Source organism: Anabas testudineus, chromosome 6 (assembly GCF_900324465.2).
Source record: "Anabas testudineus chromosome 6, fAnaTes1.2, whole genome shotgun sequence".
NCBI lineage: Eukaryota > Metazoa > Chordata > Actinopteri > Anabantiformes > Anabantidae > Anabas > Anabas testudineus.
The window spans coordinates 14339131-14625160 of NC_046615.1; the positions used below are offsets into that span (position 1 = coordinate 14339131).

Genomic DNA, 286030 nt, shown 5'->3' on the forward strand with positions numbered 1-286030 from the left:
AGCTATTACCTGTAGCTTCCTACTAAATGAGAGGTAATAATCTACCCACATTAATCAAAAAGCAAATGAGCATAATCCTTTAAACGTCAAATTATGTCTTTAAATGTCATTTTGTCCCTCCCACACAGTCACCTCAAAAGTAATTGGAGATTTCATTTAACTGATTATTCTTACAATATTCTGTAGTTAGTTTACATTAATGAACTATAATTCATGTTTGTTTGTTTTTTTTTTCACTTTTAAAATGTCTGATAACAATAGTAGATGTAATGTGAGCATGAGTGCACAGCCTCTGTCATTTGTGATCTTGGCATGTCTGGACACAGTTTGAGTTTTTCCACCTTTTTCTCTCCTGCACCTACTGCTCGTCTAATAATAGTAAAGCTGTTGCCAAGGTGCAAATAGTACAACTCAATGTTTTATTTATTTTGTTCCCTCAAATGGATTTCCTATCTGAGCGTCAGGACCTTAATCTGTAGCGGGGATGGCAGTCGACACCCACATCATGTTTCCATTTATGCCCTTTGTGGGTGGGGGGATAGCTATTACAAATTCATATTATTCTGAAAGTCTGTGAGCAATTCTCTGTTTCCACAGAAGCCATGTTCCTACCACTCAATTTAATGTAAATGGCATAGTCAGAACAGTGACCGCTGAATATTTAGTAATATTAGTTTTTAGATAGTATCATGTAAGGAATTGTTTGTTTTATTTTTGTCATTGTTGTGACCAAATATATATAATATGATGTAATGATGTAATTCAAATGTTTTTTATGCATCCTTTGCTCTTGGGTGTCATTATTTGTTCCACCCCACAACCAGCAGGAGTGACCAAAGCATGTTTTCCACCCTCATGCTTTCACCCTCCATAACCTTGCTGCAGAGGGCTGATTTCAGATACTCTTGTCTTGCTCTTTGGCTCTTTTCTAATTGAGTTTCCCCTTGAAGTACTTCCAGAAAAATTATGGGAAGACGTACCCAAAAGTCTCCAGATCAAATCAAAAGCTATGTGTTTCTCTTGATGGCTGTAACTGGGAGGAAATGGGCAGGGCATGGCTAATGTCCCAGAGTCATAGCGGGAAGCTGGAGGCTGGAGAACCGGCATGTCTTCCTCTCCTCTCTCAGAGAGCTCTGTTTGTCGCTTGCTATCACCGTCTGTCACGCCACAGAGTACTGTGGCCACACACTCTCCTCTCATGCCTCTTTCCATTCTGGCCATCACTGCACAATCCTCTCTTAGACACTCAACACCTCAAAGGGGAAACATGTCATCCTTCTCTCCTCATATAGTGCTAAAAAGGCCTTGTCCCCCTGAGGGACCTCTAGTCTTCCTCTGCCAATTGATCTGCTCAACCCTAGCCTTCATTTGTCTTCCTATCTATCTGTCTTCCTCTCTTTAGGCCTTGCCATTTGTCTGTATACTGACTGAGGAGATCTCAATAGCTTTTGTTAGTAATCAATGTCTTCTGTACTTCTCTTTCTGATTAGAATATAAATACTGAATATTGGTGGTTTTAATATGGACCCAAAAGTAGCACACCCTGTACCTGGTATGTACTGATTACACACACTGAGTGGAATTCCTCCCACTGATGTAAATCTCTCACTTTGTAATATATTCCGCCTGTTTGAATTTTGCTTCCTCTTGCAGTATTCATACAACTCTTCCTTAGGTTGCATTTTTTCAATTGAATTCAACCCCCTCATGTGGCATATTGATCGTTGCAGTGCACTAATTATCCTGCTTGGCCTTGGATGTCTCTGAGAACCACAGTCAGCCTTTGATCGACATGTCTGGATTTCTTACTTTACTGTAAAAAAAATAAAAACTGTTTTCATTACAGAATTATGTTGCATTTTGACTTCTAGTCTTCCTAAGATAAGTGTGACACTTTCTTAAATGACCAGTCTGATGATATGTAGTCACTTTCTGTGCCACAGAATGATCTTATGACTTGGCTGATCAGCATCTATGTGTGGGTGTGTATAAGGGCAGTATTTACATATGCGTTCATGCATATGTGATTATTCTGAATGTATGTGTGTACACGTGTGTGCATGTGCATGTGCACTTGGGCAAAATTACAGGTTGGTACATCCTGCTCTGCCACCATCTGTGCTTAGGCAAGCAACAGACCACTTCGTACACTCTCACTTGCTCCATACAGCCACATAGCTCTGTTTTTGTTTATTTTGAATGCCTCCATTTCTAAATAATAAATATGCCAATAGATTAAAACTGTCTCTATCAAATGTTTATTTATCTGTCTAGGTGAACTGAATAATAAACAATAAATAATTTTAGTATTTAGGTTGACATGATATTAATTGCATTACAGTTTGTAGTATAATAATAATAAGTATTTTAAATATTACTATTCAATGCTTTTTCATCAAGTGGCTGCAGAAACAATAAAAAATGTAAGGTTTAAATACATATGGATTATTTTGATTGTCTTTATTTATTAACAGTTATGCTGACAGTTTATTGCATCTCTATTTGTGAGGTTTTATTTTTGTATCACAATTTAAAGTTTGTCATGAATTCAACTTTAAATTGTTTTGAAATAAAAATATTTTAATATTAACACCCAAAGTGTCCAAATTACAATTAAAGGACAGCGCATGTTGATGCACCAGTTGGAACATATTCATCTTAGATTGAATTCTACATGTATTGGCACGTTGCATCCTCACTCCGACTTCATTTCCATGATTAGAATTCCAGTTCCGTCTGTAATTGCCAGGTATAATGGTGATAAATTGGAAATCAATAAGGAGCTCTGGAGCCAGTGTCACTAATGACCTTTGTGTGCGCTCACAGGAACCCCAGCCAATGAAATTTTAAGCTCAGGTGTCCCTGTGGATAAGCATTCATCAGTCGGTGTGTAAATGACACTCTTGGCAGCCTCTGTGTCTTTCTAAACAGTGCTCAACCTGGTAGAACATACTGTATAGATGCAATGGAGCAGTGTGCGGTGTATGTTGACATTCAGTCAACGGCAGACTCTACTTACATGTACACATAGAAGCATTGAGTCAGAAAATACTTCAACAGACAGGTTAAAGAAAGATGCACATATCGCAGACGTAAATAATACAGTTGTTCTGTAATGAATGCAGACCAGCTTTATGCACCCTAATGAGCTGAAACATCTGTCTGCCTGGGGCATATTTTGACCCTTTTAGCCCCTCTCCAGCCTTGTCCATTAGAGTTCCCTCTGCCTGGCACAGCCTTCTTTCCTCACCTCCAGGCACCCTCCTTCTTTGCATTTTCTCCCAGGGCGTATGGCTTAGTCGTGCTCAGTATACGAGGATGCACACCCCAGCTTCAGTACCATCTGCCAGCTCCCCTCAGGGCACCAGACAGGTGCTGGGCACGCTCTCACCCCAGCTATGCCACAACAGCACTGCCTGCTGGGATCAGCCTCGCTGTGCCAACTGTTGATTGCCATGTCCTCTCATTCCCACTCAGCACTCTCCTATTATCCCAGGGACATGCTGTGCTTAATATAGATTCACAGTAGACTAAAGGTGGACTCAGAGTATGTTTTAATTTTTGATGACTGCAGATAATTTCCTGAAGCCACATTGAGCCTTTGTTGTGTGGTGCTGTGTTCCCTCCCCTGCGTTTACTGCAGGTCCCCCAGGTTTATTCCCTCGAGACACAGCTTGTGTGGAATCACAGCTTTCATTTTCTGCAGCAAGCCTGTTCTACCAGGTTTACTACCAGATGCTGCTTCATAAGCACTGGTAATATGGGGACCAAAGTCAAACATATACAGGAATTTAAAATGTGAAATGAAACTGTTTACTCTTCATACAGTTATGAATGTTCCCTGACTTCCAGCACCATTGTGGGTTCTGTTGCTTGTATGCCCCTGATGTATTAACGCCTTGTTCACCAGGAGCTGTATGATCAGATGAAGAGGTTGGAGTATCTTCCCGTAACAGTGGGTGAGGACTTGAATGGTTTATGTTTAATTTGTAATACTCACTTTCTAATAGTTTTAATTTATAGGTGGCACAGTTGTGTTGCCATGACAGTAACTATTCTTTTTGTTTTTCTTTTTTAAATATTTATTTTATATTTTTTAATATATAATTTAAGATTATCACCTTAATGAACAGAAGATTGATGGCAGTTTGACTTAATTAGTTTTAACTAAATGTACCTAATAAATTGCCAACTGAGTTGACATCATACATTTATTATATGTCAATTTTCTATCTCTCTTTCTTTTTATTCTTTTTTTTTTCTTTTCTCGTTTATTTATTTATTTATTTATTTATTTTTACATGGTGCCACCCAGATAGCCATTGAGCCTCAGGCCTCACTTCTCAGCTCAATTACTAAACCAATACATGCATCACCTGCTTGGAGAGGACACTAAACATTTTATTGCTCTTTAATAATTGGTTCTCAACATTATTATCTTAATGCAATACCTCTTTATGGGATCTGAGAAAATACCATTTACTAGCTCTTAGGAGCAGAGTGACAAATTCAAATGCGATGCGTCTCATCACCTATGTGCCTGCTGTAACTCTCTTCTGCTGTTTGGCTCCTTTATGAGGCCTGATTCATTGGCACTAAGCTACCATATGATAATAGATCTCAGCCACAATGTCTTTCTTGTGTGATATTCTGCCACTTCAGTCATTCCTTGCAAAAGTGGATCTGTATAAATGTTGTCACTATTTGGCTGAAAGAATTCAAGAATTCTTGTTATACCAATCTAAACTTATGCTCATGGTCACAATGTATATCTGTATAGACAGAGGACTTCATACATAATATATACAAAATAGCATTTATTGTTAATTAGCACTAACAGGAAATGATGGCCCCTGATTTCCCCTTATTTTAGTCTCATTTGCATAAATATAATGGGACACAAGAGGGTGTAAAGCTCAACGTCTGTCCTCCCCAGGGGGAGGAGGAGAGGTGTTACTAGAATCTGGGTGCATAAGTGATAATTGTTAGAGAGCTGTTATTCTGACGGTCAGACCATAAACTAAACAGTGTGAAGTGAACGGAGAGGCAGTAACAAAGAAATAAGTGCACCATGAACCTGATCCTGATGTTTAGTTGAAAGATAAAGCTACTAACTAGATCTTTCAAACTGTGTAGATCAATGAGTGTCTGTTCAGAGCACAAGGTTGACAGGTGGATATTTTCCATTATATTTAATGGAAGATGGTGAACAAATGCTTGTTTTAGACGGTTGTAATAAAAGCAAGATAAATGGCAATGGTCATGAGAACAGATTAAGATCAAAGAGCCATGATTCATCTTTCTGTATAAATTAATAAAGACTTTGATTGAAGACTCTCTAATAGTTGTGTTACCTAAACATGGGAATCATAAAAAGAGGGCTGAACAATAGTGGTGATTTTGGTGTGGGGGTTATGGTTTGAGGGAACGGTGATACATTATTCACAAGGGAGGGTGGGCCTTAAGTGCCAAATTAATTTGTTTTTTCTTTCCAGTTGGACGGCAGAATAAATGGGCCCTGTCAGTTGTGCAGTAGAGTGCTGTGCATTCATTTAGACAAGTGTTATTGCTGCACTGGAGCAATAAGGCTTTAGCAAAGCAGAGCAGCCTGGTGGGTGGAAGCTGTGTAATTATCTCCAGTTCCTATGATGGCAATGATTGCTAAAACAGCCAAGTGGTCCCAGAGCACAGCAGGTGTGACAGTCAGACTGCAGGTTGGTGGGCCTGTCAGTAGACCTGAGTGCACGTGAGCAGGTTCGGTGGCTGCAATAGAACAGATATTGTAGGTGCATGGGGTTGCTTTTTGTCCATCTATGATGACAACGGCACACTGGAAGTTATTTGCGTAAATCTGATTTAGTACTGGTTTAGGAGTTGGACTTATTATGTGGTGGTTAATATAATTAGGAAAACAAAGTGCGGTATGCTGAGGTATAAATCACCATGGATCACACTGTTGTCCCATCACATCTGTGTTACCAACTTCTATAACATCAGTGAAGGTACTGATGTGTTTCTCTTTATAGTGATCTTAAAAACATTATACCAACAGATTGGTGTAGACAGATATGGCGTGGCACTGCATAAAGCCGACCAAGTAGATGCTTCCATCTTTTTTTATCCACTGAAATTCCACCATTAGTTCAAAGCAATTCTGACAACATCAAAATACAGAGACATGGACATCTGCTGTGTTTCAAAGCAACAGCAGTATAAAAAATGAATACTAATGCGGCTGGACAGTATTTATCTGTATGACATTCAAGAAGGCTAAATGCTCTGCTTATTACTTTGTGATACAGAGGAAACTTGAAAACATGCTGGACTTTCAGTGGTGTGAGTTAGATAGTGGACATGACAGATGTTTGCCAAGAGATATGATTTTTTATGCTCTCACACAGCCTGGACTGACAGAGATATTGCAACTGGTTTATTTTCTCATTCTGAATTCCTGTGTCGACTGACTGATTGACTGATAGAAACATACGGTGTAATAACTTACAGAAATTTAATTTTAACTTGCAAACATCAGAAACATAACAGCTGGTATGCACACACACTAAACAAATACGCAAGTATATATAAAATGCAGAAAATTTGGGGGTTTGTCTTCTTCACTTAGCAGGTCTCTGTATTGCAACTACTCACCAGCACAACAAAAATCCAAGCAAGGGTTCACTTTATTATTTATGATGTTGCCTCACTTCAGCCTGACAGAGAGTCAGAAGAAGGTCTGTTCCTCCTCTTACTGTTGTGTTGTGAAGATACTGTTTGAGATGATCAACACTCACTCGGCTGACTAATGAGGTGGATTGAGTTGGGGCAAAGGGGTGGGTTGAACGTCTTTGTTAGAGAGGCCTGCAGCCCCCTTCTTTGCAGCCTGCTCCCAGGGGAGGCCTCACAGACTGCATAATTGAATCAAGTGCACATGGTACCTCCCCCCTCCACAGTTCAGTCCCTCCCTATATGAGAGGAACGAGAAGGAAAGCTCAAGCTTTGATGCTTTTGTTCTCCTCAGCACCATGGACAGTGCTAAGGGGCGATTCATTGCAACTAGTTGCCTGCTGCTGGATGGAGAGGCACATCATCAGTGGAGCATTCTGACGCTATACCTCTGCAGATGTCATCACCTCTGTGCTAAGGAAGAACGACACCAAAAATGACTAGTCTAGCTTTAGATAGAGGGAGCTGGGCGAACCAGAGAGATTGAAAGGTTCAATAGTGCATTTAATTTGTATTTGATAGAACACAGTGTAAAATCTCTGCACCATAATTCACATGTCAGGGGGCAGGTGGCCCAGGGAAGCAGAACAAACAAATACTGAGACTAAGACAGGACAGTGTGACTGTGCATAGCTTAGTGCCTTGTATTTCATTAGTGACTCTTTGTCTTTTTTCTCAAACAAAGACTAGTTGTCCTTGGTGCTACTCGTGTTTCAGCACCCTTATTTCAAAAACACAAATTGAAGTTGTGCTTCAAGGAAAAGTCTGCTTATTATATGGCCTCCAGATGCCAGGTTAATGAAGGACCCAGGATGGAAATCGGTAGATACAGAGCGCCGTCAGACAGTCTGTCGCAGAAATGTATGCAGCCTGGCTGGCTGACTCATATCAATGAATGTTGTGTGGTACGTTTGATGACATAAACATGTCTCTTATGCACCATTTAAACTTTTGAACTGATCTGGAACTCTCATTTTAATCTTGCATTTTCATGTTGCTTGGAATTCTAAAATAAAGCTTTGTCATTTATACTATAGACAGTGCAGCTGTGTGCGTCAACAATTATGGATGTAAAGCTAAAAAGTTGCCATTTGAAACTCAGCTGTAGAAAATGTGAATAGTATGTATTCCTTTCTGTCTTAATTTAATTAATTAATTAAAGCTGCAATGGCTAATCACTTGATCAACAGAAAAAAAAAATTCTATCTTGATCATTCTTAACAATTTTAGTAATGTTCCATGCAACTAAGGATTTGTTGTTTTCTTTGTTATGATCATCACCTGATTTTCACTCGGCGGGGGATTGTTAAAGTAAAATGAGCACCTTATGTACATGTGCTTGAGTTGGATACTTTCTGAGGCTTTACAGACAAAACAATCGATAGAAAAAATTACTGTTTATCAAAGCTTTTATCATAATATCTTTAAAATGGAACAGAATGTGAGCTGGACTCATAAGTATTTTTACTACACTTCCTCTGCAGCCATTAAGTAGATCATTATTCTTACTTGGAGAGCACTATTGCAATGAACTTGGTTCAGATATGTCTAAGAAGCTAAAATCTAATTGTGGAGAACAGCTGGATTAGTCCAGGCTATGTATATCCGCTCCTAATGATATTAGATAGTAGTCTGGAGAATACCTTCCAGCACACAGCTCTCAGTTTGATGAGCCACAGGAAGACTGTAGTGATGCAGGCTCTTTCTGCTAGACAGCCATGTTTAGTCTGACACTATGACTCTTTATTTTAGGTGTATAAAGGTTGCGAAACCTAAAATGAGACTGCAATTTCTTAATCCTGTTTAAATATTTCTGTTTACGACCCTGAGTACACAAGGCTAAGCGCTGACTGTGGGATGGTATTGAGCATTCACATTCTTTATTGACTTCTGCATGCAATCTCTTAATGTCTGTCCCATCTCTATTGCTTGAGGCAGACCAGGAAGAGGGCTCTTTCGCTGATATTGCCCCTCCCATGCAAGAGCGCCACACCCTGCCCAGCTCTCTGTAAGTCCTCCTGACAGAGCATCAGTGCTTCTGTATGTCTACATTTATCAGATGAACGTGGACGTTGCAGCACTTGTGCTTATCATGTACAACACACTGGTCAAATTGAGTCATTTTAAACCAGCACATTATTTCTATTGTACAGTACAGTAGATGCATGCAGTCTCTTTCATGTTAGATTTATAATGGGATTTATGTAGTTATGTGTTTTAAATTACATATTGATTGCAAATCTACATGAGCTTTCAAAAGTCTTTGACTGAGATTGATCAATACTCACTCTCAGTATAAATCTCTAATTCATCAGACCTCCTTATATAGTATTGATCTTGTGCAATGGCTGCTCTCAAAAGAGTCTGATTACTTTTTTCTTTCATCAGTCAGAACAAACAGAAACCTGATAGCAGCAGACAGGTAGATCTGCTGTGCATTAATACTTCCACTTTAGCTTTTCGTGTTATATGATTCAAAAGAGCAGCTAGGAGGAGGTAAGGGAGAGAAGAAAGGGCAGTAATAGGAATCCCGCTATATTATTTACCCCGTGTGTGTTTTGTCAATCCTTTTACCTGTGATCTTGCCCATTTTTATTTAATTTTGTATCAGCCAACCTAAAATAACAAAGAAGACAGCATATGGCATCAATCTGAATTATATCAGAAATTGTCAAACTGTTCTCAGAGCACCTTTACGAATTGCAATTATTTGAACAATAACAGAAAGTATGTGTGAAAACCTTTATGTATTTTTTATCAGCAGGGCTGCGGTACTCCCTACAGGCAGGACCCAGAGTTCAGATGCAGCATAATGTATGCAGTCGTTCTCCAGCAGAGTAGCAGTGTACAGTAATTTCCGAGCTCCCTGCCGCTGGGCACTGTTATGGTTTGAGAGTATTGCAGACAGAAGGGAAGGGAAGAGTGGAACAGGTCCTGAATAGTAATAGCTTTACAGACACTTTCCACACATTGCAGTTCTGCTGTTTACACACAGCAGCCTAGGCATCCAGCGTCAAGGGTAGCCTCTCTGTACTTCTGGCTCACAGAGAGGTTTGTGTCCATCGATGAGCCGACAGGAGATGAAAGGGGCCACAGTGACATCTAGTGGCTCTGAGTTGTCACCGTGAGGCGTAAACTGTGATCATCTTTTGTTTTTATTATTTTCAACACTACAAATATGTTGTCCAGAGCAAAACTATGTGTTCCAGTCATGAAAGCAGTATCAGAGCAGAATTTCATGCTCTTTTAAATAAATCTATTAAAAGCTCAACACACGTGTGTATTCTTCTCAAGATTATAAGTCCAAACGTGACAGTCTAGCTTCTCCTGTTTCTCATAAATACCTTTTTATATTACTTTGTTGTTATTCCATCTCTGTTGTGTCTGTGCTGGAATGCAGACACCAAGATTTTTGTTTCACGCTATTTCATCGGACGCAGTGATGGAAGACATGCAAACAGTAGTGTAATCAACAAGGCTATTGAGCATTAGTCACAGTCTAGTATACATAAGTCTTAGAATGAAATGTAGGCGTAACTGCCATGATATAAGCTGGCCTTGACAGGGAAAAGCATAAAAGAGGCTCTGGAGCACATCAGACATGTGTGGGAGGGGGGACTGTGAATGTGGGAGGTACAGTCTGACTCTAAATATGAGAGATTTAAAGACCTTGGACACTGAGGGTCAAGGTTCTAATGATTGTTGCGTGGAAGAGCCCCAAGCACGCGTTTATTATTATTTTTCCCCTAGAGTGAAAAAAGAAAAAAACTATTTGAAAATGAATGAAAATAAAAAAAATTGTCTTTCTAATAAATTACCTGGTATTAAAATTGATGAGAAAAAGGCACTGACAGACATTTCCAGTTTAACTTACCTAACAGGCATTTCCAGCTCCTCGTGATTCAACATTTTCCAAACAGCAGTCATTAAAAGAGCTCTTACCAGAATTGGTTACAGCTAATTCCTCAGTTGTTTACCTCATTCTCCTGTTGTTTTCTGATAAGCACCGTTGTGTGTGTGTGTGTGTGGGGATACACACACACACCAGAGCTCCGGTCTGGTTTGCAGGTTGGGCTGGGCTGTTCCATTTGAAGTGTGATGTGGAGGCCGGTATCTGTCCTCCGCAGCTGGAGCAGACCGTGTAGAGCGAATTTGAAGCTATTCTGCTATTCCCACCTCAGCTAAATGTGTAACCTCACAGTCAACTCTGAATACAGATGTGCTGCTGCCTCACAATGACGCTGCTCTAGCAGTGTCAGCTATTGTCTGGCTTGTCTTGTATCAGCTCTACTCGAGCTAATGGCCCATCATCGGTTCATCTATGCAGGGCTGTCTATCATTAAGCCCTGCTGAATAGCCTTCCCCGGCCATTACAAATCAGAGCTCTGTCCTCCACCAAAAAGGGTTGAAGGGTTAACTTCTCTATTCTGCATTCTTATCTGATTTTAGAAATGTAAATATCTCGTCAGCCCCCCATGCCTTCACTCCCCACGGTCAATAGAAGTTAATTTAGGTCTTTAACCCTCTGATGCACCCCTGGCTAATGCTATTAATTCCTCTCTACGCATGATCAATGGTCTTTTCCAAGGTTGCATTGAAGCCGTGACTGATGAACACATACTGAAATAGCACTCTAAAAAGCCATCTTATCTACAGTAATGTATACACTGGGATGGGAACGACAGTATTTATGTGACCATCATTTGGATCCTGACCCTTTCTTTTGTGGCAGTTGCTCCTCTGACCTGTTCTCCCAGGCTGGGATAATCAAGATGCAGGTCACTTGCTCTCAGGCACAGAGCATATCCATCTCCTGACGGGATCTGGGTGGAAGATGGTGGATCCCTTTAAGCTCTAATTGATTTGTCTGGCCTCAGATCTGTGTTTTCGGGAAGGTGTGTGTGACTGAGTGTTGACATCATTGCTTCACTTGTCTGCCCTGTGACGTAAATTCAATTCCGGTGACAGTCCTGCCAAAACAGGAATGATGTATTGCACAACGGGCACGCCTAGCAGTCACTCATCAATCTTTATGCCCTTTTCACAACCTCACGCATGATGTGACATGATTTTAACTCTAAACACACATGTTTAATTCATTTTTGTTATAGATACCTGTCATGATTTTTAACTGAACACCACTTCTTTGCCATTGAATATTTTTTTGTGAAACTTTATTTCAGATTTCGTTACATTATTCCAAGTTCAGTCAACCTTTCACCATTGGGAGCAGGGGGACAATGAATGCATTAGCGTTTTGATGTTGCTCTGAACTATTCAACACTAGGCTGGCTTTAGTAAATGTCAACTGGTGTTGTTAGTCATTAAGCTTCACTTGTATCGCATTTTGTAAAGGTCATGTCGAGCCGGCGGGGAAAAGCTGTCACTGATACTCGCTGTGCTGCGGCTGTAGCCTGGATACCAACCTGCTGTTGGCAAGGCTTTAGGGCGGGTGTAGATTGCCTCATTGTCCCTAAAGGCTTAGTCACATTTCCTAAGCATGTTTGAGGATCAGGAAATTCACAGTTAACACACAGAAGTACATACTAGCAATTTAAAGGCCTGGGCACCCTGGTATGCCACATACCTGTCTCTGGTTTGAGTCCAGTGTGTGGCAGGAGATTTTTGTTGTATGACCTACTGTATGAAATAAAGGTGCCAAAAACTAATATATTCATGTTCAAAATAAAACTTCCTCCACATGCTATAGACTTGGTCTGTAGTTTTGTACATAACGCTGATGATGTAATTTATTGTATCAGTCACAAGGAAATAGTTATTGTTAAGTGAGTAGTTTCACTTGCTTTAAGTAAATGTAGCTGTTAAATGTAGTATTTTAACTGATTATAAAATGCTGCAGTAATAGCTTTCACTGAGACGTTGTAGGGGCTGCTCCTCCCAACATGACAAACCTGTCGGCTTGATTCAGTTTCTATTGACTAAACTAAAGTTAGACATTATATTAGGTGCAACCTGAGTTCCTGTTTGGCTGTGCTTACACTTAAAGGTAATAAATCTATGTGTAATACAACATTACCTGTCATCATCATGAACATCTATCCAAGGTGAGTAATTTACTATATTTGCAAAACCCTGGAGATCATATTTCCCACCATCCTACTGTTGTACTGTAAAGCGTGTTCTTGTGTTTGGATGAACTCATCAGCCACGCTGTTCATTACACCCTGCTTTTGTGTGCATGCCCTGTCTATTTATTTAACACTGTGGTTTCACGGCAGCATAACCGTAATTGACAGATGTTGATTTACTGATAATTCTTGGCTTTGCTTTCACTCTGGACCTCATAGGGAGTGGCACTGGCTGTCAGCCTTACACGTCCTTGAATCAAAGCTACATGTTGCCCTTGACACACACATCTCCCTCCCGCCTCTCTATTGCTATATTTTAAAAACCTTCATACTGCTGACAGGGCACAGATGTGATTACAAATGCAGCAAAATGTCATTTTCTAAGTAATTACATTTTTCAGTGCCAGAAGACACATTTTAGTCACAACTGGTTGAAGCAACAATCACCTGAAATTGAATTTGACATAATTTAATATTATAGCACATAGAGTGTAAATGCAGATCAATTATTAACAGCCTGATTGAATTGGATGGGGAATTTTTACAGATACAGTTGAGTAATACAACTAATGAAGGGTTTTATTGTCAGTCAGTATCATGTCAAAATTTTAATTCAGTTGAATTTGTATGTGTGTTATGAATGTGTGTTAACTTATGCAAGATGTCCAGGGTTTTATAGCAATAACAATAAGCTTTATATATTTCTACACATTCTCTATGTAATAATGTATATCTACATCTCCAAGATGAACACAGTGTGTATTAATATTTGTGTTTGAACCGTAGAACCTGTGTGAAACGCTTTCACATAAAACACAAGTTCTCTCTTGTGTTGTGCTAAAAACCTTCAGCAGAGACAGAAAAACAGGAACCAAAACAGTCCACATGTCTGTGCTGAGTTCCTGTGATGACTGAGTGACCAGCTGTGTAAACCCATGCATCCTCTCTTCTCATTTTTGTTTTTTTCCTTTTGATTTCAACTGCCCCCACTTCTCTTACAACCCTTTTACCTCTGTGTCCATTAGCACACTACAAGTGTTACCACTTGGCTCGCTGTGTGTAGACGACAGCATGGGAAGGTTTTATGGGAAAGATGGTCGGAGAGGATGCTGGGGTCACATATTGAAAAAGGGGGAAATTGTGTCTTGAAGCAAAAAATAATTAAATAAAAAGTGGTAGACAAGAAAGGTGGAATGTGTGGAGGGAGGTAGAGAAAGCTCCTGGGAGCCGCCTTGCTCTGGCAGGCTAATTGAAGCTCTGTGTGGCAGGAGACTCAGCTGTCACTTCAATGAAGAGCCCATTTGCTGCATTTTTCAGCCTGTGTGCTGAATTCTGATGATGTTAACGAAAAGCCCGGCCACAGATTGACACAGTGCCACTGAGACCCCTCCTTCTCCTGCATGGGGACAGACAGCACATGTCCCACTCCCGTCCACAGCCCTCCATAGATTATGAATAACAGGGTCACAGGTATTCTAATCACGAGCATCAGCCTCAAAGCACAACATGAGAATCTGAATGAGTTTGTTCTGAGGATTTTAGAAAATTGTCGAGCAGTCTCATGCATGATAATGTGATATTAGACTCTGCAGGAAGCGTTTTCACTTCTACAGGTTTCGCCTTGTTTGATTAGAAGAGATTATGTCTTCTAGCAGAACAGATAGCTGCAAGCATTCAGTGAATTATTTATGGTGAATTAAAGCAGCCAGTGGAAACAAATATTACAAAAACTCAACCCAGCAGGATTTTTATATGGTAAGCTGCAGAAGATATACATATGTTTACTATTAGATTTGTTATGCGGTCTTGTGAAATTTAACCTAAAGCTATCCAATAATTTTAGATAAGGATGTATTGTCTCATGTTTGAAGATGATGAAATTTTCAACAAAGATTTATTGATCCACTGCTTTTCACATACATTTGCTACCATGTGTGTGAACATACACACTGTAGAGAGGTTAAATGCACATTTCATAGAGAATAAAGATGCTCACAACTAATTATTTAAAGACTCTCATCATGACTCAACACTGGCTGTTTACTTATTGTTTTGTTTTATACAAATAAAATTCAAATTATCTATTTAAATTCAACATCTTGAAATGACGTGTAGTAATAGAAAATTTGAGATGAGACTCACACTGCGCTGAGTAAAGCTGAGAATAAGGAGCCACAGGTGCGCACAGCACGTCATTAGTCAGTTCCCATCAATCTGCTTCTCCAGTCTAAGACAGAATTCATCTGGGGGCTGGTATTTACTGAGCAGGAACCTCCCTGTGATTGTACCGATTGTTGCGTGCTGCTTGCAGGCATTAATACAAGGTGTAATTAAAATGTGTTTTCTTGATGCTAAGATACAAAAAAGCAGTGGTTACAGAAGTCATGTGTTTGGAATTTCTAGTTTTCGAGCACATTGGCATCAAAATACAACTAGTAAAAGTAAAAAATACTCAGTATAGTAGAATGTGCAGTTTTAGAACATGCATTAATAAGTCTGCCTTCTTTTTCCACACTTTTCAGTTATTTAGAAATCATGCACTAATATATGGCATGTCTATTTAAAAAAAACTAAACAAAGTAAAGTAAAAGTAAGGTTTGAAGTTTTGCCTCCAAAATGTAAAAGGTAGCAAAAAATTAGATGACTATAAATACCTCACAACTAAACATAGGTACAGTGAATGTACTTTCTATCACCTCAAATGGGGATTTTGAAACGCAAGATGGAAATAGATTGAATCCCATTGTTTTGAGCTCTGTTGTATATAACAAAACATGACAAGAATCTTTATCATTGGCTTAAAATTGTTGCTAAGGTGTTTGTTGTGGTAACAGGCTGATCGTTCTAACTTCAGAGCTCCAACTTTCACATCCACCGTCAGTTGTGTGTGCATTTTCCTGAGGATGACTCTATAGTTTTCAGTTGGATGAAGGCCTCAAAGAAGACAAAATCACTCAGCAACCCTGCAGCTACAAAGCCAGGCTCTGCCAGTGTGGAGGTATTGTGTTGGAGGGAGAGCATGTGGGAGGATAAAGGATATAATATGTAATAACTCTTATTCCATCTTATTTCCTTGAATTTGTGCTACCTGGCAACCACCGCCATTGACAGTGTGCACAGTATGCAAGGCTCACAAATGAAGGACTTTAGGCCTATTGACTTGTAATATCAAGTGGACACCCTATGCATAGTGATGTAACAGCCTTTATTTTTGAAGAGGCAGATAAGGCCACATACAAGTACAGTGAGTACTGAGAGGTTAGAGCTACTGTGTACTTTGAATAAAAGCTTTTGTTTTGTGTAAAAGTGCAGCTTGTATAGATTTTACCACTGCAGAAGTGCAGAAGTCAGTGTGTAGCATCTTGCTTGGACAGCCAACAGCTAGCAGGTCTGTTGTGCATTTCCTGTAGCAACCTTCTGAGACATCAGTTCAAAAATTTCAAGCAATTCCAATTAAATTAGAAAATGTATCAAATAATAAAATACGGTGATAAAACAATGTTAATCCTGCTTTTTGACCTGAAGTCTCCAGCACTGGAAACACAATTATAGCATATGAAGCGATGATTGTCATGAGATTAGTTCTATTTTAACGTGGAAAAAATAAATTGTTCTCCACAGCTTCAGAAGGATGAATATAACCTGCCAACCCATGACGCGCTGGCGCAGATCCTACCAGATTACCTGGTTAGCGAAGCAAAGAATGAACTCCAAAATGCAACACATCAGGAACAGAAGAAGCCAAACATAAACCGCACATTTAAAACACATCATCCACACAAACGGTAAGGTGGACTCCTAAAAGTGAGAAACAGGGTTTTTATTGTGACAAATTCAAACAGGACAACAACAAACTATTTTTACACCAATTTCACTGATGAGTCAAACATTTTCAACCTCCTTCTTCAGAGCCCCTCTGTGTGCATTTGAAGATGATCCCCACATGGAGAGGCTCACCGACCTCCAAACAAAGGTAACATAACTCAATCAATATGTAAACTCTTGGAACAATCAATGAGGAAATCCCCGCTGCCTCATTTAGTTTGTGAAGAGTGACAATGAAAAGGATGCTGAGATGGGAAACTATACTAAAGCAGGAATTCAGGGGCAGGAGACAAAATGGCAGCTAGGAATAGATTTACATTTATCAGACTGAACTCAAGGAACCTTCAAGTCGATGATGTTTACACTTGTGCTAAGGTCTGAGGGTGTTATATATGCATATTCTGACATTTCCTGCGTTGCTGTGAGTTTTTTTTTTACAATTAGGTAACTTCAATTCACTATTTAGATATGCGGCTGAAATGATGCACCTGCAGTTTCTGTAGATATATTTTGGAAAATAATAATATGCTACAAAGGCTGAGATCTGGGTATAATTGGGATGATTTTATTGTGACAGTGCATATGTTGGTACAAAATACAGATTTACATGCATAATGGTTTAGAAAAAAAATGAAATATCATAATGTCATGCTTCACTTTTGTCTGTGATACAATTATCCAAGAGTGGCATTATGTATGACAGTAAGGCCACTTTAATGTCTTCAAATTATAGAGAGGAAGGGAAAGTCACTTTTTTTTTATATCTGACACATGAAGGGACTTTCCAGGCTCGTCATGGGGAGCCATCCTTCCCTTCATGCCTGTAGGTCCCCCCAACAGAGACACCATCTCATCTACAGTCATGATTGTCACCTAGTCCCTGCCCTTTCAATTAGATGCTCAATTTCACCCTTCTGTCCCATGGGAGTAACAACCACACCATCCAAGATTGGAATCCCCTAACCCCCCCCCCTCACTAACATGCAGCTGGACCCTGCTCTCAGCCTCCTTCAATTCTGCCTATTCAGCTTGATAGAAGTGTGTATGACAGAGCAGAGAACAATGCTGCTAGAGAACACATGCATGTCTTATGGAGAGAAAAACAGTAATAACAGATTGTGATTCCTAAAAAGCAGCTCTGAGTACCTTCTGAATTTTGATCTTTTTAAGGAACAAGGAAGTAAAGAACGTGAAAAGAAAGCACAAAATGTAAGAAATCATTTTGATGATTTATGGTCTTGCTCGTTAATTTGGCCTCATCGGTTTAGTGAATGGGTTTAGTTTGGACTATTAGGATTAACCCAAAATCCCCAGGTAAAGCTCCCATGACAAAAAAATCCTTTGAAGCATGTAGTGTCATTGTCTCAATGGAGCCATGAATATAGTGTAACACAGGTACACCTTCGTAAAATTAAATATTTTGGCTGAGTTATGTTTTAGTCACTTCTCATGCGTTTGTTTTGTGCTTATTTGAAAGCCAGAAATTAATTATTTACTGACACACTGAGCCTTGTGACAAGCTGTACATGCAACATCTGTGTTTTCAAATTCTCTCATGTCCTGTGCAGAAATATTTCTGTTGACTTCCTTTTGTTTGAGATGGGGTTTGAGAGACATCTAGTGGTGGTACACTGGCCTCAAATCTTTTACCAGGAAAATTACTGAGAGTTGTGTGACATTAGCCCCATTTTGTTCTGGAAAAAACAAAGACACGTGACTGACACACACATTAAAACCCTGGGTGTGACCTTGATCGTATTGCACCTTGGGAAACAGTTATTCTTGCACTAAACACTAACCTGCTTGTATTTACCCAAATGTTCACAGCTTCACTGTGAGGTCGTACAGTGTAATACAGGGGAGAGAAATTGGGATTAACAGAAGAATACAAATTAAAATTATAACTAATATCCCACTTTAAGCTCCTATTGTGAGACTGACAGGTGGCATCTCTTCATCAGGAGGTGGAAAACTATCGTGCAGCCATGAGAAAGATGGCAGAAGACATCATACTGCTGCGGACACAGATTGGGGCTCTGGAGGCAGAAAACAGCCAGCTCCGCAGTGATTTGTCTCTGCATCAGGACCTTGGCCAAGATCTGCTGAGTGACACAGACATCGACGTCATGACCAAGGCTGAGATGTGTGATCGTATCTGTAAGTCACAAGGGAGAATCACCGTACATTAGTTTTAATATTTGCCTAAACCAAAACCAACAGCTAACTATTTTATACTCATCAAAATCGAAACATATTTTAATTCACTAATGTTGAGAGGTTTACCAGTGAGTCAGCAGTCACTGTGGATTGGCAGATGAAGAAGTGGTGTGGAAGGTGGCTCACTTGTATTTGCTAATCCTTGTGTCTATTCCCAAGCAGACTGTGCTGCTTTGTGATAAGACAGCTCATTTAGGCCATGGACACTGATAAGCTCACTGGGTAGTATGTCCCTTATCTTCAAGGGCAGTTTATGACCCTCAGTGAAAGGATGTTGCTGAAGGTTTCACTGCTGGCATCAATGCAAAGGGATTGGATTTAAGTCCCATTCAACAGAAAATTCATTCATTCATTCAGCTTTAAAGATTGATGTTTTGATCATTATTGTATAAATGTCCAAGACTCAGGACTGTCATTCTAAATTTTTTCTTCCTTTTTCCCAAATTACCACATTAATCCAAAAAGACAGCATGTCACTCTTCCTCAAAGCATCTGTACAGTATGTTTCTTAATACAGATTTATGCTGCTGTGTATAATTCATCCTGATGTTCTCTTGAAGCCTCTCTGAAATTCAAGTTGGCCAGTGAGACCAGTAAGGTTGCATCGCAAAGAGACAGGATCCAACAGCTCCAGAATGAGCTGATCAAGGTCAGAAACAACACTATTCATACAGCGCAGAAATGAAACAATCCATGACAGTTTAGTTTACTGTTGTGCTTTCTTTCTGTGTTGTGCAGAAAAATGACAGCGAGAAGGAGCTGCTGAAACTTCAGAGAATCCACCGGCAACAGGAGCAACTACAGCAACACCAGAATCACTCGGCAAAGGTGGCCAGTTTGGAGGCCACAGTGAAACAGCAGGAAAAGGTGAACACTGCAACACCAGTGGTTTCACAGCAGATAGTGTTTGTCAAATAACACCTTATAATATATATGTTAAAAAAATGTCCTTTACACTTGTGATATATTAATTTTGTAGGTCATTGAGAAGATGGAGAAAGCATTAGATAGCAAACTCAGAGAGAGAAATAGACAAAGTGGTGACAAAAGGCTGGTGTTGAAAAAGCACAGAGGTGAGTGGATTGAATTGGGTGGGAGGACTTCTAGAAAGTTTAGCTTAAAAACTAAGAACTTAAAAGCTTGTAAAAGTAGGAACTTATGGCAGAGCCACTGCATTAGATTGTACCAAATAAATAGTCAGTTTATATTAACGTGGCCCAGACACTACAACTCTGTGTGTGCTGTGTACTGTAGGTGAGAGTGACTGCAGAAAGGATGAGATAGAGTCGGCCTTGGCAGCAGAAAATGCTCGTCTCAGAGAAGAGCTGGAGAGGACTCGCCAGCAACCTCCCACTGTCGTTATACAGCAGTCAGCACAGGTGCTCCTACACATTCAAGCCACTATTAATGCAGGATGATGTGAAAGTGGTGCAACACTTTACTCAGATTGATGGGTTTAGGATTGATCACGGCTTAGAGTTAAGATATGGTGAATCTAATAGAATATACCTTCTAACATCACTTTTATTTTTATCTTGTCACTTAAAATCTGGAACCAATGAGTCTATTCCTGTTTCAGACAAAAGAGATACTGCCACTGAAGGAGAGACTAACTTTACTAAATAAGTTGGAGAAAGCTGAAGCAAGAGTGCAAACATTGGAGGCTCAGGTGAAAAAGGAGATCCTGTTTTTGTTTTATTGATTTATTTAGGTCATTAAGCACATTTTCATTCACGACTAACATGCTTCACCTTTATTTCCGAACATTACAGCTGGAGGAGAACTCTAGATTATGGGGGAGACAGAAGCAGGAAATGTTGACCAAACTGAGTGAGCACAGTCACGGCTTTGTCCACACCACAGTCCTTCGTAATGTTTCTTCGGACCGTTGAGTACAGCTATTCTTCATTTTACATACTGTACTCCAGGTAATTGTTGCATAAGTTATTTAACTCAGAATAGTTTTCCCCAATGTTTTCCACCTGTTACAACAGGTCGTATCAGATTCCCTTTATGATAAAATCAAAGAAGACTAAAGAAGTACAAACCTGATTAATGACTTGACATTAAATATTGTGCCAAACAATAATAAATCATCATTATATAACAACATTAAAATATACAATAAAATAAAATAAAGACATTTTGTGACCATTTGTTTAGTATATTAATAACACTGGTGTGTTCACATTACATTTTTATCATTATATTTTAAGGTTCTGTACATTCAAGGCTCAATCTCCTGTACACATTCTCATTGACCACTATATATATATATATATATATATATATATATATATATAATAGCATATGTGTTTGCTTTATTCACTAATTATGGAATTAGTGTGGTAACATGTTCATGCACACCTTTAGCTTTTTTTATTTCTGTGGTGCCTTTGCAATTAATTGTGATAATGAACTAGAAATGAGACCATATTGTTGTGCACCACTATTTTGTTCCAACTGAGTTGTTACCGACTTGCATGTAAAGGTTTCAGAGTCAATATTATCGGCTTGTCTGGTACAAGAATAAGCTCAAAGGTACTCTGCACATCCACATGCCGTTGTGTCTCCACTCTGAAGTTTTCAAGCATCTACAAGGGCCAAAGATAGTACAGTTAATATCACGTGCAAATGTTTGATAAAATATAGTGTAACCATTTTTTCTCTGTATATCTCACATGGATAAGGAAGATTTGCATCTCTGCCTCAGCTATTCTGCGGCCCAAACATTGACGGGGGCCAAAGCCGAAGCCCAGGCTTTTGAAGTAGTGCGTCTCTGTTTTCAGCCAGCGGGAGGGCTGATACTGCTCTGGACGAAAAAACACCTTGGGGTCTCTTCCCATTGCGTAAAGTCCTAACTGAACCAAAGTCTAAATTCAAACAAAAAAAGAAGAATATTGTTTCATTGATGCACTTGCACAGTTTCCTAAAATACAAAAACGGGATTGGACTATTGATAATTTGTAACTGTGTCTTACCCCAGCTGGGATGTGATAGTTTTGAATAATGATATCTTCTGTTATGTATCTTTGCAAGCTCACTGCAACTGGATGTAACCTGAGGTATAGAAGTGAAATTCGATATTAAAAGAGACTGGCAGTGAAAAGCAGAATTTAGAGCTATTATCAGAACGCTGCAGTATTATATGTGTTAATGGAAAATGTAATACTATAGATGGTAAAGAGGCAAAAGGTGACTAAAGTAATTATGGTCATTGTGGTCAAAAGACCTTCCTTCACCTCAGCGTTTCCTTCAGTGCTCCTTTAACCAAAGGAATCCTGTTCAGCATCTCCAGCATGTCTCCCTGGGCTGCAGCCCGAGCTGCAGCCACCTCTGCCCTCAGCTCCTCCTGGAGGCTGGGGTGCTTGGCTAGTTCATACAACGTCCACAGCAGTGTTATAGAGGTCTGAAACACACACACACTGAGTTAACAAAATTAAAAAGCTGAAAAGGGATCAAATTCTGGATTTCTTTCTTACTGTGTCTACTCCTCCAGCCATTAGCTCAGTGACGCTGGCCTTAATGTCTTCAATGGATAGTTTGTCCAGCATAAGCAGACTAGCTAGGACACCTGGGTATTTCTTTGAAGGGCCAGTCTCCTGACGCAACTGCCTGTAGATGTTCTGGATGCAGCGGTCCGCTGATGCAACAACAAAATGACAAAACTAGAATCTGCACCACATTCAGTACAAACTGACAAAATTAAGAGCTCTTACGTATCTGGAAAACATGACATCAGGGCTATTTCACAAATATTCATTGTTGCTGTCTTCTCAGCCCTTGGGTTAGGGTTAGGTACCTTGGTTAAATATCCCATCCCAAGCCTCCATGTGGTCACGCCACACCTTTGCTCCAATCTGCTTCAACAGACGAGGAGGTATGTACAGCATGGGTGAGGTGGTCTTGAACATGAGGGTAATGCAGTCGATGAAATGCTGAGCTTCAGGGTCAATGTAGTCCAGCATCAAACCCAGACGCTCCCCATATAGCACTGAGCTGACCGCTGTGTAGGACAGACAAGACCAGACCAAGGCCATTGTGAGGAAACACTGGCACTGGCCCAAAAAGGGAATAAAATACAGTTCAACATCAAGAAAAATAACAGTCTTACATTCTAGTGCATATTTAAAGAGTTCTTGAGAGAGGTCAGAGGTCCATCTGTTTTGGCCACTTCGCTCTATCTTTCTGTTGACTCTGGTCACAAAATCCTGGCCCACTTCGTCCAGCAAAGGCACGAAGTTTCCCAGCATCTTCGGAGAAATCACCTCCTTGTTGAGAATCACTCGGTTTGATCTCCACTCCTCTCCATTTCTGTGGGAAGTTCACATTCATGTAGGTGTTAGACACACTTTAATAGCACTTAAATACATAATTAAAAGTACTGAAGTATTGGTAAAACTGATGTTATACAGTTCAAAAAGAATAACACATACTTTAGTAAAATTCCATATTTGCGATTCCTGTAGTCTCTGTATAATGTCCACGCTTCAACCTTCAGCCTTTTAGGATAATGGCCTTCCGCTTTGAACAGGATGGCAGCATCCTCAGGAATTATGATATTTACGCTTTCATAATAACCAATTTTCTCTCTGATGTACACAAAAAGAAAATGATAACGCCACATTAGTCATGAAACATGACCTTGTGTGTAGGTGGTTATAGGTGTTTTGTTTTTTTTTACCAAACTACCTTGCCTTCCCTACCTGTAGATGGGTCCGAAAGTGTTAAAGTTGTGCAACATGATGCGGTGAAGGTTTCTGAAGCCGTCAAGTTTCCAGAAATTGTACAAGTTTCCCACCCCATTCTTCCACAGTCCAGGGATCTCACTGAACGGCTTGACAATGCTGCTGCTCTCTGAGCACGCCTGTTTGACCACAGTGCTTCTGCTGCAGCGGCCACCTGACGTGGTCAGTTCTTCTATCCAGGACACCGACCGCGTCACAGGCTTGTGCCACATACTCCACCTGGCCATCCCAGCAACAAAAAAGCTCACTCTGCTCTCTATCTTCAGCTGCTATTCAGGCTCTCCCAAGGACATCTACGCACAAATAGGAGGCTGGTCTAAACAGTCAAACTCCCCTGCTCAGCTGATGTAGTCCAGTTGCCAGGTGTCAACTTTCAGATTTTTGGAATAAGTGTGTTACAAACTATGAAGTCTGGGTTCAGTAAAGTAAAGTCTAAAAACTTAAACTCAATATAACCACAGCTAAAAATAAGTATTTAATTTGATAAAAAAAAGACACGGTCATAACAGGAACAGTTCATAACAACTTTATACCAATCAGTATAATCAGTGCATACATGAAAAAAGTAAAAGATTTTTTTCCTACAAATGCACCTGCGTCTGTGTCCTGCATTTTCTCACACCAGCTTTACACCTGCAGCTTGATCATTTTTGTCTACTAATTCAACAAACACTTTCTTCCTCTGCTAAAATGGTATGTTCAACAGGACACATGGGAAGCAGGTAAAATGGACAACCACAATTAGATTATTTACCACTATGTATGCATACTCTGTATTTAGTTTATTCCTTTGTTCTGTAGTGGTTATATACCTGCCATTACCTGCCAATCCTTGTCAATTGGCTTGACCAGCTCATGGGTGTATCTGCTCTGCTGCATTTCTCTTTTTGTTGATTAAATCTGCCACAACATCATTTGTAAGCTGCCTTTGCCTCCTTGACTTTTCTCATATATTTTAGGCACAAAAAAACATGTAATTTACAGTTAAAGTAAGGAAATAATAAAAACCTATATACATTTTAAATATATACTATTTTGTAAGTAGCTTTATAAGTTCCTCCAGTTTCATGGCAGTCTTAATGTCCCCATGGATTTTAAGTCTGCCAGTGGTATAAGCAGCAAATGGTCCAAGGCCACCCTGGAACATGTCCAGAAGGTCACTGTCACTCATACTCAGTGTCACATCTGGCTCTCAGTACAAGGACCCTGCTCCAGCTGCCCCACTACCTACAAAACACATGCAAAGCAATAGAGATATATTTTTTAAACTGCATTTTTCTTTTTTGCCACTTTTTACAATTGAACACCTAGTTACAGCCAAACTCTGAACAGTACGATGAAGTTTATCTTCAACACCACAAACATTTGGGAGTTATTGGACAGATTTACATTCTTTTACTAAACTTATTTCAATGACAAATATCTTTACATTTATATAATTTACAGCAAAATATGGATCATGACCTTGACTTAAATCCACATAGTAACTATGGTGTTGCCCATCTCCCGAGCTGATGTCAAACTGGAAACAGGCCCCAACCTGGCGAACCAAAGTTTCAGAAAGCAGGAGTTTGACGCCTTCGAGCAGCTCTTCAACAGAACCTGGTGTGGTCATGACTGTCTGAGGTTCACTGCTGAGCTCATCTGTGAAAGTGATGCTGTCCTCTAAAGGGAAGGAGACATATGTGTATTATATGACATATAATATTATATGCTGTACAAAAGATTGAGTGTGCAGCCATACCGTGTTGAGATTTTAAAGTGCTACTGTGGCTCAGAAAGTGCATGGCCAACTGCTGAATGGGGCCACTAAGGCCTCCCAGCCCAGGCACAGAGGGAGGCATGATGAGAGGTCCAGAGGGATCTCCTTCTGGTGCTTTTAAAAGTGAGCCCAGGGTAAGCTCTACCCTGTCCACCTCCAACCCCCAGGGCCGAGTCATCTCATTTATGTCCATCTGTAGGGCGCAAGAAAGGGGGTGAGTTTGACGTGACACAGTAAAAAGCCACCACTTAGTAGCTGAAGTGTAATCTCACCCCAAGATAGTCTCCCAATTTAACTCTCTCAATCTGGATCTCCCTGACAGTCTTCTTTGACAGGCTGTGGGTCAAAGCATTCTGTGCCGTCATCCGGGTTGAGGCGTTCAAGTCCTGGACTGACACTACTGACATAACGGGGTTCCAAATCCTAAACTGGATGTCTGCTCCCACTGACAACACACCACCATCTTGGGTATTAACCTGCAATAGAAGAACATTTATATACATAATTTCTGTCATTATCTACATTCTCACAGTAGTGTGAAGTATTAGCTAAGCATTAATTGCTGAGTTTTTGTGTCTTTAAAACATACATACATAAGAACAACATGAGCTTGTTTTATTCAAGTGCAGCGTTCAAAGTGTTTCATTGATGGAACTGGAGATTGTGATGTAAAAAAAAAAAAGTCAATTTTGTCATGACAATTTATTAATACAATTTATTTACAAATAAATTGTATTAAGTTAGAAGTTAAAGTATCATTACATATGTGCTTTCACACACTACTAACAAACCAAGTTAGTATAATTTTGCTCAGTGTAGTAGATGATCACTTACTGTACAAATGCTCAGTTCATTTGTAAGGGTAAGAATCAAATATTCAATATATTAGATGGTGAGACCGTGTTTAAATGTGTGTGCCTGTGATGAACACTGGGAAAATAACTATATGTTGAGGAACATGAAAGACCCAATATTTGTGTCTAAAAACGAAATTAATAACTTCTTGGCATTATTACACCACTTTTGTGTTCAAAACTTAATTTTTCATGACCTCTGACTGTAGTGTTTCAGTATTTAATTTCTTTCAAATGTAATGGTTTACCTGGCATGGAGGGATGTTGAAAGCACGGGTGCGCAGGTCTACTTTCTGCCACTGGTCTATGAGGGGTAGCACAAGGACAATGCCAGGGCCCTTTGGGGGACAAACACGACCCAAACGAAACACTACAATCCTCTGGTAGTTCGGCACAGTCTGCAGACAAAGTCATCAATCACATTTAGTTTTTTAAATTCTAACACACTGTGAGAATAACAACATTCAAACTTACTTTGAGTACAAACCACCCTGTTATAGGAAAGGTTAAAAAGGTGCAGATATAAACGAGGAAGATGACAATCTGGTTGCAGATCCAAGACAGCCATCCTTGGGAGGAATCTTAAAGGAAAATAAACAAAAAGAGATCTCACAAGTGTTCTTCAGCACTACCTTTACAGTTAGTCTTTTGGAAGACGACTCTATCTAAAAGCAAACAAATAGCTAAGTCAATAGTCAAATTATTCAGTTTTAAGGGTTATAAGTGCTATTTGGAGTGTAGGAATGCCAATTGTTTGGCAGAGCACAGTCAGCAAGAGGGATTGTAGGCCTAGATGAAAGTGGTAAAGTAGGAAGATGCTATTAAGCTGATACTCTGTGGGCGAGTGTCAGAGCTCTGAAGATGAGAAGCCAGCGCAGAGATATAAACAGTGTTGTGACATATGGCTTTTTTAATTTACCAAAAAGTGAGATATGCTGCTGCATTTAGTCCAATCTATCAATCATGTCAGAGAAAAAAGAGTCTTGCACAGTGAAGCTTAGTTGGTTACCAATGATGACCATCAAGACTAAACTGCAAGATATCTCATCTGCAATTCTGACCCTGCTGCTTCACCCAAGTCCACCAACCTATCCTATCCTGTGTGATGGCCTGGTGTACTGCAAGTCACTTGGCAAAACAACTTTCCCTTCAGGACAACAAAGTTAAACTAGATCACTTGACGCTGGTTTATACAATTTAGAATAGGTGCACAGTCATTTATTCAGTTATAGTACTCTAAACTCCAAAAACAACATACTACTAACTAGTTAATAGTAGTACTTAGTAGTAGTAGTACTTAGTTCACCTACCAGTAAAGTCGTTTTCGGAAACATTGGGGATGTAGTCAAATGAAAGTCCTTTGTGATAGCTGCGCTGTGTAAAACTGTCGATGTCAACAAACAAGCCAGGGGTCCGCGGAGTGGTGGAGTCTCTCTGAGGGAGCAGCTGATACGGCTGTTTAAACATTGCTGCGTAAAGTGTACCCCTTATTATTTAAAGCAACTTATTATTTATCATTCTCCCCGCTACAGTTGCCAGAAAAAGCCGCCTAGTTCAAGTAAACAAATTGGTAAAATACAGGTTGCGTTAGCTCATCATGCTAACCAGTTAGCTTGAGTAAAGCTCTTCCGTGTTTTGGTGCCGTTCTTCTTCTTCGCGTTCACTAAAAGCTGGTTCTCACATCAAATGTGCTCATTACCGCCACCTGTTAACAGAACCAGGAGTTTCCACTAATGGACAGAGCTGATCTTTTAGGTATTTTTGTTGTCTCCCCCCATAAATGTTACTAAATGTGAACAAGTGCTACAAGTTCAAGGCAGTCTTTGGAAAAGTTAGCACAATATACATAAAGTTTATTATTTTATATATTAGATTACTGAATTATTACTGATATCCTGGTTGAATTGAAGATAGCTTTAACTATTTTATATACTTTTGGTGTAAAATACTAATGTAACTAATGTATGTAATTCTTGTGATAAATCATGTATTATAGCTATGTTTTATTCTGTTTCTTTTGGCCCTATAACAACAGGAACTTGTTAAACAAATACAAATACAAATACAAAATCCCCATATTTATTTAAGACAAAACCCAAATCAAACACATCATTCTCATTTACTGTAATACCAAATTCTTTTCCTACTCCTAAAATATCAAAAGTTAGTTAGTTAGTGTTCCTACAAGAAATCATAATGTATAAAATTGTAATAGTCACAATTTAAATGCTGTAATTATGACTGAGGAAAAATTATCTTATTCAATTTTTTTTTTTTACAGTACACATTCTGACTTGTGATAGTACAAAAACTACAGAAATCACTGTTAACATTAATGATGACTCAGTTACATTGCATTGTTCCAGTAGGATATGACAGTGTGGGAGTGAGCCTGGATGCACAAGCACATCAGGACCCAGAAACCAAAGCATATATATGTAACCTTAGACCTATTCATTTTACTATATTCATCTGTGCATCTGTCAAAAAGTAAAAATACTGAATTTGACCTATGAATTGATTTGGTTTATTGTACATTCTAAGTTGATGCTTGTTCAGTTTTTGAACATGTCACACAGCAGCTTCTCCATGGGTGTGCTGCCAATGGTCCTGTGAAAGAACAGATGTTCTATTTTCTCAGAGCTCACAAAGTGGAGGGATGGTAGCAGAAGCAACAGTCTCCCAAACCTTGATGGACAAAAACAAAATAAACGTAATATTTCTATATTACTATACTGCCATTTAGATGACAAACTTCACATACTTCAATGTTCTTATGTTTGAAAGTCTTCTGTATTTAAAAAATAAATAAATATACGAGAGGATCACCTGGAACTCTGGTTGGGATATACTGAATGGATGTGCTGACCCAGCAACACCTGAGACTGGTCCTGTAGATTCTCGACTTGATCTGGATCTTTGAGGCTGCGTGTCTCTGCTCGAGGAGGTCAAAAAGCAGGTGTTAGTTAAATTGTCCATTCAACAATGAACTCTTGTTACTAGAAGAATAACTCCTCACCTGGTTTAAACAGCACAATGGCCTTCAGGCAGGCAAACTCAGTAGGGTCAACAGCCAGGGCCTTGAAGCGACTAAAAACCTCTTCCAGGATGCGCAGGTCAGCTGTGGGCAGGCCCATTTTGGATTGTTGTGTGGGGGAAAGATCTGGAAGCGTCAGAAGAGGACAGCTGTCCATAGGTAGGGACCACTGGATGGCACACAGGAGGAACATCTCACTCCACGCTTCTTCAAGGAGAATAACCTGAGGAAATACAAGAAACACAGGTTATTAGCCATGATTCAAATATGTGCAAATCCATAAGTATATATACAGAAACATATGTTAGTGAGTCCCACCTGGTCTCGAAATGGCAGGTGAGCAAAAACAGGCAAATTTTTTGCCCATTTGACAGACATGAAGAGGAGTCGTGCTGATGTCTCATATATACTCTCTGTACAGCTTGAGGTGTATGATGACATACGACAGTCGGAGGAAGTCTGATCCTTTGCTGAATCATTGGTTGTCACATCAATATTCTCTTCCACTGTACATCAGAGAAAGCGAGTCAGTCAAAGTTTTTGGCTTCTAGGAGTATGGTATTTGCTCTAAATACAGTGCAATTTAGCTAAGACTGTTTTCATTTAATGTGAATCAGAGGCAAAACAAATCAGAAAGTTTCAGAAGTTTCACAAATTATTAAGTATTTTGTCACAAAATAAAGATGCAGCAGGGACATCTGTGTAGGACATTTGTTGTGCCAAGATCCACCTTAATTTATTGTTGTTCATATGATCTCACCATCCTCAGGTTCCAGTTTTGCACAGGTCTCTGCAGTCAGCAGGCTGACCATAAAGCGGTGATTATTACTGGAGTTGCTGCAGGGTTGGATGGTGGCAGAACTGGGGACAGATGAAGTGACCAGAGGTCTGCAGATGACTGATGAGTATGTGGCAGACGAGGTGAGCTCCTGTGTGGTGGCCAGGTGCTCAGTTTTAGTGTCCGTATTTACAGAGTCCAGACTGACATGTGCTGTGTTTCTGGGTTGTCGCTCATTCTGCACAGCTGCCGGAGGGACAGGTAAATAACAAGCAAGGATAGTCAAGGCACTGTAGAATGTGTGCTGTAATAGAAAGTGTATGTGCATGGACAAGCAGTCTTCTCACCATCTTTATTCATGCCAGCCTGGAGACATTTCTTTAGTCGACAAGCTTGGCACTGGTTTCGATGAGCCTTGTCAACAGGGCACCTGCCAGTTCCAGCCTGACACCTAATAACATTGACAAAAAACATTTTTTTTAAATCAAGGTATGTAGTATGTTTAAATCATACAGCTATATACAAAACTTGTTTTTTTTGATCTAAGATAAAATGTTGTGTACTGTATTAGGTCCAGTCTGCATCTTGCTCACCTGTAGATGAGTCTTCGTCTCACACTGCGCTTGAAAAATCCACTGCAGCCATTGCATGCATAAATGCCGTAGTGTTTGCCGCTGCTTGAATCAGAGCACACTTTACAAAGAAGGCCTTGGCCAAGAGCTTTACCTGTGGTTGAACTTTCTTCTGCAGAGAACAGAAAAATATACTCAACATTATACACAAAGCTACAGTGTGCAACTCTTTTAAAACATTTTTTAGTAAAGATGTGCTCAGTTGCTTGTTTCCCATTAGCTTATTAATTCTGTCTTTCCATTGTTCACACAATAAACCAAATTATGATCATTATTATTCTAACATTATTTACTATACAGCTATTTTATTAGATCTTTCATATGTGCATTTTACAAATATATATTACATTTAAAGGCTCACCTGATTGAGCGCCATCTGAGAAGTCACTAGAGTTGTCAGACGAAAACATGTTCATTTTGGTCATATGATCCTCCATTTTGTGATTTGTTCTGATGTCTGAACTTATCTCCAGACAAATTTGTCACAGATGAATTTTCTCTTCTTTATGAAACGTTTCTGTAGTTTCTGGCTGGATCAGTGCATTTTCCCATGTGAAGTTTGACACACAGCAATGTTCCCAAAATAGGAAAGAAATGTAAAATTTGTACCTCTCTCCACTAAAATACTAAGTTAAAGAGTAATTTCTTCAGAGATGATCAAAGAGTAACTCCAGGAATGCTTGATGCTCTTGATCCCGTGTTGATGTCCTTGTCTTCTTGTTTCTGCCAGAATGAGTGAGTGAGCCTGAGTCGTCTGGGGCTTTCTAGAGGAAGAGAAGGAGATTAACAGACGCTGTGTAAGCAAATGCTGATTTGTCATCCTCTTAATCTTTACTGTCTATAAGGGTAAGTCAATCAGTCACATCACTTACAGGCATAATCATATTCAACAAAGGTGAACACTGCAGTTATTGCATTGCACTGTTTAACTAAATTGCGCATAATTACATTTTATTGTATTGTTATTGTATTGTTTGTGTAGGGACAACACCTGGAAATGAGCCTTTTGGTTAACGCGGTATAATTTGAGAAATATAATTAATATGCACCATCCCATCCATTAAATTAATAAACAAAAGAAAAATAATATTTCACTTTTATTTACCCAACTGCACCACTTTCAACATCTCTCCACAAACAAATGTAAAGGACTGCTGCATAAGAGGTCCCTGTCTCCTGATTATAGCTATAATTAACATTGTGGTGTAAAGTGAGTTTTTGACTAGTTTTATGTCAGCTTAAGTGGTATTTTCACACGTATGCCTCTTTTTAAGTCCATATACGGACTAGAAACACACACATAATTGCAAAGGACTGTATAACTTTAATCTTCACCTTCGTACTAAGCGATTTACTCTTACAATACAGTTTAGTTAAGACATCCCTTTGTGCCATATTGGCCCTGTCATGGCCTCAGGAGAATATAGCCACCCCAAATCAGCAAAGTAGCTTAACCTTCTATGAAATGTGGTCTTCTTGTTGGAGAAGGATCACGAAAGGGGGGCAATGGGAAGAAAAACAATTAGTGTAGAGACTGAAAGAGGAGCAAGAGTCGACCCTTAATTCTATTCTTCTGCCATATGGTGGGTGCTCTCTGAAGCCTCCATCTGCCTAATAAACGATCCAAGGCAGTTTACTGTTAACAAGGCTTTCGATCACTGATTTCTCTCTTTCTTTAATTTAAAGTATTACAGTACACAGTTGGTGGACACTGGGAGATATCAGAAACCTCTTTTTTTTCTTTTTTTTTCTGCACTGTTCGCTGGCTTAGGTCATTTTTGTTTATAGATAATAACATACCACCCTTTAATCAGATCAAAAGTAACAAAGAGACTAGAGATACTGAGATGACTATTCGCAGATGAATTCCATTATGTGTGAAATCCTTTTTAACTTTTGATTGGGAGCATAACTAAGTACGGAGACTGCAGTGTTTGTGCAGAGTCATTTAAACTTAGAGTCTCTTTGTCTGAAACAGTATTATAAGAACAGAGATTAAAGCTGTCGATGGCCAAGACTGCATGGTATAGTGATTATAGCTGGCCCAGCAGTTAAAGTATTTGTTTGTAGTGAACTGGCTTTGTAATGTGCTGCTCAACAAAACATAATGCATCACCTCTGGAAAGACTGTCTAGACTCACTAGACAGACAAACCAAACACCAGGCATCATTTAGCTTGCTCTACAGCCATTTGCAATTACTGTTTAAACATATTGTCCTGTGGATAAGCTTATACCAGTTCACATATTCATACTGACCTAAGCTTTATTGAGTATAGTAATCTGATGTCCACATTCATCACATTACATAACACAACACAGGTTTACTCACATGTCAGAGAGAGCTGTTCTTCACACTGGACAGGAAATGTACATGTAAGGTAAAGTTAAAGTTTTTAATGAGGAAAATGATTGGTTGATTTTTTTCAAACTTATTCCCAACATGACAGTTTACCTGTTTTCCAGGACCAACTTACAAGAATACGAATCCAACCAGACATGCGTGTAAAATGCAACTTGACTGGTTGGTGTGGGCGTACAACTGTGAGGCAGTAACTCTAGTTCTATTTATGAAACATGTAGATATAACTTCCCCAACTAACCCATACCTACCTCGCTTCAAAAATGAAATGACTAGTCCCATGTAATCTTGACTTAGCCCCTGATCTTTTCAATTGCTAGTAACGCTCCTGGCTGCTGCCATAAGCAAAGTGCTGCTAAAGTTCTGCCAGGCAGAGATAACTGTCATGTTTCTTTACTCCACAGCCTCGTGATTGTTGTGCATCTTTAGCAGCGTGCTGCCATGAGCCAGCTGGCTTATTATGTATTTAGCAGAAACATTTATGATGACAGAGGCACGCAGGTGATTGAACACACGTCACTAGTAAAACCCTAGCTCCACTGCTTGGCAGATCAGACAGATCAGCTGTTCATTATTTAACGTTACATTTCTGTTTTCATATACAAAGACTTTTCACTGTTGTCAGATGCAGTGCATTAAGCATGAATATGCAATGCAGCAGCTGTACATGTACAGTATACAACATAATTGTGCTGTCCTTCAGACAATGCCCTTGGATGCTGGTTACAAATCTTTGCACCAGTGTAAGCAGCTTTTTGATATAATCTCTTTGAATGTCAGCTATTGTCAAAGACTGAGATTAACTTTTAAAGTTGCTACTGTCCACACAGATAGGTGCAGGTGCACTGAAGCTTCTAAGGCATAAAATGTTTTAACTGTTGATATGTATCTTTTAAAATTAGCAATAGAGCATCATGGCTTTAAATATACATACTGATATAAATCATCTAACTATAACTAACTAAACTGGACAAAGTTCTCATTAAATATTTTTCTGATTCAAAGCTAAAATTCAAAATTAGGAATTTCAAAGGACTGAAGTCAATAAAATGTTGTAGCAGGATAATCTTATTTCTGTCATCTTATAGTTGTATGGGCTTCTGTCACGCTGCACTCAGCATTTGCATCTGATTCCACCTAGCTGCAGAGAGTGCTTCAGCCTCATTAGGTTCAGTTCAGTGTCGCCCTGTGGAACCCCTCCTTGCCCCCACCCCACCAAGTCAGATAAAGTAGAAGGGTTGAGGTGTCAGCACTATGCCTACCAGGGATTGCCCCACCTTGCCATCTGCTGCCACTACTGTAATCCACAAATCACTTGTCTCAGTCCATATCAAAGTCATGTCAGCTCGATTCAACAAGTAAATTAACATGCAAGAGACTTATCGTAAAACCCATGATACTGCTGACAGAGGAATCAAGGAGTTTACTCAGTTACATCCCCCATAAAGCTCAAGCTCTTTAGCATAAATGACATAAACCTAATATAATAAAATTATTTACTTTACCATTACCCATTCACATTGTTTATTTGGCACAAAGTCTCAACATGCTCTCCAGTACAGAAATATTCAAGTTTGAAATTATGCCCTGCACCACATAAGTAGTCTACTGTATTTTCCTTACAGATTCGGGACATTTTGGTTTTGTTTGGGAATTTAGCTGGTCCTCACAACTTCACAAAAAACATCCTGGGGATTAGGACTTGGTTTTAGGATATGGGTTAGAAATAGGGTAAGGGTTAGGGTTAGGCATTCATCTATGATGCTTAGCTTTAGGGGAGTTTGCATGTTCTCCGTGTGTCTGCATGACAAATTTGTTCAGAATGTGCCACTAAACATACTGAACAAACGCTCTGGTTGGGCAGAAGGTAAGGATTGACATACTTTCAGAGTTCAGTAGCACTTTATTTTAAAGCTCTGTTATAATGAGATGATATGAGGTAATATTTTGGAATTAACAAGGTAACAGCTGGACACTATCTCTAGCAAGGTAAAGACAGTAATATCTCAGCAACAAGAAGGTAACAGGGAGTTTTATCATTTCTTTACCATCCACCCTAAGTGTTATTTGTGTGAAGTTTCCTATTTTATTATCTAATTTATTTTATTCTGACACTATTGATATCATATCAATTTCAATTGAATGGTTATTCTGTTTGTTCTTGATTTAAAACATCATAAAGCCTTGGAAAGAAGGCAGAGAGAATTTCTTTTGCCAACTAAAGGGTGGGGTCAAAACTGTGAATGGATTTTATTGTAAAATGTTTGTGCAAATCTTTTCCAGGAATTCCCCCATTTAAGCTAGTTTTGGTCACAGTCTTTCCTTCCCCTTTAGAGTGTTGTGTCAAAACTTATAACCATTTCTTTTCCTGCTAAATTAACAGTCATTGCTTGTGTTTTTCTTTCTGTTGAGACATCAACAAGCTTTAGAGGAAGGCCTCTCTTGTGCAAATCTTCCCAAGAAAGTATTTTCATTTTAAATGTTTTTTTGTTGTTGTTGTTGTTGTTTTGTTAGACTTGTCTTGCCCACTAGAGGGTGGTGTAAAAACAGTTTGTCTATTTTATTTATTATTAGATTTATTATTAGATGCAGGTCTCCTCAGCCCCAGAGCCGTATATCTCCAGAGTACAGTTACTGGCCCTATAAACCTGCCCAGTGTTTTTGCTGCTTCTTGTTGTTTTTTGTTGCCTGCTGTTCTTTTCTCTCTCCTCTTTCTCCTCTCCTGGTTCTACTGGAGGTTTCTTCCACTAAAGTTAAACTAAAGTTTCTTTTTCTCTCCACTGTCACTGTAGTGCTTGCTCAAGTGGGGCTGCTGGGTTTTCTATATAATTCTGTACACGGTTATATTTTGGAAGGTCTTACACTGTGAAATGGATTGAGATGACCTCTGTTGTGGTTTGCCACTATACAAATAAGATGAAATTGAACTGAATTGAAAATGTGCATTGTGATTAGACTGGAAAACCTTCTAATGTTTAGAAAAAAGAAGTCTGGATGACAATGTCTGTACACTCACATCATTTTATTACATTTCATTGCAAGGTTACAAGCTACAGCATACAGGCTGTGTCAATATTTAAAATTAAAATCTACATATTTGTAGTGATCGAGTACGCCTGAGCATGCCATTAAAGTCAACATTTTATTTCCTTCAAGGAAGGTTAATAACATTTTATATTCAAAATGTCACAGGTCCCTGAGAAATCATTTGAATTAGTACATATGGAGACTGGAGAAACAAAAAAGATTAGACCACTGTAAATGATACATGATATTTTTAGGCAACTATGAATTGAAATGGTTAACTTGCTATCAGATGCTCTTAAAAGTGAAAAAAAAAATCTTGCAATGGTTTTCCACTTGACATCTTCAAACACTGTGGTACTCGTGTTTGCAGTGTCCAACATACAGAGGCTCTGCCTGGATGCCACGCCTTAAGTAAGAGGCAGAAGTTGATATGTTATAAAGTTTCTTTTTGAGATATGCAGCACTGGGCTCTTTAAATGTAAAAAAGTAAAAAGAAAAAAGAAAAGTACCTCAAGAGAATGCAACGAAAGTCCTGCAAACGAGGAAATGCTTTGTCTACACTGGAGGTCTGCTTCTCATTACTCCACAGTCTCTCTGCAGCAGCACTTGCCCTTGGCCTGGGATTGTGGATGCAATCAGTAATTATTTTGAATCGTTTCATAGGATTGTTGCTTCACTTACTATAATAGGATAGTGAATTGATTTTCACATCTTTTTTCTTTTTTACCAAAGACGTGGAGCGAGGTTGGTGGCATCAACATACTCCCCCCACATGCAGACCTCACCGCCTATCACCAGACTCTTCTGTTCCTCAGTACCTTGGTGGGGATGGTAACAACTTGATCAATTCTAAGTAGTTGGTTAATAGGTGGTTAATACCTACCTTCTTTTTTACCAAACAAGATAACTTTTTGCTTAACATTCATCACACCACTTCAAGTCAAACCCGACAAGCCACTGCTTAAATTGACCTATTTAACTGCTAATTCCCACTGGCAGCTCCATTCACCAGTACTTAATTGAGCCAGGTTAGAACAGTTTGTACATGTATATGTACCACAGAACAGCCAAGAGGACCCTCCTGCCAGATTTTGTGGTCCTGCTGACCTTTGTCTATTAACCATCTACAGGGTCCTTCCTGATGTGCAACACAATTTCCTTAGCCGTGAGCTTGGTGATAAAAAACAGGCTGCTTTGTCACTCTACAGTATGTTGCATTGCAAATGCTGCATAAAATTTCTGCCTTTTGTGATATATTAATCTATTTAATCATTTATTTTTAGATATTATATTTTTCAGAGTTGAGTGCCAATTGCATATTTCATACTAATTCTAAGTTGGGTACTGTTTGTTGTGTGTTGACAATGGAAGACAACTCCAAAAACACATTAAATTGATTTGTATATCTTACTACTGTGTATATTAAACTCTGTATACAAACAGTATAGTATACTATATCATATGGAATTGTGACATACAATACACAATGCATTTGTACCACTGATGCATAAGCATCAGTCTGCCACCTACTGGTATGACTGTATAACATTATGTGTTGCATTATCAGTTTGGCCATCTATAACCTGCATTCAGAATGCCAAATTACAATTAAGTCATTATTAGAGACAAACACCACAGCAGTTAGTACAACATTCATTAGCAACAGCACAGAGCTTTTTCTCTGACCCTTGAAGGCGAGGGGCCACACAGTGTAGTAACGTGCCCAGTTATGTGTCGGTCCTGGCTGGTCCAGATACCATGGAGAGGCCAGAATAACCCTGAGCCCTGCTTTAGCCACTCTGCGTACTTCACAGAGGTAACAGCCCTCTTTCCATACCTCAACCACTGATAGAGAGCTGCGCTGCAACACAGTGCTATATATCAGTCTGACATGAACCGTTGTGTGAGTGTTAAAGTGTTAACAAACAATACCATGTTTAAAATGGAGCATGCGAACGACTGTATATGCACTTATTCTGACTTATCGTAGTTATAATTGTTTACCCTTAATTTGAGCATTTTGAACATGGTGTCAGTCAGCACATTTTAAGACACTGAATATATCCTGGTACATGTCTTATATATTAAAGCTTAAATATCTCCCTCTGGAAAATACATATAAATAAGGTCACACATCTACACCAAGCATATTTTAACAAAATATTTCCAAGCATGTAGTGTAGTAAACACACTGTGGTGCAATTAACCAATGAAAAAAATATTTCCAATAATATTTAAGAAAATGCATAGTCCATATGTGAACTCATATGAACATGAATGACACAAAAATATTGAATGTTTTTTTACATCACAGAGGTGTTATTGAGAATGTACTTACTCGTTCATGGTAGTCAAAAACATCCTGCCACACGATAGATGTCTTGTTGAAAAATGAAGTGATATTCACAACTCTAGAAATACAGACATTAATGAAATCTGTAATATTAATGTGTTGTTGATGCACTGTATTTCACTGAGCCCTGCACAGTATATGTTTCCCTTTACAACCTACTTCTCCATGTAGAATGCTTCCAATTTAGCAAAGTCCACCCCAAACCCCATTTTTTGCATGAATGCACGAACATAAGGGTTGGATCTCCTATTGAAAAGAAGCAGTGGAAAATCATTTAGCTAAACATAATCACACTGATTGCTTAAATTTACTTAAATTAAATTAAGTTTTTAAAATCCACTAACTGAGCTTTTTGCTGCCATATTAAGTGACCACAACAACAACAATGATGATCAAAACCATGACACCCTGGTTGAAATTATCAGCAGTCATTCAAAGGATCTGTTGCAGTTCAACCTACCAACAGGAAAGGTCAACCTCATCCCCTCCTAAGTGGATATAGGAATCAGGAAACACAGCTGACACTTCCTTAAACAGCCTCTCCATGAACTGATAGGTGGAGGGTAATGCTGGATTTACAGGACCAAAAGTACCTGAAGGGATACCCCCTTTGTAGCAGGGGGTCAACAGATCAGACTGCCCTGGGAAATAAAGACTTATTTCAGCATTTTAAATATAATAGATATTTCTTTAAATATATGTCTTGCATTTCCTTTTGACTGCAGATATTTGCTGTAGCTATAAGAGTCCTTCAGATAAGAAGTGAGTCAAGCACAAGATTCACTGCTGTATAGCTTGTTGCCATTTATAGTTTTGGCAGACAACATCTTATCTAAGCAAATCATGCAAAATGCCAAGTGCATCATATGTTTAAGAGCTATGGAAGCTGAGATCATTTGAATAAAACTGTTGTTTTCGAATAAATGTGCCTCATTTTTTACCTTTTCCCCAAGATTTGGTATGGCCGGGTGAATCAAATTCAGGAAGGACCCTTATTCCTCGCAGCCTGGCATATGAGATCACCCTTCTCACATCTGACTGTGTGTAGATGTGAGTCATCGGATGGAAAGCCCCCTGAATCAGAGCCAGAAGCCTTTGTTAAGGGTGGATACAACTTTCCAGCATTTTGAATCCACATGCAGTTGGCCTGGATGAGCATCTGGGACTAAGTTTGATGTCATAAAATGTTTTAAAGACAAATTATAATAAATGTGCAAAGTCACGTGGTGCACGTGGCCTCAGGTGGTTCATTTGCCTTTATTACTTTAAAGCTTTCTTCACTCACAAGACATACCTTACTGGAAAGGTCTGGAAAGGTGTGGCTCTGGTAAGGGAATGAGGGATCATCAACAATGTGCCAGTGGAACACATTGAACTTATTGTAGGCCATTGCATCCTAACAACAAAACATATGAGTTAACACCACTGATGTGGTGTGATCAAGCAAACAGAAAGTTGGCGCTCGGATGATGTCATCTCTTACCAGAGATTTTAAAATGGTCTTCACTGGTAAATAGTGACGCGAAGTGTCCAACAAAATCCCCCTGAACTGAAACCGGGGGAAGTCTTCAATCTTGGTCTTGTTCACAAAATACTATTTTGATATAATTGATCCAAAATGATTAAACATTAATGAAGCTCTGTAACAAGACCAGAATGTGTCATCAAGAAGCATCAGTCTCATCAGTTTGAGCATTTGTAAAAAAGTGGACTTACTGAGCCAAAATCATCTTGATACACCAGCTGACTGAAGGTTTCCAGACCTGTACTTAACCAGAGGATATATAAAGAAATCTTTCAGCAATCATTTACTATAGATAAAAGTAAGTTACTTAGGCATGTATTCTTTGCAGCATGAGAAATCCAGAGCAACTAGCAAAGCAAGAACCTAGGATACAAGATTACTTTCCTCTCCTTTGATTGTTAACATCTTTGTTTCACAAACAATGCATTGGTAATTTTTTTTACTCATTGTCTTTAATAATGTATCAGCTATTATAACCTCTTACAGCTCCCCACACTGTTTCCGCATTCAGAGATGCTCGTCCTGCAGAGACACTCAGATTGTCTGGAACACAAGGACAGTACAGAAGCAAGTTAGATAAGGCATTGAGCGCTTTTAGATGGGTCCAGTTGTTGGTGACCATTACCTGTGGGGCACTAGCTATAATAAAAATGCTGATCCTTACATTTCTCAGAGGAGTTCTCCATCGGGTAACTGTCACAGTCATCATGGTCAACACTGATCTCCACAGTGAAAGGTTTATTCTCACTGAGTCGCAGAACATCATTTGCTGTTAGTCATAAAAGTGTAAATATTAATCACTGTAACTGTTGTGGAAATGCATACATAGACTGTGCACTTCTATTTTGACAATGTTACAATCCAACTGTCATTGTCATTGTGGGTTTTTAGAGTAAGGTAGGCCTACACCAGCTGACTGATGAATTGTTGCCTCTACAAAGCCCATTGATCTACTTTAAAAGCCAACATCACAAACAGAACATTGAAAACAAACCACAATGAGCCCTGTGCTCTACATGTTTGTGCATTCCTAATGCCTTCCTATACACGTGTATCACCACATTACTGTTAGAAATTAAACACAGACATTAACATACATGTATGGTTTATAGATTGTATAAGGACAGCACAGAAATAACCCTACGGAAAATATTATTACAGGTGATGCACAATATTACATTTGTGTTTCTACGGGAGGATTATTAATAAAACTTTACTTTCACCTACCATATGTATAGTCCGGAAAAATTAGAGAAAAGTATCTCTCGGATGCAGCATCCAGGACAGAGCAGCCGGGCCGAGCGGCCGATCGTCGGCCGTAACTAAAGCAGAAAGCCTGTGGAGTCAGCGGGTATCGCTCTGTAGAGGACGTGATTGCCTGTGGTAATGGCCATACTCCCTCCACTGTGTGCGGGCCAAGCAGGAGGATAAGTAAAAGCAGCAAATTAAGATTTGGACGAGCGCGTCGTCCGGAACAAACTGCACACATGACGCTCATATCTCTCACGGGCATTAACTGATCTGTGCCCAGGAGCGTCGGTCAGGTGACCGAGACCACGGGGCGAGGGGCTGTTGTTTGTTTGTTTGTTAGTTTGTTTTTTTACTGTTTTCCATCAGCATTTATTAAGGAGAAGTATCGTGTGGGTTTACGTGACTATGAAGCATATTGTTGTTCATTAATTCATAGCAAAATCTCTCCTTCTGTTAGTGTTATATTAAATTACCAGCAGTTCAATAATTACTCAAGTTGTTGAGTAGTGTGAGGATTGAAGCAATAAGCTGACCATGAAGTAACGAAGAAATCCCACAACGTTTTACAAACTAAAAATAGTTATAAAGCATTATAGACTATAAGAGTCCATATGAGGCCTATATACGATATTTATCGTCAACATTATGTGACAGGACTTTGTTTATTGGCTCGCTGATACCTGTAGCTACCAGTGGGTAACTAGTACTATTTCTGCCTGGTTTAAAATTGTTTCGAGAGATATTCAGATGAAAATAAAAGTTTCTTATACTAATCCATTTCTTTTTTGACATCTTCCTGTACCGTCCATCTGACGTAAGGCCGTCGTCAGCTGGTGACGCTGCGTCTCTTTGTTGGCTTAGCAGCGGCGACGTTTTGTTGTTATTTTCGCTGCAGCTGAAAACCAGGCTCGGATAATTTGGGTTCACGTATTGTTCCGCAATCAGTATCTCACACACTGTAGAGCTTTAGGTGTGCTTGTCACAAGTTGATAACCACCCTAGGAATGGACTCAGACGAGGGATATAACTATGAATACGACGACGAAGAGGAGGAATGTAGCGAGGACAGCGCCGAAGAGGAGCCCGAGGACGACACCCTGGAGCTCGGAGAGGTGGAGTTGGTCGATCCCGTGGTGGCCGGTGGGGAGCGAGACGAGTGCGGCGAGACTGGTGGAGGTGGCCACGGTCCTGGCGAGGAAGAGGAGGAGGACTACCGCTTCGAGGTTTTGACTGCCGAACAGATCCTTCAGCATATGGTGGAGTGTATCAGGGAGGTCAACGAGGTCATCCAGGTAGGTATTTTGGTATGTCACCATCAGGAAAGACCGGGGTCCAGGCTTGGGTGAAGCGTAAACAGGCCATGGACTTAGCTTAGCCGTTAGCCTCTTAGGAGTAGTTTAGTTGCTGGAAGTTGGTAGTTTCACAACTGTGATGATAACCACACAAATCTAACAATCTTTCCTTTTCAGATGAGTTCCATTTTGTGTGTGTGGCGTTTGGAGCTAGGACACAACCAACGTTAAAACTATACATAAAAGTGTCGATTTCCCTACGATTTTAGTCCAGGAAGTAGTCTAATCCCCATTGAGAAGTTGGCAGCAACGTCTGCTAAGCTAATGTAGCTTGCAAGTTAGCTAGCTTGCTAACTAGCCATCTATAACCGTTATCCTAGCACCTCGCTGGAAAAGCATAACGTCTTGGTTCTAGAATTAGACAACTACCAACCCTTAACAGGCGACAACCACAGTTTGTTAGTAAAGTGATTTGAGGTTAACTTTATAAAAAAATGTAAAATAACGTGATGGAGAACGCTATTTCAATGTTACACGAAAGGGTTGGTCATCGCGTTGGTTAGCAAATTCTATGCTAGGTTACTTAAGTTAGCGTCATCAAACTGCCTTACGATGATTTAAAGAAAAGTTTGGATGGGCCACACGAAGACGTTATAATCTGTCAACAGTTACGGATTAGATTTCAGGTTAAATTCAGCGTAGCCCTTCGTCTTAGTGTTAACTTGGGCCTCCATTTCCTTTCACTTATGTAGTTTCACTTGTGTAAAGAATAAGATGGAAAATGGTCCTGATGAACCAGTCACTATTACATTTTTAAGGAATAACGTTGCATTTTGTTTGTGTTTGTTTGAGTGTAACCATTTTATTACAAACATGTCCCAAAAATAGGTAAAATGGCAGTACGGTTGGTTCAGTATAATTGTTCATGGTAACGTTTCTAACTACATCAGAAACAACTGACATGGTAATTCCTCTATAAATAGTATTTAGATCTAGCTACTTTATTTTGACGGTTTTGCATCACTATCAAGTAACCAATTACAAAGTAAGTTAATAAACCTGTCTTATGAAGAAAAGGTTGCAAAACAGAGCATACTCTGATTTAAGGATAATTCATTTCGGTTTCTTCTATAAATAGCCCATAGATATGTGGTAGTCTGAAATTTCTCTTGGGACTTTTACAAGAAAAAGTAATGACACAATTGCAGTTTCTTGATTTTCTGCATAATTTGGTGAAATTTGACCTGGCTTTCACTGAAGTCACAAATTCCCAACAAACAAAATATGTTATGCTGATGAGACACATACAGTCATGTTCTTTCATGTCTTCATTGAACACACCTATTAAACATACAAAAAGTAATGGCAGCACTATTTTTTTATAACTGGTTTAACCGTCTTTTGCAGGAATAACCTTAAGCAAATGCTTCCTATAGCTGTTGATTAGACCTACACAATGTCAATGAGGAATTTTAAATTATTCTGCCTCACAGAACTGCTTCAGCTCAGCCATATTCTCGGGATGTCTGGTGTCAGGATGTCTTGAGGTCATTCCTCAGCATCTCTATTGGGTTGATGTCTGGGCTCTGACTTGGCCACTTCAAAGGCAGATTTCAGCATATACTGAGCTTCAGTTTGCAAACAGCTACCATGACATTATCCTGTTGGACATTCTAATAAATGTGGGAGTTCTTTTCCCTCATCTACTATAGCAAACTGTCCAGTTCCAGAGGAAACAAAAGAGCCCCACATCATGTTTCTACCTTTTCTGTACACTAGTGGTATGATGTTTTCATGTTGGTTCACAGTTATCTTTAAATGCCATATGTTTAATGGGCGTGTTTGTTGATATGTGTGACTGTGGTAAACATTTCATTACCAGTTTATGCAGAAAACTAGGAAATTACAAACAGTACCATTACTATCTCTTACATGAATGCCAAAGACATTTTCTTGTAAATGTTTCTAGTGACTGTGTCAAGGGTGCCTAGTTTTGTCTGGCCTGAGAAGATGCTTTGGGGTAAAGTCGCTGATGGGTTAAATTCACCAGTATAGACTTTGTATATTGTCAAAGATCAAAGATTATACAGCAAGCCACAGAAAAACAGAACAATGGAAAAAGCTGTATTAGTTTAATAAACAGACAACTCAGCACAATACCATGCTTTGTCTTGTTATATCTTACCAACTTCATGAATCTTTTTATTGAGGTGAATCCTGTACATCCAACTGTATTAAACCCTCAGAAAGGTTTGCAAAATTTAAAGCTGTACATAATGCTTTGAGTAAGTAGTATGTCATTGAACCTTGTGTAGCATAAAATAATCTCTTGTATTGTGTATTGTACACTCATTATTTTATTAATATTTGTGAAATACTGTGCCCTGAATTACAGTGTGATTCCCTACTTCCAATTACACCACGATCAAGTAAACTAAGCACTGTGAATATGAAGAGGTATTAAACTTGTAATAGATGAGATTAATCCCCAGTACTTTCCTTAAAACCTGGAACCATGCTACTAAACTGCTGATTTTTTTTTTTATATTTTATATATATATATTAAAAATGGGATCTTAAATGCTTTATGCACTTTATATTTAGTATACAATCAATAAATGTTTCCCCTGAATTATTGGTTCCCTTAACTGCACATTTTTCACATATTTTTCTCTGATAAAACATTTTGACTTGTGCACCACCTGTGAACACAAATTAGTTTGAGTCTTTCCATTAACTTTGCAAGCCACCTCAAAAGTTAAAGGGTTTAGGATTTGTGTGGCAGAATGTAATACTTTGTGATGATTTTTTTCTGTGCTTTACATTAAGTTCCCATACACAGTAATTTTTGTATTAGGCTCTGAGCACCTCCCAAATGTGGGTAACCTACACTCTGTACTGTATCTGAATACCTCCTGCAAAGGCACAGAGCGAACTGAATGTGTTCTACTTACACTACACCTTCTATGTAGACATGGTGATAGACTTGAAGACTGTATGCCAAGGTGTACAAGCTATTTTGGCCTTATTCAGACACTTTATGTCGGGGCTTCCATCAAATTGTAAATCACTGGTACATCAGACAGAAGAGTATGTTTGTATGTTTTAATGACGTGGTCAATAACTAATTGTGCATGTACATAGATTATATGCACATGGAGTTCGAATTCATCAACTTTACTTTAAATTTATATCGGCTATTTAAATGCAGTCAAGCTAGGAAAGGAAAAGAAGGATATTTCATTCAGTTTAATTACTCTGTAACTGTGACATTTGTATGTGCTGTATCATCATTTATATTTCAGTGCTGTACAGTATGTTGCACTATGATGGAGCTATACTAGCATAAACATCATATTGTCTACATTGCAAATTTGCTTTAATAGCAACAGTTGAATTTAAATTCAGGTTTTTTCCTATTCCTCCAGAATCCAGCAACAATAACGCGCATCCTTCTCAGTCACTTCAACTGGGATAAAGAAAAGCTCATGGAAAGGTAACAGTCTGTGTATTTTATTCTTTATTGCTTACCTTCATTTTGTCAGTAATAAGTTTGTTAGCGGAGTTCCTGGGAGAACTCATGTCTTCATGCTTTTTTCTCAATTTATACAGGTATTTTGACGGTAATCTGGACAAGCTTTTCTCTGAGTGTCATGTCATTAACCCCAGTAAGAAGCCTCGAATCCGTCCTCCAATCAACACTAGATCGTCGGCACAGGACATGCCATGCCAGATCTGCTATCTGAACTTCCCCAACTCTGTGAGTTCCATAAAGAGTCAGCATTGTGTTGCCCTATCTGAATGCTGAGTTATAAGTTGTGATTGTAAATTGGGATTTTGTCACAGTGTCTTAGGCGTAAGAGCCTAATGGAAATTTAACATTTTAATGTATAAGGACCTGTAGCTAAGGCATAGTGACAGAGAGGAACACTTTAATGCTGTGTGATCAATAACAGGGGTTGGCACTAAAAATTATCCAGTTCAGGAGCGACCAACCCCGAGTGGCCAACCCTGGTCCTCGAGAGCCACTGCCCTGCTTGTTTTCCCTGACTTATTCACTGCTGATTACTTGGATCAGTGTTCAGCCAATCAAAAGCTGTTAAGTGCAGGTATGTTGGAAAACAAGCATGACTGTGGCTCTCAAATACCAAGGTTAGCCACCTTTGATCCAGATAATTAAGGTAATTAAACATTCCCTTGATAACTGATGAGTAATTTTTACAGCATTTAAGTTAACTCTGCTGCAAAAAGCATGTTGTTGCAGATGTCATTAATGAGCAATAATTCTGTGAGAAATTAAACTTCTCTTTGTCTGTTTGGGTGTCGGCCAAAGATTGCTTGTGAGAGAAGGTGCTCTACTAAACTATGCTACTGCTATAAGACTAGTCACATCCCCCTAAATTAGGTTATGTTTTAATTTATATGAAAACGTTTAAGCAACAAAGCATTTAAACTAAATATTTTTAAACCAGGAACTTTTGAATCAAGTAGAATCTGGAAAATAAGGTGTGTCAGATCAAATAGGATACAGCTGTTACAGTGGCAAGAAAAATTGTGTGAATCTTGTGAAATTTTGTGGTTTTCTGGGTTAATTTGTCATAAAACATCTATCAACATCAATATCTAAGTCAAGAGTACTAACAAATAGGATGTGCCTAAAATAACACAAAACAAAATGTAATCTTTCATGGCTTTGAGAACAACCAGACAAACCTCATAGTGCTACTCGGAAAAAGTAAGTGAACCGGTTGTTTGTTCAATGTTTACTGTAGACCCATGAACACAAATGTTTGCCAGTTCCAATGATGCCTTCTTATCTTTGGCTGTTACTCAGGGTTGTTTCTTTACCTCATTGAGCGTTTATTGTGCTCTTGGGGTCATTTGGACTGGCTGCCCACTTATTGGTAGAGTAGCCACAGTTCCAAAGTGTCTCCATTTGTAGATTGTTTCTAGTCTTTGACATCACTTTGTAACCCTTTTCAGCTTTATGTAAATCATCAGTTCTTGATCTGAGGTTCTCTAGAAATTCCTTTTGGCCAGGCATATGCATTCTTCTTGTGTGGAGAAAACTCAAAAGCTTGTCAGTAGACCTAGTCCACATCTCCAAACTAATTTTCTTAACTTATGCTAACACTTGACTCTAATTAGTTTTTTGAGGTCTTTTTTCCCCACTCGCACTATGAAGCTGTTATGATTGTTCTCAATGAAGACATAAAAGATCAGATTTTAGGCACATTCAAATTCTTGACTCAAATGAAGATCGGATAATGTTTTATGACAAATGAATGCAGAAAACCACAAAATTCTAAAAGGTTCACATACTTTTACATGCCACTGTATTTTAGTGTGCCAGATACATACATAGTATAGGCAAATTAGTCTTTTTAAGCTTTTTACTCATTGTACTATACCGTATCAAAAAGAAGTGGTAAACTAGCTGCAACATATTTCACTTGCACTTAAAATGGAGGGGAAAAATATAAAAAATAGACAAGTAGATGTTTGGGAATGTGGTTTATGTAGTTGGGTGCCTATTATCTGTGGTTATACCTTTTAGCTTTTTTTAAACTTACATTTCATTCCAACAGCAAAAACCATAACACCTCTAGTTTAAAGTGGCAAAGTATGTATTTGGAATGAAAACTGCAGTGTTTATGAATGAACATGTTGTGCTACAACACTGATTGCCTGACTGTCTGTGTTCCTTTGTACTTTGTGCAGAAATGAAGGTTTATTTTATGGTCTAGCAACAAGTTACGAACATACATTACATACAATACATACAACCATCACAAGTACTTTAGGTTGGGTCCAGAAAAGGTCTCGGACAGCTGAAAAGCAGACAGAGACACACAGTATTATTTTGATGGATGGAATGATTGATACATTTGTTCAGCTCACGTTTTAGAACTTTTAATGTTAGTTAATATGTACATCCATCATCACAACTTATAGTGAAGCAACAACTAAATATATACAAATAATATCATCATTTAATATCTGCAGGCTGATTCCCTAATGCCAGAACATATTTTAACATTCTAGTAAACTAAGTTGACTCATTTATGGGCATCATGTATTGAAGAGGACAGTTACTTTAGACAATGCAGTGCTCATTGTGTTGCAAGAACAATACGGGGACCTTATAAAAAACATGCATTGACAAAAACTAGCACAGCTCTATAGTAGAAATTATAGGTACACTGCAGTTTTACAATTATAGTGAATTGTCTCAGTTGAGCTTAAATTGATAGAGGGGGATTTCTAGTATTGCAGCTGTGATCTTTTCAGACAGTGTAATGGAAAGAATGTCATTCTCATATATGTGCTATTTTTTTGAAAAAATTACAATGGTCTCTTATTTTCTTCTAGAGCATTTGTAGATGGGAGTTTATAGCAAAGAAAATTATTCAGTTATTTTAAGCTGTTTACTCAAAATCTGGATGGTCTCACTCACTGAAGTCCTTGACTACTTCAGTTAGCAAAATCCTAAATGCATTACAATCATGTAATGACTTGTTTGTCTTAACATTTCTTACAGTATTTTACAGGGCTGGAGTGTGGACACAAGTTCTGCATGCAGTGCTGGGGAGATTACCTGACCACTAAAATCATAGAAGAAGGAATGGGACAGGTACAGTGTTTTTTAGGATGTAGTCACTGATCGGTGTTAGTTTTTCAAAAGTTGTCTAATGACTAACAATTTACCTTCTCTATCTTCTCAGACCATTTCCTGTCCTGCCCATAGTTGTGATATTTTGGTTGATGATAACACAGTGATGTGAGTATGGTTTTGTGCTTATATTTATGTTTTTCTTTCATACAGTTTGTAAAGTTTGTAACCTTTATCAATAATCAACATAGTTAGATTTGACAGACCAGTTCTGTTAATGAAAAGACTGTAAAACCAACATGAATCTTGTTATTCCCCTTTTTTAAAATATACAAAAACTATTAGTTCATGAGCAAAACACTTAAGACAATTTCTTGCAAGATTGTTACTGTTTTTATAAATTATATTTTTAAATTTCTGTCTTATTAAACCACAATTATATTACTTTATAACATTTAGCCTGTAGTGCAAAACATCTTCCTTCATATTCAAAGCATGGACACTAATCTCTTGTACCAGCTGACAGTAATAGTCTTAACCTACATTCTGATCCCACCAGCTAGCAAAACACCTAGCAGTGTTTTTACTGATGAGTTCAGGTCCACACATGCACAGCAACATTCAGTACGTTCCCCATATCTGCATTTAATTTCATGAAATTTGTAGTAGAATCTGACTTGTGCAGGACTTTTAAGGCTAATAACTTTTTCTTATTTGATGGTTTAAGTTTTGAAAGGGATGGTCAGACAGTTGCTAAGGGCATTAGTGTTAATTGTGAACACACCTTGACAAACCATGGCATTAGCTAGCTTTATGAATAATTAGATAAGATTTATTTAGATTGTTCAAATTAGGAGGAGAAGTGAGGAGGTATAGTATATTACCATTATCAAAGCATTACACACACAAGCTAACTTTGTTCTGGCCTGCAGCAGTCAGCTGAGCTATTGTGCATTCAGTGACCTGAACAGGGATTAGTGTGTTCCCGGGTGTAGAGCCACAGTGCTCCAGCAACACTAATAATTAAATGGCTTAAACACCTATTTTTGACTTTCTTCTTGAATTCGTTGTTATGTATTGGCCAATATCAATTTTGATACTAAGCAATATCACTTAGCTTAAATCAGACAATAAAAATTGCCTACTGATGTCTTGGTCAAGCACTGTTGTGTTCCTCAAAGATAATAACCTGCATCCATATGCTTTCCGTTTTGTAATTGTGAAATGTACAAAATAGTAGTTAGCAGAAAAATGAATTACTGTATAATGTCAGCTTACCAAAAGTCATTGCTGCTATATAATGGGCTAATAAATTATTTGATTTTTCCTATAGGCGCCTCATAACAGATTCAAAAGTGAAGTTGAAGTACCAGCATTTAATTACAAATAGTTTTGTAGAGGTAAGCTTTTATTTATTTATTTTTACGTAAATTGTAATTGCAAAGCAGGGACTTCATTAACTTGGAGTTGATATTCTATCTATCATTACTCTTTTCTTTAAGTGCAATCGACTGTTAAAGTGGTGCCCTGCACCAGACTGCCATCATGTTATCAAAGTCCAGTACCCAGATGCCAAGCCAGTGAGGTGCAAGTGTGGTCGGCAGTTCTGGTAAGAAAGCTTGCTTGATAAAGCAGTGTACAATTCTGGGGAAAAAATAAGAGACTGTCGCAATTTTAAAAAAATAGCATCTATATGAGAATGGCGCTCTTTCCATACCAGTGTCTGTTGAAGTCCTACACCAGCACATCTAATTCTGCTTCATGAGGTACTAATTAGGCGATCACCTGAATCCTGTTTGATTTGTTTGGGCAGGAGTGGTATACAGTTACCCAACAGCAATGTGAAGAGCAAAACACATGAAAGCAATGATCGCAAATCAGGGGTATTCATTCAAATACTGATTTCTAAATGTTCTTTTGTGAAAACATTTCCACCACTTTGATGACAAGTGGATGGATTTCTTTTAATTTCTTAGTATAGAGTTTTCTTTGAATTATTCAAATTCTACACCAATACATGCACCTATAAAGGATAAAATGTACAGCAGATTTTTTTGCAGTAGTCTTTTTTTTTTTTTTTTCCAGAGCTGTATTTGACTGTTGTGAATAGATAGTGATAGTACTTGAATGTTTTCTTGTTTTGTTTTTAAAATATTACTTGAGTTTGATATGTTGTGCCTTCATTTGTTATAGCTTCAATTGTGGAGAGAATTGGCATGATCCTGTCAAGTGTAAGGTAAGCTGGTGGAAAATGTTTTATTACTTTACAGAAATACTTAGCTATACTAAGCATGATTATGTCTTACTCTTATTTTAATGCCCTTTTTAGTGGCTGAGAAAATGGATTAAGAAATGTGACGATGACAGTGAAACATCAAATTGGATTGCAGCAAATACAAAGGTATGGTATCAGTATTTTGCCCATTTATCTGGTTCATGATGGTATAATAATAAATTGATTGCAACAGAGAAAAAGTAAGAAAATCAAAGTAAGGTTTTAATATGTACACAAATAAATTATGTTTAATAATTGCTTTAACCTCATTCTTATCATTTGACTTAGTTGTTGGCTCTGTCACAGCAACTGTTTTGTCTGACTAACATTCCTGTTCAGTCAACTGGTTTTCATATGTCTTTTAAAAGTGGCAGAAAACATACAAGCCAGATCATATAGGGACCTTTTTTACTGCTGTAAATATATATTTTTTTATCTTACAAAAATCATTGATCATCTCTGCTGACAGGAGTGTCCAAAATGCCACGTGACCATTGAAAAAGATGGTGGCTGTAATCACATGGTTTGTCGGAACCAGAACTGCAAAGCTGAGTTCTGCTGGGTCTGCCTGGGTCCATGGGAACCCCACGGATCAGCCTGGTAAGAGCTAAAGTCTTATAGAAATTACTTCTGCCATATCAGAGTACACTTTAATTTATGGATTGTAATATTTCAGGTACAACTGCAATCGCTACAATGAAGATGATGCCAAGGCAGCCAGAGATGCTCAAGAGGTGATAAATCATACTGATAAATTATAAAACATTTGCATACTTTGCAACTATGCATAGTGTGCTGCATTGACACATATTGCAGCAGGTGTAACTGACATTTGTAAACACAGACATGAAGCAGCTCCCAACATCATCTCTTTACTCCTCTCATCCCACTGCAAGGGGTAACGCATGCACAAGTCCCAAAAGAATCTCTGTAATTTGAAAAATTAAGAGGTTAAATTAAAAGTATCTGCTGAATTATTTGAAAACGTAATCCACTCCCAACTAATCGCAAAGGTCACAGTTTAGCAAACCATAACTTGAGGTTCTCACTCTGCACCATGTCTTTAACTTTACACCTGAGTAAATGCCAGTTTCATGTTGTGTGTGCAGCGCTCCAGGGCAGCCTTGCAGAGGTACCTGTTCTACTGCAACCGCTACATGAACCACATGCAGAGTCTGCGCTTTGAGCACAAGCTCTATGCTCAGGTCAAGCAGAAGATGGAGGAGATGCAGCAGCACAACATGTCCTGGATTGAGGTGCAGTTTCTGAAGAAGGCTGTGGATGTGCTCTGCCAGTGCCGCTCCACGCTCATGTTCACTTACGTCTTTGCCTTCTACCTCAAGAAGAACAACCAGTCCATTATTTTTGAGGTATGATAAAAGAGGGAACTATTGGATCAAATGACAAATGTGAGCAGATGGTACATAGCATACAGTAAATATGCTCTTTTAGTTTCCAGTATTTTGATATTAATAGTAATGGCTGACAGGAAATGAAGAATTAATCGTGATGTAATAGTATTTAGCAAAAATGTCACAATTCAGCACCACAGAAAAATTGTTGTAAAACCTCTGAAATGGATTAAAAGCATATTGGCTCATCTTTAAGCTGAAAATAAGCTAAGTTAAAACATAAAAAAAACATTTTAACTTCCTTTTTTAACTGGTCATGATATCTCAGTATCAGGGAAACACAGCATATCAGATTTTGATTACATGGTTATACTGGCAGGAAATGATGAGGAAAAATGGCAAAGTTACAATAGTTATCATTAAAGCAAAAATCCATTGTTTCATTCATTCTAAATAGCAGAAAAAGTATATATAAACTCATTACAGGATTATTTAAAATCCTGAACTGTTCCATCAAACAAAAACACAAAGTGTGTTACAAACGATAAACACGTTGGCACAAGAAATAAATAAATTAAAAAAAACATCTTTCTGCATATTATTAAATTCTCTTGCCACAGGGAGCTACAAACCATCATTAACTGTCTGTCTCTGACAAGCATGTTAATTTTCTTCACTTGTTCACACACACACACACACACACACTTTCATTTTTTTCTGGAGTTTCAATGTCTTTGTCTTTACAGATTCAAAGACAAAATATCCCAGGATTATGCCAGATTATTCCATTCTTTGACATCTGAGCTAGTCAGAAGAGGACCATAATTTTCACTCATTTGTTGAGAAGAGCTGATTGGAAACTTCCTTATCCTGAGTTGCACCTTAGGCAGGATGCTACAAAGTTTACAGGACATAATCATGGAAAACTGACAATTGTCTTTTAATGTATGTGTAGTATAGGATATTATTATTTATAATTTTCTTTTTGGCTTATCAGAACAACCAGGCAGACCTGGAAAATGCCACTGAGGTTCTGTCTGGCTACCTAGAGCGGGACATCTCCCAGGATTCCTTGCAGGATATCAAGCAGAAAGTACAAGATAAGTACAGGTTAGTGGTGGAAGAATCATAATCACTGTCTTACATGGCTATGTTTGTGTTCATGAACTCTTACTAATTTGTCCTGTGTCTATAGATATTGTGAGAGCAGGCGAAGAGTGCTGCTACAGCACGTGCATGAAGGCTATGAGAAGGACCTGTGGGAGTACATTGAGGATTGAGGACACGTCCCAATGCAACAGACTCTTGAGTATCTTGACAAACTAGAGCGCTGATGCAATTTAACAGGGCAGCACGGGCCTTCTGCCGCATCTACTTTGGCAAACCAACCACTTTTGCATCATTTTTCCTGGATTTGTTTAACAAAAATCTTCAAAGTAAATTATATTTAAATAAAAGGTAGAGTAATCAAAAGAAAGTGTACTACAGTATTGTTAGCAACAGAGTGGAGTCTTGAGAAAGCAGAAAGTCCATCTTAAACAAATACATCCTTTTGGCTTGTATTGTAACATCTCCCCTGAACTATCTTATTTTCCTCTTTTTTTTTTTTGTTTTTTTTTTTTTTTTTTGCTTGTGAATCGTTTGTTTTTGATTTTGACTTTTGTTTTCCCATTAGTGTGAAAATGTTTTCAACACAGCTTTAATTGTCCTGGCCATGTCTGCAATATATGGTGAGATTCTTGTCTGGGTGACTGAATGTTGATAGGCTGATTGCAAAGGGGCAAAGACATTTCAGGGGGGGGAAAGAAGAAAAAAAAAAAAAACATCAAAAGAACAAAATAGCAAGTCTGTATTTTTCAATTTGTAAATAGTCCATATGCATGGAAGTTAAAGAGCAAGAGTGGCACGTGTTTGCATAATTTTGAAATATTTATTCTTTACCAATATTGAGAAAGGTGTACTTTTGCCATGTAAGTTGAGTCTGTTTACTCCCTCCACAGTGTGGGGGAGTGTGGAGGTCTTTGGCAATAAGGCATTCGCCCTATCATCCTCAGTCTCTTCTGAGCAGTGCACAAGTTACACCTTATCAGTAACTCTAAATGGGGGCTGACAGAATTTCTCTTGGTTGCCAAGTCATCAAATAAAGTAAGGAAGTAAAAGTGCACGCTCGAGCTAGAAAACCGAGCAGACATTTTACAGTTCAAAGGTAAGGTTGAATGCAACGGCCCCGTGTCTCTTTATTCTAACCTTTTGCCGTACCCTCCTAGTTGTTTTAGCGGTGTTTAACATATAAGAACATGACTAATTATTTGCAAGAGCCAAACTGAGTGACATTCACTCTTTTTTTTTTTTTTTCCCTTTTCTTTTTTGTCTCTTCTGACATGGCTTGAGGTAGCCCTCTTAAAGCTCAGCTTGCACCTTGGGGATTGAATAAGGGTAAGAGAATGTACTGACGGCACAACTTTGGAGTGCTGCTAACCGGGCTGGATCACTCATGCAGGGTCGGGCGTTTGCATCACTCTTGCAGGGAATACTTGAATGGAATAGGGCTGATGGTGGCTGCGCCTCTTTGAAGAGATGTCTTGTCTTGCAGTGAGACTGAACATTGCTTTAAACCAAGCTACACAGATGGACGTGCGTGATCCTTGGGCAGATGAGGAATATAGGGCAAAAATTCTAAAGGTTGTAGGACTGTTTTATAACGCTGGTATGCTTTTGCATTAAAGACTGTACTTTTCGCACATGGGTTGAGGTTGAGGATTTGACATTGAAATGTCAGTGCCCCTCCAGGTTTTTCATTGTTCTGTGTGGTGGTTGCTCTGGTTGTCAAGCTCTCTGCTTGTAAATGCTGGTTCATGTCTCTGGAATATGGCAGTCAAGATTGACTGGAGGGGACATGAATATACAGACACTGATGCAAGTCAGATGATGACACCAAAGTGTCAGCCATTATTAAAACACATCCTTTGCCCCAGTTTCAGATCTTTGGGGAATTCTCTCCCAAATGCTTCTTATGTGTTCAAACTTATTATTTTATCCTAGCAAATTATAAACTGTATTGTTTATTTGAATAAATGTCATGAGAAATCTCATTTTTGGGAGTACTGTGTGAGTCATTAGAGTAGGTTTGGTCTCAATCATTAATTACCCAAACATCAATGATGCATTTCTGTGCTGTGTGTTTTCCTGATATAGTGTACTACAGACCTTGGCGGAGCTGTGTCTTCCAGAATGGTGTGGAATAAATTTAGTAACTTTCATTGAATCATTTTCATGTTAGGCAAACATGTTAGCTTTTTTGCACTACATTGCAGATTGTGTGATAAAGAGGAGGTGGTTGTATGATGTCACTTTTGAATTCATTTTGTCTAAAGTCACAAACCAATGATGATACAAGTTGAATGGATACTAATGAAAGATGGGCTGTTTCACAAAAGCTTTCTTGCAGGTAACACACCAGCTATAGCTGTGAACATTAGGCTAATATGCTCTCCAGGGCTCACTCTGTTTTCATTGTCTGCTAGTAGTTCATTAACATTTCATAACGTTTGACATAACAAAAAGCAGCTACTTGCATTAAGTCGAGACATCCAAAAACTTTTAATACTTTTCTACATATCTTTTCTTTATGCTATCAAAGGTGTTTTATTTCCTATTAGTGTAAAAATGTGGGAAAATTTAGTTGTCTGTTTTGGAGAAAATATTAAAGTGCAAAATGTTGCAAACATTCTGGCATGGGTGGTTGTTTGATAATGGACACAATAGGTTTTCTTGTGGCAGCATATTTTTATTAAGAACAAATTAACTTGCCACAATAAATATTGATGTTTTTTGTTTTTTTTCTTTTTATCTGTGTCCTTAAGAATCTTACTGTGGACTGTGACTTAGAGATAAACCCATCCCTCAGGGATTCTAACTTATCAGTTTAAATTTGCAACAAAACATTCTGCCACATGATGGGGACAACGACACCATTATGAGCTGTGGGGTGGTTACAATGGCTTTGACTATGTAGATTCAATCACAGCTTGTTAACCAGGTTGATATCTTTGACACTAAATTCTATTAAAAAAAATAAAGCTGCATTAAGTAAGTCAAATATTTCATTTTCTGATCAAAATAAACTGTCAAACATGAAATAATTTACTCACATTACATTTGTTTATTTAGGAAATCAGTCTGCAGAAATGTAAGAAAATTATACAAAATTAAAAAAATATGAATTGAGGTGAAAGTCTTGTTTCACAGTAATTAAAAATACTATGATATGGGAACACCTCCGTCTGTGTCATTAAAGTCCTCACGCAAAGCTTAATATAGAGCTACATTAATGCCTGTCCGTCTTTAGTTACAAATAAGAAAACACCAAGCACAAACAAGAAGTAAAGGAAAATAATCAAAAACCACTCTGCTATGATGACATAAGTTCCTCCCCATGTTTCTGTAAACTTAAGTACATGTGGCTGGTGTTGAAATGCTCTTTATGACATTTGAAGGCTTCATTCTTACTAGCAAAAAAAAAAAAGTAAGAAAATCAGCCAGTCTAACTTCACGCCAAATTACATTTTTTTTAAGATGGTGACTTAAAAACAATAAATACACAACCTTATACCTGATTACAATTAAAGTCTTTACCTTTTTTTTTTTTTTTTTTTTTTTAAATAACATAAGCCAGCTGAACATTGTCTACACAGTCCATCTATAGAGAAGACTGCACCCAAGTGACAATGGTTAGTTTGCCTCAATGCAATACAAAAAAACAAAAAAGAAAACAAGAATCAAGTCCAACTTCATTCTTGAGGAGGCCAAACAGATGCCCAGGGCTCATCTGGCATTTGCAAGTAACTATGAACTACAGTTGGCAAAAAACAGTACACAAGCCAGTTCACGACAGTCACTGCATTCTGACTTGACGAAAAATAAAACTGGCTAGTCTTCGATTTTGAGCCAGCCTTTTTTGTAGTCTATTAACAGTTCTAGGTAGTATTTCCACTCTGGCTCGCTGTCATACCTCACCTCAAATATAGTCTTTAGAGGGTTGCTGTGAGCCTCATGGATACGCAGCACCTCTCCCCTGTACCACACTTCTGATTTGTCATCTTCTTCATATAGATGGTGAATCCTCTTTCCCACCAGGTCTGGGTAGTAAAACCTCATGGCTCTCCGAGCCCTTTGGACAGCCGAGCGTAGGACCCATCGCCTCCTGTGTTCAGCACTGTGGCAAGCAGACAAGTAGGGACAGTATTTGATCTTTAAGAGTGATCTGTGTTTTCTTTTGGAGGAGCTGCTGAGGGGTCTTAAGGCATGAGAAAAACCTCCTGTTCTCTGCCACTTGTGAGTTACTTTGGGGGCTGTCTGGTGAAGGTGGCCCTCACTGGTCACCTCTTCCTCCCCATCAGTCTGTGTAAGGGAAACATCGGGAAATGTCTCTGTGTTGGGCATTGCTTGGTAGCAGGTCTTTTTCCTTTTAAGACCTTCACTAAACATCCTCCTTAGTTTGAGAATCACACCTGAACAATTCTTCGATGTAACTGGAGTTGTGGCTGGTCCTGAGGACTGACTAACTGGCTGCAGAGTGGACGATTCCTCCGTTTCTGTATCACTTGGAGGAAATTCGTCTAAGGTTAAAGGACACGTCCATGAATTCTCCGATGTTGCACTTTGTGGAATGAGTGAAGAATCCTCCTCTGCAACTATGTGACCACTTCCTCTATTCTCAGTCTCTTCACACTGCTGGTCACTGCAGTTTTTTTTCATGAATGTGTTCAGTACGCCCGCACTTACAGTCTCTTCCTCATCTGACAAACTGTTGTCCAGAAACATGTACCTCGAGCTACTCTTTACTCTGCTTTTTGTTCTGTTCCTGTTCAATTGTGATTTTGTTGTTTCCTGATCCGCTGGGTGTTGCTGTCGATGTGACTCAGATGGTGACGCCGGTGAGGCAGTGATGTCTGCAGTATTCCTGCAGATGACTGTCTCCTCACTGCTCTTTTCTCTGTTAGGATCATCCATATTTAATCCTGCAACACAGGGAATAAAACAACAAGGAGAAGACAAAATAAATACAAACATATGGTATAAATAATACAAAAAATAGGTTACTGACAAAGTGGGGAAGTAATAAGTTAAAGTAAAGAGTTTATAGAATGGATTTAGTGATAAACTAAACATCTGAACAATAAGTCAGAGAAGGCTGTTCAGGATATCTGGAAAGAAAAAAAAAAAAGTTTCCCAACAAATGATTCCTGAAGAGCAAGCTAGCAGCCAGGAAGTCCAAAAGCGCCATACAAGTTGTCAAATCAATGCTTCCACAGTGCTTATTCAGCACAGAAAACAATGAGAACCTTTTCTGTTACTATCAGCAGATGTGGTGATTGCACAGCCTGATCCTCCACCATGAAACACCCCTTCTGCAGAGACAGAATAGAAGGCTGCGGGAGTAAACATGAAGGCTGGGAAAAAGTCAGCTGCTACAAGGGATGCTATCAGTCAGGGATAAAACAGCGCTGAGGCAAGGATAGCACAAGGGAAATGTTCAGATATCAAAGTCAAGTGCTCCTAAATCATGTGAACTGTTAATGTCAGCAGCGAACAGAAATACGATTAAGCCCAATTTGGTTAGCAAATTTACGTGTGAAATAAAATATTAGCTGTTCAAGGCCACAAAGTACAACAGGAAACTAAGATCTGGTACTATTCTTTTATTTCTTATCGTCAATAAATCCCATGGAAAGACCAAAATTTCTATATTTTAATGTAGTAATACTACATTAAAATATATTAAAGGCAGATTACGCTTGTTGCTTTTGGTCTTTTCACCAGATTTAGTACCAAAATACATAGAACCTTACCGTCATTCCCACTTCACTCTATGACTGAACAGCAAAGATGGTGAAAAGAGAACTATTTATTGAATGAAAAACCTGAACTTCTTTCCAACTCAGAGTGCCCAGAGTACAATTTAATCCCACCGCGTGCTGCAGGCTGTCATCTCAGTAATGTGATACACCAGCTTGTCTTTATACTGTGTAAGAACCACTAATACTATTTAATGAAATCATGGAGGGGAGTTTCATTTTCTTACCAACAGCCCAGCTCAGCACTCGGCCTTCCACCCACCAATAACCAGTATAATGTAATCATGCAACTTCTTGTGAGTAGTTACTGAAAATTAGCAAAAGGATTCCCGCTTTCTAATCAGAAAAAGCAAAGAATAGTGAGATTGATGGACACAAAAATATACCTGGACTCTCTTTTGGACATCAGGTGAGGTAGATTCTGTAAAAAATAAATGAATTTTATATTGAACATTTATTCTTTATTGAGATCCGTTACAAAAGGGCCAATAATGCAAAAATATGACTTTGAAAACACTGTTTTGAGGGGGAACTATAATACAGGTAAAATATGATGCTTTATAATGAAACCTGAAAGAATAATACAGTAAATCACACCATCTACTCAAAGGGGATTTCCAAAAATCTGCAAGGCTTTGGCTGTCATGTCATATCACAGATGTTTCAGTACATAAAACCAAAACTAAATCCAAGCAACAACAAATGTCGTGATTGACCAATGTACTAGACTGGAAGATAAGCAGTTTTACCACTGACAACTGCAGCAGACCATTTTTTTAAAGCCATCGGTTTACATATAAGTATATAAACCCCTAATTTTCTGTCTCCTTCATGAACATTTCTTTTTTTCAGTGTTGGCACAATAAGTACTAGTGTCCAAGGATAATTAACAGAACTGCTGTTTATTGTATTGTAACACTTCTAATTTGTCTTGCTTGACAGTACCAACAGAGACAAAATGTTTAAATAATAAAAAAAAAAAAAAACACCCATGTGGAAAACGGATATATTTTAAGGACCAAAATAAGATAACAGTGACACAGTGACCATCATTATGTTGGTGAAATACCCATTTCCTCCTTTTGTTTACAAAAGAAAAACATTCACTGTACTACAGCTAATCATTATGCTACCTCAGTAACTCTGAAGTGAATATGCACTCACCCAGATGTTTGCAGACACAAGTGTAATAGAAAAGGTTGACTACATCTGCGTAGATGTCAGGCAGGTGTTTGAGAGACATCAGTCTCCTGAGCCGGGAGGAGCAGGCTCGTTTATGAAGCTGGATGAGGATCTTCTCTTCCGAGAGTGTTGTAGGCCGCAGCTCCACTTTGTGCTCCTGCAGGACCTGGTCAATGAAGCTGCCTTGGACCGTCGGAAACAGCAGCTCCTTCACTACCAGCATGGGAAGGAAAACTGCACCTGTCCGCATGACGTGTGGAAAACAACAGCGTTCCTGGATGGTGTATTCTCTCAATCTCTCAAGGACCTTATGGAGTGCTGGCTTCATCTCCTCATCGAGCCACACCTCTCTGGCTTTTACACCCAGCAAACAGGACACTTTCTGGACTTTGGTTGACAAAGATGTAGGTTCAGTGAGATCCAGCTGTGACAACCAGGTTCTGAGCTCCTGTTCTGAAGAGCCTGACACAGATTTGGATACTAGGTTGCAGAGGGAATGGTGTAGCTCTAGGAAGTGCTTGCGGACCGGCATTTGGAGCTCTATCTTTGGTATGAATTCAGTTATTGGCTGTAAAGGTGGCTTATCTGGTGGTGTAATGGGGCTAGAATTCTTCGTATCAGGGAGAATGATTTTGTATGTGGAAAGTTTCAGACATTGGGGAGGAATGTTTTTGAAATTGACTTTGGGCTCAGGAGGATGAGGTGGAGTAACTGATCTGGTTCGGGTTCGCGCTTTGTGCATTATGTTTGTATCAGCCTGAGAAGCTGACTTTATCTGTGCAGTCAACTCAGAAGATTTAGACTCATCTGAATTGTCATCCACTAATAAAGGTTTCCTTTCATGTTCGTCAGGTTCACACATCATCACCAACAAGGGCTCACTGTCAGATGTACTAGTGTCTTCAGGGTCTTTTTTGATCGCTATTTTGGTGCAGTCCTGACTAACAGGAGTCTCTACAGAGTCAGTGTCTGATGGCTCTTCCTTTTCCACTTTAATAGTTTTGGCTTCAAAGATTTCTACAACAGGCTTCTCTGGTGGGGTATCTGGACAGCTTTTTTGAGGAATTAGAGATTCAGCAGCCTGCTGTTCATCTTGATCTGACCTTTTCTCTTTGATTTCTGGCTTGGTTTTGGCTTTGCGGTGCTCAGACACCTGGACTGTTCTCTGAGGTGCTCTGCCTGGAAATAACACTCCAGAGGCCTGCAGGTAGGCTTGGTAAGGGGCTAGACTGAAGACATTGTCAATGACTGGCATAGGGGGAGAGTCAGTTTTGGATCCTACTTGGACATACTCCACTTCCATCTTTCGTCGTTTCTTAATGAGTTCAACATCACATAAATCTCCATCTTCTTCTTTTATATTGATGGGTGGAGACAAGTGAGAAATACTTCTCTTCAGGCACCCTTTAACAACAGTGTTGCCTGAATTGGACACAGGGCCATTGTCTTTATTTCCTGTTGAAACCGCAGGGGAATAAATTGTTCTTCTGACATTTGCACCATTAGTTGCAATTGTTAGGACGCCATCTGAACAGTGACTAGGTGACCGGGGCTGCCATGCTGCAGGGGAAACAGGAAGGCCTTTTGGGCATGTAATGTGGGCTTCACAACGATTATAGTCAATAAGTCTGTCCATGTTCAAACCAGCTGGTGGAAGGATGGGCCTGTCTACATGTAGGCTGGTGAGTGGAGAAAAAAATCTTTTCATTTGTATGCTTGGTGGTGAAATGCCAGATTGGCTTGTACGTCTGGCAGGACTTGTTTGGCCCACAGATAAGAATGGTGAGGAAGTGTGTGCTTTGTCGACATGCAGGCCAGTGCTGGGTTTTTCCTTATGCAGACTGGCTGCAGAGGCTATAGGGTGATCCATATGTTGCCTGGATGGGGAAGCGTTTACACGATTAGAGTGAAACCCAGGCGATGCATGTTGTGTTTTTTGGGGATGTCTGATGTGACTTGCATTTAAATGAAATCTAGGCACTGCATAACATGGATAGTCAAAACCCCGCATAAAGGGATGATTTGGCAATGTTTCAGCAGTAGGCAAAGGAATTTCACCATGAAGTGATTGAGGCACAATGAAATGCTCCCGGGGGTTTGAGATTGTATGTTTAAGAATAACAGGGACATCTTCTCTCTGCTTACTGCTAATATCTTTACACTGTGTTCTGTTTTCTACCTCCACATTTGCCTGGGGGTAGTAAAACATTGGGTGCTGTGTTAGCTGTCCATATTTGGACATGGGAGAACATTCCTGATAAAGCTCTGAGGTCATATTCTCATATGTAGAATGGGAGGGGTATAAGCTAGGGTAGCCTCTTGGAGGAGTCTGTATGCATTGGCTTTGCTCACTTAAAGAACCAAAAAGTGTTCGAGTTGGGGTGCAGGGGTAACTGCTGTAGTTTGGGTCAATCATAGTGGGAAAAGTCCTTGCTCTACTCGGGCTGTATGTCTCCATGGTCATCCTCTTGATTTGTTCTGCACTGTGCTCAAACTGTAAACCTCTCTGTTGCAGCAGAGTGTCTTGTGCCTTCCTCTGAATTGGTCTGTCAGCATAGGGAGCATCAGTTTGCATCCAATCATGATCATAAACCGTGTGTGGTATCCTTGGAGAGCTATGCTCAATCATGTATCGCTGTCCTATCACACAACCAAGTTCATTGCAGCAAGGGTTATGTCCATAAACTGGCTTAGGAATCGCTAAGTAAACAGAGTTTTCAGATGGAGGAGATGAACTCTCACCACCAGTTTTTTGTTTTCGAACAGTCACTGATGTAGCAGCAGTAGGACTGCTTACCCCAGGACTTTTTGTGTATAAGGTAAAGCCCTGTTTCACTTGGGTGTGACACAGAGTGGAGGAATGAGAGTGGCCTTCCTTTGTAGAATTGCTGTCTTGCCTGTAAATTATGTGGTTTTGTCCCTCCATGCCAGTGAGGTGACTCACAGGAGTTCTGCCATCCAGCACAGATGTCTTTGAGTTACTCCAAGGAGGAGTGAATCTAGCTCTGTCCTTTCCTCTGGGGTCATAAGCAAAGTAAGCCCCATTGTACTGCAATGTCTGCTTACCCAAGAAACCAGACATATTCTGTGGCTTTGACAGTCCTGTGGATACTACGGTTCCATCGAATAATGGCATCTTGTTTCTCAACACTGGGTCAATGTGGTTCTGCATCGACTTGTTGCTCATCATCTAGTAACTTTGCTATGATGTTGCACTGTTATGGCCTCAGACCTGAAAATAAAACCAACAATTAAACACTGTCAATCAAATAGAATTCTATGCAATATTTCATAGAGTCACCATTTTAATTAGCTTGAATAAACTCACACACCACATATCAAACAGCAGAATAAACTAAATAATCACTTTGCACGGATAAATAAGTCATCATTAGATAGGAACTAACCTTCGGCATTTTCTCACCCTTGACAGATCTTATGGTTTGTATAGTATGTCACATACACTCTTATCAGCCAATGCGCACTGGTGAAATGCAACAAGTAGCAAAGAAGTAACAATCTGAGGTATCTGGGATTTTGATCTTTGGATTCTTAACTTAATGCAAGGTGCTTTGGTGAACGAGTGAATGCTAGGAATGACAACACTAGTTCTCATGGTTCCAGTTTCCAGTATCACAGCATACCACTGTATGCTGTGATACTGGAAACTGTATCATAGCATAACAACGTGTGTGCAAATATAAGAATTACAATTTGACTGAATGATTAATATATTTGAGTCATATTTGATGTGTTATGGTCTTGTTATGGCTAATTTCCAAAGTCAGAATGTGTCATCACTGTTGCATCATAGACATTTGGTATAGCTTTTTTCAGGCCAGAACCTATCACCTGATCAGATAGGTACTTCTCCTCTTGTATTTATTTACATTAAGTTATTTGGCAGATGCGCTTATCCAAAGCGACTTAAAAGTGAGGTACAAAGCAAGCGTGGAAGAATAGAGCAACTTAAGTTTAAAAGAATGCAATAGATACTAAATAGGACAAGGAGAGGGATGGCCCTTGGGTCACAAGGTTGTAAAAAAAGTGATCAACAAAAGGACTGTAGTGACACTAATGGCCTAAACAGTCAACCTATGGGAAGGGAAAATTATGTTTTCCATATGGTACACATATATATTGTTCAGCAGGAATGTCATGTGAGGGGGCCCTGTGAAGTATAAGTAAGAGGGTTGGAGAGATGCAGGAGAGAAGACATTTTAAATGATTGTGGTGTTTTATCCATGCTGGCATGTATTAAAGTGAGATGGTTCATCACACCGAGTCCTTCCTTGAAGTCTACTAAGATTTTATAATATTTAGAGAAGGAGGAGAAATTTCTGCGACACAAGCAAATATCTTAGCCAAGGAGACGAATTTTAAAGTAAAGTGCTCTAGAAAGAGCTGTGTCAGTTTCATGGAGTATAAATGCAAGATTTTTTTAAAGTTCATTTATGTCTTGAGACCCAACAGCACAGCGGACAGTTTCTATTCTGCATTTTCATAGCCCTCAGTCATACCATAGTTCCTTTTTCATCCACTTCTCTAATGTAGAGGTGATCTAACTACCATTTTCCTTTTCAGTTAATCTACTGACTTTCTAAAAAAATAAATCACAAATATAAATGTAACATGTTGACCTAAGATATGGAAGTATAGAATAAGAACCTAATAATCTAAAGTATTCCCTCTATTGCCTGTTGTCTTAAGCTTATGCTCTTGTTCTGACCCTGGTGTCATGTGTTAAACGATGCAGCACGTGTGGCCTATTAAAGCACTGTAAAAAATAGACTACCGTCAAAACACTGTGTGGTCAAGGAATTTGGGTTAACACCAATATTTATACCCAGATGGTCTGTGAACCATCACAACTTGTTCACAAACAATCTGTTGCTCTGCTTCTCAAAATATGAACATGTAGTTTTTGTTAAAAGTATAAACGTACATTATTTGAATTTGCACTCTAAAAGAAAATTGTTTCGATATGGAGATCAAATGAGTATGAGGGATATAGGATGCATTTTTAGCACTGCAACTGATAATTACTATCAATTAATATACCCATTAATAGTTTTGAAAAATGCATGTTACAGTTTCTTAAAAGTGTACCAGAACGTCTTTAAATTTCTTTGCCGTTATAAAAGACAGAAAAATATCAAACTCCTTATAACTTGAAGGTCGGAACCAGAGAATGTGCAGCTTTGCAGAGCAAAGACGCAATTAAATGATTGATCAAGTATCATAACAGTTGCTGTTAAATTTTCTGTTGATTTACATGGATTGATCAAGTGATTGTTTACATTAAGTCATTTGACACATGCTTGTATAAAAAGTGACCTAAAAGTGAGTTAAAGGTAAAAATATCTAAGCCAAGGAGAAAAGTGCAATAGGTAGAAATGTTTTGGTTTCATAAGGTGCAAGTCCAAGATTTATTTATTTATCGATTTATTTTTTTAGAGTTTAAGGTTTGTGAAGACTTCTGTTTTAGTGAAACTGCTGAGCTGGTTGTTTGGTCTTTTCACCATTGTGAAACCACAAAGCTGAAAAGCTTAGCCTGGGATCTTTTGAGGTGAGGTGAAGGGGCCACTAGATCTATTCAGATCCATCTACAGTTTTATACACACACAGAGACAGACACACACGTGGCAAACTGATCATTTACTCCTTTAATGGTAATATTAATACATGCTTTAATTTAAATAATTAAAATGAAGGCAGCATATGTGCACAGCACAATGTGACACTAGAAATAATAAAATATGACCTCATTTCATTATAAATTCATAACTCTGCAAACACAAGCATTTGCATTAACTGGCAAGGCCAAAAATATTCAGGGTTATTTCTATTACTGAATTTACTACTTTACTCCTTAAAACTAACAGGTAATAGTGCGTGTTTTTGACAAGCAGACCAATTTTAAGCAGAACACGTGCCTTGATGAGTTGAAACAGTTGTATTGTATCAGATCCAATGAGCTCATACGTCTAACAAACCATATATAAATGAAACACTTGTGATAACATCTATGACATATCTGTGGACCATGGTAGGTTTTGTGAAAAAAAATCTCAATATTTTTAACACCCGGGGCTCATTATTAATGTCCAATCCAGGCTCACGCAGCCCCACAGTACTGACAGATGTTATCAGTTCATCCTGTTGACACCTTTCAGAAAAGTACAGCGCGATGGCTTATCTGCATATAGCAAGATGAAAAGGGGTTTATGTGTATGGAGGAAATGGTGCAGAGGTGTTTTCAACTGACAGAAAGCCACATTCTGAAGTGTGTATTTATACTGTGTACATGTCTCTCTTTGATTGTGTGGACACATTTACGTTGGACACCAAGGGTTGTGGAGACATTTTGGCATTATGTGGGGGGGGGGGGAGAGACTGTGGCAGGTCCACACAACTTTAACATGTTGTTGTTTGAGGTTAAAAAGACTGGATTTCCTCAGGATTAATTTAGTCTTATCCTAAAATAAGTTGTTAGGTTAAGGGATTTAGAGGCTTCATTATGTCAATGAGTGTTCTCACAACTGTAATAAGATTTGTGTGCCCTGTATTATTTACACTGTGCGGACCAAAACCAGTTTGCACACTCACATGGTGGGGACGAGCGTCTCTGAACAGTGAGGACTTGCTTTAAGGTGAGATAAGGGTCAGGGTTATGAAAGTAGCGGTTATGGTTGAGGCTTGGATAAGTCTCCAGGAAATGACTGTAATGTATGTAACACCCCACAAAGTGATAAAGACTAACATGTGTACGTCTTTAATTCCCTTTGTTCAAATTACTGCTTCATAGTTCTCTTGTGAGCATTGGTTGTGTGTGTGTGTGTGTGTGTGTGTGTGTGTGTGTGTGTGTGTGTGTGTGTGTGTGTGTGCGCGCACTCCCAGATCTGTAGGGCAAGGGTGATGAGAGTGTGACTTCCGAAAGTAAACTGTCTGCACAGTCGGGCTGATCCCCAAACCACGAGGGAAAAAGCAGCAGCATGTGAAGTTCTTAATCATTTATCTGACAGCTAGTTGACCTGTCATGTCGAGACGATTCGAGATTTTAAACAAAACATGCCGCCTTTTTGCCTGTTTACAGCTGTTCATCAAGAACATTAAGAACTACATCAAATCCACAGCAATACTAAATAAAGAGAATCCAAAACTGGCTAAAATGGGTTAATAGCAGTCAGGGGTCAGACGCAGCGCAATGACCAGTGATGTCAGAACAACCTAAACGAGGATTATGACGATGTTGGATGTGACGACGCAAATGCAACAATTCAAAAAGTCATACGATCTTAATCCAGATCCAGTTCCAAGAACAACTACATGTTCTCGGCAAGTTCGCATGACACGAAAAGAAAAACACCAATTTCCGCTTGCTGGTCTCAGAGTAACAACAGAAGAGACTCGCGTCCTGGCACAAAAACGGAACTTAACAGTGCGCTGTGAGGCTTCTTCTCGTTTTCTTTTGACAGCCAGCACGGTTACAGGTCCGAGGGGTGTTTGGCACGTTTGTCTGTCATGGGTGGCATTAAAAACGCACGGCGTTGTTGTCCTGTCTACTTGAAACAGCCCGTTCAAATGAATAAGACGCAAATGATATGAAAATGATGTACGCGTAAAAGCCCGGCTGCCAAACAAGAGTGCGAGCAATTTCCATACATGCTGCGAAAGCGTCGGAAACCACGGAAAAGGTGAAACCACGCTGTGGGCAAAAACAACGCCGTTTCAGGTACGCACAATGGGCGCAGTGCTTTGCTTGGCCAATATGAAAACAGTTTCACAGTGTTTTCAGCTTTCCTGGAGGACAACGGTCGCGCGTTTGCTCCGGTTAGTCGCTCCTCGCCTTCCTCTTTCCGCTGCGTCTGTGTGTGTGTCCGTCATTTGGACATTTGAAGACTTAACAGTAAATAAGTTGCTTACCTCGTTGCTGTGACGACAATAAATAACTTCCACAGAGACTCCATGAAACCCAACTCCAGCGCACGGAGAGGAGGAGGAGGAGGAGGAGGGGGGGACAGCTCCTCTCTGCTCGTCAGTCCAGATGCGCCAAAATCCCACGGCACTGAAAGGCGGCCCTGCGCTGCTCGCCCGCTGTCCACGCGGCTTTTAGAGAAGTTAACAAACTGAAGAGAAGACAAAAGGGAGGAGGATGGTCTTTGATCAATAGGCGGAGTCACCCCCTTCTGTCTAACCACGGCCTGTGTTTTTTGCATGTGATGTTTTCCCGCTGGTGACTGTCTTACCTTTATTGGCTGTGTCCTAATACCCCACTGCCAGCTGGCGGCCGATGCCACCTCAAACGAACTTAGCCATGTTGTTTTTTTTGTTTTTTTTCATTCCTCGACAGATAACGAAAATGTGACTCAGTCCTCACTCATTACTACTTCGTTGTTCCCAGAATTTCGGTCCCTATTCTCGCCAGAAATAGCGTCTGATACCATCATCATTTCGCCCAGTTGAAATGAGGTTGAGGTTTTAGAAAGTCTTATGCATTCATCAGGTTTTTCCTTCTTCAAGAAGTACTTTTAAGAACTCCTGACTTGAAGTGATCCCACTGCAGTTTCACATTCAAGTACACAGTTGATATTCTAAAATACAGGCTAAAGAATGAAACATTATGTCCTTTTAATTTGGTGACAGCATAATCAGAAGTTTCCCTTGAAGAAAACATGGTTGGTTTGTCTATGAGACAGGATCATTTGCACACAGGTATAGTGCTGTTCAATGATAAACAGCAAAACAAAAGTATTAATGATACTTCTAAAAATCCACTTTAAAGCTGTTCACTTCTCTAAAAGGACATCTGCACCCAGAATGAATGAATTGAACTCTTGTCATGTCTCACAGCTCATTTCTTGTTGCACTTGCATCATACCAGTCCTTCACCTGTGAGTTGGAGGCTAATTTGTTCGACCCCATGGGGCTGTCACAGTTTAGTCTAGACAAGTTAGTAGCTTCCATCAGTCCCTGTGGTCTCACAGGTAAAGAGATGCTCGTCAAGGGGTTTGACTGAGGCAAGGAGGCTGTGCGTTTTCCCCATGGAGATGCTCTCACATCTCCCCTATTTCCAGTTACCATGGCATTATAGCTTAAGGTTAACCAACACAAGGCATCAAGGGGCAAGCAATGTGCCATATGGGTCCAGAAACACAAACGTTCAAACATAGACGGTAAAAGGATGCATTTAAAGACATACAGTAGTTACCTGAAGTCAGCTGGTCGAAACAAACTGGAAAAGCAAATAAACAGAGACAAATGGTGCAGCTTTCAAACAGAGCAAAGTGTAGCCAAAGGGCAAAGAACTTTTGTAAAAGGTTAGCCGTTGGTTGTAGCCGAGTCAGTAAATGATTATACAGATAGAAAAGACTATTTGATTATCTTTTACATTTAAAGTTAGCTTCTACCCTTTATTTCCTGATACTATGACAAATATTTACTGTTAACAGCTGCACTGATGTCAGTACTGTAAAAGGTTATTTCCCTCCAGGAAACTTCCTTCTGTTGAATATCTTAAATATACACACAATAATTCTTAGCAAACAATTAGCAGATCATTATAACAATTTTTAAGGTTAACAAATTATCTAAGAGAAGAGTTTGTCTTTCCCTGGAGCTGTCAACATGGATTGTATCCTGGAGACATGTAATAAAAAAATAAAAAGAAAAGGAATGAGGAAAGGGCACCAACCCAAAACAAAGGGTTGTACATCATTTTTGCGAAACATTTTTAGGGGCATGTAGAAGTCAGTGTACTCATATTCCCATAATATTTCTAATTGTTTTGCACATTTGCACATAACATACAATGTATATATGAAGTACACATATTGTAATTGTGCAGTATAAAGAACAAAATGGGAGACATTGTGCAAGAGAATTGCTTCAGTGCAAACTATGTGAGTGAATCCACAAGGTGTTTACCACTTTTAAACATGTGAGCGTCAATAAAGAGAGCTGTGGTGACACAGGGAGCAGAGCAGGTGATCTCTCAGGATGCAGTTTCTGATGAAACACTGCTGAACATTCCCAGAGGCCAGAAACTGCATGAGCCTAGAGAGTGCCCAAGTTGCATCAGACACACAGGATGCATGTGCACCTGAACACGCACACATATTGACACAGAGAGCAATGTAGTGGTGCACATTTATCATCTCATGTCTGTATAGCATAAATAATACACGCTATGAAAAGTATGCATAGTGCAGTTTAGCTGACTGGCAATCTGAGGATACACATAATGTTCAGAGTCAGTCCACTGCAGCTTTCTACTGTTACCATGGTTCAAAATAAACAAGTGTTTTTGCATATTAAGTTAGGTCTCTCATTGCACATTTAAGTAGTTCATTCAAAAGCATAGTCATTTATACTACTGAGGAAAAAAGAATATGATATGATCTCTATAGACTATGAGAGAGTTCTTATTTGTAAGAATTATTGGTTGTCTCCATTTAAATTCACTGAATATCAAAACTTGGTGCTGTCTGATAGGTGTTCAGTTTCAGTCATATCAGCAGTGTAAACTCTCTTCTCTCAGTTAAACCTTTTAACTACTCCAACACCTACCTAAGCTGTATTGTCTGATAATGGATGAACCAGCTTGGCAGAACCCGTTTGAGATTTATTATTGTTGAGTTTTTAAAATACTATTCTATAAAACATGCATACATCTCAATAAGACTATTCCATTATCAGAGCTTGAATAAATGAAGTTACCTATATCTGAGGGTGTAAAGATGGATTTTAAAATATATGAGATATTTAAGTTGAGTTTGATATTATAATTATAATTATTAGTCAGTGATAAGAAAGTCAGCTAATCATGGGAAACCAGGTAAGATGGTGAAGAATGTTGGCTGTAGACTTTCATAGTATCTAGTATTTATGTTAGACAGAATTATTTGTTGAATTTGCAACAGAAGTTTTGGTGATATGTCCATTGCTGTGAGAACAGTGTGTTAATTCCCAGTAGGCGCATCTGCAGGCTGCACACTCCCCCGCAGCGCTATCAAGGCCTCAACGACACTCCCCTCGTCGGTATGGCTGATGTAATGTGCCTCTGGCCTTATTAACAGAATCGCACAGCAGCCAATAGCAGCAGGACAAGTTATGGCCCAGGGAAGGATGCTTTTCATTTGGGGAGCCATTCACATGGCTCCATGTGCTGCAACCTCGACAGCTCAACAGTAATAAAGCCCCTGGTTATTTGCAAACCAAATTTCTCCCGCCTCTTTTGGATTAGGTGAGAACAGAGATACACTAAGATATGAAATATATCTCAACAGCCCAGAAAAACAGAATGTTTATGTGCAGGTTAGAAACGGATTCACTCTGACACGGAAGAGACATATCAGTGCTTTGGAATATTTTATGACAACATAATAAAAATAATGAGTTTATAAAATAATAAAATGAGCGTGACTAAGAGAAAGAAAAATTTTAAAGATTACAGATTGCACGTATCTAGACATTTTGCAATTATGAACCTCCTTTGCAGCAAGTTGTTGCTGTCTTTGGACTGTGGATGACAATGTTTGAGTATTTATATCTCCTGAGCTCTCTCAGGTATAGACTGAAATCCTCCGTCCTTCTTGTCCAACGTAATAATGTTGCAGAGGAGACATATGTCCAAAATTACCACCTATAAGGTTCAGTTCCTTTCAGTTTATTAAAAGTCAGACAGCTGTTACAGTCTGCTTCTTCTCACTTCTCACTAATGCAACATAAACAAACCATTGTCTGCTGTAGTTCGACCTTCTCGTCGGTCTCTCTTAACACAATCCAGACTGGTACTTTTCACTTTGGTAGGAGATGGATGGTTTTCATCAAGATAAACATGTCTAACACTTATGTGAACAATGGGTTTCATCACTTTTGACCTTTAATGGATTGACCAATAACAGCACTGTGAAAAGCACATCTACTTTTCTTTGGTCTTGCTTAAGAAGTTATTTTCCGAAATTGTATTGTAATGCATGATTTTATCTGCACAAGTAAGAGTGCTGAAATAAGAGTTTTGAGTACAAGAGCACTTGTACCTCTGAGTCATTCATATCCCATCTGACAGTTTTGTTGTATGCTGCTGCAGAAAAGTCACGGTGTTAAACTGCCATGTGGGAAAAGAATTTCCACTGCTTTGTCTCACATAATTAACCCCATAGGTACTGTGACAATATCTACTGATGTAAATCAGAAGAATGTTCATATTAAAATTGATGACTTGATAACCATGGTTTGTTCAACCTACAGTCTCATTCTTTAAGCACATGCTGAAACCTTGACTTACTTCTTAAGCAGGTGTACTGTTCTTCCCTCAACTAAAATGCTACTTTGTATTAGCTTTTTTCGCTTGCTTTTCCATTAAAAGACAAGTGGAGCGCATTCTTAAACAGGTTTGTGAAACCATTTATCCATTCAACCTCATTCTATTCAAGATTTTGGCAGTAATGCACCTCTTGTTTGCCAACCTCCATTAAGGAAAAGGACAAGGAAGACATGTACAGCGCAGTGACCACACACTACACACACACAATTTCAGAGTAACAGATATTTATACAAGCGTAGACAAAAACTGATTTGTCAGTGTGTGGAGTCCATTTTAAAACATATCAGCATGTCGCCAATGAAATGCTACTTTGTAAACAACAGAAATATCTCATTATACTTTTCAATCTACTTTTGGAGTTAATGCATCATTGTGGAAAAACAACAAGCAGATTCAATGAATTAGTCAGCTTATAGGAATTAGCTCTCTAATGACTCATCAGTCATGTGAGTGTAAAAACTAGCATCAACTTGTTTAAAATTTGGCTCTAGTAGCGGCTGGTAGTGCCTTCAGATTCTGGTTGATTAAACCGCCGACGCTGAGCTTCTTCAAAGCTACAGTAGGTTAGGAATTACAGGAGCTTATGAATCATCAGTCCTGATACAAATGGTGAAGGTGCATATTATGCTGCCCTGACAGGTGGAACAAAACCAACAGAAGACACAGGGAGATGCCAATCAATGACAGTCTGGACACACCCACACAATCCAAAGATGTTGAGTTATTAGGTAAAATAGGTGACAGCAATTATGTGAGTTTACCATGGGTGTGTAGGTCCTTGAAGGTTCAGACACATAATAATTTGGATGTCATCAGGTTTATTTTCTGTTGATCTTTGGCACCAGCTGTACAGTACAATGTGTCATTCATGTTTTCTAAGAAGACTTAACTGGTTCCTGAAGATGCTGTTTGACCACACTGACAATAGTTGATACCTCTGCCATTGCGCCTTTACCTGCAAGTAAAAATGTATGTGTGTTACACAAACACCTTCTGCTGGGAAGAATATATTATCAATCAGTGGCCTAGAAGCAATGAAACAAATGACCATGTAAGATACTGTAAACCTTCTCCACACACATTAATGCAGTTTAAAAAATATATTCTCCTTTTTGCATAACAATAAACCCAATTTCCAGAAACGTTGAGTCTTCAATCATGCAATAGAAGTTAAATCTGTGATTTGATAATTACCTTGAATGTTTATTTATCTGATGAGTCACTGAGTGACTTAATTGTATTACTTGTATTTTGAAAATATAAGCAGGTTTAGGTGTTTTGATGTTTTGTGCCTGCAACACATTTATTACTGAACTTCATCTCACCAATATTACACATATAAGAAAGTAAGTTGTTTACAAAACAGGACATAAAGTGAAAAAGCACAGCCTGTTTATCTCCTTGAAGATTCACTTTCCTAGATGCTTATTCTCTTCAAAGCAATATTCGCAACAGCAATTTGTTTTCTGCTGCACCTTGTTTGCATAACAGTCATTTCTTGACTGAGTTGTAAATAAACACTATTAGTATTTTCAGCTCATGATCAAACTGTCATATGCTATTAAAGTCTATGATAAACAATTCCCCAGTTTACCCCTTTAGGCCAACAACGTTTTAATTTGATAGGAACAGAATAAAGGAAGTAGGAATCTGTATACATGTTTGAAGAATGACTATATAAGTGCACAATCAAAATCTCTTTAGCATGTTCTAATTAAAAGCACAAGAAAACTGACCCACTGAACATGTTATGAATACACATACATATACCTTTTACTCTAGAATCTATGAAGGTGTAATATCACACAAATTTTTAAAACCTAAATTTAACTTTAACTTTTAACACACATGAACTCTGTACTGCCAGACATTATTACATTAGAAGTGCTTGTACAACGTTTGACAGGTGTCCACAGCATATGATGATATGTTCTGCCAAAGTGGGGTATCACAGAGTGAACGCATTACTGATCTAAAATATGTTTCTTATCTGAAATATATTCGGTCATGCTGCAGAGGACATGCAAATGATATGTTGGCAGCATAGTATGTCAGTGTCTCTTAGTACAAAGCACCCTGAGCTGAGGTTGATATGACCTCCCACACTGCTGCCGTTGGCTGTTTCCTTTGATTCATGCAGTCTTCTGCTCAGTAGATAGGTTTGTTCTGAAACTGGGGCCATCTCCACAGGAAGTGCCCTTTGTTATTACAGAATGAAGGGTAGTACGTGAATTTGCTTGTTTCACCACTCTCTACAGTTGAGGAATTCAAGCTTCAACTTTAGCACCAATGGTTTTCTGCATTCCAACCCACTGTCAAATTTATAACAAGTCTGGCCTGTCTTGTATTTATCTCATCTTTTGTTGCACTTTAATATGATTTACATGCCATTTAATGTAAAGTATTTGCTCTTAATTGACTTGCATACTAAAACACTGCTATAGTGACAATAAAATTTAAATGGAAAAGATAAATTGTAGTCATATTAGTGCATAATGTAGTTATATCTAATGGAAATAACTAATACTACAATTAGTCAGGTCACTGCTTATATTTAAAATTATTTCTAATTGTTATGGTCAAACTTCCAGGACCTTGCATTTTGAGATCATATCATCTTCCTATTTTAAAAACTTACCTTCATCACCACACACTAGCTTCTTAGCAATGCAGGGAATTTCCACATATCCAAACTCTTTCAGCCTGGATATCTGCTGGGCTGTAATAGGATGCTGCCACATAGCTGTATTCATTGCAGGGCAGAAGAGGAGAGGACGACTGGTGTCCCAGGCTCTTACCACACATGTCTAACAATAACAACATAACAAATACTAATCAGCTTGGAAAAATTTTCAGAAAAATTGTGTAGTAATTTCTTATTTGCCATAACAATGTGTGGGTAATCAGATAATAATTTCTTGTTCTTACCAGCAGATTGTCACAAATGCCACTAGCAATCTTTCCAAGAGTATTGGCATCTAGAGGGGCAATAACAAATAGATCTGCCCAGCGCCTTAACTCAATATGTAGCACAGGGTCAGATCTCTTTTTCCACAGCTAAAAGAGAGACATGACTTTAGGCACACAACCAATGGGACACTTGTTTCCTTTCTGGAATACATGACACATTAAACCAAGGTTTCTCAATCTTTTCTGGCCCTTGACCATGTTTTTATGTTTCAGCATATTCATGAGCTCAGCACCTGGAAAGTTATCAAGTGACAATGGCATTCTTTCACTTATTAATTTTAAGACCATGAAAATCACTTAAAATTGACTGTTTGGTGTACCAGTTATATAATGCAATATGTTAATACAAATACACCTATTATTATAACAACAATGGCTCACTATGAAATTTGACAAGGTCATTTTTACCTCCCACTCATCCTTGTCACTGTAGATTTCTACTGAAACCTCTTCAGGATTGTAGAAGTGCTTGGCATGCTCTGTAGTGACCACTTTTACTTCCACCTAACCCATAAAATAAGACAATGACATTTACAGTTATTTTTAAGCAGTTTTGTTTTTTTCTACAGTGCTGAGGAGATGGAAAATGAAGAAGAGACGCCTACAAATGGCAAGTCACTGATTGTTATCTTATGTTTTATGCATCCTACACTTTCACACACCTTAGCAAGAACTGGTGGTTAGATGTATACAGCTTGCACTTGGCATGTAGTTTTGACTTTTGATTGTTTACTTTGTGCAATTAACATAACAATTAACAATATCTTCTAAAGTAGTTGTTGCCAAGACAAGACCTCTGCAGTTACAAAAAAAAAGTTAATAGTAGATACATATGTTGAAGAAACATGACTGAATAGTCTACTATAGTTTTACCTTATATTATCACTGCCAGTGCTATTGCTATTAACAACATGACAGCAGTTTTGTGGAGATTACACTGATTTATTGGTTGATATTACATCCTCGGGCTACCTGGATCGTCATCCTAATCCAAATATACCTTTGGAATAACCAGAGATTTCATTTCAACTCATATTTGTAGTTGGACATGCTAGTCAGAACAAATACTTCTGCGTATAGAGTGAGCCATCAGCTATTACAAATACTATTCTGAATTTGTTTTTATAGTAGAATATATTTGCATTGCTAAGCAAATACAGCACAGCTGCAAGCTGTATAGTAGTGCAATAATACATATAAACCTGTGTTTGTTTTATGTGACACAAAAAGATTTTTTGTGCAGCAGACACTTTGTCATACCCTCTTCTCTGTCACCTTTGTTTGCACTTAATTTTTCACTTTTAATGAATCGTTAGGGTTTTCATTTATGTAGAATCTTTGTGAATTGGCTAAAGCCACTCTTAATTTAACCCTGCTGTACTTTGTGAAGCTTTAGATGAAAACAACTATGTTTAAGAGTAAAAATAACAGTACTGCAGGTTAAATAAAAATTATCTTAATAACAAATTAAATACCTGTTTTAATTTATATGGCCAATAAATTCAGAGAAATTGAATTGAGAAAATGGAGAAAAGTGATGTAAATACCAGTTCTAGATCTTATCATTAAATGGTAGGGATCATAATCTTAGAAGGCTCATTGTATAATTGTCAGTGGTTTCCTAATAATAATTAATTCAATTAATGCAAACAGATGAATACATTCATTTATTAAGTAAAACCATTTTGTTTATAAAGACAGTGTGCTTCCTGTCTACTGTAGCTGGCAGTAGTTACATTGCGTGCTACCAACAACCTACAGCACAATCTACTGTTGCTGCAGTCTCACTTCTATATTTAAATCACATTCGTATATATTTTTAATGACCATCTAATAGATGTCAGTCCACTGATAGCACTGATAGACATTTAAGACTTTTTTTGGGTTTTTTTTTTTTTTTTTTGCTAGACCTTTTTGAGGAAATAGAAGTCTATGGTTTTAAGACTTGCACGATATGCAGACACATTATTTTTTGTGTGTACCTAACAGCTAAAACACCTACTCCACCTTGTGGTTAAGGTGAGCTTGACACCGTGCTGGGTAGAGAAACAATTTTGAGTATGCACATGAGCCAAAACTTTGTGTATGGGTATAACGTAAACAGACAGAAGTGACTGAATTAAAAAATTAACATGAAGCAGCTAACCCCTGGGAGGAGACGAAGCTGTGAGACCAAAAGAGGAAGTTTCAAGGCTGCGACGCTTCCCGTAACGCCAACAAGAACCTGCATTTTCCCGCAAGATTTCTGCTGATCGTCTTTCACATAAGGAACGTGGTCTTCTGTCTGCATATTAACAAATCACCACGAACAGGCCGACAAGCTGTCGTGCAGCGCTTCCGCGAACGACACCTACTTCCGTAAACATTCACTGGCAACCAATCAGAGGAGAGTCCAACCGACGGTTTACGCTCCTGAACGAGCACGTCACGACGCTGAGGGATGGCGTGTGCGCGCTGTCGCAGAATATTCTGGGTATCTGCTGAAGACGTCCAGCTCGATGGCATGAGAGGAGGAAGCTTCATTCATTTTAAAACCAACCACTCGTTTGTTTGATAGAAAGATTTTAAAAATAGCAACGATGGCCCTCACACCACTCGTGTACTGGGCTCAACGCCATGAAGAAATTTACCTGCGAGTGGAGCTGACAGACGCTCAGGTGAGGGAACCAAAGCTTACACGGGGCCCTCTGGGCTGACTCAGCAGGTGTGCACTTGGATTTCAACAACAACAACAACAACAACAACAAACAAAAAAAAAGTTTAACTTAGTACTTTTAGACTGGCGACAGCTCTGGTTTATGCCCGTAAAGATAAAGATATGCAAATACAGGCAGTAGGTTTCGGTAAATGGCTCGCCGATGCTAACTGTACAATTTGCATACTGGATGATGAATAGAGAGATTCCTTCAGGTGGTAGTTGATCTTTGCAAAGCATCTGCAAAGGCCTGTCAAGCCTGATCCCACCAAACCAGTCCTTTGCATGGGTTAGTATGTAATATCTACCTGTAGTAGGAGGTTTAGGGTGAGATACAGGAGTAGCTGAACCTAAAGTTACCTGTTGCACAACAGTTTATTCTCCTGGTTATTTTGACTGGTAATAAATATGACTTTTGTTTAAATTATAGCTTTTTATGGGGACTCTAATGTTTTCTATTTTTAGGTCTGATTTATCAGTATTTCGTGGTATTCTTCACAGGAAGTGATATGCTGCCCTAATTATCAGATCACTTCTGCAGAGGGAAGTAAGCTCATCATGTGTCTCTGTTTCTTTTCGCAGAATATAGCTGTCCATGTACAGGAAAACGTCCTTCATTTCAGAGGTGATGTACATTTCATGTTCGTTCAACTGTGAGAATACTTTAAAACATTGTTAATTTGGGACATTAATTCTATTTTGTGTGCAGCTCAGGGCCGTGGGGCAAAAGGACAAAATGAATACGAGTTCAGCTTGGAGCTTCTCTTACCGGTGAAGCCAGATGTATGTGTCTATATTACAGTTAATCATCGAAATATAATATTGTTTCTTACTTATGCTTTCTAGTTTTACTGATTGTCCTATGGTGAACATGTTCGCCTAGGTGAGTTACAAGTCCACACAGCGGCAGGTGAATATTACTGTGAGGAAAGAGCAGCGTGGCTGGTGGGAAAGACTAATTGTGCAGGAGCGTAAACCTGTCTTCCTAGCACCTGACTTTGATCGATGGCTAGATGAGTCAGACGCTGAGATGGAGACCCGGGAAAAGGTGAGATTAAATTGTGCTTTTAACATTGACAACTGTGTTAAATATCATATTTATATGAATTGTATATTGCCAGTTATCAAAGTATCATCACTAAGGCTGTACTAATAATATCAGGTATCAGTATTGCAAAATAAATTGTACTTTTTGTTCTTCAAAAAGGAGGAGAAAAGGAACAGACTGAAGGCTATGAGGCAGAAAGAAGAAGGTGAGTACACATCTTGAAGACAGGAAAAGCTTTTAGCTGATAGTGTGTTTTGCTAATTAAAATGTTTATTTTTATTTATTTATAATTATTATTGGACAGTTCAGCATTTAAACTCAAATCAATTTCTCTGAAGTCTGGAAATGTTGTCTCCATGACCTGTTGAAAAAGATTCATTTCTTAGAAGTATACATTTGTCATGTCTTTGTTTGCGTTGTGTCTGCCTAATATTTCATTTTTTCTTTTCAATATTTCAGGTTTTGTCAGCCTGAAAACAGTCTTTCTGTTTGTCTATAACCTGGTACAGTTTCTTGGTTTTTCATGGATCTTTGTCAACATGACTGTGCGACTCTTTATCTTTGGCCAAGGTGAGAAATATAAACAATGCTATAACTTAAAGTCTCTCAAGTTTTTTTTTTAATTTTTTAATTGCTACACAACAACTAGGTAATATTGATCAATAATAAACTTTTATTTCAGATTCTCTGTACGACACATTTCACACTATATCAGATGTGATGTTCTTCTGCCAGATTCTGGCAACAGTAGAGGTCCTCAATGCTGCTTTTGGTCTAGTCCGAACAGGTGTTACTCCGGCTCTTATACAGGTATGGGGAATTCCTTTGCTAGAGCCTCAGCTTTATGGGCTCACACAAAGTGTGCCAATAAATGAAAAGGGTAACTTCTAATTAATGAATTATTTGTGGGTTTTGTCGTTTTACTAGGTGGTTGGAAGGAATTTCATCCTCTTCATCATTTTTGGTAGCTTGGAGGAAATGCACCACCAGCCTGTTGTGTTCTTTGTTTTCTATCTATGGAGCGCCATCGAGATTTTTAGGTAAACATACATCCTCCTTGTTGTTCACATTAGTCTCATATAAATAAACATGCATTTACTGTATTAATGTTCTTTAAATCACACCAGAGGTTCTTTAATTGGACTTTAACTTCTGCTGCTTACGTGTGGACTTGTTTTTTGTTTTAGAGCTTTAATATATGAAATTATTGTGCTTTTTATTCAGCTCTGCTCACTTAATATACATTTTAAAGCAACATTACATCACATCACAGTAACTATAGATTCACAGATTTTACAAAGTTTTTAGGTTGTTAACCAATTATCTTTTTTTAAGTGGGTCTTTTAGGCTGTGTAGTTTTGAAGACGGAATTCTATTGATGCAGTTTTGTGTTAATTAGCAATATGATTTGTTTTCTACCTAAAACTACTACAATGCTCCAAATTCAGGTATCCATTTTACATGCTGGGCTGTTTCAATACGGAGTGGAAAACCCTCACATGGTTGCGGTACACAGTCTGGATGCCACTTTACCCATTAGGTGTTTTAGCTGAAGGTAAGCGTCTTTACTTCTCTTTTAATTCATTATATTTCTTTACATATGAATACTGACCTTACTTCCCAATCCCATGTAGCTGTTGCTGTGATACAGTCTATTCGCATCTTTGATGAGACCAAACTCTTCAGCATTCCCCTGCCAGAAGCCATCGGCTCTTCTATCAGCTTCTCTTACATCCTGTACATTTATCTTGTTCTCATGTTTCTGGGTAAGTGTTCAGATAAAAAAAAAATAGATCATATGTTTCTCTAAAAATATTCTATTCTAATGTCAATATCAACCTTGTAAACCACCACCCTTCTTTTCAGGACTTTTTATCAACTTCCGTCATCTTTACAAGCAGAGAAAGAGGCGTTTTCGCACCAAGAAAAGGAAAGCAAATTAAGATTCAGCATCAACAACAATCCTTAAATACCATTGCTGCCTGCTTGTTTCTAGTAATTTTTCAAATGATACTCAAGGTAAAATCGATATTTTATGAGAAAGCTATTTTTCAGTGTCTCCGTTTACTCTAAAATAATTTCCTTTAATGGTTAACATGAGCCTCCTAGAAATGATGCAGTGTTTAATGATGGCATTAATGGTTTCACTGATTAATTTGTTCCATGTCAGCTTGTATTTTGTAGAGTAGTGAGGAGCTGTGATAATCCACAGAACTTGAAATATTATGTGATATTGTGTTTTTGGTTTTAGTTAGTTAGTTTTGGTTTTGAATGCACTGCAGCAAACACTGACCAGGACACCATACTGTTGCCATTTGATATGGTAATTGGTGTATAAATGAAGAAAGCTGCAACATTCTCAACAAATACTGTAACTGATATCATTCCAGAGTTATTAAATGTCTCACGAACCTCAGGGAAATTATTCTGGGGACTGCTATAATTCAGATAATTTTGTGGTCATTCATTTGTATCACTTCCCCACCCTCTTGTTTTCTCTTGACAGTCACCTGGATTTTAATTTAATTCATCATTTAATTTTCCAGAGTTGCTGTAAATGTGACAGTAATTACTCTTTGAATAAAAATGGAGTTTAAATTTGTGAAAAAAAGATACTACAAAGTTGTATGTAAAAATGTGTACACAAACATCTCATTATGTGTGTTTTGCCATGTTCCAGCAGTTTCTGTGAGGAGTGGTAGTCGTCTGACTCGGTTTCGCATCAGGTTCTTGAAGCAGCCACTTTGACAAGTTCCATAAACAAAATTCAGCGTTCACTATGTTCTGTCTCTACATTGATCCACACAAGATGAGGCTGATATATCAGAGTTCATTTTTTAGACACAGCTCAGCTTGAGAAGTCTGTGTGCATGGGGACAATGTTATGGTCAAAAGCAGAATGCTGGGAATCTCCAGTGCTGGCCAGTTTGAGTTGCTGTGCAGCATGGGAGAGCTGAAAAGCAGCATCTGGATGGGCAGAGTCTGGCAGCAAAGTGCACTCTCTTTCCAAGAGATCGGCCACGACCTTCAGAAGCTCCCAGAAACCAAAAGCCAGGGCAGCTTTCCGCAGACGGTTCAACTCCTGACAAATGAACAAAAATGTATGAATGAAAATTCATAGCTGTGTTTTCAGTCTAGAGCAGTTTTCAGTGAAACCTACCTTATAGAAGGTTTGAGTTTTATCAGGTAATTTTCTTGCATTCCTCAGAATCTTCTGCACATCAGTCTGTAAAACGATGCAACAGATTACTGAGTATTAACCACATGCATTTTACTTAACACTGTGGTTTAACTAAACAATTCAGAATGATAATTCAGGAGTTCTTTCGAACTAAACACAGGTCTGGATCACAAGGTAGAATTTCTGATGTTGGTCAGATCAGCACCTTGGATGCTGCTATTTGCGTGAGTTAATGTCTGAATAACTAAATGGGTCAAGTGTACTGAACTGTACCTGAAGACCACTGGCCTTTATCCAAACAGTGACATTCTGGGCATAGCTTCGCTTGACCGGTGGCTGCACGGGAAAAGGACTCTTACTGTCATCCTCTCCATAAGGATTCTCAGCAGCTTCTGAAATACCAGAAAGGTAATTCAGTCATGTCACAATAAAGCAGCACAACTTCATAATAAGCCTATGTAAATAATTAACTGCTTTGTTATGTACACCTACAGGGAAGCCTTTGTTATTCAGGAATAAACAGTCTTTTACATGTACATGGGTTCATAAGTCCTAAGTTAAATAAAAATGCAGTTACACAATATCATGAACAAGGACCTAGCTGAGAGTTAAAGAGTGTGATGAAGAGACCCTGTAGACACTTGCTCTAAATGCAGCAGCAATCTTGCCCTTTCCTTATCACACACAAGACTTTAAGAAGTCACCTGAAATTGGTCCCAAATGCGAGATCTTGCCCAACCAAGGCAGAGGCTCTGCACCAGGTTCAAACAGAGACATCATAAGGTTTGATTTCTTCTTGCTGTCTGCCTGGGAGTAAAGCATGCCATACCATTCTGGCCTAGGAAAGAAGCAAACTAGATTTAGGCCACGGGATAGTAAAATGTACAAACTCATTTTAATGTGGATGTTTAAATAAACTGAAATTTGAATACACACAACTTAAATTTAAATAACTTTAAGAAATCTCACCCAAGCTGAACCAATGCTACCATGCCCTCAACTTTCAGACTGCCATGTAAAAGAACACAGAAATTTGGACTTTTTCCTGCCATTTGGCTGGCAGAGGGTTCCTCCTCAAGTTCATCTGTGGTTCCTGTGCCAACTTCATCCACCTCTAAAATCAAGTACATTGAAGATAGACAAATAAAAAAGCGGTACCATTTGCTTTAGTTTCGCCACACAGAATGCAAATCAATGAGTTTAAATGGATCTAGTCCTTTAAAGAAAATGTGTCTATTTTCTGTGAAGATCAGATGAACAAAAAGCAATGAGCCCTAGACATGATGTACTAATATGTGGATATGCTGACCCGCTAGATTTCTAGCAGCACTAACCTTTGTTTACAGCTATTGGCAGTACCAAGTGTCTGGATATCACAGGAGGACTGGAAATATCAGCAATTTCAATGAAACCCACAATTTCCAAATCTGAAACATACATAACAGAATGATGATTTGCTTGAACAAATAAACTGCTTACATTAAACTCTAAATTGTGAAATTTGAAGTTGGCTGGGTACCTGTGCTGACTGTTCGGGGCATAGGCTCCACCTCTTCATCAACTACAATAGGCTCAGGCCTAGGGAACACCTGAACATCTGAGGATAGATTTCCACAGTGCAGGACAGCATGGAAAGGAGAGTATGCATGATCAATCAGCCTCCTGTGGACATACAAAGGTGTACAATGAAAAAGGGATCTTTGCAAATGTATAATACATTCAAGTGTACAATTTTCACAGTTACAATCATACCCAAACAGGGCCTGCACACTCTTCATGCACAGCGGCCCCTCCATTGTGAAAATCTGTCCATCCCCCCCACTGATACGGAGTAGTTCCTCCAGGTTATCCATGGCATCAGTCATCTGTAACTGCAAGTACACAAGACAGTGGTTTGAATTTATTACAGTTACCAAACAAACACCAAGCTGCCAGATGCTGTAACATGGATTCAACTTCCACTAGAGAGAATTTCCATGTTTGATTGAACATGATTTAATGTTATTTAATTTCATTCAACAATGATTTTTACACACTGAAGTAGTACTGTACTGATGTACTGAACTGTCAAGCTCACTGTAATTATTCTAATTATTGTCTATTGTTATTTAATTGTTTTAATAATTTATGTTTGGATTCAGATCATATTGCACAATCAGCAATTGCCATTTTAAGTGAATTAAAATGAAATGCAAGCAACACCACAGCTATTCAGCGCAAACCACCAAACGGCCGATCTGGTTCTGGAGTGCTGCCATAAACACGTATAAGATGACTTAAGCAATCAGCAACTGACTGCGAGTGACAGCAGTTTCTTATATTTAATAAATGCAAGAGAAACTTATATTAATGCTGAATACATTTTAAAAACAATTTCACTTCACCATGGGTTATTGAGTGCAGAATAAAGCAACTATGTGCTTTAAGAAATAAGCCTACAACACAATCAAGCGTGCAAAATGTGGAGGGGTCTGAATACTTTCTAAAGCTAAATAATTTATATTTAAATACACCTTTTTGGCTTTTATATTCTGCAAAGGATAAAACTGTCAAGACCCAGCCATACTATACACAAGTAGCCAATACGGTCTCTAGGAGTCACTGAAATATTACATTCATTGACATTTAATAAACATAGTCTTCGCAACTCATGACTGCAAATCACTAAATGTTGAATATCAAATGTCAAAGCGCGATTTTCTCATACCAGGATGTCTTCGATAATATTTAAGATATGAAAGCCAAATAAAGGCCATCATGTAGTTTATGCTTTTTTTATGCAGCTTCTAGCTGCATGATATCTAATCAGGTTTCCTTCTTGATTTTATAATAACTGAGCTCAGATTGAGATGCAAGTACATTTAAATGTATCGTTGAACCAGCTTAAATGGGTGAAATAATACCTCCTCTGCATTGGCTATACACATGATGAACAGTTTGGTAGGAAAAGGAAAAGGAAGTGGGAACTTCTTGTCGTCCCCTCGCTGCTTCAGTGTTAGGAGGGAGTGACGAAGAGAACCCTTTCCAATACCAAGGGAGCCGTCAGTAACCAGCACCACCTTTAGGACATAAAAGGGATGTGCATCAACATTATCCTACGTATCAATGAATATGCTCTTACAGCTGAATTGATAAATTCTTTAATTATACATTCAGAGGTGTGATGTTACTGTGTATGTGTCAAAATACCTGACAGGGACAAGCACTCCCCCACTCCTGTTGCACCACGTTACTAACTCCATGTAGAGCTGACTCAATACAAGTCTTGTCATAGTCTTCCAGGTTGCTTAAAGCCTCCTGCACAGAAAAAGACATTAATTAAACGATTCTAATTCAAGATAATCACTCAGGAAAAGAAGACATGGTTCGACTTTACTACGAAGCCCAGTACCTGTAATGCATTGTAATCTCTGGTAAAAGGCACCAGAAGCTCCCAGAGAGAAGAAAAGGCCATCAGAGTTGTAAACTCCAAGCGGTAGTTTGAGGCCATGTGTTCAAACAACATATTTAGTCCGTGCACAGCCAAGTTCTTCCTCTGAAACTCTTCGCTGCCATCCAGGGACACTGGCCGTGTCATGGACAAAGACACGTCCATTAAGACCACGGTAGGCATGGCTCGGTGTCTGTATGGATTCCCAAAACACGAATGAACTCAAACTACCCTCCAATGTGCAACCGCTGAAAAAAAACAAAGACAATATTATTTTGTGAGAAGCATAAAGAAGCTATTGTAGTAGTATTACACTAGGGCTAATTTACACCAACCATTAACGACGTTAAAAGCTTAACGAAACATGTCATGTCACTGAAGAGAACTGTTAGCTAATGTTAGCTAAGTTAGCTGTTCGGCTAAATTAAGCTAAGCTTCTGCAACGTTAACACCAAAAAGACCAAACGGAATAATCGGTATGGTTACTGCTAAACGTATATCAGAAATCAACTATTCACCAGATAAATTACAGACTGAAAGAGTTATTATTAAACCAGAAACGAATACGTGCCATTCGGGTCTTCATTACCCAGTGTTTGTGTTTTAATGTGTACCACTACTTCCGTCCGGGTGACAACAGTGTGCTGCCAAATAACTAGTTCCTTTGTGATCAGGGGGAAGTGGACAAGAAACGGTACAAAAAACAAAACAAAGCAAGAAAAACAAAACAAACAAACACAAATAACTCTACAGGTTTTAGTGTAGGTCATGCCAACACTTTATATTGTAATGCACACCACTACTTAGTCCAGATGAAACAGTGCACATTAAAACAGTGGCCACTAACAGTTCCTATGCAGTACAGACTTAATATTGGCAGTTATAATATATTAATTATACAATATTGTAGCATTGAACTAAATTGACACACTTTTTCTCAAAATTAAATATTACTATGTATACATGGTATAGTGAGAGTGATACAATGCATATAATCCTCTTAGAAGACCTCAGGTATTAGGTATTATGCTGATCCATTGTCAAGACTTGTCCTGTGTCCTACATAAACCCTTTGGCCACTGGCAACAGTTTGGACTTATGTGCCACAACATACAGCTGTGGATGTCTGCTATGGAGATTTCATTACCCCAGACTTTGTAAGACACTCATTAGCTGGTAAGTCTGTGTTTCTTGTAACTGCATGTTGTTTAGTTTTTTCTCATGTGAATTGATGAATAAATTAGCTTAGCCTCTTCCGCAGGACACTTTCTCTGTATTTAAATTAGGATCCAGTTTTTGTTTATCTGTGCATTTTTGTCCTTGCTTGGGGTTTTTGTTGGTCTTGTCTGTCAGCCAGATATTTTATTCTGTTTCTCTGGAAACCACAAAGTGTAAACAGAATAGTCATAACAGCTTCTAAAGGGGCTTATCAATAATACCATGACACACAGTTATGTATGAGGGTTACTGATATGATCAGTTCAAATGCTTTCAAATGTACACTGCTGGTGTACCACCTCTTGTCTAAATGTCACATATATGTGATTATTTATTGTCATTTACAATAGGTTGGGTTTACCAAGAAGTTAAGGATGTGACATGAATTACGCCACTGACATTTTGGATTCTGTCGCCCCATGGTCTATCGGGGAGACAGCTGGACTCATACTCAGCCAAAGCCCCTTTATGCAACTTAATTCAACATAGCCAGTAGCAACACTGCTTTGGTGGAAAATGTATTGTACAAAGAGAAAGCGGCTGCAGCTGAGTCGAGTCCTTTTCCTCCTCTCTGGGGTTTTTCTCTGTACCCTCTACCAGCTGACTATCAGTGCCAGACTTCATGGGCCTTTGCCAATGCCTCAGATTGGAGAGGATTTTGGAGAAGGTTCAACAGAGGAGGTCGAGGATCCTACAGTAGAGACTCAAGGACTGGAGGAGCCTCTCACTGCAACATACAAATTAGAGCCCACTGATCAAACAACACAGGAGGTGCATATGGTGCACCATACACAAACAACTTCAAATTTTGAAGCATTCACTCCCACTGAATCTGCACCATTGCCAACCACAAACCAAACTATTGTGCGTTGCATCTTTCTTGGCCCTGAGCCTCCACAGAAGACACCCACACCAGCTCCCGCCCCTCCTCTAACTACCATCACTCCAGCGTCTCCTGGTGAAGATCAGCATATTAAGGGTGAATACCCTGAAGATATCTTTACTATTGAAGAGCGCAGGAGAGGCTGGGTGGTCCTCCACATTATTGGGATGATGTATATGTTTGTGTCACTTGCAATTGTGTGCGATGAGTTCTTTGTTCCTGCGCTGGGTGTAATCACTGACAAGTTAGCCATCTCTGACGATGTAGCAGGAGCCACTTTCATGGCTGCTGGAGGTTCTGCTCCTGAGCTTTTTACCTCCTTGATTGGGGTTTTCATCGCTCACAGTAATGTGGGGATTGGCACGATTGTTGGTTCAGCAGTTTTCAACATTTTGTTTGTGATTGGAATGTGTGCTTTGTTTTCACGGGAGGTGCTGAATCTAACCTGGTGGCCACTTTTTAGAGATGTATCCTTCTATATTCTTGGCCTCATCTTACTTATCATCTTCTTCTTGGATAATGTCATAATGTGGTGGGAGAGCATGACGCTGGTGACCTGCTACACTCTATATGTGATTTTCATGAAGTTTAATGTGCAAATAGAACGGGCCTTCAAGACTCAACTCCACAGGCACAAGGACACTGTCAAAGTTATTGCTGTGGAGGAATCTGAGAAGGTGAGTGCTGCTGTGACAAAGCATGAGCTTTGACATAATAATTATAAATATTATTTTTAATGTTTTCAACTGACACAGTAATGAGTTTGTTTTAAGATATTTACAATGTTTATTTAGGGTGTTTGCAAGTGTGTAAGAAAACCAGCTTAATTTAGTCTTATTCTGTTACGCTCATCACAATCCATGTGGATTATTACTTAATCAGAAATCCATATTATTCATCACACTCATAGTATCTGCGGCCCCACGTGTGGAGTTATATGCAAATCCTACCCATACAAGGAGTAGAATGATACTACTAGAGGTCTAAGTGATCCAAAGCTGATCAGCCACAGCAAACTAATCCTTTGAGGAGCTGTAGCTCTGTCCAAACTGTAGCAACATACACTGTTAACCCTATAACTCTTGTAGGCCCATGTGTGAGATTGAGGCTTAATTAACATCAAGTAAAACTACAGTATTTGTTTACACACTGGGCTTTTGTCAATCTATGTATGTTACTGGAACTGAATTCATAAGTAACAAGTGCAATTACTTAATCTGCTCAAAATGAATTTCAAATCACATTCTTTATTTTTAATAGGATTGTGCTAGTGCCAACATTATTACTTACATGTAACAACAATACATCCAAAGTGTGAATTATGAAAAATAGCAATAAAAGATTATAATGTTTGTTGTCTAAGCTCTAAATGAAATTACTTTGTTTTGTTTCACCAATGATTGTCACTGAAAAAAACATGTTGCATTTAGACAAATGGAGATGCTGAAGATAAAGCCCCTCCTGCTCCAGAGGAGAAGAATTGGTTAAAGGTAAAACAAACAAACAAAAAATAATCAATCAATCAGCTATCAGCCCTTCTACAGTCCTGTTTGTCGTAACAACCTCCCCTTCAAAAATTATTGGCACATATAAAAGCATTTGTCAATGCTTTTACATGATATCCCTCACAATTGTCTAAAAGTGATGCATCACTGTTACTCTTATTCCTTCCCCAGTTGAAGCCATCTCTTCAGCGAGGGGGGAGTTCAGCTTCCTTACACAACAGCACAATGAGAAACACCATCTTCCAACTCATGATCCACACGTTAGACCCTCTAGGAGAAGGTGAGTACCACATCACTGTGACGACAAAGTAAATGATATAACAAGCCTTAAATTCAAAACTGGTCTTGTGTCTGGGGACTTTGTCTTTCTCGTGTAAAATGAAATAGTGAAGTGGAAGAAAACCCTGTAGAGACAGCACTAAGCCCAGATTGATAGTAAGCAGATAAATACATGTCATAATCTACGAGCAGGTGTACATAGATAATGGCATGGCTGATCTGTATTATTTCACTTTAAGTTACAGTGAGTGCGTTATTAGTTGGACTTAATGGAGGGATAGTTCTAAACAAATAATTTATAGTATTTCTAAATATGTACTTATAGTACAGTGCTTTATAGGGTACTGTACGAAAGTGATTATACAGGGATCATGTTACGGCAACATACCTGGCTCCTGGTTTGCTTGTCTCCTCAGCCTTAGAACAACAAACACTCAGTGACTCAAGTTTTAAAATTAGTTTATACAATCTGGATTACAGCTAGCAGTCCCTTCAACGCACTCTTTTAATCTATGTTCTTTGAGATCACTAGTCACAAGCAGATGCATTAAGAGCCACATGATAAAAATCTGCGGTGACATCAAATAGATATTTGCAGTGACTATTTCACTTTACATACGTTGCACAGTAATCAATCTTAGCTATAAATGATGCTTACTCGAGGGGAGTGTGGTATTTTAGGTGAGTAAGGAGAAAATTAAACATATCTCTCCATTGGAAAGTGTTTTCTGTTTCTAATGGTCAAAGAAGCAGTGTACATTACAGAAATAAGATCCTGTTTTGTCTTGTCTTGTTCTGTGCAGTGCCTCTAGTGCGATTCCTTTGATGAGCTCATTCTCCTTTTCCTTTCATGACATCGCTCTGTGCTGCACAAAGGATTATGCTGCTGTTGCGGTTTTTGATGTTGTACTGCCTGTATTTTGCTCTGTGCCTGATTCATTACTGAGCCTTCGTCCTTATGTAACGGAGAAAATATTCTAATTATTATCACCCGATATACCAATTCTTCACAACATTCTAAGTTTGTTTCTGCTTGTTTGATTGTTCATAGGGAAATTTAAGGATAAGGCTGAGACTCTGAATAATGTGGCTAGACGGAAGGCAGAGAGCAAAACTCAAGACAGAAGTGAAGGTAAATTCAGTAAGATTGCATGTAAGAAAATACATGCTAAAATAAAATAAAGTCTGCAATAAAATGCGAATACACACACCTGTGAGGACGGTGAGTTTGCTCATAGATAGTTGAACAGATAAAAGACGTGAAAGAAATGCACAAGATTTCTGGGACTCCTTTTACAGATGGTGGGGGGAAAACTGAGCAGACCAAAGAGCCAGAGGCTGACCCAGCCACAGAAAAAGAGGAGCAGGAACAGCCGGAGGACAAGAAGGTACTCTCCAACCATGTCCTCGTGGTTATCAAAAAGCCCAGAAGTCAGTCTTTGATACCTGTCTATGTAAGAGTCAATGTACAGGCATTTGGCCTCTTTAGGCGTCTTTGGTTTTTGGTTTTATTCCTCTTTTGCCACTATTGACATCCACCATGATGTCTGTTCCCAACACATTCAGGAGGATGTGCCTGCAGGAGAGGATGGATCAGGAAGCTCAGACGACTCTGATAGTGATGAAGATGACAGCGAAGAGGACAGCAGTGAGTCCAGTGAAGATGACGATGATGAAGAAGAGGAAAAAGAGGATGAGCCTCTTTCTTTAGAGTGGCCTGACACACGGCGTAAACAAGCCACCTACCTCTTCCTGCTGCCGATAGTCTTCCCTCTCTGGCTCACAGTCCCTGATGTTCGCAACCAGGTATGATCCGAAATCATCTTTCACATTAATAATGGTGCCTAAATTGCCTGAACATCGTTTTGATTTTACATCTTCTTTCATCCAAAAGAAATCCAGAAAGTTCTTTGTGGTCACCTTTCTGGGTTCTATTTTGTGGATTGCTGTCTTCTCCTACCTCATGGTGTGGTGGGCGCATCAGGTCAGTGATACTAGTGACTAATTTGAGATTTGAATGAGATATGCTTTGTCTAGCTTCCTGATTATGCACGCAGGCAAAGTGCAGCTTTGATAATTGTTGTAAACTTGAAGTTACAAAAAGAAGTAGAAGAATACAAAAACATTCAGGTGTAAAGGGAAAATGAAAGTTGGGGAAGATGTTATATGAAATATAATATGAAAGTGTCCTGAATCTTTTTTGATAGAAAAACATGCACTCGGTTTGACTTTGTAGGTTGGTGAGACCATCGGCATCTCAGAGGAGATTATGGGCCTGACAATACTTGCTGCAGGGACATCCATCCCTGACCTCATTACCAGTGTGATTGTGGCACGTAAAGGCCTGGGAGACATGGCTGTGTCCAGTTCTGTGGGCAGTAACATCTTTGACATCACTGTAGGGTGAGCCCCTATGGTCTTACGTGTCATGACTGAAAAAGAAATGCTGATGAACATGCAGTTGACTGATTTCTTTGTTTCATGTTCTTTCTTTCTGTGTTTGTTGCTTCTTCACTTTGTTTGCCAGCTTGCCAGTCCCATGGCTCCTGTACTCATCTATCCATGGTTTTGCTCCAGTGGCTGTCAGCAGCAATGGGCTCTTTTGTGCCATTGTGCTGCTGTTCCTCATGCTCCTCTTTGTCATCATCTCCATTGCATCCTGTAAGTGGAAGATGAATAAAGTGCTGGGTTTCACCATGTTCCTGCTCTACTTTATCTTCCTGGTGCTTAGCGTGATGCTGGAGGATCGCATCATTGTCTGCCCTGTTTCCATATGACAGTGAGAATTTACTCTGGCAGCTGTTCTTTTCACCTGAAGCAGAACTGTTAACACATGCACATATGGATTTCATGTGCATGGGTCTGGACACTTGTAGAAACTGTGCAGAAAGCTATCGTAGTTGCTCTGCGTTGCTCTCTGTGTCTCACTTGTCAGCACAAATACACATACAAACATTTTTTAGAACTCATTAAAGACTCAGTTTTAGCAACGATGGCTGCTTTTATATCAACTTTTCTATTACACCAAGAGCTGGAGAACTACTGTCTAGTAGGGTAGAAATATGCAGCCAAAGCAGTAAAAGAATGGCTGCTAACAAGGATATTACTTCTTTTTGTGAAGAGCATCTAGAAAATTATTATTAACATGTGCCCATTCAAAAATGTAGGTTTCTAAATGTGAATATTTACATAAACAAAAACTGGTTTATAACATTTATCACAGAGAACCTAAGTTTGCTTTAACTTAAAGTTCATTCATGCACATTTGTTTTATACAAGACATGGAACGAAGCAGTTTGGGAGAAAAAAAGGAACTTTCTACATTAATAGAATCAACATGTTTATTCATAAATGAAAGCAAACTATAGTTCCAACTGGGAAGAAATTTGATTTCTTTCTATGTAAAAATCATACAAATTAGTATCTGTGTTACAAATGTTAAATAAAATTCCATAAACATTGTTTAAATTGTCAAATAGTGTAAACAACATGTAGACATCAAATGATGTTTTGGTCATCAGCATTTTTTTTTTCTCACTGGCTATAACTAACAAGGTGGTTAAAATGCAAATTTACATGCTGTGAGACTGGTGTTTTATGAAATCCAGCATCAGTTCATCATAAGTGTTTATGGTGAAGTGCATTAATATGCGGTGCAGCTGCATCGCACTACAAAGAGAGTCTAGACAGGTGTTTGTCAGTTCATAGTGAAAGACAATATTAACACAGTGAACAATCACACTGATTTTTGGTAGTGATTTTGAAGTTGGGCAGGTCAGAGCTGTTGTTCAAACGATCATCTGTTCATTGTTGGTAAAATGTCCTGGAATCAGCGCATTGGCTTCAACTGGCACTTACACCATGTAGTGAAAACATTAAGGGGGATATACAAAATGCTAGAACCAAATACAAATGTTAAATACCCATTATTGTGTCAGTAAATTAATCTCTTTATCAAAAATGTGTTATTTAAACCAATAGAAAACATTTAATTTTTGTTTTTACTTGTCCCTCAGTTTGATTGTACTGGTTTAAGGAAGTCGATCCTTCGTGGTCCCTTATAACACGTAACAGGTATTGCTTAAAAACTGTTATCATAGTAATATTCCCTTTTGGGTTCTTTTGGTACATTGTACAAAAAGGATACATTAATAAACGTGCATTTACATTAATTAAGTACTCTCTTCTTGATTCCAAAATGATATGATGCTTTATCATTTTTTATCACTTAGTATAGTGTATTCAGACGTATGGGTATAGCTCTGTGCTCGGTGTGTAGGGTACAGATGAAGAGGAATTACTTTGCAACGGAAATATTGAACAGTACAGTATGTCCAGCAGCTGCCAAAAAACAAAAACAAACAAACAAACAAAAAAAAAAAACACTTGAGCATAGGCTGCTGGACCACATTGATATGTAAAGTAAAATGAATGACAAGAGCTTATCTTGTCAAAGTGCTTTGTAAAAACATGAATGTCTAAAAGCAGTACTTTTACTTAGTACTTATCATACAGACACTTGACAACAGTCTTAACAAGGTCACCAGGACCACTGACAATTGTAGACAGCATGATCATACACTTATACGTTCTCACAGCTTCAGAAACAAAGTCATAAAATAGACTGCATAATAACTGTACAAACATTTTACTATAGTTATACTGAAAATACAGTGGATCTTCTCAGTATTTACAAACACAAGGCCTGTCGCTCCGTGCCTCTCAGCTCTAACAGTATTCAAGAAACTCATGGCAGTTGCTTTACACTAAGTGTTATTTTCCAATTGTGCTTTAAAGAGCTCTGTGCTCCAGTCAGGTGAGCTGGTCCTGAGTCTGAAGAGCAGTTCAAAATAAAAAAACAGCAGCAGTGACCGTGGGTTAAGAAAAAACTTAATGGGACAGAAGTGGTTTACAGACTGGGCTTTCCGAAAGTCCTCCTGCACTCCATGACTCCAGGTCCAGGGGGCCGATCACAGTTGTGTGTCAGTTTAACCAGGTTAGGGGTGAGGCGATCATATGCCAACTTGTACTCCTGGTCAAAAGCATCTGCAGTGAGATAATGATTAATTAATTTCCATTCAGTGAAAAAAAAAAAAATCTGTTCTAGCTGTTTAAACAAAGCTTTAAACTACTCATTAGAACATTGCTAATGCACTACTATTAATGTGGTGAAATGCATATGTAATATTTATATCTTAGGCTACTCTGTAAGCCTGCTGACATTTGCTAATTAACAAAAAACACAGTACAGATGAGGCTGATGGGAATGTAATTAAAGTATTTTGTGCTAAAATCAAATATTGAGGAAATTAGATTTTGACCTGATGGTGGTATTAAATAAAAAAGGTCCATTTCAATGTTGAGTAGAAATACATGGTACATAAACTACATTTTGCAAATCCACCTGTTGGTGGTGCTAAATGAAAAGTCAACAGACTGTTGCTGCCATTCAATGCTGCTAACTTGGCTGAAACCAGGATCAAGTTATTGAACTTACTGATATTAATGTTGTTCTTCCCCAAAGCAACTAGAGCAAGGAACAATAAATCTCTGTAGAGGCTCCTTTTCATGGGAGAGGAAAAGAGAGATGCAATTAGTCTTTCCAATTAGCATCAACTTGACTTGACACTAACATCTTTATTTCCGTACCTCTGTCTCTTAAAACCCAGCTCTGGGCCCAGCAGTTGGATGATCTGTGTCATAGGCTGATAGACATCGCTTTTCTTAATGCTCCTCACAAAACCCTGCAGCAACTCCACAGTGAAGAGCTGGCCTTCTTCACACAGCCCAGAGCGAACCAGGGAGTTAGCACCTACAAAGAAAGAGTGGCAAAAGTCACCCCGATCAAAGGGTTGTTCATCTTCATAAATCAAAATCCAACTGTGAAGGTGCAGCACTGGTAAGAGCAGCATGACTAATAGGGCTCCTGAACTGAATTATGTATGATTTTCTAGTTACTTCATATGCATTATTTAATTTGCATGTCAATATCTGACTTTGAGGAAACTTCCCAATGTTATCATCATTTTCATGAAAGTGCCTTCACCTTTTGAACATCATCAGTCTGGTAAAGTCAGTTCTAGAAAAACTTACAATGTGTGTTCCACAGGACGTAGCAGGGTTGAACTTTGTCTTGGTGGAGCTTCAAGTTGTCCCACATAATCCTCACAAGCACCTGCCTACTGTCCTCAGATGAACTGCTCTGAGTCTAAAGGAGGAAAAATGTTGTAACCGTTATCTCTTATTCTGTATCGCACAGGCATATTGTTAAAGTTTTACAACATAAAGTATTTGGTTATTATTTATTTAATTCATTTACTAAAGGTAAGTACGTGATAAATGGGTCAATGTTAACAACCACATGTGATGAGCTTGACAGATGTATTTACCTGGTCTCCATGGTTACAGTGCTGGGAGGCCAGGATAAGAGCTGGCAGATTACTGGGCAGCTCCAGTCTTCTGAAGTACCACACAAGGTTCCAGAAGACAATCGGATGCTGGTCAACAACACTCGGGGAGGAAATGGCCTGATCACCCTCATTTACCAGCAGGCTCTCCAGCTCCTTCCACAGAACCAGGGGGCTCAGATAGGGCACCGTCACCGGAGCAGACGTGGAGGCTGGGGTTGAGGCTGGGGCAGCTTGCCCAGCACTCCCGTTAATCTCCTGCTTCTGTGGGGGAGCTGCGGGTGACTGAGCTGCACAGTCTTCCACAGACATTTTGGCCTTAGGATTGAGTGACGCAGACGTGTCCTCCTCTGTAACAGGATTACTTTCCTCAGAAGACCTGTGGGGAGACACATAATGGAACTGTTTAAAGAGGCCACAGGAGTAACAGATGATCAGTCTGAGTGTGTATACACGTGTCAGACACTGTAAAATAGACCAAAGACATTATTACTGAATTCAGACTACATGAAGAAGCACTTAATTAATTAAACATTTAGGTATAAGGGGAGGATTTACCTGCTCTGTGGTCTCAGATCTTTGATTTCCACATTGAGGAAAGGCAGGAAGGCTGTGCCACAGAAGGGACAAGTACTATTGAGGTTGGAGTCATTTGCTGTCCAGCCAGCCATGATTTCCTCGTCGTACACCAGACAGTCACATGTCTTACAAAGCGAACAACTGGACATAAGAACCTATGACAAAAAGCATAATGCCAGGAAGAAATCAGGCACTGGGCAACACTGAATTGTGTCAGTCTGAGTCAGACTAAGGATCAGTGTGTCTGATCACAGATTTCATATCTAAGTAACTTACCTCTATGCTGTAACTGGGAGAGGGCTGAAAGCGGCTAGTGTCAGAGAAAGAATCTGGAGAGTGAGGAGCATTAGAGGGACGTGCAAAACCACCTGGAAATGATGGAAGATTATACAATTAGACACAAGACAACACCAAGATTTAACTATAACAATCAAAACTATTAAATTTTTATTAGTTCTGAAAAGCTAGAATATAAAATAAGAAATAAGTGCTACTAGAAAAGTTAAATGAAGCAGCAACACATTCTTCATTGTGTGCAATCAGTGGACATTTCAGGTTTAGTGAATCCGCGTCTCACATCTGTGTCTCTGTGTGCACGTGAATGTGCATGCACGTGTGCATGTTCACGTGTATGTTCAGTATAGGGCCTGTGGCTGAGTGCAGAGAAGCCTACACACTGAATCAGCCCTCATGCCTGCTGGCCTAGTTTCCCACAGAACAACACCCAACTCTCTCCATTACTGAGCCCTTCTCTTAATCTAAATTTAGATTGTCAAGAGGTGTTTTGCTGGAAACCAATTTAATGCCTTAAACAGTGATTTAATAAGCATGGCTGTAAGATTTTCTTGACATAGGCAATATAAGCTACTGCAGACTACTTTAAATATATGTTAAATGTGTCTTCGTCTCACACAAACATTTCACGATTCTTCATGTCAATATAAAACCAACTCCAGCATCTTTATTCCAACAATACTGATTCAGATTGAAGAATGCACAACAAACCTGAGAAGGAGTTGTGTCTGAACACCCTGTAAGGGGTGCTGGGGCTGCCCAGGTTGGCGCCGCCCACAACTGGACTTCTCCTGAGTCGGGACATGCTGCCGTGCTGAGGGGAGGTAAAGCCATCTGGGTCCAGACAGGAGTCATTATCAAGCAGCGAGGAGCAGTCTGCCTCTCCTGAGGTCATCGAGGATACACTAATCCTGTCACAGTTTACATCCTGCAGGAGGGCGGAAGACACGCATTAAAACATGCATTACGAGAGTTCATAGTGGACACAATTTGATGTTATGTTGGAAATGTATGTTTGTGAAAAGTGTTGCACTACCAACCTGTGTTAATGAAGTCTGGGAGGACAGACGGGAGTAGAGCCGACTGGCCTTTTCAGCCACACCCTTCCCTGCTGATATGACGCTGCTCTTGAAGATGTCTAGGGTTGGTGTCAAGCAGGGAGTCCATTGAGAACGATGAGGTGGAGGGAGTAGGTGATGAGGGTGACACCAATGAGGAAGGCCTCTCCTTGTCTTTTTTATAGGCACCCAGAGGTAGAGAAGGTGACTGCCTCAGCCTCTCCTTAGATTTCACAGGCAGTGGGAGGTGTGTGTTTGAGCGGAGCAGGGTGGAGGGTCGGGGGGAGGTGTGAGGTGACGAGGCAGGGCGAAACAAGGGGCTTGAGGGGTTCTGCAGGTCCATACTGGGTGTGCGGCTGCTCAGAGGGCTGTTGCCGTTGTTCATGTACATCTCAATCTCTTCAGCAAGGTTCCGGGAGGCGGTGGGTGTGCCGCTGTTGTCTCGGTCACACTCTTGTACCATCTCTGTCGCCATCAGCGACAGGGGGTCAAATCCCATCTCTATACCTGTCCTGCTCACTGTCCCAGTGTTGCAGCTGACACTCCTCTCTATGGAGGCACCTGGTCTTTCCACTGCATCACTGAAGCTCACACTCCTCTCCACTAGAGGTTTCTGTTTATCCATCTCTGCCTCCTCCTCTTTTACTCCACATAGTCTGTCAGCAGCTAGGTGATGCTGCTTCACTGAGCCGAGATGAGGCACAGTGAGCCTAAGGGATCCTGGTCCACCAGACAAGTCTAGAGATTTTGGCCTCTCTGTCTTTGGTAGAACTCCAGACAGAATGGTCTCATTAGGGGGACTGGAAACCAGCCTTCTGCTATTGCCTGCAACATAGACATATGTGACAAGATATTCAGCTCATATACTGTAGACATGAAAAACTGTGGTGGTCTTGGCTTTGTGACAATCTTCTTTATGAATAAAACTCACCTGCATCTGTTGATTTGCAGCCTCTTGTAGAAGAACATATGCCGCTGACGGGAACCTCAATCTCAGGTGCTGGAAATTTTAATTATATCAAATTGTTAGAGAGATAATACACTTATAATGCATTCTCTTTTCATATACCCAGTCTATTCAAATCCCTAGCAATGCTGAATTCATGAAAATATCTCATGTAATTTAGAAAATCACTTGAAAAAGATTAATTAGATTACATTTATGAATGCATCAAGGTTGCTGGAGAGATGCCATTTGTGCCAACATAGAGCTATTGTAGTGGGTGGAGAAGAGGAGAACTGGCAGCAGGGACATCTTAAAAAATTCTAATCCTTAAAATAACGTTCTTAGTAATTAAGACTGATGAATTGTCGGACCAACTAGTGAGGACTACTGATCACTAAAGCTGGAATAGAGATCACATGTTTTTATTTTAACTAAATTCGAAACAAGTCCTGTCATGCACACAATACCTAGCTTACATAACACATTCATCCATCAACAAAATCTGTTTCTCAGAAGCATCTAAATATAACGGCACATGGTCTGCTAGAGAACGTATTCCACCCACACGGTGATGTGATGCAGCAGCTTTTAAAAACACCGTTCATTTTGTTGCCTATACGTGAGTCACTTCTGCTGAGATGGTCACTGAGAGTCAGAGACTAACAGCTAATCTATAACTTACTGGACTGTCTCTGTCCCTTGTCTTCCGTCAGTGTTGTGCTGTCACTCTCTCTGCTGCACATCCTCTCTTCCTCTTTGGAGAGTGAGTCGTAGCCTTGGTCTGACTGTCCACCTGAAAAATAAGAAGAAGCTTTACTCCTTTAAAAACCAGAGGGTTGTTATTTTTTCATATTTATTCTTACTGCTTTGTTTCCTCTTTCTGAAAGAGCAGAGAGAATCAAAAAGCAGCTATTTAGTCACCATGGACGCTTTAGAAGAAGAAAGCTGATATGAGACTTTTTCTTTAACAGACAGTAGTGAAGCTCCCTAAAGCGCAAAACACTCCTAGAATAGAAAAGCAGGAGCAGGAGGGGAATAGAGTCTTTGAAAACTTGTATCAAATTCACAAGGTCGAACTGCAGGGAAAGGTACAAACCTGCTTTACTCTAATTTTATATTATTCTCACTGAATCTTTGCTTTATTCAGTTTTTCAGTGTTAGTTTTAGTCCATTATTACATATTAAATAAACCCTAATAATGTAAATTTTCCATTTGTTGCCAAAATCTACCTAATTTCTCCTTCATTTGCCATAACAATGTTTTCTGTACAATTATCTTCCTTTCATATAGAAGAAAAGAAAAATGCCGACCATTTAAGCTGGTAAAATCAAATCAGTGCTTGTTTTTAACCAAATATTCCAGAGTGAACCTTACAAGGAGGAGCAGGGAGCAACAACGAAACAATTAGGGAATGAGGTTGGAATAGTTGGAATAACACTGCTGTGTCTTCCTACCTGTACTAAATCCATCATCGCTGGAGTCCATTTTAGTGAAATCAGTGTCAATGGAGGTGCGCTCAGCAGAATCATTAGCGCTGTCCAAACTGCCATGACTGAGTGTGTCAAGATCGCTGCCATCTGAGGGAGGGAAAAGATAACGGAGAGGATGATTAAAAACTGAAAAATAGAACCAGACCAGAGCCCAGCTGCTATTCGTTGAGTGCTGTATAAACACTCCATGAATACACGTGCAGGGTCCAATATAACAGTGATTGTGTAACGTGAAAGGATCCCAGAGCACCAAAACAATCAAGGTTTACTTTTCTGGTAATCGTATCTTACTCAGAAGAGCACAATGAGCTTTTTATTGTTAATTAAATAGTTAATTTACATTTCACCACTTAAAAATTCACAGAATAATTGCTTTTCACCAAAATAACTAAAAGCTTGTACTACTTAACATGGTCACTCTTTGTACTAAACCCATTTCTATACTAGTGTCCTAGTAAATGGTTAAAAGCATGATGTTTCGATTTCTGCCCCCCCACACAACAGGCCTCCCTGGGCCCGTGTGGGAATTTGGGATTGACATCAAGAGCAACCTGTGTGTTGTGACTGCTGGCGTGGAAAACCTTATCACTTTGTTTAATTAGTGTCTTTAAAGAAACGAGGGTTGGGAACATTATGTGCTGCTGGAGTTAGGATAAATCTCGTTATTGGACCAGGAAAGATGGCTTGAAGAAACACTGCTCTCACAGGATTGCACTCATTTACATGCATAGTCAACAAGAACCAAAGGAAGTAAGCAATAAACATCCACTTTTAGCATCTATGTCATTTACTGTCTTTGTTTCCAACTGAACAGTAATTACCGATGAACTTAATGGAATACCAAACAATTAGAGACAGATCAGTATTACAATATACAGTACAAAGTAGTGTCTAGTGGTGTTTGTGTCAGTATGTGTATGCATTCAGTGTAGGAGTACATGATGCACTGTACTGGTTATCATGTTGACATTGGGCAACAGATACTTAAAAATATGTTGTAGCTGATAAATCATATTGATTTCATATGTGGATGATTAATAATGGTAATAACAAGTGTTTGTTTTCATTCTTTATAGCTGTAATCTTTGTGAATTGTTATTAGTCAGTTAAATGATAAATGTTGTTCATATCTAGCTTTCTCTTCATTTAGTTTGAGAGTCTCCATCTGTGCAGCACTTTCACTGATTCACTTGCCAAATAGTCAATGTTTCTAAAAAGACAACCACATGTTTGTAGAAGTAAGTATTACATTAAAATATCATTAGATTTAAGAGTTAAAAGCATCATAAAGATGAGGGCTTATCAAGTATCATTAAAAAAATCCCAGGTTTCTTACCTGAAAGCTGAGGGTCTCTGTGTGGAGTCTGTTGTTTTTTCCCTGCTTGCTTGAACTGGAGAACACCTAGGACCACGTTCCGCAGCTTTCCCCACAGAAAGTAGCCTCCTCTGGTGGTCGAAGGCCAGGTGCTCTCCAAAACAGCCTGAAGCACGTGCATGATATATTTTTAGGATTTAATTTCAAGTCAAATGTGCCTTTTTAGTGTCTTATAGTCTTATATTTGAATGTAAATCCACAGTACGCACCTTGTTGTAGTACCCATAGGTAATGGCATTAGGCTGAACCCCAGCTTTTTTCATTTCAAACAGCACCCTGACAGCCAGGACAGGCTGACTGTACTGGCCACACAACTGTAGCAAGACACGGTAGCACACCTTGGACAGAAAACACCAGGATTTTAATGTGGAGAATGAGCAGTATAACTTGTTTTTCTTTTTAAAAAGTCCACAAAGTACATTGTACTTTTTCACTTTTGTACTTTCTTACCTCATCTGGAGCCTGCAGCTTCTTGTCCTGCATCTTCCTCAGCACATCGTAAGCTGTACGCAGAGCTCGCACTTTGGAATGGGAGGTCCCGACATATCCTGGCAGGCAAATAAACCACAGGCCGTAGCAGTGCCGCAGCAGACACTTGGACCACATCTGAGGCATCGACGAATAGGTTTTGGCCATCCTTTGAGCCAATTTGATCTCCTGAGATTAAAATATGGCATATAGTGATGATCAGTTCTGACAAAAGTGAATTCACAATATATCATAATATTATTAATTTGACATATTTCTATAACAATAACTCATTAACCTCTAAGTCTGAGTAAAAAGTAACAACGTTTATTTGTCTATTTCTAATAAAATCTACTCATACAGCTGACCTGTTTAGAGCGTCTAAAAATGGCTGTGGGGCTGGCAGGGCTGCTGTGACGCGAGGCCATGCCTGCTGATGGAAGATTCTGTCCCTCCAATGGCTCCAGAAGTTCAGCATTCAGCACAGGGAACGCAGAGTAGCTTTAAAAGGGATAAATAAAAATACATATATCCTTATATACTATGAAACACTGGCAAGCAGAGTGACACAATAATTTGACTCTGACATCCTGGAAGCTTGAGCATCACAAGCATCTAAAAATCATGTGTTCCAGTTTAAAATAATCACAGAGGAGTCACAGAGTCTTACAGAAGTGACAAATTCTTTAACAATAGATGCAATTTACACCAAGTCTCTCCTTCCCAGAGCAGCACATGTGCGCCAGACATCAGTAAAAAGTGTTGATTAAGTAGATTGTGTAAGAGATAAACAGTCTGTTTGCTAACTTGAACTGCAGTGCTGTACCTATAGCACAGAGGATGCTCCTCTCCCTGTGGCAGTGGAGGCAGCTCTGGAGGGTTGATATAGACCGTGTGCTCGCTGCGGTACGATTCATCCAGTTCGATCAGTCTGGTGTCCTCTGGCCGCTCACTGTCCACTGTCTATTTTGCAAGAGAAATACACATTGACTAATGCTTTTCAGCTTTCCTCTTAGCTTTGCTTAAAACATAAATCCATAGGCATTAATACTGCCTAGAAGCTCATGAGTATCTGATAGTGCATGAGTCTTCAGATCATATTAGATATGGGGATAAGTGAGGACAAACAGATGTCATTAATGAATCCATCTACATCAGAAATATGGCCTGTGTCCCCATTCCATTTATCTGAGGGGGCACTGCCAAGGCTTGAGCCTATGGATCCTCCAAGACTAAATGAATCCAGACTGCAGTGACCTGGACAAAATTGATGTGTCGCTCCAGGGAAATGAAACCATTAAACTGTGTAACTTTGACAGCAATGCATGATACTAAACTGCCACATTTCCTTTGGCTCAAAACTGAAAAACGGATCTCCTTCATAGAAAGAAGTATTCAAAGCTCCATTCCCTGCCTGAGAACAGCAGCAACAGAAAGGCAGCAAGGAAAAAGCCAACATGTTCATTTTTAGGAGACATTTTCCACTGAGTAAGTGTTTGCTGTCATAAAAAGTATGTTAAAACTGGTTTATCTCAGCTTATTTCAGGCATGAGCTTCACAAAAAAGCAAAAAAAACAAACAAAACCAAACTAATATTAAGAGCAGCTGAGTAGCTTCTCTGTGGTACTGCGATACTGGGTTTGTTCCACTCCGATCGAGTGAATGATTTAGTCAACGGAGTTTGGCTGACCCTACTTCGTTTCTGATCTGTTTCTTCACTTGCTGACCTTCCTGTTACACCCAAGGGGTCTTTCTCAATCACACACTTGTTGTCAACTTCAGCAGCAGTGACTCTGAATGAATCAATGCTCCCAGTTCCCAATAATACCCGCAATGACCATTCATACGAGAGCTCGAACACGCAGGATGGTAATGTGACTTCCTGATTGCACAAGTTTTTAAGTACATAGAGTTTTTTTGGAGAAGAGGGGGATGGTTTGTGTGTTACAAAACACGTGTAGGCAGGGTGTGTTAATAAAGCTGTCAAATCCTAAAACAATTAGCCCTCCATCTCAGAATAACCAAGAATAGTCCAGTTCCTGTAGGATTTTAACAAAAACAATATTCGACAAATAAGGATAATCACTGTCTTCCACTGACGATCAGCTACGTTATATTTTACGGAGGTTAGTGAAGTCAAACAGAAACAGTGTACAGACTACTCTCAGACAATGGAAGGCACACATAATTAATCTTACTGTCTTAGCATCACCTCAGAGTCTCTAACATTCCTAAATTGCCTTTCTGAGCACTTTATACTAATTGCACCTGGCTGAATAATGCAGATTGCTCACACACACAGAGCTAACGCACAAGCTCACATTTAAGACTCTCTCCTGCACTTTTAGCCCCGCTCCTTCTCTACATTACTTTGATTTATTCAGAACACTTGGAGCTGAGTCATGCTCTAAAGACAACAGAAAACAAGTTGTGTTATTATCTATTAATGTTACTAATATTATATCTACACACACCTACACACACACACATAAAAACTTTGAAAATTACAACTCAAGCTCTAACTGCTTACCTTTCCCCCAGTGGTAAACAGCTGCCAGGCAAAGACCATGATGACAAGCAAAAGCAGCAGAGAGAGGAGAGAGAAGGTACAGAAAAAAGAAACAGGAAAACATTTTAAAGGGCTGAAAAACAGGGGGAAATATAAATGAGAAAAGCTTATCGCTGATGTTAAAAAGAGCCTCAAGGGAAATGTTGAAGTGTTGTAGTCTCTTTGTTTATTTCTATTAGTTCCTATTAGTTCCTTATTAACTCCTTTAAATTAAACAAAGGCCGCAATGAGACATCTTAATTGAGAGGACAGCATGTGACTAATCTTGCCTCTAAATGACTGGGCTTTTTTTCCCGAGAACTTCTGCAAACAGGTTGAGGCCAGACTAGATGCTGTTATTGAAACATTTGTTCTCGCAGAGCGCAGTGATGCAGCTCTTCTGATGAACTGTCTTTGACACAGAAAATCCATAATAAAAGCTTAGGTGCAAGCCTCACCTTATCAACACACTCATCAAAGAAAGCCAGGCTTGCATCTTTATCACTGACAAAGGAGCACTCCTCTATGAAGCGGCTGAACATTTGAGTCTTGGTCATCAGGGAGTAAAACCTCTGATTGGAGCGGTCTCTGCTTTTCAGGAAACCTATGAAACAAAACACAATATGTAATGACAGACATGACAAGTGGGTATTAAAATCAGTGTTATGATTATGAAACTTGACACACATCTCAAGCTGTTGCAGAACATTCACAGGGTCAAGAAACAGATTTGACCAGCATTTAGAGGAAATAATACTGTCCTATAAAACAAGTTGTTCTCTACTGTTCTGCTTGCATAAGAACCCACAGATGTGTGGGGACGCTGTGCCATTAATCATGGCAGTTTCCCCGACTTGTCATCCAAGCCTAATTTCCAGTGGGACTTATGCTAAATCAGTACAGTCATTACAGCTGAGATTTAGGTCAAATGTTAGTGCAATGCTCAGACCTCACCCCCTAACCCACTCCAGCATTGAATCACATGAAGACAAGTCAATGATAGCTTGTCAGCGCGCTTTGTTTGCAGTACAATAGGAAACACTAATTGGTTGAAGTGTACCTTGGATGTCAAAAAGGGAGCTGGCATCTGTGGTCTTCTCAGAGGGGGCTTGGGTGATGGGCAGCAGGTAGGAGCGGTAGCCTCGTAGGATGGCTGCCATGAAGCGCAGGAAGGCTTCTTGGATCTCTAGCTCCAGAGTGTGGAGGCTTTTTCCTCCATTGAGTTCACTGTCAGTTACTGTGTGCTCCATCTGAGCATCCTCACGGGCCAGTTGACCACCTGAGAGCACACAGCAGTAGTATGTGTTGAATGTCCCCTTTCAGGGCACTAGATTAGAAATTCACTGTTTGTACAGTGATTTTCAGTCTAAATTGACTGTAACTATACATTTAGACCCACTGACACATAATTCCAGAGCAGCCAAAATGGCCCGTGGCAACAAATAAAACATCACGGGTTATGAATCTGTCATATTCAAAGGAAGTTCTTTCAAGGCAAGGATTCATCTTGCATTCATGTTTAACCGTGACAATGAAACCAGAGGCAGATATTTCTGTTTTCTTCACTGACTCACTCAGCCATGTGAAATTAAATTTGAATAAAAGGCACCAGAGCCTTTTTGGTAAATACGATAGTGGCGTAATTAAAGTTCAAGTAAATGAGGCAGGTTGAACGAGGAGGCTATAGCATAAAACCTAAATTACACTTAATCCAGAGTAATTAGTCAGACGCATTAAGCACATTAAGTTTCATACAATTTCCAGTTAGTGTTTTTGTAACGGTATAGGCTGACGCACCAGACTTACGAAGCCAGTCTAAATTATTCATAAACCCACATATAATATGACACAGCATCAGAGTGGACTCACCCTCAGTGAGCTGCTGATGGAGCTTATTCAGGGTATTCAGAAGATGTTTGCATGCTCTCCTGGGCAAGATTTTCCATGTTAAAGCCTTCTTGTCATCTTTTCTGAAAGCACACCACATGGTTTTCATTACATGGGAGGACAGTCAAGACATATTGCAAAAAGATAGAAGGAGGAAGAGGGATTCACTGAAGCACTGACAGCGCTGACAACATAATCTCCCTGTAAAATAGCTTTTGAATCGATGTATCCAAATGTGCTTTTGTGTACAGTAAGAATATTTCACATTCCAGGTGCTATCTCAACATAAGAGAGGCGCTCTCTGACAGATACCAATAAGACTGAGAGGAGCGTTCATCAGAAGACCAATAAAACGTTTTGACCATTTTTATTGGTCCGATGATAAAAGCAATTTTTGGCTCGGTATATTAAAGCAGAAAGTGGCCATTTATCACAGAGGTTGCAGTTTGAAGTCACTTACTGGGAGATTGTGTTGGTATCCAGATCAACACAGCTGATGTCAGCTGGGGGTACGTAGAGGTCAAAGTATCTGGAGTCTAGGCCCACAATGAAAGGACATGGTGCACTGAGCACATCGGCCAGGGCCAGTGGGCAGAGAGGGATGTAAGGACATGGCCAGTGGAAGGGAAAAATCATCTGTAAAAGAAAGATGATCAGTACATCCATCAGTACAAAGCATCAATATGACTGATACAGTGTAAACACACTACAGAGATGATAGGGAGCTAATCAGCAACATTTATTTCTCCCTTTTTTTTAAAGATTTTATTTGCATGTTTCTTTAAAGAACATTTTGTAGCAGTAACAGCTGTTGAACGTCCCTAATACCAGAGAGGGTCTTGTTTAAAATTATTGCACGACGCCTCGGCTTCTTCTATCTCTCACATGAAAGACCACTCCTCTCAGAGTTATTAGTCCAAAGTATAGAAAAGAACACACGACTTACAGACACAAGGGCCTCTGTAACACTGGTAAGTACAGCGGGACGCAGGGAATGAACCAGGATCTTGTGCTCTGTGACAGCCAACACCAACAGGGTGGCTGCATTTTTCGGTCCCAGATTCAGTAGTAATGTGGAGAGGCTTCCACCACTAGAGTACAAAAACACACACAAATAAAACAAATGGTTCCAGATCAAGAACGCAAAACACGCAGTATGTCTCCATGTTCTAAACTGACATTTCACTGATGTTTTCCTACCTGAGAGGCAGTGGAGAGGAGACAGGCTGGCTCAGTATGAGGCTGTCATGTGGAGACAGCTGTGGAAGACGCACACAAGAGCGGTGGAGGATCAGTGCATGAGGAATTTAGCTCTTAAATACTGCGTGTTTAAAGACATCCATGTCTAACCAAATAAGCCAGGTGCACAGAATTTAAATCATTACTTGACTCATCACATTTTCAGCTCACCTGCACGAGGATTCTTGGTCTCTGAGTTGAGGGAAATGGCACATTTTGCATGAAGTGAGAGATATGCCTGTGAATTAAAAAAAATGTAAATACAGAAGCAAGTGCACACAATCCTGTTAAAAAAGACTTCACTTAACTTAACGAGACCGGTTTCTTTAACAAAAAGACAACTAACTTTTCAATAGGTAGGGCATGTGGTCCAGAGATGGAGTATCGGTAGAGGAAAGTGAGAAAGCTCCTGAAGGACTGGAAGAAGGGCCAGTGGGAGAGCAGACAGATGCTTTTGTTGCTGTAAAGACTTCTGGTCCCGTCAGATCTGAGATCAGAGCTCGGCAACCCAAGCTGTGAGCGCTGACGCTCTGATAGGTTCTCCTCTGAGTGAGGCTCATAGAACTGGATGGCTGCTCCGTACACCTGCACACAAAGGGATTGCAACATAAGTGTGATGATGAACATAGGACTATCTTTTATATGCACAATGCACACACAAAAAAAGTTTGCATCCTGATGCAAAATCTATAAAGAAACAAGCCACAACAGAGATCCTTTGAAATAACTTATTCAGGTAAGCTGTTGTGGCAGCTCCACTAGAGAATCTTCATCATAATAAATCAGTTAAATCATATTCAGTCCTTTGAAGTTGTTCCTCTCAAATACATAAACAAATCGTGCCGGGCACAAAGCGCCAAGAGACTAGCCTGCAGACTAGAGGCAGCAAAGAAGGAGTGAGCAATGAGGCATTCTGCATTTAAGACTTGCCCACCAGCCCAAGTGGTGCATACGATATCCATTATTCAAAAGATGAGCTGCAAAAACTCTTTTATGGTGCATTGCTTTTAAAAGTTAGCCCTTTAGTATTCCAAACAGAGCCTTTAGACCATTTTTTATTCCAGTCAGAGTTTAGAAGTTGATTAAGATTGTCTGGTATTCTTAGAAATAATACTGCAGTCCATCAACCAACTAATCCATAGGGGACACTAATGCATAGAGAGAGGCAGAGAGGGAGATCAAGATGGATAGGCTGGATGAAATTAAGCCATTAGGAGTATTTGTGCATTGGAAGGCAGACCAGTGATGCTTAATTTGGGGAAAATGCTTAATTAATGAAGATGAAAATAAAACCTAGCGGGACTCTGAAGGGAGTGATGGTTTTCCTGGCAATGTCAGTATGCACAGTTCTAAGTTTCTGTAGTTTTGTAAAGCACAAAAAGATAAGCGAAGCACTACTTCATAAACAACTATGATAAGGAACATGGTTATGGATGATACTAATGTAAGTAACGGTTTTACCTTTTCTCCGGAGGCCCCAGTTAGCACAAATGTCGAAAAAACAGGCAGGGAGTGCTTAGTGTGTGCTGGCCAGCACTCAATTGTAGCTCCCATGGGCAGACAGAACATGGGGACTGACTCAGGCAGTGGGAAGGACTCGTAGTCCTCTTCAGGGTACCTACACAGTAGACCTGATGGAAACACACAGCATAGTTGAACATAGTCTTCAAATCTCTACTCTCTTTTCAGGATGGGGCAAAAGAATGTGATGCTGACACTTATCCACAATAAGTCTTGGTACATAGTACACATTCTGCACAGCTCTGTACCTGCTTTGTAGGCGATTGTGTTCGCTTTAGCAAGTGATTTCTTATAACAAAGGTAGACAGAGGATCCCCACTGGAATGTGAAGAAAAGACAAATATCCGAGATGAATGTCAGAATTATTTGTGCACACAGAAATGTGAAACTTCGTTCTCAGAGCTCTATCCCACCATGCTGCTGTTGAGGTTCTTGTCCACTTTGCAGAAGGTGTGAGGGGGCGTCTCCCCCTTACCAGGGACAATGATGCAGACATCAGTGACGGCTAATGAGGTGTGGGGCTGGCTCTTTGGGGCACGGCGGTAGGTGATGTAGATGCGTTGGGAGGACGAGCCGCTGATGTTGGCAGGGCGACCTGAGGGCGTGGTCTGGACAAGATGGCATCCAGGCTTCAGCTTCTCTTTCCACTCATACAAAACTCTAAAATACAAAGCAGTGCTTATTTTACAACTTTACTTAAGAGAATGGAACTATTTTTGATATTATATTCAGTAAACATATTAGATTAGACCATGTGTTTAAGAGCAGATTAGAGTGACCCAAGGCAAAGACGTGATTAGTGCTGCTGGGAGAGTAAAGGGTCAGTGACTGTGGATTACTGCTTACCCAAGATCTGTCAGTGGAGGCTTATCTCTGCCTCGCTTGAAGCACAAGAAGATCTGCGGGCCCCTAAGGCTGGCTCCGTTGAGCTCTGCAGAGAGGCCTGAGGGGGTGCTTTCCACACAGGTGAAACCTGAGGGTACCTCTTCACCCAGGGAACGAATCACCACGGCTACATCGGTGATGGGGGCTTTAGGTTTCACAGACTTGGGACCAGCATCATCAAAGTGGAGCTCATCCTCCAGAGGCTTAGATGAGTCTGTGAGGCCGGCAACCACAAAGTAGTCGGCTACACGAGGCCCTTTATCCTCCATCATTTCCCATTACCACACTGAAGGCTACAAAATAACAAGACAGAGAAAAGGATGTAGTCTACTTTAAAAACAAGAGGAAAATGGGCTTCGACCATCAGTAAAAGAGCCGGCTGAACAGAATAGGTTAGATAAAACAGTGTCACGCTTACATTTACTCTCTGAGGACACCATAAATTGTATTGTTATTCCAATTGTTGCATTGAACAAGTGAGTAGAAGCACAGCACAACATGTAAAATCACCTACATTACAAATAGATTCTATACTGAAGAAATAATAATATAATGAGAGCATCTGGAAGCATTTAGCATACATTCCTGTCTGCAAAAACACCCTATTTCACCAAGAAATATGGAAAGACTTAGGACCAATGACCTAGCTATATGCCATAACTGATTACATAAAATAAAACACATGCCTGTGTAGAAAAAAAAAAAGGAAAAAATGTGTGGAGAGCAAAAGTAACAGGACTATACAGTAACTGAGCACTGGTAGATGAGAAGAGAGTGCACTGTAGTGCAGCAGAAAGGTTTTTTAGAGCTTTTAGAAAAGAAAAATTCAGACAGTGTATACTCTGCGCTCTATAATGTGGGAGAGAAGAAAAGAACCGAGGGAGCGCCTGCGTGCCGGCTCGTTATAGCTTTATCACGAAGCATGGAGCCCTGGAAGCCCTCTTAGCGCTGGGCCAGCTTATTGTGGTTCAGTTGAAGAGCCTGCTTTATCTCTCTCAGCAGTTCTGATAAACAGCTGCCTATTATTTTCCCTGCTGGGATATGAGGAGTTAGCATAAGTTATCCCCTTTGTCTGTGCTGGATGTGTTATTGCTAGGAACCATGGCACACAAGAAGCTGTGACCATATCTCACCCACTTAGGACTTTGGCATTGAAGCTAATGGATCTGCGTGTTGTTCCCCACTGTGGCCATGTGATGGGACAGAAAGCTAAGCACTGCTTACAGAGTCAGGGCATGAAACTTATCACTAATGTGAAAACGCAAAAGAATAAAGATAATATACTGCCCGTCCAAAAAAAGAAGTCACCACACTGATTTAACTAAGCAAATAAGTAAGAGCCTCCCACTGGATAATTACTGCATGGATGATTATGTTTCAGCTGACAACAAGTTAATTAACCTTAACTGATGCAGTGAGTAGCTTTTTATTTCTTAAACAACTATGGTGGAAGACACAATATGAAGAAGCCTTAAAAAAACCACTTGTCAGTGAGGGGAAATCGGTAAAAAGGTTTACATTTGTTAGGGAGCATAAAGCTTGGGCTCTGGAGCAATGGAAGAAGGTCATGTGGTCAGATGGGTCCAGATTTACCCTGTTTCAGAGTGATGGGCGCAGGAAGAGAGGTGGGTGAAGTGATGCACCCATCATGCCTAGTACCACACTTTGTGGCCTGACATCATCAATGCAAGATCTTGGCGAAATTTAATGCAACTCTGGACGGGAATAAATGTTGTGACACTGCAGAAGCTCATCGAAACCATACCACAATACATGCATGCCGGAATTGCAGCTAATTGAAGTCAATTGAAATATTAGAGACTGATTGTGACTTTCTTTGGGAACGGCAGTGTATACAGTAGTAAGCTTGCTGCAGCATTTCCATGACTATATTGAGGATTGAGAATGACCTAACTGATTATCTGTGACTGAGACAACAGAAAACATTCATCACCAAATTCTGTTAAATGTATTTCCTGTTTCACAAGCCTCATTCTGTAGATCAGTTAAAATTATGACTCATCACCATCATGCTGCTCCTGGATATCGCAGTGTTTTAGCCTACAGAGTGTTTATGACCAATGTTCTCTGATTAGCGGACGGCTGTTTTGATGCAGGTTATTTGTGCTCTACAGTGTTAAGCCTTGTGGGTATACCCGATGACTCAGCAAGCCGAACCGCAAATATTTTTTGCCTTTCACTGATCTCATCCAGTAGTCCGCTGGCTATTTATGTAAGCATACATCACAGTACCATGGCAATAAAGTACAGTATTTGTTTTTCTTATGCAGCTTTTGCTCACTCAGATTGTTAGTGTGAGTTATTGGTTGTGTAATTGATTTGAGAAAATCAAAAAGTCCAGAACTATCACTTAGTGGCACCAAAGTATTTCTATTCAGAAGCCCAGTAGAGAAAAAACATTTTTCTACGATCGATTTTTCTCTATCAATATTATACATGAAGACCTTTACTGTATTTGATGGTCAATGTAAAAACCTCCACCAGACTAATGGAGCCACTACAAACCACAGTGATTATCATAAAGAATGAAAAGACTCAAGAGGCGTATTTGCATTTTCTTTAGTCATGTAACATCCAAAGAAAGTTAGAGGACAAAATTATTCTGTTCAGTGCTTTCACATATCCTCTAATGTGATACACCACCAATCTATAAAGTACCTGCTGTCTGTAGGTGCTGCATGAATGCTGGGAAATATCCATGACATGGCAGATGTGTCATATAATACTTAGAAGTTCAGGATTAAATATAGATGTAATCTGCAGTTCCAACTATCATGTCATCCACTGCGTTGATTCCTCCCCCTCAACAGGAAGCGGAGGCCTAAAATTATATCTAATCCTCACCATAGCAACAACATTAAAAGTGAACACTGAACTGAAGACTGAGCGTTTTTCACACTGATGTCTGAACAAGTTGGGAACATCGTTCCCTTAAAAGACATGTTGACAAATGGGCTGTGTCACTGCCACAGAAAATGTGTCAGAGAGAGTTGGAGAATAATATAATTGAACTGTAAATATTAACAGGAACCCCAGATATGAACATGCATAGTTTCTGTCTGTTTATCCTGTTATACTATGACATGATTTAAGGCTTTTTGTTGTATTGGTCTGAATGCTAAAACACAGTGAACAGGCCTTGTTAAAGTCTTTCCCTTATCACCCTTTTTCTTAACTATGTTTTTACAAGTTTTCCATTAGTGGCTAAGGTCAGCACTGCTAAGCTGCACTAGTTTAGAGAGGCTGCTAGTGTTATGTCACGTGCCTCATGCTTTGTTTTGTTTCTACACAGTATTGCATCACTCTGATTTGTTATCGATCTACAATCACTTGTCCTTGAAATCCTTTAAAGCCTGCCTTAGTGACAAAAAGCCTATAAATAAACCCGATTCAACCACACTTGATATTTTATTTTTATATTTTATCATTTTCAGTCATCTTCCTACTCCCTCACTTATCTCAGGCAAACCCTGCTTTGGCTCAACACTGAAAGCGAGTGACTCATGGTCTCCCCAGAAACTGCAATCATGTCATTCACCACAGATTTCCTCATATAAGCAGACAAAAAAGGACACAGCGGATTTCCTCTTCTGGCAAACTAACTAGACAACTTCCCTGTTGCCAACCATTATTGGTTGTATGTGTCACTTCCAACTGTCAGCTTTGCGGCAATTAACCACTTGTGCCGCAATGTTTAGCTGAATTTCCGTCACAAGGAATGACTTTTGCCCACATTGCATAAGAACGTAGCACTACATATGCTGTATCCCCTAGGGTCATTGCTTTATTTTAAATATTCCAACATTTATTTTGTAGTTCTCACTATTGCATGTAATAAAAACAATGTTGCAGCCTCCATTAAAAGTATAAATCAATGTAGTTTAATACAACATTTGGCCTCAACTGGAATTTAAAAAATAATGTCTACAAAAAGCCACTTTTTTAAAGTGGTTTTATGAGGTGAAATAGGTTCAATTATGATACAAATAAAAAAGATTAACTTGATTATTATACCACATTATTAACAGCTGATTTTTTACATAAACCTTAAAATAAATCATTGACTGTGCATACTCTGTAAATATAAATAATAAAAATAACAAGTATGAGTGTAAATAAAGGCCTTTCAACTTTTGCTATGAGCCACAATGTGTTGTTGTAATTATGGCCTAAGAGACAGAGGCAGCCGCTGCTGGACTGTCAGACCGTGGCTGTGTGGTGTCTCCAGGGCTGTGTTAACAGCAGGAGGGCAGGGAGGATGGGCAGTTTGATCTGGGATGGGAACCACCTCAACATTTCACTCAGCATCTGTTCCCTCTTAGCCATGAAGACAGCCCTCACCCTCATTAGCCATTTGCATTCCTTACATTTGACAGGGGGACCCTGGCTGCTTGACGAGGAAACCATACACGCCCAAGATAAACAGAGCAGAAGAGATGAAGGACAAAACACTCTGAGGTGGTACTGGAAACAGACAAATGCGTAAAGAGCCCTGCGTGACAACCTTGCAGCGCTTCCATTTCGTGCATTGGTAATATTTGATTCCCCCAAAGCTGGAAAACGGTCATTGGAATAACACAACTGACCACAGCGACTAGAATAATACAGAGGGGTTTTCTCAATTGCCCACATCAGAAGAAGCCATCTTATGGAGCATCTACAGCAGATGCAATGAAATGAGCCTCCATATGACTTCATTGTAACCAATGGTCAGACTGTAAATATAGTGAATTACACACAGGCTGACTAAAGAATTAAATTATTCGTACAATGCATCCAGCTCCACGACAATAATATCATCTATTTACAATGGCGTATACCAACCATTCATCATTAAAATGATGACTGAAAAACATTTAATCCCTTTGGTAACCACCATCATCACAGATCAGATCCCAGATTGAAAATGAAAAATAAAATGCTAGAAAACGTCCTCATCGCAGAGATTTGCTTTCACTGTTGATAAAAAGGAGGAATCTACTCACATCTCAGAGTCACGACGATTTAGAGATGATGTGTCGAAAATGAGCCTACGTCGAAATAAAACCAGGATCTCTGGTGATAATAAATCTCGATCCCGGGTGCTCGGTTCGTCTGATGTGTATCGGTTTTATATAACATGTAACCTACTGCTTGTCAGAGGGATGTGTGTGTGTGTGTGTGTAACACACCGTGCGTCCCGAGCTGCGCTTTATCCAGACCTGCGCGGTTCACGTGACTGATTACAACCCTCTCTGACGTCACTGATGACACCGCCGGTGACCGAACAACGACGTCTGTGGCACAGTTTAGACATCTGCTGCCAGCATTTACAGCCTCAGAATAAAGTTTGACACACACCCTCGTTGTTGTTGTTGTTGTTGTTGTTGTTGTTGTTGTTGTCAACTCAAGCTCAAGTAGTACTGTCATAAACATCCTCACACCTGTAGTGGGTGCGTCTGTTTTCTATCTATGGCAGCTCTCATCTTTTCATATTTTATTTTTTAGATACTGCGTTATTGTGATCTGGTATTTTTTTGTTTTTGTTTTTATTTTTGTTATTCTCCACAAAATAACTTAATATTTAGTATAGTTAGTCTCATAACCAGTTGTAATCCTATGGCACTGATATAACACGCACACTTCAATTGTTTAAAACTCTATCAGACATTCAAAAAGCCCCTTACAGCTCCCTCATGGTCGGACAGAACCTACTATCTTGGCCTCTACTGCCCTTGTGTGGTGATTATCAAGATGCACATCTTGCAAAAACTTCAATGACCACATTAGAAGAGGGGAAGATATCAGACTCTTTACAGATGTGCACCTTTCAGACATACTGCTGTGTCATCCTTCAGGCTGTCATTATATCTTTTGATAATTATGTTGTATTTGTAATGCAGTTTTGTGGTCAGGACATGTTATAGGATAATTGAATCCTATTAGATTTTTACTTAACTGGTCCACCTGCTGTGACATGTGATTTGGTGAATGGCGTCAGTAGATTCCTATAGTGATGTATGAACCTGACTTCAGGGTGAAGATAGATTGAACACAGCTTCTGTAGGTGTTACACTGCACCACATAACAAGGGGAATATAAAGTAGTGAAGGTCTGCAAGTTACCAGTTTGATAAGGAAGTGCTAAAGTTAAGCTAAACAATATAATTTGATCTGTCCAGATAACTGTTATTGTATCAACACATTTAACAGAAAAAAAAAATTAACACTCTCTAACAACATGTATTGCAGACCCTAACTTTTTGTTTTTCTCCGTGAAATGGTCGAGCTGGTTTAAAAACAATGAACCAACCTGATATAATCAGCAGAAAGCATTTAAAAAGCTCTTTAAATAGTTTACTATTAAGAAACATTAAATTTAAGCGTATTTGCCAGTAACAGTCCTATATCTGAGCATAATGTAAAGAAAATACGTCGTGTGAACAAGAAATAGATGTTAAATAAGTGATTTACTTTTAGAAATGCTTCTTTCTCCATCTCACGGAAAAGCAGATCCGCAGGTCCCACCGAGATTTGAACTCGGATCGCTGGATTCAGAGTCCAGAGTGCTAACCATTACACCATGGAACCGCTGACGACTCGTGTGGGTCAAAACCAATGTGAGGGCTTCCCTTTACCATATTTATATTTATTTATTTGACGGTAATAAATACGATGCAACCAAAATGACCCAAACAAGGAATAAACTTGCATTAAAGATTCACTTTCCGCCGTCACACGAACACGCTGTCCGCCCTCTGGTGGCGAATAAGATGAATAGCAGCTTCCCCCTGGAGGTAGACCTGCACTTAAGTTCCCAGTCCTGTGAAAAGTCCTATCTTTTCTAAATGCTACAAAGTTCATTCCTAAAAACTATTTTAGATAGATGTTTTTCATTTTTTGATCGTTTAAATATTGTAGTTTGTGGTACTGTTCAACTATATTGTATAATCCAGAGAAGAAGTGTTTTTGTTTCTTAGCCCACATCCACTGATGTGAACCAGACAAACAAAATACAGGAAGTTAAACAAGTAAGTTACATAAGCAAAGAGTGGCTATTATCATAATATGACTTGGAATAAATGTTAGCATTCAAAGGGGGTGAATTCAACCTGAATTGATTTGTTCTAAGATAAGTAAGCAGTCTAATAATGGATTTAACGGGACAGTGCTGTAAAATATTACTTATTTAAGCATACAAATAAATAAATAGATAAATAGATAGATGATGTTGCTAAATTACTCCAGTTATGTCATGCTGAGTATGAATCAGAAGTTTAAAAGGTAAATGTCTGTATCATGTCAGCAGCAGTAGAGATGTTGTTGTTACGTAATCTTGTTAGATCTGTCCTTTTGTCTTATAAAAGAAATGAACATTTCTGGGGAGACCTCAGATATGTACTAATGTGGAAACGGAGTGTCTTCACATTGTGTGTGAGGACACAGTGTCCTGTCTTCCATGTACTGACCTCTATAATCAGACAGACACTCAGTTAAAGGGCTGATTTCGTTATTGTGTGGAGTTATGTGTGTCAATGTACATTTTGATCTGAATTCGGGAGCAGTTGTAGACGCAGAAGACGTGAAAATGATCAGCCTGTCTGGGATGAATACTGATTACACATTAAGAATGGCTAAGTGAAGATCCAGCTCTCATCTGATTGATCCTCACACTTCCTTAAGCAGGACGTGACCGCAATGAAGATCTGCAGCTGAGCTCAGCGCTGGAGTTTAGCTTTATGTCAAATAATACATGTCAAATAATACATGTCTAAATAAGAGTCCATTTACTGATTACACTCTGAAAGCTAATCTTAACATATAGAGGCACGCACCAGTACATATTTAAATATTTCATGTTTCTTCTCTTTTCCTTACCCCTCATAAAACGGAGTAAACCACCCCGGATCTCAACAGGTGATGCCAGAGCGAAGTGAAAGTGACAGTTTATCCAGCAGCAGTGTGGTCAGCGTCCAGGTGCAGCCTCTTGAGAATAAATCAAAGCAGCATTTAGGAGTGTCGCCTCTTTCCAACAGCAGCTTCTATGAAAAACAGCTTTGTCTTGACGCAGCAGCAGAGACGATTATGCCCGAGGCCTGAATTCATCAAAGTCCCCGAAGTTCTTCTTACCCTGTGCAATATTTTACAACATATTAATAATCAGCCTAGAGCCTGTTCTACAGTGAGTTTATACATTGTCCAGATTCTGTTCCTCTAAGAAGGGTTCTCCAGCAGCATAAGAAACTGAAAAGAAACGTGCATTGTTTTTCAAATAGCTACTTCATGCTGCTTGGTCAGTGTGTTTTTTCTCCTGCATCTTTTCTTCTTTGTTACAGCTAAATTATTTTATCTTAAAGACTTTGTCTTTCTTCCACTCCCTGCCCGGAGTCGTCAAAAATCATTAAAAACATGTGTTTTCTGTGTTGACAGGATATTTAACAAGCTACAAAATTCTAAATCTCTTGTGTGCTCACGTCACTGTGTTTAACCTCGGCTGTCAAGCTCTTTCTGAGGTGCTCACTTGTATTTGGCCCATTAGCTTCTTGACTCACTCGATGCATTTCCCTTCTGTGGGGCATCACTCAGGGCTTGTGAGCTGTCAGCTGGGCAACGTGTCCGTCATCTGTGGAGCTCAACAATCTGGTTTCCTACTGCTGAGGAACAACCAGAACTCTTACACTGTAGTGAGCTGTGTCACTGCAACTTATCCATAACGTATTATGTATAAATTAAAACAAAACAATTAGCCTAATATTTACCTATAATTCCACTAGATACTGTAGTCAGTCCTTTAATTATGTATATGTACTGACCCTAACTCTTTAACATACTATGATAGGATTTTACAGTACTCTGTGTGTGACCATGCAGATAACACCCAAGCCCCAAACTGAACCTACAGATTATTTTATTTTAGCATAGTACACAATCTACTGTTCAGTAACCAAATCAAGTGTTGTTTAATGTTGCATAAAAATAATAGGAGTGTAATTTAACACCCTCTAAAAGTCACTTTGCTGACCTCCAGTGGTTGAACTTCTCAATGCAGTGATGTACAAGTGTACTCCAGGACCCCAGTGTGTGGTTACATTGCTGTTTATGTGTTCGGCTGCATTCGGCAATTCAGCAATGCAATGTGTCGACCAAGCACATACAATCAAGTATACATTCCCTGTGTATTATGAGCACTGAGTTCCTACTGTTTGATAACTGTATCCTGTCTATTAAGCTTTTGTTAGTAGGTAATCAGAGAACTCAAACTGGACTATTAATTGTTTTTTTCTCACTCACAGACTCTAGTGACATTGTGAGACTTTGTTATGCAGACAGAAGCATCATCTGCACTCCATTACACACTTAAATTACTTATTTGTTAGAGTAGAATTCTTCATTCATTCTTCATCAGCATCAAAACTCTTGTCAACATTCACTGTCAGCACATTTCAATATTCAGAGTTACAGATGAAGAGAGACACGCCCCATCCAACTTTTAATACATGTTCTTTCTCTTCATGGTATTAACCTGACTGAACCAGGTTTCTGATGTCAGAATAGGCTTTTAATTTGAAACGTATGTACCAAAACAACAAGCAGAGTTGATATTATGACAGCAACTGGAAAAAAACCTTCCTCAGAGGAAAAACAGTCACATAAAAGTATGTCTACTGTCACCACACTGGTCAAAGATGGCATAATGTGCAACGAATGAAATGCTGTCTGGGCATCGATTGTCAACATGTTATTGCTTCTACAGAGAGTGAAATGGAATTCACATAGTGAATGAATAAATTCAGTTCAATAAATAGAGAAGTTAAAAGCCTGATACAAACATAAAATATGTTTCAATTTACTTTTTTTTTTCTTTTACACATTGTTCCCTTTATAAATACTGCACAGGTTATTTGTGGGTCTAGAATTTGTCAGGTGAAGTCTTATTTTAAATTTACAATCTGACAGAGAGAGAGAAAGAACATTTTAAGTAACTTCAAAAACAGTTCACAAAATGACACTGATCATCTCACAAGAAGATAAATTGCGTTATCTACATCGGTGGGTATCCATTTTCTGATCATGCTCATCTTTTTTTTTTTAATTCTAGTGTCACAATGATAAAAAAAAAATCACCATCACTAATAAAAATTAATAAATAAAGCAATTAACTATATAAATACAAAACATAAATGTTCAAATCAATCCCTTCTTTACACCCAGTACTTCAAAATGTAAACTAAAACATTTTCAAGAAAAAATGGTTTCATATAGAAAACAATACAAGAGCCGATCACTTCATCAGTGTGGGGAGAATCCAAATTTTAGACCTACTATACATGTGTAACGCTTAGTAATAAATACAATACATAAACACTGGTAACCTGAATGCATCTCCAGATACACTGGGCCTGACTTGCACTGCAACTTAAAATAAGCTCTTGACTTACAGATGTGGATCACATCAGTATCATAGTATTGCTACTATCTTTACTGAATCACTGTGAATAAAGGACCATTACAACATTTTTCTATCCACCCATGCTTTCTCAGACTCTCTTCTCTCTCAGCCGGGTTTCTATGATTAACATTAAAAACCAGAATGTTCTCTGCTATTTGACTGAACATTTGTTTACTTCAGAGCAGATGATCAAAATCACTTTATGTGAGCTGTACTGTGATCTACAGCTGCTGCGCACGGTGAAGAATCATAAACTCTGATGTGTGCATGTAGTAAATCACTGCTTGCTTTGACACGACCAAGGTTGCCATAGCTTCGTACCTGTGGAGAAAATAACTCCTGTTTAGGGGATATTAAAAACACTTGGTCGCCCTTGAATAGTAAACCTTTATCATGGGCTAAAAATGAGAGTGAAGATAGCTCTCTCCCTGTAAATAATCTGTCCACCCAATCCATGTACATTGTGCTGCCCTTAGCACTGAAACTACTGTTCCACTTCAGGAGGTCCACAAAGAGGACGGGCAGCAGTTTGAGTGATCACTTCTATATGAAAATAAAATGGGTGAATAGTCGCTGGTGTGTGGGGCACTCTTTTCTCCCCTCCCTCTTTTAGGGCCACAGAAAAAGTGCGAGTGAGGGAGCCAAAGAGAGCAGCGTCCAGAGGAGTTGTGGCTGTCCATCCATCTCAACATTTGAGCATCTAAATCAAACACACACGGAGACAAAGGGAGGGCCGTTGGTTGAAAGTTGACTGAAAGTTTCCCAGATACTGGCATGTTGTCAGGGCCGAGTGGAGGGTGTGCCCCCTAGAGTAGAGAGCTGGGGCTCTCTGAGGCTGGTGGAGATGTGTGCATTGGGCTGTGGCGCATAGGCAGTATGTCATAGTGGCTGGAGATGTGGCTACTGTGGGGAAGGTCATAGGGGCTCTGGGAGAAGCCAGTGGCCATTCCATTGGGTCCTTGCAGGACACTCACTGTTGGCTCTGTCATAATTTGGGAAAGAAGGAAGGAAAAAAGTAGGAGAGGTACATGAGAAAAGCACTGAGGATGAAGAGCGGCAGGCACAGGCTAAGGAAAAAGGAAACAGGAGAGGTGCATGCAATAGAAAAACAGCTCACATTTCCTCTTATCAAGCCTTACAAAGTCTGTACAGGCTCACAGCAGGAGACATAACCAGAGAGACCATAAACTGCAGGACCCTGCTGAGCTCCACACAGCAAAGCAGCAACGCACTCACCAACATCATAGACATTCCTGCTTGCACTGCCCAGGAGGGTGGCCGTGCCTCCAAAGGGCACTTCACGGTGGGAGGGGGACTTCATCTCCACATAGCTGCTCTCTGTGTGCTTGCAAGTGAGCCCTGGTGGGTCCCTAATGGTGGCATATGGATTCTCACTATTCAGGGAACAGGAGCTGTTGCTGCACATGGAGCCCTTGATGCAATCTGCATTAGCCATGAAACAAGGACATTTTCAGTATCAGGAAAGATGAGGATGTTTTCACTGACTTATAGCAGGGACTTTGATGCTAGACTCTGAGATTACCATTAAAATGTAAATAGACACTGGAGTCTGGTCTGAAAAATGGCGGTGAAAATCGTTGCCATTCTGAAGAAGTTGTACTTCTTTTGTCTCCGACAGGTGACTAATGGTGATGTATAGTAATCAGAGCACAAAGGGGAAGAAAGTGGAAAGCTCATCCCATCCATAACAGTCTCATCGGCCTGATAAGAAGCCTCATTAGAGACTGCAGCAAAACTGTTTCAGACCACTCTTCCCATCCCTGGGTTCCTCACATACACCACTGTCTGCACGGTGTGGGAGACAAAATGACGTATCGGGCACTGAGCCATAGAGAGCAATTACCATTGGAACAAAACCTCAGCCCACCATGATCTTGTCCAGAGTGAAGAGAGAGTTTTCCCATAAATCATGGAAAATAGAAGAATATGGGATTTGGGGTCAGCAACAGCAATCCCAGGAGGGAGAAACCAAATGGCAAAAATGATTCATGTGCTGTTGAGCATAAAAGGTTTCGTAAAATAATATTGGTGCTGGTGAAGCTGAACAGGATTCCATATGCAGTGTCCGTCTGCTCGCACACACACACACACACACACACACACACACACACACTCACACACACAATCACACACACAGTCTGTCTTTAATGAATTATTTACCTTTTCTGGAACCTCTCTGTGTTTGTGTCTCCCCCTGTTGAACGTCTGCAACAAATGCGAAAAAAAAAAAACAAAGTCAAAAATCACATGTGAATTCCCCAAAGTGTGAATGTTGACTGGAAATATCTCATTACAGTACAGTGTAGAATCTTTTGACAATCTTTTTTTAGAAGAATGTGAGGCATGCAAATGTGATGCGGTATTGAATGTTTCACCCACTTGCTATCACATTCCCCCCAGGGCTTACAAGCTTATGTAATCAACTGTGGCCTCAGTGGGATATTTGCCACACAACAAAACATCATGAACAGTAGACAGGTTTGTTTAAGGCTACATTAGTCTATTACTTCAGTACACCACGATGAACATGCACAATATTCTTTTGAGAGGGACTTGTCATCAGAAACGATCTGCTGTGTGCTTGAAGACAAATTAGAAATGTGCGGATCGAGAGATCTTGACTGACTTTTAAGTTAAGTAGGCGTCAATCACAGATATTTAGATTTTTACATGCTGCTTTGCAGTAATAGATTTTTATCAGTAATTAAACTGCACCATGCAATCATAAATTAAGATACTGTGCTATTTGCATGAGAAGTGTATTTAGTTCATGTGAGCTCGATCAACATATACATATTAAATATTACATTAGTATGACATATTTTTAACTGTGTATACCACTTACAATGTATACATCCACAGGAGGATTTGTGCCTTTACACTGCTTACAACATAACAATAATGCATTATAAAGTATTTCTTAAATGTTTGTTCAATGCTAATAAAACCAGGGTAAAGTTTTCACATATGGACAGACAGCAGAGTGGAGCACAGTGTAAGCCATGATAGAGAAATGTGCCACAGTGGGAAGTGAAAGACAGCTAATGAGCTCGCAGTCACCCCATTGACCTCTGTGACACCGCTTTCTCTGTCCCACCTGCATATCTTATCAAAATCAGAGCAAAGGTTATGTCTAACAAGAAACCTCTGGTTCATCTTCATTCACAGCAGGGCAGCTGTGTGCAGGCCAGTGCCAATATGAGATTTTCACTAATGAGACATGCGTCTTTGCCCTTGAAGTAAGGTTCCTGCAGAGTTCAGATTCAGGATGTATGTGGTGTCATGTTAAGAGAGAAGAAGACTGACCTATGTCATTGAGGTTGCAGTAGGCTCGCCACTCTGAGCCATTTCTGCTTTTCAGGGTTCCAGACTGTGAAAGAAAGAGCACAGCTGATTTTTTTAAATTCTGTAGTATGTTCATGATCAGTTACATTTGAGGGAAATACATGTGGACAGTGATCATACTTTGAGAGTTAGTGTGCTATCCAAATTGCTGGAGATGGTTGAGACGACATTACACTGGGCCACAGTGTGGTAGCTGGGGTTGGAGAAGCACTGGCCACTGGTGCTGCCACTCTGGTTCTGGTTGACCTCTGCAGCACTAGTCCTCATTGCTACAGTACTGCCACACTCTGAGGGTTTAAACAACAGGTTACGATAACTGAAATGTAAACGTATGTGCATATAAGGATAAGTGGATAATAGATGAATACAGTCTCTGGAGTATCTCACCAGACAGGGAATAGTCAGTGTTGGTTATGTGCATGGCCTGTGTGTAGGACACACTGGGCTGCATCTCGTGACCTTTGTCCCTCTGCCTCTGTCTGTACCACACAAACAAACTTAGCATGGCCATGATGATAAGGAGCAGAAAGATGATTCCCATGACAGCCCCTGCAGACTGGCGTTCAGAGCCTCTTGCCGGGCTAATTTTGGCATACGGGTTCATCTCCTCCATCATCAGAGCTGCTACAGAAAAATCACAGAGAGTGGATTGTTTAAATACTGTGTACACATCTGTGTTTGAGTGATAATATAGTGGAAAGCCTCGATCATCTCGATAACCTCTCACCTTGATCACAACGAATGCCTTTATATCCTGGGCTGCAGTAGCATGTTCCAGTCACATAGTCACAGGTAGCATTGTTCAGGCACTCACACAGCTGCTGGCAACCATATCCAAATGTACCAGCAGGGCACTCTGCATGGGAGAGAGGTACATTACTACATCCATCAAAATTATAGCACTTAGAGAGTGGGAGCCAAAGTGTTTATAGAACACACACAACCACACTCATCCACAGGGTAATTTTGCTCAGAGCTAAAATGTGCCGGGCCTACTCAACTCTGTTCGCAGCTCGTCCCAGTGAAACCTGTTCGGCAAGCACACTGGCCAGTAATGTGGTCACAGTCTGCTCCGTTTTGGCAGCGGCAGACTTCAGAGCAATCTCTGCCATAGAACCCTGAAGGACATCCTGGGACAGAGATGTATAAAATGTTCAGGTGGGAGGGGTGCAGACAACAAAGAGAGGGGAAGACAACATGAAGAGTCAAGGTCATATTGCAAGAGAACAGAAAAATCAATGCCACTCAATGTCTCTGCAGCATACTCAATAAGGAATAATGTGAATGAATGGAAATGAAACATTTCCTGCTTCAGCAGAAAATACACTGATGCTGTTAAAGTAACACAGAGGTGGAGATTAAGAACAAGACAACTGGAAATACCATGTATGTGGGAAAGAAGGAAAGAAAACAGTTACAAACAAATGTCATTTCTATTCACAATAGCAGCAGCGTGACGCTATAACAAATTTCTGAATAAAACCCTTGGGGTTGAGAGATAATGAAATTCAAATTAGTGCACTGATGTTGATGATCTGCCCTATCCCTTGGTGAATGACTGGAATGTATAATAAGCAAAATAATGAAGTGACCATTAGTTTTATTTTAATGTTGCTCACTAGAAACACATAAATTAAAGCCTAATATCATCCAGTTGCCTCTGAAAAAACAAAAGCCATGTATCTACAGCAGTTCTGTTGCACCGCCTGTAGATGACACTGTGCATCTACTAACTGGATGTGGGAGACTCACGCTGCATGCAGTAGAGTCCGGTCCAGCCGGGGCTGCACCTGCACTCCCCATCATAGGCACTGCATTGGGCTCCGTTGTGACAGTTACACGAGTTCAGACAATCAGGGCCCCAGTGCCCAGAGGGACAGGCTGCAGACGCCAGAGACACAGTCAAACTCATGATCCCATGTTCTACGCATGCATATATTTAGCACATAACACGCATGTTTTGAGCAGATATGTAGATATTCTTCACACATACACATATAAAGCATATTAAACAGTATAAACAAACATTACTCTCAAAGTGATCTTTCCTCTCTCCAAATATGTGAGCAGACATAGGTGTCAGGTTGAATTGCCCTGAGTAAAGCATGGGTAATGTTACATCTGTCTGATCATAAGTTAGTTTTACTTTAAGTAGTTTATGCATTAAAAAAATACACACATCAATTTCCCATGGTATAACATCTCAGAGCTGTGCTAATGATATTTGACTTTCAGTGCTATAATTCAAAGAGAATAAAATATTACAACAATCATATAAACAAGCGATTTTTTTATGTCAACTAGGGTTAAGGGTGACTCTAGGAACGTATCGGGTCATGAAGACGATGAATGTGAATGAAGGTAGATGTGAGGGAGAAATTAGAAGTGAAAACAGAAAAATTAGAAGGGGACATGAGCAAATTCAACACACAGCCATACCCTGAGAACAGTCCTCTCCTATCCAACCAGGGAAGCACTGGCAGGAGCCATCGATAGGGTTGCAGGTGCCGTTATTGGTGCAGAGACAGATCTCCGTGCAAGCCCTCCCATACCTGCCACTCGGACACACTACAAAACACAAACAAATAATACCAAAACAAAACATCACTTTACAAAACACTGATCTGCTAATCATCAGTTACATGCAAAGGCTAGTAAAATCCATTAACATTGCGACATTAAACTTCAACACATTATTGTGAGCATATTTATTCAAGCTAACTCAATTGGTGAAAGGTTGTATAAACATATTCCTCTAATGGATGATATTGTTCTATTGGAGTGGACATAAAATGAAGTGTTTAGACAAAAGGAGGAGTCAATCACTGCCTCCAGTGGCACAACTGCCCCATTTCCACTCACCAGGGTGGAATGAATGATGTGCCACAGAATTAAAATAGACCATGTACACAGACCGCTGTATACATTTTTTATGAAATTAATATTTCAATGCTCTCCGGCACTCTTCAATAAAAGATGTCATTTCCAATGAAACCTCCATTGTGTTTTCTTGTTGGACCATGGGACAAATTGAACCAAGGTTTATCTTACCATCAGTATCACAGCGCTGAGGACCAACAGATACATCAAAGGTCTCATATAAAGAGAATGGCCCCTGTTAGAAATATCAGATAAGGTGGCTGGCTGTGAAAGAGATGGGTCTAACTCATTTCTATGTGGGGTGATTTTAATGATTACATTTCAACTGGCTTTCCCCTCTTCTTGACACCTCTTTCAAGCTCCTTCAAGCAAGTTGTCATTAGGCCATAATGTTGGCTCCCCTGTAGAGCTGCTTTTGGGAATTCAAGGCTCAACACACCGGGAGAGCTTCATTAGAATGGGAATTTGTGTGCTGGACAGGCGACAAGTGAGGACACCAACGTTGCTCAATAACAGGAGAACCTGTATGTTGTTGGCTGCTTTCCTCCCTTGTGGCCTAGTGCCTTCTCACCAGTAATTATAGTCCAGACAAATTAGGACTGGTGCTCATTTTTCCTTCTCCACTTCCTTCAGCTAACCTATTAAACTTTTATTTGTAAGACATTGCTCAAAGCCATGAAAGAGAATTCAAAAATTCCCCACTGCCTTTCTGTAATTTATAAAAAAAATGGTAAATTATTAGAAGATCTAGAGTACATTTGTACGTAGGTATCTTTCCTCAACACGGTGATAGAGAGCAAATTATTATTGCCAATAAGGAACCACTGAAAAGACAAAGGCAGAACCTTTGGTCGCAAAGAGACAATATTACATAACTTTCCTTTCATTTAGCATATCAAGCAGTGCACAGTATAAACAATTAATTCAAGGTTCACAACAGTAGTTAATGGAGCTACATGGACATTTTGAATGAAGGTGCATGTTAATGTGCAGAATTTGTCCACAGTTTTAACTTCTTCTGTGAAGACATATTCATTTTTCAACTAAATTTTACTATATTTAGTTTATACACAAGCATTCAGCTATGAGCGTCTTGCATTGAGATAAAGGTGTTTACATTACATACAGCAACATACACTTTCACCCGCTAACAACAATATTACGGTGTGTTATGAATAATTTCTAAGATATTTAAATGCTGATGCATATACTTGGTTATTGAATAGGTGGAAAGTGGGGCTAGAGAAAAAAATATAACTTTGACCATTATAATGAAAACATTTGCTTTTATCAGTAATTGACAGTTTATCTGTTATATTTTACACATTCGTGGCCTCATATAAACCAAGAATAGTATAGACATAATGAAAGAAACACTTGCATTACTTTATAAAAGTGACACTTTCATAATACTGCCAACACATTATATGCTAATTACAAATATCCTAACAAATTGTCAACATGTCTGCAATTTATCTTCAAAATGTATATTGTCTCAGAGAAACACAGATGTGTTAAAATGTAGGGCTAAACTGGGAACTCTAACCAAAATCTTCAACAAGTCATTAAAACAACACTGTCCAGGCAGAAAACAGACATGTAAATAAGTTGTGTCTTTGTAAAAAGTTTACAAAAAGTGACTCACACACTGCCCTCTTTGCAGAATTAAGGAGAAGGACAAAATATATTTTCTTTTTCTGGAAAAGTGAGTCTCAGCAATGTTCAGGCTCATGTTGAAGGTTGAGGTTTTTGTCTTTCTGGTCTGCGGTGAACTGATAGTAGCCATTATTCATGGTTTCAAGACTAAGATGCCATTGAGAGAGGCAGCAGGTCATGTTCTGATTTTATTAGAGTCAGTGAGCAAAGAAAGGACTGTGTGACAATGTACAGGTGTCCTCAAAAGATGCTGTGAGAAAATGGTTTATTGATATGTTACTGACCGCTATCCCATGAAATACTGTATATCAGGTATCCGCACATAAGACAGCAAGTCTACTCTATCTTTTATAATAATGTATATTTTACTGGACTGGTAGAGAAAAGTAGAAAAAAATGAACACAATGGAACAATTGTTCAATTGACAATTACTTCTCCAAAAGAAAAGAAAAAAAATCTGGACATTTCATATATAAACTGTAGTCACTATTTTTCAGTAGCAAAAACTGAAATTTCATAGTGAATGAATTTGACAGTAAGTGAAACAGCAGGAAAAGGTCACAGAAGGCTACTTGCCTTGGTTGCACAGAGAGCCAGTGAAGCCGGACAGGCACTCACAGTGGCCTGTGACATGATGGCAGGGCCCGGTGCTGTGCACACACTGTGGACATGACTGGCTGCAGCGGTGCCCGTAGAACCCCGGAGAGCAGACTGTTGCCGGCCGTGTGTGTCAGGAGAGGAGAGGGAATCAATCAACAATGGTACACGGAACAAGAAGTACAGTATATAATAATGAAACAAGGCATGACGACAGTGATCAATGGAGTAAAGAAAAACCGAGGCCAGAAGAATTAAAACAGAAAAAACAAGGAGAGACAGCAAAAAGGGGGAGAAAGCACAATTGGAGTTAGTTTTTTTTTGTAATGACTCCTTCATCTGCTGCCAGAGATGAAACAGTAAAAGAGTTAAGAGAATAGTAAAAGTCTGCTTTATGTAAAACAGCATGATGATCTATGGTATAAATGTCAGGGAAGAACTAACTGTGTGTTAATAATGTGAATATTATTGAAAGAATGTGAAACATTAAGACAAAATCAAAGACTCTTAACTGTGTAACCAGAATAAGAGGCTGTAATTTCTATATAAACATGTTTTCATTTCAGTACAACCAGGAATCAAAATCCATGTTACTGTATTTTTCTGTCTTCACAGCCAGTGATGTGAGGTTTCTCCTCCTAATGACCGTTCTCAGAGAACAATCAGGTATTTCAAAAACAGAAGCTTTTTAGGAACAGACAGAAAACCTCCCAGCTTGTTGTTTGGCAGCCATGCAAGGTTAAGTTTACTCAGTGGGATTTGATTTGATTTAAATCACCAGGTGTGATCCATCTTTATCAACCTCTGGAGAAGCATGTAATCCTTCAATTAAAGTTTCAACAGGAAAAAACAGCAAAACTGCAGTTATGAGGTTTCCATCTGACAAGAAGATTATCTGTGTAAACACCGAATTTCGAGGAGTAATCATTTCTCCGTGCGTACACACAGACACACTCCAGCACAAACTCGCTCACAGCTTAAGTCTCTCTCTTACATTCCACTCAAATTGATGTTTACAGATTTGTGGCTGTGAATTTCACTCCCAATCAGTGAGCTCATCACTTGAGTGTGGCTTCATACAGACCCTATTCAGAAACCAGAGCTAGCACTCCCACTGAGCACGCCCTCTGATGAGCCTTGGGTGAGGACTGTGAGTCTCCCACTGAGAGTTGGTTGTTGAGGATCGGGTGGCGAGGTGAAGTGTGTGTGTGTGTGTGTGTGTGTGTGTGTGTGTGTGTGTGTGTGTGTGTGTGTCTGGGGGCTTGGTGCATGGGTAAAGACACTGTGATTAAGTGATAGCTGTGATGAAGGGTTTACACTCAGACAGTTATGACCGACAACGAAGTGCTTCTCCTCTGCTGGCTCACCCTTCAACAATTCTTCAGAGATCAAAGCAAGGTCAACGCTGTGATGGAGTTTGTCACTGCTCTGCTCTCTGTCTCATGTTGTTAATCCCTAAAGCTTTGGATAAAGAGAGATTGCTTAGACAAAGAGAACAGGGCTCACTTCTTTTGCAGGAGGTCCCTCTGTATCCAGGTGCACACACACATGTGCCGTCCTCTGGAGAGCAGGATCCTCCGTTCTGACAGGAGCAGCTGACTGAACAGTTGGGTCCCCAGAAGCCTTGTGGGCACACGTTATCACAGTGGATTCCTGCAGGCAAATTACAATCACGAATATTCAGCGAATGCTTGCTAAGAAGGCAAAGACTGGTATGCTGAAATATTCTAAGTAGCATGCCATCTGTATAAACAAATCATCAAAGGATAACGTTCACAATTCCTGATCACAGCTGATCTGTGGAGGGTTATTCGCCCAGCATGGGCCCCTGATTGATTTTAGAACTGAATGAAGAAGCTGCAGTTTGGACTGTGTTTTTATTAGTTCAGCCCATCCTTTCAGAGTGTTGTTTCTATCCAAATGTATTTTATTTTTGATCTGACTGGGGCTCCCTGCCAGTGCACTGTGTTGATTAACAGGGTTGGGTCTCCAGAGAGGCCGAGCTTGTCTCCCATTCTCTTTTAGCAGGGCTAGTGCACAGAGCCGAAGGGAACTACCCAGGCTACAAGAGCACAGTCTGGAAGTGTCACTGTGTGCTTGGCACAGCTCCAACCAACAAATGCAAAACACTGCATCCATACAGGGCTCTTACTGTGCATATGCATGCATTAGCACGTTTTTTCCTCAGCCATGCCCATGACTTTCAAAAAGCTGAGGGCCACAGTCACATGTATTGTACTTTACTGTCCATAAAGCTTCGTAAAAAAATACATTTCACACAAACACACACGTGCACACACACAGTCACATGCACACCAAACTCTGCAACCTTTCAAGTATCAGTTCTTAGTTTGAAGCCTCATTTGAAATTTCCTTTGAATGAGGATATCTGAGAATGGTGTGGTCATTAAAGCAGCATTAGTGCACTACCTTTGAATTAAACCTGGACTAAACTCTGGGGACTAAGGTTATACAGTAACCAAGGTGCCTTAGGGCTGCAATTGAGGAGTAAAGGAGAGGAAATGTTAGTGCTGATGAGGAGGGGCATGGTAACAGTGATTTAGTCTGAAGTGCAGCCATGGACATCAAAAGGAAGCCAAGGCTTGTGCATGTGTGTTTGAGGTTCTGCTAGGCCAGTCAGAAAAAAACAGTTACTGCCTTTACTGTCAGAAAATGAATGCAGACAGAGCATCACACTTTTCAGTCTAATGGTGACAAACAGAGGGGCTTTGGATGCCTCGTGAGTGAGAAGAAGAAAGAATGAGAGAAGCCAGAAGTGAAGTCTCTTCAAAGTAGGCTTTTTGCTGAGAAGTGCCAGAGGTCCTACTATCCAATTTGTACAGTGTGAGCAGAGCAACCAAACCTCTCTCTCCCTCTTTAACTCCATTCCCCTCAGTGCATGTAAACACACACACACACACACTTTTCCTGCTCTATGACATAGACTAGAATATCTGCACAAATAAAAGGTGAAGCCCTGTTTAACACATTGGACTAGCGTGAAGCCCCTACATCAAGTGTCTGGTCACAGAGCACTCTTTTAAATCTTTGTTGGCTGATGTCAGGCTTACGACAGTTCAGCAACAACTGAATGGGTCACAGCCAACTTAGCTACTTAGACACACACTCCAAGAGTCAGGCTTCTTGACACTTTATGCAAACCTCACATTAAACAAGCACAAGGTTGACAGCAAAGTAGGATGCCACACCAACTCTGGAGCTATCACGGTCAGTGATACAACAGTGTTTATAGCAAAAAACAGGCCTAGTGTTACTGTAAATAGCTATTTCTTCTTCCTGACGTAGTCCTGTGACAGGTCCCACATTGTCTTCTCTCTAGGTGCTCCTTCCTTCAGAGAGCCCATTGTCAAGCCTCTACGATTCAAGTATGTATGTATGGGTGTTTGTCCGGCCCACTGGGCTGCACACTGCCCCCAGCCCTGCACCCCGGTGACTCAATTAAGGCTGACAGATGGTCCCGACCTGTGCAGGATTCAGAGCATGAGAGGCCCATTTTGTCAGCTCCGTTCTTGCAGATAATAAAACCCACATTGTTTCCCAGAATAAATGCCCTAAGCTCAGGAGGCTGAATGGAGTGGGCTGCTGAGAGCTCACAGGCTTGACCTTTCCTGCTGAATCTATTCCCTCCCTGACTGCACCTCTCCACCCAGGCTCAGAGACCAGGTCCTCTGCTAGCCCCCTGTATCTGACATTCAGATGCGAAGCTTCATTTTTGAGCATAATGATCCTCACCCTTGCTGTGACATTCACACTTTCCAACCTTTAGCTCTTTTCCTGTAAGCAAATGTGTCAAATGACAAGTAACAAAGAGCAAACATACTGTATTCATGTAAAAATATGTTTTTGGGTCTATGGCGATACAAGTTCAAATAGAGAGCCCACACTATGCCAAGAGACAGAAATAATCCTCTGATGAATAAATATAGCATTTGGTTTAGTCTGATTTTACAACCTGTAACTTTAAATACACAATCAAAAGTAAAAGGCTACGTCCTTTATTTAAAACTCATGTGAACATTCTGGGACAATGGTTTGATTCAGTCTGCAAATATTTATCTGGTGAATCACATGGATTCATATGGATGCATATAAGCATGATTGCATACCAGCATTTAATGTTTCAGCCAGTGCAATTATTGCAAGGCTCAATTCTCAATATCTCTCATGCACATACCCAGCTGGCTCAGTGGCAAAACAAATTGAACATTTAATTAACAAAACACTGCTTAGGAATTCTGCAAACATACTGTAAAACACAACCCATCAATCCCCCAGTAAATGTTTCTATTTTGGTAAATAAGTATGTCTGGCATCTGATGTCATTCATTTTCAGATGATGAGGATAAATATGTACAGCGTAGAGCTTAGAGGTTATTTCTACTCCTCCTTGTCTGACCCTTAGTTTGCTAAAGAAATACTAACCTGTCCAGCCGGGGTAGCAGCGGCAGTAGCCACTCACTGGGTCACAGCCATCAGCATGGCTACAGTCACAACGCTCACGACACTCCAACCCATAGATGCCATCCTGAAAAAACAATGAGAAACTAAAAGTTGTATGGATCTGAGGAAAAGTTCTGCAATATAAGAGAGCAACAGTTTAATAATGTTCCTAGGAGCTACAAGGTGCACGAGACAGTCTTTGGATTGTTGGAGAGCCTGCTTAGATAAAAGACACACTCACAGGGCAGGACTCGTCGCAGTGCTCTCCCCTCCATCCTGGAGAACATGTGCAGGTGCCATCTACAGGGTCACATGCAGCACCATTAGCGCATAAGCATGTTTGATTACAGCCTAGGCCCCATGTACCACTCGAACAGAGGATAGAGCAGTCCACACCCTGCCAGCCTGGGGTAAAAAATGACATAGACTCAGGTATACGTTATTTCATATTACAATTACTATTTTTACACAGCTAAACAACCAGAAATAATGGAATAATCCAGTAAAATAATGGTTGGAGTCAATTTACATGCTTGTGTTCAAGATATATAACATATGCTGACCTAATATCCTGTTTATTTGTAGTCATGCAACGACGGCAACATTTGTCATACATTTGCCGCCTAAGAGGTGATGACCTTGTGTGGTACTGTAGGTGTACAAATGTTGTTCTTGCAGGTTTTATTGGTCTATTCTGATCACCTGATGTATCATGCAAAGCTCCTGAGATGTCCTGAATTTCCACCATGAGTCAATATTACGGTACTGTACCTTCCCTGCAGATGCACAATCCATCGATGGGAGAGCAAGATGCGTGATTATGGCAAGTGCAAGTGGACATGCAGCTTGGTCCATATAGACCAGGAGGACATACTGTAGCACAGTCCTCACCCTGTGGTAGAAATAATGCACAGCCATGAGGCAAAGAATCAGCATGGAAATAAATGCTGACTTTGACAGACCTAAATTTCGACTAAAATAGACTGTGGCTAGAAAAAACGAGTGAAAGTTTACTGCAGCCCTGTATTCTGCCTTATAAAGTGTAGCAACTATGCAAATAGTAAAACATAGAAAAATGTTTTTCTGTTTTTTATGATGTCCAGGCAAATATGTTGCAGGTAGGTTAGTATGCATTCAGAAGAACCATGACCACTGACCTGACATATGACCTCATTAAAACAGTTACTGCACTTAGCCCTTGGATAACGTTAAAAAAGGTTTATGGGTACTAAAGTGTGTTCAACTTTATTGTCACTTTCCTAATAGATCCAAACTGTTTCAGGATTATTACCACAATAATGAAGAAGAAATAATAATGATTAAGAGCGCCAGATAATCACAATCCCCACCATATTTTTTGTGCATATTTGCATTTCAATCATCATTTTGCTGTGGGATATTTATTGTGTGCCATATTTATTGTTTTTGGTAGATGGTTAGTGGTGTGTCAGACAGTGCTGGATAAGATTAACAAGGTAGACCACAGTATCTGCAGAGTCAAAGCTGGAAAAACAAAGCCAGGGTGCAGTAACTCCACTTACTGGGTTTGGCTTGGTATATGCCTGGATTTTGCATTTCACACTCTGTTTTCTCTAAAATGGAACATAGTTGAATCCGGACACTTCGTCACAAGATAAAACACAGGCTACAAAGTTCAACTCTAGTCTTAACTCTTCTCTCAGTACTGAACATATGTGGTTATTGCACTTTTCCTCTGCATGGCAGTTTAGCTAACTGAACTGTTTTTAGACCATTTACTCATATCTATACAGAATGTAGAACAAAGCAACTATTCAACTGAGAAAACGTAGATAGTTACTTAGGTTTAAGTCAAAGGACCACAATTGATCACCACAAGCTATCTCCCCCTTACCTCCAATTGTATACACAATATATTCTGACTACTTCTACCGCCAGCAACACTTTGCAACTCTGCTTCACCTCATTTCTCTACTTTTCTTTTTATTCTGTCTAGCTCTCACTCCCTCTGGGTTTCTTTCATGTGTGGTCTCTAGTTTCATCAGTAAAGAAACTGGCAGGACTCCAAAGCCAGAGAATCCCATCTCTTGCCCCATCTATCCATAGCTACTATCAAATCTGCCCTTTTGTCTAGTCTTAAGTCTACTACTAATAAGCACGCCCTTGGGAGATTAGCAGCCATGCTGGCGCAGCCGTTAAGTTCCTCACCATTGCAGGAGGATGAGCTGAATCTGGTAAAGGACATGGAGTACTTGTTCCCTGTCATCTGTAACCTGCTGTCATTAGAATTTCTCTGCTTTAAAGGCTGAGCACAGTCTACTTCCACTAGTCTCGTTCCTCCCTATGTTGGAGATCACAGCCAGCCTATAGATTTCCACCATCGCTCTCAAACCCTACCTTGACTGACAGGTGACACAATGATTTAGAGTTCCAATTAGTGGCCCAGAGGAGTCCTGAGTGGCTCCTTCCTCACTCACCATAGCACTGGGGGACTGCTGGCTGCTCTCATTATCATTTTGAACTCAGTTTAAACAGAAGGCAGGAGGAGATGTGCCAGTGGACGCCAGGGGCAGAACACACATCTTAAAACATCTCTCCTCCCTGTACACCACATAAAAGCGGCTGTCTGTGAATGAAATTTTTATCAATCGGTTGCAATAACCTTTGTTCTACAGAAAATGACAGCTTCGAGACTGCTAACAATAGCGGTTCAGTTACAGTCGTTAAGTGCGGAGGGAAGTTTGACCAGCTTGAGGGTTCGAAGAGGTGTTGGTGGGGGGTTCAGCAAGTCTTCAGAGCTCAGGCAATTTACTGGTGGCTGGACTCATGGATAAGACGTCATGCAGCCACAAATGACCACATGGATTTTGTTGCATCCATGGCTGCCTCGGCTTCCACTTGGTTTACCCCTCATGTCGCATAGACCAGTGGTTGGTCTGCTCTCAAGAGGGAAAAGGCAGCTCTCTCATTAGTCGACTGATTCATATTCCTTCTGAGCTGTGAAGGATAGAAGTCTGTATGTGGAGAGTCATCATTAATACACAGGCTGTCAGTCCATTGTACGAGAGCAGCAGGACCTTACATAACTACACAGCCAATGCAAGCAGCAACCACACCTGAGCCACCAAACAGCAGCCAGATTGTCCTTGGCCAACACACTAAATTCAGACTTATTAGTATCTTAATGTAATTGGAGGGCATTTTTTTCCAGAAAACCACAACATTGATCAGAGTACCCAGAGAGACTAGATGCAAATGGCACCACTAATTACCAATCAGTCTCACTCCTTAACAGTTCATCTGCTGGATGAGTGACTGCAGTTTAAAATTTATGCAGCAAGACAGAAAATGAACCTCTGAACCTTTTGATGAAGCTATAAATCCCAGTGAAATAGGGAAATGATTTGTTTTCACCACCTACAAAGACGGACTGGAATCAATTTCCATTGCATTCATATTTCAGATACAGCTGAATCTGTGGAAAGCATTGACATATGAGAGAAATGTTACTCTGAGTACACGCTACAGATTGCAAGGGACAATGCCTGAGTAGGTAACATGTAATCACTTTGTCCCAGTCAAAAAGAGCATGTCCAATTACTAGAGCTAAATCAAGCGTGCAGGAACTCAGTCTGGTCCAACACTTTGCTTGGTTTGCACCATGATGGGACTCCAGTACAAAGATGCAGCAGGGAGGCTTGGTGCTATCAGCTGCCCCCTGGGAAAGTGACTTCACTGGCAATCATTGCCTCAATGCCATCATCATCAACCACATTTTAAAAGCCTCGCTGCATAATAATGATCATGTGCCAAGCATGTGACAAAAAGTCACACTTAACAGGTAAGAGCTATTCTCGCAGCTCTGCCTTGCCTGCTGTGTTTTTTCTACAGCAGCAGCTTTGTTAAAAGTATCAAAAAACTACCATGAGTGCTCACCCCTCCTCTCTTTCACACGTACACAAACACACCAATCCTCCATATGAGGTGTGTCTGTTCCCATCTGACTGCCTCCTTTTCTATCCAGCTCCTGCCCTCTAGGTCTGTTTAATGGATCTGGCAGCCCTTCCCAGCAGCCGCCAAAGAGAACAGGTGGAGCAAATTAAGACACAGTCTGCGGCCCCGCTCGGTAGCTCAATTCACCATAGTGGTCGCTGTAAGACACAGGCAATTTCCACTGAAATGTAATGTTGGCAGAAATGTACCCTCTCACTCGCTCGTGCTCTGTAACTTCAGATTGCAAGACAAGAAATACAATAGCAAAACTGATTGAAGTTGCCCAACTAATTTGACACGAGAAATTACTAAAATTTAAACAGCTATAGGTCTAAGATTCAACACGATTCAAGGTTATTGTTAAAATACACTGGTTATTAATTTCTGCAAAGGGAAGTATCAGAGAACGAATCACTTAACGGTGGATGGTGGTGCAGTAGGGCACATCCATAATAAGGCACTAAGAAAATACATTACCTTGATCTGCCGGCCTGTGTACAAAAAGCTTCTAAAGTAAAACTGGGACGACTTCCAGAACATTATGACCACAATGATGCAAACATTTTACTACCACCACAAATAACATGAAATATAAATCAAAGCTACAATCTTAAAGCACATACAGTGGAAGGATAAAGTACGTCACAGCATGTGGAATAAGAGACCCTTACGGAAATCTCCTTCTATGATTATTATTAAGTAGACCTACTGGTTTTCTGCTGATTGATAACAAGGACTGAAAGGAGTAAGGTTATAAACATTAACTTATGATGGTTTTCTGAAAGATTAAGATTAATGTAACCAATAACATAATGACAAGTTGAACAAATTGTGTGGTTCAGAACATTTCACATTTGCCATTTTTCTTTTTTTTTATTCACCCTTGTTTTATGCTTCTCCCCTCAGTAAATGTTGGTTGTGTGTTGGTTTGTACAATTTAACACTGCTGCCATTTCAGGATATTGGGTATCTAGTAAAAGAGCCTGAGTCATGAGACCATAAGACCCCAAAGAGGTCAAATAAAATAATTAAATAAATAAATAATATAATTAATAGATAATAAAATAATTAATAACACAAGATAAAACATGTAAAATGACAATAAATGATAGCACCCACTGCCCTGTTTACAATGAAATAGTATTGAAGGCACATACTTACCATAAACCCAGGGGCACATATACAAGCACCTGTGACGGGGTGGCAGTCAGCTCCATTGGTGCAACTGCAAGGCAGCATGCATCCCTCTCCATAGTATCCAGGCGGGCAGGTCTCATTACAGTAAAGCCCTGTCCATCCTGCAGAGCAGGTGCATTCACCAGAAAGTGGGTGGCAGCTACAGCATAATGAGAAAGAAAGATGAGACAAAAATAGGAAGAAACAGGGAGAGGCGAAGTATCAGCTGTGAGACTATCAACACTATATTCCTGTGCAGGGTCAAGGTATGACGTCTGTGCAACAGCAATTCATTCACACAGTTATGTGTCTATGTGCTTGTTTCAAATATACGAGGTGTCCCTTTTCTCCTTGGTTCTGTAATGACTCCTACGGTGGGTGCCCAACTCCAACCAGAATCAGAGCATTAACATTGCATTAACTATGAATGCTCGTGTGAAATTATGAATGAGGCAAAGGTCGCGATTAAAATCTAACTTGATGACATGGCGGGGAGGTGTCCAGACTTCACAATGTGAGTTGACTTACAGCTAAGACGAAACAAAATTGAGTTGGAGAAGTCTTTATTCATTTGGAATTATGGGGGAATTTGCAGAAGTGCTTGGTCAGGGTGAAGTTGCATGTGACCTTGCTGATGTGTTGCTTACCTCACCGTGTTGCTGGTATTACAGGGGCAGTACTTGTCACAGATAAGGCCGTAGAGACCTGGGGGACAGAATCTCTCCTGGCAATTAGGCCCTTTAAACCCTGTTTCACACAGACAGGCTCCGTTGATGTGGTGACACTTGGCCCCGTTCTGACACTCACACCTCTGGTTACACTGTGAACCAAAGGTGCCCACAGGACAGTCATCCTGACACCTGGGGAAAATGACAGAGCAATTGCACATTATTGCTCTAAAAGAATTTTATACATTTAGGTGCATCCAAAGAAGTCTGAGCTAGAACTGTAATTTACGTTGAAAAGGGTGAAAGAGCTGTGTATTGATGATCTGTCAACAGATCACTAACAAAATAAATCAACAAAGCAACATAACACTGGTTTCAGCTTCTCAACTTTGAACATTTTCTTATTTTGTGAGACATCACCAGAAATTAAATGCACTTGGGTTTTTATAAGTAAAAAAAAGGAAACATCGATCAAAGTTTGTGTAAGTATTTAAAATAGTGGTGATTCAGGACTATTGAGCTAAAATTCCAATACAGTGAAAATTGTCTATTATTAATTGTATTTTTATCCTCGTCATTTAGATAATGAATATTTGATTTGAACAAATTCTTATAAATGCTACAGACATATAATAATATATATTATACTTAGTATTTCTTGCTATCTGCATTCTGCACAATGGTTTCTCTGCAGAGAAGGACAAGCAACAGAAATTAGAATTGCTGAGGAGTTTTTCCACATGAAGCACTGAAGTAGATCAGAAAATAGATTTTTTTGTCACTTAAATATACTGACTTAACTATACAGTCCTTGTGGAGTATCAATCTCAAGAGTCTAACAAAGCTATTACAAATAGCTCAATTACATTATAAAATGGTTAAGTTATGTTTCATGTTTAAATTACCCCAGCTTTAGTTTTATCAGGGGACAATAGTATTATTATACTAGACAGAAAAGTGTGGCGGCTCACACAATCTCAGATTATTCCTGGCAGGTTAATTCACCTGCCACTGACAAAATGAACGAGGGCAATTTTGCAAAATAATAAAGTAAAGGAAGGGTCTTGTCGAGGAAGTGTTTCCATGCAGGAGACAATTGCTTTAGCTGAACTAATAAACCCAGGCTGCTCTGGGCTGCACTGGCAGGCATGAGGAACTAAAAAGATCTGTGGATTTCAACAAGACCTTAATATAAGCCCATTACTTATAATTAATGAGCAGAATCCATGTGGCCCATGGTGAGATCAATGGACAGGCTGGGAGTGAAAGACGATGAAGGCTGAAGACATGAAGCCTTGCTGGCCAGCATTAGGTACAAGATTAATTAAACATAAACACCCCTATTAAAAGCTTTCAATCCACTTTCAAACGGACTAATGGGCATTTATAAATACTTGTTTCTTTTAAGCATGAGATTATTTGAACATTTCCTTTTCGTTTTAAAATAACAGCCAGGTTTGTGCCTCACTTCGAAAGTTAACAAAGAGAATAGGTCAATGAGTAACAGTTTAATGTGTTGGCATGAAAACATCCCTTTGCATTAAATACCAATATCAATAAATCATGCCATTGTCTGGCCTATTTTCAAAGTAGAAGTATCAAAGTAAGCACAGAGTACTTCACAAAAGTCTTTTGTGGCTAATAATTGTTGAGTGTGTCGGCCAGGGGTGTCAGGTGCACACCTGCGTCCACTAAAGCCAGCTGCGCACTGGCACTGCCCCGTGATGTGGTCGCACAGTCCGCCATTACGACAGGAGCAGTCCTTGCTGCAGTTGATGCCGTACTTGCCAAGGGGGCAAGGCTGAGCACAAACCGAACCCTAGAAAACATAAAAAAGAGCTCACAATTAAAGTTGGCCAGGACTAAAACACGTAAGACTAAACATTTCACTGCTGTTTAAATTAGAACAGCCTAATCCTCCTCTCTGGCCTTTCACATTCATTGCCTTTCCACCTCCGTATGTGTGACTTACCGTCCAGCCAACCGGGCAAGAACAGTCTCCAGTGATGTGGTGGCATGTTCCTCCATTCTGACAGGGGCAGCGCTGCTCACACTGAGGCCCATGACTACCAGAGGGGCAACGCTCTCCACAGCTGTCACCACACAAGTCAGGAGTGAAATGTCAGACGAAATCGTTCAGACAAACAATGAATGGCACATCGAACACAAAGAAAGTGTCAAAGCAGTAAATATGTTACAGGTACTCACAAAGCCCCCGTGTACCCTGGTGCACAGATACACTCTCCTGTTTCATGGTTGCAGGTGGCACCGTTGAGACACTGGCAGGTTAGCTGGCATGCTTTGCCATAGTAACCATGTTCACAGGGCTCCTCACAACGCCATCCCTGGTACCCATCAGTGCACACACAGGCCCCTGTGATGGGGTTGCACTTAGCCCCATTTTGGCACTGGCACCGATTACTGCAATGGGGGCCCCAGAAGTCACTCTCACAACCTGCAGACATAGAGAGGAGTAGCATCAGATAGTCAGAGTAACAAAATCATTATGTGACTCCTTTACTGTATAATGCATGTGATAAAACTGTGACACATGAGCTTGATATTCTAGATATTCATGTTTACATTATTCCTATATTATTCATTTGACTGTCATAAATAATTTTACATTCTTTTTCCCAAAAATAAACATAGATTATCACCAGCCTTATCTTTTAAATTCATTTACTGCCATCACTCCTGCTCAAGGTTACACGGTACAGAGTATATCCAAGCATCTCTTGAGCAAGGTACACCCTCCAATGACATTCACTCACACACACTTGTAGTTATGGAGACATAAACACAGGAAGAACATGCAAACTCTGCACAGAAAGAACCCGAGTCAGAAATCAAAATTAGACTGTGTGTGTGTGTGTGTCTGACCACTGAGCCTCCATTGCACACTTTCAAACACTCCTCCGGGTTACAGCTTCTATATGACAAATATAAAGGCAGCTGCACTGCAGAATAAAATTCATGTTTCCAGTCAATGTGAGCTAAACTTGTCCCAGACAAGTGACTACAAAATACTTCTGGTTGGCACAGAGAGCTGGCAGTGTTTCCAGGAATTATACTAATCTTCCAGACAGACTGATATTGCTAAAAGCACAATAATCTACACATATATGCATGCACTGCACTATCTTCTACACTCACATAGTTGTGTGCCTTATGTTTTAGTTGCTATTTGAAAATGAAACAATGTGATCATACAATTTGAGTTGTTTTTCTGGTCACCTGAAATTTAATATTTACTTTCCTTTTAATTGCGTCCTCACAGAACTTTGTTAGTTTGGTTTCCACAACCTATCATTTATCAACTTACATGTCTTCCAATTTTTAATAAAACATTGAGGTAATACTCACTAACTTTGCTGGCTTTCATTTGGTGCACAGTTAGTCCACAAGAGGTTTAGCAGAAGTTGAAGCTATTTAAACTGAGGCTGAGTATTGTGGTGTTGGTTAAGCTGCAAATTCTTCTTGATTAATTGTTTGTTGTAGAAGCACCATATAGCATATTGTGCATAGGCTGAAAAACAATAAATTCTTGGCATATTTGCTTAAAATCGATTTTAGGTATAAAAATAGTTGCACATTTATTCTCTTCTCAGTTCACTAATTAACCTGCTCATCATTTTCTGCAAAGTTGTGTGAAGTCTCAGAGATGTTGGCACTATAGCAACCTGCTTCGGATCACACATTAAGTGTGCTATTACAGTCTGTTTAAGTATTTTAAACTCAAATTCCTGGTACTTTCCTTCTAGTAGGACATCTATATGGCTGCAACAGCTCAAATAAAAGGCTCAGGTGAAAAACGCATTTATGTTACTCAGAAACTGTTAAAGAAATATAATGTGTCAGACTACATATTTGATATTGAAACACCACAACCATCATAGAGAAAGGTCTTAATAACACCCTTAAAACGAATCCGAAAACAGGAAAGAAAGCGTGCAAGCTGTTCACACCTCCCAGAGACTAGAGGGAAAGCATATTAAGATGCAAAGATTAAGAAGACAAGCAATGAGTGATTTTTCATATATAACAGGTTGTTACGTGTATGTCTTCTAACACCTTTTCTCAGGTGCAACACTGTCAGCTGTCACAAATGGCTTGAGTTAAAGCTTTAACTCCGCAGGCAAATCTTTTCAAACTTTGCTAAATCTACTTTTAACAAATTGTGTTGAAATGGTGTAATATTGCAGAAAATGGCAATTGGATCGAATAACACCCAGATGAGACAATGACCACCCTCTGTGTCGGCAGATACTGTACCCCAGAGGTATCATCGCTAAGTAACAATGAGCGGCTGTATCATACTACAGGCATTCAGATAAATGTGTTAAGTTGTATAACTTACTTGTTTTATATGGGTTAATGCAAATAGCTCAGTGACATTGCTAAATGGTTCCTAAGGGAACAATGTAAAACAAGCAATTCCCACATTCCTCAGGGGATGGCTATGTTAAGAAAAACTCAATACGTCCCATAAAGTGTTAGCAAATAGCTAATCTTCAAGGTTAAATGAACAACCAGCTTTTATGTGAAGAACAATGAGCACTCAGCTAAGGTAGCGGCCTGTCTTCACTCTCACCACTGTAATTGTTCTTTTGAGGATCTAGTGGTGATTTAAGTGATTGGTATGGCCTTATGTCTCTCCATCAGCAGCAGCTGTATTGCCTAACATAAAAGCCCAGCTTGAGATCCAGGCCAGCACAGCAGCTGGGATGGTGAATATTCCACTATTGATTCTCACATCATCTCAGACTCAGTTGTAAATGTAAAGACGCCAGGCCCCCTCCTTGTATGCTCGGTTTGCCAGAGCTCTCATTAGCTCAAGTGGGAACTTAATGAACCCTGTTTCATGGTCTGCACTGAAGCCTGTTTTTCCAGGTACACAGCAGGAAGATGATCAGCTCTTCCCTGATACAGACAGGTCTGCCCTGAAGGGGGTCCTGAAACACTGTGCTTGTGCAGTATTACTTCTGCGGTTGGATAGACTAGAGGCCACATTACAGGGCTCACATTGATTTAATCTAATCTGCTCCCGGCCCCCAGTCTGGCATGAATAAGTTCCCTGAAGGTTGTGCTACTGCCACGCAAACAAGCCTGGCACATTAAATCTGAGGTGTGTGCGGGCGGCTGGGGTAATGGATGAGCAGTTTAGCTGCAACTAGGTTCAGCAGTCTATAAGCACTCATCAGAGCTCCTTCAGTTCAACAGCAGTCCGGCCTGAGCACAGCAAAAACAACAGCAGTGCCTATGTAACATGAGGCACCATCACCTCTGGTTTCAGCTTTGTGCCTTGACCACAATAACAAAGAGCGAGTTTTATATTCTTCCATGTATAAGTAAAAACACGATGTCAGTAAAAAACACCCAGAGCGGTAGAGAAAAACAGAAATAAACTAAACTCTATCCAGCGCCTAATTTGCAGACTTTTCTAGTGCTTAGGAGCTCCACAAATGTTACCATTTGAAGTTTTAAACCTTCTTTAGCTTGCAGTTAGAGGCCTCAGCATATTGAGAGCAAAGCCCATTATCTCGCTGTCTCTCTCCTACACAGAGGTTCTCAAACTTTACCCAGTAGTCTCTCACTCCCCAGCTCTGACAGCATTTAACTGTGATTAAGAAGTCAGAGTTCATGATGAGCTGCAGGCAAAAATGGAGAGACAGCAGAAGAAAGTAACGTGTAGCATGAAGGCTTCAGTGTCTCGATAGTACAGCTAAATTATGTGAGGTGATGAGGACCCCTGTGGGTTCCAATGTGTAGGCAGTGAATACCACACATGTCGTAAACTAGAGAAGCTACAACACAGCCCATTAACTGGTGTGGTCTGGGTCAGTGAGCCTAACCAAAGGACACATACACTAGCCAGCCTCGACTCCCAGAGCCCATAACGCATAACAGTTGCAATGTGGATAACCTCACACACAAGGAAAGGTCCAATCCCAAGGTGCTGGGTATAATCCCCTTGGCTGGAACAAAACAGATCACAGTGAGGGGTACTGGCAGATAGTAAACTTCTGAAGGTGACATCCAAAGAATGGGCTGAGAGAGCCATCATGGTGGTGCTGAGCTTTGAAGTGCGCTCAAGAGTCTGTATGATCAGTAGCTGGCTGCAACAGGATTAAAACCAAACAGCTTTCAACAGCTGACTTCATTCAGAAGTTCTCCTGAACTTGGCGCCTTCACCAAAATCTCTGTCACTGTGCTCTCTGTAAGGGGGAGCCTGTGCCACAGAGAGCTGCCATAAGCTCCTCAAGGCTAAATTCAAAATGAGGGGCTGAGTCAAGCTCTTTAAACACAGAGTATATCTCCCCACATAAAAGGACATCCTAGTTTTATGCTTTGTTTATTTATCTGGACGCAGGGCAAAAGAAAATTTCAATTAGAATCACAGCTGGACTGGTAAAAATGCCGGGCACTCGAGATGGCTGGTGAAGACAGTTTCTTGCCGTTTTGCCAACTCTAACTGGGAAAACCACATTATTGCTACTGGAATATTTGGCATACAGCCCGACTTCACTCCCCGCTGCCTGAGCCACTCACTGTCACACTACTATTATTAACACACACTGTTGACACTTGACGAATAACTTAACTCACTGCAGACATTACAAGGCAAAATGCTTCGTCTCCTGAGAGCCCTTTATGCCTTGCTTATTCTTCAGCAGGGCTTGTGGTGAAGCAAAACACTATGACTCATTGTCTTGATGAGTCTTCTGCATTGCCTTGCAAAAAGAGTCCACCAATTTCCAGTTTCACATTGTCTGATTCATGCTTTGTACCACTAGTTTTGTTCTTTATTTCCTTGACAGATCAGAATTTTCAAATTACCCTTCAACCCTGCCTGCAAATTACCCTTCCAGAATTAGTATGGGCAAGTCGCTATTTCAAAATGGCTCGAAGAGACAGGCTTTCTTTAGGGATTTTAAATGTTAACATGATCATTTTTAAATGAACAATGAAACAATTCTGCCTGCAATTTAGCTGACACAAGAATATATAATATTCAGCTTTTCAGTCAATATGAGCTATTTGTAATAGGAGTTATTAAATAAAAGGCCGACTCAACACTCAGCTATTCATCACAGCTCTTTGACTCAACCGATGCAGACTAATAGAGTGAAAAGCAGACAGGACTGGTACCAGTGTCTCCATAGAAAGTGATGATTGTTGTGGAAAGTGCTAAATTTGCATTGAGTGATAAATGTCTTACAGTTTTTTTTTAAACTTGAGGCTGTAAAAGCTGCCAATATGCTACAAGACAGGCCCTAATTCATCTTAGCCCCTGTGTGTCCACATTTCCCTGTTGGACAGAGCAACACAGGACGAAGACCACAACACAACACAACACAACACAACACAACAAAACACAAAACAAAACAACACGAGAGTCTGTGTTGACTCTGAACAGAGTTTGTTGTAGGTAGTTAGACACTGTAATTCACTATATGCTCCCTCCTGATACCTCCTTGCAGTCTGATAAGTGGTAAAAAGATCTGACCAGTGCCTATTTGGAACCACAAACCTAATGAGTGAACAACTTAATTCTTTTAGGACTTTACATTACTGATTAAAAAGTCTGGCCCAGCTGTTTATCCCAAGAAAGATCTGATCATTTGTCCGAGATGTGAACCTGGATCAATATGAACCCTGCAGGTGCTGGCCATCTCCCCTGCAACACAGCTCTAACAGAGTAAATAGGGCCAATGGTTGACATCTCATGCTTTATTCTGAAAAGAAAAAATCACTTATCACTCTGAAAAAGAAATGTTCTGGCTCAACAAAGTAAATCAACAGTTTGCATCAACAAGATCTGGCAAAATTAAGTTGCACCAACAACTACACTGTGTAAGGGTATTTAAAAGTCACATGTTCCAATTCATTACTACAATTATAAGCATACGGTTTTTAAGTCAACAAATACTTAAATAATATTTTTTTCTACTTTATTAATACCCTTGGGGAAATACTTGATGAAGGGTAGCTGCATTTTAGGGTTCAGTGTTCAGTGTCATGTCCAGAGACACTGTGATATGTGGCCCTTAGATCAAAGTGGCACACATTTAATAAACTGTTAAATCTTTTATTTTCACTTATTTTAAGAGTGGTGATACTTAAAAGAACAGCCTCTGTTTTTCTAATAAAGCTGGCCGTGTTGAGCTGTAATGCAAGCAGGCTGTAGGAGATGCTTTTGCCTCAGTGATGTCAACCAGTCGCTTGTTCAACAGAACCTGACACGGCTCACGAAAGCTTCTGGATCAGCAAATTGTTACACAGCCCTCTGTTACTTTCAATTAATAATTTACTCCACCCTGTCCTGCAGAAAACAAACCCTTTGCTCTTTTGCCACAGGACAACAATAAAAAGCAATCAAAGCAAAGGTAGATGTTTATCTACAGTACACACCCATACACTGTGACTGGAGTACAAATAAAGCCACACTCATACTGCATCGCAGACACAACACACAACAGTAGATTAGTCACATGCACCGACATGAGCGCTCAAAAACAGTGTCAACCCGATAAAAAAGACTGTTAACACACTTCCTTTGCACAAATTGATTTCCTATTTTCAATTATTAATTCTAATTAGGATGAAGTAGAATGTGCCACAGGGCAAAAGCAGTCGATGCGAGGGGTGCGGTTACAGAGTGGAGACAGATGTGCATTCATATAATGTCCACAGGGGTACCACCATCACCATCATCAAGAACCCCCAGAGCAACGTTTTAGGTTTTCTGTGGCACTGAGGCAGTTGTGTGAAACAATTTCAGACGCATGCCGATAAGTACTGGTAAAAATAAAATATAACAAATACATCTACTCAAGTACTGTATTTAAGTATTTCCTTTTTTTGAGTACTAATTTAATTTAGCACTTTTTATATAACCTGCATTTACTTTACTTTTAGACTGAGATTATATACAAAACATAGTCACTGAATAAATTATGCATTGTTATAAATAAAACTTCCAAGCAAAATATAAAGATGGAGGTAGAGGTAAAATCAGCTGCTACAACACCACAACAATAAATTACTGCTTAGATATTAATGCATCAAAATGTACAAAGAGATTGGCCATTCTGCATAACTAGTATTTTTAGTTTAGTTATATTAGTTATATTTAGTTATTGATATTTAAGTATATTTTCTACTTTACTACAGTAAATGTTTAAATACTGGTAGCTCTAATCTAATTTTAAATTAACCACAGTAACAGATGGCACATGCATCAGCCGATGTATTGTTTGTTCACATGTAAAAAAAAAAAACTACACATATAGCACAAAAACTTTTAAAGACGTGAGATTTCTAATGACTCTTGATGAAACAGAAACTAAAACATCCAGTCAGAATGATACAAAACTAAACTTGGTGACATGGCAAATGTTCACCTTATGGTCCCCAGAGTTATGTTGGTAAAACACTTTCACCTCTGCTGTCTTTCATTTCGAGTGCACGGCTGGAGTGAGCAGGTCTATTGTTGTGCTTCAGGTATCTTAATTAGAGAACTGTGGCTCACTTAATCTGCATAAGTGGTCTTAATAAATGAGGCACTAAACTAGAGAAAGCTGCAGCTGTTAAATTTGTGCACATGGTACTAAGTAATGCACCTCTATGTGCACGGTATGAGTTCAGTTCGGTAAACAGAAAATTCGACCTAACCCATTAACAGATTGTGACTTATTATTAAATTACTGTATGGGCAATGTTTCATGTCACACAGAATATACAAGTTTGCCTCTATCCAAACAGAGGAGGCAGTCATAGGTGAATCTAGGACTGTGTTTATGGAGTGTGAGCTTGAAAGAGATTTTCTAAACCAGTCTGTTTTAACATCTACATGACATCAATTATCCATGTATGCAGGAAGCTGCTGTACTGAAAAATAGAGGTTATAGAAGCAGGTTTTGTTTGTTTAAAAACACCAGTGATTGCAGTGTTATTTTTGTGAACAAACACTAACATGAACATTAGAAATTAGACATAACAAACACACAAAAAAACATATTTTATAGAAAGCTACATAAAATAAAATAAAACAAAAACAGATTTTTATTGTTTATATGCTGATTAGTTTCTGTCAGTTATTAAATCACTACTCATTCAGTCTATAAGAAGCCAGAAAATGATTAAAAATATCCATCACAATTTTCTGAAAGGTCACTGTGGCCTCTCCTAAATTCAAAACAACGTTTTTTAAGTTTATTATCAAAGAAAACCAGAACAACCAAGACACTGAAATGAGAGAATGTTTGACTTTTTGAATTGAAAATAATTAAAGCAATAAATTAATTATCAAACTAGTCGCCAGTTAATTTTCTGATAAGTTTTCTTGTCGGAGCACTGAGGAGGAACTGAGACTCTAGTGCGGTGTATGTTGATGTCTGCAGTTACAGTGTGTGCCACGACTTTCTTTACCGTAAATTTCAGTGCAGTGACCACCTGCCATTCGGTCAGCTGTTAAAATAAACAAAATACTCAGCTGTCAGTAAACCTGAAAGGTGACTGTTAAAGTTGGCAGTTTAATTCTTCTGCAGCTGTGTTCAGCTTCATTTCACAATAATTGCCCGTTGTACTGCAGCATCCACAGAAATACTACAGAATCTCTACTGACTCTCTGTATGTTCAGTATATTCCAAACAAAACATGTTTTTTATTGAACTTTTTATCCATTTTTCCATTAGCAGCTCACATGGTGAGCTCATTTGGCGTGCCAATCACTGTATGTTGAATGGCAGCAGTATGGTTATTCACATCAATGGCACCACAAATGGAAAAATGTAATTACTGTAGCAGCATTTTAGTACATTCAGAGACTAACAGGAAAGGTGGACAAATTTCTGCTGATGTTTTTCCACCATGAAAATTTGAGTTAGTGATACTGCTGTTGCATTAAATGTAATGTCTGGCAAGTCTCTGTTTCACTAATAATTTTATTCTAAAGAAAAATGTAAACATATATAAGTCTATGTAACATCCCTGTTACCTGGAAGAGGATGCATCAAGTAGGCTAACAGTCTAAATAATAATAATAATAAATATAGCCACATTTAATTTCAGCCAAATCATACTGTACCTTAGCAATAAGTTTAGTAGAATAAGGTACCTCTATCATTGCCTCAAGGTCACGTTTTTATGTCTAAGAGCTAAGATCAGTTAAAATAAACAACTTAGTATGAAGTTGTAAATTTGATTGTCATCTGTCATTGCAATTGTTTTAAACTAATTGACCTTGTTACCAAAGCAACAAAGTGATTTGAGTGAAAGGGCACTAACATCAACACAGACAGGTGTATGATTACAAATGCATGTTTTTTTTGTGTGTGTGCTTTTCCACAATTTCTCTCCATGGAGACTTTGGTTAAGCAAACAGTGATTGTTGACTCAAACCAATGATTTTTGTGTCTAACATGTAGCAGTGCATGGATCTGTCCCTCACTGTAAACACAAACATGATTTAGCCTAAAGACGGCCAATCGGTACGCCTATCCACAATCTAAATTAATGCCAACAATACAGAATTGCATGCGCACACCTAAACACAGGGATAATTGCTTTTTAATGATCTCACATTATGCAAATTCTCATCATGAAGCCATAAATCTTTTCTACCTGCCTAACCACAAGTCATGGCAACAGTCTGACGAAGCACATTATATTGTATGAGGAAAGTTAAGAGGTTGATGGTCTCATCTACATATCTGTGTATTTAATCTAATTTGTCCAGAAAGAAGACAAATAACGCCACAAACACGTAATCTTAACGTCACAAAACTCTGCTTTTGAGCAAAATCTTGCTGGCTCATTGATATTTATCTATAGTATATATAGCAAAAACGTGGTACAGCAGTGTGTATAGTAACAGTCCATCCTGTGAAATATTCAAATATCTGAAAAATGCAAGTGTGAAACCCACAGCAGTAAGTTAGGCTCAATTAGGAACGAAGAGCTGTAGAGTGGTACTGGTTGGATAGATACTGTAGCTGGTTCAAAACGAAAAGGACAGAAACAGGAAAACATCTCTAGCCTTTGATTAACACAGAAAACTGTAGATTAAGGGCTTTTCTTTTATACCATCATCTCTCCAGGATAATGCAGACCCTTTGGAGGCTTGTGCGAAAAAAAGAAGGAAATCCTGGAGTTCATCTCAAATGAACTGCTGGCTCTGAAAGCACTGTTGTTCTTCCAGTCTCTGAAACTCACTAGGCCCATGAATTATTCTCCCCGATTCTCAAAGTCAAAGTGAAGAGAAAAGTATACAACAGCAACTTAGGGAGAGCTGTGTGTGGTGTGTGTGTGTGTGTGTGTGTGTGTGTGTGTGTGTGTGTGTGTGTGTGTGTGTGTGTGTGTGTGTGTGTGTGTGTGTGTGTGTGTGTGTGTATGTGTGTGTGCATGAGAGAGAGAGAGAGAGAGAGAGAGAGAGAAACATTTGTGAGAGTGACAGAGAGAGATACTGTAGTTACATGAAAGAGGCATTGTAGAAATAAATCAAGCCATCTGGATCTGAATCTCCGTCGACGTAACATTAAATGAAGGAATGAAGGAACAGCATTTAAAACACAAAAATATATTTAATATCACTGGTCCTTTTTGATTAAAGTGAGGTCGTCTAGTATGAGGACAAACAAAAAGATTTAGAGAAATGCAATTTCCATCTAAAACCATATTTCAGAGTCACGGCAAGGATCAGTGGTATTGATCCATGGACCTTAACCCTCTTTTTGTTCTATGGCAGAGGGTGATTTTGTCATTCATACTACAGTATGCCTACGCCTGCATTGGAAGTGAGTCCCAGAATTATAATACAAGCTAATGTTTAAAGTACAAGGCTGAGGAAATCACATGGTGTCAAGTTTCTTTGCAAATCTAATTTCTCAGGGGGGATTCATCACTTTGAGGATGCGGGTGCCTGAACCAGTAAGTCAGCAATTTCTGTCTTTTATCCATCTAAACTCAATTGAAAGGTCTTAATGAAGTGCACGCTACAGGACACGATGAACTTCTGGATGTCTGCTTTCTCTGCTCAGACTTAACATTATATTGACTGACGACACACGGTCGGATGCTCTCTGCAAAAAGACAACTTCAGTGACATTGACCTTGTTTTTGTGTTTCTTTTACTCATACAGCTAATTGTGGATCAGTTTCTCCACAACACAGAGCGGCTCCTCATGAATGCAACCTTTGTGTCTGGAAATACTCACATTTCCTTTAAAATTTCATCTGATCCTTATCTTCCAGATGCCCTTTTGTCAATGTTTAGATCCCAGGCTACATCTGTTTGTTCCACTTAGTAAGCTCCAGCTATGCGATACTGTCTCGTTACGTTTTGTCTTTTTTCTTTTTCCTCTGTGGCCAAAGCCACCAATTTAATTGAATTTCTGGGCTTTTAATGTCTGCATTACTCTAATCAGAGAAGAGGAGAGTTGTTTATCTTGACCTTGGTAGAATTAACCAAGGCTATTTGTAGAGATGTTAATGCTCTGGAAAAAAAAAAAAGAAAAAAAAAACACATACTAATTTGAAAGATCGTAACCTGAACTTTTATTGACCAACTAATCAAAGGCGCTTATAGACATTCAACAATCTGACATGCATTCAGGTATTAGGAAAAGAAGCATATCCTGGTGGTAAACTCCAATGCCAAAAATAAAATATTTCGCTCTCTGTTTTATATAAAAAAATTGATGAATACATTTTATGAGTTGACCTAACTTCCTAGTCTTTCGTCTTGCTGCATTGTGGCTGTATAATATTAAGATGCTAGCGCTGGATGATTCATCAGTCACTGGAAAGATATGGCTGCTGTTAAAGCAAGGTGCAGGTTATTGTGCTATCTCACACAAACAACATACAATATAACCTTCCGAGAGGGTGGCACGTCTGCAGACAAGGCAGAACACAGTGGAATGCAAAATACAACCCCAAATACCCTAGGGCCCGGAGGCAAATTTGATTAAAAGTTTGTTTTTCTTCACTCTCAACAAACGGAGGAGCTCGTCGATGCGGCACTGACAGTTAATTGGACTTGGCAGGGCCACAAGTTCATTCGTCAGCATTGTGTGGGGCTTGCCTAGGAGGAGCAGGACAATCGATGTCCCTCAGGACGGCCTGTAATCACTGCAACACTCCAATGAAGTCCAGGGTTAAACATCAGGAGATTGCAGGTGCACCAGAGGATCTGAGAAAGACTGCTAATATGCTCCCACTCCCAAAGAAAACCAAGGACACTGCAACACAGCAGCACCCAAAGGACTGTGATGGTCCCCAAGAAGGGAGTTAAACCTCAAGCTATTATTCTAAACAAAATATTCATGAATGTAACGTCCTGACAGGTGACATCTATAACAAATATGAGCATAGGTGAAATCAGTGGTTCCACTCACATGTTTTATCTGAGGGGTTATTATGCAATATTCTGTTCTTTTCTTAGACTGATCTCAGCTTTTCCCTTACAAATTAATGCGGAATTTAATGCTTTTATAGCATTTGAAAATAAAGACAATACTGCAAAAATGCAACCAATTACATGAATCACAGCACTGGTTTGTTTTGAAAAATAAAACAAAAAAACAGGAATAAGGTATTTACCTCTTTATTGATTCTAAAAAAAGCTCCTTCACAACAAGATGCCAGTTTGGTTAATTATGTGTATTTGGTCTACCACACACTGAACTGTAAAAAAAGGAAAATCAAATGCAATCAATAAAAATCAATCAAATCTTTAGATACTGACTTCAGAAACACAGCAATGGACCACAAAATCAAGTGTGACTTATAGACTGTGAAATGAGCTGAAAACAGTTTTATTCTGTATTAGTATTCAGGAGATATCTTATCTCTCTAAACTGTTATCATAGCATTTCAGCTATTTTAGACACGCTGACCTTCTCTTAAGGACGGGAGATAAGGCGTTTTAATGTCCCTATTAAATCAAGCCATCTATGCCGACTCTCAGAGCTGGGTAGTGTGTTCCAGGAGCTCTTAACTCTCTCTCTTACTGACTAATGACAAGCATCATAGTGATAATGACCAGCGGGACTGGATGTTGTATCATACTAACCATCACCCCAATATGCCATGATATCCACCAGCTTTTTGTGCTCAGGATATATACATGGAGAGAAAGCGCACTCAGATTCAGACACACACACATGAACATTCACACACATTTCAGGCATTCTCCCAAAGGTAATGGAGCAGTGAGCTCTTGGGGAACAATAAATCCTGCTTAATGGCATGGTACAAAAAAAATCTTCAGAGCAGGGCAAACTCTGCATACTGCATACAATAAGACTTATGTACAGAAAATGTTAAAATGTTATAGAGGTGTGTGTGTGTTTGTGTGTGTGTGGCTGGATTTTAGTTCAAAGCTACTGCTGTGAGGACACACATCTGAATACATTTCAGCTGGTCCTTAATACTTCAGTGGGCTGTTTGAGGGTTATGGTTAGTATTAGGGTTAGGTATTTTGTTTTGATGGTTATGGATAGGAAAGATGTCTAGGAGCTCTCTCACAACTAAAGTGAGAGAAATGTGTGTGTGTGTTTCTAACCCACTGATACATGACAGTAATGCAAAACCTCTTCAAAACATTGTGTTGTTCGCTTTCAGTGTGAATATTTTATTAATATTTATAACATGATTATCAGTCATGCATATGTATATGTAATCTATGGAAAGATTAGAGTCAGGAATTCAGTGGTGATGGTTAAAGTTAGGGGTTGGGGCTAGCTGGGGAATGCATTATGCCAAAGATTGTTCTCACAACGACAGAGAGCCCGACATGTGTGCATGTGTGTGCGTCTGTGTGTTGTCAGTGGTAAAGAAGGCTGTCAGCGGTGTGTGCTACAATTCATCTCATGGACTCACTATCAGTCAGTTGAGGTCCCTGCACAGTGATTTACACTACACATAAGTCACATGAGTCACTACAAAACATGCAGGGAAAGATCTGAGAGGCATGCTGTCCGAGCCACATCCTGAAACGTCTCTGTCAAAGCCTCAGCAGTGACATCGACGTGATTCAGTCCATTCAGTCTGTCTGACAGCCATCATCAAGGCATGTTTGTAAACTGCACATTACCAACTTCTTCTCTGGACTGGGTGTCTCAATTATTCATAAATTCATTATTAATTTGTGCGGAAATGCCTTCAAGGTTTCAAACTAGTGACCTACTAATTCAAGTTGCATTGGGTCTAATCTAGTAAAGCTGGTTTGTTTTTTTGTAAATTGATTGAAAGAACTGTAATACAATCCAGTCAGCTCCACTAAGTGAACTACACTAAAAATGATATTATGTTTTCTTAATCTAGAATTATAGGTTTGGATTATATGAATAACAATTATAAAACTAATTATTTTTAACACGAATATCCATGTTTACCAACTTGTCTCATTGCTAGAATCTAACTTATTGATTTTGTTGGAGCCTTACCACCACCAGCTGTCAATCTTCAGAACAGCATGAAATTGCAATGCTTAGTAGTTGTAATGATGCTAACAAAACAGGGACCAACTAATAAAATATTCGTCAGTAGCACAAGTAGAGATCAAAAACTCACATTTAAAATCCACTTGCATATGATGGTATGACTGTATTCACTGTATGTACATAGAGTGCTTCTTCCCCAGAGATTATGGTGAGTTAATTTCAATAATTAATTAATCTACTGTCTTCTAGACATCTAAAAGATGTTTTACCTTTGATTAGCACTAAGTCCATATAAGATCAGATCAATCAATCTTTACAAACAGGCTGCATACCACAGGTTTCTAAGGTTGCTGTATTTAAACCTCTACTCAAAAAGTCCACTTTTGACTCAGGGGTTTTAGACAATTATAGACCAACATCCAATCTGGCCTTTTACTCTAAAATACTTGAAAAAGTTGTTTCAAAGCAATGTGACCACCTACGCAGGAATAACCTGTATGAAGATTTCCAGTCTAGATTTTGAGTACGTCATAATACAGAAACAGCACTGGTAAAGGTCACTAACGATCTTCTCTTAGTGTTTGACAATGGTCTTCTCTCTATGCTCATCTTGTTAGATCTTAGTGCTGCATCTGACACTATAGATCACAACATTTTATTACAGAGACAGGGACATGTTATTAGGGTTAAAGGAAAAGCACTAGGCATCTTTTCAATCAGATGATGATGAGTCAAGCATGCTTAAAAGACATAAAGGCCTGGATCTCCTTTAATTTTCCACTCCCAAATTCAGACAAGACAGAAGTTATTTTGGTTGGTCCTAAAAACCTCAGAGACGTGATGTCTAATCATATTCTTACCCTAGATGACATAACACTAGCCTCAAGTAATACTGTGAGAAATCTCTGAGTTATCTTTGACCAGGATATCTCATTTTCCTCATACATAAAATAAATCTTTAGAACTGCTTCTTCCACCTGAGAAATATTGCTAAAATTAGGAGCATCCTGTCTCAAAGTGATGCTGAAAAACTAGTCCATGCATTTATTACCCCCAGACTGGACTATTGTAATTCACTATTAATAGGATGTCCCAATAACTGCTTAAAAAGCCTCCAGGTAATCCAAAATGCTGCAGCCAGAGTTCTGACTGGAATTAGAAAGAGAGATCATATTTCTCCTACATTAGCTTTTCTCCATTGGCTCCAGGTAAAATCCAGAATAGAGTTTAAAACACCTCACATATAAAGCACCTAATAATAAAGCTCCTTCATATCTTAAAGACCTCCATAGTTCCATATAGTTGCCAGTGTTTTTACTGTTTGTTGTCATTGTTATTTGTTGCCTTCTGTTCTTTTCTCTTTCCTCTTTCCACCCACCCCAACCGGTCAAGGCAGATGTTTGTATTTAGTCAAGCCTCTCATCACTGGAATACCTCACCGTCAGGATTACTGCACCAGTTACAGTCCACGTGATTGTCATCTACGAACCAACTGCTGGGAAACTTGTGTGATGAGCTTGAAATGCTGCTCTCCCACCTCCCTGAAGATGGCACTCCTCACATCATCCATGCACTTCGAACCAGTTGGACCTGAGACTGGTCCCCACTCCTCTGACACACAGAGCTGGCAACCACCTGGACCTCATACTCACCCGGAACTGGACCACAGATAACATCGCAGTCACTCCTCTACATATATCCGATCACCTCTTCATTCAACTCACAGTGTCTCTCTCCCAAATTTTAGATACTCCTACTCCACTTGTCACCTTCTGCCGGAACCTCAGGATTCTCAATCCTGAGCATTTTTCTTCCCTGGTCTCTGTTACCCTGCCTCACCACAGGTCCTCTCTACCCTTGAAACAGACAAAGCCACTGACAAATTATGCACCACACTTTCAACTTGACTGGATAGTCTCTGCCCTCTCTGCCCTGTCTTCAAGGCTTGCCTGTACATCAGCTCCTAATTCATGGCTCACTGACCAGATCCGTGAACAACACACCATGCTCAGGAGTGTTGAGAGGAAGTGGCGCAAGTCCAAGGCTCCATCTGCTCTAGCGAAATATCAGAGCCTGCTGGTGTCATTTTCTCACAGCGTCACAAAGGCAAACACAGAGTACTACCAGGACAAACTCTGCAACACCGCTAACACCAGGAAGCTTCTCTCCACTTTCAAGTCAATCCTCTACCCCCCTCCACCTCAGTTCTCTGCACTGGCTTCCTATAGCTGCCCGCCTCAGGTTCAAAGCCCTGACCCTTGCCTACAAAGTGGTCAACTCAACAGCACCAGCTTACCTGAACTCCCTCATCCTGTTTTACAATCCCTCTCACGCACTGCACTCCGCCTTGTGGTCCCCTCAACTCACCTTAAAAGATCCCAGGCAAAACTTTTCAGCTTGGTGGTTCCACGATGGTGAAATTACCTAATCTCAATTTTCAAAAACCTTTTTCAAATCTTTCTCTGCACTTAAAAATAATAAAAATATTTGCACCCCATGTATGTATGCATCTATTTACAGCTCTTGCTAGAGCACTTTACTTTAAAGTTCGTCTTCTTGGCTTGGATATTTGCTTTGTGCCTCACTTCTTAAGTGTAAGACTGTGTTCATGTCAGCTACAGGTCTTAATGAAATATGTAGCATCCTCAGTAACTTGAATGACAACAGTCTGGCAAAGGGTTAACAGCCAAAGGTGGTAATTAACTCAAGTGCTATCTTTGAGTACAGTTTTGAGGTACTTGTACTGGTGCTTTACTTTTTTCTGTTTCTTTATGTTTATTTGACAGCTCTAGTCTACGTACTTTCAGATGCATATTCATTTTCAATATAATTAAATTATAAATTATTTTGTATTGCTGTGGATGGACCACCTGGCAATTTACAGCACAAAAGTGAAATGAGTTCAAAATAAATACTTTCTACTTTTAAAATGTTTAGCTTCAATGGTGTATATCTCTCAACATGACCTTTTTTATTGCTGTTAACTAAAAGCTTAATTTGTGGATGTGAGAAATTTAATTAATGCTGAATTTTTTAATCAAATTCTCAGGTTTTTAATCGTCGTTTTTAGTCATACAAATTGTTTTAATGCAGAGAGAGTTTTTGGCCTGAATGGATGATAAATCTACAATAATATACACTTGATAGTTGGCGCAACTGGCTCCAGTTCACAAGTACAGTATAGAGCATAGAAAGAAAAGAGGTGACGGAAATAAATAACACTATCACACACTTGGCAATTCATAAACTGCGTACTGTGTTCCCCAGGAGCTGAGTATTATGCATAAATAAGGCTCTGTAAATGCATGAGGGCTACACATGAACATGCATAGAGAGAGAGAGAGAGAGAATAGTAACTGTGTTCCACAAGGCAGTATAGATCAGTCCATCTTCTGTTCCCTCAAGAAATATGCCTGGGTGCTTTGATCTATTAAAATGAATGAGGCAGTTGGCATCGTTACAAGCAGTTGTTACAAGCAGCAAGGAACCCCCTTCACAATGATAGAGTTAGAATATTTATAGTTCTCCAAAAGTGTCTCTCTTTACATGGTTGTATAATGAGGAATTCAATTGAGTTAGACTTCTTTTTCATAGGGCCATGCAAGCAGATCACATCTTACTTTTTCATTTTTTGTTGATATGAGGCCATCAAGAAAAGTGACTTGTTGCTTTTATATTGATGCAAACACACAGAGAGACTGAATTCTTCATCTATAACATTAATGGAGGCAGAAGTTTTGAGAAAACAGCACAGAGATATTAAGAGTGATGTGTCAAGTAAGAGTAAATCTGTTCATACATCTTTGTGCCATTCAGTGTAATTCACAGTCTCCTGGTCTTTGACAGCAATGCATGTCACTGTCCTGCTGCCGCGGGATTGGAAAAGTACCATCTGGCTCAGACGGACTTCTGAGAATAATCTGTAAAAACTGTTGACGGGTGCCAGAGGGGGTCCTCACAAGGGTGTTTTTCAAGCCAAAATGAAGTTTGAGTGCACAGTTTTGATCATTGGTCTTTCATATAGCATCTGCTTTGTTGGGGCGATGTCATTTTCAATGAAATAAACTAATAAAGCTAAAGGACATATCTGCCATCTCTGCTTGACACAGACTGTTGTGATCATAGTCCCAAATTCTTCTTCTTCAAAAAAAAAGAAAAAAGCTTGAAAGTCTAATAAAACCAGCCACAATTTATTTTAAAACCTTAATAATGAATAATCTTTCTGTATTAGTTGACAATTAACATGAAATAAGCAGCATGCACGCCCCCTGTCTTGTGCAGTATACCATAAACAAGCATTCATGGGCCACATTCATCAATTAACCATGTGTACAGCACTGCAGCAGAGACCGCCTTGCCATATGAATACCTTAGGGAGGAATATGTTACCTCATGGACCAGGGCTGACCAACCACATTAGATTTGGCTATTAAGTGTGATAGATTTCTTCTTAGAACACAAAGGATGCTTTGTTGTTAAGCGAGCTAAACTACTTCTTGGACTTCTCAGATACTTGTAGTGGCATTGATTCCTACAACCTCTGCATAAGTGGACCACATTTCTGCCATGATAACGAAAAACAAACTCTAAGAAAGCAGACTGACGAAATACTAAAAGCTCCATATTTATGCACATTTCTTACATGTAGAGCACCGGGAACATATGATTATCTGACTGAAGCACATAAAATCAATGATAGTGCTTCACTGCACCTAATATTTTACAAGTGATGGCAGTCATTGCTAAATATACCCTGTGTATATAGCATCTATTTTTATCACTCTCTATTTGAAAGCTGTTATTACTGGAACATACACTGACCCTGTGTGATAGTCTTATCAAGGGGGATTAAATCACAAGTGCTGAAAATGAGTGAAGGAGGCTAAAGGACTAGGTGATTTCTCTTCTCAATTTTAGAAAAGGAGAGTCTACTTTCAAACAAGAAACTCATAACATACGGGAAAAAAATCTTTATATTGTTTTCATTCAATAAACTCATAATATTCTACAATAATTTGATTTCCCATTACATCTCATACTGCGCTGTTCTTTCTACAGCAACATATAAAATATTTGTTGCAAACCGCCACCAATGACATCACTCCTTTTGCAAAACACAGCACTATACTTCAGTAAAATGACCAAAGACATACTGTTCAGTCCCATAAGCAGAGCTCCATCATGAATCTGAATTGCCTCTACATAAATTGCTGCTGTCCCTGTTTTATTGAGCCTAATACATTTTCATCCATTTTTTTATTTACATGGTGAAAATTGAGAATAATGTTGTTTTTCAAGACAACTCCTACTGACAAAACAAAGCATACACAGTGGCACAGAGAAGACAAACACAGGACAAGTCAAAGAAAAAAGAAAAGAAGGAAAAGTGATGGAAAACAAAAGCACAAGAGAGAAAATGAAATTTAAAATGAACCTAACATTAACAGGTACATGTCACCACACAGATCCCATACTGATGTGATTGGAGAAACACGATCAAGACCACACTCCACAAACACAATACACAACCATTAGAGCAATCACACAATTAATCATTTATCACTGTTTTGGGAGAAAACCACCTCAACTCAGAATGCTCCAAATCCAGGCGTGACAGATGCAGAATGAGACAACAGACATCAGCAAACATCCTGCTTTGCTGTTTTATCTGTGGACCACATCCAACAGTATGTCCTTGAGATGAGTGTAGGACACCCCAGGACTTCAAGGCAGGTCACAGGGCAGGTCTGGTCTCAGTGGGGCTGTTACCTCGGGCCAAGGAAGAGGATGAAATGTTTTTTTGGCTACAGTAGGTGGACACCAGCAGGTGAAAAACATCTTTCTTCAGCTTTCACCACTGCTCCCAACACAACTTACTGAATCTCTCCCACCTTATCGCCTTCTCTTTTCTGGCCACAAACAGTCAGACTCTTTATTTTCACCACCTGACCCATATACAAAACTGCTTCCTGGTGGGTGCTGCTCCAGAAACAAGGTCCAAGCCTTTCATCTAGCTCCAGATCACTGGCTGAAAGGCTGTCACTTCAGCTTTCGGCTGCTCAGCATCCCACGGCAGCTCTTCATCTCAAGCCTGGGTGACACACTTTTTATCACATTCACACATCCTTCGTCATGTGACCAGCCCATTATGCCCTCTCACCAGCTATCCTACCAGGGAACTCGCTTTTATGCAAGCACAAATACCTCAAGTCCAACACAATAGTGGTAAAATAAACTGCAAATAAACAATGACATTGATTGTTTTGGAGCTGAATAGGTGTTGCTGTGTGCTTTTCAACCCATGCAAACCACAACATGATGGCTCCATTCCCTTACATGAAGACGACTAAAGCTCATCTATCTGTGGTAGGTGAAAGTAAAATTTACAGTGAAAGACAAGAAAACACGGTGAACCATTTACACGAAGGAAAAGAGGGCAGATTTAATTTAAGATTTGGCACGCATTCCTCATTTCTACAGATGAAAGCTCGTAAATGAAAAAGCCTGGAATCATGCCTGGTATGGAAATCTAAAGTTATGAATAATGCCTCTGTCTCAATCATCAAGTCTGTTTTAATAAGGTGGATTAGCCCAGCACCTGCAGGCTGAAAGGCACACACGGCTGCACTCCTAACCAACCATGAGTGGGACAAGAGTCCCTGGGGGGCCCTGAACCTCACATCGTCCCTGTTGGACCCTCACCAGTCTGTAGGAGTGAGCAACAGCAAACAGCTCAAGCTTGTCATTTATGCCCATGAATCCACCTCCAATGGGCTGGTACCACAGTGAGAGCAACTGATTTACACACAGTTGCTAATCAGGGAATGGCTCTCTTGCTAATGAAAACTCATAGATCTATTCAATAACACTATTGATATGATTCTAGCCCCCATTACTCATTCCCAATATGCAATAAGCAACAACAGTTAAATGCTACTGGGAGCAGACAGCTAAAACATTTGGGGCCAGAAATGTTGACATAGAAGATAAGGAATTCCCTGTGTGCACATCCGCTATTTCTCTGTAGACATAAATAAAACAAAGAAATAAATAGATCTTTTTTTTTTGTCTGGACCCACTGACGGCGTATATGCCTAACTCCACCCTCCCATCCAGCTCTGGGAGCTGAGGTGGCCCCAGTAAACAGACAGGCCAACACAACGGTTTGTTTCAGCTTGGCATTGATTCATCATTCCACTAAACAAGTCATAGGCAGCAGTCTAATCATGATTAAGACCATAACAGAGAGCTCAGTAGACACAGGGGGATGCATCCATCCATCCATCTGCTATATTCATCAAGCAAATCACTTCCACTTCCAGCAAATGAGAATGAATTCATTGTGACTTACCTGTTCCATTGGCTGTGTTTGCTAAGAAGAGAGGACACAAAGCTGAGCAGCTTTGAGATAGCCGTACATCGAGGCAAAACACACACAGCAAAGTCTTATGGACTAACAGCCAATTAAAGCCATTTAGGAATAAATGAGCTTAAGTGAATAATTGTAGGTTTAAAAGTAAAGTGCACTCACCACTGGAGCAGTCTAGTCCACCCCATCCAGGCTCACACTGGCATGTATCTGGGGAAACGCAGCGACCATGGACGCACTCCTCGGTGCACAGGGCTGAGACACACAGAGATGTAGCCTCATCAGTGTAGTTCATAATTGAGTTAACACATACGCAAACACATATACATTCAACAAGCAGAAAGTAAAACATCATTAAAGTACCAATAAACAGCATAATGAAAACGCCCACAACAAAATGGCCCATAAAATAAACACTCACTGTTTCTCTAATGCCATGAAGGGACTAAATCTTAGCCATGGCACTCATATTCAACTACCATCTCCATGACTTGACACCTGGCTAAATGATTTTTTAGGAGATTGAGTCGTTGGTCAGAGTCTCGGTTTATCACAGAGCTATACTTTCCACAATGAGTTGCTATTTGTAAGCTGAGCCATGAGAGAAGACGCTGTAAATCCCTTCTAATTTGATCGGCCAGTGCTTTGTCATTTTGTGATGCTTTAATGTAGCAGGTCCAGGCACTGCAGTGTTTACTAAGTTTGCAGTTTTCTTGATCATTCATATTGAGCAACACAGCATCCGATTGATTGGGTCGGCATTAGTATTCCAGGCACCGTGTTCACAGAAGTTGGAAGTTTGGTTCAGCTGGATAATAAAGTGACCTACATGAATTTTCTTTCTTTCTTTTTGCCACAGTGCCATTTGAAGCTAAAAGGGAAAAGAATTACAAAAATAGGCGCTTAGCATGAATAAATCTGTGGTAGCCAAGGTCATCTGGCCAGTACAGTTAAGACAGACAGGCTCTTATCTGAGGAAGGAAGCAGTCGGGCCAATACAGGGAGAGAGGAATCCTGCCTGATGGGAATCAGCAGTCCACTAACATGGCCTGTGGAGGTATGATACACAATCCAAGGGCAGAAGAACATACAGTCCATTCCTTTAACACTTCAGTCAAATAATTCTTCTTTTGTTCTTTGGTTTTGTTGTTTTACGACCAGAAATGAATTAAGACAGGAGGACAGCATCTATGTTTTGTTTTTTTTTAAACAACACGAGCCCTGGGGCAATACTGCAGCTCTGTGTGCAACACTATTGCGCTCATCCTGCAGGCAGAGAGGTCAGCAGGCACTACCCGCAGACCTGAACAGTGCTATTATAGATTATCCCTCAATCAGGCATCGATTAGGATCCACCACCACTAGAAGAGATGCAGTGGGAGACGAGAAAGGCGAGTGAATCCCAAACACCTAATTGCAGAAATGCTCCCACGGCAAAAATGGTAAGACATAGATTGAAAGATAATTCAGGGCAGATTTCTGAGCATCGTTACTTTGGCAGAAAACTGTCTAATTACAGTCAGCCAGCAAAAAGAAAAGGGGGAAGAGCTCCAACATTTGTGCTGACGAAGGTGTGAGATCGACTACCTGTAATCAATGAGTCCACAGTATGCAAAGTATTCAAAGAGAAGAGGAGACAAATTCAATGTCACCATGATGAGTTGATTTCGTTTAGTTTCAATCAGCAAATTCTGATCAGTGAGAACAGGGAAATGCAAATGTGCCACATCCTTCAGGGAAAAAAAAGAAATATGGAAATGAAGTTTTGAATATGGGAGAAAGGATAAAGCGCACCCTTCTCCTGAGATCTGAACCGGTGTACTGAAGGGATGGCATAATAAAGTAGGAGGTAGGTCTTTCATTTTAATTGAAATTCATGAATCACTCTGCTTAACTCATGTCTAAGGAATCTGTTGGAAAATTGAGTCTTTCATCTAGATAAAAGGTTAATCTAACTCATTATGCAGAGGTGTTATCAGAACAGGGAACAATGGAGCTAATTGGTGATTGTCATGCAGAGTTAATAAATTTAATATTCTTGCCTAGTCAAACTACAATCTTTTAAAATGTCTGATAAAATAGATCCTTACAGTCTCCACTCTAAATGTGTAAGTCTCAATGTTTTTAGAGACATTTGCTGCAGTCTGGGAGAAAAGACCTACCAGCATAATTCTGTTTGTATGTGATTTTTGTAGTAGTAGTAGTGTTTTGTAGTACATTGGTTTTGAAAGGGAAGTGAATTAGGTGGAACATTACGATGTAGCTGCTGGTTAAATCAATCTAAGAGAGATGCCTACAGAACATATCAAACAGCTCCCTCCGAAAGTTTCTTCCACATGCCTCTATCTAGCACAGAGATGATTTATTTTAAAACTGTGTCTTTGAAGCATGAAAAAAAACGCAACAAAGCCCAAATGAAAAAGAAATCAAAGGCACAGAATCCCTTTCTGGAAAAAATCTCATCATCTTCCTGATCATCAAAACCCAAATGTGAAAAGTGCTAGCGTATTGCTGCCTGAAACTTTATCAAAACCTAACTAATTCTGCCGCCAAAGTCATTTTTGGAATTATATTGCAGCACTGGACAGGCAAGAGTCATGCAGGAGTCATCTGGCCTAAATGCTCTGCAGACAGAGCGACTCATAGCCCTGCAGAGGCTGTCAGCCTCTGAAGATATTACAAGCTGTTGTCATTAGCAAGCTCTTCTCACTTCCTCGTGCACAACTGTAATAATCATGCTTATTAGGAGGGAAATGAGTTCCTCACATCCTCTACACAGTCTAGTTATAGATTAAGGTAATGACTTACGACAGATCAAAGGTCACAGAATTAATAAAGACCTCTAGTCATAAACTTCAAGTACTAATTAAAGAGAAACAGATCAAAGTTCAACTTATCATGTAGAGCTGTGAGAAAATTAGACAATAATATCCAATGATAGAAGAATCTAAAGTGAAAAACAAAGGAAAACATCCCAAAAGATAATGTTGCTGGTTTAGTGTCACAAGTATTTTTTTTCTTGTGTGTCTGTATGATAATTTTGGTTCATACAAGGTCTTCCCATCCACAGATTCATTTAGTCGCTTCTCTTTAGTACTAATGTGTGCGTTATTGTGGCACCGCATAAACAAAAAACACACTCTTCAAACATTTCTGACTTTTAATGATATAGATTTCATGGAGAAGGCTACAGTAAACTAACAATACGCAAGGGGAGGGGTATTTTACATTCAGCAAACAACAAAGAGTCCTGAAATAGACGACTTGAGTTAATATTGGGTCGATTTACTCTATAATGCCCCCTTTTGTCGCTGCATGCAAAACAGCTTGGGGAGTACAAATCTCTTAATCCTGGTAGTGAGAGTGCAAGGATTAAAAGGGGTGGAACAGTTAGCAAAGGCAGCAGAAAGCAAAAACTGCCCCCTCGGCCCCTATCAACTCACTCCACACTTCACCTGAGGAGGGCTTTAAAAAAAGAGGGGCGGAGGGGGTGTTTTCGCTCTCAGCATGACATAATATCAAAATAAAGCCTAATGTTCATTGAAGGAGGAAGCCGTATATGAGAACACGTTCATAGATTCACCTGGTTAACACCCTGAGAAGACTATTAATGAACACATAAAACCAAATCGCTAATGAATAGGGTTATTGATCAATTCTGTGTCTCCTTTCCTCAAGACCACCAGATAATGACACCAGCTCTTATTCTTCGCCTGCTGGCTTTCCATGAAGCCTGGACAAAGACAAGCTCATTTGTGGTCAAAGAGCAGACTCATATAGCTGCTGTCACTTTATCTGTAACTCCTCCACGTTATGAAGGATCTAGAAAAACATTAAAGTGTGATAGTAATCTTTTTTAAAGGGAATAAAACATTAGATAAGGCAGTAATATCTCTCAGAAGTTATATGTTCTGTCTTTATTTGGCCAACATGCAAAAATATTCAGTTTGATCTGTGTGAGTAAAAATAGAAATCAATGACCGTTAATGAAGCTGTGGAAATGACAGTGAAGGATTGTGAGCATATTGTAACAGTCCACTTTTGCACATCTCATGCTCTTTTTATTGCAAGTTACTGAATTTCAGTGTGGTTTTATTGTAGGTACTATTCCTACTCAGTCTGTAACCAGCACCCTCTTGGCTCGTTAATTTTTCTCATTGTTATACAACTTCAATTAAATGACTCTTGCTGGAAGAGTAAAGCACGGAGCTGGCTACAGCATAGAGTACTGTTCCTCCACGTTAAATCATGCTCGGCCTTCTTAAACAGAGTTGATTCTTAAAAGAAAAGAGCAGGTAGTGGTGGACTGTTATTGGGAGTTCATGATATGGAGGAACATAATGGAGGTAGGGGGGTGGTGGCATCCTGGCAGGGAGTTGTAGTTGTACCTGAGAGCCACCCACAATAACGATCAATCCTAATATTTACTCCTTTTCTCCAAATGTCTTGCAGACACAGCCTGAAATGTCATCAGCGAGGACAAAGCATTTAAAAAAGAATACTCACGAACACACAAGTCTCCGCTCTCAAAGTAACCAGGGCAACACTGTGAGCGGCGCCTATACATGGTCCTCACTCCCCGCCGGTAAGCCGTCTTATAGCTGATCCTGAAGAAACAGGCATACAGAGAAAGCTACGTGATGAAAAGACCGAGTCTTTCCGAAGGGCAGGGAAACATACAGAAAGCAAAAGTCATTTGTGTCATGATATTTTGTCGCTATTGGCAAGTTTATAAAATACAGCACAGCAATAGGTATAAAACACCTGCTATATATACATATCTGGGAGGTGACCCTCTACTTATTTAGTTGAATGCCCACTATAAACTTTAATGGATTAATTAAAACGTTTACTATAAGATGATTACAGTCAGATCCTGGCTCTCGCTACTCCACTGACAGCCACATTAAACAAGGACATTTACTGTGGCCTTCAGAGACTTGGCTCTGATTCTGGGGGACAGTAAAGGTCATCGAGGAAACAAATATGAGGACAAATAAGGGGATTCTTCTTAACTTACCTGTGCCTTGTGCATTTAAACCAGTTGAGGATGTCTGTGCATCTGGTGTAGTAGATCTGGTCAAATGGGTGAGCATAGGATTCCTGCACAGTCACAGCATAGCTAAAAGACAGAAAAGGAAAGTACTGAACTGGACTGAAAATAAAATACAATTAAAACCAGGGATTTTCAACCTGTCGTCAGCCATTCAACCAAAACAGGTGATTTCATTTCAATATCTTTTTGAAAGCAGTAAAATTATCCAACATTTCACAAAAACAAAAGTTCAAAATATGAATAAATTTTCTTTGTCACAGAACTTTTCTTGTTTCATCTCCAGTCAATTATCTCACAACCAGCAGGTTCAGAACCACTGGACTAAACTACCAAACATTATATAAAGACAAATACAATTAGCTATACCTCAACCAGGTGGAAGAGTGAAATTCTATTTATGCAGCGGTTTAAAAAATAGAAAAATATAAAATATAATGCAATTCTCATTATACCTGTTCTGTAAAAGAGGTATATTTACTTTGACACTTCGAGTACATTTGCTCATACTACTTTAATATTTTTAATTAAGTATAATTTTGAATACAGCCAACATACTTGTAGTGGTGCATCTGCACAATTTTACATGTACTTTCAATTAAGCATGAATCTGAACACACCAATGCAAGAAACTGTTGCAATCATGGTGAATGTAGTGAGAAGTATAGATTTTCACACTCCTTGGGGATGTTTGAGGAAAAAAAACAATAACAGCACACAGATCTTGTCAATGGATACAGTCCAAATAAAAGTAATACAATAACTTTGATATGCAAAGAAAGGACTTGAAAGGAGCTTTTAGGTGATTCATGTTGGTGATATATGGAGCCAGAGGCAGTCTGAGGATATTGGAGGACCTCAAAGCCATGAACACAGGCCACTTAGGGAATTCATTTTGTTGCCAACAAGGAGGAACCAAGATCCCTAAGTACCCTCACCTTGGTCAGGCAATAATCCAGATCATATATCTTCACAGCTTTCTTTCCTCCCCTTTGCATTGAGGACAGAAATTATTCCTTCTTATTTCTCATAAGTGACATTGCCCAGCACAACTAATAATTATTCAGGATCTATTGCTGCCGTGATTGATTGGGATGAGAGTACACTGATCAATTTGCCTGCGTATTTCATTTGAAGCTACAACTCCTCCCATCTCTCAGAGCCTGGCAACTGAGCTGTGTGAGATCGATACTGCTGTATGGACTCTGGGAATAGATCTGAATCTTTGGTTAAGAGTGCTTGTAGCAGGTCGAAAAAGTTCCAGGACTGACACCTTCAGTCCTAGCAGCTGGTGTTGTACTGAATTGTTTATTGTTTCAAATCTTAAATCCGATGCCCTGTGGAAAATACATGCTCACCTCTCCCAGTGGCTGCACACATTGGGGTCATCTGGATTCAGGCTCCATGCACCGCTGGTGAAGCCCAGGACAAACAGCAGGGTCAGCAGGAGATCAGATAACCCCATCCTTCACGTTGAGAGGGTGGAGCAGGTAAGAAAGATAAATTATTGCACAGACAGGTGAATCAGCTCATCTTGGCCTTTCTATAACAACTTATATATTTTTTGTCCGTAGAAGTAGTGCACCTATAGTAGTTTAACATCTGAAGAGAAATACTCTCATTTGCTGTTCTGACAAGAGAAAATACTGCGATCGTGCCTGTTCAGTAAATATGAGCCACTTAGCTTCTGTTGGCTTAGCAGTGGAAACATGGGGAAGTAGCTAAAATAGCTCTAAGGTAACAAAATCCACCTCCCAGCATCTCTAAAAGTCAGTTATTAACTGCATACATATTAAACAGCTGCAAGTGGGTATAAATTCCCCAGGAGAGCACAAACTGAGGAAAAGCTGGGACCACATAGGGTAAAAATGTTTTAACTTGAGCAACAAAACAGCTCTTATTCCGCAGATTAATACATTTGCTTAATAAATGTAAAAGGGAAAAGAGGAAAGGGGTAAAGACTGGAGGAAAATAAGAGGAAGTTCGAGTTCATAAGTTCAGAGATGGGCCAGAGGTTAAGCTATTTGCAAACGCCCAGAGACATACCCTCTCACACACGTCCATCGTGTACATTACCTGCAGTCCAATCTGCACAAATGACACAAGGTGGAAATTTGATTCACTTTAGGTCTGAACACATATTTAAAAGAAGCTGGTAGGTTTAATTTGCTCAGTATGAATGTCTCATCTATTGTCAACAACAAAGCAAATAAGTGTTTTTCTGAAAATGTATTCTGTTCAAGTACTTTTTAAACTGATGAGTAAAAGACATTCTTATACTTGTTTAACATTTGCTCCTTTGTCTCCTTCAGAAAGACCTTCAAAAACCACATGTGCTCTGCTCGGTAAGCGGCTGCAGAGATAAAACCTTCATGTGACAGTGACAGAGATGCTGATTTGTTCAGACCAGCAGGTTATTTCATTAGACATACAGGCAGAGCAAGAGCGCACATGATCGACATCAGACATGACAGTGATGAATTCTCCATGTGCACAGGTCTTACCTTAGCAAATCTCTACAGAGCATAAAGGCTATATAGATGAAACATGTATGACTGACGCACAATACATCTCATACTGTAGGTTAATGCCTGAGTGACAAGCAGCAGCAGAGCTCTATCTTATTCATGATGATGTGTCTCAGGACACTGAACATGACATGGTCTTTTGAGAACCCTAAACTCAAACACTGTTTTATTAAAATCAACAAACGCGTGACAATAAATACACTCCATGTGTCTATGCATCTTTGTGTGGTTCAGCGACACACACCCAATGTGTGTACAGGTATAGGCGGTGCTTTGCACGTGCTTCAGTGTGCTACACGGGATGTGTTCAATATTTCTGAGTGACTTTATCCTATAATATAGACATTCACATGTTCAGCTAATCTTCTGCAATGATAGCCACATGTAGTTCACTCACAAGTGAAAGAAAATCAATTAGACTTCCACTTTCTCTAAGTAGCAGTTGTCTGAACAGAGAGAGGTTAAAGCTACGTTCATTTCCTTTACAGGATGATTAATGAAAATACACACGTGTTACAGGCTAGAGCTGCTTTCATATTAAGGCCCCACTCTGAAACAGTCCTATTACATACTGCAGGGACCTTTCTTGATTGACTGGAAAGCTTTTATTGCTCCTATGATTAGACCACCGCCCTCAGCCATTTCTCTGAATGGCTCTGAACAAGTGGAATACTTCATAACTTGTCATGTCATATTTTTCAAATCTCACAAGTGCTCGGTCGCAAACCTGCGGCAAGAGGCAGAGAGGTGATAAAATTAGGATTATCATGAATATGTGGCAAGATTAACTGAATCAGTGGCTTTTAGTAGTTGTCAGAGTGATGGCTGCAAGCAAAGTAAGTACTATGGAGCCCTTGGAGAAAGAGACACTGACAGATCTAATAGCCAGAGGCACGTGGCCTTAAGCTCACCTAATCTTACAGCCTGTGATCCCTGGGTGTTTTTTGTGGATGCTCAGGGGGCTCTGGAAGCACAAAGTGACAGAAGAGCTCAGACAAACTCACTGGGAGAGGTGATGACAGGTCACAGATCTGTGGGAGAGAAGAAAAATAATGAGCTTATGATGACACACAGAAGACACATGCTTCCTTGCTTGCTCTCTCACGCATGCGCACACACAACTTCATAAATTTCTTATGGGATCAAGAATCTCAACAGGGGTGTAGTTCACCAAAGCTGCTCTTGAAAGGGCAATTTAGTTTGAGCAGCCTCCACATACAACCACACAGTTTTCATTCCATTTTCCTGTGTCCCTCCTACCTGGTATCCACAGACACACTAAGTTAACTCAGGGAATAAAAGCTTACATTAACTCAAGAGGTGTTGATACAATGAACTCTGTTAACACTTCAAACACTGTAAGTGGCTTGTCCACGGTGTAACAAGATCACATCATTTGTACTAATTAACAAAGCCTACACAAAGGCTGCTGCAGTGATCATGCCTGCGGGAACAGTGATGTGTTTACCATCTCGCTCACTATGTTGCTCTTAATGATTTCTCCAGAAGGTCTGAGGCCGGGTTCGACATTTATTTTTTTTTTTGCCCTTCATTCTCTTTGACCCCTGAATTAAGACGTAAACACAAGCACAACAAAATAATATGGCTGCTTTTGGCTAAATAAATAATTCAACATGCTTCTTTTCTACGTAAACTTGCTAGATGGACACGGACACAGACATCTGAAGAAATATTATATGTACAATTATGCTAATTATAGTGGACTAATATATTTAGAGATCTGTTTGTTAATCAGAACAGAATTAAATAGTCTACACAGAATAATATGCTATAGTGTGTTACTACTTTCACAACAATGAGCTCAAATTTATCGAGAGAATAATTAACATTTGGATTACTGGATTATATTCAGCAGATTGGGTAAAAGGGTAATGCTTGTTTGAATTAACTGAAACCCATTTACTCAAAATGAGCTACAGCAAATGTTAGTTTTTGTATTTTGATGTTTCTCAACTGAAACAAAATTTCAGTCCCATTTTGCCTGTTTTGCTATGACTCACTGTGTTTTTATTTTCTTTGTTGTGAATGGAAATTATTTTAAAGGCTGCATTTATTTCTTGACCCATCAGAATCCATGAGTATTCAGGCAGCGCACATTTATTGTAGATTTATCAAAAGTGGACACTAATGAATTCTGATCTGAAATCAAATATTCTGCCACTATTGTGCCATCACACAGGGATCCAATGCCAAATCATTCCCTGTTACATCTGGTCTCAATCTACCTCCACTGAGATATTTGTGTGCAGAGCAGCATGTGCCAGTAACAGCTTGGTGACTTAAACAATCTGAATGTCAAGGACAAGAAACTTCTTGATATTTTGTCCTGCCTGAACAGATCCCTGCTATTTCCTTTAGTGTGTATTTTAACATGGACTTTAGAAAAAGAGAAAACGGTATTGATTTAACAACAGTCCACCAAATCTAATAACTTTTATTTAATCACGATTCTGCAGACATGAACAAAAACGGCGTATGGGACAGAAAGGGCAATAGGAAGCTCAGGAGCTGGGGCTTTCCTGTATGTCTCCACCGTGCCTCTGCCCTTGTCCATAAACACAGTTTATGTTATCACAATGTTCTCCAGATACTTTATTCACCCTAAATGAACTTCTCTGCCATTCTTCACCACTTTAAATACTGGGACTATGAAAGCCTTTCAATCACTGTGCTGCTGCATCTGATCTCTCCAACAAACTGCTGAATTTGCAACATGTTTTGAGTTGACAAGGACTCGTGAATCTGGACAGACTATAGTTATTATCAGACCCCGACCTGCAGAAACACTAATGACACAGAGCCACCTATGTCCCTGTACACCCTGTCAGCAGAGACATCTGTGTGATTAAAGCCATGTGGCTTCAGTGTGTGACTAAGTAAAGTGCAATGCAATTAATCACCCTATCCACCGGCTGACCAACTCCTGCACTCTTCCGTGAATGATGCTCAACAAGCTTGACTGACTGGCATAAGTCAGAAGCTCATCTCCCCTCTATAGATCGTAGCTACCTCTCAGGCTCATCTTTGCTCTACATTATCATTTTTTACAATGCTCAGTTTTGTCTCGCTTGTGTTAATTTACATCCACAATCCCCGATCAGCTGTGGGCTCCTGTGTGTAACATGTCTATGCATGTTGCATCGGCCTATCATGCCGCTTCTAAATTCAAGCTGAAGGCTTAAATACATTTTTTTCTAAAAATTATTCCGGCTACTCAAACTGTTTTGTAATTATTACTGAAGGATTCCAGGAGCAAATTATTTTAGAGGAATCTAAAGGTTACAGGTGTAAGCATGCAGCACACAATGCCGATGACATAAGCCCCACTGTTGGTCATCCCTGTCTGCTGCTGGTGGCGATAAGTCATTAAGAGTCAGGCCTCATTAGAGAGGCCATGGTGTGGGGAATCATATGGATGCTACCCCTGGCTTCAGCCCCATACCTGAGTGTCTGATGTGTTGGAGGCCAGAAGGAGAGGCCAATGACATGTTGTGGGACATGCTGGTTTTCTGACACTCAGAGCAACAGAGAAGCAAAGTCCTGAATTGATGCTACTGACTTCAAAATTCACATTTAAAAACTTACATTTAAACTGTTGCAAAAAAAGAACATATATCACAATCAAATACAATAGTTGAGTAGTTATATTTTCTGCTTATCACTATATTTCAGGGTGAAATAGTGTAATTGTTTCTCCACTACATTTAAGTGACAGCTTGAGTCACTAGCTACTTCACAAAATATGATGGAACATATCACAACAACAAAAGTCATATAATCAGCTTATCAAATATTCTGCATTGTTGTAGATAAAACTGCCCAAGCATTTTTTAATTAAAATGAGGGTCACCTTAACCAGCTACTCTATTAAAATCTCACGTTCCTTTTAATTACTAATTAGTAGTAGTCTATATATAGTATATATATATATATATATATATATATATATATATATATATATATATATATATATATATATATATATATTTGCACTTACTTATTGTTGTAGTAGTATTCGTTACATATTTTTACATTTTCTATAAAAAGGATGTGAATCTTTTCTCACTGTCCATGGTGAAAATTGCTTTTAAACATTAAATGTTTTTTTTTATATTTTTCTATTTCATACATATCACATATCATAACACATATCACTTTAAAGGGACCAAGCACATGTGTTGGCATCAAGCATATTGAAGTCATGAAGCCCAAGAGCGTATTTGTCGCTGCATTTATGGGAATTTCAGCAATGCTGACAGCACAAAGTGCAGCCAAGGCAGCAATGTCTTACACCTGATCTCAGTTAAAATGCACTCCTGGGTACTTAACTTTTTATTACACTTCAATGATTAGTAATCCCTGCTTGACATTATCCAGCTAAGAATTACCTTCAAAATCTCTCAATCTGCACGACTACAACATTGCTGAGTTATGGTTACGGACATCAGGAGAACATGACGCACTCTGCATTGATTTTTACAGCTAGAAGTGAAGATATAAGATATATAAATATTTAAATTATTAATGTGAACAAAGTACATACTGTATATGCGTCCATTTGCCTACAGATAGTACTGATGTTCTCAATCACAGCTGTTTATTGTATTATATTATTATATTATATATATCATAAAAAATGAATCAAGTGGTAACTTGTAATCTCAGTCATTTACTACTTCAGACACTTATAAACATGTGTATATAATAATAATTAATATCACAGCTGTAGATATTTTCTTCTGTTCTATTGTTATATCATTGTAAACTGAATACTTGTTGGGTTTTAGTCTGTTGAAAGGACAAATCAAGTAATTTCAAAACCTTTTGTTCAGCTTTAGTAAAATGGATATTTTTAATATCATACATGTAACACAAAAAAATGAAAACAATGAATGATAATCAACAATAATCATTAGTTTCCCTTTCATCGTTTTATTTTACTTGTCCCCCACGTTAATTAGGATTGACGTAAACATGCCAGTGTTATTATAATTACACTGTGATTTTACTGTTACTTACTATTAATGTATTTGTTTACATAGATGTGTATATGTATGAAGGTTTGTGCAGTTAGATTTTAATTGATACCATTTACATAATCATGAGCTTGTTACCTTTGCCAACAGACCTTAGGATGAATAGCTGATGCATTAGTGACAGCTAATGGGGAACCAAAAACATGAATAATAAACCCAATCATAGTCATAGTGCTTTATGTCAGTCTTCCAACTACTAATATAAAAACTATCCAACCTACAGCTGACAGCACTGATAAAGCCACGAGAATTATCAATGATTATGAAAATCTTCAGAGACCATTTAAAAGCACTAGTTCTTCAGCTGCTGTGCTGGACCGTCAACGAGCGGTCTCATGAAACTGCTATAACACAACAGCAACAACTAAACTTTCCCTCCAAGTGATTTTCACTTGCAGGTTGAGGCACCTGGGAAAATGCTCTGCGTCGCTTAACAGGAGCTTAATTCTGGCTACATGGTTTATTCATGTGGCGACCGCTGATATCACGACTCCTATAAATCACACAGTGCGGTATGCTGGACGTCCACGCACTCAGGCAGGGCTCACTAATCTCAGCACCATCTTTCATCTGAATAACCTTGCCTTACCGCAGGGCAAGCCAACACCAGACAGCCCATTGGAGGGAAGCTGTCCTCGTACTTTTATTTCTTTCACTCTGGGCACAAAGACTTTCTGCAGACTGTCAGAGGAGGCAAACACTGTCCTGTGTGCTCCCAGGCAAGAGTCTCCCCACTCTCAACCACTGGCAATAATAAGAAACTGCTTCATGGACATCAGAGGAACTAATCAAGTCTAACGTTAGCTTTATGAATGTAGAATCAGATACACAAGGGAGGAAAGCAGTAAGCCATCTGTTCAGAAGTGGTTCAAAGAAAGAGCTGAAAATTTGAAACTAATGTGAGTAAACATGATCATCAAATTTAGATAATAGAACAGAGCATATAGCAACTATGCCCTCGTTTTTCTTGTTTTTTCTCCTTTCAAACATTATCAACATTACTTTTTGTAATTAACTGGATTTGGGTTCTTATTCACATAACAGGCAGATACTTTACAGTCATAAATATGTCACCAATTATCAGGCCTACATCTTCAGTAAGAAAACTAATTAGTGAAACAACACCACTTAATGAACCAAAATAACAATGTGCCTGATGTCACATAGCTCTGCCTGCTGCTTAGAATGCTCACTCATTTTCACCCCATGCCTCTAATAACAAACCCCAGGCATCACATTGACGGCCAAATGTGTTGCAATGCCCTCTGTGCTACGCCTGTCCTCTCTTCACGGCCCGGCTCCAGCCTCCTGCTGCCACCAGGAGGAAGCACCAGTCAGGGCTCCTCCTTGCACCAGTAAGGCTCTGATTCCCCGCACAGACAATTAGCCACACAGTGACTGATGGCGAGCGATGTGAGCTGCCGGAGAACAGTTGGACATCTTAGGACAAATTAATGTGTGAATATTAGCTTGTCGAACCTTCTGCTCTCTCCCACCAGGAACATTTATAGTGGAGAACGAAACTGAACCACTCTATTCCTCTGCAAGTCTCTGGTCTAAGAAGCAGAACCACACGATTATGCATACTAAGCAGCCTGGATGGTTATTACTTTATTTTATAAAGTTATGGCTTCTACAGAGCTAGGGCCAAGCTCAGCAGAAGTATGGCATGGGCAGAAGGAGTGATAAAAAAAAAAAGTGCAGGGAAGAAGGTACTGAACAGGTGAGTAGGGACAAAAGCTGAGCAGCTCACCATGAAATGCTGAAACAACAGCACGGCTGCCAGAGCAATTTTACACCCCAACAGTTTCACACCTCAGCCACCAACCCCTTCCCACTCTGAACTTTGTGTCTTCTTTGTGTCTTCATTTATTTTGTGTCAGTGTCCAAGATGTGAGAAGCCAAGCAGTGAGAAAGCCGTTCCAAATGTCGCAGGGTAAGCGGTGTGTGAAGCAGGCAGAGGGGAGAGAAGAAGAGAAAAGCCACTGCGCCTGAATGCACCTTGCTTTCTGTGCAGACAATCCTCTGAGATCTCACAAGGGGGTACTGAACTTCACATCTGCACTTAGGAAAAACTATAAGATTTAAATACTGACATAAAGATGTATTCAAACCCTTTCCATCCATATATAGTATGATCAGTTAAAACTGTGTTAAGCAGCAGTTACTGTTGGTTAAGACAGATTTTAATTACTTTATAATGAGGTAAAATTGTTTAGTAATGTTTTAAGGCCGGCAGTTTGAGGCAAATAGGTCACAAGATAAATCCAATAGCCTCTAAGATTTATGAGAGGAAAGAAAAACTAAATTTATCTACACGACCCTTTTTGCTTCCAATTTTTGTGCTTTTGTCCAATTTTTGTTATGATCCACTTTGTTAAATTTGAACAGTTGTTGAACTTGAATTTAATAATAAATTGAACTGTGTGAGAATTTTAGCGGGAGAGCTCATAGGCAGGGTCACTGGTAGATATATTGTTTTATGTAACATAAATAAATCAGTTAAATAAATAGTGGAGTACTGAGAACTTACGTAAAAGTACTCAGTTACTTCCCGCCATTGATGCACTGTAGTTTTTATCTACTGCTAATTCACAGGAATTCAAGAGGCTGTGTGATCGCTCACAAGATGAATCTGTGTATATTCAAGTGGAAATTATTTTCTAAAAATAACCAATTTAAATTAAATATTCATTCTTTGTGTTCTCCCACATCCCTCTCTAAATCAATGGTTTACTCCCTCTGATAGTGTAGCACATTAACCTTCCAGCTCACTAGTCAATGACTCAAAGAGGAATGACTTACCATCATGATTATTAAATCTGAAAATATGCTCCTGCAGCATGTTAAGCATGGCCATCGTGCAACCAGGTGATCTCAATTTGGTGAAATGAGAGCTCCATCAACTGAATTTGCATTAAAGATGCATGCCTGATTTTTCCCACCATGACCTTTTAAATGTCCTTGAATCCACTTGAGCAAACTACGCCTACTTGGACTGAATGCATTACAAAAATGAACAAAGGAGAGGAGTGCATGTGATTCTGTTCAGCCTGCCCGATGAATACAAGAAGGAGATTTTCATTACAAACATGACAAATTAAATTGGAGCCAACATGAAACTGATGTGAAAACCCAAAATACACATAAAGCCAGTGAAAGTCATTAGAAAGTTGGTTGTACCATCATTAGGATACTGAGCATAACACTGGGCTGAAGAAACAATGCACTGAAGTGCGTTGTATATAAATCATCTACTACATTAAAAGGTCCACATTGTTAGAACTAATGCTGTTCTCTATTTCTCTGTTACCTACAAACAAGTCTATAACATAATTTGTCAAAATTATTGGCCTACAGTGCTTTTTATATGCACTGTACTCTACCTGTTGTGAATATTTGTCATGACAGACAGTTTGTTTCTGGTTGTTTCTATCTATAGTCTGAAAGGAGGAAATCCAGAATAAGCTTGTTTGATTGCCATTTTATGTGCAGTCTCAACCTACAGCATTATGCTGTGTGTAAAAATATAAGCAAACTCACCCGAAATGATCACAGTTGGAAATTTAAACCCGTCTCCTCTATATCTTTACAACCTTTGCTTGTATCTCAATCAGCCTGTTCCATTATTCCTTCCAGTCTCTCGTGGTCATGGCAGGCAGGACTGCCTGATGCTGGTGCTGGAGTTGCAGAGTATTTGTTCCCTGACCTTTTGCTCTCTGGACGGGTCTGAGTGCAAAAGCATTGCTGTGAGGGGCCAAAGGAGATGGGACACTCAGCTGGCTGGTGTATTATTCATGAGTCAACCCTGTTGAGTGGGTAGTTATTCAGCATCAAAATCCCAGATGTGGTTCAATCTGTGCTCCATTCACTGTCCTGACTGCTGGCTATTGATCACGAGCAAGGTACCTGGGTGCTGAATAAGCGTAGGGGCTTTATGTTATGGGGCTCAAAGTGTCTCACTAATAGCACAAAGATCCATCACCAGGCCCTGGAAACAGTCCAGAGATTGCTTGCTAGAACTGATCGGGATCAGAAGAGATGCATGCAGTACATTTATTACACAGGAGTAACACTGAATGTGGATGGATGATTATTGTTATATTTCACATATGGATGCAATGCAGCGCTGAAGCAGTGCAGAGAGTGTATGCAACGAAGAAGCTATGTTTCTAAATCAAATTTCGCTTCCCTAGAAATCAGATGCACTGATTCATATTCACACACCTAAAAAAGCACACACAGATACACAAAAAAATATTACCATGAAGTCCCTCTCTGAAAGGTGCCAGAGGCAAGTTATCACACTCTAATAGGCATCACACTATTAATGGACAGTTGAGCACAGTGAATCATTTGTCCACTTTAATCATCAATCTCGTATAGGCAGCCAAATGTGGCATAACCACAACTCTCCACTGTCTGCATTTGTCAGGATGATGACCATCAATCATCGATCATGTTGTATAATAATAAAATGTGAATAATAATTATCATGTCAGCTACAGCCTGCTAAGACATACAGGACTCACTGTGGTACTTGTTTCAACACCTACCTAACAATCTTTTGCCCCTCAAGAGTTCATGTTCAGGTCAGTGTTTTATGTTAATTACATGGTTTTCACGACTGGCCTTAACCTTCATCAAGCTATTTAAAAATAAGATTTGCCTTTGAAAACCTGTGTGAGGTTTGAAAGTGTGAAAGATAAGGAAACAATCTGAGAGGTTTCAACAAATTTAGGATCTGTTGTTCATAAACGGTTGTAAAGAGAAGGGTAAAATAACATCACTCTTTGCTCTCTAATTCATCTTCTACATATCATTTCATAGGAATAGGATAAAAATGTATGATCCATTTGAACTATTTTTCTCCTCCATTGAAAACGCTCTAACTGCCTCTCAGTACCTTTTCAATGCTGTCAAATTAACATTAAATATTAAACTTCAGCGTGTTTCTGAGAGGACCACATCAGACCACACATCAGTCCTCTACTTTAGCTCAACAATTTTAGCTCTCAAAAGAAAAGATCAGCCAAAAGTTAAGATGCTCTCAAATTATCCTCAATTCCATACAGTACAAATAATTGACTGCATTCATTTTAAACTCCACAGTAATTAATAATAAAAGCCAGTACAACTCATCTGCAAAAATAAATCAGTGAGCCAACTGTGCGTAAAAAGCATATGCCTGAGATGGAGAGTGGATTTTTGCTGTCTAAGGCATAATGATGAATAATAGCCTTATCAACAGAGCACAACACATCCCAACAAGCTGAGATCTTATCACTGCTCATTTCCTCAGCTCATGTATTTCCTGTATCTCTGGTGGAAAATGTGTTGCGTGGTTCCCCGCACTGTAAATGACAGCCTAGTCATGTCAAAAGGCAGCAGTCCTCTCACAATACTAGCAGGAAAAAAGTGGCAGGTGTAAGCAGATGCATCAGCAGTATTTGCAAAAAGTCACCAGATACCCACAAGGGACATGCTTGTCATTAAAACAAACAAGAAAATAACTGATGAGTGCATTAATCAGAGTGCGGCCAAACATCAGTGGTGAGCTGTAGTTCGTGGCGTTCCTCCCCAGGAGCAACTGCACCTGAGGGAGGAGGGATTAACACAACTCCGATGCTGGAGCTCCTCTATCTGAAATCTGCATGAGCTCATCGTTTCTGCTCCTTGCTAAGCGGCTGTGGCTGGAAATCAGGCTCAGGCAATCTATTTCACTGCGGAGCGCTGGCTGACCAACATCAATGCTGTGCATTGTCGAATTATTAATTAAATGCATGCAAGCGTAATCAGATGCAGACATGGTCGGACCTTTGGGACAGCTAACATAAAATTGAAGCTGAATATAAATTGCGGATTTTTTTTTTTTTTTCTTGTTTTTCAATGCCAGCTAGAAGCAAAATGTTGTGGCCTTAACATTTTAGCATCACTTTGCACTTATTTAACTTGCTGCAATGCAAAATTAGCATGGTCATAACTTTTTTTTTTACAATTCAGACTCACAAGAAAATAAAACTGACTGAAACAGACACATATATGCTTTTACACAAAAATACTGTATAAGCTGCAGCATCAATATGTTTACACTTAGAGATATGATGTGGGTGTATGCAATATGTGTTATATTGTTTTCATTCCATTTCTAAGGACGTGCAAAATGTAAATGCCACAGCTTTCAAAAGTAAAGCAAAGTCCAGGTCCTGCCTCCATATATTTCATTAACTTGTGTTAATGTAGTTGCTATGGCTCCGGGGTATTTGCTCAATGCTTAACACACTTTTTGCTGAAATAATAAGATCTATCAGTCAGCAAGAAGCAAAAACAGCTTAATTTGCAGAATAAAGGTCATTGGGCTGTTACTTTTGAGGGTCTCTAATGGAGAACAGCGTTCAAAACAACTTACTCCAAAACAAACTGTGCCTTAAAGTGTTCCAGGACACTGAGGTGTTCACATACAGTTATCAAAATCAGTGTGAGGTTCATGCCGCTGAGCTATTATGATGTGCCCTTGTGAACTGCAATCAACCCACTCATCATCCTACAGCACACTGTATGTACTTCATATCATGATACGCTGCCCGAGACTGTTTGCACTGCCAACACTATATGGGGCCTGTGGGGAAATGTACTTTTCAGCGTATGTGCTGATAAGCGGTTCCAAATCTTTTAATTCACATGTGATTAAGAGATTATTGAGCCTGTGTGGGTGCAAACCAGTGACTGATCAAGTGTTAATTGCATTTATTGAATAATTAAAGAATGAATTAGTGTGTCCTTTAAATCAAACAGAAATATAAATTGTACTCACACACTTATTCATATATTCTTTCATTGTGTCTAATTTATTTTGTAAATGGCTACGCATTACCATGGAAAGCTATCTCTCCCCGTCTGCCAATAGAACGTGTCCTTATGAAGTGAGAAAGCTGTCAGCCTTCCACAGCCACAAGCTCTCATTAATCAGCACTAATTAAACGTATTGATTGAAGCAAACATTAGGATTTCCAGTTGAAAGGGTTTATTAGACTGTAAAGTGCACAGACCAAAAAAAAAACTGTAGCAAATGCACAAACCACTTATGTGCCCTTGTAGTATCCATCTCTGAAAATGCTCAGAAAATGAGACAAAGATGTATCTACTTCCTTCTCATTACATAACATCAGATTTCTCAGTGGCGATGTCGCCCTTGGTTTTACGGAGAGTTGAAGCCGCTGAAGCTGCATCAGTTTGTTTTTTTGGCAGCCTGATCTCTCATGGCTGAAGAATGTTGTATGAAATCACAGTTTGATGCAAACCTAACCCTGGAGGACTAACAGATGGTACACAACAGCAACATACAGACTGCATGGTTTAATGAAAAGCAACTTTATTATAGGGGAAAATCATTTTAAAGCTCAATGACCATGTTACTTCTATGTGTTAATTCCAGACTCTACCGTGATTTACACATACATACATCTGTATACAAATGAATATTCTGAAATAATAATACATTTATAATTTGAAACTGTATTTTACATTATAAATGTATATACAATTGTATGAATAACTTCTTACAGTCAATGATCGGATAATATCTAAAGGAAACCATGTACTGTATGTCCAAATACAGATAAGCTGAAGGATTTAGAAAAGTAAACCTACGTATTAAGCTACAATATAGATTTTTTTTTACTTTTAGCTGAAAATGCATTAACTGAAAAGGTAAGGTTAGGGTTATGATTCCAGGATGTTATTTTATACCCTGTGAAAAGTTGATTTAGATTCTTGTTATTACAAAAAAAAAGGATTTGGTTGTTATTCAGTGTGGTCATGACAGTGAAAATGACAGCTGTATCTGCTGGTTGCTTCATTTGATTATAAATGTTTTAAGTGTGAAATTGACCATCTATATTCCTAACACAAAGCAAACATTAATTATAAGTTACATATGAGATGGCAAGATGTCAATTATTTATTTAAGGATGCAAATCCTACTCCTCTGCAGGTATCCTCGGCCCTGGAGCTGTAAATCTCCAGTTATTGCCTGCTGTTCTTTTCTCTCTCCTCTTTCCACTCACCCCAACCGGTAGAGGCAGATGGCCGCCTACACTGAGCCTGGTTCTGCTGGAGGTTTTCTTCCATCACTTGGTACTGCTCAAGTGGGGTTGTTGGGTTTTCTATATAATTCTACATACAGTTATATTCTATAAGGTCTTAAACACTGGAAAGCGTTTTGAGATGACTTTTGTTGTGATTTGGCGCTATAGAATTAACATTGAATTGAATTAAATTTAATTGAAATATGTTTTATCATTACCTGAACAAAGAAAGAAAATGTGAATAAAATACATACACTCAGAAACACAAGGTAAATCTTAATCTTTGAACGTTTTAGTTTCACAGAGTCAAAACCAAACCTGCATTGCTGTGGTGTCAAAGTGCATTTACAATAAATGACGTTATGACTACGATACACAATAGCTGCTACTACAACAGGACAAAACAATGGCTCCATAAAGCTCTAGTTGTTTTAAATAAGATGGGAGTTGTGAGTGTGTGTGCGTGTGTGTGTGTGTGTGTGTCTGTGTGTATCTGCCAGTGATTTGATGAAAATTATTGATTTCAAAAGGCTTCTTGGTCTGTTTATTTTTCCAGAAAGGAAATCAACAGCAGTAATGATTTCATTATTAAACCATGGTGCAGATCTGCTCATTGACTATATAGACTAATGCAAGTTTAATCAGCAGCTTTAGCCTGCACTCTGTTGGCATCTAGTGGCTTCATATTGACACAGCATACTGCTTGTGATCTTTATTCCAAAACGAACCAAAATGCTCATCACTGCTGCTGGAGTCAGGGGCAAAACGACAAAACATCAAATTAATCTAAGATTAGGGACATATGAGTTACACAGGCTGCACTTAAAGCTTTATTAGTGTCAAATGTAATATTTAGAAAGTCAACACATTGCATATGATCAGCTACAGTCCTCAAACTTATCAGAAACAGGACACACACTACTAAAATCAACAAAACTTATATTTAAGGCATTCAAACCAACTAGTTAAACATCCTGCAACGCACTTGTGAATCATTAGCATTCAGTTCATTGCAACAGGCTTTTAAATCACCCTATCTTCACACTAATAGTTTTCCTGGCAGGACAAACAGGCTAAGAGCCATGTAAAAAAAACACACACACACACACACACACACACACAATACATGCCTGCAGCAGATTATAAAACTCTGCGCGATGATACAGCCCCTTTCTTTGGCAGCGCACGCACATTTCCACGGGATACACTCGCCAATAGCCTAATTAAATAGAAAGCACAATTTGTCACGTCAAGCAGCAGCAGCGCTCTCTAAATGCCAAAAGACTGCGCCCCGAGTTAGTGCGAGCAGCTTCAACAAAACAAACAGAAATCAGACATGGCCAAATCACCTTCTTATGAGAGACGTCCACAAAAGCTGTTTGTCATCACAGATAGTGTCGCTGCTGATGAGGAGTCGGCTGCAGCATCATTAGCATCCCCTGCCCATCACATCAAACCTCCCCCCCCCCCCTTGTTTTTTTCAGGATTTTCGGGAAGATGCATGTGAACTCACCCTTCGGAAGACTTGACATTTAAAGTTATCAGCAAAACAGATTTCAGCAGCAGGTCCGCGGTGCAGCAGGGGCTCCCATCTTTTGTTTTTTGTTTTTTTTTTTTTGTTTTTTTTTTTCAACGCGCGGGAAACGCAGCGTGGAGCAGGTAGTTTGTGGAGTTTCAGCTCAGGTGATGGAGAAGGAGCCGCCGCAGCTTCCTCCCTCGTCTCTCTTCTCTCCTTCACTGGGTGAAGCGCGGCCCACTTTAAACTCCAGTGACGTCACGGCCGCTGATGCTGATGCTGCACACCCCTCACACACACACACACACACACACACACACACAAACACATACAACTTCGTATTTAATGAATTCCCTAGCCCTTTAACCTTAACTCCAATCGATGCCCCCCTACACACACACACACATTTATGGCAACTTTAAAAATTACTCATCTTTAGCTGCTATACAACCTGTAAAATAATGTAGAAACAATACAAAGACACACTCCCCCTTTCAAACTCCATGAAGCATTCTCTGTCAGGATTTCATACCTGCCTGAAGCATTTAAAATTATATGAGTTGAGAGTGGGTAAATTGCCTGGAACTGCATAATTATAATAATTAAAACCTATATTTTTCTGCAAGGGTGAACACTTCAGCTCTCATCTGAAAAAGGAAATAAGATCATGTCGTCTCAGCTAGAATTATGTTTCACCTCTATGTTCAGGTGGAAGTTCAACATCTACCTGTGCTGACATCTCGTCATTTGTCTCTGACAGTGTTTGGCTCAGGTTCAACAGAGGTGTGTTGCTCAGAAGAAATCAGAAGGTGCTGCTTCAAGTAACATCCCTTCTTTACTGAAAGATTGTGCTACCTGAAAAATAATATTAACAAAGGATAAGTACGGTGGTGTTCATGGTGCTAGTGTCAGCAAATCACAAGAATGAAACCAGTAATGAACGCTGAATTAACCAGTGGCAGTCCTCTTTGCATGTGTGTCTTCACTTCCATGAACACAATCAGTTTTATTTGTTTTGAGACCATCAAATTATCCTGCTGCTCACTAGAGCAAGTGTATTAATATAAATGGGCATTAGTATGCATATGCAACAGTCTCCACTATATGTACTGTTTAGATGACATTATCCAAAAACTACAGCGTCCAGCTGTTTAGGTAATTATTTATTCTTTTTTTAATAAATTAATATATTTGTGAGCCCTCTTTAAAATGTATGTCTTCAGAAGTCAAGCCTGCAGCTACAGTAAGCGCCAGGCATCACAGGGAGGTTAAAAAGTATTGAGACAACGACTTGGAGATTGTTGGTTTTAGATTTTTTTGTAGACTTTGTTGAAACCGAAAAATATAGAATAGCACCAGACGCAATGCTACATATGACAAGATAAATGAGACAAAGCCAAAGTAAAAGCAACAGGTAAAGCAGCAGGTACCGTCCCAGGCTTCATTTAGGAACCGCTTCACCTCTGTTCTCAACACAGAACTGATCTGTGGTCATCTGCACCACCAATCAACACCTCTGCAGCCACTCAAATCTCACTATTGGCCTCAACAAAACTCTGCTGACACTGTGAAGACATTCAGCTGCCTAACTTTAAAAATAAATTCAAAAACCTATTAGTTTCCAAACTATCAGAGAAGAATAACTCACTCTGTCTCACTTTCCCAGATGTCTCTCAGTGATTATGTCCAATGCAAACAACACCCCAAATCTCTGATATGACAACTGCACAGTAATGTTCTTACATAATACTATTAACTGCCATGAATACCTAATCCCCCAGATTTGACCAATTCCATTTAAATGCAATTAGAACTGCATGGTGGGAAGTAGCAGTACCACACTCTAAAAATCCTTTACAACCACAAATCTTGCATCAATGTTACTAAAGTAGATGTACATAAATTTTATTAGCACATGGTAGTCTTATGCAATGTTTGCTGTTGTTGGTTGAGGTGCAGATAATTTTTTATTAGATCTGCTAAATATTTTTCAAATCAATCGATGTATTGTTGGAAATGTAAATGATGTAGTAAGTAGCAAGTACCTTTCACAGTTCAAAGTGCTTCTCTTTTCAATGGCCCAGTACAATAAATCATATCAGCTTTAATTTTATAACAGTTTACATTTATAATAATGCATTTTATCCTTTACAGTCTCTACAGTCTATGTTTTTTATGTAAAATCATAGTTTGGAAAGTGATTCAATTTAAAATAAAATGGAGCATTACAAGTGTAGTGAGTTAGAAAAAAAACATGACATGAAATGGGAATACTCAAGTACAAGTACTTCAAATCTGTACTAAAATGCAGTTGGGCTTCTTTTCACCTCGGCATTCAGGAGCTCTCTGGTGGATGCTGCCTATGTGTTGTGCCATGAACTTGTGCTGCATTATACTTTAAAATCCCCTAAACCAAACCTGCAGTATTCCCAGTGGTACACCCCACTTGAATGTGTATGTATGTATGTGTGTGTGTGTGTGTGTGTGTGTGTGTGTGTGTGTGTGTGTGTGTGTGTGTGTGTGTGTGTGTGTGTGTGTGTGTGTGTGTGTCTACGTCTCAATCATTTATGAGTGCTTGTTCTCCCTCAGTCCGTTCAGCTGAGTGCTGGACTTTTATTTTTTTGTACTTTATCGGAAATGTGTTTGCAGTCACATTCAGTGGAGGCAGTCCTCTGTGTGCTGTCTTTTTGGCCTGGCTCCAAATGAACCACATCTGTTCAAAAGTAAAAGAAGACACAGTTGCCTTTGCCTCTGTATTAGCTCGCTGAGTTATCTTACTCAAACAGAAGGACACCGCTCCACCTTCCCACTGCCTCTGGCTAAGGGACATTATGTTCTGTATGAAACATGAAAATCCATTACAACACCAGAGGAAACACATTCTTTTTCTCTTTTTTGGGGGGAAAATCCTCTCCTGAAGTTATTTATTTTTCCCCTTGTTGGGTTCTCTTTGTTTTCTGTTCATCTCTTTCACGCAAAAGCTCATAATCTTTTTAAAGATTTGCCTCAATCTATCCTGGCCATTAGTAAAGAAAATATATTACTCCAGGCACAATTTAAAGCTTAGATAGCAAAGAAATTTGGGAAAGCAAAATTAAGAAGTCAGCTTTAGACTGCATTCTGTCCAGAGGGAGGACATATTATCTGAAAGAAACAATGATGTGAATTTTATTCTGTAAAGACTAAATGGACCAACACATGAAAATGAAGTCCTTGCTGCAGGTCTGCATTTCTTTAAGTGTGGATTGATGAGGAAATTTCAAACACTTTGAATGAGATTCTACCGTTAAAAATAATCATATCATACTAAATAATCAGGTATACCTGTTATTAACAGGTATTCTAGGAATTGAAAATACTGCCTGGGGACTGGCCGTCCAAAACTGTCCTGTTTTAGTCACTGGACATATTTGCATGTTTGGGACACCAACTACTGGCCTTTCTTTGTAGCCAGAGCAACTGGCTGCTGTTATCGGCTGCCTCAGAAGCTGCCTTTGTGGCCTGCGGTAATCCCTGACCACAAATCCCCGACTCCCCGAGCAAAGTGGTGGTGGATGAGGCAACAAATCCACAGCATCAAACAAGACATAGCGTATTCTGGATATCCAATACTGCTGCTCATCCTCGATCAGAGCATCTGAGTTTGTTCCTTTAATGTCTCATCTGCTGTCTCCAAGTGGCACAGTGATGTCTGGAAAGTACAATAAGGTGCCGCAGCTGTAGTTTTAGAAGTTGCACTTCTCGTCTTAATCGTTTTTACATAAGGATTTAAAGTTGTCACTTCAGTTGTGATTTCTAATTTGTGCAATTTAGATTTTTAATTTTTTCCTCATCTGAGAGTAAAAGAAACTGCATCCAATTTATTAAAATCAAAATAACAAGAAAACGCAAAACAATTAAGAATGTATCTGTATATTTTTTCCCTCTCTCTGTCTCACTGTGGTGTTTTTATTTGTTATCATTTGAATCCCAAAGTCACATCTTCAATTATTTTGTAGTAGTTTCAAAAATCATAATATATAAAGTGACGAGAAAAAGTATGTGAATCTTTTGGGATTTAAAAGTTTTCTGCATTTATTTGTCATAAAGCATGATCTGATCTTCATCTAAGTGAAGAACCCTTGGTACACATGCTTTTTATTTACAGTTTGTATGTTATCTGATCTTCAGTCTCTGTCTTACAAAAGAGTGCATGTGTCCAAAACCAGTTTAAAGTTTTAACAAGGCAAGTTTGTTTGTATGGGCCATATATAGTATATTGTGGATAGTACTGTCTGCAGTCTGCATGAGTTTTCTTTGGTTTTCTTTCTGACTTCCTCGCTGTTTCAAAAATTTGCAGTTATGTTATGTTAGAGCTAATTGGTGACTCTAAATTGCCCAGAGTTGTGAATGGTTGTCTTTGTCTATATGTCAGCCCTGTGATAGACAGGTGTGTACCCAAAGACTCACACAACGACAGCTGGGATAGGATAAATGGTGAGAATAATGGATGTGTAAATACATAGTATTTTTCTGGCCTATAGAATATATTTAGTTGTGATTCCAAGATGTAATGATTTTGAGGTAATGTGTTCATAACCAATATGACCATGTGTGCTGAAATAATATACAATGTGTGACACGTTACCACTCTGCTTGGGTAATATTAATGACCACATCTGGCACCTTCATGAAGCCAAACAGCCAGTTGGTGGACAGTAATACATAAGGGTGACTTGTTCTTCTAAACCAGATTGAAACATTTTCACATTTGAATAAATTCAAGGGGGGTTCATTGGGGGTTTTGCTGCCTTTTCTATACAGTGAACATAAATTGAATGTGTGGTGTTTACTGCTTTGAAAATGAACGCTTAACAGAAATTGTGTCCACGCTAGTCTGTATAATCCAAAGAACTTGTTGTCAACAGTTTACCAGCATATCTGGTACATTGACAAACGAAAGAAGTGTTGCTGCTGCACGCTTTTAAAGACGCACCCAGAAAGACTCTACTTTAACTAATCTTTTGTGTCTGGTACCGTATGTTTTTTTGTTTTTTTTGTCTGCATGAATGTAATTTACCTTGTCAAAATGCTTCAAATTACATACAGTGCTCTCCCTTCTTGAGACATCTATTCTGGAGGTGTCAATTTTTAATATCACACTTGTGGAAGTTGCATATTGAGCCAAGAACAACCCAATTGTGCTCATACAGTCACTCAGACTACTTGTAAAGTAAAGGACTGAAACTTCCTCCGTCCAACAGGTAAAGGTGAAAACAACCTTCTAGATTGACCTTTCAGTTGGCTTCATTACTGTACAAGCACCAGTGTCACTTATTTTAGCACAATATGGGTTATTTAAATATACACTGCTCAAAAAATTTAACTTATGCTTAAACAACACATCCTAGATCTGGATGAATGAAATCTTCCATGTGAAAATCTTTAATCGTAGCATCAATGCCTTCATCACGCAGGAACTGCTCACACACTCCAGCCACATGAGGCCTAGCATTGTCATGCATCAGGAGGAACCCAGGGCCCACTGCACCAGCATATGGTCTTACAATGGGTCTGATCTCATTCTGGTACTCATTTGCAGCCAGGGCACCTCTGGTTAGCCCATAGAGGTCTGTGCAATGCCTTCTCGGACCATCACTGATGTTGTGGGCAGCAGAACATTCTCCACAGCGTCTCCGGACTCTGTCATGTCTGTTACATGTGCTCAGTGTGAGCGCCCGTGAAGAGCACAGAGAGCCAATGGCAAATATTCTGGTGTTCTCTGGCAAACGCCTCGGCCTGCTGGAGGTCATTTTGTAGAGTTCTGGCAGTGCTCCTCCTGTTCTTGCACAAACAAGCAGATAGCAGTCCTGCTGCTGGGTGGTTGTCCTCCTACAGCACCCTCCACTTCTCCTGGTGTACAGGCCCGTGTCCTGGTATCTCCTCCATGCCCTTGACACTGTGCTTGGAGACACAGCAAACCTTCTTGCCACAGTGCGTATTGATGTGCCATCCTGGATGAGCTGCACTACATGAGCAATTTATGTGGGTTGGAGACACTGCGTCATGCTGCCCCTAGTGGTGAGGGCACTGGCAAAGTGCATAAGTGACCAGAAATTAGCCAGAAAGGATGAGGACAGGGAAATGGTCTGTGGCCACCACCTGCAGAACCATTCCTTTATAGGGGTTGTCTTGGTAATTGCCTCTAATTTCCTCCTGTTGTCTGTGCCATTTGCACAACAGCAGGTGACATCGATTCACAATTAGTGTTGCTTCCTAACTGGACATGTTGATATCCCAGAAGTGCGATGATTTTTTGACATTTGGCTTCTGTACACCGCCACAAATGAAACACTGAAGATGTGAGTGGTATCAAGACTTTCAGCTTTAATTCAAGGGGTTCTAACATGTTTGGTATCAAACATTTGACAATTACAGAATTCATATAAACATAATCATCACTCATAAATACTAGAAAAACGGCAGAAAAGCAGTTGCATGGCCAAGTGATGCCTGTTACCTCATAACTCCATGACTGATCAAACAGATAAAAAGTCTCGAGGAGGTTCTTAGTGTTACATTTGCATTTGGTTGCTGTTCACCATGCAAGTGAAGCAACCATTCATTAAGCTGAAACAAACTAAACAAACCCATCAAAGAGGCAGCAAAAATACTCAGCAACAGCAAAAGGCCTGGAAGACAACAGATGACTGCAAAGTCCTGTCCATGGTGTAGAAGAACCCCCTCACAACATCTAATCAAGTCAAGAACACTCATGAGGACGTAGGCGCATTATTGGAAAGTCCACAGTCAAGAGTTCATTTCAAATTTGAGACTTGAGCTTGATTTTTGGAATAATTATTTCTATGAAGGTAAATAATAAAATAACAGCGAGTGAGGTAAAATAAATCAAATAATAATTGTTAAATACACAATGAGTTTACAAACTGTTTGTCTCTACCAGAAAGATAATGACAGCTACATTTATTCAACAGTAACAGTGGGACATGTTTATAGTGTTTGTGGTGTCCCATAAACACAATACATTTTTTAAGCTTTGTTACATACATTATGGCTTATAAACCCTACTCATTTAAATCTTTTTGAGTTGTTTGCAAGATTTTGTTCACAAAAATAAACATAGTTTCGTGAAGCAGACCTGTTTTTTTTATATTTTCTACTCATTTTTCCATCTTTGTTTTTATTGTTTTAAATCATTTTGTGTCACCTTTTGGCCCCTATGGAGGAAAACCAATGGTGCAGATGTCTAATATGTTCACAAATCAATTTGTCAAAGGCAACTTAGAATTCACACAGTTTCTGTCCACGGGCCGGAGACAGGACATGAACAATTCCTCTCTGTCAGTTCTGGTTTATGAAGAAAAAGATGGTTTTAGCAGAAAGATGCTTTTGGTAAACCAGGCACGGCTCAGTGGCCTTGTGTCTGTCACAGCTCAATGTGTAGAGCAGATTGTAAAAATGGTCGGTTTCTGCTTGGTATCTAATCTACATACTGTAGGCTAACGGCTGACACATCATTCAGTAGTGAAGGTGACTGGCTCCCATCGAGCAGGTTAAACCATTCATTGAGCTGTTTAATTTTTTGCACAGAGGTCAGCATGGGATACATGCTGCGTCAGTCAGACTGTTGTTACATTATTAATACATGTAAAAAATATGGATCAGTAATTTGAATGGGAAACTGAGCAAATGAGATTTTTTCTCATGTTAATGTTCAGATTTCAAATGATGTAAGTCTGCTAAAGTTAATAAAATGGCTGTACCATATTTAAAAAACATTGGACATTTGGTCTATGAACGCTTAGGAAACATTGATGGAAAAGGTTAAAATCAGTTCAGGGACTGTGAGACATTCGTCTGATCTCCTAATTGTACGGTATGAAAAGAATAAGTAACAGCTTCTTTGAATCTTCTGGACAGACACAACAGGTCAACAATGTTAAAAGATACCAAATGTACTAAAGGGAAGTATTAAATAGGGGATGGTTTTGCTGTGAATGAAATCAGATACTAAATCCTTAGTGGTGGTGCACTGAAAAAAAAAAGAGGCAGAGCAGGTAAAGAAATTGTCTTAACTGGATAACTGGAAGGCTGAGGATAGGCTAACATGGTAAAATAAGAAGACCTATCTTCAGATGAGATTAGCCTATGATGTTTAGTTACACGGAGAGACACAAAGACAAGGGATGGAGATTTAGATGAATGACTAATGACATCATGAGACCAAACATGACAAGAACCATAGATATAAACAATTTTACAAATGTATTTTCTTCTTGAATTTTTTTCTTTACCAACCATTTTATTAGTATCAGTGTTCATGTTTGAAATAAGAATTACTTAGTTTAAACTCAATTTAATTGAGGAGACTTGTTCTTTTTGTGTAGTACTGAATCTGCTCCCCTACAATTTAGAGGGAAATAACACCTTTTAATTCTAGTTTAAAAATATAATATTGTATTAGTTAAAGTACACATTAAACAACCTTCAACATGAAATACACAAATAAACAGCTTCTTCTGCCATGATGATTGGAGATTATAATTGGTACTTTTGCTTTTTTTCAGTATTACAACTCAAAATAAATGATTTTACCTGGATTGACGCTCAGAAAAATCAATTAAAGGTTGTACTTCACTGCTTCAACTTGAGTAAAGAATCAAAATGGTACTTTTTAAAGTGGTGGAGTGACTTTTGTAGGCGACTATAAGGCACTTTTACTTGTAATAACTTTGTGCAGCCTACATGTGGCCCCCGCCTGCTGCCGCCACAGTGTGACACCACTCGTCACCAGCAGAGGGCGCACTGTTCCCAGCACAGCCATGCTGTCCGGAAGACGAGTGTAAATATTTTCGTGACGTTTCATCTCCTGGATCGTTGACATCCACCCCGTCCCTAAAAGAAGATCAGTCCTGCTGCTCCTCCAGCTGATGACAGCGCCTCTCTGTTTGTTCATCTGCCAGTCTCCGTCCATCAGCCTGACGGGGTCCTTCTCACATCACAGCTCGGTTTCTCGTCGGGGTTTCATCCATATCGCTGCAGTTCTTGTGTTTCCTGTGCGGAACATGCAGAAGAGAAGGAAGCCAGAGCCGATCCAACTCAACCCGATCCCCGATGGGAACACTATTAACGGATCCGGAGCCACAGAGTGAGTGACAGTGATGCTGAGCCACTGATGAACTTACTGTCATGTATTTATTTATGTCAGATACATCCCCAGTATACTGTGGAGGTTACTGACAGATAACCGAGTTACTAGTATCTACTGAGTCTCTGAGTTAAAACACTGCACCAGGTGTGTGTGTGTGTGTGTGTGTGTGTGTGAGGACTGCTATATATAGATCATTTTCATTACTATGGATTAGTATATAAAGTATTTTCATTAAGACTGTCTGTTTAATTAAATCCTGTGTTGTTCCAGAGCTTTTCCTGACCTGCACTACACATGTACATTATGACTGTTATCATTGTTGTTTTATTAGTGCACATTTTAAGCTGATTACATTTTCAAATAGCATTTTCATTTTCAAGATAATTAGTTGACAAACAGATAAAAGCAGCAAACCCTCACATTTGAGAAGCTGAAACCATCAAATATCTCGCCCATGTTTGATAAATGACTTGTTGATCGGCTAAATATTAAAAACTGATCACTTGTGTGAACTCGAACATCCAAAAAGTGTTGAGGAAACAAGCCAATCTTCATATTTTAGACATGTTTGGGATTGTGCTTGATAAACGACTACAAATCGATCACACTTTTTCTGTCAAATGCTAATTTAAGGTGCTGAAATATTCATAGTGTCACTTTATTTCTTTATTTCTCTAGCTTACAAATGTTTTTTGCTGCAGCTCTTCCCACCATAAATGACCTAAATATCAGTGTCTCTAATGTGTAGTTCTCAGGTCCTCAGGTTATCTCTTCCCTGTGTCCCTGATGAACCGTTCGCTCGTTACTCTAACAGCTCACTGCGTGTGGACTGTGATTAGTCAGACTGGCCTTTGCAGGGAGGCACCGTGTAGAATAATGTATACGTGTGTTGAAGAAGTTTCGTGTAGGCCTGGTGCCACCACCTTTCGACAAAACACAGTAATGGAGATGTTAAAATGTGGTGACACATCATGGTCTAGTTCTAGTTCAGCTGGACCAGTTGAGATGAGAGTTACATAACATGTCATCCCTGTCATGCCTGCTGTTCTGATGTGTTGCAGAGGCAAAAATATTTGTATTGTTTCACCATTAGATCGTCCATCTGAAGGCAAATGAATGCCTTGAATTGCTCAAAACGTACGTACTGAAGTATTTTGCTGATTGAATGATAAACCATTGCTGTGTAAAATGCCAAAGATACTCAAATTGTTAATACTTACTTATATAATATATACTAATGCTTACTAATTAAAATTTGCACTCCAGGAATCAACTAACCCATGAATTTATTCAGCTACACATTCAGTGACATACTTGTAAATAATAGCTGACACTGATTAGAAAAAATACATATAATTTTAAAAAGGATATTAAACAAATTAAACTGCTATTAAAAGAAATACTTAACATCATAGATACTTCATGCGTTTATGTTTGGTGAATCACCGTACTAAAAATGTTAAACCCAGAAGTTCAGCAGAGTTGTTAATGATGACACACTTCTGGCGAGAACAGAGCACATTCCTGCTGCTGCTGCTGCTGCTGCTGGGCACGCTGTAACGGGCCACGGAGCCGCGTGTTAGGATGAAGCAACAGTAAGGAACTCTGATTTAGAGATTTAGCAATCTATGCTGTGGAGGAGTCCACACTGCCACCACAGTGTGTGTATGTGTGTGTTTCAGCAAGACTGCAATGTTGTGTCCTGTGATATTCAGACTGATTCAGCTGAAAAGTCGAGCAGCCTGGTGTCGCCCATTCTTTTCCCCTAAAAAGCCAGTTTAATCTGGGCGCACACTTTCAGCTGTCTGAGGCTCTGGTGGTAGATGACAGGCCTTTCCGCTGTAGTCACACAGTTTCAGGTTTTTAATCTAATAATTAACCTGTATGTTGTATGTCAGATGCCAAGACACCAAAGATGTTTTCTATTTTGCAGGATTACAGTCTAAATCTAATGGAGACAAATTCATTAAACCTGGATTCAGTACATGTACACGCTCAGTTACCAAATAGCTAAAACGAAAGCGGCCTCTTACAACACACGTGCAGCAAATCCTACCTTCATGTTCAGTTATGTTGAAACAGGTTTTGAGAGGTCTTAATTCAGCTGTGTGATCATTTCCAGGCCTCCAGGCTACAGTTTTTGGTGCTGCTAAATTGTATTGTGTTCTATCGGGAGGTGCATGTGTTGTTTTGTCTGCTCCATTTGTATCACTGTAGGGTTAATAATAGAAACACCTCTATAGAGTCCAGACCTGCCAGCCATCCCAGCATCTTGAAAGGCCAGATGAAAAATAAATCATATCTATGTCTTCTACTCAATTTCATGTAAGAGGTAACCAGGGGGTATCTGAATGTCTAAGTATTAATGTGAAGCAGACTGATGCATGGTCATATCCAAAGGTGCTCAGTGTTAAAGTCAGACAGGGCAGAGATATCAACCAAAATTCTAATAACTCCTTATTTTGTTATTTCTGCAAGGGCATAAGTAGGCAAAAAGTGGAATGATGATTTGTTTGTGAGGAGCTGGAACATTTCCAAACATTTGCAGACCAGTGAAGGGGAGGATTCAATTTAGGACCAAGCTATTGTGCTCCATATGTGGTGTAACAGGATGGGTGTGTATATTTGGGGTTAGTTTAGCTGTGATGTAGCAGAGAGGGAGGTGGGTCAAACTATCCACTATGTCAGAACAATAACAATAAATGAAAGACCCACAGGGCTGCAGCTGTCCACAGGTCTTTGCAGTTTGTCAGGTGGTGGCCTTGTTATAGTATGCGTATAAGCTACAGAGTCAATGAAATTGCATTAAAAAGGTAATGGAAATGTTGATGTTGCCACTTACGGAGCAGTTATGTAAACAAGTGTAGTTTATCTGCGAAGGGGCCAAAGCACAGGTAGGAGGACGCTTACGCAAACAGCACAGGTGTAATTGACATATTGGGTTTAAATGAGCTTAATGCAGCTGATGAGTCTGTTACTGAAACCATCTCATTTCATTCTGGCAAAAAAAAAAAAAAATCCACTCCCCGGTCCAACACACCAAATGCTTCCTCAGCATGAAATGGCGGGCAGCCATGGAATAACGGTACTGAGCGGCCCACATAATGTCATCCTAGCATGCAATATTATCAGAGGGAATTAAAGAACAAATAAAAGCAACCTGTCATGGATAGGCCTGTTTAGACAATCTGGCAGTGACTGGAATCCTGAACAAGATCCTACTACCACATCCATCCAAGTATCTACTTATATTGTTCAGGAAAGAAGTCATCTGACTTCTGGAACTTTTTTAAAATTATTTTTTCTTTTGTATAGGCTTCAATGGATGATGTTCACTCTCATATGTGAATAAAATCCAAGACTAAAGCTGAAAATTTAGTTAATTATTAACTGATAGAGCAACCACAGTGTTGTAGTGCTGATTACCACTGACCATATCTTGTTTTAACACAAAGGAATTTGAACTTGTTTGCTCTACTCTAGGATGTACACGTCTTGAACCACTGTTGTTGTTTTATTGCTGAAAAAAAATCATCTGAAAATGCAGTCACGACTTTCTTCTGATATATCAAACTGTGCTATGTGTTTGCAAATACACATGCACGGCTACACATTTTCAGTAAAAGTCAGTAGATGTACAAGAGAAAACATTCTGTGATAAAAATGCAGGAAACATATGATCTTTTTTTTCCTTGACCTCAAATAACTGATGCTCATTACACTTCTGTTTACATTCAACATTGCTTCCCACCTTCAGTTTCATCAACATATTTATTGGCTGCAAATGTGATATGTACATTTTGCACCTTCTTGTACTTCATGCTCCTCACTCCCTCACTTTTTCATGCCTCAGTATATTTTTTTATGTAATTTCACAATTATAATTGTAAATTTTGATCATCCTTAATTACTTTCATTATTACTGTAAAATACTATTCTATATTAACATTTTTAAACATATTATATTTTTTAAAATAGAGATTGTTGATATTTACAAATACTGGTAGAAGTTAAATTAGATTCTATTTCTGATGCTCGCAGCCACATTTTGAAAACAGTGATGCCATCCTCTTTCCGGTGCTTTATGGCAAGCACATATCTTTTGCATTCATCTTGTGCTAGTTGTCCTTGGACATTGTGTGGATGGAGCTCAAAAGGCCAGCGTCGTGCTCACTTCCTCCTGCAGCCAAAGGGGGGGGGGGGGGGGGGGTTGCAGTGTGCAGCAAGTATAGTCCCTCCCACATATTGTGTGGAGTGTGATCCTCTTCTCTGTATCTCAGCCTCCTCCACCTCGCACTCTTGTCGACAAAACACCCACGCCACCCTCAGCCAACTCAAACTCAGCACCTCGTCTCCATGGATATGCAGGCCTACTGTCAGAAATAAAACCACTTAACCATCTCTTTGCTGTGTGGTAGAGAAGAGAGCACGTTGCCCTACTCCAGCTGCTCTCCACTTAGTCATGCTTAATTACAAAGACAAAAAAATAATAATTAGTACTGAGCTTGATGAAAACCACGTTATTGTGCCCAGATAAGAATAATAAAATGTAAATATGAAAGAGTAGCACAATTCCCCAGCAGAAGATGAGGATGCAAACCTCAGAGTAGCAGCACAAGAACATGTTCAAACATGGAATGTCCCTCAGCTCAATTCATGCATGCCATTTCTTTGTTCATCGGTCATTTGCAGTATAAAGCATTTTGCATCAGTCCACATTTGCTACTCATTTTAGTCTATTTTTCAGTTACTCTAAATGAAGAAGAGCGAGATGCTTGATTAGCTCATCAGTGGAAAAGACGATTCAGTTGTTCTCACTTAGGCAAAGACAAAAGCTTGGACTGAATTGGACTGGTTGCAGTGTTTTGAGTGAGTGGAGCGGGAGGAGAAGTAGAGGTTAAACAGCAGCACGTGAGCAGAGTTCACCCCACAGCTGACGTCTCAAGGAAATGCATCACCATGACAACAGCGCCACGAGAGTGTTGTCAAACTTTCTTCCTCATTTTGGTTTCTGGGGAGGAAAATTAAAACACAGCGTCTTCCTGGTGGCTCCTCGGTCGGTTGCCTTTGTTCCCAGAGGCACATGCAGCAGGAGCTGTCAAGCAGCAAGCTCTGACTTTTCTCTGAGGTTTCCGTAACACAATAAATACAGCAAATCTGGATGCACATTGGATTACCTTGTCTCCTGAGGGGAGCAGGAACATCTGCAAAAGTTCTGTCTGAATGCGTATTTTATTTAGTCAGCAAAACATTAATAATACACAAATGATTGTTATTCTTTTTGTCTTTCCTCTTTGAAAGAACTAACTTGGAGGCACTGCAGAAGAAACTAGAGGAGCTTGAGTTGGATGAGCAGCAGCGGAAGCGCCTGGAGGCCTTTCTGACACAGAAGCAGAAGGTGGGAGAGCTGAAGGACGATGACTTTGAGAAGATCTGTGAGCTGGGGGCAGGCAACGGAGGAGTTGTCTTCAAGGTCTCCCACCGACCCTCTGGTCTAATTATGGCGAGGAAGGTAAATTTTGATGGTCTTGACGGTTGGTTATAGGAAAATCTTTCAGAAAGCCTTAGAAAGATGTAAACGTGTATATTGCCACATGTTCTTGCGTGTGAGCGTGACTATGTGTGCTCATACATGGAAAAACAATAACGGATTGCCCAGTATTGATATTTTGTGTGACATGAGAACATAAATAAAGCTTAATGTGTCCTGTGTTCCAGCTGATCCACCTGGAGATCAAACCTGCCATCAGGAACCAGATCATTAGGGAGCTGCAGGTGCTGCATGAGTGTAACTCTCCTTACATTGTGGGCTTCTACGGCGCTTTCTACAGCGATGGAGAAATCAGCATCTGCATGGAACATATGGTGGAGTTCTTTAATATGTTACGGCCGCCAGTGTTTTTACAAAACTTTCTCTTTGAGTGCTGTTTTACAGGTTGTGCTCAAAGTGTTTGAATGCATTTGTTTGTATTGGAATTGAAATAAATTAATTTTGGTTTTGAATTTTACAACTTCCATATGAAATCTTTGAGTTGATCCTCTGCATATGTTTTGCTGCAGGATGGCGGCTCTCTGGATCAGTCACTGAAGAAAGCAGGCAAGATCCCAGAGCAGATCCTTGGCAAAGTCAGCATTGCTGTGCGTAGCTGCGACACCTCTCCCACTAGTTTTGTGCTCTGCTCAAAGCTATTTTTATAACGGAGTCATAACGGAAGTACATGTATTGATATCTCGTTATTTATCTTGCAGTAGAAAATAATCTACTTCCTTCTTATTAAATATTTGTCTTTCCAGGTCATTAAAGGTCTCTCCTACCTCAGGGAGAAACACAAGATCATGCACAGAGGTCAGTCACTGATATATGTCACAGACTAAACATGTTTCTGTCCACTTAACAAGACCTTTAAACATGTATTATACATTGGAAGTGGTTTTGCATTATGAATGCAAGAGATGCAATATTTCTGCTTAATCATTCCTCCTGTTCATATAAGCTATTAAATATTTAAAAATGAATAAATATTTTATAGTGAAAGCCGAACTGAGACATGTTTTGGGAAAATATATCTTTGCATATATAATTGCAACTTCCGTTATTAAGAAAAACCAAACATATTAACACTAAAAAGATGATTAGTCGGATTCATATGATCTCCAGATACACTTTTGAAAACATTTTTCTTTAGAACAACATCTGTGGTTTGCACCCCGTCATTCAAAAACTATATATATTTAAAAATATATAGTTTAAAAAAAACAACAACTATATTTTATAGCTATATTCTAAGCTATATTTTAAAGAAGATCTCTTATCAGTGGAAAGAGGAATGACCGCAGCGCTCGCTGAGTATTGATCCTTACAGTCCTTACGTCCTCACATTAATTCCCTATTTCAGATGCATCTAGACCTTTGTTGCACTGTTCTGTACAGTACACTGTATGAATTATGTCAAGAAATGTGACAAACTGCACAGCATGAGCTGAGTTTTTGCTGCAGATTTACTGACTGTTGAACACTTGCCCACCATGTTCGTCTAAATATTCCATGTGGCTCTTTCAGATGTCAAGCCTTCTAACATCCTAGTGAATTCCCGTGGTGAGATCAAGCTGTGTGACTTTGGAGTGAGCGGGCAGCTCATAGACTCCATGGCCAACTCTTTTGTGGGCACCCGCTCCTATATGTCTGTGAGTTGAATGGTCACACTCCTTTTTCTACTGCAGTCAGTCACACATTAGGCTTTAGGACTCAACGCCACAATTGACACACTCACTCTAGGCTGAGCTTCAGACTAAATTTCGTTGTTGGTCATGTCTTCACATGGACATTGACAAGATCCAATCTAACAAACTACTTTAACTTTGGGCAGAGTGTGTTTAAAGAACATCTCCCATGGTTCTTATCACATTGATGTAAACCTATTAACATGGACGCTGACACTTGAAACTTTAATGTTGTGTCTATTATTTTATTTCATATTGAATATGCATGAAGAATAAAACTGTTTTAATGTCCAGCCACAGACTGCAGCTGCTTTTTCATTGTTTAACATTTGTGCAAACAATTTATACCAGTGATGTAATGAACAGCTGTAATTTATGTTATGCTTTGACCAAAAACTAATAGAAAATTACAGTTGTTGGTTTTATCCTGACAACCACTGGTATGACCTCCTTACATCAATAGACAGAGTGGTTACTAAGACTTGACTTTGATTTCAACATTGAGGTCACTGGTGACAGAGCTGCGAGGAAGCAGCACCCAAAACAACAACAAATCAGAATGTTGCATTATTTGTCCTAATTTTATTCCCAGTTGTTTATTAACCATGTTTATGATGAATTTCTAATTTGCTTTATCCTATTCTTGTTTAGTATTTTATTCACCATATTGTTCTGTATACCATTCAGTAATGATATATTTGTGTGTGTGTTCTGCAGCCCGAGCGTTTGCAGGGCACTCATTACTCCGTTCAGTCAGACATATGGAGTATGGGTCTGTCCCTGGTTGAAATGGCCATTGGACGCTTCCCTATCCCTCCTCCTGATGCTAAGGAACTGGAACAGATTTTTGGCTTTCCTGTGGAGGGGGAAGCAGCCTCCAGCGAGTCCTCTCCAAGACCACGGCCTCCTGGGAGACCAGGCAACTGTAAGTCTGAGATGACACTGGTTCCTTTTGTGACTGCTTATAGTAACTTAAATAGAATAAAGCAGCCTCAAAATGACCTGTTTAAATTACATGTTCATTAACGACAGCTACTGAAGAGGATGCTGAATTATTTCTCTCTCTTAGCCTATGGATCAGACAGCAGACCACCAATGGCTATATTTGAGCTGCTTGATTACATAGTCAATGAGGTGAGTGTGGTCAACATTACTACACCCAGACATAAGGAATCTACCTGTATACTGGTGTACACAGTGCTGATGCCTTTACTTGTCATTTAATCTTTTCATACTGCTTCAATATCTGATGTTCAGCCTCCACCAAAGCTTCCTGGGATATTTAGTGCAGACTTCCAAGACTTTGTGAATAAATGGTATGTTGGGCAAGTATTTACTGGCATCTGCATATCTGAGTTTATGCCACCTAGTGGTGTAAAACATGTACAGCACATTCTAATATATTCTGCATCTGTTGCAGTTTGATTAAGAACCCTGCAGAAAGAGCAGACTTGAAACAGCTGATGGTGGGTATTCATTTAGCTCTATTCACATTTACTGCTTTTCCATTTTTAGCGCCATCTTATACATATTTTTCTTCAGGTGCACACCTTTATTAAACAGTCCGAGGCCGAGCAGGTGGACTTTGCCGGCTGGTTGTGCAGCACCATTGGACTCAATCAGCCCCTGACACCAACCCACGGAACAGCAATGTGAAATCTGTCAAACCCCATAACCTGAGCTCCACCAATGACTGCATTTGTATTATGGGTAAATGTAACCGTTTATATTCAATATTCCATTGGTTAATAACTTGTAAAATCAATAGTTGTATATTCAGTTTACAAACCTACAAGTGAACTGAACTATGTATCAAACAGTTCTTTAGGCTGACTAGCAGGCCTGCCTGAAAAGCCATGTTTTTCTAACGATCAAATGTTTTAATCATGACAAATGCTGCTCAACCTATGTGCTTGATATTCCTCTTTACCCCATCACCTTCTGGCGCCAAAATATTAAAATCTTTGTTACATTCTGTGAAATAAATTGTCTTGTGAACTAAAATTTGAAATGACAGGTCTGACTCATGCATTTTAAACAACTGATTTATTCAATCACTGAACTCCAGTCTGTATGTGTGTATAGATTTATGCCTTGGGTTGGGCAGATGCTGCCTTCTTTCCGGGCTTCTTCTTGGGTTTCAGCATCTTGGCCTTGATCTAGGTAGAAGACAACATTTCAGTCAGTTTCATAGTCTTAATTCACAACCAAGTCCATACTTTTGTCCAACTTAGTTTAACTTCTTACAGCAGGGTCGTGCTTGAGGATGGCATGACGTCTTGCTGTCTTAGCATAGGGGTTAAGTTTGAGCATTATCCTCAAGTTCTTCAGAGGATTCTTCTTCAGTACTCTGCGGTTGATCTTCTTGCTGTAATTACAAAATGAAAGCTTGAACAATGTGACCTTTTAAACTTCAATGTTTGCGCTAAATTTCATGTGTCGCTCAGGACTTCCATAATAATCAGGATTCAGAAACACGGACCTGAAGTGGAACATCATCATAGTTGACAAGGCAAAAGAAAATGTTAAGAACTTTTAAACAATTGAGAAGTGCTTACTTTGGTACACGAAGTGCTTTCTGAATCTCCTCACTCTTCAGAATCCTGCTCAGGTCTGTGTTGGTCATCTTGTGCATTGGCAGGCTGAGGTAAGAGGCATTAAGAATTAGGTAGTATATGGGACCCACAAAAAAAGTGACCATCCTTGTGATGCTCAGACTCAGAACTTCGGTGAATATCATGAAATTTCAAAAACACGGACCTGAAGTGGTAGCTCATCACTGTTATCTGATCAACACCAGTTTTTCTTGTACTTTAGTTTGCATCTCCTTAAATACTCACTTGTAGCCCACCTTCAGGGAGGCAGGTTTACGCCAGGTGCCGTACAGCTCATCCAGCTTGCGGAAAGCACTCTCAGTCCAGATGCAGAAGCGCCCAACATGACCTCCAGGGGCGAGCCTCAGGAGGTTCAGTTTGTTCACATCCTGCAGAGTGATGCCTACATAAAAATTAAACACATTTACAACATTAACATGTTGCGTCTGTAAAATGTTTACATTTCAATTTTATATTAACCAGAAGTTTACATTTGCTAATGGGTTTGTAGTTTTTAGTAAATCAACATACTACATATTAAGATTTTTAAAACAAACTAATGGAAAAGTAATTAATTAGTAACTGACCTGGGATATTTCTGAAGGCTTTGGTGACACCAGCGTCTTGGTTGTAGATTATACATGGCCCTCTGCGTTGGATTCGTCTGCGGTTCCTCATCTTACCTTTGCCAGCACGCATGCGCTGAGAAGCGTAGACCTGGAATCAAATAGTTGGAATGTTAATCCAAATTCACAAAAACAAAATGTGAAGACAGTCCAAGGTTGTATGCTACACTAGTACATCATTGTAATCACACTAGAGCATGCTCTACTGATGCATGTGCTGTGTATCTTCATGAGAAAAGCTCAAGGAATTCCCACAATTGAGAGAACTGTGTGCCATGTCAATGTCGTTACCTTCTTGATGTCATTCCAGGCCTTGAGCTTTTTCAGCAGGAGCACTGCCTCCTTGGTCTTCTTGTAGCCCTCAACTTTGTCTTCAACCACCAGTGGAACCTCTGGGATTTCCTCAATGCGGTGTCCTACAAGACAAGATCATGTTAACCAAAGATATCCACACACAAACTCCTAGTGACCTTTAAGAACTGAACACCATAATCAAAGCTTGCTCAGAATTTAGCACACATCAATACTCAATGACAGTATAGAGACAGCAGGCAACTGTCACTGTTCACTGAGTCAGACGCAAATTACACCATCATGGCAAGTCGTGCGCTAATCTGTACTTAAAAATACTGACTCTGGAAATATTTGCTTATCTGTTTAACAAGGATCTTCTCCACTATGCTTATAATTTTTGGAGCTTACCTTTGGACATCACAAGTGCAGGAATGGCAGAGGCAGCCAGGGCAGAGCAGATGGCATAGCGCTTCTGGGTTGTGTTGATCCTGCGGTGCCAGCGGCGCCAGGTTTTAGTGGGGGCAAACATGCGACCACCACGACACATCTACACAGAACCAAGTCAAGCTTTGACAACTACTGAAATAACAAAAGTTCAGTTTTTAAGGCCTGCTCAGACTCAATGTTCATCAGCCATCTGTGCCAGCATATGACAGCAGGCATTCTGTCACTGGTCACAGAGTCAGACGCAAATTACACCATCACAGCAAGTCTGAAATTTTAGTTTGTCATGGAGGAAAATAAAAAGAATGTAAATAAGGTCTTTAAAAGGATACGTTTCCAAAGGCACCCTGGCCAGAGCGGTGAGTACCACCACCCCTCACACGAGGGATACGAGCCACAGCTCTTCCTGTACCCCAGGACTCTGCACTGGTCTGGTGGCCTAAAGTACAGAGAATTAGATACCTCAATTTTAAACATTACATTAATAACCAAATGTATAAACTAGACTCCAAAATGAATAAAGTCGATCATTCACCAACATGCCAGTTTAAGGCAGACATACATTACACTCACCTGCAAGTTCACTGACTGCATAAGGCTGACGGCTGTTCTTGCGCATGTTGGTGTGAACAAAATTCACAACATCAGGGCGAATTGGAGCCTTGAACACAGCAGGCATGACAACATTTTTGCCTGATGATTCTCCTTTCTCGGAAAAAACCGAGATCAGGGGTCGGGCACAGGCCTTGAAAGCAAAATGATAAAACAGGTATCTTTAGACAGATATATAACGTTGAAACGGAATTGCATACTCCAAAAGAAAAGACACAAAAGATACAGCACTTTTTATTTGGGAAATACATTTTCATCGTGCCTAAAGAACAAGTTATCACATTTGCTAACATGATCGCTCAGTCAAACTATTACTAAACGAGATTGACGAAACCCTGCGAATGACAACTTTCTTAAATTCGCTGCATATTACCTATTAATACAGACATACCTGAACACGTTAATACTAGGCATTGTAACAAATCTGCAGACAGGTCTGTGTCTGATTGGCCTTAGCTTAGCTCGCTTCTGCTAATTTGACTTAGCGTGGCAGTTTTAACGGTAATTTACCACGGCCACCTCTTATGTACGATAATAATGTAAAGCATCAGCACACTTTAACTTCAGAAATCTATAAATAATAATACAATCGCGATATAAAAATACACGACATTTAGGAGCAGCTTGCTACGTATCTGTCACTGAACAACCACACGTGTAACGTGAACTATCGAAGCTCCTCGTCCAAAATGGCTCCTCGTGTTAGCTTCACTAGCCGGGAGCTTTCCAACTCACTACTCTATTAAATGCGCTCTTAGGGCTTCCACAGACACAGAATACTAGCTTATCCGTTAAATATAAGCACATACAACAACCACCTGTGTAAAATGCAATGTTAACACAGATATAGGTGTGATTTCTTACCATTTTCGTTAAATATTTTTCGGCTCGCCGGGAACCACGCTCCTCACGCTATGGCGGCCACAGTAAAAAGGAAGTTGGTGTATCGCCCTTAATGCTTTATGCCTCCGCCTCGATGAGTACTACTTCCGTCCAGAACATAATTTTGATATTTATTGTGTTTACCTCAGAGAATACACCTGAAAAAAGTGTATGAATGTAAAAAACATATTTTTAATAACTTTTAGTCAAATTGCTCAGACCACTAGCAAAGCCACTTTAAAGTGGAGTTGCCCGGCCGGGACTATTTCTTTGCTCCCTGTCGGTGAAGAATAAAAGTAACGACCGAACTACGTTTTTTTTACGTGTTTTCATGGAATTTTTAAAAGTACTCTTTTTTTCCTCACACAAGCATAATATATTATAAATATACATTTTTAAGATTTTATTTAATACTTTCTTTAAAGTAAATAAATGATATGAACATGACGAACTGTGACCCCGTGACGTCAACACAGAGCGCGGGACTGTCAAATCTCCATGATCACAATATCAACAGTTTTAACTCCATCCCTGTCTCGTAACTTCACTTCTTATCTTTAGGATTTCTCTGCAATTTGCTCTGTTACAGGTGACTTGTTGCAGGTTACGGTTTTTGGGATGGGCTCAAAAGTGATATCGAGTGCTACGGCGTTCTATAATGTTCTTCGGTGAGTTTGTGGAAATATACGTAGCTTACTACTTCTAACTTAGCATGTTTAGCTATCGCTAACAAAAAGTTGATACTAGAGATTAGATGCATGATTGTCATGATTATTTTTCAGCCTTTATCTGTTGTTCAGTTTATTTTACTTCCCCAGCTGTTAGTAATAAATTCCGCTGTGTGCCTTAGATCCTTTCAAGATGTGGAAAGCAACGAACCACGTACATTTGAGGTAATTTCGCTAATATTATAGTATATAGTAACGATTATCATCACCATCATCTGTAATGACTGGAAAAAAACTGCACTGTTTAGACAATGTATGGTGTTAAATTATGCTCCGTGAAACTGAAGGGCATTTTCACAGCTTTTATTTCCAAGAATAATCAGCAGACTTTTTGATAATGTAAACGATAATTACTCGTAGTCTTAATGTTGATGCAGTATTTGTTGGGTTTCAGGAGGACATTCAAATACTGAAGATGAATGGAGACAGAGTTGCTGTGGTGAATCTGTACTGTGGCAACCAGCCAGTGTTCATCTGTGAAAAATATGTGAGTAATGTTATTGCCTATTAAGCATATTCAGTTGCATTACTATCCCTACATTTTACTTATTATTGTCATAATATGTAAATTTAATTAATGTACTGTGAACAGTAACTTACAGTATGTTTGTAGTCTATGGTGTCCTAGCTCATGGATGTTCTGATACATTAGTAGTTTTCTTCATATTCTTTGCTTGGATTTATGAATTGTACTTTTAGATGAATACTCGATGTAAGATGGGAATAGAGCCAGTATACTCCTCTAGTCCTGAATCTCCCCCACAGCCGTTGCAAAAGGAACATACATTGAACATACATACATAAATCCTACTTTATAAAAACCATGTACAATCTCTTTACTAATACTCTCTGTTGCATCATGATTTTATTTCAATATATTCTAAGGTTCCAAAAATAATTGAACCCAATGATCAACAAATGGCCGAGACATCAAACTGTGCTGACGACAACGCTGAAGATGCTGATGGCAATTCCAGTGTACTCCCATCAGAATTGGGACCACAGCCACTCACAGTTATGAAAGCAAGGTGACTAATGCTCAACATATCACCCAAATGTAGCAAGCTGTAGTAGGATGATAAAACCTCTTTGTTAAATACAGTGTTGCTGACGATGAAAATGTGTTTACATTCGTTTTCATTTTTTAGGCAGTTGCTGTCTCAGTATACATTATCACAAAATGCCAATGTGTCAGCCGTGGACAACAACCCTGCCTTACATCCTCTGTGGGTGAGATGTGACATGTCTGATCCTGCTGAGACAACTTGGTTTGGGGCTGAAACAGTGTCCGTGGGCAGTAAAGTGTCTGGTGTGAAATTATACTCTGTGACCTGCAAAGGTACTACTCAAATGCTACATACCCATTTGAATAACCCATTTGTGAAACAGTATTAGTATTGTGGAAGAAGGTCCCCAATTAACTCCTTTGTAATTTTTAAGTTTCTGCATTTTTTTATTTCAATGCAAGGTGCAACTTTGGACAAAAAATCCCTCATAACCTTAGATGAGCTAAAACAAGAGCACAAAAAAAGGCATCACCCATCCTCTGTAAGCAATTTTAATAGGACATTTTTTCCTGTAAGTCATTGTGAATGAATGCTTGCTTACATGGTCTGTATCTTTCCAGATGGCAATTAAAGGCAATGCCAGGTTCAACTTGTTTGGCTCCACAATTGTTGAAAACACTATGATTGAGTCACAGAGTAGTGTGACAGTGGATTTCAAATGGAGCCATGTGGAGAGTATCCTTGAGACGCCACCCTTGTCTTCTACAGCAACACTAGTACAGCAACTACTCACACACCTGTCTATCTCTCTATCTCTCTGTCTGTCTGTCTATTTATTTATTTATTTATCTATCTTGCTTATTTGTAATTGTTTACATGCAGAATATTAAAATCGCCAGTGGAGACATGAGAAGCCCAGTGTTTGAGATGTACAGGGAGCTAGAGTTTCTTCAGGTTTGTGTCCCACAGTGATCTGAGTCATTCATAGTATCTCAATAACTGTATCAGTACACAACAAAATATATATTACATTCCTGTTTTTTCAGACTCTTGCTGATGGTTTAAGAACTGGTGAGACTGAATGGATGGAACCTTTGGAAACTACATCAGCTGTTAATCTGACCAAGACCTACCTAGAAGGTACTTGCTCTGTTTAATAAAGGCAGATTTTATAACACCAGCAGACAATTGATGATTATTTTCTTTATTATTCTTTGTTTAGAGCTTCAGAGCACTGCAAAGACTCCACAGGTTCAAGCTGAAAAAACGACTGAGGTATGATGGTGTTGTAAATGAGATGTTTCACAAATACATTCATTTCCAAATACACATGATAACTTCCTAGCTTCTCCATCTTTTCTTGAAGACCACAAAGACTGAGACAGACACTCCTATTTTCAATTCACTCCTGGGACGAGGCGACTTGGATTTTGTAGAACAGTTGTGGGTTCGCATGAGAAAGAGTAGGTCATTTTCTTTATCAAAGTCTCATTTGATGAAAAATAATAAGGTAGCAGCAATAATGTTAATTTGTTTCCTCACAGGTGTGACTTCATATCAAGACATTGGTGACTGTTTGAAGTTGGTTATTGAAGCTCTGAGATACGGAGACATCAAACCCTGGGTATTAAATGATAGATAGATAGATAGATAGATAGATAGATAGATAGAGTAGCTTGTGAAAACTGTATTACTGAAAAATGATCATAGGTTGAATAGTGTCATGTACTGTATGTTTTGTGTCTTTCCACTTCCCCATAGATTCACAGAGACAGCAGCAGCTCCCTCAGCAAGCTCATCCTGCAGTCGTACCACCAGCAAATCGATCACGTGTCTCTCACAGGTGTAACCCCTGTCCACATGCTGCTAGAGATGGGTCTGGACAAGATGAGAAAGGATTACATTAACTATCTCATTGGTAACTTTTTAAATGTTACTCTGTTTATGTTAAGCTTAAGCTTTGCCTCAAACTGTTTTTGATCACAATATAATTTCTCTTTTTCTTCTATCAGGTGAACAATTGACAACTTTAAACCACTTGGTAATTTTAAGTCCATATTAGTGACTGATACATATTTTCATTTTCATTTCATACATATTTTTTTATAACTGTTAACGAACTATTCTGAGTTAAAGTATTCTACTTAACAGTGTTACTACTTGAGCACAGAGGTCGATCTGCAGGAGCAAGTAATTCGGCTCAGAAAACTGCACCATCTGCTGGAGATAATTGTGACCTGCACTACATTCCTGGGTTTGCCGTACGACCGACTGTTCCTCCTCACACAGTAAGTAAAGTTGTCCATCTACTGGGATGTATGTACATTGTCTGTTTGTATTGATTACATTAAAATATTTAATTGCCTACTTAAATTTCTTTTCTTGTAGATCTTGTTTGCAGCACTATAAAACATACCCCTATGATGAGGACCATGAATTCAAACTCCAAATCAAACCAGCCCTTATCAGTCATTTCTACCAGAAGTAAGGATCTACTTTATTATGTACAGAGAAATGTCTAAGTCCAGTTGAGATATTTGTCTTCTCAGCATAAGCCAATTTATTTTAGTTACAGCAGTGTATTTAAGAAAATGACAAAAATTCAGTTATATCTAAGAGATTTCAGCCACTCTTAGTCACAAAAATACTGAAAACATTTTGTATCCTGCCTCAGGTATACCATGGTATATTAAAACCTACCTGGAGCACATTTACATCATATAAATGATATTGTTTGTTTTGGCCACATGCCTGCCCAAATACAGCATTAATGATTCAAACACACTCACAACTGTATTTAGCGATGCCCTCTTGTGTCTAGATTACCTAACAAGCATTTGCAGCCAATTGCAACATTTTTGAGCCACTGTCTTACCACTAGTGTGTGTGTGTGTGTGTGTGTGTGTGTGTGTGTGTGTGTGTGTGTGTGTGTGTGTGTGTGTGTGTGTGTGTGTGTGTGTGTGTGTGTTCTTGTGTGTACCACAGAGAGCACCCAGTTGTGTGGGGTGCTGAAGTGTCAAGCGGCCATGGTCCTCGTGAGGTCAGGACTACCTTGCAGCTCAGTGATAGACCACTGGTTGATCATGTCATCTTTGAAACAGGTGTTCCTCATGCACAGTACCTAATGCCATGTCATATACTGTAGTACTGTATGTGTAATTTACACATTACTTCTTTGTTTGTTTGTTTGTTTGTTTGTTTTTTAGATTACCCAAATGAAACAGTGAATGGGGACAGTGAGGATCCTGCTTTCTTTTCCACCATGGTGTGCTGCAGTCTCATAAACTTTGCATGAATTTACACAGAGTACAACCAAGTAGGATGGTGGATGATCATTATTAGCATGAACGTGTTCAGATGATCAGAAGGACTAACCAGATGAACATAAAGTGTTCTGCATTACCAAACCTGAGCACTGTGTGGTTATTGTTAGTATACTGTATATTTTTTGTTATGTTTTCAATTTAGAACTTTCATTTCTTTGTATATATGTTCTGTCACCCAGTCAGGGGTTACCTGATTGCAACTTTCTTTTATATGCAGATTTTGTTTGTGTTTAGGATTGCTGTTCAAAGAGCTGAACTACAAGTTTAAACCAAATCAAAAAGTACATTAGAGCATAACGACTGTTTGCAAGGGTAGTATTCCACAGATGGATTTTAATAAGAAAGTCCAAGTTGCAGGGCTAGCCACACTGTCTGAGTCTGATGTAAGGCAATGTACTACATTTATTAATCAAGGCTAAAGCAATTGTTGGACAAAAAACACTGTATACACATCAATTTAATGAAGTCAGTAAATTTCTTGCAATTCAGTTCAAGTTATTTATTTATGTTCACCCAAACTCAATTAAAGAAGTTATGCACCAACCATTTATGTCCATGTGTGTTAATGTGCGTTGAAGTCTGTGATTGTAAACATGCACACTTTCTAGTTCCGCCTCCTCAGCAAGAACATAAGGAAGATGGCAGTGAGCAAAATAGAGAGGGTGCACACCGTGGGAACAACGATCTCAGTTACCATCTCCATGTGGCTGGTCAAAGGGTCTGCAAAGCACACAAACATTAACAACTCACTAGCATTATCATATAGTTCAGTCACTGCTAATGAAGCGAGTAATAATGCTCGAGCACAGCACTCAAAGGGTTAATATTGCTTACTTAAATCATTTTTTATCTATTTTGTAGCCAGCACGAGGGATTTCTTACCATGTATAAGTCTTAGAATATTGGCAGCAGTACTCCGCTGTTCCTCTAATAGAAAAAGAGAAATGACTCAGAGTTGATTATTGGCACTTTAACCCTTTGAGAACTGCATGCAGCTACTGGGGAATATTTCAAAAAGCAGCACCGTCACCATAGCCAGATAACTTCAGAGATCTAACAAGTCTTCTGAAACTATTATTGCCAATAATAAACAATCATGACTGAATTGTGTTTAAATACTCAGGATCACAGAAAGGATTTCTGACAATATTCTTTCTGCTTAAATGTACAGTTTTGCTTTGTGAAATACCCCATGGCCAGAGGTTCACAGTCCTTTGTTAAAAACTTAGTCAGCATGATGCACTGCTTGTAAGTTTTTTTTCAAAGTCACCGTGCAATCAAAAGTTCTGTTCTTGGTTGCAAGCACACCAGTGAAAAATATAGATAATAGAAAATAATGTAAGCAGCACAAGCTTGTTTCAAAAGCAATAATACACCACAGAGGTAAGAGGTATTAGTACAATATAAAACCACACCATCACAAAACAACTTAAGAATTTGATTAATACAAGACATATACCATGAAGTTCTAAACTTCATCATGCACTGGCCAAACCTTTGGCATTTCTGTATGTTCCTTGGATTTTCTTCTAGCTGGAGGGGCAAACAGATACCTCAGATAATCGGATATTTTGTTAATTATGTTACTTTCCAGCATTCTTATTTAGCTAATAATTTGTAGTGTTTTTTTAGTGGTGCTCAAAATCAGCAACACACATACAATTCAAATTATAATTATATAGTTTATGTATCATATTCTAATGTCAGTGTTTGGAATCTTTATTTGTTTACCCCAGCTAGTGATTCACCTCTGATCCTTGACAAGCAAGGTCAGGGATGCTATAGATGAACAAACCTGCAGCCAGGAGCTGGTTGCTAGAAGAACAGGTCTCAACAGCCTTCCTCCTCCAGTTCTCAACCTGTGAGGGTTTACAATGCAATTACACATCATCTGTGACTATGTGGAATAGCAGTGAATGATTAAATTATTCATAATGTCCTAATTGCAGAGGAAAGCCTATGTGTGCAGATCAGTATCTGAAATGTTCTGAAAAAATCTGCTGAGGGAGGAGGATTAAAAGTAAAGAGGTTCTTTGCAGTATCTGTACTGTTTCTCTCACCTCTCTCTGATTGGGGAAACCATTGGAACTGATAATGCGTTTGTAAAACTGAACCGAGGCTTTGGGATAGCGAGGCTTGTTTTTATTCCTGAAGTCCACATAGTATAAGCCAAACCTCTCGGAGTAGCCTTCATCCCACTCAAACTTGTCCAGCAGGGACCATGCAGTGTATCCCTTCACATTGACTCCATCCTTAATAGCTGACACCACAGAGAGCAGAGTGAGTTAAGCACACAAATTTTATCCTAATTTGATTTAATTTTGTTCTACAACATGTTTGAGTTTATTCACCTTTAAGCATCTCATTGATGTAGTCCTTATAATACTGTATCCTCCAGTCATCACACAGCTCTGTGCACAACATCTTCTCAGAGACCCCGTTCTCAGTCACATAAATCACTGGGTTTCCATACTGAGTCTAAATACAGAATGAATCAGTAAATTACTATTATGTAACGTCACTTAAGTGATTCAGTCTGTGTGAGAACATTTCAGGTACAAAACAAATCATTTACGGTGCACTATTAAGCTGGAGTCACCTTGACAAAGTTGAGCAGACGTCTGAAACCCCAGGGCACAGAGTAGAGCCACTCTGACCCAGGGTCAGGCCACCGTGGGTCAACCAGCTCAGCTAGGTCACGGTCAGTGAAGTAGCTGCTGCTGCTGCGGCCTAATGGGTTGTTCTTCTGAGTAATGTAGCGGGTGGTAAAATGACCGATGCCAAGGAAGTCGCAGGTCCCCTTGATGTAGCTCTTCTCCTGGGGGGAAAATGTGGGCAGGCGAGATGTGCCGAGGCCCTGCTGGACACTCTTCCTTCCTACATACACAGTCACCAATAGTGGTTAGTGATTTACCCCGAATGACTAATGTGTAAAATAACTGTTTACACTTGATCTTACCAACGAAGTCTTTCATCACTTGGGGATAGTCTCCATGAAATATAGGTGTGGCAAACCAGCCCACGTAGAATTGGACATATCTCTCAGCTGCTTCGATGTCTTTCTGACTGCTGATATCCACCGGCTCTCCCCAGTCCCCAGACAGAGAGATGCCGATGAGACCTGCAGATGTGAACAGCAGCTGGTAACAGTCAAACAGTATTGTTGAGATGCAAAGAGTGAATAAAGTCAGTGCTTCACTTTCATCTTGTTTACCTTTTTGTTTTGCCCTCCACTGGGTATCATAAGTGTGCCAAACCTTTGCATGTGCCTGTGAACAATTTCAGGTCAAATGAGCTATGGGTTTGCTAATTGTTTTTCATAACTTATATAAATACAATCTCATACCTTGATTATGTGGTGTGCAGCTCTGTAGGCCCCTGTTCCTCTCAGCCTTACTCCAGGAGCATGCTCACCTGTTTCATAGCCTTCAACAGCTACAGACTGTGGTTGAGAAAGTATTAGTTTAATAACAAAATGATAAAATGTAGAATTGATTAAAAAGTAAGCGTTTATATGTGTTATTTTAAACCCACCCATGGATTGTTAAAAGTGATCCAATGCTTGACTCGGTCGCCAAATCTTTCAAAGCACAAGTTGGCAAATTCATTGAAATAGTTGACTATGCTTATATTCTGCCATCCTCCATATTTTTCTTGTAAGACCTAGAAAAGCAGAGAGTTAGGTAGCTCAGTTGTGAAGTAATAGGGTAGTGTGATCGTAGTGTAATGCAAACATACCAACCTGTGGAAGATCCCAGTGATACAGAGTGACAACGGGAGTAATCTTGCTCTCCAGCAGATGATCAATAAGTTCATCATAGTACTGTATTCCTTTTTCATTAACATGGTCGGCTGCAGACGTTGATAAAGGGTTAACAACTCTGTAGATGTATCATTTCATAAAATAGATCATATGTGTGTGTGTGTTAGATGAGTTTCAGTCAACAGCAGATACTCACATTTTATTCCAGTGGGCATGAGTCTGGGCCAGGATATTGAGAAGCGATAGTGGTTAAGCTTCAGCTCCTTCATCAAAGAAACATCATCCTGTACAAAACACAAACAATGAAGTGAAACTTTACTTTTGGTCGATCCGTTTTCTCCACATGCTTCACATCACACTTGATCACCCCACCTTGACTTTGTAATAGCCCTCACAAGACGAATCCCCAGTTTCATTTTGTTGGATTTTGCCTTTCTTGTGAGAGAACACATCCCAGATGCTCAGTCCTTTTCCATCTTTGTCCCAGGCTCCTTCTGTTTGATAGGCTGAACTGCCGGCACCCCACGAAAATCCTAATAAATACAACATCAGTAACGGGCATTCAGCTCTACAGTGACTTCAATGACCAGCTCTGAAGAGTAATAACATCACCATTGACTGGTAATTAAAATGTACTATAGGTAGCACTGTAAAGATAAGAGCAAGTTGTGTGTACAGTACCAACTGGAAAAGTGCCATAATAGAAGGAGCCGTGGTCGTTCTTTGTCCAGTCGAAGTCCTCAGCCGCAGACAGACACAGCACCAACATAAACACATGGCACACACTGAATGCACAGCGGGGCAGCATGGTACTCCTGAGCCTGCAGCACAGTCACTGTCTGGTTCTGCTCCAGTCCCTCGCTGTTGTCTGTGCAAAGACGAGAACCAATTTGCATCAACACTTACTTATGGGTCTAAAGCAAATACCATGCTACATACATATACATGCATGAAAAATGGCTTTTTAAAAACTGTCTGAATGAGTATTGACAAAAAATCTTAATAGAATCACATTAAACTGTCATCAAACAGTCTGGAAGCATCCAATGTGATGCACGATGGGGGGTCCCACATCCCTAACACAGAGCCAAATACCTCTATTCAAACTCAATGGAGTGTAAGCTCATCTTGCTGAGGCACACAGATCCCATACAAACTATGGTTTCACCTCTGTAAGCAAAGTTGATGTTACAGAGGATGATATATATACAGTGCAAAATCACAAGACAAGACAATGAATAATACTACAAAAACGAGCTAAAGAAGGAGATGGGAAATTCTTTGAACCTCATTTCACTAACAAACCTCTCCTCTTTCTATCCATTTACATGCCACCATTGCTTGTCATTAACTTTGTGTCTTTCCTCTCCCCCTAACCTGCCCAGTCTTTTGTCTCTGCTTGTTGATTTGTTTCTTCCATTAAAGTTAGTTCTTCCGTCTCCAGTGTTGCCCAACGCTTTCTCAAGAGAGATTTGTTGGGTTTTCCATGTAACTAAATAAGTTTATAACTCTATTACCGTACTCTAACGTGCCTTGAGAGGATTTTTATTGTGATTTGGCGTAATAGAAATTGAACTAAATTATTTGACAAATACCATTTTTTTATTCAGTGAAAAGTTAATGTCCAGATTTGAGCACACTTCCTCCCTCTTTACATATAATTTTCTGTAAATAATTTCCATTCTAGGTCATTTGGAGTACCACATTAGGTAATTTCATAGTCTAATTAACCTGAAATAAGGATAAACACTGAATTGATCCAATTCATTGCAGTTAGATATTTTGACATTTGTCCAGCAAATATTTTTAATCACTACAAAATCCATAACCATCACTCTATAAAATAAATTTTACAGTAGCAAACATACTAAGTAACACATCCAATAAGCTGCTTACCTTACAAAAAATTCATTTACAGCGGGTGAATGTCCTGAGCCCAACTCCCTGGATAAATGGGAATACTCCTGGACAGCAGACCATGTAGAAAGCTGTATATATCTATTGTTGCACTTTCTATTGTACGTTGCCTGCTGTTGCGCCACCCTTCTCCAGAGCTGTCCCTACTGTCAGGGTCAAAGCTGGTCGTATTGTGACTCACTGTATTGTATTCTAGCTGTTTAGAAAACGCTGAATGCTGGTGAAAAGTGTTTGCACTGCATTACCCATTCTCCAAGGTGTGGTTAGGACAGTATCTATGGTAAATACCTTCACTGAGAAGGAAAAAAAATAAGACTCATTAAATCTGAAAAAACGTCAATGCAAACTGGGGAGCATGTTGGTGTAAAAACAAAGATTGCAGAATGTAGTGCAGTGTACTCTCTGCAAATCATTTTATTTTGTGCTTACAGTTACAATTTCATACAATGCATACACACTATTTTCTCATATGGCCCAGCCATACATTTTCATGCTAACAGACACATCTCAACATTTGATTCTTAGGTGAATTGTTGCACGCCTGCTTATATTCAAAATGCACAGTATGTCTAATATGGCATAAGCACCTAATAATACTGTCTTACTGCATTTCAGTGAGACATTTCCCACAAAACTGTGAATTCTAATATGGTTTGAAATCCTGATGACATGCCTAAAAACAGGCAAGGGAGAGAATACTGTTAGCACCACACATCATTACACTTTATCTCCTAGTCACTCCATCCCAATAAATTACATTTTAGAAATGGTAGTACAAAACAGGTGAACAAATAAACAGCGGTCTGTTTTTATGTAGTTCTTCTTCAGCTGCAAATGCTGAATCCCCACGAAACACTAAGAAACTTAGTACTCATCGTCCTCCTCATCCTCCTCAGGCACAAACTCAATCTGATTGTCATCTTCTTCATCATGTTCTTCGTCTTCATCTTCCTCCTCCTCCTCATCATCTTCCTCCTCCTCCTCCTCCTCCATATCATAATCTACAGCAGCATTCAGTAGCAGTTTGGTTTGATTGATCTCGCTCTCATCATCAGGGTTAATAAAAACCTGAAACATTGAAAATAAACAATAAGCATATAAGTCTTGCAGAGACAGAACTTGAATGGCAGACCTCTAAAAGTAATTATGCAGCGAAAATACTATGATCTCAACATACAGCACCCATTTGATGTTTTTTCCTTTAACAATGTTTCAGCAATATTGCACTGCTGAAATATTGTAATTTCTTGACAATTTGTTTATACGTGTTCATCCTGTGATGGACTTTTGTTTTATTTGAACATAAGCATATATTTGATTCTCACAAATGCAACTTCCAACCTTGCACATTTAAAACATTTAAACTTTTAATTAGCATGTTATCTTAAAATTATTTATACAGAAACTTTAATTGTGATCACATCTGTTATATTAAAGTAAACACTAGAGTGATAAATTATGCAGTTTTTTTAGATAAACCACTAACAACATATTTTAACTTAGGAAGGATACACATTTCTGAATAAAAGAGGTACCGGAAACAAAAAGAACCTTTCTTCTTCACAAGAAAATAGATTAAAAATAACTCAACTTAGCAGCATTTCTACTAAACACCCATACTTGCTCATGTATGCCTTAGTCATATTGTATGTTAACTCTTCTTTTTTCAGTCTTAACCATATTAGTCTGAGTAACCATTCTGTATGAGTGGGCCTGATCAATGAAGTTTCTCAGATCTGCAAACTTTAACTTAACTATTAAATATTGCAACTGGGCAACAGCTTTACCAAAACGTGTTAATGAGAAAAACTTATTATGACATATTGTTACTCTGTGTATTCAGTGGGGTTACCCCTGCTTTTCTCTCTGACCTACCTCGGCTTCTGGAGATAAGCGTTGGGAGCCTCCTTCTTCTTCTGTTTGAGCATTAATTATAGATTTCAAGGCCCCTTCTTCAAACTGAAATGCAAAGGGAACACATAATAAATGCAACTTATGTAATACAAACATGTGCACACCTACACATTCATGTTCTAAACCCTTTGAGGGCCCTACTTTCACCTTCAACCTGTTCAGTTGATCTTGTAACATGACTTTGATTTTCAGGAGAGTCTCCTCTTCCTTCTTCAACTCCTGCAGCCGGCTGTGCATCTTTGCTGGCGCTGCTGCAGTCAGACCATTCCTCAGCTGAAAAGGACGACACAGATACTGATTCTGTTTCCCTTACGAAACTATGTTGATTAAAAAGAGGACGGGCAGTCACTGGTGTTACTTTATACGAAACCTATCGAGCTGTTAACACTAACCTTAAATATATAGAAAGGCTAACTTATCGCCAGATGAGGTTGTTATTATAAGCTAAGTTAGCTAACTAACGTTACAACGGAAAAACAATGTGCTGCCACAAAATGCGATTTTCCAAACATGGACGAATAAACCCGTTATTACCTCTGTTTGTAAATTCTTTCTACGGCTTAATGTCAACGTCAACAGCAGTGATACACACCACAAGGTATTTCCTACAGTTTTATTTCAGATGCTAACTTAGCCACTATGCTACATTTACTGTTACTAGCTGAAGTTTTGTTCCTGTAGTTATGTGGTCACATCCGGACTTGACGTGACTTCAAGGACTGCTCAAAATTTTCAAGGTTCACTGTCGGGATTCAAATGTGAAATATAATCTATGACAGTCCAAGATTTAACGTTACTAACATCATTGACTCATATCAACAAGCAGATTCAGTGATTTTTTTTATTATAGATTTGTTCAGAGTCTCTTTTTTATTCGTTTAGAATCAACATACCTTTTTGTTTAAGTCAGAAATACGACCTTTTTGAGAAGCATTTAAAGGCAGCATTAACAGAGTAGGATCATTGATTACAGCGACATCTGGCGGCGAATGTGTAGCAACGTTACCACTCTGCTCTTAGGGTGAATATTTGGATATTGTTTGACCAAAATGTGTTTTTTAGACGGTAAGACAACCTAGTAGTATTTTAACAATGTACGTCAGTTCAAATTAAAGCTAAAATTAAAACTGGTTCACCACTTTCGATTATACGTCCCATAGACTTGGCAGCAGTTTGACACAGTTTAGCTAACTTAGCTATATAAACGTAAACTAAAGATCCAAAACTCGGGTGTCTGTGTCCGTCCTCATTTCCAAAGAAAAGTTTGAAGTTGCAGGTGTCAACTTTACGGCACTCGGAGGCTTAATTTGTAACAAATGTAGTTCATGGTGTTAGCCTCCCTCATAAAACGTAAGGGTCACACCACTGTAAGATAAATAGGCCTTAAAACCTGCTCGCTATTTGACTAGTCTGTATGTTAGGTGTTACTGAGCCAAAATGGAGGGTGTCAATTTGCCTTTCATGCTGGCATAACTCCAAAAAGTGGTTATATTTTAAGTTGGACAAGATTTAAAACGTAGTAATATAAAACAACAGAGGTTTGCAAACATGCTTTGTAAATAAAGTTGCTGGAAAATCAGATTTATGACAGCACCTGTGAGAATTTTAATTATGTCCTTGCATGTTAAGGAAGGAGGATCATCTTCAGTGGAAACAATATCTCGGATTTCTAGTTATGCTCAGGTTGTCAGTGATTGAGCAGCCTTCCTTGTTTATTCAAGTATTTCAAATATAAAGCAAATATTGAGCCATCTTGCACATTACCTACAAAGCATACAGGTCCCCCAATAAATCCCCCAAACTCCCTTTACATTTAAAGGGAGCAAGTAATGTAGATAACGAATTCAGTGAAAACTTAAATAAATCACAGATGGAAGTCATTGATGTGAACAAGATCTGAAACAGCTCTTAATCAGTCTTCAAAAATGTTAGAAGAGCCCATTAGGTTCTTTATAGGATTCCTTGACTAAGTTCATCCAGATGTGTGCATTGATAATCGCAGCACGGAGGCACGACTGGAGGCTAACAATGGAGCCCAGCCAAAAGGGGAGATATACTGTACCTGTCTTTGTTCACACACATGAAAAGAAGACTGCAGTAGGATAGAGGTTCCTCAAATTTCCTAAAGCTGATACCTTTTTTTTGGTGTACTAGTAATAAACCCATCACTAATCAGAAGTTTAGTTACATTAAGTAACATTGCTGTTAAAGTATAGTAATGGTCTGTTTTTGTTTTTATCTGGGTGGGATGTAGCTCATTTGCACACGTGTGATCCTTCATAATGTTATTTAGGCAACATTCTTGTTTTGACTCATCTGTGATTGTGCACAGACAGGACTGTCTTGATCTCTTTGCAGATAATTTCACTATGCAGTAATTCTATCTCTGCTTCAGGTGAGAAGCAGCAACTATCCAGTGCAAGACAGTGCCATCAGAGACGATCTAATATGGGAACTGACAAAAGAAGGGCTGTTTGCTTCAGATACAGGTTTGATATCAAGTATCTCTGCCTGTAAAGTTCTGTGCTTTACTAATAACACAAGTCATATGTTAATGTATGAGTATTAAGTGTTTTACCAAAAAGTATTGTAGTATAATTGCATTATTATGTCTGAATTATTTATGTTTTAAAGCATTTATTACCACTGTGACTCATTATATTCAGGCATAACATTTTGTACTGCTGTAAAACAAATGTTATTTTTTAGTAACAAGTCTGTTTCAAAAATAGAAAATGAAATATGTAAAGCAATGATCTAAGGTTTTAGCTTTTCATGATTTGGTACTTTTTAGTGCCCTTGCATATTTCCCTCATCGAGGGCAATAGTCAAGATCGGAATCCATTACATTTGAATTGGTCAGCTAATAGATTGATTGACTGTTCATTACAGCAGTGAACATTGCCGTGTTATGGTATGTGACTGTGTACAAGAACATTATTGTTTTAAGAGCCACGCACACTGGGAACCTTGGGAGACTGAAACTAGAGCTCCATGTCAGTGTAGTAGAGAGGATTTGGAGGTCAGACGAAAAGGTGCTTTGAGCCCTGCACCCCACTATCGCAGCTGCCAACCTCCCAGCACAAACATGAGAGGCCCCACTGTGGCATGAGGACTTTACTTGGAGCTGGTTTCAGCAGCTCAGAGGTGACTAATACTGTACAGTTATCACTCTGCTCCTTGAGACCCACAGTTGCTTTCTCCTTGTCATCACAAAGACTCTGTTGCTGCTACATTGCAATTTCTCCCCAGTCAAAGTTCTCCTTGGCAGGGCTTGATCTGGTGCTGAGGCCTGGTGGCAGCTGAGGTTGGGGCTCAGTCACCCTGCGTGCTGCTGCGAGTGGTGGTCTGCTATGCATGTGCAGCATTTGAAGGTGCTCCCACTGTCTATGGAATGCAGCACTGGGTGTGTTGGATGAGGGGCCTCCCAAAGGGGAGAGGAGGAAAGGGGGTGGGGAGCACAGAGAAAGGACAGAGAGGAGGGGGGTGACCTTTGAACAGCACCGTCAGGAAGTTATGACTCAATTTTCAATCAGAGCAGTAAAAAAGAGGGTAAGATCGTGGACATAGAAGAGAGATGAAAGATGAAGCAGGCAAGAGGCAAGGATGATGATGATACGGATTGTAAGGTGAGGCCCAGAGAGATAAGACTGTAAAAGAGCAGTGAAGGGTTTGTGAAGTCGATGGAGTCAGTGAGTCACTGGAGACTCACAGTGCGTTTTTGCTCTTGCAAGCACAACTGAGGAAAACCAGATCATAGCCAACATGTCATTTACCTGCAGTTCAGGAAAAAGATGCGGTCTAGAAGAGATGTTCTGTGAACTATGTCACAAAGTAGAACACTGACTGTGATGCACTATAGGTCAGACTATCTATAGAAGTCGAAGTTAAAGTGAGGGTGGCACTTTCAGGATGTTTCCTCTTAAGTGTTACAGAAATGTGCACAGGAGCCTTGGACGAAAGGAAAAAGCTCATGTGGAGTTGCCTTTGTTCCCAAGGAACTACCTCAACCTTTACATTTCCTGTCTTGAACCCCCCCTTTCCCAACCCCATCTCCACACGCACAAATATTCATGGAAATTGGCATGCATACACAGTGAGACGAATGTATTATAGTGCATTCATTGCAATCAGTTCAATCTTCTGCACGTACACAGAGCCAGAAAAATATGGATGCATACTTGGGCGGTGAATAAGTGGACGTGCACTGACACAGGTCCATGTGTGCATGGATTAACATTATACTGTATTGCTAAAAATATACCTATAGCCACTCCCACCACTGCATGCGTACTGTATAGTCACAGAAACAGGAAACATATATATTTATATATCATGTTACATAATTATAGTAGTGAGAGGAAAAATTATCTACATGCAAGTGAAGATGTAGAAGAAATCTACAAATATGCCTTAGATCTTAGCACATTGAAACATTTCACACTAAATCAGTCAGCTTCTTAATCCCAGCGGACATACTGCCACTGCATCACAGAGGATGATTGATAATGGTGTTAATAACTAGATTAACTAAAGTAGTGTGGCTTGATCCACCGTGTGTTTTTTGTCAATCAACACTTGTATGTGTGTAGAAGTTTATAGCTAGGTGCCCACTTCTGCTATGATGCCATTGTCATTCATCAAGCTAGTGTAGTAAAAGCCAAGAATTAGTATCTTGTTGAAATGGAAAACCTGATCATTGTTGCCATCAGAATTGCATTTTCTAAAACAGCATGACAAGCTCAGAAAAAGATATTTATCCCATGTCCAGATCTGATTACAGTCTGCTTATATGGCTTTTATTTGGCCTTTATTGTCAAACTGATCTGTCCAGGGAAGTATATTCAGTGAAATTGGCAAGGATGTGAAAAGCATTGTTATCCAAAGGAACTGAAAAAATAGAATGATAGAGTGGAGGAGGTCTGGTTCTCAGAAATATGTCAAATTCATGGAAAACTGAAAAGTGGCTAAAAGCGCTGGCAGATCCTGATTGTAAGACAATTCAACATAACCACAGTAAAAGGCAGCTGATTTAGGCTGGGCTATATGGAGTGAACTTCTTTATGTTGCAGTCAGGGGAATGCCTCAGATCACGGCATGAGGTTTGAGTCCTGATGTGATGTGGTTTGGTCAGGGATGGCAGAGGGAGTTTGGGGCCAGGGCTGGGGAGAATGTCTCTGTCACAGCTGAATTTTGTAAACTAATTGACCACCCATACACAGCATTGCTGTTCCACTGGCCTTTCTCTTGAGACCGACAAACAAACCAGAACTCAAGAACACCTACACCAGCCCAGGCCCACTGACTAGTGTGATTAATTGCAGTTTTCCTTTTCCTCTCTCTCACTTTCATTCTGTCTTGCTCTCCAGAACCCAGTCTTTTGGTCTATGTAGTTCACCTCCCTTGGTACCTTAAGTTAAACATCGTTGTAATGTCAAACCAGCCAGAAGGAAATCCACTGTGTTTTCCTTTTCTGCTGTCATTTTTTCTTTACATAATAATCTGTTATTAGTAGGTCTACAGGCTCATTTTTCTCCTTTGCTGAGCCTTTTCGATCTCAAATATCCAAATGCTTGAGTACAAAATGTGGTGAAAGATGTTTTGGAGTAATGTTAAATATAAACAAATCCTTTTGACCCTATTGACCACAACCCGAAAGGAGTGAAAAATGACAGGGTTGTAAAATAAGGCTCAGTACAACACTGGGCAAAAAGGAAGTCTGAGGTGTCAATTCCTTTTCTCTCTGTTTCTTTGGGAGAATGAAAGTTGTGGTTGGTGAGAGACTTAGCTGTTCTTATTATTTCATATAAAAAAAAATTGACTAGTAGAGGTTTTGGATACATTGCATTTCCCGTTGAAGGACCATAGGGCAGGTAATGCATTCAAGCCTTATATTCTATTGTCCACACGGTGATTAACTTAGTCCTATGCTTCGATTGTACCATTTCAACTACCCATCATATAGTTGCCTCTCAGTTTCCCCATGGCTATAGTGACAGAAGTTAGACTGAAGAAATAGTGTGATATTTTAAGAAGATGGTTTTTTTTTGCTTTTTTTCAATTAGGTAAATATGAATCAATTCCATTCTCATAACTGATTTATACATTTTAAGCCACAGCAAAAGTGGCTTTGAATCAGGAAGTAGAGTGGGTTGTCCACTAAAAGCTAGCTGACTCTGTATTAGTAGCTTCATTAACGTTATATCTTGATGGCACTATGTTGCAAGTGTCATTTCATTCCTCTCTGTGAAGCCGGGGGGTACGTAATGAGGTGATGTCAGTGGCCAGCTGTGAGGATGCCAGCCTATGCTAATAGAGGTATAAAGCAGAGCAGGCCCATTGGTTGGAGGAATGTGTGAACACAGTGACAAAACCATTATTTACAGGAACTTCCACAGTGAGGTCTAGCACCCGCAGCCCAAGTACAACCCCAGGGAAGACACAGCTGCATGCGAACGTTGTAGCTCTAGCGCCACGCGCTTTGATCGGCCGACATGAGAGCAGCCCTGATCTCTAGGAACACCACCTATCTTGTCTGATATTCTGAGTGCACAAACTGAGACATTCCAGACGTTTGAACTGCCCGTGACAAATGATTGCAATTTGGGTTTCCAGCTTTTGCATGCTGTGCGTTTTTTGGCAAGATGAAGTGGGTCTAAGGCTGTAAGTTTCCCCTTTTCTCCAGCTTCAGTAACTGGAGCAGCACCACAGAATGTGGACAAGTTTTTATGTGGATTGTTGTGTTACAGAGAAGCTCTGGGATGGGGTTATGATTTAATGTTGGTTTGCTTTTTTAGAACCAGACAGCCTGCAGTCAGAACGCAGAGAAGACTGTGAGGGCGTTGTGTCACTTGGTGGACTGTTGACTGAATAAAATCAGTTTGAACAATTCAGATCCAAGGCATAGCACAGAGGTTGGTTTCATTTTAGTTTCAAGCCATAAGCCTTTGAGAGGAGAGAAATGAAAACAACATCTATTACTGCCAGATTAGTCACTGCATATTAGGGATTGATGTTGGTTTTGATTGTATTCCAGCTCTGCTCCAATTTCTTCTGTGGTCACATGAAATATGTCCTTTTTTAATTCACAACTGGAGTCTCGAGGTGTGCATGTTTTAAAAGGCGTTATAGAAGCCCATTGATTTCTCCATTTCATTAAACAGGCCTTGCACTGTGCCATGACTGATGTCATTCTGCTGTTTCCTGTCATTTTCCAGCTCAGGCACTGTTCCCATATACCCTTCTCCAAAGTCTGTCCAGTCAAACTCTGACATGATTGATTCTTTTTTACACTTCATTTGTTGCATTCATCAAAATTCCATTGAATCATGAAACTTTGGCTGACTACTGTCCAAAGTAATCTCACAGCAGCAAAAGAAACACCTGGGTCTCATGGGACATGGATGACATTTGGTAATACCAAGAAAATATTAGAAGTCCTCCATCAAAAATATTTTGCTTCCATGTAGTCCTTTTGTCTGTGAAGTTTGCCTTGGGCAGTTGGATCACTTTCTCCATGGCTGCTTGATACAATATGCTTGTTTTGCTGCAATAAAATAATAGCAGCAGGTTTATCAAGAATAGTTAGAAGATCATAACTATTCTTAGTAAGCATAGTAGTCTGTAAATATCATGTATGACTAGCTGCAGCATATAGACATTGGCTTATGGGCTCTTTCATTCATCATCACTCAAATAATGTTGTATGATGTACTTTATATTATTGATAGCGAAAAGGAAAAGATGATGTGTCATACCTTAAAATGTTATATTTAAAGAGAAGAAGGACATTAATCTTTCTTTCCCATAACTTGACAGTGTGGAAGTAGTCGTTTATGACTGCAGGTTACATTGAGGGACCAGGGAGGAAGTGTTGTGGAGGGGCTGTGAGGGTGTTGCCAAGCAACAGAGTGGGCAACTTGGTGTAATGAGTGTGTGGCTCAGGAACTGTCTGCTCAGTGTTCCAGGTCCTGACGAGAACAGACAGGCTGGCCTGGGACGGCCTGCATGGAGCTGCCACCATGGCCACCTGCTCACAGCAATCATCACCAGCACTCCAGCCAGCCACCGATACAGCATACAGACCCAATTAAGAACTCTGCATGTCCCCCTCCAGCCAGCCATCACTAACACTCCTGCAAGTCTGACAAGGCTGCCTTTTTTCCCCTTAGCAAATCTCTAATTAACAACATTGGTAGTGGTGAGGCCAGGCTGTGCAGAGCTGCTGAAAGAGGCTGGGACTCTGCTTGGGTAATCAGCTTAAATACAGGTTTATTTCCTGCCCCCTGTGCCTTGCTGCATCCAGCAGAGATTTCATTCTTTTATCTGTTTATCTCCAATTTCCTCTGACTTGTAACGTGTCTCTCAGATATACTGTCACCTCCACTTAAGGCCAGACGGGCTGCTCCTGTGATCAGATGGTTTCAGAGCAGTGATCAGAGATGGTTTTGGCAGGGCAAAGCTCTCAACAACATCTCTCTCTGTTCTATGACTGCCTTACCACCTCCTCTCCTTCCACTACCACCTTACTGAAGGCCTCTGATCTTAGCTAGCAAAGCACTACTAAACATGTAAAGGATCAAAGTTTGTCATACGAAAATGTAATCCAATTAGTTTTAATCATTAATAGTTATAGTGAAAGTATCTTGAGATCAATATGTAAGTTTTGCTCCTGTAACTGGGAAACGCCTGATTTTAATTTGTTAGAATGAAAGAAAAAGAAGGGAGAAAATTATATTGTGAAATGACCTCATTACCAGAGCAGGATTAAGAGAGCTGTGTGTTTCAGTGTAGGCAAAGGAATTTCCTCTCAATGGGAAGGTGTTATTGTTGGAGCCTTGTATATAGCCGCTGGATGAAATATCCTCTTCTCCACTGCCGTTCTTGATTGTAGGGAATCATACCTAATCCTCAGACAAAAATACTATAAACCGATTAATATTAAACTGATAAAGGTAAATATATAGGTCATCTGTACCATTACTAAATACATTGACCATATTGAATTTTATTTTTCATACTTACGTCACATGATGTCTGTACTAATGTGTCTATTCTGGCTTGAAGGGAGAGAAAGGTTGGCTGTCATTAAGATTTACAGTGGTGACTTTTCAGCTCTTGGATGTTGTAAGATTTGTTCATATTCATGCAGAGTTGCACTCCATTTGACTCCTTTGGTACGTCGTAAGACCCTTTGGCCAACATTAAAAGAATAAGATGACAGTTCTGTGATTGATGGTGTTCACTGTGGAGGACAAAGCCAAGTGTTTATTCAGTTTGTGATGACAGGTTAAAATCATTTAATGTGTTTTAGGCATTTTGTAAACCAATGTAAGCTTTTACCCTGCTATACCTGAACAGTTTAAGAAGTGTAAGAAATGAAGAGGAGGGTGGTTCCGAGACTCAGCAGTAGAGGGTGCTATTTATAGGACAAATAGCAAGCATGTTTTGATGTTTCAATAATCTTATTATTTTTCTTTTAAATGTATTAACGAGTATCTATAATTCCAAAATTACAGGTACAGTTGTGTGGTATTGCATAACTACACAGCCAGTCTTGCTTATTATTATTTTTAATGTGTATACAATTCAGCATATACATAAGATACATTTGTCTCTATGCTAGTATGTCAGACATCAAGTTTTAGCTGTTCAGTGTGATGGCTGATGTATTAATTTGAGCTGGGTAAACACATGACTGCTTAGGTGTTAGCTGACAAGCTTCAGGGGGCTAAATCAGAGGAAACCACTTGAGGAGCACCTGGAAACACCTCTCAGATGAGACACCATACAAACACACCGTTTCCTGTTCCACTGAAACAGAGGCAGCCAAGCAGCCTGCATGCCCAACACAGTTCATCGTGTATTTTTCCTCACTCACATCACAAATTTTCCATTTCAAAAAACTGATTTGTGAATATTACACCGTGATTTTATAGTATATTGAGTAATTTTGGTTTTATGGTGTTGTGATTCACAAATCTTTTCAAACTGTCCTTTTCCTTTCCTACCGTGCATGGAAACTTGTGTGTTGCCCAACATCTAAGCTGTTTCTGCACAGGCATGGGTTTTAGTGCAGGAGGCTCAACAAATACCTCAATGGGGTGATTTGGGTGTGGGAGAACGGAGAAGTCTAGCAGCAGACTTGACTCTTTACCTGCATTAGGTCATAGGCTGCAAAAGGCGAGAGTGTCAGTCATCACCTTCAACCCCCTGCACTGTGGTGGCCCCTCCATGGCTGATCGTTCTGAGCATGCAGATTTTTCTGTCATGCACAAAGAATTTGTAGTGCCCAGTCCTTCAGTTGAGCTGCGAGGAAAGGGGAATAGAGGGAGAAGGAATGATGAAGGGGGGCTGTCGTTATTCTGGCTGCCCCTGGACTGGCAAGGTCTACTCTGGCGAGCCTGGTCTCCAGGGCCCTCGTCTCACTTAGCCCCTCAATATCCCTCTTTCTCTCTGTGGGGCCAGGACTGCTCTGGATGAAATTTCAGCAGGGGTATGAGGGAATGGTTCATGGAGTTTAGCACCTTCTTTAACATAGGCAAAATAAATGACTTTGCCTAATGCTCTAATTGGTGGCAGTTTGATGATCAGGTATCGCAGGCCTTCAGAGCTGAAGCACCTTGTTGTTTTGCTACAACTCAGTGAAAGAGCCCGTCTGTACCTGTTGCTTCTAAGATTTTTTTTTAAATAAGGAGGGGAAAATGCTTGGTAGCATGTGGTCTGTCGGGTCCTCTGAACTGTCTTTTTTCCATGAAGTCAAAGTAAAGCATTTGACATTTTAAGTTAAGCCTGGCTACTGATCTCTCCTCCTCAAAATCCCTGCCCCCTGGCTGGGATCTGTGTGTGAATTGTGGATCAAATGGGTGGCTTAAATGATTCAGGCTCTCACTCGCTCTCAGCCTCACTCTTTCTCCCTCTCTGTGTGGTTTTGTAGGTGATGATCTAGGTTTCTTTGTAGTCTGTCAATGTATAAAAAAACAGGTAAATATAAACACTTCATGGTCTACAAAAATCGTAGCTTAAAAAAAAAAAACTCAGTTTCTTCCCCTTTATACCAACAGATTGGATGTGTGTGCCCAGCTTCACTGATCAAATTATACATCAAATACATGAACTCACTGAGTAAGATGTTGGCAATCTTATTTTTAGTTTTTGATTTCCCTGAATGGCATAATTTTAACAATTTTAATTCATTCAACATATTTATCCCTCCCTGAAGTATAATTCCTATGCCAGACTTTTCAATCCAAGCCAGAGTGAGCTTTTTATAAACTGTCTTGTTATTAAAAGTGGGCAAATAAACAGTATACTGATCTGTGAATCAGACAGGTCATAGACAAAGTGGATCTGTAGCTAGTATAGGCTGATATAGATCTGTGGGTAAAAATTACAGTTTACTGTGCTGTCAAAGGATATTAAATAAAGGACTCACATATGCCCAACGGTCTCTTAGATTTTATGGTCAGAAGTCCACATAATCTTCCCATGAACATCACATTTTTTGCAGTGTTTAAGAGTGTCACAGTAATGGTGTGAAAGTTCATCTATCAGGAACAGAAATAAACATAAACCACATTTTAGGCAGTGTGATATAAAACCTTTACATGTGAAATGAAGGACAGTGGATAGTGGTACAGTGGTGTCACTTTGTTAATGTGTTGTATGCCTCATGGCTGCAGCATGTCACTTTCCATCACTTTCCCAGGTTAGCCCTGCGTAAGGCTTTAGGCTGGCCTGCTGTTTACAATACCTCCCATTCAGCCTGCTGCTCCTCAATGAAATTTCTATTTATAGAGGCCACTGGCGTGCAGAGAGTCATCTGCTTGTTCTGAATGAGGTCTGGCGGTTTTGACAAGGTTAGCTGGATTAAAGCGTTGCATGGGGGGGCTGAAGGACAGGTCACAGGGGCTGGTTGGGGTGAGAAGGCCACCACAAGAAGACTGACTGCCTTTATTGTATGTGATAGTCAGTGTCAGTGCACTATTTAGTTAAATGTCAGACATGTGATGAAGCTGAGTTAACTAAATATTTACTCAAAACCCAAACTCCAGTTTTATCCCTTTAATGTGGCACTTGTGTCTGCCCTTCACCTACCTACATTGACGCCAATTATGCATAGATTCTTATGACAGGAAGTCAAAATAAATTGAGAGCTGTTACAACCATTCATGAGTATCATGCACAGTGGTGTTATAATTTATAGATAGATACCACTGCCCACAATTGGCCTTATAGCCCCAACAGCTCACTGAGCCAGTGGGAAAGAGGCATTCCGAGGCCTGCTTTTGTAAAAGTGACGTGTTTCATTGCATTTCTTGGAAAATATTTTTTACTGAATACAAAATGTTTTTAACTGATGCACTAATGACACAGGACATTTGGCTAATATCACTGTTGTGTTGAGGAAATGTTTTCTGCAGAATTCAACGTGGCAAAATAGAATGGAGAAAAATGGCAGTTTCCTTAATCCTCGCAGAAGTTTTTTCCCCTTCTGAGCGGTTGTTATGATTCTTTGGTGTGTGATGGTGTTTCCCACACAGTAGTGCTGCAGCCAAGTTGCCCTTCTCTATTGTGCTGTTGGCCTCTTTTTGAACCTGTAAAGCTATAAACATTTTTAAGTGCTCTCCATCAGAAGTAGGCTTTAGGAGGACAATACTGTGACAGGAATTTGCTGCATACTGTCCCCTGACACACACCGGAGCAAAGGGAAAGGGGAGATGAGAGGGTGGATGAGATACTTGAATACATCTCAGTTACTACAACCCCTGACCCTTGAGACAAGCCTGAGCAGAGATGTCTCTTAGATTCTTGGAAACACCTACGATGTACATGCACAAACACATGCACACACACACACAAACACATGCACACATACAGTGAGCAGACCATCACCATCAAAATCTACCTCCCATGTCCCTCAAACCTCAGGCTGTTCTCTCTTGCTCTGGCAGAGTTCAGCCAAACTTAAACAGAGAACTGATCTTTCTTTCTCTTTTAATATTGAAACGGAGCCTCTTGCTGATCTCTCTGAGCTGCTGATTTGGTTTCAAAGATTTGGCTAGCTATCTTCTCAGTATCTCCCAGAAAAACATTGTCACTGTGTGGTCAGTCTAAGCTGTGTTGCGATGAAGTGCAAATGAATGCCAGTGTGGTCGTGTTTGGACAATTTAGCAAGGCTGCAGAAGAAAAACCCTCAAAGTCATCTAAACATAGAGACTCCTAAACCTCCTAGTCTCTCACGGTCTTGACTGAGTGGCTAGATTATAGTTGGTCTCTGAGATGACTTAAGAGGCATACTATTCCAGGGCAGTGGACAGTTTTGAACAGTTTGTGTTAAACAAATCCGATTTTTTTCACTCTTTAAAAGCCTTAAGTGTAACTTTGTCTTTTGATGTGCTTAGTGCCTTGTTTGTCTCACACGTGTATTTTTGTAGTGCCTTTGTTCTGAGCACCTCCTCTTTAGCCAAAGCTCCCCCTGAGCAGAAACCCTGCCACCCACACAGCTACGATACGATCTTGTTCATAAACAAGTAAGAGGAGTCTGTCTAAGACATAAACACATACATATAGAGAAACTATAGCTTTAACACATTGTGCTAAATGTGTTGACACAAATGCATGTTCTGGCCCCAACTGGAGCTGTTCTGTGTCTTAGTGAGCGCTGAGACCTTCCCTGTCACGGCAAGGTTTACTCTGATCAGAGACAGTTTCATTCAAGACTTCACTCAAGGCCTGCACAACCCTTGACTCATTTTCCACTCTCTAATTTTTCTAATGGCTGGGACGGGAGGCTGGGAGAAGCACAGCCAGCTCTGCACACAACTCATTAGCTCCAGCACCACCGCCCGCGCTGCATTTAACTTAATAATGAAGCCAAATTAACAGCAGCCCTGGCCTTGCTCCAGGTGCATTGTGGGAGAGAGTAAGGGATGGGAGGGGAGTACCTGAGGGGGTTTAGAACAGCAAAGCGGTGATGATGGAAACACAACATCTTAGAACAGCCTCCTCTGTCTCTAAACAGCTCACTACACCCATTCACTCCACTCAGCATCCACCATGCTTCCTGTGCCTGTGACCAAAAATTTGTTGACGTCTCTCAATCTTTACACTGTATTAATTACCTATTACCTAAGTATTAAATATGTCTTTGCCCTCAGGACTGGGACAGATTATATAGGAGATGGTGGAAGGGTGGAAAGAATTGAATTGTGCCAAATGAGGGTGGATGGGTGGAAAAGACATGTCCTCATCTCCTGTTGTGCAGAGGCTACACAGCCGTGGTCATCCTCCAGCTCAACTCTGTGCCAGCATGGGTGCTGCCAAGGACTAAGTGTTAATGAATGCAGCAGCCTGGGGAAGGGTACAGGCAAATAAATCCCTCGGTGACAGACATTTATTGTTATGTATTGTATATACACCCTTATTATTATTATTTATTTATTTTGTTCTGTATCATGTGTTAGTAAAATTAGCTTTTGTGTGCCCTGTTTTGTGGAAGTGCCACCCAGGTGTAGCAAACACATGCTAGTCATGTGTTTTTCCTCATCATTAAAACACTTTATGTATGTATGCAATAAGTCTTGATAACTTTATTGTGTTACATATATAATCACAAATAGCCTATTTTGTTCCTTATTTTAATTCAGTAAAAATAGAAACTGACATGTCTGATAAAAATAAAATAAATATTGGCACAAAGTAGATCTACAGTAATAGTAGAAAAGCACTTTAATGTGATCTTCTTAGCATACCGGTGAGCAACATTTTTAAAGAGACAGTAGATGCATCAGGGCTAATCCTAATTAGATACAGACTATTTAAGATTTGGTTTAGAAAACACTAAACTAAAAGCAGCATTACCTCCAGCTCCGTGCCAGGTGATGACAGCATCAGCTCCCATAACCGGGTGCCTGTTGCAAAATATAGAGTGAAGTGTTTGTTCACCTGCTGAAGGCCTGGCAGCAATAACCTCAGACATCAGCTGCCAATGAGGTGGTCATGTGACATCTGTCCTTCCTTCCATCATACCCCTGCCCTGCTGTCAACCTTGACCTTGTGATGAGGCTTATTCTAATTCCCTCTACGAAGAATACAGGAAACAGGGTCTCATTTTCTCACAGATGCTTATTTGTGAAAGGATGCACTCTATTTAAAAAACCTTGTAATAGCATAGTTTTCTACTGCAGTTATATTAATGAGTTAACACATTTTAGACTGTTAATGCAGTGTAAAGGCCAGAGGTGACGGGTGTTATGCATACATCAGGATTTGGTTTAGTGTTTTTGTTACAGTAATTTATTCAGACTCACTTCAGTGAAAAGTGAGGAAATGATTGTGCATAAATTAAACTTTTTTTTTTGTGCCTGCTCACACACAAAAAAAAGAATAACACCCTGTCTGCCTGTAAAATGTCTTGGTATTGTAAACAAAGAAAAGATTATTTTTTTAAATGAAGAATGACAATGCTCTCGCACTGCTTATGTAACTGTGTGGTTTTGCCTGTTCGGATACGAACATTTTCCATGACCTGGTTTTCAACTGGCAACTATCCTGGCACACTGTAGGTAACTGTACAATTTCCCCCTCAGGGTAGACGTGTTTTTTTAACCAGAGCCTTTGATATCCAAACTGCCTTTTATTCAGGCTTTTAATGTCTCCCAACCAAATCACTCAGGAATACATTGCCACTGAGTCAAATGTATTTGCATCCTGGAAAATAGAACATATGAGTGTTTCTCATTATGAATACTGAATGCTTGCATAAAGTCATTTGATGACTTGTAGGAAAACATAACCTAAGTAATATCCAGTACTAATAAGCATACAATATCTGTGTTATTCTTCTTTACCCCTAGTGTCTGGTTAAGTGACTAAAGCTGACTACAACTTCTGCCAACAAATGACTGCCCAACTTGTGAACATTTTAGTTGTAGTTTGATGATTTCAGTATAGTTCTGCCGTGTTTATGTATTTTGTGCATTTAAATGACTAGAAGGAGATTTGGTGGATCTGGCCTGTAATTTATTCACATCCATCACAGTCCAGTGCTCCATGTGTGGATACAGTATATATGTGTGTGTGCGTGCGTGCGTGTGTGTGTGTGTGTGTGTGTGTGTGTGTGTGTGTGTGTGTGTGTGTGTGTGTGTGTTTCGATGTGTTTAGAACAGAGCCTCTGGTGTTTGGACAGAGCAAACACGCTATCATTACTGGCATAATTATGGGGCACTAAAAGTTTAAGCAAATATTCTAGAGGCTTTGTCTGTTTTTAGGATTTTTTGATACATAGATGACCACTGAAATAGCTAAAGCACTGACAAGGCCAACCAAACCCTGCTTTGTTCCTAGTTCTGGACTGGCCATCCAATGGATGTTTAAGTAAGCAAAGGACCTGCAATATGATATTTCTCTACACCACTAAAGAGTATACTATGAACAGCATTACAAATGTTCTAGTCCTGTGGGATAAGTTGGAAATAATTTGCACAGAGTACATCCTTCTGCTCTGCAAACTGACTATGTATTCTGAGGGATGCAGGATGAATTCTTGGTGTCAGTTTTGCAGCAATGTCTGACTTATATTTTATGTAACGTGACAATAACATCAAATAATTTCTGTGGCCAACTGAAGTGTCACATATGCTATATTTATCTGAAAAGCATTGCTTATAGAAAACCTCTTTCCCATGTCAGCAGTGCAGATGTGTAATGTTTTGATGTGCTGCCATTCCACTGTTGTCTCTGTCCAAAGTCCTGTATTCTATTCTTTAGCGAAACTTCAATTCCTGTGTAATGCAGTCAAACAATCTGGCACCTATTTGAGAGTGTGAAGTTAGTAACACTGTGCCACGGGTACAAATAGCAAAGCATATGAATTTACTCAGCATTAAAGTACTCCCCTGTCTCTCTCCAAGTTAAAATAATGTTGTTCTGGTTATAATCATCCAATTAGAGTGCAGGAGGCAGGACTTGGCTGGGACAAGGATCACATTTCAAAGACGTGTGTTTGCCAGCCTCCTCACTGATGCTAAGATAGCCAGAACTGTGTTCAAGATTGTGTGCAAGTTATGAGGAGAAAAGTGTCACATGCAACTCTATTGCTTGCTCCATCAGTAATATGGAAGATATTATGCACATTCCACTGTACAGTGTCTAAAGTTCAACTTTAACGTCTTTAACGTTTCGTTTTAATAGCAATGTGAATTAGAGCGTTTTCTAGTGGTCTGCATTATTTCTAGAGATGGCTAGTGAAGTCTCTGGATTATTAATAGGCCATTATTTAGATCTAGATTTTTCAAAAAAATGTTTTTAAAAAAATATTACTTACATTGTTACAGAAGCTGTGTCGCCTTGGCTTACAGCTACTTTACATATCCAGTATTGTTTCTGTAAGTGTAAGGGTCATATTGTCATGAATGTGTTAAAAGGCAGAGGTTATCACCAGGTCAAAAAGTAGAAACAGGTAGAGAATGACATGCTTCTCCACTTTTTGTTTTTTTATTGTATAAAAGGTGCATTGGACCTTCCTCTAGTCACTAGAGGAAGGTCCATTACATTACAAAGTACATTACACACTAGAGTCTAGTGTGTAATGTACAAAAGAGAAGAGGAGAGACATGCTGCCACTGACACGTTTACAGACTGCCAGGCCTGCAGAGGGCTGGAGGCGTGGCCTGGTGGCAGCAGTGCTGTCTGTCTGAGTAATTACAGACTCCCTGGTAGATATTACCGAGGTCCCACCAATCCCGACTCCACGCAAGGCCACTCTCCCACTGTAGTTAAGGCACCAGGAGGAAAAATGTCTTGACCAAAGAAAAGTCAGGAAAGAAAAAACAAGCCTTTTCCTTCTTTCTGGTCTAATTCAACAAGTACAGCTCTGTTTCTGTGCATAGAGTTGTTTGGCTTCTGGCAGAAATATGTGCCTCAGTATAGGTATTTTTATTATCCTGCGGGGCTCCTGGTATTTTGAAAATGAGGTAAGCTCAATTACCAACAAAAGGTTCTTCTCAGGGGTCTGTCATCACACGTGGGTTAATAGGAGGGAGTGAGAGCAAAGAGGGACCCCTCTGACTACACTCTGATACTGCAGGATTATGGGTGCATTGGCATGAGTTGTAGCCGTATGTCAACTTGCACTATGTCAAGACCAGATGTTGAGATGACATGTAGAACAGGACAGCAGTGAAGTGGTACTCTCCACACTACATTTGTCAGTTATAATCCTTATCTCAGCAGCAAGCTCAGACAAGGCCATAAACCTCCCACACTGTACATCATAGCAGACATTTGACTTCACAGTTTCTTTATTCACATTGAGAATTTAAGCAAATATGGAACTGTGTTACTATGCATTCACTGCAAGTGCAATGTACTGACCTTTGAATTATGTGCTTATTTAACTTATGCACAACAGAGACATCATCATGAAACATCATACATTATGAGACATTATACAAAACTCTGACGTTCTTTTTGTACTGTAAGTAAAAGCTTTACATTTGGTTATTAATATGTCATCGTGATGAAAGTTATCCCTGTTTTTTAATGGATTAGTTTCTATTCAGTATCAATTGGTTTAGTATTAAATTTCATATTTATGTAGAAATACATATACATGCAGTGTAACTAGTCCTCTTGTTACAGTGTGCAGACACTGAACACATATAAGGAAAAGGGGCAGTATGGTTTGTAGGTCCACTGAATGTGCATGGAGCTTCCCAAGGGCAGGGGGCCTCCTGCTGTGGTGACGCAGTAGGCACCAGGGCTGTTTGGGTTCCAGTTTGTCCAAGGAGCCGCCTGACGTCTCCTTGCTTCCTTATCTTAATGACCGTTAACCATTTCTGTTCTATGTCAGCTCTGCAGCTTCAAGGAAGGGACAGGAAAAGGGAAAAAAAGAGCAAGGGAGTCCAAATAGGAGAGCAAAAGAGATAGTGAGGGAAAGAGAGAAAGAAGGCCTCTGATAGAAAATTCCTGACAGCTGATAAGAGAGAGAAGGAGATCCAGTTTACTGCATAGATAGGGTAGGAATGTGCGGCCAGATGATGATGACTTGGTCCATGACTACACTGCCCGTATCTGTGCCTGCCAAGACACATCACCAACGACTGCCTGCACGCTAGCCAGCATCCTTGTTTCCCAGAAAAATACTAGATTTGATGTGTTCCTTCATAACTTTAGCCTTAGATTTTTGTATTATGATATCATGGACTTATAATATTGTTACTGCCATAAAATCAAAATTTTTTCTATTTTGTACCAGAAACCAGAGACTTTATGTACAGCTACAAAATAGTGGTATATACAATAGTCATATATGCCAGCTACCTTGTTTTAGCACTGCCAACTGTAGGGCTAAATTAACATTTCCTTGGAAACACACAATTTCTTGTGAATTATTGGTCTGCTACAGTAGCAACAAAATGGACACGAGAGGAAATGGAATCCAGCTCAGACAGTGTGGTGTATGGCCAGGCAGTCAGAGAGGGCATTTTAGCTGTGCAACTGAGCTCCCAGCTTTTTAATCTACGATAAATCACAGTGAATAGATGTACCCTAAAAAGGCCTGCGGAGACGCCGTCTCTCCGTCAGAGACAGAGAGAAAGAACGGGTTGAGGCAGATTGGGTTAGTGGGAGCCAGTGCTGTATGTGGATCAGACTCCCGCTCAGCTGTCTCCAGAGGAAATCAAACAAGCCTGTGCGGTTCATTATTTCGTCAGTCGACTAAGCAGCAGAGAGCACTGGCGACACGGCCATTTACTGTGAGTCTCCACTGACCCTGCTTAGCATGGCTACAATCACAATAGCCAGTCAGCTGGAAGAGCTAATTCACTGCCTTGGAGTGTTGCTGTAGATTTATTTCAAAACTAACCCTTTACGTTGCATATTGCTCTTTATGTGAACTAATGAAAATTTTAAAATGAGGACTCAGTCTCTCAAACTTTTCAGCGTCAAGCTGTGAGAACTGGCTCACATGGCTCTGGTGTGAACATGAGCATTGTCACTGTGTTTTTAGACGCCAATATTTGGGGGAGTTTGTAGGCGGGGTGGAGGGCCAAGGTCTTCGTTGTTTGTTCTCCTCTTTGAATACAAAGTCCTGTGTGGTGACCCCATCCGCAGACTACCAGTAGACTTACAGTCGACAGGAAGCTGCAGCACACATGCACAACAGACCACTGCTCAACCTCTGAACTGCATCCCCTTACCTTTCAAATAAAGGGAAAAGTCAGGAAGAGAGAGACATGTAGTGAGGCACGTTCTAGTGTGCACGCAATTCTATTGACAGAAAGGTTTAAAGATGAGAAGTAGCTGAATAGCTGAATAGAATAGCTGGGCTCATGATACTGAGCCATTCTTACTCATCTTTATTGTTCCACAGAAAGCGCCTGACGGCTATCGGCCAACTCAGACTCCAGTCTCCATACAATCATCAGGGTCTGATGAAGCAGATAGCACTGGAAGCACTCACTGCTTTACAGTGTGCAGTCAAGCGTGGCGATATGGGTGGAGTTAAGGGTGCCGGGGGTTTATACATGAAATGGCTAGACAGTTTGCAGTCTGCTGTGAGAAACGGAGAGGAAATATTCAATCAGCTGGTATCCAGATGACAGAAAGGCAGTATAGCGCCAGCCAGGCACAAAGCTGGCCAAAGGCAAAGGTCACAAATGTTATCACCCAGCCTCTGGTGACATGCTAACTTTCTCCATCATCAAGGTCAGGTCATTGTTCCCTTTGTCTGCACATGAATCAAGCCCAGTGCCTCTACTTGTTGGTAGTGGACAAGCAGGTTTGGCTGAACTATACAACCTGTGGTTTCTATTATCTTTAAACTGCAGGCATTTGCACTCTATTTATGGGATAGGTATTTATGACGTGCTCATTTTTTTTAGAAATAGTTCTCATATATTATACTGTACAGTATGCCATTAAGCACTTACCAATGCTAAAAATCAACTTGCCTTTTAGATCACTCAGTCACAGGTATTAGATAGTTGTTGTCTAACAATATAGGAACAAGGTGATGAGGTGGTTGCAGTGTCATTCCCATGGACAGCTGGCTTTCAAATGAGTAATTTCAAATGAAGTAAGAAGTGCCTAGCATACCTCACTTAACCTTTCCATCTTTTAAGCAAAGCATTCTCCAGTTTTCTTCCTCTATTAGTGTCCAGCCTAAGGCAGTGACTTTGAATGACTGCCTTGATGTGCCTGTTGTAGTAAAATGAGCATTCAAATGAGTCATGTGAAATATGGAAAGCTATGATGCATTTTATCAGTTAGTGTATTTATGAACTTGAGTCTCTAGATTGAGACATTGTTTTAGTGGCACTCACTAAGCACAGGAGAGAGCATTCCCAAGTAAGTTTAACAGCTTTCCACTGAGACAGAAGGCTTTAAACTGTGACTGATGAGATGTCTGAGTATGTTCAGACAGTATTAAAATGCTGTGAATCAGCTAATTGCGCTGATAATGGAGAGTCTGCTGTACAGAATCAGGGAATGCCATAAACCACCAGTGCCATGCTGGTGCTTGGCAGAACTCTGCCAATCTGAGCTGGCATACTGTAACTGGAAAAAGAGCAAATGAATGTCAGCATGGGTTCACAGTGGAAAAACTTTCAACTCAGAAGATGTGGTCAGTGATTTTATACTTTTGGGTAGTACCTAGATATATAGTATAAAGCTCTTATTTGTGTAAATATATGCTTTTATACCTCAGTTTGAAACTAATTATCTATTATACTCTAAAAGAGGTATGTAGGTTTCACAGTTGTGCTTATATAGAGCACCACCATACCATTACCCCCCAGTGAGATAAATGTGCTTGATATATTCTAGTCCATGGTGCTCATAACTTGACATTTACTGTAAGTGTAACTGCAGGAATCCCAGAGCCACTTGGGAAGTGTAGTGTAAGGTGATCTGGAGTCATAATGGCTGTCATACTCTGCATGAGCAGCTCAAAGCTGGGGCCAACCAGCCAATGGCATCCGTCCACCTTTGTAACATATTGGGGAATTCCCAGTAGGGGATTCATTCCAGTGTAGCTCTTTCAAAATGTGGTCACTGTGGAAAACAATGAAGAAAGTTGTGACAGTAGTAAAGTACAGTAGGGCAAAGGCTTGAACGAGTATTTCCCATAGTCTTTGTGAAAATCATACAACTTACACATCCTAGGAATACCTATACTAGGACACAGGTCATATTAGGCCAGTCCTTTATGGCTGTCCTTTGTTGTTTTTTACAAAAGGGAAAATACAATGTACACAATGATGCGATCCATTAGTGCCATAAGATTTAAAAAATGACTATACATTTCTCTCTTCTCTCAACATTATTGAGGCTGCCATATCCTCCAGTCATGTCTGTGTATATCTCCTACATGTTATTAAACATATCCACCAAGCCCAGTGATCACAGCGACATCTTGTTCTTCTTTCCTTTGGTGTGCCATAAAAGGCTGTATGTTTGTGTTGGTATTGGCATGAGTCCTTGTCTGTATTTGTGAGTGTTTCTGCATTTCAGAAAGCACACTTGATCGTGATTGTGTAACTCTGCAGCACGGATACAAGGATATTAAAAACAGATGTGGCCTCTAATAAGTTGAGAATATGGGGGGTGGTCTTGAAGGGGGGGTGTGGGCTTTGAGCAGGGCATTCCCCACATTATTGATTGCTGATCCTCTGGTATGATTGGTCTATCAGCAGCGTTCTCAGGACTCTTTTTTGTAGAATATAATATAAAACTTTACATCATATATATTCTGGGCTTAGACTGTTAATACACTCTCCAAACACAATAGATTTTATATACCACACTCCACCCTTTTATGGCTTTTTTCAGTTAATCACTAGCAACTCCTGATAATCTGACCATTACTTATGCCACCCAAGACTACACATGCACTTATCTCCTCCATCTTTCACTATACCGTAGAATAGGAGTCATTATTGTAGGAGGATACTCTATTAGTCTTTGGGCCCTGACATAGACACACATATCCACATTGTCTCAGAGCGACAGTGGAAACAACACTGTTTGAGACATGTTTTATCAAAGGTAGGTTGAAGTATGAGGGAGGGAAAGAAGAAAAACTTCCTTGGGAAAGTAGGAATGCAAAGTATTCCCCACAATGCCACACTGCTGCAATTACTCCAGTGCCTGGTGCCGGGCCAAGACAATGAGACGACAGCTTGTGGTGTTGAGAGCGAGAGCAGCTCAACTCCCATCTCTCATCTGTGCACTGTGGGCTTGCAGTAGACCTATCTAGGCAGTAACATTGTTTCTCAGACCTCTACGGAGGCCTGCTGTTTGCAAAATGAATGTAATTCCATCTGGTATTCAGATCAGCTGGTTTCAAAACATCATAACCCAATAAAACCTGCAGAATGAGCAAAGCTATATGTTGAGACAGAAAAGTATCGTGCAAGAACTGGATTGTACAGTGTGCTTGTGAAGTTGTACATATGTATTGTCATTATGTATTAACTGCTGTAGAATTTAGTGTCTCCTGCATTTGTGTCTCTCATTGTTGTTTCTGTTCACCATGCTGACTTCACTCTTACTTGTCAGTTACCTGGCACAGCCCTCCCCTGTGAAAAGAGACAGGAAAGAAAGGAGGTGACATTATCCAGGCTTGGGTGGGTGTGAGGTTGCGGTGTAGGGGTGGGGGACTTGCTGCTGCCAGAGTGTCTACCTCCCTAGGCCTTATACACTGCCGCCAAGGGCCTCCTGTCCTCCTGCCTCTGTTATCAGCTGGCTCAGCAACGGCAAAGAAATGGCTAAACAAGGCACTGTTTTTCTGTGCAGACTGTATTCACTGCACATCCCAGCTGCTGAACTGCGGCACCACTCAAATCTGCCCGGCTCTGCAAAGAAAGGGCCAGCAGACCTGCTCTCAACAACAGTCTGCATAGATCTGCTGGGGTGCAGATCAATAGGCAACAGTGTTACAGCTTTGTCTGGCACTGCAGACTCAACAACCCCACCTCTCATACCCTTTGTCCCCCAAAATCTCTCTTATTCACTTTCATCACAGTGCATATATATTCCTCTCACAATTTCGTGAGGATTTTCTTCTTTTCTAACACTTAAACTTAACATATAAAGCTGATGGAAACATGCTATGCTGTTGCTAACCCAGCATCCACAGGTAAACAAGACAACATGACAGTAACATGCATATACACTGCTGAAGTTGTATTTCTTATTTCAGTAACCATTATTCTCACAAAATCCAGAGTCTAGGCCCTGCCCAGAGGGCTGCTCAGATATGCTAGATCTCCCACTATTCTCATACACAGGAGCACACACACACACAAAACCATCACTCTCTTATCTGTAGTCTGAAGAGCCCTGACTCCAGCCTGTGCAGACAGTCGTATCTAACTGGGCCATGTCTCTATATACACAAGGAAGTCACCCACTCCTCATGAAGAAATGAAATCTGCTTCAGACATCCTGGCCCTGAGCTAAAAAAAAAAGGGAAAAACATATTTTGAAAGGCTAATTCAGCTTGAGAGTAGTCACACACAAGCCTTTGTTGAAAAAAACGAAGGAAAAACAACGTTTGGCTTTAAGCATTAGAACAAATCCCTCATATGTCTTTGAGCTTGTTAAGGACAATGTCTTTGTTGTGGTTTATGGCGCCTTGGCTTCTGTCCCAGGCCATTTATCTATGAACCATGACACAAGCAGTTGCATTTCATTCAGATTTTTCCCTGGATGAGCTGGCTTAGCCTTTCTCTATTCTTGTTCATAGCTTGTCCTTTTCACAGTGAATTCAGACAGTGTTGAGGTTGTTGATGCTTATTTGTGATTGAGATCAGCAGACCGACAGATAGACAAGGCAGAGCAGACAGCAGAGTGCTGGAGTCAAGAAGTCAGGGGTGAGAGGTCATAGGGGAGTGAGGATGGCTGACCGATCCACAGGGCAAACTGTTCATTGGTGTTGACTTAACATTTCTCAGACTCTGGTGTGGTTTTCACCTTCCATTTTAGCGGACCTGTTCCAAGATCTCAACACAGGAAAGTCCTGCGAGATTCCTCCTAATGGCCTGATGTGAGACCAAACACAGTGGGACTTCTTTGACACTGATACTCCCAGGATCCTCAGTGACAGAATATGCTGACTTATCAACACCACTTGATGAAACACAAGGTTGGGATTCCTGGAGAGTGTTTGGTGTTTCCATGTCAGTCAGTCTCATCACCACAGGAGGTGTCACAGCTCTCACTGCTCCAGCGTAGTCAAAAATTAAACATCGTCTGATGTATTTCAACATTGTGGCTATAAAGAAGGGGGAGACAGTCTATACGCTTTTGCAGTTGTGCATTAATTCATGAACTTCATAAAATCTGACTTACAGTTGAGGTTTTCTTAGGTCTGTAAAATAAATATGTATAAAAAGCACAACAAAATGTATTTTTGTTGACCACTTAGTCAAACTCCGTCAGTAAACATAAAGCAGGATGAGAACCAGTCACAGTTTCACTTTTGGAAACCAAGAGGGGGAAGTTAGTTAGTTTGTGTTTACAAAGCAGACAAAACGGTCTGAGAGCGTTACTCCATGAATAATTGATGATTATTCAAAAGATGACTCACATTAGTAGTTTCTATGGTAATGAATCATTTTGTTGTTTTGGAGCTATGTGGAGTATTAGGCCTGGGCCTGTTCTCTGCCTCCGGCTAGACAGAAGTTACAGAGGCCCTATACAGATATGCACACACAGACTTCAATCAGACTCCAGTGTAGGGGACAAGACGCCATGGGCCAGCGTTTCAAGGATGGTGACAGGATGGCTGAGCTGTCTGACAAGTGAACAACTTTCTCTCTGTTAGAGTATGTAGCCTGAATGATGTTATCGAGACAGTGGCCCTTTGGATAATGTGCTGTAATCATCAATTGTCCTTGATAGATCATAGAGTGCACCATGCCAACAGTGTTTGAACACAAGATTAGTGTTTGCAAATGCCTTGGTAGTCAGTTGCTAGTAGCAATTTATGTTGGGCAGCTTTAACTGTGATGATCCTACATTCATTAACTGTACATACTTAATATTTAGTGTACAATACCATTACACCTGCTAACCACACTTAATTGCATTAGAGAAAATTATCTTCCAGATCAAAACAGTAGTTTTGTGTTTTTATTGTTCATCTCCTAATTCTCTCCAAGTTTGAACCTACTGTAGAAGTATGTGTGCAGATTATCACATTGCTACACTAAATTCCAGTTCCTAATTTGAAAGGCTAAAGTCTTTCTTCAGTGGTTCAAGCCTAAGACAGTATCATCAGCTCAAGATACATTATTCAGTACTGTAGCAATACATGATTGATAGACATATCTAAAGTGAATTCCACACCTTGTCAGCCTTGCAATATTTTTACAGCCCCATGCTGTGCTGTGTTCTCCTAATCTTGCTCATTCATATCTCTTGCCTTTTTGAGTTCCCAGAAGTTTAATATTGCCAGTGCTCTTAATCATTTCTGTCTGAATGTGGCCTGACTGACACAGTGGGTGTCTCTGTGTGTAGCTAAAGAGGAGGAGGGCTTATTTTTACCACTGGTTTGGGAAACACTGGGCTGCAGTCGCTTGGAGAAAAGATGGATTTAATTACAGAATTCTCCCTTCCACGCTTTATGTCTTTGTTTCAGTTCTTATTTTTAAATCAGTTTCTGTGTTTTTATCTCCTACTGATAAATCTGCTGATCCCCTTCTAGCTATTGTGGGACTCATTTCAAATTTAGACACAAAACTGTGAAGCTCTGTGAATGTTGTACACTACATTTAGAGATCTAGAGGAGTGGTCTCACACACTAATTTGAAAGGCTAAGGTCTGTTCTGTGCAGCAGTTCAGCTAAAAGCAACCAGTAAAATAGCAGCTTCAACAGCACACCGGGCCAATGATAATGTTGTGTTTAGGCAATAATGGCTGTTTTCACAAGTGTCAATTTGAGATTATGGTGTACAGAACTGCTCTTAACAATAATGGACAAGAGTATGTTTTGAAAAATCAGCATTAGCATTTTGTAGACCACCAAACATGACCAAACATGATGAAGTCCCTCTGGAGGCATAGACCAATGTATGTCTGGCATCTGTCATTGTATGGTAAAACATTACATTCATGCCAAACTAAACCCACAGATAAAGATGGTGGATTAGAGGCTTCCAGGTCCTATTAGGGCCAGTGTGAAAGCTTTTCCTCATGGAGGTTGATAGGGAAAATGCATGGGAAGAGAGAAGGTATAGGAGCAGCAGTGAAGGGGGAATAAGAGTAGGCAGGAGAGGTAAAGGGATTGAGGTGGAAGGGTTGCTCTAGAGAGGAACAAGAGGGGAATGCAGGATTAGAGACTAAGAGCAGTGTGGAGAAAGCGATCAGAGTCAGGGGGAGAGAAAGAGACATAGCAGAGAGGAAGGCGTCTACATTCGCCAGCAGGCAGTGGATGTCAGTGGCAGGGCCTCTCTCCCAGCACCAGGGGCTCCAGGGCTGTGGCCACATAATGAAGGCTTGTTTGAGTTCACATTCAAACATCACAGAGAGCGCCTGGAAAAACAGTGCCCCACTGGCTACTTTTATTAACCCGGCTAGGATTCCCAGCCTTCAGCACTGTGCCAAAAGGCTTCCTTGCTTCTCATCCACACACACACAGTTTATCTGGGAAAAGCTTTGTCATGTTGAGTCTGGAGCCTATAACATTTTAGTTTAGTCTGTGATGGTGTTGGAGACTTTTCCCTGTCTCCTGACTGTGAGAAAATTAGCAAAGCTCATTTCACAAGCAAGGTTAATTGAGGATGAGACTGTTGCACAAGATAGGGCTTACTGCTATTACACTTTTGGCTGTTTCGGTCTCATGTAGAAGCTCCTGTGACTGTTCTGCTGTTTGTCTTTTCTCTCTCTCTACCTCTCTGTCATAACACACACAGGCCTGCTGAATGATGGCTCTGTTGAGATTCACTGGGGAGGATATTTGACTCAGGATTTTCCGATAATAGGATTTGAAGCATGCTTGCAACAGATAGTGGTTTTGTGGTGAAGGAAAGGAGTATGTGATTCTGCTTCTGTATGTAAATACAACCGGCGTTTTTGACAGCAATGTTAATCTGTGTTTGTTTTTATCTTTTATTGCTGGAATAATGAACCACATAGGAACCAACATGTTTAAGATGTGATTATGACCACTTCTTATGTGATAAGGAGTGGTCAGCTTCACTTTATCATAAGTCATTGGGACTGCCTTAAGTGGGCTGTATTTCAACTTTGACTTATAGTATTCATTTTGAAAAATACCTCTCTCAGCTGGATAGGTCACAGTAGGAGACATAATAAAAGTAATAGAAAGGCTTTGTTGTTAATTAGTTACCTTGGAGTTGAGCTGTAATTACTTCCAACCAAAAGAGCTGGTTTAAATGGAATATGGGATAGAAAGTAGTCCCCTCATTTTACCCCAGGGTTGGCTGTGGGGGCCCGTCAGTCCTCTGGACTCACACAAATCCCCTTAAAACCTCTGGAGTCACTGCATGTGTATCAGGCTCTTGGATCTGCTGTGTGCAAGACTGGGTGTCGGGTTGTGGGCCGGAGCCAGTCAGTGGAAGAGGACAGCTACTGTGAGGGCGCCCGGAGCACTGGGAGTCACTCAGCCACAGAAACCCTGTGTTTGTGTATGGAGCACAGTGCTCTTATCTCCCGCCTGTACTGACGCCACACTCTTCCTGTTTCAAATCTTTGCTGCTGATTTTCTCTTCACTCATGCCTCAGCTCCAGCCAGTCCTGTTGTATTTTAGTGTTCTTGTTCTTTTCATTGGAGATTAGATAGAGTTGCTCTGGCGACACACGAGACAGAAGCATTACTGGTTCAAATGTACATAAATGTGACAGTTTTAGGGCTTTCAAACTTTTTCTTAACTCTAATTAATCACTAGATTTCTTTGTTTAGGTCAGAGGTGGCAGAAGAACACAATGTAAAAGTGCAACTTGCCTAAAAATACTCTACTGAAATACTTTACATTCATTATTCAAGTTGAAGTACTTAGTGCAAGCTCTAAAATGGTACTTTAAGTATAAACGTACAAGCACTCCACACATTTCTCTGGGCATTGTTCCAAATGAGTTAAAAAACAGTCAAATAGAGGAGTCAAGTAAATGCACACCAAAATCTGCTGGTGCTTGTTATAATAATGTATTATGAAAATGTATTTAAAATAAAAAGCTGCATTATAAACTCTGTGTTGTTGGTTAATCCATCAAAAAGAATCACAGTGAATTTATTAAAGATTATATTTTGTACTACTTTGTACTGGATCAAAATTGAGCAAGGATGTAGCTCTGCAATATGTAGAACAATATGTAGTTACAATAGTACTCTATGGACAGCCAAACAAGTATTTAATTACACAAGTAATTCAGAGAATGTATAGAACTCCCTCTGTGTCTTAATGCATGTTTCCCCAATTATGTTTCCCTGTGAAAACCCAAAAGGTTTATCCCTGTGATAAACAGGACAACACACAACTTATAATTGTATTTAATTTCTAAGTCTTCTCATTAGTGACATCAAATAATATCAAATAACAATGTGGAAGATATATACAGGGAAATGTGCGTAGTTTTTGATCTATTCAGCAGAGCGGGTACACAGAACACAGCAGGAGACCGGAGGAGTTCTTGAGTGAACACAGGCCGGTTTGACGTCAGGTGTACTGAGCACAACTTCACTTTACAAAAAGGGAAAATCAGGCATGCTATGATGTGGAAGTTACATGTCATTTTTACTTTTGGAGTCCTTTGACATTTTTAGTTCTAATGTTTAGCGATTCATTGTTTCAACGGAAAGACTTTCAGTATGTAATACAAAAAAAAAAAAACAGGTTATATTGCGTAATAATTTGCGTACAAAACAACTTTAGCAATTGTTGGGAAGGTATCCATCTTTCTTCTCCTGCTTTCAAAATCAAAAACAGCCATCTAAAATACATAAACACTGAAAGAGCTCCCTAACAGTCCCCTACTTGGTATTTACAACCATCACTACCAGTCTTCCTCTCCCCCGTCTAGCCTGCCCGGCAGCCTGGATGGCCGATTTTGATGGCGCCAAGCACTCTGCAACTCTGCCGTAATCAGGAACAGCGCGGGGCAGTCTCTATCACAGAGAGTTTCTTTCCCTTTCCTTTGTTTTCCACAGATTTCCTTCCTCGTTTTCTTAGATATTCTCTCCCCACTGATGTAAGTCCAAACAGAGGCCTATTTAGAAAGTAAACAGATGAATGAGGGGAGGTTCTGGGCCTGGCGTCCATGGAGTCAGGCGCAGAACGGAGACGTCTCGCTCCACCCGCCCTGTGCTGACACAGCCTGGAAACATACAGCATGACAAATGGCATCTCGCTCTGCAGCAGTCCCCCAACCAATCTCTGGCAAGCAGGCCTGATGCCGGAGAGGCTAGCCGACTGGCCGTGTCTGATTCACTGTCACAAGAGACACATTGTTTATAAGACAGAGAGACACTGTAACACAAACACTAATACCCCTCGAGTGGGTGACACATTGGGAAAACCCTTAGTTTTTGGCTCCAGTGTTAGCCTCAAGGAGGGTATTGCAATAAGAAGTTTATTGCAGCGCCTTATTGAAATGTGTGTGTTGTACTCTGTATTACTCTTGTATAAATATACATGCATACATATGCATTTAGTGCATACAATGTGTATACATGCAGTTTAGGGATGTCTAAGGCACAGTTCATGAACTATCCTGCATGGTACTGTACAGTTTTTCAGAGTGTTCATCTTTCCTCTGCACTAAGGCACAGTGTATTATTCCTCATTCTATCTTTGTGTTATGCACAAAGATAGAATAAGATAGAATGTTATGTAATTTATGTCTAACTTGTGTCAGTTATTTAGCCTCTAGCCTCTAAGGTACATTGTGGCCTATTTGCGTGTTTAGTGTTTTGTTTAATAGCTACTGCAGCAGTGGAATTTCCCTTTGGTATTAATAAATAAAGTCTATGTATCTATCTAATCTATCTATCTGCTGATTAGTCACTTTGTTGTGTATTTTTTTTTTCCTGGTTCTCCTAAGGTTTCCCCAAAGGCTCTGCTCTGATAACATCAAGAACAGTTTGGTTGTATGTGTATTTGACCATGACTGCAATCATATATTTACCCCTTGCACATTTATTTCCCTGCTTTTTTTGAAAAGACATCCTCACAGAGAAGATCCATCTTATGAGCATGCACAACAATTTTTCTTCCTGTATGGTTGTCTCACTTTTGGCAATAACATTGAATATCATGCTTACTCTGGTTATGTGATAACTCGGATAAAGTATTGAGATGTTGATGGATCTGAACTCTTTGAGGCAAGGTTTACAGAAAGGAATGTCTTTGAGGAAGAGGGGGAGGGAAAGGAGAGAGTGTGGAGGCCCCTAGGGAAAAAGTTCTTTTTGACCTCTAAGGATAGACCTGCAAACTGAAATGGCCACACTCTTTCCGGCAATGCTTTTTACCAGGATTTCCTTCCCTTTACTCCAGTCTCACATCTACTGAAGCACCAGAGACGTGGGCCACAGTGAGCCACCTATTGTGAGCCCTGAGCAGGCTGACTTGCTGAGGTCACACAGGGAGTCTGTGAGCGCCAGACTGGCAGGCGATTCACGGTTTCCTCCAAGATAGGAGATCAAGTAAATCAGACTTAGAAGCCGTTACCCTTTAAGAGTCCTAATGACCACTGCTCCTTCCCCCCCAGCGCACAGCTACGTCTGAGATGTGGAGCATTATGAAGATGGTATTTTGTGCTATCATCCATTTTTCATCGACTGGCTCTCCTTTCAGCAAACATGATATCATCCTGGTATCATGGCTAACTTAATGCAGCCAGTATTAGTGTTGTGTTATGTAGCATTAGCATATAGATTGGAGCTCCATTAGTCATGCTCTGGACTTATGCCCCACATGGATACTGTGTTACCTCTTAAGAGGATCCATTTTTCACAGGCTGCCGAGGGCTATAAAGACAAGAGACAAACCAATTGATTTTAATTCGTTGGCAGAGTCAGGGGAGCCTGTTTAAATAGACACATGAAGATTCATCTCCCGAAGCACTAGTAATAAGACATTGTAATGACAAGTAGCTGATCAGGAAAGAGCTGCAGCTGTTGGATTAGTTAGTAGACCACATTATGTAGTATCAGCCATATGTATGGATAAACCTACTCAAGGCTAGAAGAAACTCAGAAGCCTTTGTATCAATAAGCAGCTCAAACTACAGCATCATATCTCAATTTTAGACAGAGTAAATCCAACTTTTTGATGATCACAGGAGTTCTGATAACTCTATGCACCATTTTGTCATGCATAGTTCTTCACAGTGTTAAAATATATATGTGTTTCACAACTTTCAAACACTGTATAGAACAAAAACACATTTGACTATCCTAGTAGCAGTGAGTGTCACATATTTTGCAAATTATTTTCCATCCTGGCTGTGTACACACTTGCAGACATAAGTATTCACCTGGGTTCAAACATGCTTAAGTTCAGTTCCCACTCGTTGAGCCCATTAAATGCAGATTGCAGTGCAGTGTTAGTATGCAGCCTACTTACTACATAATATACACCACTATAAATATTAAGCCACTTCAGAATGTTGTTTTTGTTTTAGTCTTGTTAGAATCGTAATCGCGTTTGTGCTTTTAACAGGCTAACCACAACTTTTGAAAAAATAGTTTTGGACTCCAGGCTTGTTCTGTTCATAGCACCAAATGAGACAGAGATTGGGTATAAATCTCTTCTCTCTCAGCAGTGGGATTCATTTAGAAGAATGAACTCCATATGTTTCGTTGCAGCTTTTGCTACCTTTTTGGAGTTGGTTCCCAGTATAATCTGACTGGATCTGCTGACTTAGTCATTTACCATGGAACATTAAATTTCACTTATCTGTAATGTGTAACTAACTTACAGGTACGTCAGGAATCTTCTAACATGTTGGCATTATCAACAGTGTGTTCCTTTCTAAAGCTTGAAAGGCTCAGAGGGATCATTTGCTCACATCCTCTCACTCTGCCTCACTCTGAGGGCTGTGCAGGTCCATCTAGGATGCAGTAGAATTACCTTGTTTTCAATACCCCCTGTTGTCGTCTCATTTTGATTTACTTCATGGGCCCAGCTGTGGAAGTGTAGTATCGTGATGGTAATTAGCCTTCCTGTGTAGGACCAAACAAGTGGCTCTTACAAGTGAGTCTTCTGGGAGAATCTAAACTAGAATAGTGCCTGGGCAGAGTAGAAAATGTGCCCTCTTCTACAAGTAAATCATCTATGGGAAAGACAAGGTCACAGAGCTGACCCCACTGCACCAGCAGGACTTAAATCACACTATCCCTGGGTGTAGAGAGACAGTATAGGCCACATAATGAAAACAGCATGATTCTTTGGCACATACCTGCTGTCTCGAATTGCATAGTTTGTCTAAACAAGCTTACTGGAATATTTGAGCTACATTTTTAGGGATCTAGTTATGCTTGTCCCATTGCAATGTAAAGGTTCTATATATCTTCAGTTACCAGTCTTTGAGCTACATATGGTGTGCTAGTTGTCTAACCACAGCCAGAGAGACAGAGCAGACCTTACACTGTGATAGTGAATTGGCCATCATCATTATCAGCTCTGTGGTAGTAAGTGGCTCCCACTCTGTACAGGCGGCTCCATGTCTGACCTATCTGTGATGCTCAGTGGGAGAACTAAATGCTGAGGGTTGGGGTCACTCAGTGTCTTCCACCTCCTTTGAATATCTGCATGCCATTAACAGCAATGGCTCTGATGACATGTTCTTCCTGAGCTTGCCTTGTCTGAGATCCTTTGCTTCAGTTGGAGATGTCTGTGGCCCCTGGTCTTGAAGCACTTGTCTATTTTGGGAGGTCATTTGGAGCCGGACACTCTGTCTCCCCAATGCAGCCTGTCTCCTGATACTGCTATCAACTGTCGGTTTTTAACAGGGAGTCACGGCAATTTACTAGAGAGACGCCAAGCAAGGCAGTTATCAGGACCCCAACACCAGATTAGCTTGTTGGTCTTCTAATGAGTATCCTTGAACAGGGAAATGGAGGGGGCTCTTTCCAAGCAAAATAATAACACTATTACACATGGTCCTGTAGCACAGGAAGCTCTGCAAAATGCACTGTGAATGCAATTCATTTCTTATATTTAAAGGTGTACAGTGGCATTAGGGATGGAACTGAAGGACACACATGAAGCCACTATTATTTCACTTACTTTATTAACAAATAGTTTTATATTGGGCACCCAGCATCATTCCTGTTTTCATGTTAAGCAAGCTTCATCAGTCAGTCCACACAAAATTCATGAATTCATTCATACTCACTTAAAGCCACAATATGTTACTTTCCCCAAAGGTTTTAGAAAGATGTGCTTCATAACCTATCTCAATGTTGCATGCTGAGGTGGCATTAAACTTTGTCACTGTCTGTCATTTTGATAGACATAGCTTTTCAAATGTGAGGATATGCAGCTTTCTGTTTCTTTTAACTCTACAGTATCCAAATATATTTAGATTCTGAAGAGTTTGTCGAACTAAATAAATAATTTGAAGATGTTAATGCAGGCTCTAAGAACTCTGCAGCCACAGTCACATTAGTTAAGTACAACTATGTGTTCCTAAAACCTAATCTTAAATTTTAATTTAAGATGAATCAGTTTAAATAAAAAGTAAAATACTGTTAATGCTGAACTAAATAATATTCAAACCTTAGCATAGACAATGTGCTTTTCTCTACATTTTATAGGGCCTACCAGCTAATTCGATAGACATATCATTGGAGCAAAGTAAGGCCAACAACGATTTTCAGAATAACATAGTCCAGACAGACGAAAGATACCCATGAGTTTGTCTAACTTTGGATAAGTAGCAGAAATAGTAAAAGTCTACCACAATGCAACTTAAGTGAAACTCCAGCAGATGTTTTACATGTGCGCAATAAACTATGATGAGAAAACAACTGATCTATTCCACCTCATCTCGTGGTTCTCCAAGTTTGCCAGTCAGGTCTGGAGTGAGTGATCCAAGTCGCCAAACTAGTCTCTTCTTTTAAGTGTGGTGACTGAGTTTTAAACTGGACTCTGTGGCCTACTCAACCGTAGTCTCTATAAATGAAGTAAAAAATCATAAAATGTGTCTGTGGGTGATGTCATACTTGGCATAATGATTCACTGTTGATTTTAGGAGGGTTAGATTTACTAGCATTCGGGAAACATACAAAAGAACAGTGGTTCACACTAAGTGCTTGTGCTCTTTGTAGTGTTTCCACAGCCCCCTCCTGACTTTATGGAATATACTGCCACTGTTGGTGCAGAGCAGTAAAAAACTCACAGAATACAAACTTAAACCACTCAACCATGTTTTTAGCCAGAATTGAAGTTTGTTGTCCTCAAATCACCACATTCCATTTTTTTAAAGCTTAAATGTGGAAATAATAAGTTATAACTAGTTTCAGTGGAGAGAACCAGCTTCACAGGGCATTTGCATGTAAGTGTTATGCCACTGTGGGCGTACATTATTATCCTGAGGTGTGAAAATCTGCTTTCTGCCAGTTGGTTTTGGCTCGAGTGCTGCTCTTCTGGAACAGTATTTTCATTTTCATACAGTTTGTATGAAGGGCTACTAGCAGTCTAACATGAAATTTATGAATGCATTAGATACATTTGGACTGGTTCAAATGAACTGAGTGCAAATATGCAGCCATTTATAATTCTGTGGTACTTAGAATTTTCTAATTGCAGACAGCTCTGCATCACTGTACAGTAACATTAAAAATACATAACATCAGCAATGCTTTAATACATTTCAATGAGCATGCTGTTAAGTGTGGGCTTGATGGAAGCAGCTTGCAACAGGAAAGTCCCCTGTGGATAGTTTAGACCCCTGGGGCAAGATGGCGCCCACAAAGGAGAACCTGTGGCTCCACTTGGATATGGAAGCCAGTGATTATGTTGCATGTTGACATAAAAACGTCCAACAAAATGGAGATGTTCCAAAACAATAATAAGAACAGTGGGGGTTGTGTGGGGCCGAGACAGGGCGTGGCTCTCGCCACAGAGTTGTTACCTTTGCTTTTAGACACATCTGATTTGCAGCCAAGATGACTAAAACAATTAAGATGAAATCACACAGTAAGAGGTAAAAAAGAGGTCTTTCTACATAATCAAATGAAAAGATTAGAATTGATATTTTATGACTTTAGTGACACAATGGTAAATATAGCCATATATTGCTTGGATAAATATCCTTTGTAGTCTAAGGATTGCCTGAAGTCTGCAGACTGTGGGCATCACCAAGCGTTCTTCTTGGAGATGCTCGTTTGTGGGTATTTCTGCCTTTGGGCTTTTTAAATTTCTTTGCCTTAAGTTTACTGGCATAGTCTTATCTGGCTATCCTGTTCTTGAAAGTTACTAGTGTTTTCCACCTTGTTGTAAACCTTCTGTATTTACATTCTTGAAGGGGTCTCTTGATTGTAGATTTTGAGAGTCTTCTTGACTGCATAATATGCAATGCATACTATAGCTGTAATTCCTAAATGGTAAATGCTAGATTTTTGTGAAACCACTTAAAATTGATTTGAAAGTCTTAACTTTGATCACATCTTGATTGTTTCATTTCAAATCCATTGTGGTGGTGTGTAAAGGAAAAATCGTGTGTGTGTGTGTGTGTGTGTGTGCGTGCGCCGGGCAGACATAGGACAGGAGTGTTTGCTGATCATGTTATGCTGATGTGGCTGAGGTTGACTGCATCCCCAGACTTTAATCTAAGTTTGTGTTTGTAGTCTTTGAGGTGTGGATTAGTGGCAGTGTTCAGTCAGGCCGAGGCGAGGGCCCGGGAGGTCAGCCTGGAGAGAGGCCCACGTAAGCAGGCTCCAGTGCTGCTGAATGGGCTGATAATGGGCTGGATCAGAAGGAATGTGTTCATGGAGCCTTGCTACTGACAGCCGGCCCCTGGGGACATGAATTACTTTGACTGATACAAAAAGAAGATGACAAAAACACTGCCTCAGGCACTGTCTCCCTGGACTCCTTGTCTCCAACACAGCTAAATGAATCAAATTGCCTCCAATTAAAGATTTAACTTTACTTTGTTCCCCTCGGCCATTCTATTTTCTCTGCCCACAGTTTCAGGGTACAAAAACACTTTTCACTCCATCATTGTAATAAGAAAGCAGACAATAGGTGAGCCTTTTGATGTTTACAAAAGTGTTACTAGAGTGCATACAACTTTCTTTTATATTCCGAAATGTTTATATACACTATAATTATATGAACTATAGAGAATTTATTCTTTCATGCATGTTGAAATGAGAAATTCAGCCTTGTTCTGTAATAAACAGGCAACACTGTGATGTGAAAGAATTGTATGATCTTTGAAAGACTTGAAATAGTGCGCTGAAATACTTCTACATATATCATGTCATAGAAAACTTTTTTTTTTCCAACCACACCTTTTTTTAAGTGCCCTTAGCTCCTAAAAGTTCCACTGATCCATAGTTTGAGAGCTTTGAAAATGTAAACCATCTAGATCACAAAAAATTATATGCATTGATTTATTTTATCTATTTTGCATCTGTGATGAGTATTATGAGTAATATATAAATTATGAAGCTCAAATATATAAATTACGAAGCTCAAATACAACCATGAATTGAGTAAGCAAATTAGATTCTGGGTAATTATAACAACACATTTAACTTGGCAATTTACTAAAATCAAGTCGTAGAAGAGACCTAACACTACTGTATTCTTCTAAGAGGACAGAGTTGTTTAGTTAGTGGACCGAGAAAGCCGAGATCAACTTCAAATAAACTTCTGATTAATTTTGATTATATTTCATCACCAGAAATGCGCCCTGGGGCTTAGCATGTTCTGATCCAAACAGGTTACTTACTTAATTAAACATGCTTCGTGTGTTTTGATGTACAGGTTGCAGCACAGGTTCATGCTTTTAATGACTGCCTGGCACTTGAATCTCGATTGTAATTGCAGCATCACCTCAGTTCCCAGTGACACTTGTTGTCATACAGATGTATTTCAATTAACAAATTTGTTTGGGATTATTAGGATTAATCTTATTCAATTAGTCACAGACATGAACAGTTGATAGTTTTTAAGCCCGTATGCTAATGGTGATTAAAACCAATCTTAATCATGAAGCTAGTTTGTTTGAGTTCATGTTGTTTGTTCATGTCGAGTCTGAGGAAATGTATACTGGAATAGGACATAATATAATAATAACATAATAAAAAACCCTTTTGTTTATAATGTAAACTGAAGCATATTTTATCTCTTTACTATGTTGCTCGCCACTTTGTCTGAAGTGTCAGTCGGGAGCTAGGCTGGCGTGACCAGTTGATTATTACCCAGGGGTCTCCAGGGGTGCACGAGCCTGGACCTTTCACAGGGAGAGGGGCAGGCCAGGGGACAGGCCTGTGTGAACAGCTGTCCCCAGTTTTAGATCCTTGTACTCAGTTACCTCTTACCTCTTTGAAGAAGTTTTTCCTTACACACTTTCACACATGCAGCACACATTAGTGGGGCAGAGCTTGGTTATGGCTGTATGAAGAAATGTTCAAATGCCTGAACTTTGATTCCTTAATTCAAAAAAGAGCCAGGTGTTTTTGTTTTTGGTGGATTTTTAAATTATACTTTTTTTAAATGATCTTCAAAGGTCCTTCAAATGGAGCTTTATAGAATCACTAGTGTCTGAAGAACTTTGGTGCATTTCTGCTACAGGAACCGATTGTGAATTCATAGCTAATAATTATCCATTTTAAAAAGTGAAGTTCTTTGTGGAACCAAAAATTACTCTGTGTAAAAGCCATGGTGGTTTTCATTACACTGTAACACTGGAGTACATGGCCATTATGTGGTACAAAAGATTGTACATTCATACTGTGCTGCCACAGCAACATTTCAGAGATAGCCTCAATCCTATTTTAAGTAATGGCTGGCTTGACAATTCTGTTAAGTATGCAACAGTGGAATTCAAATGTGCGACAGAAATCACATAAAAAGCATCAGCTCCGTCTAATAACCACTAAATATTTACATAGGAGAAATTTTCTCTATTTATAACTCTTCTGTATTGTTACAGCAGTTAATGATTAAACATTTACTTTCAAAATTGATACCAACCAACCCTTTGATTTGTAGTTCACAATGGTGTCCACAATGCCAATTTTAATAAATTAATAGAATATCTAAGGCGCCATTGAATAATCATTAAACTGAATAATTATTTTTATTTTATTATATTTAATGGCAAAAACGGTGGAAGGTTGTGCAGAAACTAATTGAAACACCCTTAGCAAATATAGAAAAGTGGACCAGTTAAAGAAATGTGTTATTACTGTGCTTATTACTGATAATAGTGTTAGAGTTTTGTATTGATGAGCTTACTAGAAACTGGGATAATGGCGCCTCTTGATTAATGCGCACAAATATGTTTGATTCTTGAGGAGTAAGTCATTGTATGTAGTTTCAGAGTCACAAGCGACCGAAAAGCAGATAGATTTAGATTGTTCTTACAGTATCTCTATCTGTCTTTTACAAGGAGTCCCAGTGTGCTTTATGAGATCATCAAAATTATAATCTGACATTTGTACATGACAGACTTAAAATCAAAACCATAAAGTCAGAATGTTTTGTATTCTAATCAAATCTAATCGTTCTAATCTTGTAAGGTTATGTTTTCTTATATTTTATATCTAACTTTTATGTTTGAAGTGTTCAACCCAGCAATACATGTCGTTATTGGTTACCTCATCATATACTCCTCAAATAAATATTACATGCAATAAAATCCACAGAGGTCTTGGGCAGCTAATCAACAATCTCAAATCTTATCTGAAGGCATAAATTACTTTTCCCAGTTTAACAGCAACAACAAATTTTTGTTGCATCCACAAGAGCAAGATGAGAGTGTGTAAATAATGATTTGTTTCTGTTTTAACAACTTTGCTTTATTATTTTAATATAGTTTTTTCAGTTTGCAGTTAACTAAGTAACTCAGTGACTGAGTCAAGACCCGTCCCACTGGGCCACTGGATCATCTGTATGTAACTTATGCTGTACCAGATTCAAAGCATCCAATTTGTCTGCATGCTTCTGATGCTTTCAGACATTTGTCTCACATGAATCAGTTCCAGCAGCAGGGATAGCAGAGCAGACACCCTTACTGACTTATGAGCCAGCTGGGTTTTCCCTTGACTTAATTGAAAATTGCATGACACTGATTTAAATGAAGCGGCACTCTGTAATAACAGTTTTCTTTTCCTTGTCTGACATGTGATTGAGTTACAAAGGGGAATGCATTTGCAACAGGTGCCTCTAACACAGTGCAGGCATGAGAGCTTCCATGTCCACCCTCTGTAACCTCCCTCTGTCCCAAAGCCCTAAGCCTGCCAGAGAAACCTGATTCCAGTTCAGACACTGGCACACTCTGCTGCCACAGCCTTCAGAGTCTCCACTAGTGCAACCCTAAGAGTTTCAGAGGTGTCCTAGTGAACGCACTGACTGATCACATGTTCGTTAAAAAAGTGAGTTAGTGTGTTTTGGAGCTTTCTATAACATTCACATTTTATAGGATAATAATTTATAATGCTTATATTTCAAATGTGTTCCTTAATGCTAAAAATTGAACTATTTTTAAGAGCACCAGAATGAATCAGATGTATGTTGAATAATGATAAAGAAGAGTCCTATTTAAACAGAACATTTGCGGCTCCCGACCAGCAATGAAATAATTGTGTTTCATTCATGACTACTTACAAATTCAATACTGGGTGTGACTCAGGGGCAAGCCTTCAGGGTCTGTCAGCCAATCAGTAGTGCTCACTCCTAAACCTTTGCTTCTTGGATCATGTTAATACATCTTGGGGTGTGGCTTTGCCTCCCTGATTTCTAAGCCATGATATTTTAACTCTTACAAGTCCAAATCAAACTAAACTGTAGTAACTATATACTTACATATCTTAAAGAGTACTAAACTGAGCTTAGGGTCTATAATAACAACAGATAGTTCAGACTATATTCTGTTTAATAGTTTGAAAAAGCTGTATTTTTGTTTCTATTTTTCCTCTGCAAATTGTTTTGTTTAAAAACTACAATTCACACTGGGCACACGAGGGCTTACGTTAGTAGCTTCTAAGAATTAGAACAGAAACAGGAGGCAGAACCAGGACACAGGAGTCCCGTATTAATTACTGTTAAAACTGACAAGACAGACAGACATCAACTTTTAGTGACATCACTCAGCAAGAATTCACCTGTTGTCTCCAGAAGACTGAAGACTGTTTAGGTGAAAGATCAGAATTGCACTTTCTTTATTGTGTCACCTAAAGCCACTGTTAAATCCAATGTCTATAAGACCTAAGCTGTTAAACCTCTACCTTTTTACTCATATGAAAGTCATGACTATAATATATTGAAGAATAATAATATTTTTTGGAGACTATATTTCCCGGTTTGTAACACCCAGGTGCCTTTACACAGACGTGCTTATCACTGCTAAATGTTAAGTTACCCAGAGGCATATGTACAGCCTTCTTACTACACAGAATGGCTTGGCCAGTTGTTTTTTCACCTGCCAAAAGTGAACTTGACGTTTGGAGGGATGGAACATATTGGAGGTTGGCAGTAGCCACACCAATCAATAAATCAGTCAGGCCAATATTAGCTTATTACAGAATGGTCTCAGTGTATTCGACATCTGATAAGTAACAAGAGATAGCCTACGTCTTTGAAGTAAGCAGGCTGAATTTTAAAGTGTTGTGTTGGAGCAACAATGAGATGCTTCCTCTCCAGGTGTTTCAATTAGTTTCTGCCACTGCCTCCACAACAACCCTGAATTTTCCTCCTGCTGAGCATCTGTAGAGGACAAACAAACAAGCAAGTCTCAAAATAAAGGCTAAGGAGAAATGGTATACTACATCTGTTTTCGCTCTGTGTGTTGGATTTAGCAGGCAGGCTGCAAGAATTTCACTGAATTGGTTCGACTAATCACAGAACAAGCAGCAAATGGTATCAGAAAAAACCATTTAGACTTTTTATGGTCCAAAAATTAAGTCGAACCGCTTTTAAAAGTGAAATGCTGCATTACTGCCACCATCTGTTTGGTCACAGATATAAGGGTAGAGATCTGTGTTTTAAACACAAAGATGCCTTAATGAACTCAGCTACAGTAGCATAGACGTGCCCATAAACTGCTAAACAATGTCGAATATGTTTGAAATACACTCTTAGAAAGTGGTTGTTAAAACAACAACAACATGATGCATGCAAAAAAATATTACTAATAGTTATATTATTTGTATGTTATATAGTTAAAGCAATAGTTAAAACTTGGATGAGGCAAGCAGTCTAGCTCAGCAGTAGGAGCGAGTAGTGCTGTAACTCCACATGTGAACCTGCATTAGCTTCCCCAAAGCTAACATGGGTAATTGTGTTCATTTGAATGTATGAACTAGCTGGCAAAACTGCTACCAAGACTCAAAACTAAGCTGCAGTGCTGGTCTAGGATATGGTCCAAGAATTCATAAAAATAATATCTTGGCACAGTTGTTGGTGTACACTCACTGGCCATTTTATTAGGTACCCCTGTACAGTCTAATGCTGTCCAATGCATCAACTCTGCCCTGTTTTACAAGGTTATAATTTCTCAGTTATTGTTGAAACTCTCAGAGAGGTGATAATTCTGCTATATGCTTATTATTGAGTTCATAGTTGGTCATTGAGTCTCATCAGGGATCAAAACAGCGGCATCATTAGAATAAACTATAGTGCTTCTCAAACATGTCGTCTGTGTCCAGTGCATCCTGCAAAGCACCGACAGTCATGACTAATAACTGACTTTTATTATTCTTAAGTCTTTTTTATGTTTTATTTTTAATCTTTATAATCCACATAAAAATATTTTTAAAATTTAAATGACCAAGTCAAAGATTTGGCCAGTGCCCATATCCTCCAGCAGTTTTCAACTAATATTTCAGTGTCATGTTAAAAAATGAGAATTTGAGTTTTTAGTGGAAAAAATAAAACATCTACATGTGAGAGTTGCTCAGTTACAGTGTTTAGTGGTAAACACAAACACTTCCTATAGAAAATAGTTTTAGTAACTTTAACTTAAAAACGAAAGGTTGGTGTTTCGCCTTTAAGAGTTAAGAAACTTGAAACCTTGTTTGCGCAACAATCAGTGCAGCTCACAGCCGCCAAAGTGTCTAGACTAGCACATGATGGTAGTCAGCCAATGGCTCCACCGCTCTCCTCGGGGGCCCCGTGTGTGTGTGTGTGTGTGTGTGTGTGTGTGTGTGTGTGTGTGTGTGTGTGTGTGAGGAAGAGAGGGGGCGAGAAAAGAGAGAGAAACGGAGAAAGACAGGGATCTGGGCTGCAGTTTGGTTTTAGATGTGAGTAGAGAAGCAGGAGCGCGATCAGCAGCGGATTGATTCTCTTAATGTAGTTTCAGCTCGCATGGATATTTTATTGGGATTGTAAAAAAAAAAAAAAAAAAGAAGTGCACTGAAATCTGAAGAAGACGGAGCCTGACTTCAAGTGCATTTTCTTGGGATTAAATCGCCTCGAAGTACCTCATGCTCAATGTGCCGGTGTAGAAAGTAGATTTGAGCTTGTTAAAAGTCCGAAACTGTTCGAGGCTGCGAGTTGCTGTCCTGGGTTAAAGGCTGCTACGTTTGGATTATATGACTAAATATATTATGTTGTATTATTATGCATTCTGCGTTTTTTAATCGTTCATAACAAACATAAACAATCCATTCCGCAGCGCTCCTGGATCATAAGGCACAGTTTCACCTGCTCGGTTGTTCACAGTATCGTTTGATAAATGAATGCATTTTGATCGGAATGCTTCGGTGCATTTACTGCGTGGTTTTGTTGTTGTAGATGCAACAAAATAGCCTTCACTCTAATGTTGCGGCTTTGCCACCAATGCTCGTCAGCTGGCTGTGCACGCATTGCACGGCATTTCACAGACTTTAATGTTTTGCAACGACCGCAGAAGTATCTGTAATATTCGGATATCCGTACAAGAATAAAACCCCCATATAGATTTTCAAGTTGTCGTATGTTCAGGACGAAACGCTCAGGTCTTGTGCGGCGACTCTGGAGAAGCCGTTTGATCCCAGATAAAGAAGGGGAAGATGGAAATGGCAAAAGTAGTGAGGGCTGTAGGGACGATCTGTTCGGCAACAACCCGGAGAAAATTCCCAAAACGGAGTTCAGACCGATGACCCCTAGCGGGTCTCTTTTAGGGGACATAGGGGGGGTGTGCACTCGGAGCCCCGTGGAGAGCAGCGTCTTGGGGGTCACGTCGGACCAAGATGGGGCTGCGGTGTGCGTTCGGGAGCAGGGGAGCCCCCGCTCCATGCAGGACAGCGAATGCAGGACAGTGACGTGCTGCTTATTTAAAGACCGGGACCACTCCGAACTTAGGGGTCCAGATACGGCTCAGGGTCCCAGGGATCCAACGTCGTGTCACTTCGTGCTGAGGAACCTTGGACCACGGGATAGCGGCTCTCCTGAGGCGCAGGAGGCGATGCCACGCACGGTGTTGGAGCAAGAACTGAAATCAGCCACATACTCTCTTTTGAAACGGCTAAAGGAACGGGCTCTGGATACCTTACTAGAAGCAGTAGAGTCCAGAGGAGCGATGCCGAGCGACTGTGTTTTGATTTCCCGGACAGAGCTGAGGTTGGGCGGACATGTGGCATCCCCCCAGCTGCTTGTATGTAAACTGTACCGCTGGTCCGACCTTCAGCACTCGGCCCAGCTCAAACCACTCTGTGAGTGTAAGAGCTTTGGGGCCTTGGACAGTCCATCAGTATGCTGCAACCCTTATCACTACAGCCGGCTCTGTGGGCCAGGTAAGGGCATTTGCTTGTTCAATGTAGTATCTTACAGGCTGTCTAGATGCTGTTTCGTGGGTAGAGTCACCATGTAGTCCATTAACAGAGGACCATAAGGCACCCCTTGTTTACTGTGGCAGTATAAGGTTTCTCTAACCTTCTTTTCACTTCGTTTTAGAAGATTATCTTTACTTCTGAACATGCCCATGTTGTCTAAGCATTAACACAAATCCTATAGGTTCAGTTCAGTAATTCTTTTCATTTGCATTCAAAATGCTATACTGCCACATTATAACTTAAAAAGCTGCACTGATTTGATAGTTGCATGCTAGAAATTAACTTTTTAAGATTGTAAAACTGCAAAGGGCCTTGAAATATGCTCAGTCTTTCCCTATCGCCCTGCTTTATTTGTCTGGTGTTGTTTGACTGCAAAGGTAGCCATTTGATTAAATAGTTAATGATTACAAAAGTCATCCTTTTGGCAAGGTGAGCAATAATAATCTCCCTTTGAGCAAGAGACAAGAGCTGCAGTTGATTTGACAACTTAAGTGTGTGTTTTTCTCTTGTTTTGGCAGTTCTGTTTATTTTGATGTCCCCTTTCATTGACAAATACTAAAACGCATGCAAAATATTTGATCATTTTAAAATGGTTGTCACTTTTGAAGATTTTCGTTGCCCAGAAAGTTGTATTTAAACAGTTTGGTGTTTTTAGCAGAGCATTGCTCACACTGGCCTGTGACATCTGGGCCTTTCTGTGAGACAGTGTGTTTGTTTCTGTGTTTAAGACTTTAATAAATTCCCAAACAGTTCATGACATCTTAAGTCTTAGTTCCGTCAATGTGATTTTCAGTACAGCAGTTTTCAGTTCTTTCTTTTGTTGCTTGTACGGTTATTGGTGGGTAGGCTGACACTACCAACAGCATATGATGTGTATACATATTTACTCGCATAGATGTTTGGACTTGGTGCCATACTGTATTTGAGTTTAGTTGGTTTTGGAAGATTGAACTTTATTTCCACAATCAATGAGCTATCTATGGCAGACCCTCCCTGACCTATATTAAACAGATTCAATTTTGGCAGGTGACTGGCCTGTGATTTGGCAAACGTTAAACGCTGGCCACTCGACCCCGCTGACCCGAGGGCAACGTGTGGTATCATGTACAAAGATGCAAGCGTCAGTATTTCTGTGTCCTCACTGGCACAGGAGGTGGATTTTCCATAACATTCATGTTTACTAGAGCCAGCTGGCTGTGACAAGCACTTCAAAGTCATAAGTCCAACAATATCAGAATATATAGCACGCAAGTGTGGAAAACTGAACTGAACTGCACTTGACTCTCATGTCCTGCCATACTATCCGATACGATCAGATACAGTTGTATTGAGCAATGAAGTTGCATGTTTTTTGTTAGTTTATATAGATTGTGTTAGATAGAAAGAGTATGCAATTTGTTCCCCCCACTAAAGTGAATGTCAGGCTATGCTGTATGTGTATCTTTCCACTAAAACTAGCAAGATGAATTGTTAGAGGAGGGAGAGGGACACATACCCTATACTGGGACTAAGGCTCGTAGTAGACATAGCTCACATGCGCTCATGCGTGGCCCGATAGAGCTGGTATTTCTTTCATGCTATTCAAGAAGGGGGGCTTTGAATCAAGACCTTAATCACTGGTTTTTACTTTGTTTGCAAATGAAAAAGAGAAAAGTATGGAATTATGTAAGATTCAATGCAAGAAATACATTTGAAATGAAAAGAAAAAACATTTAAATCCTTTATTAAACAAACCCAAAAACATGGCTTAAAAACAGTTTGCATTAAAGTATTTTCAACTGCAACTCATTCCACTAGTGTTTGTTTGAAATAATTTTTTTGAAATAAAAACAAACTTCAGTTTCACATTGGACATTTATAAGAATAAAACATACAATGTTTTGCAGACAGCTTGGAGTTTAGTGGACAAAAAGTTTTTCCTTTCATTTTGCCAGGCATTATACTTTTTGAATGAGATCAGTTTCAAGTTGCGCTTTAAAAGCCCTTTTGTCCTAAGGAGGTCCCCTCATGCTATTTAGGTGAAGGAGTGGTGATAATATACAGTTTGCATACTACTGGCGCCAGACTGACTAGCTGTGTATCTGAGTGACTGAGTTCAGATCCTGGCAATTACTGCCGCCACTCTTAAAGGACCCGCTGCTATTATGCTTTTCTCCTTCCCCTTTTCCCTGTAGGCGAGGTCACAGTGTGCTCACAAAGTTTTCGTTCCTTTGTGTTTTCCTTCTTGTGCAAGTTGTTCTCTTCATTTCTCCTCCTTTTATTAGATACAGTCAAGGGCTTTATACAAAGTGAGAAGTTCAGTTAAAAGTAGATATTTACACAGATTTATTAAACTACTCACTAGAAATTATGGCTAATTTGTGTTTGCAGTAACAACTCTTTCAGTAGAGAGAGTAATATGTGCTTAAAACAGCTATAGAAGTATGTTTTTGGTTGCATTTGTTCTGTTACCAAAACAATGTTTTGGTAAGTTCATATTTCTGTAATATGTAACATGCATATAGGCTACCAGAGATTTTTATATGTGAAATATCTAGCATATAAAGTATGCGATTTGTTGTATTAGATAATTACAGTAACCTGATAGTTGACCTGCCACTGAAGATTTAGCAGAGGCTTTGGTCTTCTTAACTCTGCTTTTTGTGTCTAATGAACGTGAGATAGACCTTCTAAAACCCCACAACAGTTAATTAAATGATTAATTACGCATGATTCACTTGCATTGAGAAACTTAGTAGACTGAGTTTACCTTTCTCTTGCACCTTTATTAGGTTATTAACATTATTGTTTTGTGTTACAGAGTCACCCCCACCTCCTTATTCGAGGCTATCCCCTAATGAAGAACATAAGCCACTGGGTAAGTGACAGATGCACTGATGATGACTCTGTGATACTTGAAGTATGCTTTACATACTTAATCTTTTTTTAAGTAACCATTAATATGAATGTTCACAACCTGTCCAGTATGGCCAGTCAGGCTCGCAAGTGGCATAACGTCATCATGCCAGCTAAAGCCAGTATTGTGTGGATAGTATTTACTGTGGGTTGCTGGGACTCTGGAGCCTGGCTGCTAGCTATGGCTGCAAGCCCCAGTACAGCTGAGGTTTCTGGCGGCATTTGAGAGGATGTCATCAGTTAGAACCTGTTACTGAAGTTGCAAAGTTATCCACAATGGGATAGCCCAATATGGCTTTAATCGTTTTGACTGTTATGTAAAATAAGAATCATTTTCAAGTTGAAATGAAGTGGTACACAGATGTAGCCACTGAATTCAGAGTAGCAGTTGTCACTGTCAAGTGATGAAGAGCTCATTTCTGTTTTATTCCTCACAGATCTGTCAGACTCCACACTGTCTTACACTGAAACTGAGGCAGCCAGCTCACCAAACATCACACCAGGGGAATTCTCAGGTGGGTGTGTTTCTCCAACTGTCACTAGTTCCAAATAATGAGTTTATTCCAAACATGTTTTACACTGATTAAAAAAACGAATGATTACCAGAAGTTTATAATCCCTGAGGAGCCAGTAAATAACACTGAAGTAATTTGTCAAAATAGAATTTCAGTTCAGTTTCACACAGAGAACTTTGTTTGTCTTCATTTGTCTCTCTATGGTACTGAGCAATTTGTAGGAGTAAGGGGCATTTGTTTTTTGTTAGCACAGAAGACATACTGTACAGTTTTGGAATGTGTGGTCTGACATGTAGCACATAGACAAGATCTTCAGGTCCTAATCATTGAGTGATTTGTATCAGATACTAAATTTCAACTTTAAATCTTTCTTGTCTTGACCTTAGATATATGTATGATCGGCTATTTGAAGTAGCAGTGCTGGAATGTGTATCAACTGGCTTGACTGAAGAATTACTACAGAAATATAACTTGCAGTAAACCTAATTTACACATGGTTCAGGGTCTTCGCTCTTTCTCTGAACTATGATTAAAATAACTAGTTTGAGTATTAAATGACATACGACCCATGTTATTTTCTTAATAAACAACAAGTGTCTTATTTGCTGTTGTGTTTGCACCAGGCTGCCCTGTGTGTACATTTGTCCATGTTATAAATTAATTTAAAGGTTTGTGTCTGTGCATACAGATTTAAATTAGAGTATTATAACACATGGATCACTGTATTATTACAATAATAAGTCTCAGCAGAGTTTTCCGACTGCTGAGTGTTGGAGTGTCCTGTTTTTGTGCCCTTGGAATGGTTAAATTAAGTCTTGCTGAAAAAAGAAAAGGGAGGCATAATTCTTTCACAGTGTACTTTAGCAAAAGTTCAGAGCTGTACTTCATAGCTGTTGAGTGTATCTGGATGAAAACACAAACTTACGAAGGTCATTTTAGTTTGATGTTGTACTTTATTCCTTCTCATTAAGGGCCATTACGAACAGTCCAGGCTTTAAAGATAAAGGTTTCATTGTGAACGATGCAGAGGTTCAGCGGGGCGTGTGTGTTGGTCACAGAGCCGGCCTCCCCTCCTCTGTTTTTCTTTCAGAAATATTTGAGTGGGATCAAACTGTAATAAGATCCAAGCTTGCAGAGAAACACACACAAGTACACATAGTTGTGCATATGAATGTGTGCAGACACTCACATGTACAACTCTATCTAGCCTGGCTGTAAGTGGGCTGCAGGGAGGGGTGGGTTCAGGGAAATGGAGTTGCTCCTGTGAATGGGGCCACACCAAAGGAAGTATGTAGAAACACTCCTGTCCACTGATTTGAAATGAAACACTCCTTTCTCATGGCACAGAGTAAGCACGCCTCCCCCTTAATTCTAGGGCTGCAGCCAGCATGCACAGGATCATGTGCACGGGGCATCAGAGCCCTCATTTTGTGGCTTGCAGGGAACAGCATTTCCTGTTAAAGGGTCTGCCATGGCTCAGAGGCCTGGACACATGAGCAGTTGACATGGCTACCTGGCAGTGCAGTATTCAGTCAGCAAGGGCACCCTCCTCCCCAGTACACATGCTGTCACCACCTCAGCATGGCCCGGCGACACTCCCTGAGTCAACAAATGAGGGGCTTGTCAGAGCGCGCACCACAATTCCTCAGAGGCTGTGGTGAGGAGGGAGAATCTAGACATGCTAGGCTTTGGTTTCTTCCAACTGTGCTGCTGCTTGCACAGGCCAGGCCAGATCACTCTGCATTGGCTGTGACAAACTCAGCAACTTGGACTTAAGCAAGAGAATGACCAGTGCTCTGCAGGGTGGTAGTTTTCAGTGCTGTGAGCTAATTTGTGCAGCCAGTTTGACTCCGATTGTGTTGCAAATAGCCTGTAAGGTGGTTCTTTAGTTTTAGACTCCACAACATTTTTGAAGGCCTCTGTTAAAAGCCTACTTAGTTCTGCTTTCACATATAGGCCTGTAATAGATTTTGTTGATTATGCTGCTGACCTGGAGTTGACTTTCCTTGTGAATCCCCCTGCTCGGATAGAGACTGTCTATGTGTAACCAGAGTTGTATGGGATCCAAACTCCACCCTTCATGCAGGAACAAGTAAACCTCTTAAAAGCAAGTCTAAGGGGCAGTGGGGGCACTGGGTGGGTGGGGTGTAGTCAACTAATCAATTACAGTTTGCAGCCCAAGGCTACAGACGTAATCACTGAGCATTCTCTTGCATCTCACAATGGCAGAGAATCAGTTTATACCACTTCAACCAAGATTCAGAATATCTAAAAATACACTGCCTGTCCAAAACAAAGTCACCACCTGGATTTGACTAAGCAAATAGGTAAGAACCTATGTAAATAACTAAATGTAAGAGTCTTCCACTGGATAATTACTGCATGGATGATTATTTTTCAGCTGGCAACAAGTTATTTAACCCTAACTGATGCAGTGATGCTTTGTTGTCTGTTTATGTCATGATGGTGCCCGGCTTTAGAGCCTGGTCATAAATACTGGAGCTCTGTGTCAGGGAATGTACCTTTGCTGCTGCTGCCTTCCCAGTCTGTCTGCACACCTGTTTCCTCAGAGCATGGGCCTCGTCATGTGGACATCAGAGTTAAGCCCTTTGAAGCAGATCTCATTGCTTCCTGTATGACTGTCTGAGAGAGTGTTTTCCCTCCTACACACCAACTTTATTATGTCAGTCACATTGTCTGTGACATTGGGGGCTCTTTGTGTGTGTCACTTCTTCATTATCTTGCACCTCTGGCCAGCGCTTGCTCTGAATATGAGGAGAGATGCCAAGATGATTTTGTGTTGCTGCTTAAGAATTTCAGTCATTAAAGATAGCATCTAAAGGTCACATTGTGTAGTGCTTGCCATATTAACAATATTTAAGTACAATGAGAGAGTAGGCCTTTCCTCTGTGCCTGGTTTAGACCATTGTAAGATCGTGGCTCCAGTCTGCCTACATTCTTCAGTCATCAGAGGTTGTGTCCTCAACTGAGAGGAATTTGTCAGCATAATACTGTGTGTACATGCTCATGTTTGTGTGAGTTCAGAGTGAATGAAGGGGCTCCCTCAGATTTGCTGGATCAAATGACTAAAGGACACACAGCGTGACCTGAGTCACTGTCCTTTTTATCTGTTTTTCTTTTTTCTCCACAGTCCCGATAATATAGGAAAGTTGGAACAGAGGGAATGGAAAGGCTGAAAGTTGCTAGATGTCGATTACACAGAGTGCTGCTGTGCTTACTGAAGCAAGGCATAGGTAGTCAGGGTCCTCACACAGTAATCATACAGACCTCTCCTCTGTCTGCCAACATGTCTCCGGAGGAAAAGCCATTGCTGTCTCTGTGGATGTCTCCTGTGCAGACAGGCATTGTGTCAGGTCCCGTCTGATTGACTAATTCTTGAGGCACATCAAGACAGCAGCTAGATGGGAAATGATATCACGTGAGTCAGATTGTTTAGGGGAAATTACAGCGTACAGAGCGTAATATGCATCTGTAAGGGTTTATGTTTGTTTCTTCCTTAGAGTCCTGATGCATGCTGACATATATTCACACACAAGAGCTAAGCAAATTACATTGCAGTCAATACTAATCACAGACTGCCTGTCTGTGTCAGGAAGAGACCAGCACCAAGCATCAAATCATTCCACTGTCTGTGTCAGAGACATTAGAAATGCATGCACTAATTAGACAGTCTGATAAAGCCATGTGATGCTTCTCTTGATTAAAGCAGATTAGATTGGACCCATACTTGTTGATCTGACTTTGAAGGCATGTGATTCTGCTTCTGCTAGGGACTAATTAAATAGCATATCTGCCGTACACATCTGAAAGGATTTCGGATAAATTGCACCTCTAATTTGCCTCTGAAATGTCTCATTATGATTTTCCATATTAGATCATCGTTTCAGTTTGTGGCAGTGGTCGTGGTGTTTTATAGAAAGTGCTTTTAAGTTGTTCTCTATTTTTCTCCTCTGAGCTTAAGTGTGATGCTGAGTGACACAGTGTAGGTGACATCATTTACAACACACCCAAATCCAAATCCAAAGCCAAATGATTAATTCGTAGCTCAGGAGCCATCACATTTAGTTGAATTCTAATAATTGTTATTCAGCATTAATAATGCAGTGTGGTTACCATATACTTTGTATATTTCCCACAGCGCAGACACCTAACGCTCAACATAGCAACAGTACACTGACTCTGCAAAGCTCAGATAGTAGTATGAGGTCTGATGGACTGACAACTGCATCAGCATGTTAGCAATGTCCCCCTCCCCGCCTCGAGGCATGATCCCCCTCCTCCATCCCACAGAACCCAGAGCGATGCAACCTGGGATCATCTCCCCCTGCAGCCTGGCACATGGCCTCAGATTTCCACCGCAGCCCAGAGCCTTCCCAGCGCCTGGCCGCCCACACTCCCTCAGGAGCCCCAATGCTCCAGGATACGGGATGTGGAAATAATGTGACTCGAATGCTTCCACCCTGCCTCCCGAAATCAGGTTTTGCGGATTGTTTATTTGAGGGGAAGGAGGCTTCAGACAAACATCCTGTTTTAAAAAGCTGCCTGGGTTTTGTAGCAGAGCAGAGCAGTGAATTGCCCCTTTGACAGTGGGGGGAGACCGAGGAATGTTGAAGAGAAGGCCAGCATCTCAGGGGGCGTGAAGGGGCTCTCCTCACCCGTTTGTCAGGTCCAGTTTACAGAGTTCATTTTAGGCTGGGGGTGGGGTGTTGTAGCTATACATCCTGAACGGTCTTGTGCTCTGTTCTCTCTGTAGTGGTGTAGGGCCTGTACCCACAGTCCTTGTCTCAAGTATCCGTTCCTGTCCTGGGAGACTGGCTTCCGTTTCCCCTTACGTAACACACATACACAGACAGAAAGAGCCATTGATAAGAGCGATAAGGCCATTTTTCATTTTCCCTTTCTCAGCATTGTTAGACTGTGGTGTGTCAGAAATCCACTTGCAAATCTTTCTGGCTGAGGTTATGACATTGAAGATCCCCAGTAGTCCTCCACAGTCTGTGACCTGTTGGCTTGTTAATAATATGGGTTTGTGTGTGTGCATAGAAGGAGGTGTGTGTGTTTGTGTGTGTTAAAATATATTCATATGGTTTTATTGAGGTGATAGAAATGTAGAGGAGGAAGTGTTGTCACTTTATTGAGTTGATTTTACACTGCATTTACTCTGATTTTCTGTCAGAACTGGCAACACAGGTCCTAGACGTAGTGAGGTAATGCGACCTCTGCATGCAAAGTGAAAGCCTTGCTAATCTAAAGCAGTCCTTGGAGAGGCCTGAAACCCCTTACATGTCAACAGAAACTAACCTGCTGAGCTTAGTATTTATCTGTGTCCGCTTGGCAAGCCAGTGTGGTGCCAGTGCTGCTGGGTGTTTAACTAACTTCTGAAAGGCACACAGATAAAAATTAATCTACAGCCTTATGCATGACTATGAGTCTAAACTCACAGTGCTGTGCTTGTCATTTGAATTAACTTTTTATTTATTTGAGTGCACTGTGCTCAGTGTGGACTGGGTGGACTGTGTTTCATTTTAGCCCTTGCCACACAGATAGAAGTACAGTCAGTAGAAATAACAGGAGGTGTTCTCAGGCTATAATTTTTGCCCCATATTCTACCTTAGCAAACAAAGTGAGTGAGCTAATCTTGTCGTGTGCTCAGAGGGCTGCTGTTGCCATCTTGACTCATTTCACACCACAGCTCGGCACCAGCCTCCACCAATAGCTCCATTCACCCAGCTGAGGGCACAGGGTTACAGCAACAAATAAAGAGTGTGCAATGCCATTAAAAATGTATGGAATGTCCAACTGTTAGTTTAGTGTTTTAGCGCGCCTCCTCTCAAGGCTGAGAGGAGGAACAATACTCCATTTGAGCTGGCCACTGTAAATGTACTTGCCTTGCATCGCTTGGCAAAGAGTAGTGAAGGAGGTGCCAGTTTTGGATGCTTTTTATTTTTTGACCATTTTACACACAATTATAAATCCAGACTCTGGCCTTGGTCAGCTATGATTTAGGCTTGTGGTCTGATTGCTGGCGAAAATAGATTTAAGATTTTTTCCCTTCCTCCCCAGAGGAGCATTGACAGTTGTGCCTGAACCTATTGCTGTCAGTACTTTTAACTCAGAATAGCCAGTGCATTCTTTGTGCCTCCAGAATGCTGTGTGTGGATTAACTGTAGAGGCCCATGTCATTTGACATCTCTACACAAGCCTTTTACAGCCAGAGGGGAAGCATAGGAACTCACTGTAGATGGGTGAACACTCCCAAGGTATCAAGGCCTGGTTAATTTTCTCTGCACTGTACACGTGTAAACTGAGAGACAGGCTCTCGATTTTTTGGGGGGGGGAGTTTTTTCTCTCATTTCTTATCTTGAAATTAATCTGCTGGAACTATATCTTCATTCCTCTCCCTTGTCCTAACATAGAGCCAAGCATGATAGACATAATTCTGCCTTTTATCTTTTTCCTTGAAAGCTTATGCTTTTCATATCTTAACAGAAAAGTTTTCCCAGCAAACACCCCTCATAATATGTTGTTTACGGTGGCTTGGCTCACCATTCAGGTATTTTATTTCCTGAGCATGTACTAGTATGTATGTCCTCAGGTTCTACACACAGTACAACTTGACAAAGCAATTTATACCCTGGAATCAGGTTTTTGCAAGTACTGGGTATTCATAGCAAACATGCTTATGTGAAATTTGTCATTGATTATGTTCCCCAGGGAAAATTGTATTTACTTTTGTAATGTGTGTTTTACTTATCTTTTATTTGTGTGCATTTCTGAAGTCTTGGCTGCGTGTCTCAGTACGTGCAGTCAGGCTGTCGCATTTCAGGGTACGGTTTAGATTAGAGGTCTGGCTGTAGCTTCCCCCTCTTCCCCTCTCTGTGACTGCCAGCACATAATTTACTTAATGAAATCCTGCCATTCCCTTTAGCTTCAAGATTTTTTGCAGATGTTGACAGGGAAGGACTTTGTGAATTATTGGAAATGTTCACTCCTGCATTTTTAATGACTGTCTTGCTTGTTGTAAATGGGCTGACTTGTCGGAGATGGGGGGAAACAGTTGTCTTTGTTTGAGGAGCTGGTGTCTGGATGCCCGCGGTGGAGCAGTGTGGGTTACAGCCCAGCAAGTGTTGTGATTGAAACAGAAACTCTGGTGCCACATTATCCTGACAGAACACATTCTCCTCACAGACTCTGATCCACTGGGCCAATCAATAGGTAACCGTTGTTTGAACGGCAACTCTGCCCATCACAGCCACTCCACCTCACAGGCCAGTGGAAACCAAATACCTACCTTTCGCCTTAAATTAGTCAGACTAATATAACTCGTAATAATAGAGTTCCTTGTTATTGTTCATTTGAAACCAAGCTTGAGCGTACAGGCTAGCTAGAGCCGGTTTCCTCCCTCAGTGTAGGGTCTTGGTTTTCTGAGAAGAACAGCGCATCAACTCTGAAGAAACGTATGAATTAAATTAAGTTAAAGTTTGTTTATAAAAGTTTTAGACCACACGTGTTTCTACATAACATGATCTAATGATACTTTTTCACTGAACAAGATTCCTAAAGGTCAAGAAAGTAAGCAACCTTTTTGCTGCACCCCCACCCCCCGAAGTCCTAAGCAGAGTAGGAAGTGAGGAGGGGGGAGTTCAGGAATGTGCAGGGTCTCCTCTTCTCAGACGCTTCTGCCTACTTGGCTCAAATCTTCCTCGCTCACTCACAAACAAACACGCTTTGCACACGCGCACACACACAAACAGGTTGTATGAGGAGGTGAAATGGCACAGCCACCCAGCAGGATGTTCGCTGAGTGTTTTGCTTTCAGTGCTCTCTCACACTCTGCTGGCCTTTAACGCTGCCTATACATATGACATTCACAAACATCCCCCACAGTTTTCACAGAGCTTTTACATGCCCTGAAGGACTCTCTTAGACCTCACTTGCATCACCACCATCACTTGTGCTCCAGGTCTCAGACACATTGTAGAGCTTTGGAGGAAACTTGGAGGAAATGAGCAGCACATTCTCTTCCCAAGAAAGAAGGAGTCTTCTCTCTCAAACCACTGGCTTCTTACTAACACGCCCAGATGGCTCCTCCATATTAGCCTCCTTAGCTTCCTGTGTTTTTTACACCCTCTGTTATTTATTGATTTAATTTATGGATTCTGTTAGTTATCTGCTATCAAGGGTACAGCACTTTTCCTCTCTCATGGGGTCATCCCGAAACAGAAACAGAGGGAAAGTGGAGAGGAAGTGGATGACAATGTAAAGCATTCCCATTGTGACCAGCCAGCCTTGGTGACTGGATCCAGTTTCTCACTGTGTTTTCTCCTACTACATATCTCTCTCCCTTTACTTCTGTCTTCTTCTCTCTATCTCTTGCTCTCAGCAGAGAAAGGCCAGACCTCAGGGAGAAAAATCCATAGACAAATAAGAGCAGCTCCAGTTAGCGTGTCAGTCTGATAAAGCCGACTTTGATGGCAGCGATAGCTCAGACGCCAGCCTAAATGTGGCCTGCTCAGGAGTTATAGTTGCCTGTAGGAATCATTGTCTGCAGAATTAAAGTCATACCATACTCTGAACAGGAGGGAGCGGCTGTAGCCTTGGTTGCAGTTTGTTGTTTTAGTTGTAAAATAAAGTTTAATCAAACACGAAGAAGAATGCAGGTATGCTCAGAGGAAATTATTAAATAATTAGTTAATTAGTTAAAACATTTGACACACAACCACAATACATACAAACACACAGTCTCCATGCCCTCCTCCCCACCACCAGTCCCTTAGCCTGGAGTTCATTGGTAGAGTCTAATAGCTGGAGGGGAATCTAATCCTTGGCACAGGATGAGAGACTGCTGCTCCCCTTCCTCTCCTTGCTGCTCTCCTCCCCTCGACTTCACTGCTTAAAGGGACTGGCAACAGTGTTTTGCTTTTTTTCTTTTTCATCCTCAGCAAAGTTTTGGAGGAATGAGTTCATCTCTGCTCCCTGCTCTGGATTAGGACAGATGAAGTATAATGGAGGTGGCCCCGGAGCTTGGTGGGAAGATGTTAGCACGGAGGGGAAGCTGTTGTTTGTCTGCCTGTCCCTGACACTCGGCCTCCCATTCATCTCACTCCAAGGCTGCCGAGCTCTGTTTACCCCGGGGCAGCTCTTTTCTGCTTCTCCATTTTTCCCCCTCCTTTTTATGCTGCCTTTAAAAGCATTACTGGATGATCATCAAGGATTGCCATTGAAACTTTCAAGCCCCTATTTTGTGTACTTAGTAGTAATTATCCAGACTTGCCCTCAAGTGCAAGGAACTCATAGAAGGGTGACCTGCTTTTTTCCACACGTAAACCTGTATAAAGGCTTGAGCAAATTGTGTTCAGAAAAGCCGTAATAAAGGATTGTGTTAATGGCATGTTGATCTTTACTGCTGATAAAGGAAAACCTATTTGATAGCTTTGGTTTTTGCAGTTAGCTTTGCCCATGACAACAACAGTAGCCTATAGGTTACTGGTGGAATATAACTGTGTACATCCACACAGGTACTGCACTTGTGCTTGTACTTGTGCTATACTTAGTGTGGAGTACTTCTGTTATACTTGGGATGGGGTATTTTCATTACATGCAACTTCATACTTATATTCCACTACATTCATTTTTCAGCTGTTGTTATGTGTTACAGGCTACGATTATACAGTCTCAACATTAAATCCATCATAGGTATGTAGCAAGCTGCAGCATCAGTATATGTTCTGTCTGATAATTTGGCCCGTTTTTCCTACTTCCAACAAATCAATTTACTTTACTTTATTTTGAAATTCATCACAGATGAACTTCATGTGCTCACGTTTTTCATACAGAAGAATAATTTACATTAAACCTGGACCACTTGTTGCTGACATTTAAATTATTTTTGCAGACACTTGAGCATGTGTTCCTGTTTGTTTTCTGAGATCCAAAGAACTCAGTATATTAGTCTGTGTTTGTCGTCAGACCTCAAGTGCTGCTTTTTTATACTCCAGTCATAGAGGCCACAGAAAAATGGCAAAAACAACATTTTCACATGCTTTCCATTGAGCTCACATTTTATTAAGGAAACTCTGCATGGTGAATTCCTGCTTTCTGTTGTTGGAGTAGCACTCATTAAAATCCCTGTTTATTATTATGACACTTAAAGCAAAGCCTAACATTATTATCATACTGCTTTAACAGCAGTAGCTACTTTTTAGATCTGTTTTAGATGACAGATCTATATATATAAGATATAATAAAGTGCAGATCTGTATATATATATATATATATATATATATATATAGAGAGAGAGAGAGAGAGAGAGAGAGAGAGAGAGAGATCTGCACTTTGTTGATACCAGTATCTGAATGTGGTTATGTAGGACATTAACGTCACTCAGAGCACTGCCTCTGGCTATAAGATGAGGAATTATAGCAGCCATGTTGTGACTGTGTCCATTGGCTCTGAGACTGACACTAAGAGGAGAGGCTTTTGAGAATAAAATAACAATAATAACATGCGCTACTATTCTAATGGGTAAACGTAGCTGTTAAAAGGTGGCAGGGTTAAATGGATGCAGAGCACCAGTAATTGCTCCCAGCCCATCATGGCTCCACCCCGAACAGACCCTTCGAAAGCCCAACATGGAGTTGAAGAGAGTTGGGTGTCTGTGATATGGTCAGAAGGAGGGAGATGTGTGCCGTTCTGTTATCACCTAATGTCTGACTTTTACAATTTTTACAATGTCTGGGTTTCTGGTCATATACTAATATTTAAATTTGGCTACATACTCTGAATGTCAATTTGGAAAAGGTAGGTAAACATTTCAAGAACATCCAAACATGGCTGAAGCAGAAAGTAAAACTCAGACTGAGCACTTGAAGAAGGGCGAGCTCATGCTCAGAAGTGTAGGTGGTAGTTTCTGTGGAGAGATTTTCCAAACAGCCTGATGATTGGTAATAGCTCTGCTCAGTTAAAGAGATCTTAATGAGTTCTTCTCTCAAAGCTTTCACTTCGGCACCCCCACTTAGCCAAAACACACAAGTTCAGGACAAAAACGCAAACACGCTGGCTGATTTTCCCTGTCCAAACAGACACATGTGCGCACAGGCACACGTAGACACTTAACACAACAGAGTGACAGGAAAAGGCCTGGCTCACGGTGTGCTCATTGTCTTTCCTCAGGCTTAGGCTTAACATTAGATACATTTCTAACCTTTGTCCTGCTCATTCCTCTTACTGTCTCTCTTCTTTCCAAGCTACGTGTGAAAACTAGATACTAGTGACCAAAGTGTTTTTACTTTATTCTTCTCTTGTTAAAAAGAAGAGATGGTAACCATTTGGTCTTTTGTGTTTGTGTGCACAGTTTCAAAGTGAGTTTACCTTGATGTGTGGGCTCCATTTGATTTGAGACAATAGAGGGCTATAAACAAGTTGAGGCTGAGTTCTTTGTGTGGCCAAGCCACGCTGCAGTAAAAGCTGAGCTCAGAGTGGAGGAGCTGGAGTGTGGAATTCACTAATGGCACATGCATGTTGGGGCCCCTGAAGAGAGGGGGTCATTTCAGCCATCGGTGTGTGCGCAAACACACAGAGAGCCTGTCTGCAGCTTCCCGCCAGCCCCACGTATCCTCACTCACTCACTCTTTGCCTCTCCCTCCACAGCACAGCGAGCCTTGAGCCAGCGGGGTTTTTTTGTCAGTGCGAGTCTGGTCAACGTTTTTGCTAACCTTTGTATAAACTCTACTCTACTAGTGTGGGTCACTCAGCAGAACAGTTTAGTTGGGTGGGAGTTGGGCAAAGCATTTTGTTGCTGTGTGGATCTGCGATGCTCCACCTTAAAGGCGTTTGTTAATGGGGCGGGCGGTCATTAAGCCCTGAGAGCAGAGACTGAAAGGAATGGGGCCACAGGCCCAGGCTTTAAATCCTCTGTGCCAATAGACTCTCTGAAGCAAAATAATGGCATCACTCTGTGTGTGAGTTAATGGGAGCTGATAGCATGAAGGCTGGGGGGTCAGCGGGTCACGGTCTTGTGCTAAGTTGTCAGGGAGCTGAATGCCGTCCCTGGGCCCACAGCAGGGGGAAGAGCTGGGTGGAGGGGGAGGGGTACCCCCTGCCTGGCCTTCTCCCTTCACCCCCACTCTCATGGAATGTGAGGAAGATGAGGGAAGAGGAGAAAGATCTCCAGGAGGGAAGAGTGAGGAGACGGATGTGAGATCATGGAACTCATTTTTTTCTTTTTCTTCCTCATTCATCAGCCCCTCTCCTCCCTTCTCCCCTTACCACAGAGTTTATGAGCAATATAAATGTATGACAGCAACGAGCAGCATGGACTGAAGCAGCCTCTGAAAGTAGTCAGCAGTGCTGTGAGTCTGTTGAGTACGGTGAAGACAGAAGTCTAGTCTAGGGAGCAGTAACTCACTTTGGAGTGCTGAGGGCTGTCACTGGAAGGACTGCAACCATGAAAACCAAATTAACAAGCTGATTTACTGGACAAAGATGTTTAGAAATGAGATGCAACCTTTGTTCTACTGCAAAGAAAAAAATGTGTTTGTATCCTAAGATAAAATTTTATTCACAAGCAAAATGGATTTTTCTGGCCTCAGCAGTTTATTGCAATGATAATTGCTAATTGTCAGTAGGAACACTGAGTGTAATCCTGACTTCATTTCAGTAAACAAGGTCTGTTTTAAAAGTGCATGTGTGAGCAGCAGTGGCAGGATTTGTGGTGGGTGGTCAGTGTTTAATTATTACAGTGCCCTCTTGAGGCAAAACAGGAAAGCACACGTCTTCAGTTGCCCTGACCCCACTATCCCCTCCACTCCCGGGATATGTATAGTAGCGTGTGTGCGTGTGTGTGTGTGTTTGTTGGACGGATGTGCATGCAGTGGTATTTATACAAGGCTTAGATTTCAATACAGTGCCTCCTTTAGTATTTATAGAACGGCCATCTGCTCTGAACAATAAAAAGAGATAGTTAATCCCTTAAAACTCAAGCCTTCCTTTTTACTAGGCCTGTTTGCTGTTGGAGTATGTTTTGTTTAATGACTGTCTCTCTGTCTCTCTTAGATGCCAGTATGTTGCCTGATGCCCCTAAACAGAGCCACTGGTGTAATGTGGCATACTGGGAGCACCGCACTCGTGTGGGTCGCCTCTACACAGTGTACGAGCACTCCGTCAGCATCTTCTATGATCTACCTCAGGGCACGGGCTTCTGCCTGGGCCAGCTTAACCTGGAACACCGCAGCAGCACAGTTCAGCGCACACGAGGCAAAATCGGCTACGGCATCCTCCTCAGCAAAGAACCTGACGGTGTTTGGGCATATAACCGCAGTGAGCACCCCATATTTGTCAACTCCCCTACTCTGGACATGCCTAACAGCAGAACTCTGGTGGTGCGAAAAGTGATGCCAGGCTACTCCATCAAGGTGTTTGACTATGAGCGTTCGTGCCTCCTGAGGCACACCACAGAGGCTGACCTCCTTGACGGACCCTATGACCCCAACAGTGTGCGCATCAGCTTTGCTAAGGGCTGGGGCCCCTGCTACTCAAGACAGTTCATCACCTCCTGCCCCTGCTGGCTGGAGATCCTCCTCAACAATCACAGATGACACAGATGGACCCCACAAACTATCCCAAATATCATCTACCTAGATTTAATATAAAGTTTTATATATTATATGAAATATATATTATACTTGTAAATACGGAGTCATTTTTACAATGTAATTATTTATGTATGGTGCAATGTGTATATGGACAAGAGGAAAAAAACGGAAAATGCACTTTGGCTTATATATATTATATATATAAATATATATAAAGATAAAGAATCTTTCAATACCAACTTGAGAAATTATACAGCAAAATTAGGATGAGCCTGGATTTGGTGTATAGTTTTCATATACTATTAATATCCAGACAAAAAGCTAACACCATTCACACGTTGATAATAAAGTATTCGCATAATAATTCTCTGTTTGGTCTGAATCATTAGCATTTCTCTCTAATTTATTTTTATGGTATCTTAATAACTCTTTTGATATGTTCGAGACCCTAGAATACTTAACACACTTTGACTAAAATAAAAAAACATCACAAATGTTAGGGCACCACAATTTGGCCATATTGAAATAATGCATGTGGCACGTGATGTTTTAACCATGGGTTTAGCTTTTCTTTTTCAAAGCCTTCTCCCCGTGTGCTTAAATTGTCAAGCAGAAATGTTGAGAGGTGTTGTTTAACTGTATATTCACAGTTGTTACCGTGAGGAGCAGTGTGATTGAGAGTAGTGGGTATAGAAGAGTTAATTAAAAGACCTAAGTAGATAATTGATACTTGTATTTCAGTAGCATTGATGGTATGAAGCTCGTAAACAACATTTTTTAACAAAGTAGCACAACTGTTCCACATGTCCTTGAGGTCCTAAAGAGCCCTAGTAATGAGGCCCGACAGGAGATGGTTCAGTGGAGGACAGTGTAGGAGGAAATGATGGAATGATTCAAGCTCAGACATTAGGACATCCTTCCAAAGTTGTTCCTACTTCAGCACATCATCACTGGCTCACAGTCACAGGTTGCCGCTCTCCACAGCTTGTCTCACAATGGATGTTGTTATAACTGACCCGGGATGCAGCACCCTGAAACCGGCACAGTGACACTGGAATGTATGCAGAGAAACCAAGAAGTTTTACAAGCCTACTGGAATCTTAAAAACTACAGCCAAGGTGGATGTGGTTTAACTGGCTTCCTTCGTAATTGCTGGTGTTGGGTTGTCAGATTGGTGGTGGTGGTGGTAGTGAGGAGGGGGGGGGTGAGATGACTCTGCCAACATTTAGCAATAGAGGCATTCAGTAACACTGATTCTGGTTTAATGAGTGCTGTACTGTGCAGTTACAAGGATGCATGTTTTAAAAGTGGGTTCTCATACGCATCAAACCTCCTGGACGAGCTTCTGGAAGTTTGTGAACAACACAGTTTGAGCAGAGAAACAATGAGAAGACGATCTTTTTTATGTTTCTTTTTTATGTTTTTTGAAATTGCTACTTTCAAACCGGGTGTGTTGCTGAGTGCATCGTCTCTATCTTTCCCCTCCTTCATAAAGGCTCAGACAGCCTCCTCCAGGCCTGGTGTCTGTCTGGAGCCAAGACTGTGTAGAGTTCAAACAGTGGAGAGGAGTGGCTGCACTCCGCCTCTGTCTCTGCCTCCTTACAACTGGGGGCCATTATTCCGCTCCTTTGTGTCTCTGTTATGGGAAAAGGGCCCACCTCACCACTGGAGAGGAACTGGCAGACAATTATATGGGGTGGTGAGGAGCTAAGACACATAGTGGGCAGATTACGCAAGCCACCGCAGAGGGTATGAGAGGGGGCCTAATTAGACAGGGCTGGGGAGAGGCCATGCGACAATACCCATCTACTGTAGCTGCATCTCTGGGAAGGCGCCTGCTTTGCTTTGCTGCAGAGCTGGAATAGTTGTGGCAGAAGGACTGTAACTCTGGGCAAGATGGAGGACAGAAGGGAAAAAGCCATGTAAGCAGCTTTGTGTGCTCTATGAGCTCAGGAATGGCATTGATTAGTAGGCTGCAGCCCTCAGTCATTTTCTGGAGAAGTCTGGATCACTCTCAGCCCCAAAAACCAAGTCGCCATTTTGTTCCTGTGTTTACGAAACCCTGAACTGCAGTTGCTGCTTTGCATTGATAAGAAATAGATGTTACAGAGAAAACAACAATAGAACAACACTGACACGGAGCGCACGCTGTATGATACAGAAACGCTACGTGTGGATCTATCTGCATTTGTTTGCACAAGTCTGTAAGTTTTGTTTGCGAGAACTGCTTTTTAAAGCTCTGCATTTCGAAACCCTGTTATTATGGCTTCTGTCCTGCCAAAGCCTCAGTGCATTCCTCAGACTGTAGATTCTTGTCTATAAGCCTCTCCTAAGGCCCGATTCTCCATATTCACAATTGGCAACAAAGGATTAAGGTCTGATAATTACAACCAAGTCTCTCAATTCATCTGCTCCTCTATAAACAAAAGGTGAACACACCTGCGAAAACACCCCTCGGTTAAATTAAGAATTTTAATCTCCTCTTGTTCTCATAACAGATTGGAAAATTAAAACAGACACAAGTCAGTATTGAAGAGTTAATAAGTCATTTGATCCAGGCAGATGTGGAACAACCACAGCTCGCTACTACTCTCTCTGTCCTGCACATCTGGCCCCAGTAAAAACACAGTGAGGTAATAGCACCTTTTGAAACACTGAGAGATTACACAGCGCCTGAAACACTTCCTGCTCTTTCTCTCTCTCTCTCTCTCCCACTCTCTCATGAACACCGACCCACGGAAGTCTTCTCACCTTGGCTGAGGGTGTTAATTACGGCTCCTCGCAGCTGCCATGCTTGCCACTTACTGGGCGAGCTGACACATGCCAGTGCACAGGGGGATCCACGCTCTCAGAGGGGATTATGGGTCAGCACGCAGGGCAAGCCGGGAAAGGGAGACTTTTCCTATTAGGCGGAATCTTTGCCTGTGCAGGTTGTTTCTTCACTTTGATCACCAGCAGTTTTTAAAGGCGTTCTGCTGCTAAATCTAGCTTCCAGAGTGACATTTGTTTTGTATCTTCCCACTGACAAACCATGATTCTGCTACTGTGCTGCAGGCCTCTAACCGAGCCTGGAACAGACCATTGAGTAAGCATTTAGGTGGTTTTTCAGAAGCCAAAAGCTGCCCGTTCCTGATGCTTCTCTGCAGATCCCACCCTCCCCCCAGTAATTACAGGGTGCACAGGGGCCTCTCTGACGTACGAAAAGGATTTATTTTAGTGAGTTTCCACAGAGGTTAAAAGAATGCCACAGTGTGAGCACACGCACATGGACACACAGACACACACCCTTAG

The 286030-nt window shown here is 39.9% G+C and overlaps 19 protein-coding genes and 5 non-coding genes across 32 annotated transcripts; 7 read left to right on the forward strand and 17 right to left on the reverse strand.

Moving 5' to 3' along the window:
* Nucleotides 1-15680: 15680 nt before the first annotated feature.
* ccdc33 (coiled-coil domain containing 33) lies at nt 15681-20757 on the forward strand. The gene is made up of 10 exons (XM_026364641.1): nt 15681-15810; nt 16434-16597; nt 16722-16785; nt 18599-18794; nt 19415-19503; nt 19593-19721; nt 19834-19927; nt 20109-20233; nt 20434-20523; nt 20627-20757. Exons 1-10 carry the CDS (start codon nt 15739-15741, stop codon nt 20744-20746), a joined length of 1143 nt encoding a protein of 380 aa, XP_026220426.1. The 5' UTR covers nt 15681-15738; the 3' UTR covers nt 20747-20757.
* On the reverse strand, nt 20544-23847 carry LOC113165250 (cholesterol side-chain cleavage enzyme, mitochondrial). Its single transcript, XM_026364640.1, has 9 exons — nt 23561-23847; nt 23291-23446; nt 22969-23168; nt 22657-22860; nt 22337-22497; nt 22097-22263; nt 21836-21914; nt 21536-21727; nt 20544-21448 (listed from the first exon to the last, which is right to left on the reverse strand). The coding sequence occupies exons 1-9, from the start codon at nt 23827-23829 to the stop codon at nt 21326-21328; spliced, it is 1551 nt and encodes a 516-aa protein (XP_026220425.1). The 5' UTR covers nt 23830-23847; the 3' UTR covers nt 20544-21325.
* Nucleotides 23848-24112: 265 nt separating this feature from the next.
* Nucleotides 24113-27862, reverse strand: stoml1 (stomatin (EPB72)-like 1). The gene is made up of 7 exons (XM_026364632.1): nt 27529-27862; nt 26693-26799; nt 26467-26616; nt 25637-25840; nt 25347-25557; nt 25067-25267; nt 24113-24829 (listed from the first exon to the last, which is right to left on the reverse strand). The coding sequence occupies exons 1-7, from the start codon at nt 27683-27685 to the stop codon at nt 24795-24797; spliced, it is 1065 nt and encodes a 354-aa protein (XP_026220417.1). The 5' UTR covers nt 27686-27862; the 3' UTR covers nt 24113-24794.
* A 911-nt stretch (nt 27863-28773) lies between these two features.
* nr2e3 (nuclear receptor subfamily 2, group E, member 3) lies at nt 28774-31102 on the reverse strand. 3 transcript variants are annotated; one of them, XM_026366178.1, is made up of 8 exons: nt 31027-31102; nt 30627-30774; nt 30381-30484; nt 30016-30279; nt 29574-29761; nt 29238-29478; nt 29048-29153; nt 28774-28906 (listed from the first exon to the last, which is right to left on the reverse strand). In XM_026366178.1, the coding sequence occupies exons 1-8, from the start codon at nt 31100-31102 to the stop codon at nt 28774-28776; spliced, it is 1260 nt and encodes a 419-aa protein (XP_026221963.1). The 3 variants fall into 3 exon arrangements, with proteins under 3 accessions (XP_026221963.1, XP_026221962.1, XP_026221961.1); XM_026366177.1 differs by having other exon boundaries at nt 30627-30777; XM_026366176.1 differs by having other exon boundaries at nt 30627-30786.
* Nucleotides 31103-36043: 4941 nt separating this feature from the next.
* hexa (hexosaminidase A (alpha polypeptide)) lies at nt 36044-41858 on the reverse strand. 5 transcript variants are annotated; one of them, XM_026365091.1, is made up of 14 exons: nt 41159-41858; nt 40596-40700; nt 40409-40474; nt 40123-40169; nt 39890-39955; nt 39701-39802; nt 39348-39480; nt 38867-39047; nt 38566-38652; nt 38392-38464; nt 37740-37914; nt 36781-36871; nt 36563-36670; nt 36044-36459 (listed from the first exon to the last, which is right to left on the reverse strand). In XM_026365091.1, exons 1-14 carry the CDS (start codon nt 41442-41444, stop codon nt 36396-36398), a joined length of 1584 nt encoding a protein of 527 aa, XP_026220876.1. In that variant the 5' UTR covers nt 41445-41858; the 3' UTR covers nt 36044-36395. The 5 variants fall into 5 exon arrangements, with proteins under 5 accessions (XP_026220876.1, XP_026220875.1, XP_026220877.1 ...); XM_026365090.1 differs by having other exon boundaries at nt 39890-40000; XM_026365092.1 differs by lacking the exon at nt 41159-41858 and having other exon boundaries at nt 39890-40000; nt 40123-40174; nt 40416-40474; nt 40596-40679.
* Nucleotides 41859-42041: 183 nt separating this feature from the next.
* arih1 (ariadne ubiquitin-conjugating enzyme E2 binding protein homolog 1 (Drosophila)) lies at nt 42042-55806 on the forward strand. The gene is made up of 14 exons (XM_026365095.1): nt 42042-42474; nt 45903-45970; nt 46087-46234; nt 49016-49108; nt 49200-49255; nt 50421-50487; nt 50590-50696; nt 51281-51323; nt 51417-51488; nt 51832-51962; nt 52039-52096; nt 52472-52732; nt 53712-53824; nt 53910-55806. The coding sequence occupies exons 1-14, from the start codon at nt 42187-42189 to the stop codon at nt 53992-53994; spliced, it is 1590 nt and encodes a 529-aa protein (XP_026220880.1). The 5' UTR covers nt 42042-42186; the 3' UTR covers nt 53995-55806.
* A 1544-nt stretch (nt 55807-57350) lies between these two features.
* On the reverse strand, nt 57351-69009 carry c6h15orf39 (chromosome 6 C15orf39 homolog). Its single transcript, XM_026365265.2, has 4 exons — nt 68680-69009; nt 60736-63985; nt 59958-59992; nt 57351-58734 (listed from the first exon to the last, which is right to left on the reverse strand). Exons 2-4 carry the CDS (start codon nt 63941-63943, stop codon nt 58729-58731), a joined length of 3249 nt encoding a protein of 1082 aa, XP_026221050.1. The 5' UTR covers nt 63944-63985; nt 68680-69009; the 3' UTR covers nt 57351-58728.
* A 4870-nt stretch (nt 69010-73879) lies between these two features.
* On the reverse strand, nt 73880-78415 carry ppcdc (phosphopantothenoylcysteine decarboxylase). Its single transcript, XM_026364535.1, has 5 exons — nt 78198-78415; nt 76460-76555; nt 76010-76138; nt 75720-75888; nt 73880-74036 (listed from the first exon to the last, which is right to left on the reverse strand). The coding sequence occupies exons 1-5, from the start codon at nt 78339-78341 to the stop codon at nt 73957-73959; spliced, it is 618 nt and encodes a 205-aa protein (XP_026220320.1). The 5' UTR covers nt 78342-78415; the 3' UTR covers nt 73880-73956.
* Nucleotides 78416-78494: 79 nt separating this feature from the next.
* On the forward strand, nt 78495-82366 carry hacd3 (3-hydroxyacyl-CoA dehydratase 3). The gene is made up of 11 exons (XM_026366282.1): nt 78495-78708; nt 79329-79371; nt 79456-79529; nt 79630-79794; nt 79954-79999; nt 80254-80364; nt 80477-80604; nt 80722-80834; nt 81243-81349; nt 81429-81560; nt 81661-82366. Exons 1-11 carry the CDS (start codon nt 78631-78633, stop codon nt 81735-81737), a joined length of 1074 nt encoding a protein of 357 aa, XP_026222067.1. The 5' UTR covers nt 78495-78630; the 3' UTR covers nt 81738-82366.
* On the reverse strand, nt 82364-87058 carry ints14 (integrator complex subunit 14). Of its 2 annotated transcripts, none has more exons than XM_026366280.1 (12): nt 86977-87058; nt 86367-86653; nt 86165-86272; nt 85879-86034; nt 84728-84846; nt 84495-84637; nt 84310-84402; nt 83945-84089; nt 83680-83813; nt 83249-83367; nt 82955-83020; nt 82364-82876 (listed from the first exon to the last, which is right to left on the reverse strand). In XM_026366280.1, the coding sequence occupies exons 2-12, from the start codon at nt 86586-86588 to the stop codon at nt 82643-82645; spliced, it is 1539 nt and encodes a 512-aa protein (XP_026222065.1). In that variant the 5' UTR covers nt 86589-86653; nt 86977-87058; the 3' UTR covers nt 82364-82642. The 2 variants fall into 2 exon arrangements, with proteins under 2 accessions (XP_026222065.1, XP_026222066.1); XM_026366281.1 differs by having other exon boundaries at nt 86995-87012.
* A 1081-nt stretch (nt 87059-88139) lies between these two features.
* slc24a1 (solute carrier family 24 member 1) lies at nt 88140-93067 on the forward strand. The gene is made up of 9 exons (XM_026366279.1): nt 88140-89183; nt 89937-89996; nt 90183-90291; nt 91342-91422; nt 91590-91678; nt 91857-92096; nt 92185-92274; nt 92527-92693; nt 92818-93067. Exons 1-9 carry the CDS (start codon nt 88140-88142, stop codon nt 93065-93067), a joined length of 2130 nt encoding a protein of 709 aa, XP_026222064.1.
* A 603-nt stretch (nt 93068-93670) lies between these two features.
* On the reverse strand, nt 93671-116154 carry dennd4a (DENN/MADD domain containing 4A). The gene is given in 31 exon segments (XM_026366020.1): nt 93671-95336; nt 95788-95852; nt 95940-96102; nt 96384-96498; nt 96680-97076; nt 97256-97431; nt 97553-97644; nt 98282-98498; nt 98611-98724; nt 98726-99453; nt 99560-99628; nt 100257-100367; nt 101030-101152; nt 102402-102546; nt 102650-102778; nt 102891-103097; nt 103277-103409; nt 103735-103871; nt 105915-106060; nt 106517-106735; nt 107326-107426; nt 107804-107979; nt 108290-108434; nt 108544-108602; nt 108754-108820; nt 108929-109167; nt 110044-110213; nt 110352-110421; nt 110517-110763; nt 110950-111281; nt 115995-116154. Coding segments are annotated over 30 exon segments (5208 nt in total). The 5' UTR covers nt 111261-111281; nt 115995-116154; the 3' UTR covers nt 93671-95199.
* A 1352-nt stretch (nt 116155-117506) lies between these two features.
* Nucleotides 117507-117578, reverse strand: trnaq-cug. The gene has a single exon. It is a non-coding gene; the product is annotated as a tRNA-Gln (tRNA).
* A 4665-nt stretch (nt 117579-122243) lies between these two features.
* On the reverse strand, nt 122244-170552 carry megf11 (multiple EGF-like-domains 11). The gene is made up of 25 exons (XM_026366021.1): nt 170446-170552; nt 169055-169156; nt 168541-168641; nt 164197-164289; nt 164017-164037; nt 142423-142669; nt 142187-142307; nt 141897-142033; nt 140194-140406; nt 139532-139706; nt 135170-135290; nt 134640-134803; nt 134381-134483; nt 131444-131590; nt 129917-130051; nt 127243-127371; nt 126556-126684; nt 125805-125933; nt 125531-125659; nt 125191-125427; nt 124924-125090; nt 124765-124828; nt 123619-123663; nt 122674-122880; nt 122244-122419 (listed from the first exon to the last, which is right to left on the reverse strand). The coding sequence occupies exons 1-25, from the start codon at nt 170550-170552 to the stop codon at nt 122244-122246; spliced, it is 3399 nt and encodes a 1132-aa protein (XP_026221806.1).
* A 24604-nt stretch (nt 170553-195156) lies between these two features.
* On the forward strand, nt 195157-204622 carry map2k1 (mitogen-activated protein kinase kinase 1). The gene is made up of 11 exons (XM_026366002.1): nt 195157-195423; nt 200728-200938; nt 201145-201291; nt 201487-201564; nt 201721-201772; nt 202487-202611; nt 203365-203572; nt 203717-203781; nt 203905-203963; nt 204068-204113; nt 204190-204622. The coding sequence occupies exons 1-11, from the start codon at nt 195206-195208 to the stop codon at nt 204301-204303; spliced, it is 1323 nt and encodes a 440-aa protein (XP_026221787.1). The 5' UTR covers nt 195157-195205; the 3' UTR covers nt 204304-204622.
* Nucleotides 204623-204678: 56 nt separating this feature from the next.
* Nucleotides 204679-208213, reverse strand: rpl4 (ribosomal protein L4). Its single transcript, XM_026366003.1, has 10 exons — nt 208082-208213; nt 207179-207350; nt 206938-207044; nt 206570-206708; nt 206159-206283; nt 205829-205958; nt 205488-205644; nt 205206-205289; nt 204895-205015; nt 204679-204806 (listed from the first exon to the last, which is right to left on the reverse strand). Exons 1-10 carry the CDS (start codon nt 208082-208084, stop codon nt 204735-204737), a joined length of 1110 nt encoding a protein of 369 aa, XP_026221788.1. The 5' UTR covers nt 208085-208213; the 3' UTR covers nt 204679-204734.
* On the reverse strand, nt 205087-205154 carry LOC113166539. Its single transcript, XR_003299205.1, has one exon. It is a non-coding gene; the product is annotated as a small nucleolar RNA SNORD18 (small nucleolar RNA).
* LOC113166538 lies at nt 205362-205432 on the reverse strand. The gene has a single exon (XR_003299204.1). It is a non-coding gene; the product is annotated as a small nucleolar RNA SNORD18 (small nucleolar RNA).
* LOC113166542 lies at nt 206368-206467 on the reverse strand. The gene has a single exon (XR_003299208.1). It is a non-coding gene; the product is annotated as a small nucleolar RNA SNORD16 (small nucleolar RNA).
* Nucleotides 206772-206870, reverse strand: LOC113166541. The gene has a single exon (XR_003299207.1). It is a non-coding gene; the product is annotated as a small nucleolar RNA SNORD16 (small nucleolar RNA).
* A 379-nt stretch (nt 208214-208592) lies between the features above and the next one.
* zwilch (zwilch kinetochore protein) lies at nt 208593-213696 on the forward strand. The gene is made up of 18 exons (XM_026364702.1): nt 208593-208767; nt 208950-208992; nt 209222-209314; nt 209713-209855; nt 209976-210166; nt 210296-210375; nt 210455-210610; nt 210717-210788; nt 210881-210974; nt 211057-211109; nt 211201-211297; nt 211379-211458; nt 211596-211752; nt 211847-211875; nt 211986-212122; nt 212223-212318; nt 212820-212935; nt 213041-213696. The coding sequence occupies exons 1-18, from the start codon at nt 208718-208720 to the stop codon at nt 213127-213129; spliced, it is 1776 nt and encodes a 591-aa protein (XP_026220487.1). The 5' UTR covers nt 208593-208717; the 3' UTR covers nt 213130-213696.
* Nucleotides 213697-213764: 68 nt separating this feature from the next.
* Nucleotides 213765-217731, reverse strand: lctlb (lactase-like b). Its single transcript, XM_026365074.1, has 14 exons — nt 217605-217731; nt 217296-217456; nt 217120-217207; nt 216903-217012; nt 216695-216823; nt 216507-216602; nt 216375-216429; nt 216120-216281; nt 215760-216037; nt 215512-215638; nt 215221-215420; nt 214956-215019; nt 214043-214087; nt 213765-213880 (listed from the first exon to the last, which is right to left on the reverse strand). Exons 1-14 carry the CDS (start codon nt 217729-217731, stop codon nt 213765-213767), a joined length of 1758 nt encoding a protein of 585 aa, XP_026220859.1.
* Nucleotides 217732-219231: 1500 nt separating this feature from the next.
* snapc5 (small nuclear RNA activating complex, polypeptide 5) lies at nt 219232-221433 on the reverse strand. 2 transcript variants are annotated; one of them, XM_026365078.1, is made up of 4 exons: nt 221289-221433; nt 220902-221027; nt 220716-220799; nt 219232-219908 (listed from the first exon to the last, which is right to left on the reverse strand). In XM_026365078.1, exons 2-4 carry the CDS (start codon nt 220989-220991, stop codon nt 219705-219707), a joined length of 378 nt encoding a protein of 125 aa, XP_026220863.1. In that variant the 5' UTR covers nt 220992-221027; nt 221289-221433; the 3' UTR covers nt 219232-219704. The 2 variants fall into 2 exon arrangements, with proteins under 2 accessions (XP_026220863.1, XP_026220862.1); XM_026365077.1 differs by having other exon boundaries at nt 220716-221027.
* A 42713-nt stretch (nt 221434-264146) lies between these two features.
* On the forward strand, nt 264147-283104 carry smad6b (SMAD family member 6b). The gene is made up of 4 exons (XM_026365075.1): nt 264147-265677; nt 268517-268573; nt 269049-269126; nt 282201-283104. The coding sequence occupies exons 1-4, from the start codon at nt 264879-264881 to the stop codon at nt 282740-282742; spliced, it is 1476 nt and encodes a 491-aa protein (XP_026220860.1). The 5' UTR covers nt 264147-264878; the 3' UTR covers nt 282743-283104.
* Nucleotides 283105-286030: the final 2926 nt, after the last annotated feature.

Excerpts from the sequence above, each read along its gene's own strand:
- ccdc33 (XM_026364641.1), top strand. The coding sequence starts at position 15,739 with ATGAAGGCCTCAAAGAAGACAAAATCACTCAGCAACCCTGCAGCTACA. Across the intron at positions 15,811-16,433 it reads CAGGCTCTGCCAGTGTGGAG|CTTCAGAAGGATGAATATAA; the intron begins GTATTGTGTTGG and ends TGTTCTCCACAG. Across the intron at positions 16,786-18,598 it reads TCACCGACCTCCAAACAAAG|GAGGTGGAAAACTATCGTGC; the intron begins GTAACATAACTC and ends TCTCTTCATCAG.
- LOC113165250 (XM_026364640.1), bottom strand. The coding sequence starts at position 23,829 with ATGGCCAGGTGGAGTATGTGGCACAAGCCTGTGACGCGGTCGGTGTCC. Across the intron at positions 23,447-23,560 it reads ACTTTCGGACCCATCTACAG|AGAGAAAATTGGTTATTATG; the intron begins GTAGGGAAGGCA and ends TGTGTACATCAG. Across the intron at positions 21,449-21,535 it reads TGCAAATCTTCCTTATCCAT|ATGCTTGAAAACTTCAGAGT; the intron begins GTGAGATATACA and ends TGGCCCTTGTAG.
- stoml1 (XM_026364632.1), bottom strand. The coding sequence starts at position 27,685 with ATGTTTAAACAGCCGTATCAGCTGCTCCCTCAGAGAGACTCCACCACT. Across the intron at positions 25,841-26,466 it reads TCAACATCCCTCCATGCCAG|GTTAATACCCAAGATGGTGG; the intron begins GTAAACCATTAC and ends CTTCTATTGCAG. Across the intron at positions 24,830-25,066 it reads CTATGTGGATTTAAGTCAAG|GTAGTGGGGCAGCTGGAGCA; the intron begins GTCATGATCCAT and ends TGTGTTTTGTAG.
- nr2e3 (XM_026366176.1), bottom strand. The coding sequence starts at position 31,102 with ATGGAGGATCATATGACCAAAATGAACATGTTTTCGTCTGACAACTCT. Across the intron at positions 29,762-30,015 it reads AAAACTGGAACCTGAGGATG|TGGAAGAGAATATTGATGTG; the intron begins GTGAGATCATAT and ends TCTGATGTACAG. Across the intron at positions 29,154-29,237 it reads CATTGTGCTGTTTAAACCAG|AGACACGCAGCCTCAAAGAT; the intron begins GTGAGGAGTTAT and ends CTCCTCGAGCAG.
- hexa (XM_026365090.1), bottom strand. The coding sequence starts at position 41,444 with ATGCCCGTGAGAGATATGAGCGTCATGTGTGCAGTTTGTTCCGGACGA. Across the intron at positions 38,465-38,565 it reads GAAGCATTCTACATGGAGAA|AGTTGTGAATATCACTTCAT; the intron begins GTAGGTTGTAAA and ends CTGTATTTCTAG. Across the intron at positions 36,872-37,739 it reads GTGGCCCCTCGCCTTCAAGG|GTACTGAGGAACAGAAGAGT; the intron begins GTCAGAGAAAAA and ends ATCCCCACCAAG.
- arih1 (XM_026365095.1), top strand. The coding sequence starts at position 42,187 with ATGGACTCAGACGAGGGATATAACTATGAATACGACGACGAAGAGGAG. Across the intron at positions 45,971-46,086 it reads AAAGAAAAGCTCATGGAAAG|GTATTTTGACGGTAATCTGG; the intron begins GTAACAGTCTGT and ends CAATTTATACAG. Across the intron at positions 50,488-50,589 it reads TTACAAATAGTTTTGTAGAG|TGCAATCGACTGTTAAAGTG; the intron begins GTAAGCTTTTAT and ends CTTTTCTTTAAG.
- c6h15orf39 (XM_026365265.2), bottom strand. The coding sequence starts at position 63,943 with ATGATGAGCAACAAGTCGATGCAGAACCACATTGACCCAGTGTTGAGA. Across the intron at positions 59,993-60,735 it reads TTGTGTCTGCAAACATCTGG|AATCTACCTCACCTGATGTC; the intron begins GTGAGTGCATAT and ends TATTTTTTACAG.
- ppcdc (XM_026364535.1), bottom strand. The coding sequence starts at position 78,341 with ATGCAGACAGAAGACCACGTTCCTTATGTGAAAGACGATCAGCAGAAA. Across the intron at positions 76,556-78,197 it reads AGCTTCGTCTCCTCCCAGGG|GTGGAAGTAAAAGTGGTCAC; the intron begins GTTAGCTGCTTC and ends TTTATGGGTTAG. Across the intron at positions 74,037-75,719 it reads GCTAGTGTGTGGTGATGAAG|GTAAAGGCGCAATGGCAGAG; the intron begins GTAAGTTTTTAA and ends TTTTACTTGCAG.
- hacd3 (XM_026366282.1), top strand. The coding sequence starts at position 78,631 with ATGGCCCTCACACCACTCGTGTACTGGGCTCAACGCCATGAAGAAATT. Across the intron at positions 79,795-79,953 it reads AGATGGAGACCCGGGAAAAG|GAGGAGAAAAGGAACAGACT; the intron begins GTGAGATTAAAT and ends TTCTTCAAAAAG. Across the intron at positions 80,605-80,721 it reads TTACTCCGGCTCTTATACAG|GTGGTTGGAAGGAATTTCAT; the intron begins GTATGGGGAATT and ends TCGTTTTACTAG.
- ints14 (XM_026366280.1), bottom strand. The coding sequence starts at position 86,588 with ATGCCTACCGTGGTCTTAATGGACGTGTCTTTGTCCATGACACGGCCA. Across the intron at positions 86,273-86,366 it reads GAGATTACAATGCATTACAG|GAGGCTTTAAGCAACCTGGA; the intron begins GTACTGGGCTTC and ends TTTTCTGTGCAG. Across the intron at positions 84,847-85,878 it reads GTATAGCCAATGCAGAGGAG|TTACAGATGACTGATGCCAT; the intron begins GTATTATTTCAC and ends GTGTACTTGCAG.
- slc24a1 (XM_026366279.1), top strand. The coding sequence starts at position 88,140 with ATGTATTGTACAAAGAGAAAGCGGCTGCAGCTGAGTCGAGTCCTTTTC. Across the intron at positions 89,184-89,936 it reads CTGTGGAGGAATCTGAGAAG|ACAAATGGAGATGCTGAAGA; the intron begins GTGAGTGCTGCT and ends TGTTGCATTTAG. Across the intron at positions 89,997-90,182 it reads AGGAGAAGAATTGGTTAAAG|TTGAAGCCATCTCTTCAGCG; the intron begins GTAAAACAAACA and ends TTCCTTCCCCAG.
- megf11 (XM_026366021.1), bottom strand. The coding sequence starts at position 170,552 with ATGGGGTTATCTGATCTCCTGCTGACCCTGCTGTTTGTCCTGGGCTTC. Across the intron at positions 134,484-134,639 it reads ACTGCGACGAGTCCTGCCCT|GATGGCATCTATGGGTTGGA; the intron begins GTGAGTGTGTCT and ends TTGTTTTTTCAG. Across the intron at positions 122,881-123,618 it reads ACAGAGAGGTTCCAGAAAAG|ATTGCATCAAGGGCTCCATG; the intron begins GTAAATAATTCA and ends TGGCTAATGCAG.
- map2k1 (XM_026366002.1), top strand. The coding sequence starts at position 195,206 with ATGACAGCGCCTCTCTGTTTGTTCATCTGCCAGTCTCCGTCCATCAGC. Across the intron at positions 201,565-201,720 it reads TTGGCAAAGTCAGCATTGCT|GTCATTAAAGGTCTCTCCTA; the intron begins GTGCGTAGCTGC and ends TTGTCTTTCCAG. Across the intron at positions 201,773-202,486 it reads ACACAAGATCATGCACAGAG|ATGTCAAGCCTTCTAACATC; the intron begins GTCAGTCACTGA and ends TGGCTCTTTCAG.
- rpl4 (XM_026366003.1), bottom strand. Across the intron at positions 205,959-206,158 it reads CCTGGAATGACATCAAGAAG|GTCTACGCTTCTCAGCGCAT; the intron begins GTAACGACATTG and ends ATTTGATTCCAG. Across the intron at positions 205,645-205,828 it reads AGCCTTCAGAAATATCCCAG|GCATCACTCTGCAGGATGTG; the intron begins GTCAGTTACTAA and ends ATTTTTATGTAG.
- zwilch (XM_026364702.1), top strand. The coding sequence starts at position 208,718 with ATGGGCTCAAAAGTGATATCGAGTGCTACGGCGTTCTATAATGTTCTT. Across the intron at positions 208,768-208,949 it reads GCGTTCTATAATGTTCTTCG|ATCCTTTCAAGATGTGGAAA; the intron begins GTGAGTTTGTGG and ends TGTGTGCCTTAG. Across the intron at positions 210,975-211,056 it reads GACCAAGACCTACCTAGAAG|AGCTTCAGAGCACTGCAAAG; the intron begins GTACTTGCTCTG and ends TTCTTTGTTTAG.
- lctlb (XM_026365074.1), bottom strand. The coding sequence starts at position 217,731 with ATGCTGCCCCGCTGTGCATTCAGTGTGTGCCATGTGTTTATGTTGGTG. Across the intron at positions 216,038-216,119 it reads AGTGATGAAAGACTTCGTTG|GAAGGAAGAGTGTCCAGCAG; the intron begins GTAAGATCAAGT and ends CTGTGTATGTAG. Across the intron at positions 215,639-215,759 it reads GTCTGCTCAACTTTGTCAAG|ACTCAGTATGGAAACCCAGT; the intron begins GTGACTCCAGCT and ends TTCTGTATTTAG.
- snapc5 (XM_026365077.1), bottom strand. The coding sequence starts at position 220,991 with ATGCACAGCCGGCTGCAGGAGTTGAAGAAGGAAGAGGAGACTCTCCTG. Across the intron at positions 219,909-220,715 it reads GCTTATCTCCAGAAGCCGAG|GTTTTTATTAACCCTGATGA; the intron begins GTAGGTCAGAGA and ends TCAATGTTTCAG.
- smad6b (XM_026365075.1), top strand. The coding sequence starts at position 264,879 with ATGTTCAGGACGAAACGCTCAGGTCTTGTGCGGCGACTCTGGAGAAGC. Across the intron at positions 268,574-269,048 it reads TGAAGAACATAAGCCACTGG|ATCTGTCAGACTCCACACTG; the intron begins GTAAGTGACAGA and ends TATTCCTCACAG. Across the intron at positions 269,127-282,200 it reads CACACCAGGGGAATTCTCAG|ATGCCAGTATGTTGCCTGAT; the intron begins GTGGGTGTGTTT and ends TGTCTCTCTTAG.